The sequence below is a fragment of the Syngnathoides biaculeatus genome, chromosome 20 (genome assembly GCF_019802595.1).
Source record: "Syngnathoides biaculeatus isolate LvHL_M chromosome 20, ASM1980259v1, whole genome shotgun sequence".
Classification (NCBI taxonomy): Eukaryota; Metazoa; Chordata; class Actinopteri; order Syngnathiformes; family Syngnathidae; genus Syngnathoides; species Syngnathoides biaculeatus.
Genome location: NC_084659.1, coordinates 1,689,115 through 1,927,808, shown reverse-complemented (window position 1 = coordinate 1,927,808; position 238,694 = coordinate 1,689,115). Strand labels below are relative to the sequence as shown.

At 42.8% G+C, this 238,694-nt stretch overlaps 6 protein-coding genes and 2 long non-coding RNA genes across 35 annotated transcripts; 5 read left to right on the top strand and 3 right to left on the bottom strand.

Moving 5' to 3' along the window:
- Positions 1-7,023: 7,023 nt before the first annotated feature.
- On the top strand, positions 7,024-8,061 carry LOC133493299 (uncharacterized). Its single transcript, XR_009792925.1, has 3 exons — positions 7,024-7,381; positions 7,499-7,712; positions 7,879-8,061. It is a non-coding gene; the product is annotated as an uncharacterized LOC133493299 (long non-coding RNA).
- Positions 8,062-8,251: 190 nt separating this feature from the next.
- Positions 8,252-12,941, bottom strand: LOC133493297 (uncharacterized). Its single transcript, XR_009792922.1, has 2 exons — positions 12,609-12,941; positions 8,252-8,492 (listed from the first exon to the last, which is right to left on the bottom strand). It is a non-coding gene; the product is annotated as an uncharacterized LOC133493297 (long non-coding RNA).
- Positions 12,942-13,751: 810 nt separating this feature from the next.
- On the top strand, positions 13,752-27,867 carry LOC133493285 (gastrula zinc finger protein XlCGF57.1-like). Of its 2 annotated transcripts, none has more exons than XM_061806480.1 (3): positions 13,752-14,342; positions 19,323-19,479; positions 25,544-27,866. In XM_061806480.1, the coding sequence occupies exons 2-3, from the start codon at positions 19,353-19,355 to the stop codon at positions 27,082-27,084; spliced, it is 1,668 nt and encodes a 555-aa protein (XP_061662464.1). In that variant the 5' UTR covers positions 13,752-14,342; positions 19,323-19,352; the 3' UTR covers positions 27,085-27,866. The 2 variants fall into 2 exon arrangements, with proteins under 2 accessions (XP_061662464.1, XP_061662465.1); XM_061806481.1 differs by having other exon boundaries at positions 14,013-14,092; positions 25,544-27,867.
- A 19,295-nt stretch (positions 27,868-47,162) lies between these two features.
- Positions 47,163-110,217, bottom strand: LOC133493287 (uncharacterized). 5 transcript variants are annotated; one of them, XM_061806487.1, is made up of 8 exons: positions 109,914-110,217; positions 108,900-109,409; positions 96,867-97,018; positions 84,606-84,896; positions 50,892-51,010; positions 48,086-48,267; positions 47,476-47,598; positions 47,163-47,386 (listed from the first exon to the last, which is right to left on the bottom strand). In XM_061806487.1, the coding sequence occupies exons 3-6, from the start codon at positions 96,991-96,993 to the stop codon at positions 48,184-48,186; spliced, it is 621 nt and encodes a 206-aa protein (XP_061662471.1). In that variant the 5' UTR covers positions 96,994-97,018; positions 108,900-109,409; positions 109,914-110,217; the 3' UTR covers positions 47,163-47,386; positions 47,476-47,598; positions 48,086-48,183. The 5 variants fall into 5 exon arrangements, with proteins under 5 accessions (XP_061662471.1, XP_061662474.1, XP_061662472.1 ...); XM_061806490.1 differs by lacking the exons at positions 47,163-47,386; positions 47,476-47,598; positions 48,086-48,267; positions 50,892-51,010 and adding an exon at positions 70,244-70,528 and having other exon boundaries at positions 109,914-110,216; XM_061806488.1 differs by lacking the exons at positions 47,163-47,386; positions 47,476-47,598; positions 48,086-48,267; positions 50,892-51,010 and adding an exon at positions 75,894-76,060 and having other exon boundaries at positions 109,914-110,216.
- A 511-nt stretch (positions 110,218-110,728) lies between these two features.
- On the top strand, positions 110,729-137,444 carry LOC133493290 (oocyte zinc finger protein XlCOF22-like). The gene is made up of 8 exons (XM_061806501.1): positions 110,729-110,740; positions 111,330-111,455; positions 111,752-111,810; positions 118,722-118,910; positions 118,990-119,212; positions 124,822-124,955; positions 130,773-130,923; positions 134,452-137,444. The coding sequence occupies exons 4-8, from the start codon at positions 118,728-118,730 to the stop codon at positions 135,657-135,659; spliced, it is 1,899 nt and encodes a 632-aa protein (XP_061662485.1). The 5' UTR covers positions 110,729-110,740; positions 111,330-111,455; positions 111,752-111,810; positions 118,722-118,727; the 3' UTR covers positions 135,660-137,444.
- Positions 137,445-143,259: 5,815 nt separating this feature from the next.
- LOC133493295 (uncharacterized) lies at positions 143,260-208,971 on the bottom strand. Of its 15 annotated transcripts, none has more exons than XM_061806523.1 (8): positions 182,113-182,629; positions 181,879-181,998; positions 181,265-181,399; positions 159,810-159,874; positions 151,697-151,744; positions 145,720-145,847; positions 145,169-145,271; positions 143,260-145,052 (listed from the first exon to the last, which is right to left on the bottom strand). In XM_061806523.1, the coding sequence occupies exons 3-8, from the start codon at positions 181,278-181,280 to the stop codon at positions 144,801-144,803; spliced, it is 612 nt and encodes a 203-aa protein (XP_061662507.1). In that variant the 5' UTR covers positions 181,281-181,399; positions 181,879-181,998; positions 182,113-182,629; the 3' UTR covers positions 143,260-144,800. The 15 variants fall into 15 exon arrangements, 9 of the variants coding, with proteins under 9 accessions (XP_061662507.1, XP_061662506.1, XP_061662508.1 ...); XM_061806522.1 differs by having other exon boundaries at positions 181,265-181,373; positions 182,113-182,627; XM_061806524.1 differs by having other exon boundaries at positions 181,265-181,373; positions 181,879-181,995; positions 182,113-182,624.
- LOC133493291 (gastrula zinc finger protein XlCGF57.1-like) lies at positions 179,996-200,441 on the top strand. 8 transcript variants are annotated; one of them, XM_061806503.1, is made up of 6 exons: positions 179,997-180,725; positions 184,656-184,819; positions 184,887-185,071; positions 186,632-186,783; positions 193,574-193,753; positions 198,806-200,441. In XM_061806503.1, exons 4-6 carry the CDS (start codon positions 186,657-186,659, stop codon positions 199,843-199,845), a joined length of 1,347 nt encoding a protein of 448 aa, XP_061662487.1. In that variant the 5' UTR covers positions 179,997-180,725; positions 184,656-184,819; positions 184,887-185,071; positions 186,632-186,656; the 3' UTR covers positions 199,846-200,441. The 8 variants fall into 8 exon arrangements, with proteins under 8 accessions (XP_061662490.1, XP_061662489.1, XP_061662493.1 ...); XM_061806502.1 differs by having other exon boundaries at positions 186,628-186,783; XM_061806506.1 differs by lacking the exon at positions 184,887-185,071 and having other exon boundaries at positions 179,996-180,725.
- A 104-nt stretch (positions 208,972-209,075) lies between the features above and the next one.
- LOC133493293 (gastrula zinc finger protein XlCGF17.1-like) lies at positions 209,076-226,542 on the top strand. 2 transcript variants are annotated; one of them, XM_061806512.1, is made up of 4 exons: positions 209,076-209,207; positions 216,109-216,260; positions 220,001-220,128; positions 223,154-226,542. In XM_061806512.1, the coding sequence occupies exon 4, from the start codon at positions 223,216-223,218 to the stop codon at positions 224,293-224,295; it is 1,080 nt and encodes a 359-aa protein (XP_061662496.1). In that variant the 5' UTR covers positions 209,076-209,207; positions 216,109-216,260; positions 220,001-220,128; positions 223,154-223,215; the 3' UTR covers positions 224,296-226,542. The 2 variants fall into 2 exon arrangements, with proteins under 2 accessions (XP_061662496.1, XP_061662495.1); XM_061806511.1 differs by lacking the exon at positions 220,001-220,128 and having other exon boundaries at positions 223,154-226,407.
- The last annotated feature ends 12,152 nt before the right edge of the window (positions 226,543-238,694 follow it).

Sequence of the window (238,694 nt, the reverse complement as noted above, 5' to 3'; positions counted from 1 at the left end):
TCATGTCACAACATCCATCAACCTTTTCTTTGGTCTTCCTCTCACTCTTTTGCCTGGCAGTTCGATCCTCAGCTTCCTTCTACCAATATACTTACTCTCTCACCTCTGCACATGTCTAAACCTTCGTAGTCTGCTCTCTCTAACCTTGTCTCCAAAACATCCAACTTTGGCTGTCCCTCTAATGAGCTCAAACCCCCTCACACACACATACTGGAAAAAAATGCTGACAAGATACAAGTTGTACTCCGGAGTCGAGAAGGAGAGCGGGTTGAATATTTTTTTTATTTATTACTCAGAGCAAATATTTACATTAAAACAAAGTAATTTCAATAAAATACAATAGGAATAATAATAAATAAATAATTTGAATAATTTTTATGGCAATCAGACCATCATTGTCTTTATGCTATGAATGTGAGTAAGAAATTAGGATACATATGAAAATCTTTACCTGAGCTGTCTCTCAATCCGAGAATATAGATTTCCCTAAGTCAGAGAAGTGGTCAGCAGCCATAAACGGGATATTGTGCTCCGGAAGAAAATACTCGAAGAGAATTCCTGCATTTGTAACTTTATGGGATGCCACTGGGTCAGCAGTGGAGACGAAGTGCTTGGTCAATAAGACGTGACTTGGTTTTCGCTATATTTTCCATGTGTCCGACATTTTTAAAATGGCTCTTCAGATTGTAAAATCCACTAGCAGCAACTTTCACATCCTTTTTACACGGAACGCAGAGTGAAAGGCCAGGACGTTTTGTTGACGATTTAATCCATCCAGCATATTCACTTTGGAAAGACTGCCATTCTTTTTGGTGTCAACCTGATCCTTAAGTTCTTCTCTTCCTAATTGGCGATCCTTCCATGCTTACTTTCACGATTATAACTGGTTGATTCTTCAATTGCAACAACAATGCCTGACTTCAAAACGTATGGAACCGGAAATAAAGTGACACGTCTGCGCATTAGAGCTGAAATGGGTAAAATGAGATTGGTCTTACATAAAACATACTTTTTTTAAACTTTTTTTTCCCTGTACAAAAGTTATGTGGCGTACACAATTTGAAATGTTCAAAAAAACATAAAATATAAGCTGACAGGTGTGTTATTTAGTGGAACACACTAGAGCAGGGAGCAACTTAAGCAGCTTGCTCAAGAACACCACAGCAGAGAGTCAGGGAGATGGTGGTGGTCAGGGTCTTGAACCTACTGTAGGTCCCCACAGTGGCGAGCAAAACCAGTGGTCCACGGCTATCAAGTTGGGTCAATGCGAAAGGCTGAAGTTGAAAAAAAAAAAAAAACCAGTCATGCACTTAGTATTAGGGGAACAGAATAATGAGTTAGATATATTGTAAGAGTAGACTCTAAAGTGGGACTGTCATCCCTATAAACATTCTAAAATAGATATTGTAATGAAAAATACATATAACAGTATCCACTTCAATGTCTATACGAAAAAAAAGTGAGCAGAGACCTCGTCATCCATGCACAAAGTTGCGCAACTGAGTGTCCCTCGACATCCAAGTGGTCGCCATATTAGTCGCGTCCTCTGTCCTTGACGTCATTGTCACTTCCGCCGTTGAAAACGCGCAGTGCCTGCTACTATGGAAGCCGAACAACAGAGATATTTGGATTTTTCCGACGCCCCTTCTGACACCAAAGCTCATTTCGAAAAGGACAACACCACACAACCGAGTGAAGTTACTGGGGCAATATTAGACAATTGTTTTGAGCCCTCAGGGCAATATTACACTATTGTTTCGAGCCATATTCAGATGATATGCCATCACGGCCAAACCGCATCCCGTCCGATCCACTTCCGCGGCGGAGATGAGCCTTCACGGCTCATCGCAGCCGGCCGGTGTGGCTTATGACAGAGCCGAGCAGTGCTGCTTTAGGGGGGGCTCACGGACGCCACAGTACTCGATGAACACAGTTGAGAACCGCCGCCGTCGCAAAGCCCGACGCGCAGCCTTCGCAGAAGATGTGACCACCGATCGCGGCGCCTCAGCCTGTGTGGCTGACTTTCGGCCCGCCGTGCTACAAAAGAAGGGGGTGGAGCCGAGCTATGTTGCAGGCTGAATGAGACATTGTTGGCTGGGCGACGCGCACATCGACACGCGGATCTTTTACTACGGTATGAGAGAGACCGATTACGTGGTCCGCCCCAAACTACTATTTTTGTTTTGGAGCTGTATACACACCTACCTGTTATTTGGAACCCACGAAGCTCTCGTCCTCTGCATCCGTGCAATCCATTTTTCACAACGAACAGGGTCTCTTTCAAACTTATGAAGGGTAATTCCATTATCCCGAGTGTTCAAGCAACGTCCAGCAATGCAATGAGCCGGCATTTTGGCTAACATGAAGGAACAACGAGCTACCTTCCCGGAGGTAAAACTAATGGAAACAAACGAGTCCACAAGGGAGCACCGCTGTCCCTTACGTCACTTCCTGATTCTTGTGAAAAACAAATCCCTGAGAGGATTTTCATGGCGGGAGTTACAAAAAGCTGTATACGTCAAAATTATGTTTTGTGGTGAAAAAACCCGTTACCATATTGGCTGTGGGTTTTTCATTAATAATATACCAAAAATCATCCGTTTGACGACACTTGACCTTGCTACTGTCATCCCCATAAACATTCTAAAATAGATATTGTAATGAAAAATACATATAACATTATTCACTTCAATCTCAATACGAAAAAATAAGTGTGAGCGGATTGCACGTCATCCATGCGCAAAGTTGCACAATTGAGTGTCCCTTGACACCCAAGTGATCACCGTATTCGTTGCGTCTTCTGTCCGTGATGACATCGTCACTTGCCATTGAAAACATGCAGTGCCTGCTACTATGGAAGACGAACAACAGAGATATTTGGATTTTTCCGACGCCCCTTCTGACACCGAAGCTCTTTTCGAAGAAGATAACATCACACAACTGACTGAAGTGACCGGTGCAATATTACCATATCATTTCGAGCCATATTCGGATGATACGCGTTTAGTGGGCCGGGAGGGACCCAGTGAACCTGTGGTGTTTACATAATTCACCCGCGGGACCTCGAGTTGGGGTGCGGGGTTCCGCACGGACTGTTTTTGTTGTTGCGCTTCCGAAGGAAAGGTTAACAGAGTTCTCGCCGTTATGCGAGTAGTTTGGTGATGTCGAACAATAAAGCAAGTTCTGTTTCTGTGTCCGACACTCCGCCTCCGACTCCTTTTCTCCAGCGCTACACTGGTGACCCCGACGTCAGTCCCGGCGTTTTCGAGACTGAAACGAACATGGCAACCGCCATCCTCAAATTGCCGGAGTTTTGGGAGACGTCCACGGCAGCGTGGTTCGCACAGACTGAGGCTCAGTTCGCCCTCCGCGGGATCTCAGATGATTCCACGCGTTACTACCACGTTGTCTCAGCACTCGGGAGCTCAACGGCGGACCAGAGCAGTGAACTTCATCACCTCTCCCCCGGCCCGAGATAAGTATGCTGGGATCAAGGCTCACCTTCTCAAGGTTTTTGAGCTTTCACGGCCCGAACGTGCCCGACGTCTGTTGGCTATTAATGGACTGGGGGACAGCAAACCTTCCGAACTCATGGAAATGATGCTAAACCTGCTGGGCACGGAAGAGCCCAATTTCATTTTCATGGAACTGTTTCTCAGGCAAATGCCACCGCATGTTCAGACGGCGCTCGCGAACAGTACTGTCACTGAGCCCCGGGCCCTGGCCGAGGAGGCCGACCGTTTCTTCCTGGCAACCCAGCGTTTCTCCCCTGAGACGCTGGCCGTGACGCGCAGTTACTCACCTTCGGGCGCGGGGGTGGCATCCAGCAGGGGCCCCTTCGGCACCGACGGCCGTGCTGGCACAGGCTTGTGCTACTTCCATGCCCGTTTCGGTGCGAAAGCGAAGAGGTGCCGCGCCCCTTGCAACTACGACGCATCGGGAAACGCCAAAAGCCCACGCTTCGCAGCGGCCGTAGCGTGGGCGCGAAGAGCCGGCTGCTGTTCGTCAAGGACAACCTTTCCGGGCGCAAATTCCTTTGTGACACCGGCGCCCAGAGGAGCGTCCTGACTGCCACTGCGGAGGACGCCGCTGGGGGGACTCATGGGCCACCCCTACTGTCCGCTAATGGCTCCCCTATCTGCTCTTATGGCATGAGGACTGTGGACTTGTGTTTCGGGAGTCAGCGCTTCACATGGGACTTTGTCACTGCGGATGTCTCATTCCCTCTCCTCGGCGCTGATTTTTTTTGTGCCCACGGGCTGCTGGTGGATGTTAAGAGGGGCCGTCTGGTGGATGCACTGACTTTTTCCACGGTCGCCTGCGTCCGCAATGAGGCGACTTATGGTGGTCTCTCCAGTTCGCTATCGGACGGCACCAAGTACCAACTCCTCCTTGGTGAGTTCCCTGCCTTGACACGGCCCACTTTCTCCTCTGCCACGACTAAACATGGGGTCGAGCACCACATTGAGACCAAGGGCCCCCCGATCCACGCGAGGGCCCGACGGCTTGATCCCGAGAAGCTAGCAGTCGCTAAGTCCGAGTTTGCCAACATGGAGCGTCTGGGCATCGTCCGCCGCTCGGATAGCTCGTGGGCCTCGCCACTACACATCGTCCCTAAACCGAGTGGTGGGTGGTGACCGTGTGGTGACTACCGCCGCCTTAACGACGCCACTACGCCCGACCGCTACCCTGTTCCACACATTCAGGACTTCTCAGCCCACCTGGCAGGCAAAATCTTGTTCTCCAAGGTCGACCTGGTGCGCGGGTATCACCAGGTTCCCGTGCACCCCTCAGACGTTCCCAAGACAGCTGTAATCACTCCGTTTGGACTGTTCGAGTTTCTGAGGATGCCGTTTGGTCTTAAAAACGCGGCACAATCTTTCCAGCGTTTAATGGATTCTGTGCTCAGGGACTTGCCATTTGTGTTCGTCTATTTGGATGACATCCTCGTCGCCAGCTCCTCGGAGGATGAACATCTGATGCACCTCCGCGACCTCTTCGCAAGACTTGAGCAGCATGGCCTGATCATCAACCCGGCGAAGTGTGTTTTCGGGGTGCCCTCTATCCAGTTCCTCGGGCACCTCATAAACAAGAACGGCGCCGCCCCCCTTCCGGCAAAGGTGGAGGCCGTCTCCGCTTTTCCCCGACCTCGCTCGGCTCGGGGCCTCCGGGAGTTCCTGGGGATGGTGACTTTCTACCACCGGTTCATCCGCCGGGCGGCCCACATCATGCGCCCGCTCTATGATGCTCTTAAAGACAAGGCCCCCAACCGGGACGTTGAATGGACGGCCGAGAGGATGGAAGCCTTCGAGGCTACGAAGGCCGCACTGAGTCGTGCCGCTATGCTGGCTCACCCGACCCACGGGGCCCCTGTCGCTCTCACTACCGATGCATCGGACTACGCTGTTGGAGCCGTATTCGAACAGTGGGTCGGCGGCGCCTGGCAACCGCTTGCCTTTTTCAGCCGTCAGCTGGTCCCCAGGGAGCGCAAATACAGCACGTTCGATAGAGAGCTCCTCGGCCTCTGGCTGGCGATCCGCCACTTCCGCTCCCTATTGGAAGGCTGTGAGTTCACTGCATATGTGGACCATAAACCCCTCACTTTCGCCATGTCCAAGGTGGCCGAGCCGTGGTCCGCCCGCCAGCAACGCCAACTGTCGTTCATCTCTGAGTACACTACGGACATCCAACACATCGCCGGCAAATCCAATGTGGTCGCGGACTGCCTCTCCAGGGCGATCGTCGGCACTGTGCATCTGGGTCTCGACTACTCCCGCATGAGCGCAGACCAGGCCTCGGACCACGGGGTGCAGGCCCTCAAGACTTCTGACACGGGTTTGCGCCTGGAGGAAGTCGCGGTTGGTGACTCGGGCGTCAGGTTGCTGTGCGACCTCTCGGCTGACCAGCCTCGGCCGCTGGTCCCTGCAAACTGGCGAAGAGCTGTTTTCGAGGCGGTCCACAACCTCTCCCACCCCGGAAGGAAACCGTCCGTGAGGCTGGTGGCCCAGAAGTTCGTGTGGCGCGGTCTCAAGAAAGATGTGCAGGCCTGGGTCGACTCGTGCGTGGCCTGTCAGCGGGCTAAGGTGCATCGCCACACATAAGCCCCCTTGGAGCCCTTTGCTGTCCCCGAGAGGAGGTTTGACCACGTCAACGTTGACTTGGTAGGTCCACTTCCTCCCTCGCACGGATTCACCTACTTGCTCACCATGGTGGACAGGACGACCCGCTGGCCCGAAGCCGCTCCCCTCTCCTCGACAACGTCGTCAGACGTGGCCCGGGCGTTCATCGGCACGTGGGTTGGACACCGTGCGACCTTTCTTCAGATCGTGGCCCTCAGTTTACCTCTGAACTCTGGAACGCAGTCGCTGAGAGTTTGGGGGTCAAGCTGCACCGCACTACCGCCTGTCACCCCCAGGAGAACGGTCTTTGCGAGCGGTTCCACCGCTCCATGAAAGCAGCCCTGCGTGCCGGCTTGACGGACGGCAACTGGTTGGATAAGCTCCCGTGGGTCATGCTCGGCCTCAGGTGCGGCCCCAAGGAGGACCTGTTGTCCTCATCCGCCGAACTCGTCTACGGCCAGCCACTGCGGGTCCCCGGCGAATTCATCCCGGACGCCACAGCGCCCTGGTCCGCAGCCAGGCAACGGTCCTCCCTGCTGGAGGCCGCAAAAGGGTTCGCGCCGGTTCCCACGTCGCAACATGGCACCCCAGCTGCCCGGCTGCCCCGTCACCTGCGCTCTGCGGATTTTGTGTTTGTTCGTCATGACGCTCACCGTGGACCTCTCCGCCCCCCATACGACGGGCCGTTCAGGGTCCTGGAGCACGGGGATAAGAGCCTACTCGTGGACATTGGCGGCAGACCCGAGACTGTTTCCGTGGACAGGGTCAAACCCGCGCACCTGGACATTGACCAGCCTTTGGGGTTGGCCCTCCCCCCGCGCCGGGGTCGTCCCCCTTTGCTCTGTGCCCCTGCGCCCGCCGGGGTACCCTTGACCCCGCCTGAGCCCTTGTCCCGTGACTCAATGGACAGTGCGGCCCCGCCCCCCTCGGCCCCTACAGTGCACACCCGCCGGGGTCGGGTCATCATCCCTCCACGGCACAAGGATTTTGACTATGGGTGAATTCTGGGGGGGCTTGTGTGGTGTTTACATAATTCACCCGCGGGACCTCGAGTTGGGGTGCGGGGTTCCGCACGGACTGTTTTTGTTGTTGCGCTTCCGGAGGAAAGGTTAACAGAGTTCCCGCCGTTATGCGAGTAGTTTGGTGATGTCGAACAATAAAGCAAGTTCTGTTTCTGTGTCCGACACTCCGCCTCCGACTCCTTTTCTCCGGCGCTACAAACCCTTCCCGGTAGATATCGGGAGATTAGAGAACAAGGAATGGTACGTTTGTTTGTTTTTTTTTTTTTTTTACCACATCTGAATTTAAAAATAGAATGTAATGGCGATTTATTTTATATTTCAGTAATTCAGTCTCAAGATTAGTGGATTTTTTTTTAGGTGTTCTTGTGGCTTGTGCCAGCCCATGTTGACAGTGGCCGAGTGTGTGTGCTTTCGCGAACAAGAAAAGGTGTCGGGCAAAAGGGAACAGGATCCAACAGGCAACCTGCATCACCCAGCACCATGGCTTCGAGGCTGTTTGCCTAAACGAGGAAGTCTTGGAGACAGTCTACAGTGCCTACAGGCAACAGTACCGCCATGATGTCGGCAACGAGTAGGACGTTTTTTTTTATTTCAATGGAAAAGAAAAGAGAAAAATATACCTCTCCCACCCTCACATCTGTATATTTATTTTGGCTGCTCAAACAAACACAGAAAGTTAGATGCACGTTTATTATGTCCAAAATAGACATATGTGACTACATATTACTTATTTTCAGATGGAAACAGTACACACCGTACAGACAATTTGTGAGATGGTGCTATGGATTTCTAGGCCGACGTGTGTGTCCCTCTTCCGTCATGTGCTGTTCAGAAGATTAGAGGGACGTTTTTCTCAGACTACGTGGGATTTCGTGAGACTGATGATGGAAACTAAGCCCACTTTTAGTTGTTTCTTTGTTTTACAGGAATCACTGGATTATAACAATCATTTGTTGTACATTAGTTTCCTTTTATTTTGTGTAACACATCCTTAGTGCTATAAATGGTGTTATCACCAATTCTTTGACAAGAATGTAACAGAAGAGTAATATATTGGAAGTTTTGGGGATGAAATAATTTCTCATCTTAGTAAAAAATAATATACCAAAAAACATTCATGTGTTTATTTTTTGTTCATTGTACAAATAGGTCACATTTCACAATTCATTTTTTTTCGAAAATGAGTGACATGTGCACAGACGGACAGCCTCTTCCTTGTCAGGTTTTTCACAGGCTGCACTCAGAGGTTCTCTCAGTCGATCGTCTCAAGGCATAAAGTCCATGCTTTCTTCATCATCTTGCACTCTGCAACACAGTGCCTCCACAATGGCCGTCAGATCAGCCACATACCCTAAATAAAAAACAAAGCTTGAAATGAAGCATGATATATGACTTTATTGTGGTTTGTTTTCTAAATAGAATTTTCTGAATTCAAACTTTTATATTTTAATTTAGAAAATGTATCCTGGGTCATTTGCATCCAGCCATTATCCAAACATCTTATCGTCAGAGAGCTAAACGGTATCCCAGCTAGCTTTGGACAAAGGCAGACTACACCCTGAAAGTCAGTCGCAGGGCAGATATCAACACCTTCACTGAGCAGGAATCAAACCCACGCTGCCTGCACCAAAGTCAGACGTGCTTTTAATTAAATGATGCAGAGTGATTTCAAATGTTGAAATGTAGCTCAGTGGTTAGAGCACTGGTTTGGTAAACCAGGGTTGTGGGTTTGTATCCCACTGGGGCCTCCACTCCCTGAGAAGGGTTGCGTCAGGAAGGGCATCCGGCGTAAAAATAGTGCCAAACATATATGTGCGTTCATCTGAGATGACACGCTGTGGCGACCCCAAAAGGGACAAGCCGAAAGAAACTTTAGAGTGGTTTCAAATGTTGAACTAAAATTCTAGGGAAGAAAAATGAATGAAAACAATTTACAACTAATCAAGGTAAGACATATTTGATATTTATCATACTAGGGTTAGTTTTTAATTGTCCGTGGGACTTTCTGGCAGAATGAAACTGTTGCTAACGTCAGCAAACCTGAACATTTCATTTTCTGTGACTTTTTGGAAACAAATATCTCATACAGAGTAATGCTACTGAACAGAATTCTATTTTTAAGATATGCAAGGCTATTTAATAATTTTTCAATTGTTAATTAAACGTGTACTTAGATGCATCACAAAAAATAAATCAGTGTCAGAAAATAGAGAAGTTGGTGTGTCAATAAACGTAAAGAGAGATTTTGAGAATTATATCTTTGTCTTATTCTCAGCAGTTTGAAATTCGTCCTTTTTATATTATTCTACAGATGAAGAAAAAGAAGACGAGACCAGAGTAGCAGGTACATTTCAACCGGGACATAATAAAGCTAACATTGAAATTTTTACATTATATATGAACCCATAATGTTTGAAAAATAAAAAACTTGAAAACATCACGTTGGTTGCCATGTTAACAGACATTTTGTAACACAATTGCAAAATTTCACTAATGATGGTAAACTGTACCTCAGGAACTCCTGGATGGAGTTGGCTGAAAATAATAATGCGTAAAATGTGATGTTTGGGGCTACACAGTAAATTCAACTTAATCTATAGATGCTTGAATTTGTAAGACCTCCCCCTAAAAGCTACTCTTTAGGAATCTTTGACAACAATATCTGGGAAAATACCAATGATATGTGGTCAATAATTCTTATGTGGGTAAGGAATCATGCAAAAGGTGGGATTATTCAAAGCTGTCATCTTTAGTAGATATCACAGTCTATACAATAGAAGTATAAATTTCAAGTACAGAATTTGGACCAACAGCATTTTAACATCCACTTGGGTTATATTTTCCCAATATTTAAATTTTCTTAAACATTAACATGGGGAAACTCTGCTTAAAAAAAGTAATTTGAGAAGGAGGCCTAAATGGATAAAGGCATAATTGAACGACTGATTTTACAGTCCAGTAATCCCTCTTTTTTTGTGGTTAATTCAAGACCCACCCGTGAAAAGTAAAAAACTGCCAAGTAGGGGTAAATGGGTTTATTTGCTTCATAGGTCCTTGTTGTTTCAATGGGGATGCCACATTATACCCTATCAATACGGCTTCCCGCCACAGTACTGAACTAATGTATGCAAGATGTTTCATTTTGTTATTTTTGGCTTCATTGGTTCATGTCATGGCGCATTGGTACGTAGCGATCCGGCTATTTTTTTTTCTTTTTTTGGGGGGGGGCTCAGATATTCGCGATGCACTGAATCCGCTATAGGTGATGCGCAAAGTAGAGAGGGTTTACTGTAATAGTTTTGTGCAATTGAAGAGTATTCAGACTTATTTTTGTTCTCATACATCCTGCCATAATTTTAAAAATCTGGACATTTAGATGCTTTTTTTTCCCAGTGATTTTTTTTTTTGTGATTTGTATTGAACTTTGAGGTTGACAGTTCTGTACTACTGTCAAGAGAATATCGCAGTAGTGTGTCTATAGTTCTGTTACCATGTCTCTTTAGAACCTCTCTGAAAATAATTCGTGTCAAAAACCATGATTTCAAGTCACTTAAAAAACACAAAATCTTAATGAATTGTTTCTCATTATTTTAAAATAGTTACTGTACTTATTTTAAGAAAGGTTTAACTTCTCTACATAAAACAGAAGACAATGACTAAGATCTTTCTTTTCAGAAAACTTAGGTGTAAAATGGCAAAATTATTAAAAGTGGAGAAAAATATTTTAGAATTAGGATAAATTCACTTTATAAGATTGTTTTTGCTATTTATATAGCACAGCAGAGTTGTCATACTTTTACTGTGTATATAACACAAAACAATTTTCAGTGAGGATGCCAGTACATTTATTAATTTCTGATTTCTGTTTCAGGTCCGGATCACATTTTTTTCCCAGAAAGAAATGTCATTAAGCCTTGTAGTTATGAAGCAAATGGAGCAGTATTGTGACAACTAGGAGCATAGAGTTATAATAAATTAAAATGTCATTTGAAAAATGCATTTTGTATTTCTTTTGGTTGTCTGAGTTATATTAAAATCGGTTTCATGATTTTAAACCTTTGTGTTTGAGATTTATTCACCCCCTCAAAAAAAACAAAAACAAAAATCTGTAATCTTGAGGGGGCAAATAGTTTTTCACGGCACTGTCGATGCAGAACCAATTCTCTGCAATCATGATTGGAGGGATATTCAAAATCAAGTTCACAATTCAATTATGTCACAAAAAAGGGGAAAGTAGACATTTTTTTTTAAAATCAACAATGGATACTAAATACTACAGTTGTATTAAAAAAAAAGTATTCTGCTATCAAGTCTTACATCTAACTTTAATTTTAAAATAAATTAAAATTTTATAATGGTGAATTTAAAAAAAAAAACGGTGTTTAATTTAGCTGCACTATATGTTGCTGAAATAAGTCTCCAAAATATGAGCAATACAGTGTCTTTTGTTTGAATAATATTGAGAGAGAAATTTTAAAATCAAACGTGTGTCATCAAATCTGCTTCGCAACAAGGGGCTGGTCCACACAACTACATTAAAAAAAAATGCCTTTTAGTTGGAGTGTTTTGCAATCTAAAGTGATATTCTGGCTCTCTAAACCCCTCTAGTGATGCCTATGTGAGTTGCATCATTCCAGCTATAGTGGAAGTGGTGGTCCGCATAATGAACTCAAGAGAGTCATGGTCCATACAAAGTCACAAAAACGTGTGTGTTTTGTGTGTGTGTGTGTGTGTGTGTGGGGGGGGGGGGGGTGTTACGCATCGCCGCGATTGCCGTAAATAGGAAACCGGCTTGCTGGAACGCGCCTTTATGTGCGTGCGCTCGAGTTATTGGCCAAACCTGAATCAAGCGACGAAGTGGATGATAGTCTAACGTGTATATATATATATATATATATATATATATATATATATATATATTTTTTTTTTTTTTTACCGTCACATTGCCTCGCGATCCACGCAATAAGAATCCCTGGTTTAACTGAATTTCCTTGGACATGGCTCATGATGTTGATGACTTTCGACGTGAAGCAGCTCAGTACATGCTCAGGAGGGTTAACTTGCATTTCCTGGTTCCGGGTGAATCGAGGTTATTTTGGAGCAGGCTTGTGTAGTTAACAACGTTTATGAAATAAACACGTAAATTAATGTCACGACTACACAAAACAAGCGACGTCTTGAGAGAATGCGAGGGGAGGGGGGTTACTGTTACTAGTGTTAGTACCTCAACATGGCTACGCTCGTCAAAGCAAAACAACGAACTCAAACGCATGTTTGTTCAATGTTGTCAACTAATATCCGGAATAATTTTAGCCATTTCTTCCTCAATTTTCTGGAGGAATTATCATGAAAACTTGAAAATCCGGAATTCCAGAGGACTTTCATCACTGAAAGCCAAAAGAATTTTGTTGTTGGTGTGTGTGTGTGTGTGTGTGTGTTTTTAAGCACAATGAAGTGTCGGTGTTACCAGTCGGTGGCGGAAAGAAGAAGACTTTACTTCAGGCTTGATTTCTGGTGAGAGAAGTGTTGATCACAAAAGCGTCTCTTTGTTGGCAAGCTAAGCTAGCCCGAGAAGCGTCAACGTACACGAGACGACTCCAAAGACACGAAGATTGCATGAATGACGTTTTGGTCCACTAAAGTTGTGATCAGGGGCGTCCCGCGTCGAGGATTCACAACATTCAGTCCAAATTCAGGAAGATTTACGAAACCTATCGAGTCTCCTACTGCATGGGGAGAAGGACAAAAAAATCTATTGCCTAGCTTCCTTTGCGCCACAAATATTTAAGGGGACAGATCACCGCTGCTGCCCCTTCAAAATAAAAGCTCATCTTTCGACTCCAGGGGGAGCTGCAGTAAGAGATGAACCCACACAGGAAGTCAATCCGCAGCATTGTCAATGTTAAACAACACTTGACTTGCTTTTCTTGTGTGCTTGACACATACAAGCCTTCACTCTAGATTATGTTCTTCAGATGCTAGAAGTTTTTGTGATTAATTTGATATGATTGTTGAAAGTCAGGTCGGAATCAATCAGAACACCAAGGTTTCGGACTGGGTCTTTGATTTTTAAGGATAGAGAGGCCAGGTGTTTACTAACAGCAATTCTCTTATTTATTGCCAAAAACAATTGTCTCAGTTTTGTTGTGATTTAGTTGAAGAAGATTTTGGCTCATCCAGTTATTTGTCTGCGTTAGACAGTGGCACAATACCTCAATTGAACTGTTGTCATCTGGAGACACTTCAAGGTTCATGCGTAAATGTTGGGTGGTATTTGTAATACATCTTTTCAATTCAAATAGAAGCACATAGATCACATAGACAGCAGATCAAAGCGGATATCAAAAATCTAACCTATTTGAGTACTCATTTTATTATTTTAATATACAGGAGGCATGGACGCTGAAAAAAATAGTCCTTTGAATTTACTTAATTGGAATGTACATCTGGGTGGCACGGTGGGTCAGGTGGTAAAGCGGTGGCCTCACACTTCTGAGGTCCCCGGAATCAATCCTGGACCCACTTTTGTGGAGTTTGCATGTTCTCCCTGTGCCTGCGTGGGTTTCCTCTGGGCACTCGGGTTTCCTCCCACAACCCCAAAAACATGCAACATTAATTGGACACTCTAAATTGCCCATAGCTGTGATTTTGAGTGTGACTGTTGTCTGTGTCCATGTGCCCTGCAATTGGCTGGCGACCAGTTCTGGGTGTATCCCGCTTCCTGCCTGAAAATAGCTGGGGTATTCTCCAGCGCTCCCCCGACCCTCTCAGAAAATGGATGGATGGAGGTTGAAGACGTACCAAGTCACACTCCATAGCAATAGGTGGCGGTAATGCCCATTCATAAAACACAGAAAAAAAAATCTGAAGTTCCGCCGTAAAGGATCATGGGTAACACTTTTTTTTTTTTTTTACTTCTGGCCATGTGTGAGGCTGTTCGATCTTACTTCTGTAAGTCTTGCTATATTTGGACTGAATGTTATGATTTATCCACGTGGGACGCCCCTGATCACTACTTTAGTGGACCAAAACGTCTTTCATGCAATCTTCGTGTCCGACTGGAGTCGTCTCGTCCATGTTGAAGGTTTTCAGCCTAGCTTAGTTTAGCTTTCTAACAAAGAGATTCGTTTCCGTTTGCAATCAACACTTCGTGAAGGAGAGCTCAAGCGTTCGGCAAAGTTCATCTTTCCGCTGCCAGCTAGTAAGTAGTGGGGACTACAATATCTGATCATAACATTTAAATGTGGCCGGGGAAAAGATCCAAATCAAACCACCAAAAAACAAATCGTTTGTGTGAGATACCGAAATAATGTCCTGAAATATGTATTTTTGGAATAGTTAGCGTTACTATAATATGTTAATAAAGTGTATGGAACGTCAATTTTCGAGCGCCTTATCTTGAATAGACGAAATATATGTTCAACAGTACCATACAATACAGATCTTGTTCGTTGGTTTTATTAAAAAAATATATATATTATATATAAGTATTTATGAATAAAAATGCCCGAACTTTGATCGTTTTTGCCGGCCATGGCAGAATTCCTCGTTCCGGATTTTTATCTTTTTTAATATCTGTCGTTGCACAGACCACTTGCATTTGTGGACTGAGATTATCACTCACAGCATTGCTTGTTTGCGCCGAATAAAAAGTCAAGTTGCAGAGGGATGTTGGTCATCTTTTGTTGTTGTCTGCAGGCTAGCTTATGTTCTGATGTTTGCAGGGTTTTTAATTGTAAAAAAAAAATACGTAGTATCAAAACAAGAAGTATTACATACTAGTCACTCAGAATAGTTTCAAACTGCTGAATAATATAAATTCTCTTACTCGCCAGTTTGATTGTATACTTCAGACACATATTGAAAAATGTCCAGGTGTGATCAGTCATGCTTGCAAATAAAGTTGCAGGTGTGATTAGGGATGGCCTTAAAATAATTTACTGGATTATTATAACATAATTGTAAAGTTAAAATAAACAAATGCATAACTAAAAACTAAAGCTCAGGAATATTTTCCAATTCCAACTGATATTAGTAGAACATGGTATAAAATGGTATTTAAAGTGTTTCATCAATAAAAATTCTTGATCTGACAAACTTCATCTGAATAAAAGTTAAATGCATTGGCATGTCAAAGAATAAACATGAACGGTCTATACCGCCAATGTTTTGAAAATGCGGAAAGTATAGTTCAACACAGTGATAAAAGTCCTCCGGATTTTCCTACTTCCCAATGGATTTTCCACTTTATTCTCTATCAACATAATCGGCGTTCGTGGCAACAAGCTCGCAATACATTGGAACAAACATTCCTGTCAGCAATCGTGATGTATTGTTGGGGGGAGCACGCATCACGGAACTGCCGTAAATAGGAGGATGGCTTGCTAGAACGCGCCTTTATGTGCATGCGCTTGATGTATTTTTCACACCTGAATCAAGCAACGAGGTGGATGATAGTCCGTCTTTTTTTTTTTTTTTTTTCTGGGCACGCCGTCACACTGCCTCGCGATCAATGCATTGAGCACCCCTGGTGTAACTGAATTTCCTTTGACATGGCTAATGATGTTGATGACTATCAACATAAATGTGCTCGCAGTACGTGAAGGTCTGAAGATTCGCTTTCCATTGATATTAGCGCAAGATCTTTCCGGAGTCAGAGGAAGACCGAGAAGCCACATAATATAATATATTATAACCCAATGACGAATTCGTCATTGGCAGTTTCCTATTTTCGTGTTACACATCACACTTGTGTGCAGAATCTGTATGTGTATCTGTACAGCCGTTTGTGAACCGCCGTATGAAGGAAAAGAAGGCGAGGCTTGATTTACGAGTTGTTTCTCTCGTTTTCTTTGTGTAACGTCACGCGCTCCCCTCAATAATTATTTTTGAATTAGTCCCGAACCTACGTAAGTCCCGACCGAGTACGACAATCACTACTTTAGTGTCCTCAAACATCCTTCCTTCAGTCTTGGTGTCTCGGTGCACGTCGAAGGCTTTTAGGATGCAACAGAGACACGTTTGTGCAGTCAGATCATCGCAAATTATCTCTCAACACAGATCAAGTGTGTCAATCATTCACACGTAGCTATGTTATGCAAGCGAAGAACTGCTAATTCATTTATATGAGACACGTATTGAAAATCAAATATAGGGCTTACCTTCGTGCAAACATATCTGTTCCGGTTGATGGATTCAGTTGATCATGCGGTCTTCCACAAAGTTTGATCCATCGAAGACATTTTTCGTACTCTGTCTTCTGTTCCGGTTGATTTGAGATGGATTCAGTTGATGATGCGGTCTTCCACAAAGTTTGATCCATCGAAGACATTTTTCGTACTGGGTCTTCGGTTTTGGAAAGGGTACGAGTTGAACTCCACCAACTAGCTTTTCAGGATACCTGTCGTCACTATTACAAAGTCCGTGACTACACCTCTTGACCATATCTATTGTTAAAGAACCCAAATACGCGATAAAACTAACAAAAGCTATACTGGACCATGCAACGTTGTCTGAGGGAACGGCGGACGCCAAAAAGGGGCGTGGTTTATGCAGATCTCTGGCCTCTGATTGGTCAGCGACGCGGATGACGCAATTTCTATGGAGGGGTCAATTCTTTCGTTGGTCCATGGTACAAGTGCTTGTCAAGAAGAGGAAATAGTGGACGATGTCTGGATAGGTTATCGACCCCCACAGTTGTGTGCTCCATTTGTGTTTCTCCAAGGCATATAGGTCAATGTTGTCGATCAAAGGACACTTCTTGTCGTAATGGTTTCTTGAAACAACATCTAATGAGCACCAATAACATTCCAAAGTCTTTTTAGCCATCACTTTTAACAGTCATACAAACATTTATGTAACTCCAGTCTATATACAAAAGCATTAGAGAGAACAGAGCGTCAGTATAGTGAACCCATCCAACACGGCCAAGTGCCCCGGATGGAGTCACATGGTTGAAAACAGTCTGTTTCCATGATTATGCAACTTGTACATCCACACCTGTGGAGAAATCAAAACAGTTTTAAAAAAATCGGTTCACATTCACAAACGTCTACGGTTCAAAGGCCCATATCAGTCCAGTACACAGAAACATCCACCCCTTTTACATTTTTATTTTGAGCATTTAATGCTCCCTCCTCAGGCAGTCACCTTATCGTGGTGGAGGGGTTTGTGTGTCCCGATGATCCTAGGAGTTAAGTTGTCTGGGGCTTCATGCCCCTGGTATGGTCACTTATGACAAAAAGGTCCTAGGTGAGGGACCAAACAAAGTACAACTCCAAAACCCCTATGACGAGGCCTGGACAGGCCTGCACCCATGATTCTCGGCCAGGCACATCCCAAAAGGGTAACATGGGTCACCCTTCCAATGGGCTCACCACCTGTGAGAGGGGCCATAGGGATCAGGTGCGAAGTGAGGTGGGCGGTGGCCAAAGGTGGGGCCTTGGGGATCCGATCCCCAGCTACAGAAACTAGCTCTAGGGACATGGAATGTCACCTCTTTGGCAGGGAAGCTGAGTTGGTACGTGAGGTCGAGAAGTTCTGACTCGACATAGTCAGACTCTTGTTTTCGCACTGCTTGGGCTCTGGCATCACTCCTCTTGGGAGGGGTTGGACTCTGGAGTTGACCACATCGAGAGATTCCGAGCAGGTGTGGGTATACTTATTCCCCCTTGACTCGGGGCCTGTTCGTTGGGCTTTACCCCGGTGGATGAGAGGTTAGCCTCCCTCCGCCTTCAGGTAGGGGGACAGGTCCTGATTGTTTTTTTGTGTTTATGGACCAAACAGCAGTTCAGAGTACCCACACTTTTTGGAGTCCTTAGATATAGTGCTGGAGAACGCCCCCACAGGGGGCGCCATTGTTCTGCTGGGGGACTTCAATGCTTGCATGGGCAATGACAGTAAGACCTGAAAGGGTGTGATTGGGAACAATGCCCCCCCTGATCAGTACCTGAGTGGTGTTCTTTTACTGGACTTCTGTCCTCATCACGGATTGTCCATAACGAACACCATGTTCAGGCATAAGGGTGTCCACAAGTGCACCTGACACCAGGACACCCTAGTTCGCAGTTCAATGATCGACTTTGTGGTTGTGTCATCGGACTTGCGACCGCATGTCTTGGACACTTGGGTGAAGAGAGGGTCGGAGCTGTCATCTGATCACCACATGGTGGTGAGTTGGCTCTGATGTTGCTGGGAACAGCTGCCAGATTCCGCTGTCAGAAGGAATTTCAGCTCCCACCTCCGACAGAACTTTGCTCACGTCCCGGTGGAAGGGGGGGGGCATTGAGTCGTAGTGGACGATGTTCTGCACGTCCATTGCTGGGGTCAACACTTGTACAGTGGGGATGAGGCACTGCTGACCTCAACTTGGGATGTTGTGAGTCGGTGAGGAGAATACTTTGAAGACCTCGTCAATTCCACCAACTTGTTTCCGGTGAGAGATGGACTCAGCCAACGCTGCCCTTAGTCACTGATTTTATTTATAACTTTTATGGACAGGATATTTAGGCGCAGCTGAGACGTAGAATGTATCCAGTTTGGTGGGCTCAGCATCGCATCTTTGCTCTTTGGAGATCATGTGTGACATATCAAGTTTAGCAGTTTTGCTCGTGAGATTTTGGGAAAATTGTGATGGATGGATGCGATGTACTTCAAATACTTACTTCCTAAAAATATTCAGAAAAATACAGGGCTTTTGCATAATTTTAAAAGACCGAATAAATAAGATATTAATTGACCCCTCCGTACAGGGCACTTAACCACGCCTCCTGAAGTGACGTCACGCCACGTGCGCTGACGTAAGACAAACAGTAAAAATGGAAAATACAATACAATACATTCTGAACTGAGACAGACTCCATGCTTCTGATTTCATTCGAATCAACGACGTAGATTCTAAATACAATACATTCTTAACTGAGAGAGACGGCATGCTTCTGATTTCATTCAATCATTCACACGTAGCGGTGTTATGCTAGCGGAGAACGTCTCATTCATTAATACGAGACAAGCTTTGTGTCTCATTTTTCTTACAACACTTAATTACATGTTCTACTGTTGTTGTTAATTTTGGTACTTTGGCATTTTATCAAATGTATTGTTTAACCCACATTGTCCTAATCTTGATATAATTGTTTCACTTGTATGATTTTCACTTGCTTTTCTTATTCCTCCAACGTAGAGCGGAAAGTGGTGTGATTGCTGTGTGAAAATGTGTGCAAGAAGGACAGCAGAGTACAAGGAGGAACATTGGGGCCCAAAAGAGGAGAAGAAGCCACAACGTCAAGTACTGGACGCTGTGTTCAATCTGCAGCCTCAAACTGTGCTACATAGAGCAGGTTGGTGCACTTGTTGGATGCATTTAACTTTCAAAGTCAGAGGACAAAAATGTAAAAAAAAAAAATATATCTTCAGTCAGTTTTTTTTTTGGGCTTCCCAAGTGGAAATGGAAAACAGTAATCCTGCATTTTTCGCGGTTAATTGGTACTAGAACCACCTGCGAAAAGTGAAAACCACCAAGTAGTGGTGGTTATATGTTTATGCAGGTACCAGACAGTTTAAAATGTTAAAACAACTATATTTGTACTTTGCATATTCAAAACTAAAGTTTTTAGTTAAATCTTTAATGATAGAACTTTATCAATGTAATGTATAATTTTTTATAAAAATTTAATGAATATAAAATATTAAACACTATTATGTTACTATATACCTACCATTCATCATTCAGAGACTTCTGCTGGAGCCCCTGCTGATGTTTGTGTGCGTGCAAATGCGTGTGTGTGTGTGTGTGTGTGTGTGTGGTTACCTAAATGTTTAAAATGTGTCAACAGTGCAGGATTTTTAATTTGCATGCTTGAAACAAAAAAATCCAACAGTATTACAACTCATTGTCTTTATTTACACAATGTCAGGTCATTCTTTTGCTGGCGGTGCAGACAGTTCAACAGAGTGCTTTATTTTGGAGAAGAACATCGTGATGGGGAGTTGTCTGTTTTTTCTTCTGCTCCAAAATTCTTCTGTGCAAAGACATAACCCCCTCAACACGATTGCCAAACTCAACAGCTTGTACCATGGTGTTGTCTATTTCCAGTGCAAAGTTTTGCGCTTCTCTTATCATGTTGGACAGTTTTGCAGGTTCTCCAGGGTAAGGCCACGGTTTTGAGGTTCCTCCTTGTCTTTGCGATCACCTTCTTCCTCACTTGTAGACTTTGTCAAGTCAAGAATGTTGTTGTCCGTCAGTGGTTCCAAGTGGCAATCAATTCGGGCGCAGATGTCTTGCTGTGTCATGTCCACAAATCCCTCATCCCTAACAATGTGATCCAGCTTCACCCTGTTGTCCACTGCTGAGTGATTAATTTCATCAGGAATAAAGCCAGGATAGTTGTGCACTACTTTCAGACATAATTTATTCCATCTTGGATTTATCGTCTCACTTTTCATAACGCCTGCTGGATATTAGGCAAACGTGCCCGTGTCGTAACGACGGCAGTAGTCTTTCACACTGAAATCGTTGCTGTCATCGTCCACTGCAGAGATGAAGCCCTCCATCATGGAGCCAGGATAGAGTGCCTTTAAGGCAGGAATGATACCTTGATCCATTGGCTGAATAAGAGATGTGGTGTTTGGTGGAAGAAATTCGATTTGGACCCCATCATACTGCAGGTCTGTTGTATGGCCTCCTGCGCAGTCCATTAGGAGAAGGACCTTAAAGGGGAGGCCCTTTTCAGCCGGGTGCAACTTCACCTGAGGGATGAAACAATAGACCTTTCCGACCTGTCAATCACTTGTACAATAATAGCCAATCAGATAGCCGCATTGTCTTAACCCCTGGCTTGACCCGCCCCTCTTGTCGTCATGTCCCACAAGCAATGCTGGTTATCGATTGCACGCGCCTGGAAAAGTTAATGTAACGTACAAAATGGTCCTCAGATGTGCTTGGGGAACGTGTAGTTCTGATTAAACATATCCTGCTAGGTTACAAGGGGCCTGGTTGATTCATTTTCCAAAGCCTAAAATACAGTTAAGGAAGTGTCTACGTGGATTAAGGCTCGCGGAAGAGCGCGGGTACAACTCAGTGTGGACAATATCAACAAACACAAGGCTGTATGTTCGAACGTAAGTGGGGGAGAAGTCTGTACTCTGAATTTGTTTTCATTATCATCAGTGCTTTATACATTTCAGGAGAACAACTTTCACTTTGTTCGTGTATCACTGACCTGTTGAATGAAGTGTGTCATGTTTTATGCTGAAGAGTCGGGTTAGTGATACGTAAATGCGCGATGTCATGCACGAGAAATGTCTATTTGCCCATTTGTATCGCATCGGAGTTTTAAGACTGGGCACTGGGTTCCATTACGACCCAAATCAAATGAATACACACATTCACTTATAAAGACTACAATGATATTACTCATGATCTTTCCAAGTAAAAAGTACTCACCCTGCTTTACATGTGCAGTACGATTCCACAATTTTATCCTGTTGGTTTTCAAGATGAAGTTTGTGAGGCATCAAACTTTTTTGCATTGATCGCCAACATTTCGCTGTAACCCTGACATTGCGTCCTGCTCCGTCCAAAATCTTAATTCCATGTACATATTCTTGCATGAAATAGTTGAGACCTCTCTGTAGAACTCTCTTGGAGAAGTCTGATGCATTTGACAAAAAACATACCCCAATTTTATCTGGAATACGCGATAGAGAATCCAGTTCAAACCCCTTATGTTCATTCGCCATTTTGGAAGATTATGGGGCATGGCAACTGTAGCTAAGGGGTGGCAGAGCTGAAGATCACCAGTCGGAAAATTCCATTGAGGCACCACTCATTTATAAGAGCCTTTGTGATCCAAGCCTTGAAGATCTGCATCCAATAAACTGGGAGCAGAGCCTCTTTTTTTTTTTTTTTTTTTTAAATCTCGTTGATTTTATGTTTTATAAATAAAGGCTGGTTTCAGCAGGAAACCAGATTCATTGCCACGCATGGCGACCTTGAAGCCTGGCCTCTTCACACCCTCCCTGAAAAGGAATGTGCGTGTGCTCCTTTTCCAAAACAGACCTGTTTTGTCCATGTTAAAGACCTGCTCGGGGAAGTAGTCTGCCTCGCTGATGAGGTTTGGAAATTTCTCCTCAGAATAACGATGGGGCGCATCGGTGTCCGCTGAGGAAGCCTTGCCATACAGAGGCACACTTTTTAAGCCGTAGTGGTTTTGAAGTTTGGCGAACAAGCCTTTGGTTGCGGAAAACTCAGGTTCTCCAGAGGGAGAATCACTTCTTGCAGTGCTAGTGCTGGCTTGAGGTTGGTTGGCACTTTCTTCACCCTCTTCATCGTTGCTATGGGGAGGGTTTGTTCATAGAGGGCTTTCGCTTGACCGTGGCCAGCCCCGGCGCTGTGGCTCGCGCCTGAGTACGCTACAATACTGTCAGGGAGTCTGTTGTGAATTATAAGTGAGCCGCATATCATCTAAATATGGCTCGAAATGATAAGGTAATATTGCCCCAGTCACTTCACTTGATTGTGAGATGTTATCTTCTTCGAAAAGAGCTTCCGTGTCAGAAGGGGCGTCGGAAAAATCCGAAAATCTCTGTTGTTCCTCTCCCATAGGAGGTGCCACTACCTGTTTTCAATGGCGAATGTCCCAGTGTCACATCAGCAAATGATGTAGCACGCAATATGGCTACCACTTGGATGTCGAGTGAGGCTTCCGCAACGCTACGCAAGAATGACATGCTCTCTGCTCATTTTTTTTTTTGTATAGACATTGAAGTTAATCATATTATTATTATTATTTTGCAATGTGTATAGGGATGTCAATGGCACTTTAAAGGTCTAGTGTCATACTGATAAACATTCTAAAATAGATATTGAAATGAAAAATACATATAAGATTATTCACTTCAATGTCTATATGGAAAAAAATTAATATGAGCGGAGAGCGCGTCATCCAAGTGTCATTCGACGACATCCAAGTGGTCGCCATATTGGCTGCATCCCCTGTCCGTGATGTCACCCCGGACATCCGCCATTGAAAACATGCGGTGGCCCCTACTGTGGGAGACGAACTCGCCCATTCTGACACGGAAGCTATTTTCAAGAAGAGAACATCGCACAACCAAGTGGTGCAATATTACCGTATTGTTTCGAGCCATGTTTAGATGACATGCGATCACCCCCAAACCACCTCCATGCTCTATTCACTTCCGCACGGCGGTGATAAGCGGCCACTTCAACGGCGGACATGAGCCACCGCGGCGACGAGCCACCCCGGCTGTCAAGGCTGGTAGCGATCCACAAGGCTTGCGGAGGCTGTCCTTCAGCAGTTGCTGTACGGAAGCCTTCCCATGCACGTCGACACATTTAGCAACCCTGATTTATGGATTACGCCCCCCCCCGACTATTGTTTTTTTTTTTTGTTTGTTTTTTTAGTAGGTGTATACAAACACCTGTCATTTGGAACCCATGAAGCTGTCGTCCTTTGCACCCGTGCAATCCATTTTTCATGACGAACCGTGTCTCTTGCAAACTTATGAAGGGTAAATCCATCCTCCCGAATGTTCAAGCAATATCCAGCAATGCAACGAGCCGGCATTTTTGTTAACAAGAACAACAAGCTACCTTCCCAGAGGTAAAACTAATAGAAACGAACAAATCCACTTGAGGGCGGTCCTGCCATGTACGTCACTTCCTGCTTTGTCTCAAAAACAAATCCCTCGAGAGGATTTTCATGGCGGGAGTTACAAAAAGCTGTATACGTCAAAATCATGTTTTGTGGTGGGGAAAAAATGCACGGGTCCATGTCAGCTGCCATTTTTTCATTAATAACATCCTAAAAATCATGCATTTCATGACAGTGGCACTTTAAATACAACCAGGCTGCAACAACACCCCTGGAATTTTTAGATTTTTCAGCTATTTAAATTGAACATAATTTTGGGGCACTGCTGTGTTCATGTGAGTGTTCAATGATACATGATAGTAACAGACTATCACACTGACTTGAACAAAATGATGTTTAGAAATTTTTTATTTCCATGAGAACTGGTCAAATTGAATGTGGTAAAATTCTGCCCTAGAGCGATTTTATACAAAATGAGTTTATACTTTCCACACCAGTTATGCAGTGAATTGGGTCCCCACTTCTGCCATTGATGTTACATCAAGACTACTCAATTTTTGTGATGGGGGAAAAAAAGGGCATTTCAAGTGCAATTAAAACTGATTGCTGTTGTAAATGACTGACGTTGCGTTGTGCTAAAAATACATTAAGAGAATTTATTAGGGAATTATGGACTGTGTAAATTCTTTCCCCATTTCAGTTGTGAATTTTATACTCGTGCCTAAAACTAAGCCCTTTTTTCCATACTAAATGTTTGTTCTCCATCACAACAAAAGTCATTCATTCAGTGGTGATCTGCTGCAATTGACCCCTCCGTACAGGGGACTTAACCACGCCTCCTGAAGTGACGTCACGCCACGTGCGCTGACGTAAGACAAACAGTAAAAATGGCAAATAATACATTCTGAACTGAGACAGACTCCATGCTTCTGATTTCATTCAAATCAACGATATATTATAGATTCTAAATACAATACATTCTTAACTGAAAGAGACGCCATTCTTCTGATTTCATTCAATCATTCACACGTAGCGGTGTTATGCTAGCGGAGAACGTCTCATTCATTTATACGAGACGTGTATTAAAAATCAAATTTAGGGCATATCTTCGTGCAAACGCAGTCTGGTTAAGCTTCGGCCGCGAGGCAGCAAGAAATCAATATGTTTGTGCAGTCCGATCATCGCTAAATATCGCTCAACAAAGAATAAGTGTGTCAATCGTTCACACGCAGCAGTGTTATGCTAGCGAAGAAGTTCAAATTCATTTATACGAGACATGTATTGAAAATCAAATATAGGCCATACCTTCGTGCAAACGTGTTCCGGTTGATATTAGATGGATTTAGTTGATGATGCGGTCTTCCACAAAGTTTTATCCATCGAAGGCATTTTTCGTACTGGGTCTTCGGTTTTGGAAAGGGTACGAATCGAACTCCACCAACTAGCCTTTCAGGATACCTGTCGTCACTATTACAAAGTCCGTGACTACACCTCTTAACCATATTTTTTGTTAAATAACCGAAATACGCGATAAAACGCTAACTAAACCTATACTGGACCATGCAATGTTGTCTGAGAAAATGGCGGGAGCAAAAACGGGCTTTGGTTTATGCAGATCTCTGGCCTCTGATTGGTCAGTACCGCGGATTCCGCAATATCCACGGAGGGGTCAATTATGAGTTACTGAGTAATAACACCCCATTTCCTCTACTACAAAGTGCAGTTCTGGTTAAATACTGTGAACAAATGAGATTTAACCACCTTGTGTTTGTCTTTTGCCTTGCAGACATCAGTGAAAATCTTCATCCAGACCGGCAGCACTCAGTGTCCTGTCACATCAAAAAGGAAGAAGAAGGTGAAGAGGTTCAGCATATCAAAGAGGAGGAGGAAGATGTCGTACACATGAAAGAGGAAGAGCAGGAGGAAATCATCCAGGTTCCAGCCACTGCTGTCCTTTTGAAGAGTGAAGATGAAGGTCAAAGTGAGGAGAGACGAGGGGCAGAGCCTCCAAGCAGGGACAGCTCAAGTGATGGAGACCTTTGTGATAGGTCACAAACAGGCGGTCATGATGATGATGATGATGATGATGACCAATCAGAAGGTGATATGACATGTCACACTTCAAACAAATGCTGGAAATGTTCTCACTGTAGGAAAACTTTTACTTCCATGAGCAATTTCAACCAACACATGAAAATACACCCTGGAGAAAAGCCTTTTGCATGCTCAGTTTGTGGTCAAAAATTCACTCGGAAGGGACACTTAAAAATTCACCAAAGAACACACACTGGTGAGAAACCTTTTTTCTGTTCATTTTGTGGTCAAAGATTCTCACAGAAGGGAACCTTAAAAACACACACAAGAATGCACACTGGTGAAAAACCCTTTTCCTGTTCAGTTTGTGGCCAAAGATTCTCCCACAAGGGAACCTTAAAAATACACACAAGAAAGCACACTGGTGAGAAACCATTTTCCTGCTTATTATGTGGTCAAAGATTCACTCAGAAAGGAGGTTTAAAAAGACACACAAGAACACACACTGGTGAAAAACCTTTTTCCTGCTTGATTTGTGGTCAAAGATTCACTCGGAAGGAAGATTTAAAAATTCACACAAGAACACACACTGGTGAAGAACCTTTTTCATGTCCAGTTTGTGATAAAATATTCACTCGGAATGGAGATTTAAAAAGACACACAAGAACACACACTGGTGAGAAACCTTTTTCATGTCCAGTTTGTGAGAAAAGATTCACTGAGGAGGGACAATTAAAAAGACACACACGAACACACACTGGTGAGCAACCATTTTCATGTCCAGTTTGTGATAAAAGATTCACTGAGGAGGGACAATTAAAAATACACACAAGAACACACACTGGCGAGAAACATTTTTCATGTCCAGTTTGTGATAAAAAATTCACTGGGAACAGAAATTTAAAAATACATAAAAGAACACACACTGGTGAGAAACCGTTTTCCTGTTTAGTTTGTGGCCAAAGATTCTCCCAGAAAGGAAACTTAAAAATACACACAAGAACGCACACTGGTGAGAAACCTTTTTCCTGCTCAGTATGTGGTCAAAGATTCACTCAGAAGGGAGCTTTAAAAAGACACACAAGAACACACACTGGTGAGAAACCTTTTTCCTGCTTAGTTTGTGATCAAAGATTCACTCGGAAGGAAGATTTAAAAATACACACAAGAACACACACTGGTGAGAAACCTTTTTCATGTCCAGTTTGTGATAAAAGATTCACTCAGAAGAGAAATTTAATAATACATAAAAGAACACACACTGCTGAAAAATATTTTTCCTGCTCAGATTGAGGTCAAAGATTCTCTAAGTACAGTAACCCTGTTTTTCGTGGTTAATGGGGACAAGAACCCCCTGTGAAATGTGGAAAAACTGAGAAGTAGACCACCACCACACACACAAGTGTCTCAGCTGCTTCTGTTCTTGATTCTTCTGTAAACAGATACATTAAATTATCTGTTTACTCTTGTTATCCATGTTCTAATGATTCTGTGCATTATGTGCTGATTATATGTGATTGTGTATTATATGTTAACAAATAAAAAAAAATAGTTGGGCTACTGGTATTGGCCAAATTTGTGAAAAAGCAAACTGTGTTGTGACTTATGTTGTTCTCACTTGATCTTTTTTTCTTAGAAAGATCTCACCTGTGAGACCTTTCCAGCAGTACTTGCTGGGACTTGTTTTTCTGGGGTGAACTGACATGCTTGAACTGGGTTTTAATATAATCTGGGGATAACGGATCATCACTTTTTTCTGCAAATTCAAAGAACACCATATACACTATGTTTAAAACCATTGTTTAAGATCCACTCACATTTAGTTGTGGCTACTTGAAATATCTAAGAACCCATGTAGATCTATATCTGAAAATTATGAAGGAAATTGGTTATTTTTTACTTTCATCAAAATTACATAATGTAAATTTTTTCAGCTAGTGTGTGCTGCACAGTCGGCCACACATGATCATGTGATCAGCAAACAGTCATTTACACCAATACAGATTTGCTGTTCAGGTATTTTGATATATTTATTATGACTGTCTTATCTTTCCTCTTGAATAATTAAAATGTAAACAACTTCCACTAGCTTTTGTCTCAATGTACTTACTTTCTATGAAGTGATCACTGCAAACATGGCTGGTACTGGAAGACTGCCAACCCTCCACTGTTATGGTGGTAATCCACATCTGTTTTCTTTTTGTGTCTGCAGGAAATCAATGATCAATGTTTATGTCTATTATGACGACCCATTGCCACGCAAGTTGTAACCATTTTATCTTAGACTCTGGATTACACAGAGAAAATATACAGTTTTAAAAACTTCTTCACTGATAAGCCAACAAGCATCTGCCTTCCAAAGTTTGCTTACTTATATGGCCCCGTAAAAAAAACAAAACAAAAAAAAGTCATGTGGTTCTGCAAAACCTCTGTAGAGAAACACCGGAAGACACGACCAGTGGTGTAATTAGTGCATAAAAAGCGTACAGCTGTGTTGTACATCCCGAATCCAGGAACCTTTTTTTATCTTCAGTCTTTTGCTCTCCCAAGTAAGCCATTTCAACTTGGTTCCTGAGAAAACATCGCCTGCTTGCAACTCATTTAACTGACCTAAAAAGCCATGCTGAAACCAGGGATCTTTATGTTTTCAGTCTGACGCTCTCCCAACGTAGGTATTTCAGCTTCATGTCTTAATGCTCATTGCAACTCATACAAAAGGCATAAAAATCTAACGGTGGACAACCACAGATGAAAGAACAACAAAAGCCCATTTGCCACAACCTTTCTATCACATACGATATGAGGTGCAATCACAACAACGTGAGCAGAACTGCCATATCTCAGTTTTTAATTTGGACTGGTTGCAATTCATTTAAAGAGCCAAAACAGAAACACCGTCGGACATGACCGGTGGTGTAATAAGTGCCAGAAAAACACACAGCTGTGTATTACATGCCAACATTTGAACATTATAAGATCCTAAAAGCTCAATTCACTGGCAAACGGTTCAGCATGTACCCTGCCTCCTGCCTGGCGATAGCTGAGAGAGGATCCAGCATTCATGTGCCCTTCGTGAGGATAACCATCTCAGATAATAGATGGATGGATCGATCCTCCATTAGAGGGTGAGTGTTTGGATCATCTGCCCCACAGGTCTGAGGTGTTGGGTTCACATCGCAGCCCCGTTTGTGTGGTGTTTCCATGTTTTCTCCATGACTCTGTGGGATTTCTTTGGGTGCTCCGGTCTCCTCCCACATCCCCAAAACATGGATGGTCGATTAATTGAAGACTCTGAATTGCCTGTAGGTGTGGATGTGAACCTGACTTGTTTGTTTTTCTTTGCCCTGCAAATGGCTTGGCAACAATGCTGAGCCAGCACCAGTGAAACAAAGCCTTGATAGGCATTAAAGTGTTGATCAAGTGAATCATCGCAACATTTTACCATATTGCTAAGAACATGATTCAAAATTTAATACAGATTACCATTTCAACTGCCTTTATGCTCAAATCTGCCACTCTACCCACTGGATTTTTATAAAATAAATAAATATATGAAACATAAAACCATCTACAAAACTACATAGCAATTTAGAGCAACAGCTAGTCAGTTGTTTTGCTCAAAAATCAAGTGCCAGTTCTAAGACCGCTGGAGCCTTCAACATTTGATCTGAACATGGCTGTGATAGGACTGTCAGGTTTTCATGTGTAATCTTCGAAAGGATACAGTACATCAGCGTTGTTTCTGTTTCCCATTTTTCACATTCAAATGACCAATGGAAATATCTGATATTTATGGTCAGAGCCTAGGTTCAGCAGCTGCATAATTTGGGAAAACACTTTAAAAGTGGGCACACACTGACAAAATGGGCTACGTGCCCAAGAAAGTGGCAAATGACGTCATGGAAATGGATGCAAACATGGACTGTCAGGTCACTTTTCCACACACAGCTCCTCAAGTGCCATGGCCACGCCCCTGACGAGGAGAGGGTGGTGGAAACAGAAGGAAGAAGTGGGGAGAGTGGCATTGAAGACCAGGTGCTTCTCTTAATTAGCACTTTCAGTGCCTGAACCATAAAATGGACTATTAAAGTTCATCCCTAAAAACATTCTAAAATAGATATTGTAATGAAAAATACATATAACAGTATTCACTTCAATGTCTACGGAAAAAAAAAAAAGTGAGCGGAGAACGCGTCATCCATGCAAAAAGTTGCGCAATTGAGTGTCCCTCGACATCCAAGTGGTCGCCATATTAGTCGCGTCATTTGTCCTTGACGTCATCTTCACTTCCGCCGTTGAAAACGCGCAGTGCCTGCTACTATGGAAGCCGAACAACAGAGATATACGGATTTTTCCGACGCACCTTCTGACACCAAAGCTCTTTTCGAAAAGGACAACACCACACAACCGAGTGAAGTTACTGGGGCAATATTAGACAATTGTTTTGAGCCCTCAGGGCAATATTACACTATTGTTTCGAGCCATATTCAGATGATATGCCATCACGGCCAAACCGCATCCCGTCCGATCCACTTCCACGGCGGAGATGACCCATCGCGGCTTATCGCAGCCGGCCGGTGTGGCTTATGACAGAGCCAAGTGGTGCTGCTTTAGGGGGGGTTCACCGTCGAGCCGGGGCGCGACTGAGTAACGCATTCTCGGCTGGGTTCTTCAGAGCCGCCCCCGTCGCAAAGCCCGATGCGCAGCCTTCGCAGAAGCTGTGACCGCCGAATGCGGCGCTTCAGCTGGTTTGGCTGAGTTTCGGCTGTGGTGGCATATAAGGAGGAGTTGGAACCGAGCTATACTGCTTTTAGGGGTATGTTCAAAGTCGCCGCAGTACGCGATGAACACTATCGAGACGAGGCTGAGTGAGACATTGTTGGCTGGGCGACGCGCACATCGACACATTTCACACGCGGATCTTTTGTTACGTTATGAGAGAGACCGATTACGTGGTCCGCCCCAAACTATTATTTTTTTTAGTAGCTGTATGCGCACATCAACACATTTCATACACGGATCTTTTGCTACGTTATGAGAGAGACCGATTACGTGGTCCGCCCCAAACTATTATTTTTTTAGTAGCTGTATACACACCTACCTGTTATTTGGAACCCACGAAGCTCTCGTCCTCTGCACCTGTCCAATCCATTTTTCGCAACGAACAGGGTCTCTTTCAAACTTATGAAGGGTAATGACATTCTCGAACAAGAAGTCGAACAAAAAAAAATTGAGTTCACAATTTACGTCCTTACTCTAGAACACGTTCTGCTGTTGAAACCCTAGTTTAAATTAATACAAAGACTAATAGGCCTATTAAAATTACATTCTAATGTGGGCTATTTTAGCAAATTTAGCTAGCTGAACTACCTAGCTCAATACTTAACTACACTGACAGGAAAGAGAACTTCACCGGGGTGTTTCACAGTTTTCTGAGATTTTTTAGAAAAACGAAATAAACCAAAACAAAAAACAAGAGCCACGCTTACCAGTGAGAGTAATTACAGACGTCTTTTTGTGCAGTAAAGAAGCAAGAAGCTGTCAAATGTCGTCGTCGTCGTCAGTTGGAAAAAAACAGCAAGAGTGGGAGGTGCAGGAAGAGTAAAGTGGGTGGTCCCAGACTTGTGGGCAGCACCAATTCAAATTCAACTCATTTCGTTTGAGTTCATGAATGATAGAAATTATTGGGGCGCCTAACCCTAACCACCTACACACCATCCTATAATACAAATCTATATTTTTCAATTTCAAGTCATCACATTCTATTTTACATTCATAGTGTTTTGGATACCGAGGTCTTTGAATCTGGCAGCACAGTGGTTCAGCTGGTAAACCGTTGGCCTCACAGTTCTGAAGTCCCCGGTTCAATCCTGGACCCGCCTGTGTCGAGTTTGCACGTTCTCCCCGTGCCTGCGTGGATTTTCTCCGGGGACTACACTTTCCTCCCACATCCCAAAAACATGCAACATTAATTGGACACTCTAAATTGCCCCTAGGTGTGATTGTGAGTGCGGCTGTTTGTCTCGATGTGCCCTGCAAATGGCTGGCAACCAGTTCAAGATGTACCCCGCCTCCTGCCCATTGACAGCTTGGATAGGCTCCAGCACTCCCCGCGACCCTCGTGAGAATAAGCGGTGAAGAAAATGGATGGATGGTCTTTGAAGCTGGGACCTCTCCCACCCGAAGCAAGAATCATGCCCCCCGGCCAACAAACCACAAGATGACACCTTTGCTTTCATGTCGCATCCAACTTTTGAGCACCTTCCAGTGAAAATGATGAACACAAATAAACACTACAACACTATTCGTGAGTATTTTATATATATATAGTATTATATTATTGAGTATAGTATTCGTGAGAGAATATTCACAGTCACAAACTGAATTTTTTTTTTTTTTCTCCATTAGGTCACGTGAAAGTTCTTGCTTAGTGGTAGTGCACGTTTGGTTGGAAATATGTCAGCTTTTTCTATGGTTTGTTGGTGATCACGTTCACACGCGAAAGGTCCTCGTTTCGAAACCAAGTGGAAAGAGCGTCTTCAGTATCTCTTTCTTGTCATGAAGTTGTCTGAGGTTTGCTGATCTTGTTATACATCTCAAGGGATGCAACAGTATGATTCTTCCTGTATGACCTCTCTGATTTTCCAAATGACAGCCATATGGACACAAAACAGCAGTGTGGAAAGGAAAACAGAGTTAACCAAAACGTGGAGGAGAAATGCCCACACAGAAAATTTCCATCATTTGTTGTTTGTGTGACATGTCATATCACCTTCAAACTATTTTATCATCTTTGTCAGTGTGAGGAGTGTGACGTGATGTCCTGCTAGGATCCCAAAAACATTTTCTTTTTGTTTCAATCATTAGACATTATCCATTCATCCATTTTTTGTGCCGCTTATCCACACAAGGGTCGTGGGCGAGCTGGGGCCTATCCTTTACAATATAAACGGTTTCTGTTCGATTTTTTTGGGGGGGAGGAATGCAGCAGAAGTGTCAGGATGTTGATGATTTTGACTTTTTTCTTAGCCAATCAATGTCGTTTTTCGCTCTGTCATGCAATAGTTTAAAAAAATGTCATGGCACGTCAACAAACAAAATACGATGAAAAAAATTAAAAAAAAAAGAGTACTACCTATTTTGCGGATTTTTAGGTGGTTTGTGTTTTCTGGCTTTTTATAGTCTAAATTTTGCGTTGCGTACCTTCATTTGTACATTTGTTAATTTAAAATATCTTCTTCATAAGAGGGAGCATCTCTTCTGGTTATTGTGTATGACATCACTGATTTTTCTGACCACCTCAAGCTGACTGATTCATTTCCACCGCCGTTTTTCTTACTTTCCATCCAAACCCAAATATCACCATGTGTTGTCCTCCACAATGACAGCATTTCTTCTCCACATTTTGGACAACTTTGGCTCCCTTTCAGCACTGCTGCTACGTGTCCACATGCCTGACATTTGGAACATCAAAGAGGTCATACTGGAAAAATCATACTGTTACATCCCTTGGGACAAAGAACAGGATCAGAAAACCTCAGACAGCTTTCTGACAAGAAAGAGACGGAAAAGATGTTGTTTTCACTCAGTTTCAAACCAAGGACTTTTCACGTGTGAGGCAAAAGTGAACACCACGACACTATTGAAACATATGTGTAACCAAAGGTGGACTGCCAATCAGTGAGAACTTTCACGTGATGGAAAAAAAATGCATTTCAGTGTTTGTGAGCATAAGTCAGGAATGGTGTAGTGGTCCACTCCACTGTGGTTGGTGGGGGGAGGATGGGTTCAATTTCTGCACCGTGATGGTGTAGACATGTGCCCTATCACTGACTGGCAATCAGTTCATGATGTCACCCGACCTTTCGCCAAAGTTGGCTCGGATAGACTCCAGAAGTCCCGTGACTCTTGTGAGGATAATTAGTTCAGAAAATGGAGGGATTATTATAAAACGGAAAACAGGAATTTTGTGTAATGTAGCAATGAAGACCTATTAGGCTTGCAAATAAAGGGTTAATATACATAGGGTTTTTCCAGTTCTCTTTTGTTAAGAAGGTTTAAATTTGTTAAGAAGGTTTAAAGGGCGACAGAAGATGGTTTCCATCCTGTGAGGCAACTGCGGACTGTCAGACTGTTTGGGACAAGATTGCAGAAGACCTGCCTCAACTGATTGCTGAATGTTATGCAACTGATTGCTGAATGTTTTTATTTATACATGCATATCGTAATTTTCCACCAACATTGTATACACATAGTATACACTATACACTACACTATACACGAACAAGTTTGCGCTCCCCCCACCCTTCTAGACTGTGAACATTGATAGGGACCTCCTAAATCTAATGAAAAGAGAGGGTTCACGGAAGACTGCTTTAGAGTGCGGTCGAGAATTGTACATTGCAGTTCTTCTACGTTCTCCTCAAAGCTTTGAGCAACAGAATTTGGTGTCCTTCTCTCCTCATTGTTTGCTGTTTAACGAAAGTCACAATTGGATTAACCTGACAAAAAGGTTCTCTTTAACAATTCCCAATGGACCTTTCTGACCCGTCAATCAATCGAACAATAATAGCCAATCAGATAGCCGCATTGTCTTAACCCCTGGCTTGACGCGACCCTGCTGCCAAATTGTCCCATAAGCAATGCTGGTTGTCAGTAGCGTGCACTTGGAAAAGTTAATGTTACAAACAAAATGGTCCTCAGATGCGCTTGGGAAACGTGCAATTCTGATGAACGATATCCGGCTAGCTTACAAGGGGTCTGGTTGATTCATTTTCCAAAGCCTAAAACACAGTTGACGAAGTGTCTACGATGGATTAAGGCTTGCGGAAGACCACACGTACAACCAAATGTGGACAATATCAACAAACACAAGCCAGTATGTTCGAAGGTAAGTGAGGGGGAAGTATCTTCCCTGAGTTGGATTTTATTATTATCAGTGCTTTATACATTGCAGGAGAACAACTTTCAGTTTGTTAGCATATCACTGACCTGCTGAATGAAGTGTGTAGTTTTATGCCGAAGAGTTGGTTAATGATAAATAAATGCACAATGTCTTGCAAGAGAAATGTCTATTTGCCTATTTGTATCACATCAGACTTTTAAGACAGAGCACTGAGTTCCATAACGAGCCAGATCAAATGAATACACCCAGTTATTTGGATAATGTACACATGACTACAATGGTATTACTCATGATCTTTCCAAGTAAAAAGTTCTTTACCTGTGCAGTACGATTCCACTATTTTATCTTGTTGCATGGATCGCTAACATTTCGCTGTAACTGTGACATTGTGTCCTGCTCCCTCCAAAATTTTAATTCCGTGTACATATCCTTGCGTGAAATAGTTGAGACCTCTCTGTAGAACTCTCTTGGACAAGTCTGATATGATATGTGAAACAAGTTCATAGTATACTGTTTCTGTTTGTGTGTGTGTGGAGGGGTGGGGAGCACTCCTCCCATGTGGTGTACTTCTACCACACTTGTGTTTATCAGGTCAATAGATACTTTTCACGTGACGTCATGACTCACATGACCTTTGTTTACTACGCCCACTGGCCGGCAAATCTACAATACAACTCGCGTGTTTTACTGATCTTTTTGTGAATATCGGCTTGCTTATAAGTGTTATGGTCCTGCCGGTCCCAGCCCTGGTGGTGCAGGTCCCCTACACACCTCCGTTGATTAGGAGGCGCACACCCATCTGCGATAATAAACCCCAGTACTTATAGGACCCAGCAGATAGTCTGGCTTTGCCAGATCGTCGCCATCCATGCCTAGTTCGAGCACTTCCTTGTTCCTGATCTTGAATCCCGGTGTATTGACCTCTGCCTGTCCTCCGACCAACCCAGTAGGCTTAATGTCCTTTATACTGCTCTTCTCTCTGACTGACCACTTGGCTTACAACCTTGGAACGAATAAAGACCTTCCTTTAACTGCCTTCCTGCTTACAGAGTCGTGCGTTTGGGTCCACATTAGAGTTACGGTTCTGACAATAAGCGTCTTACGGCCTTTTCATCATGGAACTTCATTGTGTGGCTTATGTTTGTAAGAACAGACAGATAAAGGGGTCTGTCACTTCAGGCATTGTTTATCTTTTGCTGGGCATTCAGCTAATTTACTGTGGTATCCTCCACACTTGTTTCATATCTTTACAGAGGTCTTTGGGCTGTCAATATGCCTACTTGCACCCGCAGTGAACCTTTGCTTCCCAAGTTTGCGGTGGATAAGGGGAACCTGTTGGCTGTCGCTAGCCATAGTCTTTAGCTGCACTTTTGCTAAGTCGTGGCATGGAAAGCTCCATGGACACAAACTGCACCATCGGTGCTGCTGTGACCCAGAGCACCGTGAGACATCTGCTTCAGTTTTTAGACCCCGTGGTGTTAAGCAAAGAAATAGCTTGACCCGACATACGTATGTTAACACCGGGCCTAATTCTACGTGGCATGTTGACTCGTACTAAAGCCTTTTGGTCTTTGCATCATTGGAGCCATTCATGGCTTTTCAAAGCTCATTGTTTGCCTCCATGTCAATTAAAAAATCAAGAACAAAACCCCCAAGACCATCACTTATTATTTCATATCTGAAGAAAACGTCAATGGCAGAGATTCCTACTCTGGAGTAGGGATATGGACCACCACGTTGGAAACTGCTTCATTGCTGGGTCACAATCAGAGAATCGAAAGGTGGTGGGCCATTATGAGAAAGCATCATTCTCAATTCTGGATGAACCGTTTTCAGGAACTCAAACAGCTTGTATTGTTTACTTGCCTGAACACCATTGAGGTAGGCATCATGTAAATAAGTTAAATAATTATCCATCTATCTAGTTGCTGTAGTTGCCTTCTCTACACTCCTGCCTCTTTCACTGTCAAAAAGACTACACTTAACAGTATGTTTGCATGTATCATATTGAGTCAAAATACAAAGCATTTATTATTTGTTGTTTTCACTGGTCATGTATTTTTTTGCTTCTGCAGGAAGAACTGCAGCAAGTTGCCCATTTGTGGAATACCCACATTATCTGCAGCGGCAGAAATGCAGTAGCTCCAAGTGGACATCCAATGTTGTTGTACACCATCACTCATCGAGGGCAAGATAAGTTAAAACAGGTCACTCATGAAGCAGTGCAGGCTTGTAAACAATAATGCCAACAGAGGGGCCTATATCCTTGTGATGAGACTGTATTCAACTTGTGCTGCCTGATGACAGAACATTTCTTACACTCACCCACCACAGCAGATGAGGCCATTGAGCTGTATCTTTTCCTGAGAGCAGACATACTAAAAAAAACTTATAAATAATTACAAGTTTTTAGTTAATCACTAAAATTGTCAGACAAATCATCCTTAATTCTGGTCACACTTGAAATTATTGGATATCTGACAAATTATCCATCCATTTTCTGTACGGGTTACCCTCACAACGGTCCCAGGCCTGCTGCAGCCTATCCCAGCTGACTGAGCAAGTGGTGGGGTACACATTGAACTGGTTGCCAGCCATTACCAACGCACAGATAGACAACTCATTTTGGATTGAGAGGCTATCACAGGTTGTGATTGGGTAGCAACCAGTTCAGGGTGTGCTCTACCTCTCACCTGAAGTTATCTTGGGCCTCAACACAGCTGTGACCCTAGTTAAGATATGATGTAAAGAGAAGTTATGGATGATACAACATGCATTTTTTTTAAACTCTGTCTCCAATATGAATTGATTGGACAGTTGTTTTGTTTTATCAGAGAAGTTTACAGCCTCTTACTGAAATCTTTAATTGAACTGCTGAAATGAATAAAAAAACACATTTGACAAACGACTAGAGATTGGAAAATTACAACTGTTTTTAGATGGACTTGATTTTCAACATTTCTCATTTTTAAAGAAATGTAAGGTCTTCATGCCTCACCTGTCATGACTGCAAGAATGAATAATCAGTTCCCCATTTGTAACGGTGTATTTATTTCCAATTCCATTTTGACTTGTATCTCTACAAAACAGACAGATTTAATACATCAGCTTTTTTTGGACACAATCAATCATCCTTGTTCCGCGTCCTTTGTTTTTCCTTATTTGTTTACCTTCATGAATCCACCCCAACTCAACTTTCCTGGTCGGCTTTTCAGCCCGTTTATTTATTTTTTTTTGTGTAGGTTCTTTTCCGCTTTGCAGTATTGGTCACTTTCATTATCCTCATTCCCAACACCCATTTTTTTTCTTTAGCTTTTCATGCGGTGAATTTATACATGATTGTCTTGTTCTTTTATTTGCACCTTTGTTTTCCAAAACAAAGCGTTGTGCTGCTATCCGATCTACATATGTTGGGATGTGATCAGCCAGGCTGTTATCATTTATAAAGGCAATGACTGTGGCATCAATCTATTAAAACAGAAATGAATGTAAGCATAATTCATTGAGAATTGCAATTTTGTTCCGAATCTGAAGTAAAATACTGGGGGACACCTGGAGAAGGGCATCAGCAGTTGCCCGACGATACTAGTCATAATTTGATTATTTTATGCTCTTGTTACTATACGATTATTATTTTGCAGTATTTCATTTCTATTTTAATTTATCTTATTTTCTTTCATGATCATAGAGGAGGAACAACAAGTCTATCTGTTAGTGTCAGGACCCATCGATATGGAGGGAGGACCCAAATGCTGGACTCGGGAGACGCAGAGGTAATTTGGGAAAAACGTTTATTGTTCCAAGGTCGGGGATCAGGCAAACAGTCAGGTGCAGCAGCGGTAGTCAGGACGTCGGGCGTAGAGAGCAGGTCCGTGGGCAGGCAGGAGTCGGTACACGGGAGCTAGATCAAAGAAGGCAGGAGTGTCAAAGGAGTCAGGCTTACGGGGTCGGTCGGAGAACAGGCGGAGGTCGGTACATACGGGTTCACGATCAGAGATACTGGAGTGCAGGAACGGGGCATGAGTTGCAACGATCTGGCGAAGGACCAGTCATTCCCAGGGTCCTATATATACTGGGTATCATCAGAGTGCATGAGGCCCAGGTGTGTGTCTACTGATTGGCTGGCCACGCCCACCCCGGGCTGGAAGCCAGGACCATAACAGTATATCATTTGTGTGCGTGCGCGCGTGTGTGTGGATGTTAGGTCCAAAGCACGGACTTCTCGCTCAATGTGGACTCAGAGGCTCCGGCACCAGGATAAAATGACGAGACAGAGGCAGAGTTGTTTTTCACCAAGCTGCAGTTTGGGGAGAGCTCGGGGGGAGAAGAACATATTCTCAACGCCCGCACGTAAGACTCTCTCAGAGCTTCCCCAAAACCACACATTTTATTGAGTTTCACACATAGGGCGGGGGAGAGCAGGTTTCACAAGACAAGTAAAGTTGTTTTGCAGAAACAGTTAATCTTCTCAAGGCCGGGTGTCCTCTGATTAGATACAGTTCTTCCTGTTACAAAAACCCACAAGAATGCAGCTATCATAAATGTGCAGTCACATTGAGCTCTTAAGCTTCCCATAGACAAACAGTACACACACGCATCTTTGTGCAGTAACAGAGTTATTAAAAGAGATTTATGACACATGAGGTGATACATTTCACAGGCCTCTGTGAAATGTCTAAGCTTATCTTACAGTGGAGAATTGTAGATTTTGCATGTTCTCCCCGTGCCTCCACAGGTTTTCTCTCAGCAGTCCGGTTTCCGGTCCTTAAATGATCCTGGAAAGAGCTTTTGGAGATAGAGGCATTCAGGCCAAGCTTTACCATCAGAACTGTATATGATGTCTTGCCTTCTCCCACTAACCTAAACCAGTGGTATGCAAAAGATCCTAAGTGACTGTTATGCCCAAGTCCTGCAACACTGAAGCACATCCTGGTTGGTTGCAAGACCAGCCTTACTCAAGGCCATTACACCTGGCGGCACAACCAAGTGATGAGGGTGAATGCCCTCCCACCCTTGTTAGCCAACTGGCAACCAAGGCTTTTTACTCGGGAGGGGAGAGTCAAACTGGCCACACCAACAAGCTACCAAACAGCGGACAGCTGGGCAGTGCACAAGACTGGAACCTACTGGCAGACCTGGACAAGAAGCTCTGCTTTCCAGCTGAGATTGACCACAACCAGATCTAGTGCTTTGGTCTGCCGCTCTCATGCTCATCTACATCATTGAGCTCACAGTGCCCTGGGAGGGGGCAGTCGAGGAGGCATATGAGCGGAAGCGGTTGAGGTGTATGCAGGACTTGCCGCCGAAGTGCAGCAGCCAGGCTGAGAGCAGAGGTACGCCCGGTGGAAGTTGGCTGCAGAGGGTTCATAGCCTCCTCAACATCCAGGCTACTCAGAGAAATGGGAGTCCGAGGGAAGGCCCATCAGCAGGCAGTCAGAGATCTCTCCAAGGCGGTGGAAAAGGCCAGCCAGTGGCTGTGGATAAAGAGGAAAGATGCCAATTGAGCCTTCAGATGAATTGATGGCACCTTGGGGGTGAATCTGGGACACTGGGATTCACTGCTGAACCCTCTCGAGAGTATTGTGGGCCTATCAGTGAAACACTTGATGAAGGAAGGAAGCCCACTTGATAAGCTGTATGGTGCTATCACTTATTTGAACATCCCACAGATCCTCATTGGAGCCAAAATATGCATAAATAGAGGGATATTAACATCCAGTCCTACATAATACATTTTTCTTACTGGGCAGAACATGCCACCGAACATTCTGTGGATTATTTCTATCCGAATTATGGCAAAACCTTGCGATACAGTAAGGTATTTTACCGTGTCCGATCGTGGTGGTACCACATGTGAAGTCATTACAAACCAGCAATGATTTCTTTGTTGGAGCACGTAATACTTTACATTGGCACACGTAAGTCATGCTGCTGCCCATGAAAATTCGTAATTGCAGATAAAAATCTTCTCAAAGCACCATTAAATAATCGAGGACTAACCTCAAATTTTCAAGGTATCGTACACATGACGTGACCTAACGGCAACATTCCCTCTAATTTTTTTACCTGTCTGCGTAAGCACACTAAGGCCGTGATCGCCCCCTTTGACCAACCATGAGTCACATCAGACATATGCATGATGGTAACAGTGTCATCCATTGAAGTTACATGTGTCATTCAAAAATTCAGATTACAGCCTTTACAGATTACAGGCTTTACATTCGCATCAGAACATTTTAAGAACAATTTCGTTTTTGCAAACTTACAATAGCAAGTTTCTTTCGGCTTGTCCCTTTCGGGGTCGCCACAGCGTGTCATCTCAGATGAACGCATATATATGTTTGGCACAATTTTTACGCCGGATGCCCTTCCTGACGCAACCCTTGGAATGGAGGCCCCAGTGGGATACGAACCCACAAACTTACAATGAAAATGTAAAAAAAAATACATTGCTAACCAAACCAAGCCAAATCTAAACTGTAAATTTGAAATGTCGCATCCAACTTTGTTTCAATTTTTTTTTAACCCACAATGATATCCCCATCTGTTTTTCTTGGTGTAAAACTGAATTATTGCTTGCAGACTATCTTTACCAATGCATGTTGAAAGCTGAATGATGCTACCAAACAGTTTTAAGGTTAGTCTCCAACCCTAGTCTAGCTGTCCAGCCCACCAAAGGCGAGGCGTCCGTCTGGACAGGTCAGGAGGACGGCCCGGACGCCAGGGACCAGGATCCCTACGGGGTGATTCGGGTGGACATCCTCCAGGAGGAACCCAACGGCGAAGCAGGATACAGACAAAGGCATGCAACTGCTCCGGACGAAGCCCTCCCAAGATGCGGTTGCAAGACGACGACGGTCGCTGCCGAGGCTCGGTTGGCAGGTGGCCAAAGGCCGGTCGCCACTGAGGCTTCATCATGAGGCGGCCAGAGATCAGTCGCTGCCAAGGCTCGGTCATGAAGCGGTTGGGAAACATCAGGAGTGAAGAGGATGACGATCATCATCATAGCCATCCCAATGCCCTTCCAGTTCCGGGGTGGCCCATCTGAACTCCCCAGCTCCTGTCGCCGTTGAGACAGGGGCGTGGGACAGCTGCGGAAAGGTCACCGCTGGGACTGGAATGAAGAGGACTGTGGTACTGTCGCCATCTGCTGAACAGGAACGTGAGGATGCCGATGAGCTGTCGCCATCCTCTGTTGCCGTCGAGACAGGGGCGCACAGGTGGCAGAACGCTGTGTTGTTACTCTTTCGGTGTTTGCCTTGGCACTCCTGAACTGGGCGCTTGTTCATGAATGGCTCATGGTCAGGGATCCCGGAGGAGAACTGGCAGACACTAGAGGGAGTGAATTGATAATTCTTGGGCACAGCATGGAGCAACGGGAATGATAAAGTCCTCCCCCTCTTAACTGGGCGAAAATAGTTTGCCTCGTCTTTATCTGAATTCACTCCAGCCTCTGAACTTAAGCCCTCTGCAATTCGCTTCTGGGTCTTGTTCCTTGGGAACACGTACATTGAAGGCGCTCTGGGAGGCTCATCCTCGATCGCCAATTCCACCCTTTTCCTCAGACGGTCGCCTGGACGCCTGTCACCACCGCGACGTAGGTGTGACGCAGCAGTGAATCTGTTGCCATCTGCGACGTGAGCTCTGTTCGAAAAGGGGTCGATGGATACCGTGACGTGGATCAGCAGCGCGTCTGTCGAAGCCGCGACGTGAGCTCGCTCGGTAGCAGATCAGTGGCCATCGCAGTGTGCACTTGCAGTGAATCTGTTGCCACAGCGACATGAGAATGGCGCGGCGGTGGATCTGTTGCCACAGCGACGTGAACCTTGCTCGGTCGCGGGTCCATTGCCACTGCAGCGTGAATGTGAGTCAGCAGAGAGTCTGTTGAAACCGCAACATGGGCATGTCTCGGGAGCGGGTCAGTTGCAACCGCAGCGTGAGCATGAGTCAGCAGGGAGTCTGTTGAAACCGCAACGTGGGCATGTCTCGGGACTGGATCTGTTGCAAGTGCAGCATGAGCGTGACTCAGCAGCGAGTTTGCTACAACTGCGATGTCGGCGTAGCTCGGCTGGTTATCTAATCCTCGCCAAACCTGGGCCTATTTCCGCCCGCATTTCACGATAGAAGACCTCGTGATTCTCGAGTCGGTGCACCTCGGCATTTCCGGACTCCTCCTCACTCTGAGCTCGAAGTTTCACCACCAGTTCCGAATATGCTGGTTTGGTCGTTGCCGGTGGGGAGTGGATGGACGAGGATGGTGTCTGTCGCCACGCAGCGGGACTCACAAGGGAGCACCTGGCCTGGGCATCTGCTCTGGCCGCCACGCGGAGGAGCCGGGTAGATGGCCAAGCGGGTTCTCAAAAAAGGATTGGAGGACGAGGACTTGGACCTACTGGGCGAAGACACTCGGGAGCGGGAAACATGGCGAGGTGAAACAAACTGACTGGGATTCAAGATAGGGAGTGGAAATTCACAGTCCTAATCTGAATCGTTGTCAGGCAGGTGGTCATATAAATCATGGTCTTCCTCAAAATCCGAGTCCAAAAGAATACAAGGCGGTGAGCGGGTCGTGGTCGGGACGCAATTATGACACGCAGGCGGTGCGTGTGACACGGAAGACGTGAACAACATCATGGAGCCTACCCGGATAGGACAGGTGTGGTCCTTCGGCAGTCGGTTTACCTCGCGTCAGTCCCTGCACCGTCCGGTCTTTTCTGCTGGGTCCTGGTTTGGCCAGATCGTTCTGTCACGACCCTTCGGTACGGAGGAGGACCTAAATGCAGGACTCCAGAGACGCAGAGGCAGTTTGGGAAAAGTGTTTATTCAGTCCAAAGTCGGGGATCAGGCAGACAGTCAAGTGGAGCAGCGGTAGTTAAGACTTCGGGCGTAGAGAGCAGGTTCGCGGGCACGCAGGGGTCGGTACACGGGAAATCAATCAGAGAAGGCAGGAGTATCAAAGATGTCAAGTTTACGGGGTTGGTCGGAGGACAGGCGAAGGTCGGTACACCAGGGTTCACGATCAAGAATACGGGAGTGCAGGAACAAGGCATGAGTTGCGACGATCTGGCGAAGACCAGTCGTCCTATAAATACAGGGGTTACTGTCAAGTAAGTTCCCATGCTATGAATAGCAATGGAGCGAATTGATAGTAATTGGCTTGTGTGGCTCGGGTTCATGTGTTGAGCTCAGCCCTAGAACTAATTCTCAAATTGAACACCAGATGTCGGCAAACCAAATTATACTTGATTCGGTCACCAGCACTGGAAAGATCTCTCTAAGAAAGGTAGCCTTCCCACTTAGCATCCCACCGCATTGCATACATATACCAAAGTCAGTAACCTTAAAGAGCTAATTATTTTTAGATCTTTGTATTACATACATATACCAAAGTCAGTTACCTTAAGAACCCAATTATTTTCATATCTTTGTATTCACATCTTGTTTTTGACATAAAGACATTAAGAGGATGTGTTTCAGCAGCTGTTCACAGCCTGCGGTTTTCAACAGCGGAGCACACCTGATGACAAACAGGATGTTTGCAACATCGCTGGGTTGCTGAACAGGAAGCTTGTGACACCCTTGAGTTAACACACAGGATGTTTGCAAGCAACTGATCTTATTTTTACTGTTTTTCCATTTTTTACTGTTTTTCCATTAAACCTTTAGTAAAGAATATGATGCTTTGAAACTTCTTTGTGAAAAGAATATAACCTGTATATGACTGTCTCTCTCAGACAAGGCAACACACGATGTGCAAGAAATGAGAAAAAGCCTGAGAATGCATGAGAGAATTGTATTCACAAGAAATGTTGATACATTTATGCTATTGCTTAAGAACTAGAGTGAAACTGAACACAAGTTTGTGGTTAGATTTACACGATGCACCTGTTGGTTAAAGGGGAAGTGACAGTTGAGTTTGCAGGCGCCTTGCCCTAATTTGAGTGAGCTAAGAGGGCCTTGATAAGTCAACCCAGAGATGGCGAAAGGGACCTAATAGGATAACAAAGGGGGCCCTTCCAACTGGGCATATGTACAGCCAAAACCTTCCAGAATGTTCCACCAAAAAGCTATAAAAACTTTGGATACGGAAGTCCGAGTCTCTTTGTTCGTTTCTCGCTGACAAAGAGAAAGGTCCTTCTGTAGGGAGTAATAGTCGTGTAGTAAGCTGGTGGGGAGAAGTCTTCGAGCAACTCTTTTCTTAATTTTGACTTCTTCATTTATGATTGGACACAAGTAAAACAACTATGATAAGGTAATGGCAGGATAATACCAGCGATATTACATGGTTAGCTTGACGATTTATCTTAATCCTAAAATTGCTTATTGCTAAATTCCACTTCGAGCTTCGTAGAACTTGATCACCACTAACAGGCTCACTCAAAAATGTCTAATGGTTTTTATCTTACTTCATTTGTATTACTTTTTACTACGTTTATCATTTATATCATCCTACTTACCATCAGTATCATTATATTAATCATTTTTCCTTTTATTGATTTATTTCTCAATCAACATCGAATTTGCCTTAACATTGCAATCGTAACCCCCGACTGGCAGGAGTAACTTTCATGTAATGAATGTTATCTGAACAATTTTTATCATTTTATCAAATACTTAAACTTCCATTTTCATCTATCATTGTCATTCTTATGAGTTGTCTCATTTTTACCATTCATCCTCATTAAAGATCAATTGTCAACGACATTAACACCATCTAATCGAAATTGTATTGTAATCAGTCACTCGTTGATAATCTCCTGCTTAATGTAAAAAAAATCTGGACTATCCTAACAAGGATTGTTAAATTTATTAGGTCAATGACAAATGCAATCGATTCATAAGAGATGAAGCTGCTATAAAAGGGGTGCGATCGCTTTGTCACCCTTTTACTGTTAGGTTCCTCGACAAGGGCCGATAAGTGAGGGCAGACCGGATTGTCTCTGCAAAACTAAAGGCAGTTAGTTCACCTAGGCGAATTCATCTCGACACCGACTTAAGATGCTCCCATCCCCCCTGCATGCACAACGTTAAGAGTCGACTAACCCTTTTCTGGGGTGAGCTGACATGTTTGAACTGGGTTGGACTATAATCTGGGGGTTACGGATCATCACATTTTTCTGTAAATTCAGAGCACACAATATAGACTATGGTTAAAACCATTGTTTAAGATCCAATCACATTTAGTAGGGGCTACTTGAAATATCTAAAAACCTATATAGATCTATATCTGAAAATTATTATATTAAAAAATACAGTGGTGGAGCTAGTGTGTGCTGCGCAGTAGGCCATACATTATGATCATGTGGTAAGCATGCAGTCATTTACACCAATTCAGATCTACCGTACAGGTTATAGATTTATTTTAATATATTTATGATCATTGTCTTATCTTTCCTCTACTAGCTTTTGTCTCGATGTACTTACTTTCAATAAAGTGATCACTGCAAACATGGCTGATACTGGAAGGCTGCCAATCTTCCTCTCTTATGGTCACAGTTCACATCTTTTCTTTGTCTGTCAGCAGGAAATCGAAAATACTTTTGTTTTATCCCATCTATTATGACAGCCCACTGCCACGCAAGTAGTCACAATTATTATATTACACTGGATTACATGGAGAAAATGGATCATTTTCAAAACGTCTTCACTGTGATAAGACAAGTATCTGTCTTCCAAAGCTTGCCTACCAATATGGCATCGTAAACAAAATGTCACATGGTTTTGTGACGTAGCTGCAAAATCTCCATAGAGAAACACCTTTTAGGACACGACCTGTCATGTAATTAGTGCCTGAAAACCATACAGCTGTACTGTGTAGTACATCCCGAAAACCAGGGACCTTTTGATCTTCAGTCTAGCGCTCTCCCAAGTGAGCTGTTTCAGCTTGGTTCCTGAGAAAATATTGCCTGGTTGCAACTCATTTAACTGACCTAAAAAGCCATGCTGAAACCACAGATCTTTACGTCTTCAGTCTAATGCTCTCCCAACTGAGCTATTGCAGCTTTGTGTGACCATTACCTGCTTGCAACTCATTCAAAGGGCCTCAAAAACCAAAGACAATTAGACACGACTCAAGATTAAATAACAGAAAATTTTCCAAAAACTTTCTATCACAGGGCAGGGTATTCAGTGCAATAACAACAACATGCACACATCTGCCATAAGTCAAGACCATCAGATCTTCAGTCTCACTTTTGACTGGTTGCAACTCATTTAGAGAGAAACCGTAGGACACGACATGTTCTGTAATAAGTGCCAGAAAAAAACAGCCTTGTAGTACGCTCTGGAACCAGGGATCTTTTAATCTTCACTCTAACGCTGTCCCAACTGACCCATTTCAGCCTGGTTCCTTAGAAAACATTTCTTGGTAGCAACTCCTTTATAGGGCCTAAAATATTGATTTCAGTCTATGCTGCAGGCTGAGAAACAAAATTGGGCACAAGACCTCAACCCAGCCACTTTAAAATAGATTGGAACTCAAATTTTATAAAAAAAGGCACAACCCAACAAGTAGGGGAAAGCAAGCTACTTTTTAAATTAAAAATAGTTCACAAGCAATATCACTTCAGCAGGAACGGACAAATGTGATGGATCGCATGATCCGGGTTGTTCAGCCATGCTTTACACACACAAGCTTCTGGACTTTGGTGGAACAACGGCCGGCATACCAGTCGGGTAGGGACCTGGATTCTGTGGAGAGCAAAAAGTTAAGACAATGCTCCATGTACAAGTAGAATACATTGGGAGAATCACACACTGAGTTGAGGAGTGACCCTCACCACAACAAGTAGGAAATTTTGAGGCAGTAGACACCAAAGACAAGTTTCTGGCCAGGAGAGATGAAATCAGTGAGTTGGCCTGATCTCTGTAGCTTCATACTCTACCTGAGCCCCCCACTCCGTCTTTTAAAAGAATCACACAGGTTAATCGGTACAGAAGTCAACTTGAGATTACATAGAAAGTAATGAAAACATCAAAACAGTTTCAAAGGTTCATTTGTTTATACCCTGACAGAATTCTTTACTCCGCCTGTATCCACACCCCTTTGTCCCTAGCCTGTATCCTCAAAGCCAATGTGGTTAAGATGCCTTGACCTAAGTGTAAACTTTTTAAGCAGTGTACAGGAATTTTTTTTTTTTAAGCCGTTAGTTTTACACTATTTTTTAAATGCTTTGTTTGGCAGAGGTCATAATTCAATGCATCACACATACATACATGTCCACATGAAGCATCAAGAAAGGAAACATTTCGAGCAAAATTGCTGAAGTAATTCAAAGTCTGCAGGAGGAGTCGTCATCATCAACTAGTTTCTATTTTTTTTTTTATTTTTTTTTTTTAAAGAAGAGGGTTACAACTAATAACTAGCATGAAAACTTGAGAAGTGCCAACCTGTTGATAGTTGCTGCTCTGGACCTTCTACAGCTTGAACCTGAATCCATGCTTGTGCTTTCCATTGATGTGTCAGACACCAAAAGTCGCAGCTGCCGTCACGTTTTCCTTGACACAGGTGACTGCCGGCCAAGCTGGCGCCTTGAGTAGACCAGAAAGCGCTGCGGCAGACCACAGCAGAACTGCAAATAGGTTAGGCGTCATGATGAAAATGAAGAACTGGAAACAGCACACAGCACATGAGACCCATACGGAATTTAACCAGACTGAGGAGCTCTGAGGACCAACCACAGTGGAGGACAAAAGGCCAACACCTGTGTCCTATTTAGTGATGGTTGTCATTTCATCAATAACCTTCATTCACCTCAGTTGAGCAGTTTAGGACAGGAAATATTAACTGGAAATAAAAATACAGGGTGTCCCAAAAAGTGGTTACACACATCAAATAATTATATTTGTAAATTATTTTACATGTTAAAAATGATTTGAATTATAATGAACATCAAGTTTAGAATTATCTAAAGTGTGAATACATTATTTGGGACACATTATATATATATATATATATATATATATATATATATATATATATATATATATATACTGCATAAGTATTTGGAGGAAAATTTGAACATACATTTTCTTTCCCGCTTATCCTCGCGAGGGTCGCGGAGATTGCTGGAGCCTATCGTAGCTGTCAATGGGCAGGAGGCAGGGTACACCCTGAACTGGTTGCCATCCAATCGCAGGGCACATAGAGACAATGAGTCAAACTCACAATCACACCGAGGAGCAATTTAGTGTCCAGTGTTTGTTTTTAGACAGTAGCTCCGCCTGTCATGCAGAAGACTGGGTTTTGTTCCCTGACGGTGAGTTACAGTAAATAATGCAATCTTTTGCTTTTCGTGGGGCTCTTCTTTCCGGAAAGCAAGCTGAGCGACCTCGTTTCCAAGCACAAACCTCACACGTATTAAGCGAATATAACGACTGCTCCTACTTTGAACCTCGGTCCCAAGAATTGTAAAGCCAACAGTCTAAAAAGTTGCACCATCGTGCTGCCCTAGAATGTTTAAGTGTTCCACTATTTGTTTTGCACACCTGCCCAGTAGCAACTGCACCTACTGATGGATATCACTTAAGTGTCATGATCCTGCCGCTCCAGCCCGGGCTGTGCGGGTGCCAGTGCGGTTGCGCTGATTGGGAGGCGCACAGCTGCGCCTCATGCGGGCTGATTATCCGGCATATTTATATGACCCCGAAAAGGACTGGTCCGCGCCAGTTCGTTGAGCTTTATGTCCCATTCGAGTGCTCCGGTATCCCTGAGCGACAACCTGTGTGTAACGACCTTCGCCTGTTCTCCGACCAACCTTGTAAGCCTGACTCCTTTGATACTTCTGCCTGCCTTGATCGGTCTCCTGTGTACCGATTCCTGCCTGCCCGCTCACCTGCTCTCTTCGCCCGACGTCCCAACTACCGCTGCTGCACCGGACTGCCTGCTCGATCCCCGACCTCGGCATATAATAAACATTTCTCCCTGAACTACCTTGTATCGTCTGAGTCCTGCATTTGGGTCCTACTCCCGCTCCGATGGGACGTGACAGCAAGCAACAGCTTCAGTTGTGTAGTACTGTACTGTACAGTTGTGTAGTTGTGACATTTGCCCAAGATGTGTGACGTCCCTGTTTGGAAACAAAGCTGCTCTGCTTGCTTTCCACAAATACAAACCCCATGAAAAGCAAAAGTCAACTTTATTTAACTCCCCGTCAGGTCTGGTCTTCCGCAGGACAGGCCTAGATGTTGTCCACTATACTAACGAGAGGACTTGTAGGCTTAGTTCCCGGTAAGAGAAGCTCTTCTAATACATGAAAATGTGCTATGAATCACAATCACACGAAGCTGACCAAAAGACTGCACCTTCTCATCTGATCACTGATGGTGTCGTGGTACACACACCTACCTTTCATGTAGACAGTGTGGGATCTATTCCCACTCAGTGGTGGTATTGCAATGTTCTCTGCAACTCTTTGGCAACCAGTCTAATCTGCCTTTTGCCCAATGTTAGCTGGGGCAGACTCCGGAACTCCCGTGACCCTTGTTGAGGATAAGCAGCTTGGAAAACGCATGTGGACCCTTCTCTTTGACGGTTCTCTCGAGTGGGTGGCTGTCACTTAAAATATTTCTGCCAAAAAGGATCATGGGTAATTCATTTCCTCTCCCTTCCGATGTTGGCAGAGGGATGATCACGCTTCGCTAAATCTTGCAGAATGTGGACCGAATGCTGTGAATCCTCAACGTGGGATGTCGCTGATATGTTATTGACTTACAAAAATACATATTCTTGTATTTTGTGTACCAGCTCTTATAGTATCTTCTTGTTCATGTATTTTATCTTTGACTCCCATGGGCAAATGTTTATACTTTATTAGGCCTATATTGACACTTATTCAATAAATCTGGAATCATGAATGATGTCTGTGGGAAGTGTAGAAGGGGGGAAGCCCAGCAAGATAGATGCAGTTGTAATTTTAGAATCCAATAGTGATGAAATATTTGCTTTTCAGCCAGATTTTGTCCAAGTTATTTTGGATATATCAGCTTGTCACAGCGAGCAGGAGCCAGTGACTTTTTGTCATTTAACTTTCATGTTTTCCTTGGTGTAATTCTTTCCATATTGAAAATTGTATAATTAACTTTTTTAAGGGGTGGTTTTGAGTGAAAATAGTGATAGATAAATCTGTTGGAGCACTTATTTAATAAAAAAAAAAAAGAGTGGTGAAATGCCTCATTGAGGAAAGAAGACATTTACATTGATGTGTCGGACACCAAAAGTCACAGCCGCCGTCACGTTTTCCTCGTCACAGGTGACTGCTTGCCAAGATGGCACCTTAAGTAGACCAGGAAGCGCTGCAGCACACCACAGCACAACTGCAAATAAGTGAATCATCATGAGGAGAACAAAGAACTGGAAACAGCACACATCACACCACCCGAGACCCATACAGACTTTAACCAGGCTGAGGAGCTCTGAGTACCAATAAGAGTGGCAGACAAATGCCCAACACTTGTGTCCTACTTAGTGATGGTTGTCATTTCAATCAATCACCTTCATTCACATCAGCTGTACACTTTCAGAAAGAAAACATTAACTGGACTAACAGTTTTAAAAATATATATACATGTTTGGAGGAAAATATTAACATTTTTGAGAGAAAAAACAGGTACCTCATAAAAATTACATTGTTTTAATATTTACATTTTTCTGCTTGGAAAAATCACTGGTCCTGGATTTATGTTTCAAGACACAAAAAAACCCTTCAAAAAAATATTTTTCCATAAAATGTTTTGAAGAAAGAAAACGTGAAATTTATTAGAATAGTTTTATATGTTATACCAGTCACTACAGACGCCTCAGGTGGTGTCGGGAAAACGTTAGTTTGTGGAAAGCGTTAGCCTTGCAGTTCTGAGGTCCCAGGTTCAATCACAGCCCACCTGTGTGGATTTTGCATGTTCTCCTCGTGCCTGCGTGGTTTTCTCTGGGCACCCCAGTTTCCTCCCACATCCCAAAAACATGCAACATCAATTGGACACTCTAAATTGAACCTTGGTGTGATTGTGAGTGAGTCTCTATGCGCCCTGCGATTGGCTGGCAACCAGTTCAGGGTGTACCCGACCTCCTGCTCGATGACAGCTGTGATAGGCTCCAGCACTACCCACGACCCTCGTGAGGGTAAGCGGCAAAGAAAATGGACGGATGGATGATTGCGCATTGTGTTCTGGATCCTGATTCACTTGGGGAAACATCATGTTGTGCAATTATCATCATGTGGTGCATCCCAATTGGCTCAGGGATTGTAGACCACTGTCGACACCATTTTGGCGTACCCCTCGTTTTGCTGCAGGTGCAGTCCTGATACTGAGGCCCGCTGATGGCAGCAAAAAAAAGCATGCATAAAGCTGCCCGGTCATGAGAAAACGGAAAAAAAAAAAAAGAAAACTTTGGCAACGTGAATGTGTGTGCTTTTGAAATATGGGCCCTTACATAGATGGAATTCTGTAGCTGTTTTTCTTCCTGTTTTTTTCAATTCCTGTTTTAAGGCTGTTAAATCCCTAACTTTACACTTTATTAACTTTTCTCTTTAATCGTCCTCCCACATGCCAAAGACATCATTAAACATCATGAATTGGACACGCTAAATTGCCCCGAGGTGTGGTTGTGAGTGCGGCTGTTTGTCTCCATGTACCCTGAAATTGGCTGGCAACCATGTCAGGGTGTACCCTGCCTCCATCCCGTTGATAGCTGGAATATGCTCCAGCACTCCCTGCGACCCTTGTGAGGATAAGCGACTAACAAAATGGATGGATGGATGGATGGAAAATAACCACTAGTTTTGTCAGTTCAGGTGGATGGATGGATAATTTTCAGATATGGATCTACATAGGTTTTTGGATATTTCAAGCAGCCCCTACTAAATGTGATCAGATCTTAAACGATGGTTTTAAACATAGTATATATTGTGTTCTTTGAATTTGCAGAAAGAAGTGATCATCCGTTATCCCCAGATTATATTCCAAACAGGTTCAAACATGTCAGATACCACCAGAAAAGAAAGTCCCAGCAGGTGCTGGAAAAGTCTCACAGGCGAGATCTTTCGAAGAAAAAATGATCAGGTGAGAACAGCACGTCACAACATAGTTTGCTTTTTCACAAATTTGGCCTAAACCAGTCAGTACATATATATATATATATATATATATATATATATATATATATATATATATGGTTGTTACAACATACGAGACAGATATTCAAAGAGGTGATTCTATTGAATACTAGCTGAAAAGATCGATGGATTCCGGCAAAGGTTAACGTGTAGCCCGTTGCAGAAGCCATCACTTATCAACTTAACTCAGGTGAATAAAGCAAGTACTTTACCGATTCTGGTGAAGAGACGTCTTGAGAAAGTCCCTTCGTGGTCGCCAGTGTTAACAGTTACTGCTCTGCTGGCCTGACCGTGGTCGGGAGACGCAGGGGAGATGTCTTCTCCTGGGCCAAGGTTGCCCCACTCGGGGTTCACTCCCTTCTCGCGTCGCAACTCCGGAGCTCAATGGCGAGAGTAGTAAAATCACAGATGATCAACTTGGTGTTATACTCGCTTTATTTTGTTTTTGCACACAACAGCTCCCGGTCGCCATGAATCAACTTTCTTTTTTCTCCCACAGTGCGCCACACCCACACAACACACATGCCCACCTACAAGAAACCCGCAACAAGACAAATACGCTCCACGTTCACGAGCCATCAACCCGTCACTATGTCGGATTTATTCCAACGAAGTATTTGTATGCATCCAGACTTTTTTACGCTTTCAAACTCTTCCATGTCAGTCTCGATGACTTACTCACCATATACATGTGTAGATCCAGTAGTCCAAGACAAGCAGAAGCGACTTAGTCCAATTTCTTAACGGCGAAAACATCGACTTCGGCATTAAATATGGGTCCTCTATGCCAAGTGTCTCTCATTTTCCCATGTACCTTAATTTATTATCACCTTCTAAATGTTTAACGGTATTGGACAAAACTCTGGGCGTCATGCTATAAGACATGTTCGTGTCGTTTCCAACCGACTTAGCATGGTATATGGTATTTACCCAGACTGACAACATTTCCATTGTTTGTTTGTGTGAGATCTCATTTTACCCCTGGACTTTTTCTTTTCTCTCCTCATTTGTCACTGTTTGTGATTCTTCACAGTAACCAGCTTTGCAGTTTTTCCATATCAGCCTTGTTGCTTGGCTCATGTTTTGCTTTAAGGTATGAGCATTTCTTTTGGGAGGTTATCCAGTTGACAAAAGACATTTCAATAACTTTTAAATGGGGAGAAATAGATTTGATACACAAAGTTAACCTCATTGTTTTAGGGGGTGTATTTCATTCAAGATCAAGAATACACAACAATTTCACCTCAAAGTTCAAGTTTCCTTACAGTATCAATGATTTATTCGATACAAACATCCCAAAAACAGACAAAATGCATACATTGCTCAAAAGGAAGTGTGAGTCTTCATGGTTCGTATTTCACAAACATGTTCATTATTCATTAAAATTGAAAATTAAAAACTACTGGCAAAGCAGGTATGGGAAAATGTAGGCACTGTACTATAAAGTGTTAAAAAATTTACATTGTGTAGCTGTCAAGTGTAATCCGCTCACCTTCAACATTAAAACTTTTCAGAAGCTCCTACACAGAAGAATGTTATTTTACCCAAGTCAGTAATATAGTAAGTACTTTTTTAAAAATCTTTACATATTCATTAAAACCTTGTTAATCACTGCTATTCTCACCAGCACACTTGTGTGTCTGAGCCTTATATTTATAAGAAAATATTTGGCCACAAACTCAGCAGGAAAAAGGTTTCTCACCAGTGTGGGCTGTTGTGTGCCTTTTTAAATTTCCCTTTAGAGTGAATCTTTGACCACAAACTAAGCAGGAAAAAGGTTTCTCACCAGTATGGGTTCTTGTGTGTGATTTTAAGGGTCCCTTCTGAGAGAATCTTCGACCACAAACTGCGCAGGAAAAAGGCTTCTCACCAGTGTGTGTTCTTGTGTGGCTTTTTAAGTTTTCCTTTTGAGAGAATCTTTGACCGCAAACTGAGCAGGAAAAAAGTTTCTCACCAGTGTGTGTTCTTGTGTGTCTTTTTAAATTTCCTTTCTGAGAAAATCTTTGACCACAAACTGAGCAGGAAAACAGTTTCTCACAAGCGTGCGTTCTGGTGTGTATTTTAAAATTTCCCTTCTGAAAGAATCTTTGACCACAAACTGAGCAGGAAAAAAGTTTCTCACCAGTGTGTGTTTTTGTGTGACTTTTGAAATGTCCCTTCTGAGTGAATCTTTGACCACAAATTGTGCAGGAAAAAGGCTTCTCACCATTGTGTGTGCTTGTATGTGTTTTTAAGTTTCTCTTGTCAGAGAACCTTCTACTACAAAATAAGCAGGAAAACAGTTTCTCACCAGTGTGGGTTCTTGTGTGTATTTTTAAGTGTGCCTTCTGAGTGAATCTTTGACCACAAACTGAGCATGCAAAAGGCTTCTCACCCGTGTGTATTTTCACGTGCCGTTTCAAATTGCCCTTAGAAACAAACGTTTTCCCACACTGACAACATTTCCAGTATTCGTTGTCACTGTGACATATCAAAACACCTTCCGACTGTTCCTCATCATTATCATGACCGCCTGTTTGTAATCCTCGCCTGTGGCACTCTTCATCACTTGAGCAGCTCCTGCTTGGAGGCGCCGCCCCTCGTCTCTCTTCTCTTTGACCTTCATCTTCACTCTTCAAATGGACACCAGTGGATGGAGCCTGGATGATTTCCTCCTGCTCTTCCTCTTTCAAGTGTAGAAACTCTTCCTTCTCTTCTTTGATGTGTTGAACCACTTCCCCTTCCTCTTTGATGTGACACGACACTGACTGTTGTTGCTCTGGATGAAGATTTTCACAGACATCTGCAAGACAAATGACGAACACAAAGGGGTCAGATCTAATTAGTTTGTAATATTTAACTGCACACTGTAGATGAAATGGGCTGTTATTATTACTAATTTACTGACAATTGTGGCAAATAGCCTCTGATAAGATGACTTATATAGTGATAGAGGACAAACAGGCTCGGTTTTAGCCACCAATTAAAAAAAAAATGAAAGTTCACGTGGTCAATCGAGTCTTAATATTTTGTTTTTCACTCATTTTCAACACCATCAATCAGTTTTGTCAATCATTAATTGTACTTGAAAACCTGCCCCCTTTTCAATGGCAAAATCGAGCAGTCTTTTTGCAACATCAGTGGCAGAAGTTGAGACCACATTCACTGCATAGCCATTGTAAGATTTTGCTTATCCGCAGGACGAAATTGTCCTGACTGACTCTCCAATTAATGAGTTAAGCTTCCCCTTTACCGCAGCCGACTAACGCCGTATACGCCAGGGGAGAGGAACTTTCTAAGCCAGTGTCGAGATGAATTTACCTAGGTGAACTAGCTGCCTTTATTTTTACGAAACCAATCCGATCTGCCCTCACATAAGGGGGAGGCTATAAATGCTTTTTTGGAGGAAAACCACCCAGGAATGAGTTTAAATAAACATTTATTGTACATAAAGGAGATATCTAATGATATCTATTGGATATAGTGTCAGGGAAGTTGCTTCATGGCCAAATAAAAGTCTGACAGTGTAACTGTAGATCTGTCCTTGGTCTTGCTTAACAGAACCTTAAGATTGTCACCAAACTGTTCAGAAGTCAGCATCTTCGGCTTTCGACCTTCAGTGTTGAACATCCTGAAGACATGGCTTGTTCTGGGTAGTGACACTGAGGTATCTCTGGCATATGTTACTTCGTCTTTCATTCTCTTGGTCTGTGTCTTTAGGTCATCTGCTGTATTCTGAAGGTACTCATGAACATGTTCAGCTGCTGTGAATGGTCCGTCTTGGTCCTTCAATCCGTCCAAAATATTTAGTTGTCTCTTCTCAACGTGAAGCAGATTAGCTTTCTTCTTACGAAGCCCAGCAGCTCTAAGATCCTGCTGGCGTTTGTTCCAGTCTGCAGTAATATTATCCATAATCTTGACCACTGGGCCCATTCTACGGAAACCACTTGAAGCATCTTTTTGGCGCAAGTCTTTAGTCAGCTTTAGTGTATTGCCACGAGATAAAGTGTCCAAACTAGGCTTCTTCTTCAGCCGCTGATCTGTATCTCCACACTGCCTTTCCAACTGCAAGTTGTGAACAGGAGCCCTGTCGATATTCTGGGCTTGTTCAAACACTGGATATTGTTTCTCATATCCTCCAAAATCACAATATTTGCCCCTCTGCATGCCAAGGACATCAGCCATTTTGGGAAGAATTCTGTTTGCCAAAGATACACATTCTTTGGTATGTGTAGTTGCCATCTCTTTGACAGATTAAAAAAAAAATAGCGGGTTGAAGCAGCCTGGTTAAAATTAAGGTCCGAGAATACTGATGGTCAAAGGGCCTTGAATATCTACCATTTTTATGACCACCATGAGAGCTTCTCTCCCTCATTGTCTCCCATCTCAACCAACATTTCAATAATTTAAATCACAGTTCTTCTTTCCTTTATCTTAAACAATTTTCTCTGTTCTCTCTGTTTTAGTTCTTCACACCTTCACCATTACCCAAGAAAACAACTTCCTGTTCTCTCATGGGAAGAAAAACTCATTCGGGCATCGGACCTTCAAAGTCAAAGCACTCAAAGCATACAGGAAAATCACAACAAATACCGTAATTTCTCAAAAATAATGCGCACATTTTTCGAAAAATATTTTCAAAAAGTTAAAATCGAGCGCATTATATTTAGGCATGGGTTAAAAATACAATCACATTGTATAGTCATATACAGGTACATAGAGTGGTAAAAAAAATGTGTGTGTGTGTGTGTGTATGTATATATATATATATATATGTATATATATATATATATATATATATACATATACATAAACACAAATGCACACACTTCTATATGATATTCGATGTCTTGCGTTACACATTTATATATATTACAGTAATGTAGTCCCCCAACCTGAACTCTATGATCTTCTCAGCGAGCTTGCATTTTACGATTGTTAGCATAGAATGTTTGTTGCAACTGCACCAATGATCAGAAACGACTGCCCATGAGTTTGTTTTAACCATAATTAAGACAAAAAATGTAGACTACAAGGCCTAGTTGTGCAGCTGCTTTTAAAAGAAATGTGTCATCACTCGTGACGATGATGCAGCCAACCCAGAAGTCGCGCCGCAGTCCAAAACAGCTCTAACGTCATACGAGCGTCATGGGGAGATTAAAAAAAACGGGAGTGCGTACACATTTGAAATGGTCGCTTTTTTTTAAAATATGCCCATTATACTCATTTCTGCATAGTTTGAGGTCACGTTGTTGATAGCCACCTGACGCCATAGTGAAAGATCCTACAGATTGGATTCGAATGGAGGGAGAGAGGTTACGCTGCGCAACCCAAACTCTTGGGATTAAAAAAGACATCAATGATGAGTTTCACAGCCATGCTCCAATGGTAGCTGCTATGGATCTTTTTCGGATTGAAGATGAGTCAGATGCTTCTTTTGAAGGCTTGGCCAAGGATGTGTAATGTAGTGGATAAACTACTCTATGCACCAACGTTTTATGCACAAATATTTAATGCCGTGTTTAATTAAGTGTTAAATAATTTATATTTTTAAGACTGTAATATTTGTTATCAACAGTATTAAAATGTTGTGCCATCATTGCGCAATTATTTTAGTGGATTGAGGGATTGTGTTCTGACAATGACAGGGACCAGGATAAGTGTGTCCTGTGGACTGCCCCGAAATTATATTACCACTACATCACCACATGCACAATGATTATTATTAATAATTGTTGTACGGATAGTTTTTTGAAAAACAATACAAGTACAAACTTAACAAAATATAAATACAGAACATTCCTAATATTCTGAGCATATGGGTCTCGGCAAATTGGTGGTTCGCATTGTACATTGGTAGAAGGGTTTTCCAGATTTTTTGGGGTCAACTTTGGGGGTGCGCATTATACTCCAGAAATTAAAGTAACTTCCTTCCCTACTCACCCACCAAATTATTTTGTGGTTTTTTTTTGTACATAACCTGAATCAGAATCATGTTTATTTTCCCAGGTATGTGAAGAACACACAAAGAATTTGTCTCTGGTAGTTGGAGGCATTCAATTGCAACAACAGACAGTCAATTGACAAAAGTACTTTTGAGACAATGTGGGAAGGGGGAAAAAAACAACCAAAAATAAAATAATAGCCATTGACCAATAAACGTTTGCCAGTAATGTGGTAATGCCGCTTTTTTGGGACAATTGTACAAAAAGATGCAGTCCTCCAGAAATGACACGAGTGGGAAATGACTTGTTGAAAAACGTCCACTGCAAAGACCATTCTGCAAAGTGCACCGAGACATCAAGAAATGGATGCAGTTTAAAGTGACTAGTAGTGCGATAATTTGGGACAATGTCAAATGTGCAGATGTTGCACATGCTCCTCAGGCACGAGTGGCCAGTGTGAGTAGAGTTTTACTTAGACCTGGGCATTCTCCAAGGCATGGGCCACATTCGGCCCGATGGATGACTATGGCTAGCCCGAGTAAACCAGATCATAAATTAGATTAAAAAGAAAATTATGTATGCCATTCAGTGGCACAGTTGTGCAGCTGTATTGCATTGGCCTCACAGTTCTGAGGGCTGAGGTTCAATCCTGGCCCCACTTCTGTTGTGTTCGCATGCTCTCCCCGTGTGGGTTTTTCCTCTCACTCAAATGGAAATTCTGGTCGACTGATCGACTCTGATCCTCAATAAAACTTGGAAGAAATCAGAGGAAGCTCAAAAACTCCACTGTGACACAGGAAAATTGTTCTGGCATACGTGGAATGCTGATTCCTTTTCTGCTCGATCTATGTAACAGCTGAACAGAGGACACACACAGACACACACACACACACACACACACACACACACCAAAAAGTTGATAAAAACTGCTGTGTTTTCAATCAGACTTTGACTGCCAAAGTCAGAAGAAGTCAAAGGTAAAACCATGTGCTTAATTTGTGGTATAGTGCAACGACAGCAGCTAACACTGGTTCGCTGTTAAAAGACTACAATTAGAAGCATGATGATAAATACAAAAATCTGTGATGAAGAGGCCAAAAAGCTGCAAACAAGGATTATTTTTTTTAACCAAACCTTGCACACCCAGACACAGCAACCCAAAAAATAGAGCATTTTCTGATGGAGTTTATTCACAAGTGCTTACTGGAACCTGTTGCGCTGACATGCCCGGAGAAGAAGAGAGCATTCGAGAACATGCCAGTCTCCCAATGGACTGTAACGAGACGGTTGAGGACATCGCTAGAAACGTGGAGCTTCCGCTGAGGAACATAGTGGCCGACTGACTATTTTTCTCTGCAGATGGATGAGACCTGTGATGTACATGAAATTACCAATCATTTTCTTACATAGATACGTAACTCGAGACTTTCAAAGAACAGAGCAGGTAGCAGCTATGCAATCCCATGAAAGGGAATACCACTGGGAGTGACTTGTGTCCGAGTGACTTGTGTCCACAGGTGATTGGATGTCTCAAGTCAGGTCTGAAATAGGACAAGCTGGCAGGTGTGACAATGGATGGTTGTCCAAATCTGATCTGGAAAAATGTTGTAATCTTGAAGAGAATGCAGGAAAAGACAGAAATGAACTTTGTGCAGAAATTGAGAAATTTTATTCTTTATCATCTAGTGTTGTGTAAATCAGCCGTTGTGGTGCTGTAACTTTGAGGGTCATTCAATAAAAAAGGTGATTTTTTTTTGTGATAAGGATTTCCAATCCAGACAGGTTACTTTTTTTTTTTTTTTTTAGAAATCTCCCAAATCTTTTTTACATGGATTTAATTTCTTTTGCATATTAAAAAAAAAAAAAAAAAGAGTTTTGGCAATTAAAAAAAAGACTGACAACCAAGAAGCATGCTTGGCTCAAATAGCGCTCAGTTATCAAGTTTTTGGTTGCTGAAGGGTGCAAACCAGTAGAAATTCAAAGGAGAATGTCAACTGTGTATGGTGCCACATATATCAGCCGAAGAAATGTCTACAAGTGGGCCAAATTGTTTCAAGAGGGACTGAGCAGTGTTGAGGATGAAGACAGGCCTGGGAGGCCTACAGAAGTGAGGTTTCCTGAGTTGATCAAATCAGTCAATGATCTCATTCAGTCTGACAGAAGGGGGACAGTGGATGACGTTGCAAGGACTTTGAGGTTATCTGTTGGGATAGCACACAAACTTGTCCATGATGACCTTGGCTACTCGAAGGTCAGTTGCCAGTGGGTGCCAAAGATGCTAACTTGAAGAGAAAAAACAGCACAAGGTCGAGTTTTCCCAGCAGTGTCTTTCCCACTATGAGAAAGAGTTTCTGAAGAAGGTAGTCACTTGTGACGAGAGATGGGTTTGGCACCATGAGCCTGAGTCCAAATGGCAATGGAGCGGAAGCATGCAGGCTCTCCAATGAAGAATTTCAAGTCCCAGCAGTCCACGAGTTCCAACTACTGTGAACCACCGTGTGAAGGAAAAGAAGGCGAGGCTTGATTTACAAGTTGTTTCTCTTGTTTTCTTTGTGTAATGTCACGCGCTGCCCTCAATAATTATTCTTGAATTAGTGCCGAACCTACGTAAGTCCCGACCGAGTACGACAATCACTACTTTAGTGTCCTCAAACATCCTTCTTTCAGTCTTGGTGTCTCGGTGCACGTCGAAGGCTTTTAGGACTCGCTAGTCCGGTTTAGCTTAGCTCCCTAGCCGGCAACAAGGAGACACGTTTGTGCAGTCAGATCATCGCAAAATATCGCTCAACACAGATCAAGTGTGTCAATAATTCACACGTAGCTATGTTATGCAAGCGAAGAACTGCTAATTCATTTATATGAGACATGTATTGAAAATCAAATATAGGGCTTACCTTCGTGCAAACATATCTGTTCTGGTTGATTTTAGATGGATTCAGTTGATCATACCATCTCAGAAGCCATCCGCCGCTCTCAACAGATCCAGGGCAGACGCCTGGCCAAGTAGGAGACTGCTCTTCAGGTGACCAACCAGAGACGTCTCGAGATCTGTGCCCGATTAGAGCCATGGCTAGCTTCTCAGGCTAGCGCCGCTAATGCCACGTCGACGGCGCCCGCCACAGTTCCTACCTCAGTCCAGGTTGCTCTGGCTACCCCGCCAGTCGCGGAGTTTCAGCGGTTCAGGGCCACACTTCTCTCCCGGCCTGAATGCTTTTCCGGCAGCACGGGGAACATCAAACCCTTCATCGCCCAGTGCAACCTCCACTTCGAGCTACAGGCTTCTGCCTTCCCGACGAACCGCACGCGACTTGCCTTCATCATATCTCACATGACTGGAAGAGCAGAGGCGTGGGCCACAGCAGAGTGGAGTCATAACTCCGAAACGTGCCAATCCTGGACCTCCTTCGTATGTGCCATGATGCAAGTTTTCTAGTATGCCTTGCCGGAACGCGAAGCAGCAGCGACGTTGATTACGCAACGACAGGGGCAGCGTTGTGTGGCAGATTATGCTATTGAGTTTCGTATCAGAGCAGCTGAAAGTCGATAGAATGAGGATGCGCTTCTTGATGCCATTTTCCAAGGGCTTTCACCCCAGATCCGTAGTCACCTCATTGCAGTGGATCTGCCTACCTCCCTGGATTCGCTCATCGCCCTATCTCTCAAGATCAACCAGAGGCTAGCGATCCAGGGACAAGTGGACGCGGTACTAGAAGGAGAGCAGGGCGCGTCCGCCCCACTGGTTTCCCTTCTGCCGACACCCATAACCGCGACGGAGCAGATGCAGGTTGAAGGGCTTGATGGTCCAGCAGAGGAATGATTCCAACGTCGGCAAGAGGGCTGATGCTTCGACTGTGGACGCCTGGGCCACTTAAGAGCCCACTATCCGGTCAGGCCCAAGCGCTCCGCCCTCAAGATCACGAATCCGGTGAGTGTGAATTACACCGCAGCGAGATCGAGTCGAGCACTGCTTCAAGTCACCTTGAGTACAGGGGGTCGTACTTATCCTGCTAGGGCCTTTATTGACTCTTGAATCTGCTCCGGTTCAACGGCTCCCGCAGTCCAGACCAGTTCGGTTTAACTGACAATACGGCGCCGTGAAAATAGTGACGTCATGTGCACGAGCTCTCTTGGCAAGCAAGCTTTGGTAGGCAGACACTTGTTGGCTTATAACAGTGAATAAGTTTTTAAAACAATCCGTTTTCTCGGTGTAATACAGAGTGTAAGATAAGAATGGTTACCACTTGCGTGGCAGTGGGCTGTCATAATAGATGGGATAAAACAAACTATTTTCATCCATTTCCTGCAGACCCAGGAGGGTTGGCAGCCTTCCAATACCAGCTGTGTTTGCAGTGATGACTTTGTAGAAACTAAATACATCCAGGCAAGAGCGAGTAGAATTTCTTTACATTTTATGTAATCCTAGAGGAAAGATAAGACAGTGATTGATTAATGAATATATTAAAATAAATCTACAACCTGTTCAGTAGATCTGTATTGGTGTATCGATAGGTGACAGTATACTGATCAGATGATCATGATGTGTGGCCTACTGTGCAGCACAAACTAGCTCCAGCATTTTTTTTTCTATAATAACTTTCAGATATCGATCTATATATGTTTTTAGATATTTCAAGTAGCCCCGACTAAATGTGATTGGGTCTTGAACAATGGTTTTAAACATAGTATATATTGTGTTCTTTGAATTTGCAGAAAAAAGTGATCATCCGTTATCCCCAGATTATATTCCAAATAGGTTCAAACATGTCCCAGCAAGTGATGCAAAAGTCTCACAGGTGAGATCTTTCTAAGAAAAAAAGATTGGGTGAGAACAATAAGTCAATGACTCACAACACAGTTTGCTTTTTCACAAATTTGGGGAATCAGTAGCCTGTATAGTATTTTTTTTAATTTGTAAACATATAGTACACATAGAGAGTGACTAATGTTGTAGTGGTACACATGCCTGACTTTGGTGTGGGTAGCGTGAGATTGATTTCCACTCAGTGATTACGTTGATATCCCCCCTGCCACTTATTGACGACTTTTTGCCCAAAGCTCGCGGGATGGCCGTCAGATCTCCTGTAACTCTTGTGAGGATAAGCGGCTTTAAAAATGGATGGATGGATAATACACAATCATATATAATCAGCACATAATGCAGAGAATCGTTGCAATATGGATAACAAGAGTAGATAAAATATTTTGTTTTATGTCTCTGTTTACAGAAGCAGCTGAGACACTTTGATTCTCCAATCTTCGTCCACACGGAAGAACAAAATGAAACCGAGAGTGAACTTACTGTTAGTCCTTCAGTTGAATCTACCGCACAGAGTGACATGAATCTGAATGAGCTCGATAGCATGTGCAGAGAATATCAGTCCCTGAGGAATGAAAATGTTCAAATGAAAGAAAGACATTTTGGCACATTGGCGTCAGAGAATGTTGGTGATATGGAAAGAATGGCACTACCTGAAAATGAAACAAATAATGTTTTGCTGATTTTATTAACTTTTTCAAAATTACACCTAGATGCATAACAAATATTTGTTGATTTAGCATACAAATCTATTTGTAATTAAGTGTACTCATTATTACAGCACGTTTGCAGCTTTTGAAAATTAAAATTATAACTATTACATGTTAATCTATCTTCAATCTGGAATCAAGACAGTGTATACATAAGTGTGTAAAAATATTTAGAGTGGCAGTGAGAACAAAGGATCAAGCTTCTAGCAAAAAGGTGACCATGAACTTGTTTACAAAACTCACAATGAAGTATTTGTACGCATCCAGACTTTAATTGTAGACTTTTAATTCTATACCGCTGTATGGGGAAGGATTATTTATAATATAGTTCTATATGTGGCGGCACGGTGGCTCAGCTGGTAAAGAATTGGCCTCGTTCCGGGTTCAATCCCGGCCCCGCCTGTGTGTAGTTTGTATGTTCTCTCTGTGCCTGTGTGGGTTTTCTCCGGGCACTCCGGTTTCCTCCCACATCCCAAAAACATGCAACATTAATTGGACACTCTAAATTGTCCCTAGGTGTGTTTGTGAGCGTGGCTGTTTGTCTCAATGTGCCCTGCAATTGACCCCTCCGTACAGGGCACTTAACCACGCCTCCTGAAGTGACGTCACGTTACGTGCGCTGACGTCAGACAAACAATTAGGAAAAATATCGGCGCAGCAAGAAAGGAATAGAGCGAAATTGTCCGATTTACCGGCTGACTTCTCACTCGCATTCTTAGCTAACAGTGAAATATCGTTGAAAAGCAGACAGCAGGGCTTCAAGTATTTCAGCGAGGGGTATTTCAATGGTATTTACATGCATATCGACGGAGAAACCATTGATATTAGCGCAAGATCTTTCCAGAGTCAGAGGAAGACCGAGAAGCCACATAATATAATATATTATAACCCAAAGACGAATTCGGCATTGACAGTTTCCTATTTTCGTGTTACATATCACACTTGTGTGCAGAATCTGTATGTTTATCTGTATAGCCGTTTGTGAACCACCGTATGAAGGAAAAGAAGGCGAGGCTTGATTTACGAGTTGTTTCTCTCGTTTTCTTTGTGTAACGTCGCGCGCTCCCCTCAATAATTATTCTTGAATTAGTGCCGAACCTACGCAAGTCCCGACCGAGTACGACAATCACTACTTTAGTGTCCTCAAACATCCTTCCTTCAGTCTTGGTGTCTCGGTGCACGTCAAAGGCTTTTAGGACTGCTAGTCCGGTTTAGCTTAGCTAATTAGCCGCGAACAATGGGACACGTTTGTGCAGTCAGATCATCCCAAAATATCGCTCAACACAGATCAAGTGTGACAATCATTCACACGTAGCTATATTATGCAAGCGAAGAACTGCTAATTCATTTATATGAGACATGAATTGAAAATCAAATATAGGGCATACCTTCGTGCAAACAAACAAAGTCCGGTTTAGCTTCGCTCGGGAGCGCCGAACAGAGACACATTTGTGCAGTCAGATCATCGCAAAATATCGCTCAACACAGATCAAGTGTGTCAATCATTCACACGTAGCTATATTATGCAAGCAAAGAACTGCTAATTCATTTATATGAGACATATATTGAAAATCAAATATAGGACTTACCTTCGTGCAAACATCTGTTCCGGTTGATTTTAGATGGATTCAGTTGATCATACGATCTTCCACAAAGTTTGATCCATCAAAGACATTTTTCGTACTCTGTCTTCTGTTCCGGTTGATTTTCGATGGATTCAGTTGATCATGCCGTCTTCCACAAAGTTTGATCCATCGAAGACATTTTTTGTACTGGGTCTTCAATTTTGGAAAGGGTACGAATTGAACTCCACCAACTAGCCTTTCAGGATACCTGTCGTTACTATTATAAAGTCTGTGACTACACCTCTTAACCATATTGTTAAACCGTATTGTTAAAGAACCCAAATACGCGATACAACGCCAACAGAAGCTATACTGGACCATGCAGCCAGCGTTGTCTGAGATTTGAGTCCAAGATTATGCAGATCTCTGGCCTCTGATTGGTCAGTGACGCGGATTGCGCAACATCCACGGAGGGGTCAATTGGCTGGCAACCAGTTCAGGGTGTACACTGCTTTCTGTCCGTTGACAGCTGGGATAGGCTCCAGCACTCCCTGCGAACCCCGTGAGGATAAGCAGCAAAGAAAATGGATGGCTACATGGATAGTTTTATATACCCAGATAACAGATGGTCGGATAATTGGCAGCACTCATAAAAGAAGAAAACCTCTCTATCGGTAGTCTGTATGGATCACTCCCGATGGACTTTATTTTGTTCATATAACAGGCATTTGACTGCTGATCCAAATGGTTGGTGTTGTAAGTTAAAGAAAATTCATCACGGCATTCACTTGTGCTCTCCATTATGTAGAAAAAAAGAAAACGCAAACAATACCAACCAAATCCTACGCTAGCGCGTCTGGATTTTTCTGCAGAAATTTGCCCAACAATATGACTGCACAAACAAATGCATCTGGTCTCGTGATGTCACATGCAAATCCTCAAGAGAGCTCGTGCACCTACATCATAAAATCATGTGACCTCGACATATTGCCAGTCAAACATAGCATTGTTGCAAGTGAATTGCGTTGAGACAAAACGAAAATATGTTTTATAGCATGACGCCCAGAGTTTTGTCCGATACCGTTAAACATTTAGAAGGTGATAATAAATGAAGGTACAAGGAAAAATGACAGAATACCATCTGAAAAGATCGATGGATTTTGGCAATTAAACGTGATGGATGGTGTCCAACCAAATACGCAAGATTATGTAGCGATCACTTCATTTCAGGTAGGAATTATTCTTAATCTCAAATTATGAAGTATTTATAATGGCAAATTGACTTATTTGAGAACATTGAGCATTTAAAAAAAAAAAAAAAATAGATGGTGTGTGTGTGCATGTGCCCGCAATACACTTCCCTGTGGAGGAGCTGACTCCCCGTCTTCATTTTTTTTTCCAATCATAGTTAATGAATGCGGTTTGTGTAAAACCAGGGGTCATTTTTTTAAATATTGGTATTTGTATTGAATACTCTGAAAAGATTCATGGATTCCGGCAAAGGTTAACGTGTAGCCTGTTGCAGAGGCCATCGCTTGTTAGCTTAACCCCGGTGAATAAAGCTAGTACTTAACCGATTCTGGTGAAAAGAGACGACACTCACCATTTCTTAGACAATGTGAGAAAGTCCCTTCGTGTTCGCCAGTGTTAATCGTTTCTGCTCCGGTGGCCTGACTGTGGTCGGGAGACGCAGGGGAGAAGTCTTCTCTGGGGCCGAGGTTGCCCTCCTTGGGGTTCACTCCTTTCTCGTGTCGCAACTCCGAAGCTCAACGGCGGAAGTAGTAAAATCACGGAGCATCGACTTAGTGTTATACTCGCTTTATTTTGTTTTTGCACACAACAGTTCCAGGTCGCCATGAATCAATTTTCTTTTTCCGCCCACACTACCTTCTGACCAAAAACGCATGCGCAGTCCGCCTCACCCACACAACACACACGCCCACCTATACGAAACCCGCAACAAGCCGAATACGCTTCCGCGATCACGAACCATTAACCCGTCACTATGTCGGATTTATTCCAAAGAAGTACTTGTATGCATCCACACTTTTCTTCTTCTGTGTAAATCTCGACGACTTATTCACTAGATACATGTGTAGATCCAGTTATCCAAGACAAGTGGAAGTCAATTAACATTCCAATTTCTTATGGGCGAAAACATCGACTTCGGCTTTAAATATGGGTCCTCTATGCCAAGTGTCTCTCATTTTTCCATGTTTCCATGTTTATTATCACCTTCTAAATGTTTAACGGTATCGGACAAAACTCTGGGAATCGTGCTAGAAGACATTTTCATGTCATCTCCAACCGATTTAGCATTTGAATAATGCTTTGTTTGACCGGCAATATGGCAACGTAAACAAAAGTCATGTGATTTTATGACATTGGTGCACAAGTTCTATAGGGGAATAAAGTTGATGATTCACACAATGAAGTTATGGGAAAGAGTAGCACAGATGCATTATTTGCCTTGAGGATGCCAGTGGAAAAGTATAGAAAATGTCAGGAGTACATTGTATCTTTGTGCATCTAGAGAAAGCCTATGACAGAGTACCAAGAGAGGAACTGTGATACTGCATAAATCTGGTGTGGCTGAAAAATATGTTGGAAAAGTACAGGACCGGCGGTACGGTGGATCAGCTGGAAAGCGTTGGCCTCACAGTTCTGAGATCCTGGGTTCTATCCTAGACACGCCTGTGTGGAGTTTGCATGTTCTCCCCATCCCTGCGTAGGTTTCCTCCAACATCACAAAAACATGCAATATTAATTGGACACTCTAAATTGCCCCAAGGTGTGATTGTGAGTGTGGTTGTTTGTCTCAATGTTCCCTACGATTGGCTGGCAACCACTTCAGGGTGTACCCTGCCTCCTGCCCGTTGCCAGCTGAGATAGGCTCCAGCATGCCCTGTGAGCCTTGTGAGGATAAGGGGCAAAGAAATGGATGGGTGGATGGATAGTACAGGACATGTATCAGTGCAGCGGAACAGTGGTGAGGTGTGCTGTAAGTGTGACAGAAAAATTTATGGTGGAAATGAGACTGTATCAGGGATCAGCTCTGAGCCCCTTCCTTTTTGCTGTGGTAATTGATCGGCTGACAGATGAAGTTAGCCTGGAGTCCTCTTGGACCATGATGTTCGCAGATGATATGGTGATATGCAGTGAAAGCAGGGAGCAGGTGGAGGAACAATTTGAAAAATGGAGGCACACACTGGAAAGGAGAGGAATGAAGATTAGACGAAGTAAAACAGAATATCTGTGAAATGTGTAAGCTTATTTTACACAGGGTACACCCAGAAATTGAATACCAGCCAATCGCAGGGCACATGGAGACAGACAACAGTCGCACTCACAATCACACATAGGGGCAATTTAGAGTGTCCAATTAATGTTGCATGTTTGTGGGATGTAGGAGGAAACTGGAGTGCCCGGAGAAAACCCACAGAGGCAGGGGGTGAACATGCAAACTCCACACAGGGAAGGCTGGGATTGAACTCAGGTCCTCAGAACTGTGAGGCCAATGCTTTGCAGCTCATCACTGTGCCGCCTAATATTAATAGGAGAATCTTTGACCAAAAACTTGGGAATTAAAAGTTTTCTCTCCTGTGTGTCATAATTGACAATGTGTAGCTGTCTAGTGTAATCCACCTGACAGCTACGATGTATAAAATGTGACTCTAGTAATTACCACTTCATAGTACAGCACATTCCTTTTCCCTCTTAAGCTGCCAATCCTTTTAATGTTGGATTTTGTTGATGAAAAAAGTAACGTTCAGAAGTGAATTAGTTGTTTACCAATTGTTTCAAAATGTATTTTTCATTTTCCTGAGCATGCATTCACTTGGCCCAATGTTTTAGTAATGTCAAAGTCAAATAAGTGAATCATTGGTTGAAGCACTGGAAAGAATGACTTTTGGTGGTAAAGTTTATGTGATCCTTAATAAAATACACTTGAAACAGTGAGGCTGACTCCATTTGCTTGTACCTCAAATCGATTCTCCCCATTAAAAAATCTTTAATCCATCGGAAACCCTCCAAAAACATAATGCCCGCACTTCCAAGCAAAACTTGGCCCAAGCGACGAGGCTGAAGTGAAAAAATTCCAAATACAGGCACTGTGGAGGATCACAAGCAGATGGCCTCTTAACTCCGTGATCAGATAGTGACCACACGATGTCAAACTCTCCTCACTCTGATGAAGATGATAAAAAGTGTGATTTGACATATAACAAATTAATGGAAATGTTCCCATTGTGGGAAACTCTTTTGCTTCTAAGAGCAAATGACAGATTTCCTGAGGATGGTGAAGTTCCTAAAACTCTTAAGGATGACTTGCTAACAAGAAAGAAATTATTCAACATGTCATCGACTCTAACAAGAACATTTAATATTGTTTACCATTTCAACCATTTGTATACTCACTATCTGGTGATGAAAAATGTGGCTCGTCAGTCTCTAGATTTTCATTTTTTATGTGATAAAATAAATATTGGCACAATAATAATTATTATTTTATGCTGTGCAAGTTAACAATATGCAGTATTATTTTTATCCTGTACTGCAACAATTGTCACGCAGTCATTGAGAGCAGATGTACAGCCTCAGCCTGAAGACGTCCTTGGAAGAGAACTTGGACCGAAAGTCCCAACCGCGTCCGAGCAGCAAGGAGGTTGAGAGCCAGAAAAAGCCCTCGGACATCATTGGCTGGACCTGGAACAGTTTTTCCAAATGGTTGAATGACAAAAGATCTTCAAATGTGCTGCTCTTAATCAAATTCTATCCCTTTTTATGTTACTTTTATGCTTGAGGTCATTTTGATACTCTTTGGGGTTTACATTGGGAAAAAAGATTGAATTGTCAGAAAATTTCTCCAGAGGGCTTCTTAAATCCCAAGATCAACTTTTCCTGTAGTAAAAAATGTGACTGCTTTTGAAACCTGTTTCGCTGAATCAAAGTTGTGTGGCTTGTTGGTCGAGGCCAGGGGTATGATTTTTGCTTTGGGTGCGAGTGTTCTGAGGTTCAAATAACAAATGAGCCCATGTCAAAGGTCTTTCTTGACAAGGGGTGCTCAATGCGTCGATCGCGATCGACCGGTCGAGGCAGTCTTGGTCGATTGCGGGACGGTGTGCCCCCCTCAAAAAAAAGTCAGCCAATGTTCCCTCTTAACTGTGTGCGTGCGCAATTGTGCACCGCTGATGCAGTCTCTTCGCAGACATTCTGCGTTGTGTGCAAAAAAAACAATCCAATGCAAATTGAGAGTAGAACATACAGCTATTCAGTTTGTGGCATTTTGCAATGTGATTCAATGAGTGAGGGTTGACTGGCTGTTACATCCAATGGCACAATTCACATACGTACTGTAAAAACTGAAAAGAAGAAACCACTGGTTTCTTTTAGGCAGCACACGGAACTTTCTCTAACAATGACCGCTGCCCCACCACACTTGATTTTTTCTAGTTTAACTTACACCCGCCCCCCCCCATCCTTGCTCGTAAAATACTCACGCTCACACAATGTGTTTTACAATGACAGCGTCCACCACCGCTGCTTTAGTTCGCAACACAGTCTGGGAAATGTAGAGCAAAGACGAGCTAGAGATGCTGCTTATGTTTACTTTCGATATTAATGGAGAAAGTTAAAAAGAAATGTTGTTGTTTTAACATGTAATGACTGTCGGAGTATGTGAATAATCGAAGAAAAAGTGGTTAACCTGGACGAGATTTTCTCTTTTTGAGTGGGAAAGGTCTGGTCTGAAGCCAGCCAAATCAGAAAGTGCAGGATGAGATAGGGTGTAATTTTAAAATTCCATCTTGGCACAGCCTGATCCAGGATGAAACCACACAGAATACATTGCACAAAAAGCTAATTCTGTATTTTAAACATACATCTATATTTATATATAGTATAATATATCACAAAACATTAATAACATAACATTGGGAGCATCACACACACACACACACACACACACACACACACACACACACACACACACACACACACACACACACACACACACACACACGCCACCCGTTGTTGGTTGCTTGTGAGGGCTGGCTGCTTGAAAAGTAGATCTTGGGGTAAAAAAGTCTGGGCTCCTCTGCTCTTGACCGTTTTCAATTGTCATGTGGCAAAAAGCTAAATTCTCTGGCTTGTTGAGCATGTCCAGTGCTCAACAAGCCAGTGTGTAATGTGTAAAACCATTTTTGTGATTAATAATTCATTTAAGTCATTGTCATGTAGGGACATCTGATGGTGGTACAGAGGTAACAGTCTTTTTGATAAAATGAGGGTGAAAAATGGTAACAAGTTACTGTGCTATATATATATATATATATATAAATAACTGGTAACTGTGCTTTAATAAATATTCATTACCGCCATTTGTCTGATCATCCTGTTTATGAATTAACATCTACTGTACATGCAGTTTACCAAACACTAGCTGAGAAGAAAAAGCAGCAACATGGGAACGACAAGTGTTTTAACATACATCGACGCCACCACAGAGAGGGTTTGTAACTGTGCGTGAACAATTATCTGCTCGTTTATGGCATTCCAAAGCAGAATTCCTCTTGACAGGTTGGCTGACAGAGAAGAAATCTGTGCTATGTTCGGAGAACAAAGCTGCGCACTGAAGCCAACACACAGCTACGGAGTCACGCCACCAAGGGGCTTCGCACCCTGAACGACTCATTCCGATATTAACACCTCCGTGTATGAGAGCCCTGGATGAATGCCTTTGGAAGATGCACAGCCCTGTTGTCCTCAAATTTGGTATCAGTTGCTGTTTTCCAGCAATCTTGACCTTGTGTGGATGCTGTTGTATTTTGTCTATGTGGTCTCATTTTTAAAACTTAACACCGTATTCCACAAAGGAAAGGTGGCGGAGATGTATCCTTTAATGATGAAGAATGACAGTGACGATGATGATTTTCTGTTAATCTTGTTCGACTTGTTTCTAAATCCAGATTGAGTTGAAACATTTTTATCTCTGGGTATGTGAATTTGTTTTCAGTAAAAACTGATTTTGTAACTGAAAATCATTGGGAGAAGTTATAGGATGAAGAAAGTATTTGACCAAAAACATGATAAACGGGGGGGGGGGGGGGTGTATTACTATTTTAGTTGTTCAAATTGTTTTATCATGCAGTTGTTTGTCTTGCTCTGAATTGTTCTCCCTGTGAGCTGCGTGCAAGACTTAAAGTATGACCCAGCGACACCTGGGAGGCGATACCCCCCTGCCGACCTCAAGCAGATACTCCTGTACACTGGGAAGCAATGTCTCCATTGTGACCTCAGCGCGATCCCTTGATGACCATAAGCACATACTCCTCAACAGTGGGAGGCACTGCTCCCCTTCCACCACATGCGGATACTCCCAAATGCCATAAAAATGTCTTGAAACAATGCCGTTTTCTCTCGTGGGTTTATCAGGACACTGTCCAACCTTGAAGAAACATGTACCTTAGTGTTTATGTTGAGGTGGGTCGAGCCATCTGTACTGTGTAACCATCTAACCTGAGAAAGCAATAAAAGAGGAACAACACTTTGGCTGACTTAGAACAGGTGTTGGCGTTGCAGATGGTCAGTCAAATCTGTTTTTCCTCGAGAGCCAAATTGAAGACCTCTCTTGTCTCTTCATTTGCATAATTCATCCAGCGGTTGGGTTTAAACCTGACAGGTACAGTGGCCTCCATTATTATTGCCACCCCTGGTTAAGATGTGTTTTTTATCTTAATTTTTTATCCTAAATAATATGGGACCTTAATGAAAAAAAAAGAGAAAAATCCAACCTTCAATAAAAGTGCATTTATTCAGTGGGGAAAAAAAATCCCACATAAAGAAATAATTATTTGACATCAAATAATGTGTGTCACAATTACTAGCATTAGTACTTTGTACAACCCCCTTTTTGCCAACAAAACAGCACCTAATCTTCTGCTATGTTTCACAAGATGGGAAAAGACAGAAAGAGGGATCTTCAGCCATTCCTCTTTGCAGAATCTCTCTAAATCATCCAGAGACCTGGGTCTTCTCCTCTGTACTCTCCTCTTCAGCTCACCCCACAGGTTTTCAATGGGGTTGAGGTCTGGGGACTGAGCTGATCATGGGAGGAGCTTGATTTTGTGTCTGGTGAACCATTTCTGTCTAGATTTGGCCATATGTTTAGGGTCATTGTCTTGCTGAAAGACCCAGTGACGACCCATCTTCAGCTTTCGGGCAGAGGGCAACAGATTTTGATTTAAAATGTCCTGGTATTTCAAAGCATTCATGATGCCATGCACCCTAACAAGGTTCCCAGGGCCTTTGGAAGCGAAACAGCCCCACAGCATCCCTGACCCACCCCCATACTTCACAGTGGGTATGAGGTGCTTTTCAGAAATGCTTCAATTATATTTATTTCCTGGGAATTGTTAAGGGTGCCAATAATTGTGGAACAGGTGATTTAATGAAAAATTATTTTTTAGTCAGGGATTTTTTCATTTTCTTACAAATCATTTGAGTTGAAGGTTACATTTTAGTAAAATTTTCAGTGCGACAGTATTCTTCTACTACAGACACTGAATTTATTTTAAGGCTTTTAATACATCTTAACCGGGGGTGCCAATAATTTTGGAGGGCACTGTAGAAATCAAACTTACACTGGCCATCCATCCATTTTCTGATCTGCTTATCCTCTTGAGGGATGCAGGAGTGCTGGAGCCAATCCCAGCTGTCATCTGGTATGAGGCAGGGTACACCCTGAACTGTACATTCATCCATCCATCTTCTTAGCTGCTTATCCTCACAACGGTCACGGGGTGTGTTTGAGCCTATCCCAGCTGTCAACAGGCTGGAGGAGGTGTACACCTTGAACTGTTTGCCAGCCAATCGCAGGGCACATATAAACAACCAGTTACAGTTACAATCATATCTAAGGGCAATTTAGAGTCTCCAATTGATGGATGTTTTTAGGACATGGGAGGAAACCAGACTGCCCGGAGAAAGCCCACACAGGTACAGGAGAGAACATACATACTCGACACAGCCGATACTGGGATTTGAACCACCTCCTCTCAGAACTGTGAGGTCAACATTCTAACCAGTTGCACCACCTTGCCACCACTGTACATTTGTATGGATAAGTTTTACATTTCACCATTTCTGTGAAAGAAAATTTGGGTCATAGACTCCTGCTTTTTTTAGCTCGGTATGGTAGGTGGAAAAAGAGAAAGACAGCTGAGGAGAACAGAGGATTGAACGGTTCTTGAACCCAATCATTTACTCATAACAAATGGAAGGTCTGTTTGGTGTAAAACTTTACCAATTTCCCACAATGCCCACGTGTTGTCATGCAGCACTGGAAAGATCGGTTCATCTTTGCCCATTTTGGTTCACATCTGGTGTCAGGCAGGGGGCCGGAGACAACCCATTACGGAATTATCTGCTGCTGAACAACAATTGTTGGTTGTCCTCTGCAAGGTACAACAGCAAAAGTCCAATGAAGTCATGAATCATAAACACATGCTGTATTTAGACCAGAACAGGTAGCCGGGACAAACGTCTTTGTTAACATAAGGCAGCAATTCTCAATTATTCTCTGTCATGCCTCCCGACCCCCTTTGCAAGAAGAAAACAATTCTCGCACCCCCCCCCCACTCTCTGCCACAACTATAAAATTGTTGTATGTAAAACATTGCAGAACATTGTATCCTTAACATTAAAGGAAAAAAGTAATTAGAAAGAAATATAGTTCAACTTACAAAGAATAACTATTAACATTGTTTGTTAGTCTGTAACAGAAAAGATTTTAAGTGCATCACTTCACCTGAAACAAAAAAAAAATCCTTTTTTTTTTAAAACTGTAGACATTTTTTACAAACTTATTGCACAATTTTATATTAAAAATTAAAATTAAAATAAAATAAATAGTAATACTGTGGCACGGTGGAGCAGCTGGAAAGCGTTGGCCTCACAGTTCTGAGGTCCTGGTTTCAATCCCGCACCTGCCTGTGTGGAGTTTGCATGTTCTCCCTGTGCCTGCGTGGGCTTTCTCTGGGCCCTCCTCATCCCACGACCCAAAAACATACAACATTAATTGGTCACTCTAAATTCCCCCTAGGTGTGATTGTGAGTATGGTGTTTGCCTCAATGTGCCCTGCGATTGGCTGGCGACCAGTCCATGGTGTACTGTGCCTCCTGCCCGTTGACAGCTGGGATAGGCTCCAACACTCCTGCGACTGTTGTGAGGATAAGCACCTAAGAAAATGGATAAATGAATAACATTAAGTCAGGAACACAATATAGAGCTTGTGCACTTACATCATAAAATCACATGACTTGCCATATTGGCAGTCAAACAAAGCATTGTTGCCAGTTAATTCTGTTGAGACGAAACGAAAATATGTCTCATAGCACGACGCCCAGAGTTTTGTCCAATACCGATAACATTTAGTAGGTGATGATAAACGAAGGTATGTGGAAAAATAAGAGACACTTGGCAAAGAGGACCCATATTTATTGATGAAGTCGATGTTTTCGCCGATAAGAAATTGGACTTTAATTGACTTCCGCTTGTCTTGGACAACTGGATCTACACATGTATCAGGTGAGTAGGTCATCGAGATTTACACAGAAAAGTTCGAAAGCGTATAAAAGCCTGGACGCATACAAATACTTTGTTGCTGGATCTCTTGTCAATCAGGAATAAATCCCACATAGTAATGGACACACTCAATTTTTTTCAATACAAATACCAATATTTAAATAAATGACCCCTGGTTTTACACAAACGAGGATTTATTAATTATGATTGGGGAAAAAATTTAGGAAAGGGAGTCGTCTCCTCCATGCACGGAAGCGTATTGCAGCTACACATTAACCCTCGTAGACCTCTGGGACAGTTTTTTTTAAAATACACATTGTTCTCAAATGAGTCAATTTGGCATTAGAAATACTTCTTGATAATTTGAGATTGAGAATAATTCCTACCTGAAAATGATTGCTACACAGGCGTGTGTATTTGTGTTTTTTTTTTGCACTGAGTAATGTGGTACGCTACCTTGTATGATGCTAACAATTTACTGAAGTATTTGTCACAAAATGAAATGATTGTTGCAAATATTTAGCATGTTTTCGCAGAAAAAAAATTCTTATTGGCATGACAGGTGTGTAACGTCTTTAAGTGCCACATGAATTTATTTGGCTTCACGTTGTCCACTGCCAACAGTTTTAGACACAGTAAATGCACCCGTCTTTCCTCGTTTCCCACTGCCATGCATACACATACGCGCCGTTTGATTTCCAAGTCTTGGCTTTCAGGTGACTTTCTTTTGTCTCATTGTCTTTGTCTCTCTGTTCCTGTCTTTTCATCCCTGTTAAAAAAAAATGGGTCTCTTTCGGTTCGTTTGCTATAATTCAGGTCACCTGATCGGTGCAATTTAAAAAAAAAAAACAAAAAAAAAACTAGTTAATAGGTACAGTTAATACTCCCTGTGCACATTTTGACACTGAAGGCCCCGCTGCCAACTACTGTAGTGGATATGCAATTACACTTTTGTAGGAATAATTGTGATCATAATTATCATGCATTTGCTTCCAATAAAGAAATGCTTTGCTCTACCCTAGATAACGTGGCAGCCTCCTAGCAGGAGATAGCAAGAACAAAAACATCTAATCATCAGAACTGTTAGAACTGCTGCCTGTTAAAGAAATTATGACCACACATGTATTCAGCAATCTTCCACACATGCACACGCAGATGAACAAACATGTACACCTTGTTTCAAACTGTTTTGCTTGTTGTCTCTTTATCGTAACATCCATGTAAATAAGGGGCGTCTTAAAACTAAATAAATAGAGGTGCTGAGGAGAGGATAATCAGAGAGTGCAGTGGTGAATTGTATGAGACAGTTCCTCTCCTCTCTCCTCGCGAGACTTGAACTGGTGTCTTTGCTTCCTTTTTTGTCCTGTTTAATGAATGTCTGATTGGTGAACCTGACAACTTTATTCTAGTATGGCAAAAAAAACATGTTTCCCCAGTGTCACAAGTGACACCCCCCCCCCCCCCCCCGGCATAGCACTGCCACCAAACTGCAAGCCACATGGAAACAATCACGAGTTACTCAAGGAGCTGAAACTGAGTAAATGCAATTCTTTAGTAACCACCTCTGTTCTTTAGCCACCATTTACCACTACTTATGTCCTAAGGTCACCCAAACTTGTATTTTCCCAAAAGCATTGTTTTTTTGCACACAGTCCGCAACTTGTCTACGTGTTGCGGCCAGTGGCGCTTTCTGATATGGACTCAAGCCCAACTCAATCATGTTCAAGTTTTTTTTCCTGTAAGATACAAAATAAACATGTTGAATTGTACGAATGTGTTTTTATTTGACAGTCATACTCTGATTAAAAAGTTAGCAAGTACTTGAGTCGTTTTTCACTTCCTTCTTCATTTATTCATCATCTTACATTTTGCTTATCCTCATGCAGGTCACGGGCGTGCTGTATCCCATCCCAGCTATCTTCGGGTGAGAGGAGGTGTACACCCTGAACTGGTCACCACCAAATCGCAGGGCACTTTAAAAAAAAAAAAAAAACTTGGAGTCTTCAATGAATGTAAACTGCATGTTTTTGGGATGTGGGTGGAGAGCGAAGAACCCGGAGAAAACCCACAAAGGCACAAGGAGAAAACGCAAAGCTCAACCAAAGCCTGGTTCTCAGTACTGTGAAGTGGATTACCAATCAGCCATGATACTGGACTTCCCGAGTCAAGTACAGTATTTATTTGAAAGATTACTTTTTAAAATTTGTCCTGCTCAAAAACCCAATTTCCATTCCAGATGGAATAATATTAATGCGAAAAACCTGTGATTTGTTTAACTCATTCAAATGTGGCAAGCTTGTTAACATGACACCTCTCTGTGATATGTTGAATTCTCATCCCATTTTTTGGGCTTGCTTAATGCCACTTTAAAAGGTATTTAAATGCTTTTCAATGGGTTAAATGGATTTGAGAAACAAGTAACGCGAGTTCCTCGCGCTGTTTGAAGAATTACATTTTATTATGATCACATATACACTTAAGTTTACCATGAAAATTCAATGCTTTTTATTTTTAGTCTATTTTAATGATTTTTTTTTTAAATAAGGATATCACCAGATTGGATACAACGCGTGCATTACTGTTTAACATTTGTTCACAGAAGGATTTTAGAAAAGATAACATGAAGATCAACATAGTAGATAAAGTGCAAAAATCTTTTTTTGTACAATAGTCATTTTTTATGTTAAAGATTTATATTTTCAATAAAAGCTTCATGATAGAGAACCTTTGACCAAAAACTTAGCAGGCTAAAGTTTTCTCTTCTGTGCGTCTTCATGTACTACCCCCCCCCCCCTTTTACAGGGAAAAGTTCTCCTACACAGAACATTTCTATCCTTTGTCTGTGTGATGTCATTTTACCCCAGGATTTATTTTTTTTTTAATCAACATTTGATTGTGATCCTCCATAGTGCCCAGCTTTGCAGTTTTTACACATCAGCCTTGTTGCTTGGACGTCGTAGGGCAAAGGCTAAACACAGGGTTCATACTCAGTCGGACCCAAAAAAATTAAGGGCTTTTTAGGGCCATTCCTAGGGGCTGACACGAAAAATTTAGAGCTGACACGGAAAAAATTTAGGGCCATAGTGGGAAATCAAGAGTAGGGAAAAAAGACTCACCCAATGGTGCCATCAGTTGTTCTTGGTTCATCAAAGGTTCCAGTACCTCAGTACCTGTGACAGTGATCACCTGTCGCCCCTTGTGGTAGTTCTCATTGATATGACCATTGTCAATGTCTTCATATAACAGTATACAGAAAAACTGATTCTAACTACAATTGCAACTATATACACAAATGTCTTCTTACTGATGTCTGTCTCAGCACCCCGACTCTAGCTCTTTGAGCCTACCCAGTGCCTCCTCTATTTCCTGCCTCAGAGGTGCCAAAGAGGCTCTCTTGTCCTTTGCTCTGCCTCTGAGTGCATTGGGCTCGGTGATAAACCTCAGCTTCCTCTTTTCTACTGCCTGCTCACACAGCCTGTCAGCCTTCTCAATAAGTGTAGATATGTCAATCTCTATTCTGGATTTTTTGACTTTGAGGCAGTAGAGATGAAAAGTGGGCAGCGATGCCAAATGTAGCCAGGTACGAAGTCTTCGTTTCCCCACAGTGGTAGTTTTTAGCAATCTCACTGTCTGGAAACATGACTGCAAACACTTTTGAATTATTTTCACAAGATTTGTAACTGTAATGGCTGCAGATCACTTTTAAAGACCACACGATCTCTGCCTTTAACGAGTCCGCATTCGTGTATTGAACTACGTTCATATAGCCTGACTTCTGGCTGGTTGAAGTCGATGGCTGGACATCTGTAGGTGCGCATGCACTGCTAGTACCACTGTCTGAAGTTGATGCTTCACTATTTTTATATTTTAGAAACAGATTCATACCAACGGAAGATGACAGAGTCTTCGCCAAATCAGCGTGTCTCCTTTTTTTCCCGGTGCGACTCCAGCGCTTTGACGCCCATCTTTCCTAGCTGGTAGCTCTGGTTGCACAGATGGCAGTAAAACATGTGCCGATCTTTTGCATCTCGACACACCCAGCTTCCAAACTCCTTACTTTCAACCCAAGCATCTTGAAAAATGCACTTCCACACGATACAAGTTGGATCGATGAAAGACGTAACGAAGACGAAGTGAAATGCCGACTCACGGAAACGAACAATGGAATATCAACGACAAGATGGCGACTCGTTGTCAACAAGGTGACTTCCGTTCGAACCACCTTCGAAAATTTAGGGGTTTTTAGGGACTTTTAGGGACGTGTGCGAACCCTGTAAACAAGAGGCATGTGACAACACGTAGTCTAGATTGGATACGAAAGAAGGAGAAAAGGAGCTTTACAGGTTGGGCAAACAGAAGGATAGAGAAGGGAAGGATGTGCAGCAAGTAAAGGTGATTAAAGATAGCGATGGAATTATGTTGACTGGTGCCAGAAGTGTAGGGTTGTGGTGGGGGAGAGTGTAGCTCGACAGTATGGTGATATGTAGGATGACTCTAGTAGTGGGTAGGAAGACTAGAAAGAGAAAGGTCGAGCAGAGAATCAGGTGGTGGAAGTTGAAAAAGGAAGAATGTTGTGTGGCCTTCCAGAAAGAGGTGAGACAGGCTCTTGATGGACAGGAGGAGCTCCAAGAAGACTGGAATACTACTGCCAAGGTATTCAGAGAAGCAGGCAGGAGAGCACTTGGGGTGTCTTCTGGGAGGAAAGGGGAGAAGGAGACTTGGTGGTGGAACCCCAAAATACAAGAAGCCATCCAAGGTAAGAGATTAGCAAGGAAGAAGTGGGACACGGATAGGACTGAGGAGAGACGTCAGGAATACATCGAGATGCGTCGTAGGGAAAAGGTAGAGGTGGCAAAGGCTAAACAAAAGGCATATGACGACATGTACACCAGGTTGGACACGAAAGAAGGAGAAAAGGATCTCTACAGGTTGGCCAGACAGAGGGATAGAGATGGGAAGGATGTGCAGCCAGGAAATATGATGAATGATAGCGATGGAAATATGTTGACTGGTGCCAGTAATGTACTAAGTAGATGGAAAGAGTACTGAGAAGTTAATGAATGAAGAAAATGGGAGAGAAGGTAGAATAGAAGAGGCAAGCGTGAATGACCGGGAAGTCGCTTTCATAAGGAAGGGAGAAGTTAGAAAGGCATTGAACAGAATGAAAAATGGAAAGACAGTTGGTCCTGATGACATACATGTGGACGTATGGAAGCAATTTGGAGAGGTGGGTGTGGCGTTTTTGACCGACTTATTCAATAGAATACAAGCGGGAGAGAAGATGCCAGAAGAATGGAGGAAAAGTGTGCTCGTCCCCATTTTTAAGAACAAAGGCGATGTTCAGAACTGTGGAAACTACAGAGGAATAAAGATGATGAACCACACAGTGAAGTTATGGGAAAGAGTAGTGGAGGCTAGACTCAGGACAAAAGTAAGCATTTGCAAGCAACAGAATGATTTTATGCCTAGAAAGAGTACGACAAATGCTCTATTTGCCTTGAGGATGCTCGTGGAAAAGTACAGAGAAGGTCAGAAGGAGCTACACTGTATCTTTGTAGATCTAGAGAAAGCCAATGACAGAGTACCAAGAGAGGAACTACGGTACTGCATACGCAAGTCTGGTGTGGCGGAGAAATATGTTAGAATAGTACAGGAAATTTATGAGGGTAGCAGAAGAGCGGTGAGATGTGCCTTTGGTGTGTCAGAAGAATTTAAAGGTAGAGGTGGGACTGCATCAGGGTTCCGCGCTGAGCCTCTTTCTTTTTGGGGTAGTAATAGATAGGCTGACAGACGAGGTTAGGCTGGATTCCTTTGGACCATGATGTTTGCAAATGATATTGTGATCTGGAGTGAAAGCAGGGAACAGGCGGAGGAACAGTTAGAAAGATGGAGGTACACACTGGAAAGGACAGGAATGAAGATTTGCCGTAGTAAAACAGAATATATGTGTGTGAATGAGAGGGGCGGAGGAGGAAGATTGAAGCGATAGCGAAGGTGGATGACTTCAAATACTTGGGATCAACAATACAGAGCAATGGAGAGTCTGGTAAGGAAGTGAAGAAATTGGTCCAAGTGGGGTGGAACAGTTGACGGAAGGTGTTTGGTGTTCTATGTGACAGAAGAGTACCCGCCAGGATGAAGGGCAAAATTTATAAAACAGTGGTGAGGCCATGATGTATGGATTAGAGACGGTGGGCCTGAAGAAACAACAGGAAACAGATCTTGAAGTAGCAGAAATGAGGATGTTGAGGCTCTCGCATGGTGTGAACAGGTTGGATAAGAGTAGAAATGAGCTCATTAGAGGGACAGTCAAAGTTGGATGTTTTAGAGCCAAGGTGAGAGTGAGCAGACTGATGGTTTGGACATGTCCAGATGCCAGAGTGAGTATATTGGTAGAAGGGTGCTGAGGATGGAGCTGCCAGGCAAAAGAGCGAGAGGACAACTAAAGAAAAGGTTGATGTATGTTGTGAGGGAGGACATGAGGACAGTGGGTGTTAGAGAGGAGGGTGCACGAGATAGGCTTAAATGGAAAAAGATGACACGCTGTGGCGACCCCGAACGGGACAAGCCGAAAGAAAAAGAAGAAGCCTTGTTGCTTGTGCCATGTTTTGTTTTAAGGTGTGAGCATTTATTTTTGGAGGTTTTCCAATGGATAAAAAACATTTCAATTTTTAAATGGGGGGAAATGGATTTGATACACAATTAAATAAAGTCAACCTCATTGTTTTAGGGAGCATGTTATATTCAAGATCACAATACACAACACAATTTCAGCTCAGAGTCAAAGTTTCCTGACAGTCTTTGTTCAATCAATCAATTCTTTGATACAAACAGACAAAATGCTTACATTGCTCAAAGGAAGTTTGGGTCTTCATGGTCTATAGCTCACAAACGGGTTCATTTTGTTTTTCTCCCCCACCTCAAGATACCAGGACATTGAAGCAATTGGGAAATAATTAGATCCATGACAAATGAAAGTTTTTCAACATCAAAATTGAAATTTAAACAGTGCCGGCATAGCTCGAGGGAAAAATGTAGGTACTTTCCCATAAACTGTGAGTAATTAGTCATATTCTACATTTTATAGCTGTCAAGTGTAATGCCCTCACTTTCAAAATGAAAACCTCTCAGGAAATTAAAGACTGTACAAAGCAAGCTTGTACACACAACAAGATACAAATGAATTTCCCAAGTCAGTAATATAGCAACTTCTTTATATCTTCACAGATGCATGAGAACCTTCTTGGTCACTGTTATTCTCACCAGCACACTTGTGCGTCTGAGCCTGATATTTATAAGAGAATGTTTGGCCACAAGCGGAACAAGAAAAAGGTTGCTCACCAGTGTGGGTTCTTGTGTGTCTTTTTAAGCTTCTTTTGTCAGAGAATCTTTGACCACATACTGAGCAGGAAAAAGGTTTCTCACCACTGTGCGTTCTTGTATGTATTTTTAAAGTTCCCTTCCGAGTGAATCTTTGACCACAAACTAAACAGGAAAAAGGTTTCTCACCAGTGTGTGTTCTTATGTGTATTTTAAAATTTCCCTTCTGAGAAAATCTTTGGCCACAAACTGAGCAGGAAAAAGGTTTATCACCAGTGTGTATTTGTGTGTGAAATTTTAAGTGTCCTGTCTGAGAGAATCTTTGACCACAAACTGAGCAGGAAAAAGGTTTCTCACCGGTGTGTATTCTTGTGTGAAATTTTAAGTGTCCTGTCTGGGAGAATCTTTGACCGCAAACTGAGCAGGAAAAAGGTTTCTCACCAGTGTGGGTTCTTGTGTGTATTTTTAAGGTTCCCTTCCGAGAAAATCTCTGACCACAAACTGAACAGGAAAAAGGTTTCTCACCAGTGCGGATTCTTGTGTGCATTTTTAAAGCTCTCTGAGCGATTTTTTTACCAAAAATTGAGTAGTAAAAAGGTTTCTCGTCAGTGTGTGTTCTTGTGTGCATTTTTAAGTGTTCCTTCTGTGTGAATCTTTGGCCACATGCTGCGCAGGAGAAAGGTCTCTCTCCAGTGTGGGTTCTTGAGTGTCTTTTTAAATCCCCTTTCTGAGTGAATCTTTTGCCACAAACTGAGCATGTAAAAGGCTTCTCACCTGTGTGTATTTTCATGTGTCGTTTCAAATTGCTCAGAGAAGCAAAAGCTTTACAACACTGAGAACATTTCCAACATTTGTTGGCAGTGTGACATGTCAGATTACCTGCAGGCTGTTCATCATCATCATCATTAGTCTCTGTTTTTTCTCCTCTACAGTGGTCTCCATCACTTGAGCTGTTCCTGCTTAGAGGCTCCGCCCCTAGTCTCTCCTCACTTTGACCTTCATATCTACTCTTCAAAGGGACACTAGTGGATGGAACCTGGATGATTTCTTCCTGTTCTTCCTCTTTCATGTGTAGAAACTCTTCGTCCTCCTCTTTGATGCGTTGAAGGTCTTCCTCTTTGATGTCACGGGACACTGACTGTTGCTGTTCTCGAAGATTTTCACTGACATCTGCAAGACAATTGAGAAACAAATACGGTTTAATTTGTTTACATTATTTAAAGGTCAAGTGTCATGAAATTGATGATTTTTAGTATGTTATTCATGAAAAAACGGCAGCCGGTATGGACCCATCTGTTTTTTTCACCACAAAACAGGATTTTGACGCATATGGCTTTTTGTAACTCCCATCATGAAAATCCTCTCGAGGGATTTGTTTTCGACAAGAAGCAGGAAGTGACGGAGGCAGGTGTGCGCTCAAGCGGACTCGTTTGTTTCTATTAGTTTTACCTGTGGGAAAATAGCTCGTTGTTCCTTAGTGTTAGCCAAAATGCCAGCTCGTTGGATTGCTGGATATTGCTCGAACACTCGGGAGGATGGATTTACCCTTCATAAGTTTCCAAGAGACCCGGTTCGTCATGAAAAATGGATTGCACAGGTGCAAAGGACGAGAACTTCACGGGTTCCAAATGACAGGTAGGTGTGTGTACAGCTACTAAAAAAATAATAGTTTGGGGAGGACCACGTAATCTGTCTCTCACAACGTAACAAAAGATCCGTGTACATATGACAGGGTGCTAAATGTGTCTATGTGCTTCGGCGGCCGCGTCGTGCCTCGCGGACGAGCACGGCTTTGACCGGGCTGGCTCATACATACTGTCTGGGAGTCTATTGCCACCGCGTCCGCCAGTCCCGACTTTGGCAACGTGTCCGCAGTCCGCGAACCCGACGCGCAGCCTTCGCTGAGGCCTTGAACGGCATATGTGGCGCCTTGGCCAGGGTGGCTCATTTTCGGCTCCGAGGTAACTTAGCACACTGCCGAGTTGGGCCGCTTTACGGCATTGTCATCGCACATGGCTGAGTGGGCCAGTGCCAGCAGCGTTTTTCACAGCCACCACCATCCGCAATGAACAGCACCGCGGATGGCGGTGGCAATAAACAATGCCGCTAACAATGGTGCACTCAGCCACGAGCTACGACAACGCCATAAAGTGGCCTGGCTTGGCGCAGTGATGAGCCACCTCAGTGCCACCCAGGCCAAAGCAGTGATCAGGTTGTCGCACCTGGGCCGCAGCGTTGTCTTTGCTCGCGGCTGAGTTAGCTACATTCTGTCATAGTGTCGGGGAGTCTGTTGTTAGTTAGAAGTTGTCTGCCTATCTAAATATGGCTCGAAACAATAGGGTAATATTGCCCCAGACACTTCACTCGATTGTGAGATGTTCTCTTCTTCGAAAAGAGCTTCGGTGTCTGAAGGAGCATCTCCCACAGCAGGGGCCACAGCCTGTTTTCAATGGCGAATGTCCTGGGTGACGTCACGGGCAGGAGATGCAGCCAATATGGCGACCACTTAGATGTCGAATGACACTTCCGCAACTTTGCGCATCGATGAAGCGCTCTCTGCTCATATTTATTTTTTCGTATGTACATTCAAGTGAATAATGTTAATTATATCAATATCTATTTTAGAATGTTTACAGGGATGACACTTGACCTTTAACTGCTCACGGTAGTTCTAGAAATGGGCTATTATTACCAAGTAACTCACAATAATGGCAGCTAGCCGCTGACAGAATGACTTATATAATGAGGGAGGTATGGAAGAAAGTCCAAATGGGCTTGGTTTTAGCCACCAGTAAAAAAATAAAAAAAAATAAAAAATCCAGAACTGAAATGTGGAAGGAGTTTAAGTGGCCCATTATTAATTTCCAAATTGTCTTATTTTTTTGCTAAATACAATGAAATTGTCAATCATTTTCAACACCATCAATCAGTTTTCTCAATCATTAATTGAAAACAAGCCCCCTTTTCATAGACAAAATCAAGCCATCTTTGTTTTACATCAGTGACAGAAGTGGAGATCAAATTTACTGCACAGTTGGAGTGGAAAAAGGAATTTACTGAAGTGGCAGTTTGAACTCATGTTTTCTACAAAGTCAGTCGGGTGGAATTTCCTCACGTATAATTTGAAAAATTTTAAGGGAAAAGAAAAAAAATCTTGCTTGAGTTTCATTGCTTTGGTCAAGTTGGTATGATTGATACTTGACATTGCCATCATATACCGATGCAGACTCACATTACCACAGCAGTATCCCCAAATTATGATCAATTTAATACACTGGAAAAGAAAAAAAAAAAGCGTGTTGTAGCAGCCTGGTTAAAATTAAGGCCCAGAATACTGATGTGTCTAATGGCCTTGAATATCTGCCATTTCTAGGACCACTGTGAGTGCTTGTCTCACTTCTTAACCAAACTCGATCATTTAATAAGTTCTTTCTTTCCTTTATCTTGAACAATTTTCTCTGTGTATCTGTTTTAGCCTCTTCAAACCTTCAGCATGCAATCACCCAAGAAAACAACTTCCTGTTCTGTCATGGAAATAAAAACACATCTGGGCATAGGAAATTCAAAATTAAAGCACTCAAAACATACAGGAAAAGCACAACAAATAACTTCATTCCCAATACTCACCAAATTATTTAGTCGTCTTAGGTACACAACCTAAATCGGAATCATGTTTATTTGGTATGTTTATCAGGTATGTCCAGTACACAAGGATTTTTTCTCCGGTCAGTGGCGTTGTAGTTGGAGCCACTTAATTGCAACAGTACTTTTGAGACAATAAGAGGGGGGAACGAGAAGCCACTGACCAATAAATGTTTGCCAGGAATGTGGTAATGCCACTTGAATTTTTTGGGGGATAATTGTACAAAAAGATGCAGTCCTCCAACAATGACAGAAGTTTGAAATGAGTCATAGAAAAATCGCTCTTTGCAATGAGCATTGTGCGCAGAGACATCAAGAAATTGATGCAGTTTAAAGTGACTAGTAGTCCAATAATTTGAGACAATGTCAATCGTACATATGTTGCAGATGCTATTGAGGCTCATGAGTTGCCAGTGTGAATTGAGTTTTACTTAGACTTGGGCCCAGCCAGAGTAAGGCCGATCATAAATAAGAAATACATTTAAAAACAGATTTGTACCGTGGATGCAATACAGCATCTTCTTCTTTTCCTTTCGTCTTGTTCCATTAGGGGTTGCCACAGTAGGTCATCTTTTTCCATCTAAGCCTATCTTCTTCATCTTCCTCTCTAACACCAACTACCCTCAAGTCTTCCCTCACAACAGCCATCAACTTTCTCTTTGGTCTTCCTCTCGCTCTTTTGCCTGGCAGCTCCATCCTCGGCACTCTTCCACCAACATACTCACTGTCTTGCCTCTGAACATGTCCAAACCATTGTAATCTGCTCTCTATGACCTTGTCTTCAAAACATCCAACTTTGGCCGTCCTTCTAATGAGCTAATTTCTGATCCTATCCAACTTGCTCAATCCGAGCGAGAACCTCAATATCTTTATTTCTTCCACCTCCAGTTTCGCTTCCTGTTGTGTCTTCAGTGCCACCGTCTGTAATCCGTACATCATGGCCATCTTCACCACTGTTTTATAAGCTTTGCCCTTTATCCTAGCAGAGAATCATTAGTCACATAATGCACCGGACACCTTCCGGCAGCTGTTCCAACCTGCTTGAACCTGTTTTTTCTTTTTTAACCACACTCACCATTGCTCTGGATTGTTGACCCCAAGTCTATGAAGTTGTCCACCTTCATTATCTCTTCTCCCTGGTGCTTTACTCTTCACCCTTCCCCCCTCTCATTCACTCACATATACAGTGAAGAAAATGAGTGTTTGAACATCCTGCTATATTCCAAGTTCTCCCACTTAGAAATCATGGAGGGGTCTGAAATTTTCATCATAGGTGCATGTTCACTGTGAGAGAGATAATCTAAAGAGAAAAATCCAGTAATCACAATATATGATTTATCACAGCGTATGAATTTGTAAGAGTTTGTGTGATACAGCTGCAAATAAGTGTTTGAACACCTGTCTATCAGCTAGAATTCTGACCCTCAAAGACCTGTTAGTCCGCCTTTAAAAGTTCACCTCCACTCCATGGATTATCCTGAATCAGATGCACCTGTGTGAGGTCATTAGCTGCATAAAGACACCTGTCCACCCCATACAATCAGTAAGACTTAAACTTGTAAAGTGTCCAAGAACAAAGAGCTGTCCAAAGACACCAGAGACAAAATTGTAAAACTCCACCCAGCTGGAAAGGGCGACGGAGAAATTGCCAAGCAGCTTGGTGAAAAAAGGTTCACTGTTGGAGCAATCATGAGAAAATGGAAGAAGCTAAACATGACGGTCAATCTCAATCGGAGTGGAGCCGCATGCAAGATATCACCTCGTGGGGTCTCAGTGATTATAGAAAACTAAGGAATCAACCTATCTTAGCTATCAACAGGCATGAGGCATGGTACACCCTGCAATGATGACAGGCAATTGCAGGGCACATAGAGACAGACAACAGCCGCAGTAATGATAATGTTAATGTTGCATGTTTTTGGGATGTGGGAGGAAACCGGAGTGCCCAGAAGAAACCCACCCAGGCACAGGGGAGAAAATGCAAACTCCACACAAGTGGGTCCGGGATTGAACTCGGGACCTCAGAACTGTGAGGCCAATGCTTTCCAGCCCACACAATTTAATTCCACTAACTATGAGTTCAAAACAGACATTAACATGTGCTTTCTCTGTTTCCTGGCGAACCAATCAAAGGACGTTTGCCTTCGACGGCTTTTAATAATCTTGTGGAAGGCTAATGTCATCGAAGTGAGCGCTAGCCCAATTAGTTAACACATTTTTCCAGATGATTCTTTTGAATAAATCTGGAAATGTCATGGAATTTCGCAAACATTTATTCCGACTGACGGACGAGTGGCTGCCTTCTTCCCTATGCCGCAAACTGCCATTGCATTGTCATGTGTTGCATTGCCTCCAGCCTTAGGTGCTCCTGAACCAACTTATCGATAACCTCAGCCTTCCCCGGCGAAACTCAACCTCAACTTCAGGTTTAACTTCCACATTGAACCACTCAAGTTGAGCAGCAGCAACATAAAGCCACATGCATGCATGTCTCTTTCATATTCCTTGACAAATTTCTTGTTTTGCTTTGATGGACAAAACAACTGCTCTTCTCCTCACTGGCACTGGCCAATAATTTCTTGGGACCCACGGGGAAACATTTTAATAAATCCACGAAAGAAGACGTTGTACAGAATGAGTGTGCGTGAGCGTATGATAATGGATTCGGTGTCTAAGATAAAGGACGTGCACCTTTGGTAAAAGATTGATGCCCCCCCCCCCCCAAAAAAAAAAAAAAGATTGATGTTGCTCCTAGCCAATTGGAGGGAGGTTAATCCAGGAAGATGCTACGTGCTGCTCTATTGTGCCACACACACCGAGAGACTGGATGTGAGTCATGGATAAAGATTAACATCCCTCCTAGCCAATGTGATACCAGGAAGATGCTCCAGTTGTGGCCAATGGGAGAGGACCTCAATCACACTGCTTTCAAACTAAGACAGAACAGGATGTTTACGTATGGTGGAATTCAGCACCATTTTTTTTTCTTTTTGTATCCTGAATTTTTTTCGTAACTACAGACAAAACCTTTCCAGGGAGGCCTTTCGTAACCTGAATCTTTCGTGAATAGAGATTTTCATAAGTAGAAGTACCACTGTATTCTGTTTCACTTCGGCTAATCTTCATTCCGCTCCTTTCCAGTGCATGCCTCCATTTTCTAAAGCAGTCACAGTGATTTGACAGGTGCGCTTGCACCCACGGTCCATCGCACTTGCAAATCTGCACAGACGAGCATGAATAATCACGCGCATAAAATTTGTTAGAAATACATAGATATTGAAAGGCATCGTTTATTACGTGTAGTTTTGCGCCACTGCGCAATTGCGCACTTGTCGCACACTCTCAGCGAACATGAAAACCGATCCAGCGCAGTGAACCACAGCCTGACATCACGGAAGCACATGGGAGCCGCTCCACAGCCTACTTCTACTTCGTAGTTTACCTGACACAGCCCTCCTCCTGTCTTAAAAGGGGTAATCTCATAATTCAAATCATATCAAACAGAACACAAACCCGTAACTTCATATCTGTGGGCATGATTGGTGGACCACACCCGTAACTTTATATCTGTGAGCATGACTGACCACACCCGTACATTCTTCAAACGTGACTGCTAATGGTTCCTCCACCTGCTCCTTGCTTTCACTGCAAATCACGTCATCTGCAAACATCATGGTCGAAGGGGATTGCAGTCGAACGTCATCTGTCAGCCTACCCATTACGATTGCAAATAGGAAAGGGCTCAGAGCTGATCCCTGAACAATTCCCATAGCAAATTCTTCTGTCACGCAAACGGCACACTTCCCTACTGTTCTGCTGGCGTTATACATGTTCTGTACTATCCTGTAGAGATCATTTTCTCCTTCTTTCATGTCCAACCTGGTGTACATTGTCAAATGCTTCTTGTTTTGCATGCGCCACCTTTATCTTTGCCCTACGTCGCATATCAATGTATTCCTTTTGCCTTTCCTCAGTGTCCCACTTCTTCACTAACCTTTAACCTTTTATGACTGTGTATTTTGGGGTTCCACCCCCAAGTCTCCTTCTCCCCTTTCACTCAGTACTCTCTCGCTTGACACTCTCTCTGATCACCCTGGCTGTAGTTGTCCAGTCTTCCGGGATCTCCTCCTGTCTGTTGAGAGCCTGTCTCACCGCTTTCCGAAAGGCTGCACAACATTCTTTCTCAGCTTCCACCACATGGTTCTCTGCTCTACCTTTGTCTTCTTAATCTTCCTACCCACCACCAGAGTCATCCTACACACCACCATCTTATGCTATCGAGCTACACTCTCCCCTACCACTACCTTACAGTCAGTAACCTTCAATTACATTGTCTGCACAAAATATAATCCACCTTTGCTTCTACCGCCACTCTTGTAGGTCACTCTATGTTCCTGTCTCTTCTAGAAAAACGCGTGAACTACTTTAATTTTCATCCATTTTCATTCAAGTGCACCACCATCTTTCAAAGTTCTTTTCCTTGATACCGTATATACCCATCACTTCTTCATTTTCTTCACCAACATGTCCATCACAATCTCCACCAATCACAACTCTCTGTGTCTGGGAAGCTAAGAACTACTTCATCTAGTTCCTTCCAGAATTTCTTTTTCAAATCTAATCCCCATCCTACATGTGGGGCATAGCCGCTAATCACATTATACACGAGACCCTCAATTTCAAGTTCCAGACTCATCACTCGATCTGATACTGTTTGCACGTCCAAGACATTCTTAGCCAGCTCTTCCTTTAAAATAATATCTCCTACATTTCTGTTCCCATCTTCTTGTTTTAACTACAATAGTTAATTTTATCAGAGCAAATGAGATAGAACATGGTGAGTGTAGTCTCACTGCTGGATTTTTACTCTTCCCTTAAAGAGGAGAACTTCCCCACACATGAGAAGGCATGTTCAGAAAAGTTTAATCCTCCTTGGATCAATTTACAATTGACTTTACGGCAATTTGATCAGTAATATTGGTAACAGGCAATCATGAGCATTTTATGTTGATTGATTGATCAGCTTTTTTGTCACAATTCAACGATCCAATCAATGACGTCATTGATCGGCTCCGCAAAAGACATCGACTCTAAGTTGCCATCGTGCGCAGTACAGTGTTCTCTCATTCAATGAGGGGGTTGCATTGCAAAACATATCTGCATAAAGTGAAATCCATGTGGTAGAAAAATCTCAAGTTCATCTTTTATATAGAGAGTTCTCGATCTTCGAATGATACCCATTCCTACGCTGGCGACATAACCCGATTTTCGGCGTAAGATTGGAAAGTGTTGGCCTAACAGTTTTGAGAACCCGGATTCAATCCTGGCTCTCCCTGTGTGGAGTTTGCATGTTCTCAATGTGCCTGCATGGTTTTTCTCTGGGCACTCCGATTTCCTCCCACATCCCAAAAACATGGAACATTAACTGGACACTCTAAATTGCCCCTAGGTGTGATTGCGAGTGCGGCTGTTTGTCTCGATGTGGCATGTGATTGGCTGGCAACCAGTTCAGGGTGTACCCCGCCTCCTACCCGTTGACAGGTGGGATAGGCTAGCACTCCCATGGCCCTTGAGAGGAAAAGTGGCTAAGAATATGGATGGGTGGATTAAAAATCAAATAAGAAGCTGTACTTACCATTATTGCAAAAGGTGGATGCCAAAGATTGAGAGAAAGCTATGCTTGGTTATTGTTCTAGAGGAATGTGCAGGTAGCCATTATTGGTTGCTTTGTGATCACTGCATCCCTAATAGAGATGAAACCCTTTACGTGCATTAAAAAAAAAGGGCTTTGTCCTAAATGATCGCCACAGTCTACCAACTGAAGCCCAAGTCTTTACTGATGTTCGTCGGTGTTACGCCTTACTCCAATCTCTTCATTTCCATGGTAATGGACCTTTACGACCTGTCAATCACTCGTACAATAATAGACAATCAGATAGCCACATTGTCTTAAATCCTGCCTTAACCCGCCCCTGTTGTTGTCATGTCCCACACGCAAAATTGGTTAATCAGTCGCCTGTGGTTGGAAAAGTTAATGTTACGAACAAAACGGTCCTCAGATGATGAAAGATCCGGCTAGGTTACAAGGGGCCCGGTTGATTCATTTTCCAAAGCCTAAAACACAGTTGACGAGTGTCTACGATGGATTAAGGCTTGCGGGAGAGCGCACATACAACGAAATGTGGACAATATCACGAAACACAAGGCTGTATGTTCGAAGGAAAGTTGGAGAAGTATCTTCTCAAAGTTTGATTTCATTATTATAAGTGCTTTATACATTGGAGAACAGCTTTCACTTTGTTAGCGTATCACTGACCTGCTGAATGAAGTGTGTAATGTTTTATGCCAAAGAGTCAGGCTAGGTATACGTAAATGCACAATGTCATGCAAGAGAAATGTCTATATGCCTATTTGTATTGGATCCGACTTTTAAGACAGAAAACTGGGTTCCATTATGAGCCAAGTCAAAAATGGAATGGTTAGGTGTGTATACTCTGTGTACGCTCTCTCCACTCATATTTATTTCTTCTTATAGACATTGAAGGGAATCATGTTATATGTATTTTAATTACAATATCTATTTTACAATGTATATAGGGATGTCAGTGGGGCTTTAAGTTTGGTTTATTGGATAAGTAGCACAAGATGAGCAAATGTTGGAACTCTGTGTAGACAAAAGGTGCACCTCATCGTAAAGTGCCCTTTTTAATGTGGTCCCTGGTTTATTTGGAAGAAAATTTAAGAATTGTACGACTGTGAAATTACGGTATAATTAAAATGAAAAAGGAAAAACTTGGAAGAGCAAAATCCGCAAATATGCGGGCCCGTGAACTGTGACCTGTAAATGGGACACACTGTGTATGTCCATTTTCCGAGCCGCTTATCCTTACAAGGGTCGCTGGAGTGCCAGGGCCTATCCCATCTTACTTTGGATGAATGGCGGATTACACCCTGAACCGGTCACCAGTAAGTCGCAAGGTGGGATGTTACGTAAAACCCATTATGGCGGCATGGTCCAGCAGGTGTAATACGTTCGCCTCACAGTTCTGAGGTCCAGAGTTCTATCCCACCCCACCTGTGTGACGTTTGCATGTTCTCCCTCTGCCTGCGTGGTTTTTCTCCAGGCACTGCAATTTCCTTCCACATCCCAGAAACATGTAACATTAACTGGACAATTTAAATTGCCCCTAGGTGGGATTGTGAGTGCGACTGTTGTCTGTCTTCATGTGCCCCGTGATTGGCTGGCAACCAGTGCAGGGTGTACCCCGCCTCTGCAGGCCCGATGACAGCTGGGATAGGTTCCAGCGACCCTTGTGAGGAGAAGCGGCAAATAAAAATCGATGAATGGCAAATGCATCATCTAACAGGGCCTGTAAATAAGAATATTAAATGCTGGGAATGGCTGGCAGATTTCCCTTTCAGAAGGAATTTCAACTCCCACTTCCGAAAGAACTTTGCTCACACCCAGAGGAGGCGGGGGACATTGAGTCAGAGTGGACGATCTTCCGCGCCTCCATTGTTGAGGCGGCCAACTGGAGCTGTGGCCGTAAGGTGGTTGGTGCCTGTTGTGGCGGCAACCCATGAACACGTTGGTGGACACCAACAGTGAGGGATGCTATCAAGCTGAAGAAGGACCCCTATCAGGCATTTCTGGCCTGTGGGACTCCCAAAGCAGCTGATTGGCTGGCCAAGTGGAATGCAGCGTCAGTGGTCGATGAGGCAAAAACCAGTGCGTGGAAAGAGTTCGGTGAGGGAGGACATTGAGAACAACTTCAGGATGGCTTCGAGGAAATTCTGGTCCACCGTCCGGCGTCTCAGGAGGGGGAAGCAGTGCACTGTCAACACTGTGTATAGTGGAGACGGGGCGCTGCTGACCTGAACTTGGGATATTGTGAGTCGGTGGGGAGAATACTTTGAAGACCTCAATTCCACCAACACACTTTCCCACGAGGAAGCTGAGTCTGGGTGCTCTGAGGCGGGCTCTTCTATCTCTGAGGTTGAGGTCACCAAGGTGGTTAAAAAGCTCCTTGGTGGCAAGTGGATGAGATTTGCCCAGAGTTCCTAAAGGCTCTGGAGGTTGTGGGGCTGTCCTGATCGCCTCTGCAACATCCGTGGACATTGGGGACATGGCCTCTGGACTGGCAGACTGGGGTGATGGTCCCCCTTTTGCAAGAAGGGTGACCGCAGGGAGTGTTCCAACTATAGAGGGATAACACTCCGCAGCCTCCCTGGTAAGGTCGACTCGGAGATACTGGAGAGGAGAGTCCGTTGGGAAGTAGAATCTTGGATTCAGCAGGAGCAATGTGGTTTTCGTCCCGGTCGTGAAACAGTGGACCAGCTCTACACCCTTGGCAAGATCCTCGAGGGTGCACGGGAGTTCGCCCAACCAGTCTACATGCGTTTTGTGGACTTGGAGAAGGCGTTCGACCGTGTCCCTCGGGGAGTCCTGTGGGTTTTTTTGGGAGTATGGGTTACCAAACCCCTTGATACGAGCTGTTCGGTCCCTGTATGACCGCTGTCAGGATTTGGTCCACACTGCCGGCAAAAAGTTGGACTTGTTTCTGATGAGAGTTGGACTCCGCCAAGGCTGCCCTTTGTCACTGATTTTGTTCATAACTTTTATGGACAGAATTTTGAGGCGCAGCCAATGCATAGAGGGTGTCCGGTTTGATGGCTTCAGCATCGCATCTCTGTTCTTTGCAGATGATGTGGTTCTGTCAGCTTCATCAAGCCGTGATCTCCAGCTCTCACTGGAACGATTTGCAGCCGAGTGTGAAGCGGCTGGGATGAGAATCAGCCCCTCCAAATCAGAGGCTATGGTCCTCAATCGGAAAAAGGGTGGCGTACCCTCTCCAGGTCGGGTATGAGTATCTTGGGGTCTTGTTCACGAGTGAGGGAAGAATGGAGCGGGAGATCGACAGATGGCTCGGTCCAGCGTCTGCAGTGATGCCGACTTGGTATCAGTCTATTGTGATAAAGAGGGAGCTCAGGCGAAGTTCTCAATTTATCAGTTGATCTACGCTCCTACCCTTAACTATAGGCATGAGCTGTGGGTCATGACCGACAGAACAAGATCCCAGATACAAGCGGCCGAAATTAAATTCCTCCTCAGGGTGTTCGGGCTCTGCCTTAGACCTAGGGTGGGAAGCTCGGTCATCCAGCAGGGGCTCAGTGTCGAGCCGCTGCTCCTCCGCATTGGGAGGAGCCAGACGAAGTGGCTGGGGTATCTGATATGGATGCCTCCTGGAGGCCTCCCTGGTGAGGTGTTCCGGGCATGTCCCACCGGAAAGAGACCCCGAGGACAACCCAGGACACGCTGGAGAGACTATGTCACTCGGCTGGCTTGGGAACACCTCAGGATCCCTCTGGAAAAGCTGTAAAAAGTGGCTGGGGAAAGGGTATCCCTGCTGAAGCTACTTCCCCTGCGACCCCGACCCAGAAAAGTGGTCGATGATGGATGGATGGATAGATTCAAATGCATACAACAAATGAACCAACCTGCTCTGCTTCGGACAAATCGAGGCTGCTGATTCAACACAGCGTCCAGTAGTTGACGTTGTGGCTCCTCCTCCTTTTTTGGTCCACAAACCTCTTCCTTGTACTCCCCTGACGTTCTTGCACACATTTTCACAGGACAATCATTTTCTGGGCTACATAAGAGGGATGAGAAAACCAATTGAAAACAGACATCTTGATATCAATATTCAGATTAAGACATTGTGTTAAACAGTACATTACGCCCCCACCCCCAATTTTTTTTTTTGGGGGGGGGATTTCCTACTTTTCAGAACTATGATTTTTTTCTATGAATTATCGGTACTCTGTCTACACCACATAGTGCTGCCATTGTCTTGTCAGTTCTTTTTAATCCATGCTCTCTTGCATAATAGATAAAAGTTCATGATCGCGCCTCGCATTGTGAAACACCAGAATATTAGCAGAGAAGATAAATAAACTTTTGTCAAAAACTTGGCAGAGGATAAGACCCAGATGCTGGAAGCTAAAATGTAAGCGTGGATTCTAGGAAGATTTATTGCCAGGCAGTGGCCATTCAGGGGAAGTCAGTCCAACAGGGACGGGTACAAATATCACAGGGAAAAAAAGGTGTGGTCCAAAAAACATGAAACAATGTATTTAAAAAAAAAAAAAAAGAAAAAAAGACTTGGCAAAACAAGAAAACGTAGGTTGATGGGCTCAGTAAAGCTATGAGATTGGATGAAGCAGTTTCACTAGCGGACATGCGTGAAATCATAAGCATATAAAGGCAGTCCTCGGGTTAAAACAGTCTCGACCTAAAACGTTTCAACTTTACAACGCCCGTCGTCGTCTTTTCCTCTCAGCTTGTCCCGTTAGGGGTCACCACAGCGTGTCATCTTTTTCCATCTAAGCCTATCTCGTGCATCCTCCTCTCTAACACTCACAGTCCTCATGTCCGCCCTCACAACATCCATCAACCATTTCTTTGGTCTTCGTCTCGCGCTTTTGCCTGGCAGCTCCATCCACAGCACCGTTCTGCCAATATACTCACTCTCGTCTCTGAACATGTCCAAACCATCTAAGTCTTGCTCTCTCTAACCTTGTCTCCAAAACATCCAACTTTGGCTGGTCCTCTAATGAGCTCATTTCTCGTCCTATCCAACCTGCTCAACCCAAGCGAGAACCTCAGCATCTTCATTTCTGCTACCTCCAGTTCTGCTTCCTGTTGTTTCTTCAGTGCCACAGTCTCTAATCCGTACATCATGGCCGGGCCTCACGACTGTTTCATAAACTTTGCCCTTCATCCCATGGAGATTCGTCTGTCACATAGAACACCAGACACCTTCCGCTAACTGTTCCACCCTGCTTGGACCCGTTTCTTCACTTCTTTACCACACTCTCCATTGCTCTGTATTGTTGACCCCAAGTATTTGAAGTCATCCACCCTCACTATCTGTTCTCCCTGGAGCTTCACTCCTCCTCCTCTGCCCCTCACATTCTTGCACATGTATTCTGTTTTACTTCAGCTAATCTTCATTCCTCTCCTTTCCAGTGCGTGCCTCAATCTTTCTAATTGTTCCTCCACCTGCTCTCTGCTTTCACTGCAGATCACAATATCATCTGCGAACATCATAGTCCAAGGGGATTCCAGTCTAACCTCATCAGTCAGCCTATCCATTACCACTGTAAACAGGAAGGGGCTCCGAGCTGATCCCTGATGCAGACTTTACAACGCCCATGTCTCTGTAATTTGTCTTTTTCGCACAGCTTTTTAACACAGTATGGCCCAAAAGAAGAAAGCTGTTTTTTTTTTTTTTTAAGCAATCCTGGTCCAGCTGAAAGAAAAGCAAGTGCCATGGAAGGAAAGCTTAACATCTTAAAAAAAAAAAAATGTAATAATAATAATTAAAAAAAAAAAAAAAATCTGAATTAAACGTAGGCTTAATGCCACCCTAACGTTCATTCAGGGAAAAGTCACGGTGTCTTATCCCAACTTTGAAAAAGCAGAAAGGCAACGACGCTGAGAAGCAATGTACTGCTAGCAAGGGCTACCTGCACATGGTCCCTTCGTAGTACATAAGCTGAGCCACCCCTCCTTCATCCACCTCTCACAGTGATGCTAAGTAAGGGAGATTTGTTTTATTTCATACGAAGTACCAACACCCATCAATTTATTGAGTTGCTTATCCCCACGTGAGTCGCAGGCATGCAGGAGGCAATCCGAGCTGTCATCTTAAATATTGACTATTGGTGAAATCTGATTTATGCTGAAATTCGGGTTATGTCACTAGTTTTGGAAAGTATCTCTGTCGTAGACCGAGGACTCTCTGTACACACAAAAATCTGGCAACTAGTGAAAAACAAAGCTTAAAGCCCCACTGACACGAAAAGCATGATTCTTTAGTATGTTTTTAATTGAAAAAAAAAAAAAAAAAACAGCAGCCAGAATGGACCCATCCGTTTTTTCACATGATTTTAACGTATATAGCTTTTTGTAACTCCGCCATAACTCCTCGGGGGATTTGTTTAGGAGAAGCACTAGGAAGTGATGTAATCATCAGGAGCGCAATCAGGCGGCCTTGTGTGTTTATATCAGTTTTACCCGCGGGAAGGAACCTATTTGTTACTTCATGTTAGCCAAAATACCAGCTAGTTGTATTGCTGGATATTGTTCGAACACTCGGGAGGATGGATTTACTCTTCATATGTTTCCAAAAGACCTGATTCGTCGTCAAAAATGGATTGCACAGGTGCAAAGGACGAGAGCTTTGTGGGTTCCAAATGACAGGTAGGTGTGGATTTCCCAATTAAAAAAATAATACAGTAAAGCCTCGGTTTTCTAACGTCCCCGTTTTCGAACAAAAGTTTTGAGATTTTTCTGCTTCTGTTTTCGAACGAAAATCGGTACTCGAACGCTGCTGACAAAAGCCCAGAAATAACATTTTGCGCTCAGTCAGACCAGCTGATCCACGACCCTCTTTGTTGTGAATTCCCACGCCGCAGGAAAAAAACGGGAAATAATATCGCGTGAGGCGCAAGCAGTTGACCAAGCCACAGCGCATTTTGTTATTGTCTTTTCGAACGCCCCCCATTTATAAAAAAAAAAACAAACAGAAATGACATAACGCGTGAGGCGCAACCAACGCACTTTTGTTATTCTGTATAACACAGTGTCTCTACACAGACATGTCCCGGTAGGGACTTTTGTTTGTCCCAAGTGCTGACATCAAAGCCATCTATACAGAGTGTCTTCTTCTTTTCCTTTCGGCTTGTCCCAATAGGGGTCGCCACAGCGTGTCATCTTTTTCCATCGTAGCCTATCTCCTGCATCTTCCCCTCTAACTCCAACTGCCATCATGTCTTCCCTCACAACATCCATCAACCTTCTCTTTGGTCTTCCTCTCGCTCTTTTATCTGGCAGCTCTATCCTCAGCACCCTTCCACCAATATACTCACTCTCTCACCTCTGAACATGTCCAAACCATCAAAGTTTGCTCTCTCGAACCTTGTCTCCAAAACATCCAACTTTAGCTGTCCCTCTAATCCTAACCAACCTGCTCACTCCGACCGAGAACCTCGACCACTTCATTTCCGCGACCTTAAATTCTGCTTCCTGTTGTTTCTTCAGTGCCTCCCTCTCTAATCCATACATCATGGCTGGCCTCACCACTGTTTTATAAACTCTGCCCTTCATCCTAGCAGAGACTAGTCTGTCACACCAGACACCTTCCGCCAGTTGTTCCAATCTACTTGGACCAGTTTCTTCACTTCCAGACCACACTCACCATTGCTCTGGATTGTTGACCCTAAATATTTGAAGTCGTCCACCCGTGCTATCTCTTCTCCCTGTAACCTCACTCTTCCCCCTCCACCCCTCTTATTCACGCACATATATTCTGTTTTACTTCGGCTAATCTTCAGTCCACTCCTTTCCAGTGAGTGTGTCCATCTTTCTAAATTGTTCCTCCGCCTGCTCCCTGCTTTCACTGCAGATCACAATATCATCTGCGAACATCATGGTCCAAGGGGATTCCAGTCTAACCGTGCCTGTCATTACTATCGCAAACGGGGCTCACCGCGGAACCCCGATACAGTCCCACCTCCACCTTAAATTCTTTTGACACACCAACGGCACACCTCACCATTGTTCTGCTACCATCATACATGTCCTGTACTATTCTAACATATTTCTCCGCTACACCAGACCTACGCATGCAGTACCACAGTTCCTCTCTTGGTACTCTCTCATAGGCTTTCTGTAGATCCACAAAGACACATAGAGCTTCTTCTGACCTTCTCTGTACTCTTCCACTAGCATCCTCAAGGCAAATAATGTATCTGTGGTACTCTTTCTAGGCATGAAACCAAACTGATACTCACAGATACTTACTTCTGTCCTTAGTCTAGCCTCCACTACTCTTTCCCATAACTTCATTGTGTGGCTCATCAACTTTATTCCTCTATAGTTCCCACAGCTCTGAACATCGCCTTTGTTCTTAAAAATGGGAACTAGCACACTTTTCCTCCATTCTTCAGGCATCTTTTCGCCCGCTAGTATTCTGTTGAATAAGTTGGTCAAAAACTCCACAGCCATCTCTCCAAATTGCTTCCATACCTCCACCGGTATGTCATCAGGACCAACTGCCTTTACATTTTTGATCCTTTGTAGTGCCTTTCTAATCATTGCCACTTCTTGGTCATTCACACTTCCTTCTTCTACTCTTCCTTCTCTCTCATTTTCTTCATTCATCAACTTCTCAAAGTATTCTCTCCATCTATTTAGCACACTACTGGCACCAGTCAACACATTTCCATCTCTATCCTGAATAACCCTTACCTGCTGCACATCCTTCCCATCTCTATCCCTCTGTCTGGCCAACCTGTAGAGATCCTTTTCTCCTTCTTTCGTGTCCAACCTGGTGTACGTCTTCATATGCCTCTTCCTTAGCCTTTGCCACCTCTACCTTCGCCCTACGTCGCATATCGATGTATTCCTTTCGCCTCTCCCCAATCCTCTCAGTGTCCCACTTCTTCGCTAATCTCTTTCCTTGTATGACTCCCTGTATTTTGGGGTTCCACCACCAAGTCTCCTCCTCCCCTTTCCTACCAGAAGACACACCAAGTACTCTCCTCCTGCCTGTCTCTCTGATCACCTTGGCTGTCGTAGTCCAGTCTTCCGGGAGCTTCTGCTGTTCATCAAGAGCCTGTCTCACCTCTTTCCGAAAGGCCGCACAAGATTCTTCGTTTCTCAACTTCCCCCACATGGTTCTCTGCTCTACCTTTGTCTTCTGAATCTTTCTACCCACCACCAGTCATCCTACACACCAGTATCCTATGGTGTCAAGCTACACTCTCCCCTACCACTACTTTACAGTCAGTAACCTCCTTCAGATTACATCGTCTCCACAAAATATAATCCACCTGCGTGCTTCTACCTCCACTCTTGTAGGTCACTATGTTCCTCCTACTTCTGGAAATTAGTGTTTACTACAGCCATCTCCATCCTTTTTGCAAAGTCCACCACCATCTGTCCCTCACAGTTCCTTTCCTGGATACCGTAGTTACCCATCACGTCTTCATCGCCCCTGTTTCCTTTACCAATATGTCCATTACAATCTGGACCAATCACAACTGTCTCTCTGTCTGGGATGCTCAGAACTACTTCATCTAGTTCCTTCCAGAATTTCTCTTTCAACTCTAGGTCACATCCTACCTGTGGGGTATAGCCGCTAACCACATTATACATAACACCCTCAATTTCAAATTTTAGTCTCATCACTCGATCTGATACTCTTTTCACCTCCAAGATATTCTTAGCCAGCTCTTCCTTTAAAATAACCCCTACTCCATTCCTCTTTCTATCTACTCTGTGGTAGAATAATTTAAACCCTGCTCCTAAACTTCTAGCCTTACTACTTTTCCACCTGCTCTCTTGGATGCACAATATAGCAACCTTTCTCCTCATCATCATGTCAACCAACTCCTGAGCTTTTCCTGTCATAGTCCCAACATTCAAAGTCCCTACACTCAGTTGTAGGCTCTGTGCATTCCTCTTTTTCTTCTTGAAACAAATCCGCCTTCCTCCTCTTCTTTGTCTTCGACCCACAGTAGTTGAATTTCCACCAATGCCCTGCAGGTTAGTAGTGCCGGGCGTTGTTAACCCGACCGATCCGGATTCTTTAGATGGACGCTCATATTTGTTTGCCACAGTTTGACTTTCAACAATCATATCAAATCAATCACAAAAACTGCTTTCTACCATCTGAAGAACATATCGAGTAAAGTATTTTATGTGTCAAGCAGACCAGGAAAAGATAATCTATGTTTTTATCTCAAGTCGACGGGACTAACCCGAAAAAAAAAAAAAAAAAGTAATAAACAGCTGCAGCTCATTCAGAATGTTCCAGCTCACGTTCTCACCAAAACAAAGCGGTCAGAGCGTATAACTACAATCTTAAAGTTCTTGCACTGGATTCCAGTCAGCTTTAGAATAGATTTTAGAGTGTGCTACTGGTCTTTAAAAAAAAAAAAAAAAAAAAAAAAACACCGAATTATTTAGTTCCTGAATACATGAAAGAAATGCTTACGAAATACAAACACAGTCGAGCTCTGAGATCCAGAGTCCAAAGCAAACATGGTGAAGCCCCATTTAGCTATTATGCTGCACACAAGTAGAACAAGTTGCCAACAGAGGTGAAGTCAGCCCCAAGTGTGAATGTTTTTAAATCCAGGTTGAAAACTTTTTTCTCATGCTTTTTATAACATATCCAGTTTTTGATCATATTACTGGCACTGTATGCGGTTTTAATTGTCTTTCAAAATATTTTGTTTTTCATTTTTTATTGTTTTTAATCCGGTTATAAATGTTTTACCTTTTTGTCCTATTCATGTCCTGTTAATGGAACAGATTTTCTAATTCTATAAATATTTCCAAGCACTCTATGCTGGTGCACTTTGCGTAGGATTGTTTGCATAAAGTTGCCATATTGCTTTGCAACCAATCCTTTTCTGGCTACTAAATGAAAAGGAAACTAGTTTATCTGCTAAACATGGTATGGAATGTTTGAAATATTTGTTTTTGAAGTATTCAAGCAGGATGTTAGATGTCTGTGACACAGATAGATTCTACAGTGAAGAAAATATGTATTTGAACACCCTGCTATATTGCAAGTTCACTTAGAAATCATGGAGGGGTCTGAAATTTTCATCCTAGATGCATGTCCACTGTGAGAGAGATAATCTAAAAAGAAAAATCCAGAAATCACAATGTATGATTTTTTCTTTCAAGATTTATTTGTGTGATAAAGCTGCAAATCAGTATTTGAACACCTGAGAAATCCAATGTTAATATATGCCTTTGTTTGCAATTACAGAGGTCAAACGTTTGCTGTAGTTGTTCACCGGGTTTGCACACACTGCAGGAGAGATTTTGGCCCACTCCTACACATAGATCTCAAGATCAGACAGGTTTCTGGGCTGTTGCTGAGAAACAGAGTTTCAGCTCCTCCAAAGTTTTTCGATTGGGTTTACGTCTGGAGACTGGCTAGGCCACGCCAAAACCTTGATATGCTTCTTACGGAGCCACTCCTTGGTATTCTTCGCTGTGTGTTTCGGGTCATTGTCATGGTGAAAGACCCAGCCACGACCCATCTTCTATGCTCTGACTGAGGGAAAATGGTTGTTCCCCAAATCTCACAGTACACGGTCGCGGTCATACTCTCCTTAATACAGTGCAGTCATCCTGTCCCATATATAGAGAAAACCCCCCCCAAAGCATGACGCTACCGACCCCATGCTTCACAGTAGGGATGGTGTTCTTGGGATGGAACTCGTCATTCGTCTTCCTCAAAACACTGTGTTGAATTATGACCAAAAAGTTCGATTTTGGTCTCATCTGACTACAAAAGTTTCTCCCATGACTCCTCTGTATCATCCAAATGGTCATCGGAAAACTGAAGACGGTCCTTGACAAACTGGTTTAAGCATGAGAACCTTCCATGCCATGCGTGATTACAAACCATGACGTCTTAGTGTATTACCAACAGTCACCTTGGAAACGGTGGCCCCAGCTCTTTTCAGGTAATTTACCAAGTCCTGCCGTGTTGTCATGGGCTGATTCCTCACCTTTCTAAGAATCATTGAGACCCACGAGGTGATATCTTGCAGGGGGATCCACTGTCATGTTTACCTTTTTCCATTTTCTAATGATTGGCCCAACAGTGGACCTTTTTTCCACCAAGCTGCTTGGGAATTTCTCCGTAGCCCTTTCCAGGTGGGTGGAGTTATACAATTTCGTCTCTGGTGTCTTTGGACAGCTCTTTGGTCTTGGCCATGTTACAAGTTTGAGTCTTACCGATTGTATGGGGTGGACAGGTGTCTTTATGCAGTGAACGAACTCACACAGGTGCATCTGATTCAGGATAATACATAGAGTGGAGGAGGACTTTTAAAGGCGGACTAACATGTCTCTGAGAATTCTAGCTGACAGACATGTGTTCAAATACTTATTTGCAGTTGTATCACACAAGTAGTTAAAAATCATACGCTGTGATTTCTGGATTTTTCTCTTTAGAGTATCTCTCTCAGTGGACATGCTCCTACGATGAAAATTTCAGACCCTTCCATGATTTCTAAGTGGGAGAACTTGCAATATAGCAGAGTGATCTAATACCTATTTTCTTAACTGTATCTATTTTAGAATGTTTATAGGCATGTGACTTGGGCTTTAAAGACACAATGTAATCAGGATACAACAAGGTGGAGAAGCAGCACACAAGGAAGTGGCATAGCCATGCTGCCGCCCCCTGCAGCTGCTGTCATACACCCGACTTAACCCAGTGCTTTTGCAGCAGTTTGCGAGAGTGGCCATGAAGAACCAGGCACCTAACATATTTATTACATGGTGTAAAAATGTTAGTGTCAGCGGGAATTTTTAGGGTCGGTAGGGAAATCGGAATCGAGATGGGACTACGATAATAAAACTCAGACAGTCGAGAATATTTTACTCTCAGACAAATCTAAGAGAATTTAGTTGTTGGTGTGGAAGCAGGAAGCAGAACTTGAGGTAGCAGAAATGAAGATGTCGAGGTTCTCGATTGGTGTGAACAGGTTGGATAGGATTAGAAATGAGCTCATTAGAGGGACACCCAAAGTTGGATGTTTTGGAGACAAGGCGAGAGAGTTAATACTTCAATGGTTTGGACATGTTCAGATGCGAGAGAGTGAGTATGTTAGTAGAAGGGTGCTGAGGATGGAGCTGCCTGGCAAAAGAGCGAGAAGAAGACCAAAGAAAAGGTTGATGGATGTTGTGAGGGAGGACATGAGGACAGTGGGTGTTAGAGGAGGATGCAGGAGATGGGCTTAAATGGAAAAAGATGACACGCTGTGGCAACCCCTAAAGAAAGAAAAAGAAAAATACATGTTTAACGGTATCGGACAAAACTCGGGGCTATAAGACATATTTCTGTGTCTAATCGACTTAGCATTGAGCAATTGACCCCTCCGTGGATGTTGCACAATCCGCGTCACTGACCAATCAGAGGCCAGAGATCTGCATAATCTCGGACTCAAATCTCAAGACAACGCTGGCTGGATGGTTCAGTATAGCTTCTGTTGCCATTTTATCGCGTATTTGGGTTCTTTAACAATAGATATGGTTAAGAGGTGTAGTCACGGACTTTATAATAGTTGACGACAGGTATCCTGAAAGGCTAATTGGTGGAGTTCAATTCGTACCCTTTCCAAAACCGAAGACCCAGTACGAAAAATGTCTTTGATGGATCAAACTTTGTGTAAGACCGCATCATCAACTGAATCCATCTAAAATCAACCGGAACAGAAGACAGAGTACGAAAAATGTCTTTGATGGATAAAACTTTGAGGAAGACCGCATGATCAACTGACTCCATCAACCGGAACAGATATGTTTGCACGAAGGTAAGTCCTATATTTGATTTTCAATATATGTCTCATATAAATGAATTAGCAGTTCTTCGCTTGCATAATATAGCTATGTGTGAATGATTGTCACACTTGATCTGTGTTGAGCCTAATTTTGCGATGATCTGACTGCACAAACGTGTCTCTGTTCGGCGCTCCCAAGCAAAGCTAAACCGGACTTCGTTTGTTTGCACGAAGGTACGCCGTATATTTGATTTTCAATACATGTCTCATATAAATGAATTAGCAGTTCTTCGCTTGCATAACATAGCTACGTGTGAATGATTGACACACTTGATGTGTGTTGAGCGATATTTTGCGATGATCTGACTGCACAAACGTGTCTCTGTTGGCGGCTACCGAGCTAAGCTAAACCAGATTAGCGAGTCCTAAAAGCCTTCGACGTGCACCGAGACACCAAGACTGAAGGAAGGATGTTTGAGGACATTGAAGTAGTGATTGTCGTACTCGGTCAAGACTTACGTAGGTTCGGCACTAATTGAAGAATAATTATTGAGGGGAGCACGTGACGTTACACAAAGAAAACGAGAGAAACAACTCGTAAATCAAGCCTCGCCTTCTTTTCCTTCATACGGTGGTTCACAAACGGCTATACAGATACAAATACAGATTCTGCACACAAGTGTGATATGTAACACGAAAATAGGAAACTGTCAATGACGAATTCGTCTTTGGGTTATAATATATTTATATTATGTGGCTTCTCGGTCTTCCTCTGACTCTGGAAAGATCTCGAGCTAATATCAATGGTTTCTCCGTCGATATGCATGTAAATACCATTGAAATTCCGCTCGCTGAAATACTTGAAGCCCTGCTGTATGCTTTTCAACGATATTTCACTGTTAGCCAAGAATGCGAGTGAGAAATCAGCCAGTAAATCGGACACTTTCGCTCTATTCCTTTCTTGCTGCGCCGATATTTTTCCTAATTGTTTGTCTGACGTCAGCGCACGTGGCGTAACGTCACTTCAGGAGGCGTGGTTAAGTGCCCTGTACAGTGGGGGCAATTCTTTGCTTGACCAACACTTCCGGCAAGTGACGTAATTTGATGACATAGGTGCATGAGCTCTATACTGGGTGTAGATTGTTATTTTCGTTTTTGCAAACATCTGCAGATAATGATCACCTTAGGATGAGAAATGCAAGAGCAAACCGAATTTGTGAAACAATGAAATATAGATTAAGACAGATTCATTATAGAGTCCTGGGGCAGGGGGTGAGATTCAGTTCAGTTTTCGTTGCTTTTATGAGCTGATAGAAAATACAGATTTTGAGAGACATGCATTCCATTCACACGAGTATTATGTAGGCCCTTGGCTCTATCGAATAATTCTCCTTCACAGAACTTAGTTATTGCTAAGTAGGTGTGAAATTCTAAAAGGGATCCAATGTTGATCGGCTCTGCCCGACACAAGGCAGCCACAGATGTCGCCATTTTAATAATGATAACACAGCTGGCAGTCGAAAGATGCTATACAACGCCCACTTTCGTTTGAGCAATCAATAACATAGCAATGCACCCATATATATACGGCTTTCTTAAATGATTTCTGCTGAGTTCTGGTTTATTTACTTGATTTCAACCATCCAAACTGGCGAACGCTTCCTAAAACGTCAGTCAAAAACTATCTATTAGCTGGTGGGGGTGGGGAAGATAACGGGTTCCAGCGATTATCGTAAAAATCTGAGAAATTTCAGTTTTTGAATGCAATAAGACTGATAGCATCTCTCTTCATATTTGTGTGTGTTTTTGCTTGTTTTGCTCCCGAGTGATATACGTATACAAGCCTACTCTGATCCACACTTCAATCGTTTGAGCAGACGCCACCACTGAAAATCTGAAAATTGCCCTTAAAACCTATACTATTCAAGCATTTTTCTACCAAAGAATCACGGCTTCGGTCACAAATTTCCCAAGGACATCGTTCGAGTAGCTCATACAAAACAAAGCTGACAGAGACAAAATCGAGTTCTGGTCCCCTTTGTGAGCAAGGTTAAGATAGCCCGAAAAGCTTCGACGTTTACGGAAACGACTTCAACCAGACGATAATTAAACAAACTAAGTTTTAGCTCGGCAAAAAGTTGACAAACTTACTGCGACGAGGATTCAGCACGTTTGATACAGATTCGGGGAAATGTACTCAGATGCGTGTGATTACGAAGCGAAGAAAAGTAGATCTTCTTCTTCTTCTTCTTTATCTTCTTCTTCCTCTTGTTGAAAAAGCTGCTTTATGGTGCATTACCCCCACCAATTGGGCCGGAGCGTGCACTTGAAAAATCTGTTTTCTCCTTTACCCAATAAGAGTTTTATGTGTCACTGTGGATAGATCCACCAGAGAGCAACCCAGTGGACACATCCCACACCGAGTGACCCAGGGAAGTCGGCCCCACTGACAAATAACAACAAAAAAAGTGAAAAAAGGTCATACTTCAAGGCAAAAAAAAGAAAAGAAAAAACATGCAATACAAGAGATGACTATTGGGCGGCACTATGGTGCAGCTGTAGCACTTTTGCCTCACAGTTCTCAGACCGGGTTTCAAACCTTTGTGGAGTTCTCACGTTCTCCCCGTGCCTGCCTGGGTTTTCTCCGGGAACTCCGGTTTCCTCCCACATTCCAAAGAGATGCAACATTATTAGAACACTCTAAATTGCCGCTAAGTGTGATTGTGAGTGCGACTGTTTCTGTCTCCATTTGCCCTGCGATTAACTGGCAAACACTTCAGAGTGTACCCCACCTCCTGCACGTTGACAGCTGATTATATATATATATATATATATACACACACACACACACACACACACACACACACAGAGACAGAGACAGAGAGAGAGAGAGAGAGAGAGAGAGAGAGAGGAGAGAGAGAGAGAGAGAGGAGAGAGAGAGAGAGAGACAGACAGAGAGACAGAGAGAGAGACAGACAGAGAGACAGAGAGAGAGAGAGAGAGAATAATAGTATCGGGATCCACAATTGATTTGGACATAATTTGGGTTTCCAATTCCCCATGAAAATTAAGAATTACAAAAATTAGAACACTGCCCACCCCAAACTTTGCTGGGCATAAATGTTTGAAACTGTTTCACACACTAATTATCTACTAAAGTCAAACCACCTGCACAAGTTTCACCATGTAGGCTTCAGTTTGGGTTCAAGATGGGGAAGACTGCAGACTTGACAACAGCTCACTAGTTGATCGTTGGTCCCCACGCGCATTCATCACAAGGAGACCTTTCAGCACGGGGGAGCGCTCAGACCGTCCCACCTGGATTGAACCCGGGACCTCAGAACTGTTAAACCAAAGCTGTACAGCGACACCACTTGATAGTGTTGTTTCATTTGCGAACATTTCTTTTAAAGAAAAAGCGTTCTAGTTGACTGGGACAGGAAACGGAACCATTTTGTGCAGTCTCGCAGTATCACCTGAGATACGTAGTTGTTGCAGTGCATTAGATCCGGTCAATTTCCATAATAAATACACTGACACGCAAATTGCAAGACAACAAGAAATTTTATGAATTGGTGATTCTTTCGCTATGGTTGGGTTATGGCAGAGGTCAATGTAATCATCGAAAACCCGGAGCATTGACCTCACTGTCGGACGAATATCTGCTACTATTGTGAAGGGACAGCTGTCTTGACATCGGTGGCTCGCTGAAATATTTCCGGTGTGAGTGAACCTGGCTAATCTTTTTCATTCTCCCCATGCGAGAGTAGGATTGATCAACTTCAGTTTCTGTTCCTGAATTTGGACCCAATCTTGTGAATAATCGACATGAGTTACCCGTGATCTCTACTTTAGTGGACTAAAACATAACCTGTGCAATCTTCATGTCCGGTTGCAGTCGTTTTGTGCACGTTGAAGCTTTTCGGTCTAGTTTAGCCTAGTTTGCTAACAAAGGGAGAGACGATCAACATTACGCGAAGCAGAGATCAAGCGTGAGGTGAAATCTAATTTTTTTTGCGCTACCGACAAGTAAGATTGAACAAACGTGACGCTTGCGGTTTAAAACACGCACACAACTAAATTCTGACGGCTCTGTCTGAAAGTAATCTTCACTTGAGTCGTTATAATGATCGTAATCCGGATTATGAATCTGGGGGCACGTTGAGTACATGTTATCTTGTCTGTCACACATTTCGGAGGACTGGGGTTCAAATCCCGGCCCCGCCAGTGTAGAGTTTTTACGTTCTCCTCGTGGCTGTGTGGGTTTTCTGCGGGCACTCCGGTTTCATTTTAATAACGTTTGGGGCCGATCACGCAGTTTAAAAAAAAAAAAAAGCACGATGAGATGACAAAATGAAACAATGAGTTTTCCTTTGTTTTCTCGTGACGTCACCCATGTTGCTGAATAGGGCAAAAAGCTGACGGCGGTAATTTTCCGTTTCCCTGAGCGAGTTGTTGGTACATTGAGTAGAAGAACTTTTAAGAAGATGACTATTTGTGGTGCTGTGGGTTGCTCAAACAGACGTGGTGTGAACAAAGATGTCAGGTTTTACAAAACGCCTAAAATTATTACTAATCAAGGTGATGAAGCACAAATTCTCAGTGAACAGAGACGAAGGTTATGGAAAAAGGCGGTAAATCGTAATGACATCACGACGGAGGAGCAGTGGGATCGGACACTTGTCTGCTCAAAACATTTTGTAAATGGTTAGTTCAGTCTTATTTGTTATAGTCGGGTTGTTATAGCTTTTACAAATGCTCGCAAGCATTATTTGGGTATATAAGACTGATTTTGTGATATTTGCTTACGTAAAGCAAATTGGGGTCTTGATGGTATTTCTTAATATATACCTGGGGTACCAGTGGCCGGCTGCTTAATTCTTGTGAGTAATGCAATAGTTTCCTCCAGTTCTATTTGTTTTTACATTATTTCTCAATGGGGAGCATTAAGGTGGCAATAGAAGTAATTGGGCATTAATTTATTCTTTCCAATTTAATTTCAGGAGAGAAAGCTTATCTACATTCGAACAGCAGCCCATCGTGGGTGCCAAGTCTCAATCTCGTAAGTTGAATGTTCAAGCTCAGTGTCTTTGACTTAAACTCTGAACAAAATTTATCTGTCAGCAATAACACTGCAGCCTTTGGAAAAGCAGCATGTAGCTGGTCCATGAAGTTTTCCACTTCTGTCTTGGTTGTGGATGAGACTTCACATCTTGGCAATGTTGAACATGTGTGTTCTGACCCCTCAATTGACCCCTCCGTACAGGGCACTTAACCACGGCTCCTGAAGTTACCTCACCCCACGTGTGCTAACCCCAGACAAACAATTGGAAAAAATGGTGGCGCAGGAAGAAAAGACTAGAGCGAAATTGTCCGATTTACCAGCTGATTTCTCACTCGCATTCTTAGCGAATAATGAAATATCGTTGAAAAGCAGACAGCAGGGTTTCAAGTATTTCAGCCAGGGGTATTTCAATGGTATTTACACGCATATCGACGGAGAAACCATTGATATTAGCGCGAGATCTTTTCGGAGTCAGAGGAAGACAGAGAAGCCACATAATATAATATATTATAACCCAAAGACGAATTCGTCATTGACAGTTTCCTATTTTCGTGTTACCTATCACACTTGTGTACAGAATCTGTATGTGTATCTGTACAGCCGTTTGTGAACCGCCGTATGAAGGAAAAGAAGACGAGGCTTGATTTACGAATTGTTTCTCTCGTTTTCTTTGTGTAACGTCACGCGCTCCCCTCAATAATTATTCTTGAATTAGTGCCGAACCTACGTAAGTCCCGACCGAGTACGACAATCACTACTTTAGTGTCCTCAAACAGCCTTCCTTTAGTCTTGGTGTCTCGGTGCACGTCGAAGGCTTTTAGGACTCGCTAGTCCGGTTTAGCTTTGCTCGGTAGCTGCCGAACAGAGACACATTTGTGCAGTCAGATCATCACAAAATATCGGTCAATACAGATCAAGTGTGTCAATCCTTCACACGTAGCTATGTTATGCAAGCGAAGAACTGCTAATTCATTTATATGAGACATGTATTGAAAATCAAATATAGCGCTTACCTTCGTGCAAACATATCTGTTCCGGTTGATGGATTCAGTTGATCATGCGGTCTTCCACAAAGTTTGATCCATCAAAGACATTTTTCGCACTCAGTCTTCTGTTCCGGTTGATTTTAGGTGGATTCAGTTGATGATCCGGTCTTCCACAAAGTTTGATCCATCGAAAACATTTTTCGTACTGGGTCTTCGGTTTTGGAAAGGGTACAAATTGAACTCCACCAACTAGCCTTTCAGTATACCTGTCGTCACTATTACAAAGTCTGTGACTACACCTCTTTACCATATCTATTGTTAAAGAACCCAAATACGTGATAAAACGCTAACAAAAGCTATACTGGACCATGCAACTTTGTCTGAGGGAACGGCGGGTGCAAAAGGGGGCGTGGTTTATGCAGATCTTTGCCCTCTGATTGGTCAGCGACGCGGATGACGCAATTTGTACGGAGGTGTCAATTTCATCATTCAGCCTTTTCCTTTTCTTTGAAGAGCAGGAAAAGTAAATCTCCCTGACCTGTTTGTATGGGGTGTTAAAAGTCGTAGCTGTTGGGAAAAGCCAATATGCTGGAACATCGGTAACGAATGCTTCATTCCGAATACATGTAACAGTCTCTAATCCAAACAGCACTCCCCCAATATGGCTGCGACCTTCATAGAGGCCAGAACATACATATACAATGGGCATACTGGACTGTACTATCTTGATGACAAAATAACCCATGGTTCCAGGGGATTCTCTCTTATCCGCATGGAATGATGAACCTATGACAAATGAAATATTAAAGTTGTTTAACATAATGTCAGTTTGTGGAAGCCACTCTTACCACTAGTAGGCCTATACTTGTATTTTTTTATCGAAAAAGAAACTGAATTTGAAATCAAGATGGATTTCAATTTTCAGCAGTAAAAATGTTAATGCAGGTTTGCATGTAGGCTTGTTTATAACATTTGCATGAATAACCATTACATATATATTCAAAGTAAATGTATTTAACAATGAATATATAGAGATTTTAGTTGCCTATTATCTTAGCACGCATTAAGTGGAAGCCTTCAATCTTCAAATGCAGAATATCTTTCAGCCAGCTATCCTGGAAGATCTTGTAGGCGTCCATGGACTTGTAATGTTTGGACTGGTCTTTTGTCTATCCAGAGACATTAAAAATCAGGTAGTTTACCACGTTGATGTATGTCACGTCTGGCCAGTCTTTTCTCTCTGTCGAGAAATCCGTTGATTGAATTTCCTAAGGATCCCGTTTAATGGCAGCGATCTTCTCGTTATACCATCTGCGGCTCTCAGCCGTCAGAGAATTGTAGTACGGTCCGCCATTTACATTGCCAATCGAAGCAGTCAAGTCCTTCAAAACACTGCCGTTTTCACCTTCACTACAGAAGTGACTACGTGTAAACTTTTAGTTTCAATGTCTTTGTCTGGAGTCGTGACGAGATACAAAGAGCAAAAAAAGCTTATTCTGGCTGAAAGACTGGTTGTTGATGATCGATGCATCATTGTGGAATGTAACTTGTCAGATTCCGCTTATCCGCAGGACTGATCGGGAGAAATGTCGTGACCAACTCTCCATTTAAAGGGTTAAGCCACCGCTTTACCCCAGCCGACTTTAACGGCGTATACGCCAGAGGACGGGAGCTTCCTAAGCCGGTGTCGAGATGAATTCGTGTAGGTGAACTAACTGCCTTTAGTTTTGCAAAGCCAATCCGGTCTGCCCTCACTTATCAGCCTTTAGTTAGTAACCTTACAGAGTAAAAGGATAACAAAGTGATCACTTCGCTTTTACAGCAGCTTCATCTCTTATGAATCGATTGCACTTCTCATTAACCTAGTGAGTTTAACAATCCTTGTTAGAATCGTACAGATTTGTTTTTGTATTAAGACGGAGTTTATCAATTAGATACTTTTTAAAATGGAATTATGACTAGGTGTTATTAATGTCGTTGACGATCAATCATTATTGAGGTTGTATGGTAAAAGATGAGACAACTCATAAGAATGACAACGATAGATGAAAGTCAAATTAAGGTATTTAATAAAATGATAATTGTTCAGATAACATTCATTACTCGACAGTTACTCCCGCGAGACACGGTGTACAATTGCAATGTTGGGGTAAAATCGATTGTTAATTGAAAATAAATCAATAAAAGGAAATAATGATTCATATGATGATACTAATGGTAAGTAGGATTGAGTAAATGATAAAATTAATAAAAAGCAATGAAAATGAAGTAAAGTATTCAAAAGCATTCGATTATTGGGAAAGTATACATTTTTGAGTGAGCCTTTTCGAGGCAATCAAGTCCTACAAAGCTCAAAGCCTAATTTAGTAATAGGGAATTTTAGGGTTAAGGATTAATTGTAAAACCAACTTGTCCTTAAGTATCCACGTAATATCGATGACATTACCCTGCAATTACCTTATAGTAGTCTTTTTACTCATGCCCAATCAAAGAGAAAGAAGTCAAAAATAAGGATCTGATAATTGCTTGAAGATTTCTTCCTGTCAGCTTGTTCCTTTGATATTAGCCCCAAAAAGAAGGATCTTTTGTCACCTAGCCTATGTGAAACGAACCGAGAGCCCTGTATTTCTGTGTCCAAGGCTTTTATAGCTTTTTGGTAGTACATTCTAGAATGTTTTTGGCTTTACTTACGTCCTGTGGGAAGTACCGTTTTGTTTTTATGTCAAGTACCATTTGCCATCTCTGAGATGTCTTGTCATGCCCTTTTTCACCTCACTCAAAGTTGGGCAAAAGTGCCCGCAAATGCAACCATTACTTTCCATAAGAGTAATCTCTAATCAATAAGCAATAATTGTATCTGGTAGATGCAGTCATTATCTATTTTTAGCTTCATTCTCATTTTTAAGCAATTAGCAATAATTGTATAAACATTCTTGTGAATATGATTCCCTCATGCATTCAACAGGCTTCTTGTTGGGAGCACATTGTGTGTTGCCTTGCCTGAGAGAGACAGTCATGCACAGGTTGTATCTTTACACAAAGCAGTTTCAAAGCATCATCCACTTCAATATAAGCGAGATAAAAAGAATGTCAAACCAGCAAATTAAAACTGCATTAAAAAAGTAGGATTAGTTCTTGCAAACATCCTGTGTGGTAATTCAAGGGTGTCGCAAGCATCCTTTTTGGTAACTCAACGGTGTCGCAAGCATCCTGTTTGGTGCTTTCAGGCAACTTTGCTTCAGCATTTTCGTCGCTGCAAACCGCAGGGTGTGAACAGCTGCTGAAATTCATCTTGATATCTTTATTAAAAAAAGCAAAGATGTGAATACAAAGATATAAAATCAATCAGGTTTTTAAGGTTATTGACTTTGGTATGTGTATGTATTGTGGTAAGATATAAGTGGGAGAGCGATGTTTATTTGAGAGAGTTTTGCTGTGGTCGTGACCCGGTTAAAGTATAATTTGGTTTGGCGACATCAAGTGTTTGAATTAAGAGTTGGTTCTAGGGCTCAGCTCAACACATGAACCCAAGCCACTCAAGCCCATTGACACCTCCGTGGATATTGGGCAATCCGCGTCACTGACCAATCAGAGGCCAGATATCTGCATAAACCAAAGGCTGTTTTTGCTCCCGCCATTTTATCAGACAGCATTGCATGGTCCAGTATAGGTTTAGTTAGCGTTTTATCGCATATTTGGGTTATTTAACAAAAAATATGGTTAAGAGGTGTAGTCACGTACTTTGTAATAGTGACGACAGGTATCCTGAAAGGCTAGTTGGTGGAGTTCATTTCGTACCCTTTCCAAAACCGAAGACCCAGTACGAAAAATGCCTTCGATGGATTAAACTTTGTGGAAGACCGCATCATCAACTAAATCCATCTAATATCAACTGGAACAGATATGTTTGCACGAAGGTATGCCCTATATTTGATTTTCAATACATGTCTCGTATAAATGAATTCAGAAGTTCTTCGCTAGCATAACACTGCTGCGTGTGAACGATTGACACACTTATTCTTTGTTGAGCGATATTTAGTGATGATCGGACTGCACAAACGTGTCGCTTTCTTGCTGGCTTGCGGTCGAAGCTTAACTAGACTGTTTGCACGAAGATATGCCATAAATTCGATTTTAAATAAACGTCTCGTATAAATGAATGAGACGTTCTTCGCTAGCATAACACCGCTACGTGTGATCAATTGACACACTTATTCTTTATTGAGTGATATTTAGCGATGATCGGACTGCACAAACGTGTCGCTTTCTTGCTGGCTCGCGGCCGAAGCTTAACCAGACTGTTTGCACGAAGATATGCCCTAAATTTGATTTTTAATACACGTCTCGTATAAATGAATGAGACGTTCTTCGCTAGCATAACACCGCTACGTGTGATCGATTGAGACACTTATTCTTTGTTGAGCGATATTTAGCGATGATCGGACTGCACAAACGTGTTGCTTTCTTGCAGATCAAGTGTGTCAATCATTCACACGTAGCTATGTTATGCAAGCGAAGAACTGCTAATTCATTTATATGAGACATATATTGAAAATCAAATATAGGGCGTACCTCCATGCAAACATAGTCCGGTTTAGCTTAGCTCGGTAGCCACCAACAGAGACATGTTTGTGCAGTCAGATCATCGCAAAATATAGCTCAACACAAATCAAGTGTGTCAATCATTCACACGTAGCTATGTTATGCAAGCGAAGAACTGCGAATTCATTTATATGAGACGTATTGAAAATCAAATATAGGGCTTACCTTCGTGCAAACATCTGTTCCGGTTGATTTTAGATGGATTCAGTTGATCATACAATCTTCCACAAAGTTTGATCCATCAAAGACATTTTTCGTACTCTGTCTTCTGTTCCGGTTGATTTTCGATGGATTCAGTTGATCATGCCGTCTTCCACAAAGTTTGATCCATCGAAGACATTTTTCGTACTGGGTCTTCGGTTTTGGAAAGGGTACGAATTGAACTCCACCAACTAGCCTTTCAGGATACCTGTCGTCACTATTACAAACTCCGTGACTACACCTCTTAACCATATCTATTGTTAAAGAACCCAGATACGCAATAAAATGCTAACAAAAGCTATACTGGACCATGCAACGTTGTCTGAGATAATAGCGGATGCCAACAAGGAGCGTGGTTTACGCAGATCTCTGGCCTCTGATTGGTCAGCGACGCGGATGACACAATTTCTACGGAGGGGTCAATTGCTCCATTGCTTCATGTGGCATGGCAACCTATTTGACAAACTGGATATAAAGATAGAAGTAAAATGGCGGCGCGCAGTGGTGTAATGGGTAATTAAGCAAAAAATGTGACGTCAGTGAAAACAAAGTATAGCTACTTAAATTACCTATTCATTTTCTATATATACTTGTGTGCTTATAGGAAACCTCCGGTCATTCACCGAAAAATGAAAAGCCTTAATCCAATAGCTCATGTCATATGTACTGTACCTTGAAAATTTAAGGTTAATACGATATTTAATGGTGTTTTGGGAAGATTTTTATCGGCAATTATGAATTTTCACAGACGGCGCCATTTTGGCGAGTCACTTGACCTACTTGCGCGTATGTGACTTATTCAGTGCGTAAACAAAGAAATCATGGCTGATTTGTAGTATGTCAGCACATGCAGTACCACCACCATCAGACACGTGGAAAATGCCCTACTGTATCGCAAAATTTTGCTGTAATTTGGATGGAAATATTCTGAGGAAGTTCTAGGTGGCATGTTCTGCCTAGTAAGAAAAAGAAGCATTTAAGGACCGAGTGGCTAGCGAAGTGTGCTCGCCCTGTGCCGTACGAGAAACAGGCCAGGGTATGCAGTGAACATTTTGTGCACCCGGACGACTATTCAGAGTATGGTTCGGTACTCTATGTTTTTTTTTTTTTTATTTGAAGGAACCTATGCTCGATCCAGGAGCAGTCTCTTGGATATTCATTGATCGATTTTCTGAGCAGGACAAAGGGACACAACAGCCACAACTGCCGGGAAGCACACTAGTCAGCGATGCCACTTGTGCATGTCGTCGTAGTAGTTCAAGTACAAAGCGACGCAGGGCAAGCTATGCAGCTAGAAGCAAGAGAAGGGTAAGTGATCCTAAGCTCTAGCCTATTTAGTTACTGTCTTATTGGGGATAGAATATTAATTCTCCATTACATTTTTCAGGTTGTTGAGGAAATGCTTTCCCCTGTCATCCCTGTTGTGGGTGACCAGGAAATGTCATCTGATCCAGAACAAGCAGCTGCTAGTTGTACAAAAGATCTTGGCCTACATGAAACAAACAACCCTTCCATGATTGAGGATGAAGCGAGGCTTGGTCAATCTTCAAGTGCCATGTTGCCTCCGGATTTTCACTGTAAATGCTGCAGGCAAGCTCTTGCTGTCAAAGGTATGTAGGTGGTGCGAAGATATACAAATCAACTGTCAAACAAGAAGAAATAGCAACTGAACTCTCACATCAATATTGTTTTACATACGTGCTATATGGTCTTTTGAATCACAATAAATATGAAGTCCTGCATAATTATTCAAATAGTTCCACTGATTTCCAATTAATATTCATTGGCTGTGCATTATTTATTGATTATTTTTGTTTTTTTGCGTCCGGTCTTAAGTTGGTTGCAGCTTAAACGGAAGGCTCTGACCAGCCCGATCGTAATTCAATAAATCCTGCTTATTTTGGACCGAATGTTGTGAATACTCGACGTGGGACGCTCCTGGCGACAACTTCAGCGGACTAAAACCACCATCTGTGCAACCTTAGTCCCAAAATTGGAGTCGTATCGTTCGTGTCAAGTTCTGCTTCCTGTTGTTTCTTCAGGGCCACCGTCAATATCTGTCCATCATGGCCAGCCTCACCACTGTTTTATAACTTTTGCCCTTCATCCTGGCGGATATTCTTCTGTCACATAGAACGCCAGACACCTTCCACCAACTGTTCCACCCTGCTTGGACCCGTTTCTTCACTTCCTTACCACACTCACCATTGCTCTGTATTGTTGACCCCAAGTATTTGAAGTCGTCCACCTTCGCTATCTCTTCTCCCTGGAGCGTCACTCTTCCTCCTCCGCCCCTCTCATTCACGCACATATATTCTGTTTTACTACGGCTAATCTTTATTCCTCTCCTTTCCAGTGCGTACCTCCATCTTTCTAACTGTTCCTCCGCCTGTTCCCGGGTTTCATTGCAGATCACAATATCATCTGCGAACATAATGGTCCAAGGGGAATCCAGTCTAACCTCGTCTGTCAGTCTATCCATTACGACCACAAACAGGAAGGGGCTAAACGCGGAACCCTGATGCAGTCCCACCTCTACCTTAAATTCTTCTGACACGCCAACGGCACATCTCACCGCTGTTCTGCTACCCCCAAACATGTCCTGTACTATTCTAACATATTTCTCCGCCACACCAGTCTTGGGCATGTGGTATCTTGGTTCCTCTCTTGGTACACTGTCATAGTCTTTCTCTAGGTCTATAAAGATACAATGTAGCTCCTTCTGACCTTCTCATTACTTTTCCCTCAAGGCCAATAGTCCATCTGTGGTACTCTTTCTAGGCATGAAACCATACTGTTGCTCGCAAATGCTTACTTCTGTCCTGAGTCTCGCCTCCACTACTCTTTCCCATTAATTCACTGTCTGGTTCATCATCTTTTTTCCTCTGTAGTTTCCACAGTTCTGAACATCGCCTTTGTTCTTAAAAATGGGGACGAGCACACTTTTCCTCCATTCTTCTGACATCTTCTCTCCCGCTAGTATTCTATTGAATAAGTCGGTCAAAAACGCCACACCCACCTCTCCAAATTGCTTCCATACGTCCACATGTATGTCATCAGGACCAACTATCTTTCCACTTTTCATTCTGTTCAGTGCCTTTCTAACTTCTCCCTTTTTAATCAAAGCCACTTGCCGGTCATTCGCACTTGTCTCTTCCACTCTACCTTCTTTCCCATTTTCTTCATTTATTAACTTGTCAAAGTACTCTTTCCATCTACTTAGTACACTAGGCGTGGAAGGGGGGGGTGCGCGGGAGGATCGCCGTAAATAGTAACCAGGATGTGTTGTGTGCTTAGAGCCAAAAAAGAGTCGATGCTCTGTGCGATTACTACCCCCGGCATTGAGCAAACAAAACAAAAATAATGTTCAAGCATTTGAGCCAGAATACACACACGCGGAAGTCGACTTGTTGGGAGGGGTGTGGTGCTGACAACGAACAATAATAGTCCCAATATGTATGGACGGCGGAGATTTGATGCTTTTCTGAGGAGTTGGTTTAAATGTAGAGAATATATAGCAGGTTGACAGTTTTTTTTTTTTTTTTTTTTAAACACCACGTTGTACTTTTCAAGCAGCAAAGCTTGTCGCGATCCACCGGCAGCGGGGGTGGGGGTTTTTGCTTGTGCCCATTGCTGTAAATACTAACCGGGAAGTGTTGTGTGCTTACATATATATATCCATCATCCATCCATCCATTTTCTTAGCTGCAAGATAGTTGCAGGAATGCTTGAGCCTATTCCAGCTTTCAATGGGCAGGAGCCACGTTTACAGACACGCAGACACGGGGACAACATGCAAACTCCACACATGGAAGGCCGGGATTGAACAGCTGCGCCACCGTGGCGCCTCATAAAATATGTTGTTGCTCATATAGTATTAGCACGAGAGGCTATAACTAAACAGCTAATAACCAGTAATGATTAGATGTGTGCAAATTTCCCCTGCTGGTGAACGGGCCTCAACTGTGACAGCTAACTGTCAGGTTAACTGCATGGGAGGTTAAATAAGGAGAAATTTAGGTGCGTTTTCTCAGTTTTGTTGCACAACACGTCGGCATCTTGGTTTAGCTAGAACGAATGGTCTGTAATGCTAAGCACCGGCGACGTCGGGGGCGGAGTCAAGGATGTTTCTTCCATGTTTGGCTGTGAAAGCTGGCACAAATCCAGATTTTGCTTGGATTTAAAAAATATTCTTTATTTTCAATTTTTTTTTCATTTAATGTCCAAAATATATGTAACAATAATATTACTTCACATTAGAGGGTTTATCGTACATGTGAATTTTGGGGAGAGTCTTCCTTTAATCACCTTTACTTGCTGTACATCATTCCCATCCATCTCTATCCATCTGTCTGGCCAACCTGTAGAGCTCCTTTTTCTCCTTCTTTTGTATCCAACCTGGAGTACATGTCATATGCCTCTTGATTAACTGTGCCAAACATATATGAGCGTTCATCATGCAAATTCTACAACAGTTAGGACGTGGCCCAGGCGTCCTACACCGTACCCGGAAATATTAATCTACAAGGCGTAGGTAGAAGTTCAGATAATGTATGTCGAAGACAAAAAAGAGGAGAAAAGAGGCTTCGTCAGAAGAAGAAAGAGGAATACATAAACCCTACAGCTGTATGTAGGGAATTTCAATGTTGGGACTATGACAGGAAAAGCTCAGGAGTTACTTGAGGTGATGATTCGGAGAAAGGTTGATATATTGTGCATCCAAGAGAGCAAGTGGAAAGGGAGTAAGGCTAGAAGTTTAAGTGCAGGGTTTAAATTAGTTTACCATGCGGTAGATGGGAAGAGAATTGGAGTAGAGGTTATTTTAAAGGAAGAGCTGGCTAAGAATGTCTTGGAGCTGAAAAGAGTATCAGATTGAGTGATGAGGCAGAAGTTTGAAATTGAGGATATTGTGTATAATGTGATTAGCGGGTATGCCCCACAGGTAGGATGTGCCCTCAAGTTCTGGAAGTAACTAGACGAAGTAGTCCTGAGCATCCCAGAGAGAGAGTTGTGATTCGTACAGATTTCAATGGACATGTTGGCGAAGGAAACAGGGGTGATGAAGAAGTGATGGGTAAGTATTGCATTCAGCAAAGGAACTTTGAGAGGGAGATGGTGGTGGACTTTGCAAAAAGGATGGAATTGGCAATGGTGAACACTTATTTATTTATTATTAGAAGCACGCAGGTGGATTATATTTTGTGCAGACGGTGTAATCTGGAAGAGGTTACCGACTGTAATGTTGTGGTGGGGGAGAGTGTAGCTCGACAGTATGGTGGTGTGTAGGATGACTCTGGTAGTGGGTAGGAAGACCAAAAAGAGAAAGGTAGAGCAGAGAATCAGGTGGTGGAAGTTGAGAAAGGAAGAATGTTGTGTGGCCTTCCAGAAAGAGGTGAGACAGGCTCTTGATGGACAGGAGGAGCTCCCAGAAGACTGGAATACTACTGCCAAGGTATTCAGAGAGGCAGGCAGGAGAGTACTTGGGGTGTCTTCTGGTAGGAAAGGGGAGAAGGAGACTTGGTAGTGGAACCCCAAAGTACAAGAAGTCATCCAAGGTAAGAGATTAGCAAGGAAGAAGTGGGACACGGATAGGACTGAGGAGGGACGTCAGGAATACATTGAGATGCGTCGTAGGGAAAAGGTAGAGGTGGCAAAGGCTAAACAAAAGGCATATGACGACATGTACACCAGGTTGGACACGAAAGAAGGAGAAAAGGATCTCTAAAGGTTGGCCAGACAGAGGGATAGAGATGGAAAGGATGTGCAGCAAGTAAAGGTGATTAAGGATAGCGATGGAAATATGTTGACTGGTGCCAGGAGTGTGCTAAGTTGATGGAAAGAGTACTTTGACAAGTTAATGAATGAAGAAAATGGGAGAGAAGGTAGAGTAGAAGAAGCAAGCGTGAATGACCGGGAAGTGGCATTGATTCGTAAGGGAGAAGTTAGGCACTGAACAGAATGAAAAATGGAAAGACAGTTGGTCCCAATGACATACCAGTGGAGGTATGGAAGCAATTTGGAGAGGTGGCTGTGGAGTTTTTGAGCAACTTACAGTAACAATACTAGCGAGAAAGAAGATGCCTGAAGAATGGAGGAAAAGTGTGCTTGTCCCCATTTTTAAGAAGAAAGGCGATGTTCAGAACTGTGGAAACTACAGAGGAATAAGGATGATGAGTCACACAATGAAGTTATGGTAAAAAGTAGTGGAGGGTAGACTCAGGAAAGAAGTAAGTATCTGCGAGCAACTGTATGGTTTCATCCCTAGAAAGAGTAGCACAGATGCACTATTTGCCTTGAGGATGCTCGTGGAAAAGTAGAGAGAAGGTCAGAAGGAGCTACATTGTATCTTTGTAGACCTAGAGAAAGCCTATGACGGAGTACCAAGAGAGGACCTGTGGTACTGCATGCGCAAGTCTGGTGTAGTGGAGAAATATGTTTGAATAGTACAGGACATGTATGAGGGCAGGAGAACAGCGGTAAGATGTGCCGTTGGTATGTCAGAAGAATTTAAGGTTGAGGAGGGACTGCATCAGGGTTCCGCGCTGAGCCCCTTCTTGTTTGTCTTAGTAATGGATAGAGTGACAGACGAGGTTAGACTGGATTCCCCTTGGACCATGATGTTTGCAAATGATATTGTGATCTGCAGGTAAAGCAGGGAACAGGCAGAGGAACAGTTAGAAAGATGGAGGTACGCACTGGAAAGAAGAGGAATGAAGATAAGCTGAAGTAAAACAGAATATGTGTGTGAATGAGAAAGGTGAAGGAGGAAGAGTGAAGCTCCAGGGAGAAGAGATAGCGAAGGTGGATGACTTCAAATACTTGGGGTCAACAATACAGAGCAATGGCGAGAGTGGTAAGGAAGTGAAGGAATGGTTAGAGAGAGCAGACTTCGATGGTTTGGACATGTTCAGAGGTGAGAGAGTGAGTATATTGGTAGAAGGGTGCTGTGGATGGAGCTGCCAGGCAAAAGAGTGAGCGGAAGACCAAAGAAAAGGTTGATAGATGTTGTGAAGGGAGGACATGAGGACAGTGGGTGTAAGAGAGGAGGATGTACAAGTTCGGTTTAGATGGAAAAAGATGACACGCTGTGGCGACCCCTAACGTGATAAGCCGAAAAGGGTGGGGAGGAAGCTGTGGATTATTTCAATTAAATCATGGGTATTAAATCTTTGCCTCTAAAAATACATTATCTTAATTATTTTCATCTACTTTATTTCAGATGCATCAATGCAGCCAAATATGGACCTAATAATTGAGGCAGTTTCTCAGGATCACACATATTCCAAAAAACCTGAGGACATCAGAGATCCTGTGCCACCTGCAAGGGCATCCTCAAACGATGCCGTTCAAGATGTAAGGGTTTTTTTTGTTTTGTTTTGTTTTTTTTTTTTTTGTAAAGTATTTGCTTTGAACGTAACTTTGAGTCAAGATGGCGGCGTACACAGGTGCAGCGGCTCTTAGGTCTCCATTTTGGTGCATTTTATTTATTATTCTTTTGCCGCTACTTGTGGATTACTGTAAAGCCACAGTCACATATAGCTTCCAGGACATGATCGAACTGGGAATGAAGCATAATTTATCAATAACAAAGGAATACAAAAAGTAAAAATATTCCAGAGGACATCGCGAGACCACAAAGATCTCCATGGATAGCCGCTCTCAGCAAGCGATGGAGAAGGCGGAGGGAGCGTAAAGAAAAACGAGGATGTCGGGCGGGCCTGGCGGCTAAACTAAGGAGGCGACCTCACAGACCTGCGCTTCCAAGCATCTTTTTCACCCAGTTATTGTCAGTGTGCCGGGGTACATTAGTGTGCCGTGAGCACTTTTCAGGTGTGCCATGGGAAGTTATCCAATTTTATTTAATAGCTAAAAAAAAAACATTTATTCTAAGAAATAATTTACCTGTATTCATCTATTTATGGAACAATGACAGACGGAACAAAAAATCCTCTTCTATTAGATGGCAGGAAGTACATACAGTGATTAATCGATCCATCCATGGGATTTTTCAGTTGTAAAATATGTGCCTTGGCTCTATAAAGGTTGGAAATCACTGTTTTAACCAATGCAAGATCCATCACCCACAAAATGGACGAACATGGAATTACAACTAGCCATGAGCAGCTTTGTCCAGAACTGCAGTATTATTTTCATCACGGAGACGTGGCTACAATCACAAATCCCCGACGCTGCAGTTTTCCTACCAGTGCGCAACAAATGGTGCTCTAACAGCAGAATTATCGACACCCACTCTTCTCCTGATTTAGAAGTCCTTGCCGTCTCATGCAGACGCTTTTATCTAGCGAGGAAGCTAACGGTAGTCAGCGTAGTAGGTGTGTGTATCCCACCGGGCGCTAATGTTAGCGCAGCACTTAGCCGTCTGCTCATGACAGTAAACAAACAGCAGCTCACCCATCCTGACGGAGTATTGATTGATGCTGGTGACTTCAACCAAGCGTGGTTTGACTGTCTTACCCAAATTCGTCCAGTATGTGACCTGTCCAACCGAAGGAGACAAAATCCTGGACCATTTTTACTCTAACATTAAACATGCATACAGGGCTTCCCCCCTCCCCCATCTTGCTGGATCTGACCATGTCTGCGTCACCCTCACATCCACATACATCCCCCTATGTAAACAAAAAAGCCCTCAAACAAAGACAATTACGACATGGCCGGAGAATGCACTATCTCAACTGCAGGACTGTTTTTCAGGCACTGTTTGGGAATCATTTGAACGCCAGAACCTCCAGGAACACATAGATGTTGTTCTGTCTTAAATAAAAAACTGTATAGACACTGTGACTGTGACTGTAACTAGATGATCCGGCTTTGATGACACAAGAGACTAAAGCACTCTTGAGACATCGCAACACCGCCTTCAGGTCAGGGGACAAGAACATGATGTGAGAGGTGTGCTCAGGACTGTAAATACCAGGAAGGCTGCTGGGCCTGACAGAGTGCTGGGGAAGGTACCGAAAGCCTGTGCTGATCAGATGACGGGTGTTTTCACAAAAATCTTCAACAGATCTCTACAACAATCAACCATTCCCTCCTGCCTGAAATCTGCAACAATCATCCCCATCCTAAAGAAAGTAGCCATTGACAGTCTAAATGATTACAAGCCTATTAAACACACCTGTGATCATGAAGTGCTTTGAGAGGCTGGTTGCACGCCACATAAGGGGCTCATTTCCTCCCTCACTCAACCCCTACCAGTTTGCCTACAGAGGAAACCGGTCCACCGAGGATGCTATCACAATTGCTCTCCATACTGCACTAAGCCACCTGGAACACCAAGGGAACTATGTCAGGATGCTTTTCATAGATTTTAGTTCAGCCTTTAATACCATCATCCCAGATATTTTGCTTGACAAACTCTCCCTCCTTGGACTATCTCCTTCCATCGGCTACTGGATCAAAGACTTCCTCACAAACCATCCATGGTCTGTCAGACTTGGCCCACACCTCTCTTCCTCAATCACCCTCAGTACCGGCTCCCCCCAAGGCTCTGTACTGAGTTCTCTGCTATACTCTCTGTACACATATGACTGCATACCAGCCCATCCCAGCAACTCCATTATCAAGTTTGCTGATGGTACCACCGTGATCGGGCTCATCTAAGGAGGAGATGAGTCTGCCTACAGAGACGAGATTGGTAAATTGTGAAAGTGGTGTTCTGCAAACAACCTAAAGTGAACACCACAAAGACGAAGGAAATCATCCTGGACTTCCAGAAGTGCGGCGTCGACCCGGTCCCACTGTTCATCGATGGCGAGTGTGCGGAGAGGGTCCACTCCCTCAATTTTCTGGGAGTCTACATCACGGAGAAACTCACTTGGACTGTAAATACCACTGCAGTGGTGAAAAAGACCCAGCAGTGACTCTATTTCCTGAGAGTGCTCAGGAAGAACAACTTGGAAGCTAAGGTGCTGCACGCCTTCTACAGAAAGACCGTGGAGAGCATCCTCACTTACTGCATCACAGTAAACTACGACAACAACTATGAGGGAATGGTTAGCAGGAACCAGATGGCTGCAATTAACCACATTTATGGGTCAGGATGATTGCAGGTCCAAACGAAAGATGGTCAGCCAAGGTACAATCTTGTTGTCCCAAAGTCCTTCACCAATGAAAAAAAATGTTTGGCTAAACCAGTCAAAAAAGCCAAGGACCACTCATATCGTGAAGACATGATGAGGGATGTTGTCCTAATGTGGACACATGGTCCTTAAAAATCAAATGTAAGCCTCCCAGAGATTAGCCAAAATGGCTCTGGCATTGAAAGACCAGAGAAGAGTGAAGTTATGATTACTACCCTCAATAATTCCAGATTGAAAAATAGTTGTTCATGAAAAGACATCTTTCTGTCACTCACAAGCATGACTAAGTTTGGATGAAGACACTTGGTTTTATCATACCTGTACACATTTTTTATTATAACTGGAAAGTGGTACAGCACATTGTAAATTTTTTGGTCTCTTTTTCAAAGTTACTTAAGAGAATTTAGGAACGCACCGGTACCCCAGTCTTAAATCACAGTGCAATGTCCAATTCTACTCGGGGTAAATTTTTTCCTTTTCATCTGCCTCTCTGAAGCCAGTGTATGTTCCACTTGGTTCTGGAAATGTCTCTCTTATTTTGGTCTCAACACATGAGGGGATGACCTTCTTCAAACCTTTTCCCAGTCTACTGTGACACCACTAATTAAACTGTCTGTACGCTGCCAGTCTGCAAGTCCTGAAAAGAGATTGTAATTTTACATGTTAATATTTTATCATATTGTCTAATTGTATTTGAATTTAAAATATCTAATGTTTTTAAGATCTCAAAATTATATTTTAGTTTGTCAAACTACCCGGATTCATGTTGTAGATGCATAAATTTTTTTGTCTGAAATGGGATAGGCCTAACTACACAACTGAAATTTGCATGGTTCAACATGTCACACATAAATAAGTTGCTCATAACTGAACTTTTTTTTTATGCCTTCAACATCGTGTCAACACTCCCAACTTCCACCGAGCCAAAGATCACTTCATTATTACTTGGACCCTGGATCACCCTGTTGGCTGGAACAACCTTTCCCACAATATAAGGCCTAGCTTTCACAGATACGTTCTTCCAGAGTTGCCTTCTTCACATCCTTCATCGCCACGAGTGTTGTCCTCAGTGTAGGCTTCCAGAGGACAATGCCATGAAACTCGCAATGGAGGGAAATGCAATCCAGGTCCTCGGCAAATAGCTTTCCTTCCAGTTCCTCAAGTTCCTGACAACAAAGATTCATCAGAGGATTGTCCATGCCTAAGCATCAGTCGCAGGTGCACCATTAATCCGCTGGCTGGCCTAAACGCACTCCAAAATCGATAGGATGAATGAATGATGTGTCCCTCATGTCTGCCTCCGAGAAAGTCAGACTCTGCGTCATTCCTGTCGGAAGATCCATCCAAATATTCACCATTATTTACAGCCACAGGTTCAAATCTGTATGGACGTATTCCTCCATCTTCCCGAACCGATACTGCTTTTCTTTATCAGATGAGGATAAATCCGAGAAATTAACGCTGTCCATGATTGTGTAGGAATTGATCTGTAACCAAGCCTTTGTTTAGGCACAGGATACATCACTTTTAAGTCATGTGATCTCGTAAAAAAAATGTCAAAATAGCACCGATCGTACAAAAATGTGATTACTTGGATAAAAGAGCGCATTAAAGTTAGTATTTGCAATTTTTTGACTAGAATTTTTCTGGATATGCTTCAATTTAACGAGATATTCGGCATTTCGTCAAGGTAAGCAATGACTGGAGCTTTCCTTTAATTGCTCAAAAAATATATTTACAATAAACAGTCCATCTTTATCTATTTATGCCTATGAGGCAAAGTGGCATAAGGAACAAATTAATGGTCTTCAATTTGATGGGAGTAAGTACATACAGCAATTAATGTAGATAATTTTTGTGACATTCGTGTTTGTTGGTGTGTCATAAGATTTTTCAATAAAAAGGTATTTATCTTGGCTCCAAAAAGTTTTGGATTCACTGCTCTGTATTTTTCAGGTTGAATCAACATTGAGACAGATTTTACTGTAATTAAATTAGCGTAATTAAGTAACTTCCCCACACTGAAACTTGAGTCAGTTTGTCAGCCGCCTCGTCTTTCCCATGTTGCAACACTTTTCTTTTTTTCAACAGTGAGCTATTTGTAGTACATCAGAAGACATGAAAAAAATAGTGAAATATGAGCCTTTACGATTTTATTGGTTATGATGGCCTAAATTCATGCCATCATTGAAGAAGAAAGACCTACCCATCCTCCTCTTTGCTGTCATCCTCAATATATCTGCTTCTGAAATTACAATATTTTTATATAGTGATATTATTTTTTTTTCTCTTGTCTTTTGATGCAGTACTTTCAATATCTGATGGCCAATAAAGTCAGCCCAATGTGAGAGACAAGGCAGCATTGAGACAGCACACAATGCATAGATCAGAATGCAAGATAAATTTGCTCTTTACCCATTGCACTGTCAGTAAAATCTTGTATTCCGATACCACTGCATCTTTTCTTTTTTTTTTTTTTTTTTTAAACCATGAGTGGGTTTTTATCTGGTCAACTGAAATGCGACGTGATACACTCGTTAACGTGGCGAGAACGAGTGTGGTTGCCCCAACTCTAAAGCCAAATAAATTGTACTATATGAAAATAAACAGGCTTTTGGCTCCAGATACACTGTCCAAGACTGCAATGAGGAGTAAATGTCTTTTGTAGAGCCGATCAATCATGCCATTGTTAAGATCGGCAAATTATGAAATAAAATCTGATCGGCAGAAAATCAACTAATTCTGATCAGGCCGATCCAGTTGGGGTAAAGTGTACTAAAAACATGCATGGTAGGTTAATTGAAGACTCTAAATTGCCCATAGGTGTCAATGTGAGTGCGAATGGTTGTTTGATTAAATTTGCCCTGCAATTGGCTGGCAAGCAATTCAGAGTGTACCCTGCCCCTTGCCCGAAGATAGCTGGGATAGACTCCAGTACTCCTGTCACCCTTATGAGGATAAAGAAGTCAGAAAATGGATGGATGTACTGTTTAACTCATCTAAATCTGAATCTTGATATAATTTAGATGTCCAATTTTCACTTGGTTTTCTCATCCCTCATATGTAGCGCAGAAAGTGTTGTGATCAGTGTGTGAAAATGTGTACAAGAATGTCCGAAGAGTACAAGAAAGAAGTTCTTGGACCAAAAAACGAGGAGGAGCCACAACTACTGAACACTGTGTTTAATCTGCAGCCTCGAATTGTCCTACGCAGAGCAGGTTGGTTCACTTGCTGCATGCATTTTAATTTGAATTATATTCTTATTTACGGGATCCATTTGATGATTCCTTTTTAGGTAGCATTATTCACATCCCGCCCTGCGACTGATTGGCGACGAATTAACTATGTAGTTTGCCATTCGCCTGAAGTCAGATGGCATCGGCTCCGGCACTCCCTTGTGAGGAAAAGTAGCTTGGCCCCCTGTGAGGCAATCTGTTATTTAGGGCGGGTGACAATGGTCAATAGTCCCTTAGCCAATCGGTGCGGTGTGCGATGTGCGGCTTCCCTTAACGAACTAGGATACAGAACCCAATACCCTTTCATACACTGTAAAAAAAAAAATATATATATATATATATATATATATATATAACCTGCTACACTGGAAAAAATTACACACACAATAGTTATAGCAAGACCGTACGAAGTGAACCTTTTTGTAGCAAGGGAACACAGGTAAAATGTAGCCATTGAACATGTTGACAAAGGCTGCGGACTTTTGAAAATGTGTACAAATCTTGAATGAAAACAGGTTGCTTTATCTACTTAATGTACCTCTCGTGGAGGAGCGGTCTCCCCCTAAGTAGGCGTCAGATGCAGTTCTCAAACATAATCGAAGCTTGCATGTCTGTTTGGGAATATTCTTGCTCCAAAGAAAACAAAGTTTGGTGACAACGACCGATAGTTGTTTTTCACTTGCAAACACACACTTGCCACAAGGTGCTTCATCTGAAAAAGACGCTACAGCAGAGCTGCGCCAGGAGGAAAAAGATGTCTGGTCACTATTACTGTATTTTTCGGACTATAACTTCCAGTTTTTTTCATAGTTTGACCGGGGGTGTGACTTATTTTCCAGAGGGACTTACAGTTAAGAAAATAAGTATTTGATCACCTTGCAATATTGGAAGTTCTCCCACTTAGAAATCACGGAGGGCTCTGAAATTTTCATCGTAGGCACATATCCACTGTGAGAGAAATAATCGAAAAAGAAAAATCCAGTAATCAAAATATATGTGTGATACAGCTGCAAATAAGTATTTGAACACCTGTCTATCAGCTAGAGTTCAGACCTTCAAAGACCTGTTAGTCCGCCTTTAAAAGTCCACCTCCACTCCATGTATGACTGCACTGTCTTAAGGAGAGGATGACCGCGGCCATGTATTGTGAGATTTACGGGATCAACCTCTTTTCCTCAGTCAGAGCATTGAAGATGGGTTGTGGCTGGGTCTTTCAACATGACAATGACCCGAAGCACACAGCCAGGAAAACCAAGGAGTGGCTCTGTAAAAAACATATCAAGGTTCTGGTGTGGCATAGCTAGTCTCCAGACCTAAACCCGATATAAAATCTTTGGAGGGAGCTGAAACTATGTTTCTCAGTGACAGGCCAGAAATCTGTCTGATCCAAAGATGATCTGTGTGGAGGAGTGGGCCAAAATCCCTCATGCAGTGTGCAAACCTGGTGAACAACTACAGGAAACATTTGACCTCTGTATTTGCAAACAAAGGCTCCCGTACCAAATATTAACATTGTTTTTCTCAGGTGTTCAAATACTTATTTGCAGCTGTATCACACAAATAAATCTTTCAGAAATCAGAATGTATGATTTTTTTTTTTTCTTTTTAGATTGTCTCTCACAGTGGACATGCACCTACGATGAAAATTTCAGACCCCTCCATGATTTATTTCTAAGTGGGAGAACTTGCAATATAGCAGGGTGTTCTAATACTTATTTTCTTCACTGTATATGTGAAATTATTAACACATTATTACATTCATCCATCCATCTTTTGAGTCACTTATCAGTTATTTTCACACTGACAACCGTAAGAGGGCACTCTAGGCCCGTGTATCTGTAATATATAACAACTGAGAAGGACTGAAAAATGCCATTGAGGAGAAAATCATATTCTGCAGATTATTTTAAATAACATTGCGATGTTGCTAACCAATGATGACAAAAATACTTTGTACCATGAATGCGACCTGTCATACGTCGTTAGATTAAGGTTCATGCAGGTGTTGAGACTTCAGTCTGTTTATCGTGAACATAATTCAATTTGATTTTCCGTAATGATGGTGCGCTGCTCAACGGTTCTTGCCGACAGATGTCTTTTTATTTGTTTGATCATCTTGTTTTTAATGCGAAGTTGGCAAAATGTTTATTGGCAACATCGAGATCGAATGCTTTGGCATACTCCCCATGTGTGAATGTCGACACACAGCAGAACCCTCCCTCTCCACAAAGGCTCTCCATTCTTACTTTAAACTTCGGTGGTACTCTCATTTTTTTCCTTGAGCCACCTTTGTCAGAAGCGTTTCCATAATTACATAGTTGTTCCGACACGATTGGCGTTCAACCCGAAGCCTCTGCACTACAGCAACCTCACTAGGACAAACCGTCTCTGCATCATTGCAAGAGCACAGCTTCGAGTGAATCCGCCATGCAATTTTCTGGGAAGTGATTGGATGGCTTGACAAATTATGGGCTTCCATGACAACCACGAGCCGTCAAAACCGTTGTCTTTATTTTTCCCAGTCATAGTGACTGAATCCGAGTTTGTGTAAAATCATGGGTCATTTATTTAAATATTGGTATTTGTATTGAACAATAGCTGAAGAGATTGATCGTTTCCAGTTAAGGTTAATGTTTCGCCGAACACACTTACGCGTTCACGAGCCCTCAAAACCGTCACTATGTGGGATGTATTCCTGATGAGAACAGATCCAGCAACAAAGTATTTGTATGCGTCCAGACCTTTATACGCTTTCAAACTCTTCTGTGTAAATCTCAATGATTTAATCACCAGATACATGTGTATATGCAGTTGTCCAAGGCAAGTGGAAGCGAATTAACAGTCCAATTTCTTATTGTCGAAAACATCGACTTCGGCATTAAATACGGGTCCTCTATGCCGAGTTTGTCTAATTTTTAAACGTACCTTCGTTTATTTCACCTTCTAAATGTCTAACAATATCGGACAAGACTCTGGGCGTCATGCTATAAGACATATTTTCGTGTCGTCTCCAACCGACTTTGCATTAAACAATGCTTTGCTAGACCGGCAATATGGTGAGGTAAATAAAAGTCACATGATTTTTATGACGTAGGTGCACGAGCTATATAAACACTTGACCCTGCTACTGCAAAAAGGTCACTTCCTGATTCTTCCTCAACACAAACTATAATAAGGGGCCAGGTTTTCAGTTGCAATTAATGATGGACCAAACTAATTGATGGTGTTGAAAATGATTTAGAATTTCATTGTCTTGAGCAAAAAAAGTAAGACAATTTGTTGACGAATTGTGGACCATGGAAACTCCTTCTCCTTTTCAGTGATGTTTTTTTTTTTTTTAAACTAGCGGCTAAAACCAAGACCATTTGTCCTCCATCGCTAGCCGCAATTGTGTGTTACTTTGGAATAATAACAGCCCATCTCTTATACTACAGTGTGCAGTTACATTTGCTGTTAAATATTGCAAACAAATTAGTTTTGAGGCCTTTGTGTTTGTCATTTGTCTTGCAGATGTCAGTGAAAATCTTCATCCAGAGCAACAGCAGTCAGTGTCGTGTCACATCAAAGAGGAAGAAGAGAATGAAATTGTTCAACACATCAAAGAAGAGGAGGAAGAGTTTCTACACTTGAAAGAGGAAGAGCAGGAGGAAATCATCCAGGTCCCATCCACTGCTGTGCATTTGAAGAGTGAAGATGAAGGTCAAAGTGAAGAGAGACGAGGGGCGGCGCCTCCACCCAGGAACTGCTCAAGTGATGGAGAGCAAGGATTACCAACAGACGGTCATGATGAGGATGAGAAACAGTCGGAAGGTGATTTGACATGTCACAGTGCCAAGAAAAGCTGGAAATGTTCTCATTGTAGGAAAGCTTTTGCTTGTATGAGGAATTTGAAACAACACATGAAAATACACACAGGAGAGAAGCCTTTTACCTGCTCAGTTTGTGGTAAAAGATTCACTCGGGAGGAACACTTAAAAATACACACAAGAACCCACACTGGTGAGAAACCTTTTTTATGCTCAGTTTGTGGTAAAAGATTCACTGAGAAGGGAAAATTAAAAATACACACAAGAACCCACACTGGTGAGAAGCCTTTTTCCTGCTCAGTTTGTGGCCAAAGATTTACTCAGAAGGGAACTTTAAAAATACACGCAAGAAAACACACTGATGAGAAGCCTTTTTGCTGCGCAGCTTGTGGTCAAAGATTCACTCAGAATGGACACTTAAAAATACACACAAGAACCCACACTGGTGAGAAACCTTTTTCGTGCTCAATTTGTGTCCAAAGATTCACTCATAAGTATGATTTAAAAATACACACAAGAACCCACACTGGCGAGAAACCTTTTTCCTGCTCAGTTTGTGGTCTAAGATTTTCTCACAAAGGTAATTTTAAAATACACGCAAGAATGCACACTGGTGAGAAACCTTTTTCCTGCTCAGTTTGTGGTCAAAGATATACTCATAAGGGAAACTTAAACTCACACACAAGAACCCACACTGGTGAAAAGCCTTTTTTCTGCATGGTTTGTGGCCAAAGATTTACTCAAAAAGGAACCTTAAAAAGACACACAAGAACACACACTGGTGAGAAACCTGTTTCATGTCCAGTTTGCCATAAAAGATTCACTGAGAAGGGAAATTTAAAAATACACATTCGAACCCACACTGGTGAGAAGCCTTTTTCCTGCTCAATTTGTTTCCGAAGATTCTCTTAAGAGGACAGCCTTAAAATGACACAAGAATACACACTTGTGGGAAATCTTTATCGTGCTCAGTTTGTGATCAAAGATTTTCTTCTACGTATCAGGCTCAGACACACAAGTCTGCCGGTAGGAAAGTCATGATCAAGGAACTGTTAATGCAAATGTGTAAATTGAAAGTAATTTCAGTCCTGTCATTTAGTGAAAATCAACATCGTATTCTGTGTACCATCTTTTATTCTGTCTATCTTTGACCCATAACAAAGGTCTCTTGGTTCCAAATGGAAGCTGATGGGATTTGATCTTATCTGATCTGTAAAATATATATTGATCCATCCATTTTCTGAGCCGCTTATCCTCACAAGGGGCACAGGAGTGCTGTAGCCTCTCACAGATATCTTCAAGTAGGAGGCAGGGTACACTCTGAACAGGTTCCCAGCCAATCGCAGGGCACATAGAGACAGACAACACTCGCAATGACACCTTGGGACAATTTGAAGTCACCAATCAATGGATGTTTTATTTATGTGGGACAAAACCCATGTTGGCACAGAGAAAACATGGAAAATCCACACAGGCAGGGCCGACATTTTAACGCCGGTCCTCGAAACTGTGAGGCCAACGCTCTTCAGGTGTTCCACCGTGCAGCCCCTGCCCCACATATATCAAATAAATTTCCCCTCAACAATGTGACTTAGACTCAAGTGTGTCTTGTGGGGTTTTTTTTTCTTCTTCATTATTTCTTTTTTTGGCAGATCCGACTTCAACTCCAGAGTTACTTATAGTCTGGAAAATATTCTGTGACTCATTATATTTTCAGAGTATATACGTGACTTGAGTACAAATGTCTGCATATATTTTGGTGCTGATTGTTCACATTTTTGGGACATGAAGCCATGTTTCTTAAATTCATGCATGAGGCTTGTAAGGATGTTACCTCCCTGCCATTTTTTTGTGTTTTTAATCCTCCATACCCACCGGATGCGAAATATCACTTTACCTCCTGTCCATCGCTTGAGTTTGCTCGCATTACACGTTTGGACACATCAGCGCTGTAAATTAAGCAAGGGGCAGGGCTTCCTATCTGCGAGGTGCAACCATTCTTTTCCGAACTCATTCAGCTGTCCCAGCCTTGAGCGTTCGGGCGAAAGAAGCAAATTTGGGAATGCCCGCATCATCCGCGTCTTTGCTGCTCTGCACGGATTCTCATCTATCTGTGCAAACTCCATTGACTTCCTATGCAATCACGCCATATTGAAGGCGCAATATGGTCACTTAGCATAATGATGCCATCCATCTCCATCCCATTCCATAAATTTGCCTATTTGTGCACAGTAAATTTGTGATTGAACATAATTTTGGGGCGCTAGTTGTTGTTCATGTGTTGCAATGATACATGAGCAACTTGAACAAAGCCACGTTTGGAAACTCAAGCAAGATGTATTTTTTTTCTTTTTTTAATTTCCTGAAAAGTTGTAATTTTGAGAGTGAGGGGATTCTATCTAACAGCTATGATGGATGAAATATGGCACTTTATATTATCTTACATTCCTTGTCCCACACTTCTAGTAGTGCTTTTTAATTTTGTTGACGACAAAGGGGCGTTTGAAATTGAGTTAGTTATTTACCAATTGCTCCAAAATATATAAATTTTGTTGAGCATGGATGTATTTTGTCCAATATTTAATTTGTCAATATCAAATCAGTGACTAATTGACTGAGACACTGGAAAGAAACTAAATTTTAATGGTAAAGTGTACTTTATATGTGCTTCTTAATAAAATCCACTTCAAACAGTGAGACTGATTCCATTTTACTTGAAAATCAAATCCATTTTCCCCATTGTAAAGAATTAAAATGTCCTTTATCAATTGGAAACCCTCCAAAACCAAAATTCTGGGGACACAAAACAAGATGTGGCCCAAGCAACAAGGCAAAAGTGTGAAAACTGCTCACTGGGTCACTGGGCACCACCTAACATTTATTCATTAGTATATTGAATAATAATATTAAAAGTGTTTGCAAAAATTCTTCTATTTTCTGAGTATGATAAAGTCATTGAAATCCTTCTTGAGGATGACTAGCTAACATGGAATCATCTCAACACTTTTACTGTCATTGACTTCAACAATAATCAACATTTAATATCGTTTACCATTAGAACCATTTGTATGCTCACCCTCTGGTGATGAAGTGTCAGATGTCACTCTCTACTTTGTCACATTTTTTATGTGCTAAAATAAATATTGACAATAATTCATGTATGTTGTGTACGTTAACAACACACAATTAATTTTATCCCTGTACTGCGACAACCGTCCTCCATTCATCGAGAGCAGATGTACAGCCTCGGCCTGAAGATGTCCTTGGAAGAGAACTCAGACCGAAAATCCCACCCGAGTCCAAGCAGAAAGAAGGTTGATAGCCAGAAAGGGCAACCAACCCATGAACATCCGTGGCCGGACCTGGAACAGTTTTTCCAATTGATGGAATGACAAAAGAACTCCTTTCAAATGTGCTGCAGTTAATAGAATTTTTTTTCCCCCCGATGTTACTTTTACTTTTATACTTGTGTCATTTTCAAACTCTTCCAGGTTTAATTGGGAAACAAGCTTGGATTGCTTTGAAAAATTCTAAACCATATAATCTACTTCTCCTTCACTGATAAATCTGTTTAGTTTTGAAATCTTTTATTGTCAGTATGTGTCCATGTTTTTTTGAACGGAAACGTTTCCTACAAGTGTCAGGTTTTGCTTTCAACTTTGTAGTTGGTCAGACATAACACTTTAAATTACAGTATTGCTGGATATAAAATAGTGTACTATGCAAAATACAAAAAAAAAAAACGGGCATAGGGTGATATTGAAAAAGAGAGCTGATGCAGCTTATGCACTTCTTGACCTGTCAAAGTGACTTTTCCTCGATAAAAGATAAATATTTAATTTCATCTGACAATTTGAATGTGTACAATGTTAAAGTAAACATTTTAATGCTGCAATTGAACTCATGAAAAAAGCAAGGCAGATTTTGTCTATAATTTTCTTTGCATTGGAAAAATAGCATAAGTGAAAGTTGAAAACCAACAAATTTCAGAAGAACTTGGTAGACTTCACCAATAAAATGTACGTCTTGCATCCCAGCTGAGAGGAATTGGCAGTTTAGAAGATTACCTCAAGTGACCAAGAGCTGCAATTTTAGACTGGGTTACCTTCCTGAGCGTCAGATGTGTAGTTGTTCTTCCTTCTGTTGTTGTGTGTTGACAACATGTAAAATAATTACACCAAATAGCATCTGTCTCTGCCACAAAGATCCAGCATTCCCCTTTAATCCTTCAAAAACAGTATTTCAGACAATTCAAACCAGGGACTTCCAAAATTAGCAGATAAAATAGTTTTCTTAATTCAGTGGACGGAAAAGGACAAGCAATATGTGATTTGTATTCAAATAGTCCTGACCTAAGTTTACCAGCATAATTGGCTTTTTGAAGTACTGTATTTTCCTCAGTATAAGGCGCACCTAAGAGCCTTTAATTTTCCCCAAAACTGACAGTGTGCCTTATAATTCAGTGCACCTTATATGTGGAACAAGATTGAGCCGCAACAGGTCTCCCAACTACGGTAAGCAGCCTCTGAGTCAATTTTTCCCTGGAGAAGAAGGAATGCGCAGTATATGACTGCGCGAAGTGTGCCATTTCATTTCCATTTGTGTGTTTGTGTAAAGACCCCAAAATTACTCCTGACTTCCCTCGGGGAAAATAATAAAACAACTGTTCATTTTGGGAGTGAACGGAGTTGTCAGAACCCTGGTTTGTAACCCATTAATAAAGTTTTGTTGACATTCCCTTTAGCGCAGCTCCATCTAACTGATGTTTAACGTAACCCCAGCCTCTACTATAGCCTTTATTCCATGCGCCTCATAATGCGGTGCCTGGACCCCAAAAACAGGACAAGCACAGACGTTGTCTAAGCATCACAATACACACAGACCGGAGTAATTTCATTTGGATTGAAAGCTTTTGGTGGGAGGACATCTGACAAGGTTATCTTGACAACATTCCAGTAGCAGGCTGTGAGTTGGGACCTCATTCTTCAATAACCTAATCTTCTTCTTAATAACACCATCACATTGCAAAAATAATGTAGAAAAACGCTTCATATGTTTCAATAATGTGTGGCTTGAAAAGAAGAGAGAGAGCGGTTTTCCATATTGGAGGATTAACGTTATTGTCGGCAATGCATGAAACACAGTTACCTTTATATTCCAATATGTTACCTCCAGACCATAATGCAGGTTGTTGTGTACACACGACAATGTAACCGTTCGCAACCATTGCTGGAGTCAATCCCAGCTGTCATCATGTAGGAAGTGGCGTACACCCTGAACTGGTTTCCACCCAATCACAGGGCGCATGGAGACAGGCAACAGTCGCACTCACAATAACACCAACGGGTAATTTAGAGTCTCCATTTAATGCATGTTTTTGGATTGTAGGAGGAAACCGGAGTGCCCAGAGCAAACCAATGCAGGTACAAGGGAGAACATGCGAACTCCACACAGGTGGGGCCGAGATTTGAACCCCGATCCTCAAAACTGTGAGGGTAACGCTCCATACCAATTTCACCCTGCCGCCTAAACCACAGCTCATTACCTCATAACTTGTCATATCTTCCACCGTGTGACAATGTAGTTAAAAATGCATTCGATAGATCTTGCTCTTTATCATGCTGCATCTCTTCCCTGAGTGCTTAGTGTTTCCTGGTTTGTTGTGTCACAATGTGGTAGTACAAATGAAGGGGCTCAATGCTAAATTTAGACTGTAAAAACATTGTTTTTTTAAATCTGCAATATAGATGGGACTCACTCCACCTGTTCTCAATCAGCCATCATCACCGCCACTATTGAATCCTTCCTGTTTCCAAAGCTCAACGCTAAAGTATTACAGCCTCTCCTAACGGTACCACGACCCACTTGACTCCAGTCAGCCAAACTATAGGTGACTTGCAGGTGACATCACATCCGTTTTTCATTTTTTCTGGCCGCCATATTGGGAGGTCTCATTTCGCTGGTTACATTAGATACTTTTTGACTTCTGAGACGATGTTGCACACGTGTTGTGTTATTGGCTGCTATAACAAGTTCAGCAAAGAAGGGAACAGACGGTTTTTTCCGATTTCCGAAAATAATTACGCACCAAGGACCTCAAACAGAAGAAATGTCGAGCAAACGGCAAGCGAAGTGGCTCAGTAATATCTCGCGTGCAGATCTCACTCGTCCCACAGTTTCAAGTCATGTGTGCAGCGATCACTTCATAAGTGGTAAGTTTAAGCCTAGTATTGCACTTTGACCATATCCTCCTACCGCTATTTTTACATGTATGTGTTGTTTGCTGTGTTTTATATTACAAGACTAACGGTGTTTGATAGGTCTACATATACATGTACATCCAACTCGCCAGTGACAGGCTTTTCATCTACAGTTTAGGATACAAACGTATGGATGTGTGTTGTGCGTTTGCTGTCTGTTTACTGTCTGTAAACGTCAAATTATTTTTAAGAAGGAAATATACCGTATATATATTAAAAACAACACGAGTATGCATGTAGCACCTCCCACCTCCAAAGGCACTCCTCATGGCGCTGCCCAAGTAGACCTCTCACAAGTTCCACAAGACTATCATGAACTCCCGCCAAGTTTCAGTCGGAATTTAGCAACCTCTCTGCTCCCCCACCACCTGTACGACTGTGCCATTGACACCCTTGCCAGGGGCTCCCATTTTCCTCCAACTGACTGTAAAATCTGATGCATCCCAAGAAGAAAGCAAAGGACGATTACATCATTGGCTCTCTGGCTACTGGTATCATACGCCCCTCCTTTGATCAGGGTTGGATTCTCCAACCATGAATCGATTACAGAGGACTAAACGAGATCACGGTAAAAAAAAAAAAAAATCTCCACTTCCCCTCATCAATCCCTCGTTTGAACTAGTCTGTGATGCCAAGATGACTACTAAATTGGACCTCCATAAGGTCTGCCATCTCTTCCGCATCAGAGTGGAAAACCGCCTCCAAATCCCCCTTTGACACTTCGAGTATCTTCTCATGCAATTTGGTTTAATCAACCTCTCTGAAGTTTTTCAAACATGAATCACTGATGTCGTCCGAGATGCGTTCAACTTTTGTGTTTGTGTGTGCTCCAGGTGATCCGTTTACTTTAAGGAGAAACTTGCCTGAAAGCTTGTCAGGCATTATTGAAAATATGCTGTCGTGGCTGAGTGGTTAAAGCAATGGACTTGAAATCGATTGGGCTCTCCCTCCGTAGGTTTGAATCCTGCAGACAATGTACCTATAATCTTTTGTTTTGGGATCAGTTCAAGTCATGAGGTCAGGGGCTGGTCCTGGAGAAGATCCGTCTGTTCCGATGCAGTATCAATAGACAAATAATAGGATTACGTCTACTGTATAAAACCATGGGGCCTCACGCACCCTCAGGGAGATTGTTATGTAATGTATCACATTACAAAACTCAAGTTTATTTTTTTCAAGATCAGATACTATGCAGTGTTCCATCTTACCCAGATTTAAAGGTTTCCTCAGTCTACTCCAATCAATCATTTGTTCGTTTGTTATGAACATCACAAGGACATTAGACAAAGCAGTGTTTGAGCACAAGGGCTAATTCTCAACACTTGTTAACAGGAAGCCTTCAAGAAGGTAAACTGAATCCAGATTCTAAATCAAACCAAAAGTAATTTGTTTTAAGATTAAACATCATGCCCATGTGAATGTTCTACTCCATCAGGTCCAGGAATTGACATGAACTTTTTGCTCACCAGTCACTGTGGCTCGTGAATTTGCAGAGTTACGAGCCCCTCAGTATTTTCACTAGGCCTAATTTTGTGTTTGATAAATGTTCAATTTGTTGGCACCATGTCGCAACTGAAAAGCGTTGGCCTCACAGGTCTGAGGATGAGGATTCGATCTCGGCCCCACCTGTGTGGAGATTCCATGTTCTTCCTGTGCCTGCGTGGGTTTTCTACGCGCACCCCGGTTTCCTCCCACATCCCAAAAACATGCAATATTAATTGGACACTCTAAATTAGATGTGATTGTGAGTGCAGCTGTTTGTCTCTATGCTCCCTGTGATTGGCTGGCAACCAGTTTAGGGTGTACCCACCGGGTATACTCGCCGCCAGGTTTGGTTCTATACCCCTTCCCTCTTAGGTTCGAGGCTCTGGCTCAGTAGGTAGACTGTGTTGTCCATATACTGAAGGGTCGTTGGTTCAAGTCCTGTCTTCCACTGTCTGCATGTCTGTTCTTGAGCAAGACTGAACCCTAATTTTCTCCCAGTGGACAGTCACTTCCTGTTGATGAATTAATGTGTGTGGGTTAATGTGAGGGACGGTGCTGCAGTTGTGCGCATTGGTTTAACAGTACTGTCAGGTTCACCAATCAGACATTCATTAAACAGGACAAAAAAGGAAGCAAAGACACCAGTTTAAGTCTTGCGAGGAGAGAGGAGGGGAACTGTCTCGTACAATTCACCACTGCACTCACTGATTATCCTCTCCTCAGCACCTCTATTTATTTAGTTTTAAGACGCCCCTTATTTACATGGATGTTACAAAAAGGAGACGACAAGCAAAACAGTTTGAAACAAGGTGTACATATCTGTTCACGTGCGTGTGCATGTGTGGAAGATTGCTAAATACATGTGTGGTCATCATTTCTTTAACAGGCAGCAGTTCTAACAGTTCTGATGATTAGATGTTTTTGTTCTTGCTATCTCCTGCTAGGAGGCTGCCACGTTATCTAGGGTAGAGCAAAGCATTTCTTTATTGGAAGCAAATGTATGATAATTATGATCACAATTATTCCTACAAGTACTCAGGAGCAGGCTTCAATCCCAGCCCCGCCTATGTGGAGTTTGCATGAGTTTTCTCCAGGCACTCTGATTTCCTTCCACATCTAAAAAACATGCATTAACTGGAGACTAAATTGCCTCTAGGCGTGATTATGAATTTAACTGTTGTCTTTCTTCATGTGATTTATGACTGGCTGGCTACCACTTCAGGGTGTACCCTGCCTTCTGCCCAATGACAGCTGGGATAGGTTCCAGCAATCCCACGAGGATAAGCGGCTCAGAAAATGGATGAATAGATTGAAATGATTACTGTGTGGCTTTGTGCGCTGTGGTAGTGTCATACAAGCACTATGTTAGTGTAGTCCATTTACCATCTTGTGATAAATGACATTTATACACCATATGCGTGTGTTTATGGCATTTGGGACTCTCAAAACTAAAACTCAATTAAACATAGTATATTGCAAGAGCGCAAGAGTAATAGATAGAAATATTTTACAAACATCCATCCAGATTTTTCCATAGAACATTTCTAAAGAATTTCTATAAAACCATTCTATACAAATGCTATAGGACTTTAGGACCCAATGTCATAACCCGAATGCGGCGTTGAACCCAAATGCACAACTCGGGAAACGTGGGGGCAGTTCGGGAAATATCTTTATTCAGTCCAGACTCGGTAACCAGGCAGGCAGTCCACGAGAGCAGCGGTGATAATGACGTCCAGCTTACGGGGTAGGTTGGGAGACAGGAAGGGGTTGGTACGCCGGGAGTCGAGATCAGAGGTGAGGAAGTGTGGGAACGAGGAATCAATGGCAATGATCTGACAAAGCCAGACCATCTGCTGGGTCCTATAAGTACTGCAGGTAATTACTGGGGATGAGGCGCAGGTGTGCGCCTCCTGATGACTGCAGGTGTGTCGGGGGACCTGCACAGCCAGGGCTAGGACCGGCAGGATCATGACAGTACCTCCCTTCCCCCCATCCTTAACGGCCGGCCCAAGACGGCCCAGGTGCCCCAGAGTGGGATGTGTGGAAGTCCCTCATCAGCTTGGGATCTCCCACGAACCGGGACGGGATCCAGGAACGCTCTTCCGGGCCGTATCCCTCCCAGTCCACCAAGTACTGGATCCTCCTCCCTCTATGGTGGGACGACAGGAGCCGACGCACCGAGTACACCGGGCCTTCATCGACCATGCAGGGGGGGGCTTGGCTGAAGGGACTAACAGAGAAGGGCGAGCTGGCCGGAGCAGCCTCACGTGTAATGTGGGATGGATTCTCACAGACTGGGGGAGGTTCAATTACTTTGGTGATGGGGGAACGGACCCACGAACATGGGAGCTAGCTTGCGAGACTCCGTCCGAAGTGGAAGGCTCCTTGTGGACAACCAGACACGTTGTCCCACCTTGTATGTCGGTGCCCTCCTCATCTTGCGATCTGCCGCGGCCTTGCAGGTACTATCCATTCTCAACAGCATCTTTTTGGCTAGCTTCCAGGTCCACTTACAGCGTCTCATGACCGCCAACCAGATGGCACTAGGACTCAGCACCTACGGATGGGAAGAGAGAAGGGGGGTATCAATGGACAACGTGGAAGGGAGCCATACCTGTTGATACGGAGGGCAGCGGATTATGGGCGTATTCCACCCATCCAAGTTAGACTTGCCTTTGCCCGGATAAGGGAGCAGAACTCCTTCCAGAACTGTGATAGGAATTGGGGCCCCGTATCCGAAACCACGTCGGTTGGTAACCCGTGATGGAGGACGACCCTATCAAGCAGGAGTTAGGCAGTACGTTTGGCAGAGCAGATTTTCGGTAGTGGTATACAATGAACCATCTTTGAAAATCGATCAACCACCGAGAGGACAGCAGTGTTACCCTGAGAGCATGGCAGGCCCGTCTCAAAGTCCAGGGAGATGTGGGACCATGGGCATGAGAGAACAGACAGGGGCATAGCTCACCCATAGGTCACAGGCGGTAGGTCTTGTTGGCCATACACACAGGATACGCGTTTACGTACTCCTGTACGTCCCGCCCAAGGTTCGGCCACCAAAACCGCTATTCTATCACCGAACAGGTCTTAGCCATGCCGAAATGGCAAGCAGTCCTATTACTGTGAGCACAGCCTATGACACTCCCCCTCATTGAGGGTACAACGAACAGTCGATCGACAGGACATCCAGCCAGCCTGGGAGAGTCTTTCAGAGTGTCCATTACCTGGGTCTCGATCTCCCATGTGAAGCCCAAGACAAACCAAGACTCAGGGACGATTGGAGTGTGCTCTGCCTCGGCTCGTTCACCCTCATGGATTCGGGATAATGCATCAGGCTTGCCGTTCTTTGAACCTGGAAGAAACGACAATGTAAAGCGAAACCAGGTGAGGAATAGAGCCCACCCGGCCTGACGAGCATTCAGGCTCCAGGAAGTCCTGAGATATTCGAGGTTTTTGTAACCGGTTAGCACCAGGAACGGCACTTGGGACCCTTCCACCCAATGCCTCCAGTCTTCCAAGGCGTTCTTGACTGTGAACAGTTCATGGTCCCCAACATCATACTTCCGCTCCGCCGGAGTCAGCCTTTTGGACAAGAAGGCGCATGGTTGTAGTCTTCCATCCCTCGCACTCCTCTGGGAGAGCACCGCCCACATCCCCAAATTCGACGCGTCCACCTCTACGACAAATTGTCTCTCCGGATCAGGCAGGATGAGGACCGGCGCTGACGTAAAGCCGGATCTGAGCCTGCTGCTGAAGGTAGACGAACACATGTTTTTTCAGCATTTCATTTTGGAACACAGCCAGCGCCTTGGTCAGACCAAACGGCATCACCAGATATTTGTAGTGATCTGTTGGTGTGTTCAAGGCTGTCTTTCACTCATCCCCTTCCCCGATGCGCACCAAGTGGTACGCATTTCGTAGATCCACTATGCTGAAAATCCAGGCTCCTTGCAACAACTCAAATGCCGTAGCGATCAGGGGAGGAGGGTATCTATTTTTGATGGTGATGTCATTCAATCGCCGGTTGTGGATACCAGGACGTAACGTGGCATCCTTTTTGTTGACAAAAAAGAAGCCGGCTCCTGCGGGCGAAAACGACGGTCGAATGGGATCCGCCGGCAGCAACTCCTCCACATATGTCCTCATGGCTTGGTGCACCAGGCCTGTTAAAGAAAAAAGCCTCTCACATGGGGGTGAGGTGCCGGGAAATAACTCTATGGCGCAGTCATAAGGCCGGTGAGGCAGAATGTATTCGGCCTTTGCGTCAGAAAAGACCTCCTTTAAGTCCCAATAGCAAGACGGAACTAGTGACAGGTGCAGTTCTGGTTGTGGCTCCCGCAGCTCTACCGAGGCGACCTACGGATTTCCCTCTTCTGGAGCCCCAAAGCACGCCATACTGCACTCCGCGCCCCATGCTCTGATTTGGCCAGTGGACCAATCGATGTGTGGATTGTGTCTCTTGAGCCGGGCCTGCCCAGAATAACGTCACTGTTTCAGGAGTCAAAAACGTGAAAACCTATGCATTCGGTATGTGCGTCCAGAAAAGTTATGTTCAGAGATTGCGTACGTTGCGTCGGCACCAGAATTTACCATTAGCCGCATAAGCGTTGCGGAGTCGTTGTGTCTGGAATGTCTCTGCGCCCAACAAGTCGACTACATGTGGATTTAGTAGGTTCTCGTCTGACCCTGGAATCTATGAACGCAGTAGCCATGGAGGTACGTCCACTTGCGCTGACCGTAATCTGAAGCAGAGACCGATTCAAGCCACAGAACGGAGCGCATTGGCCTGACAGGGCAATGGGCCGCTAGGTGACCCAACCATCAGCAATAGTAGCATTGACAATCTCATCAGCGTTGTTGCCACTCCTCAGCCGGACCGTTGAACCCCTCGACTTGCATAGGCTCTGTCTCAGGTACTGGCACCGGTTGAAGCGCGGGCTGTGGTGCGAGAGCTCCTTGCTCCCCCTCCTGTAATGCGTCAACCCTTCCCTGGATCACTAGACTGATGGAGTCCCACCTCCACCTTAAATTCTTCTGACACACCAACGGCACATGTCACCACTATTCTGCTGCCCTGTACTATTCTAACATATTTCTCCGCCATGCCAGGCTTGCGCATGCAGTACCACAGTTCCTTTCTTGGTACTGTAGGGATTTGCGAGTTTGGACCCTACGCATGTTCAGGGATCGAGGAAGAGATGAACAATGAGTAGACAAGTAAATGGATTTATTACAAAGGAATGAGCAATAAAGACTTCAGGGTCTTATCTAGGCATCTGCCGCACATGAGATGTGTGTCTTCTGGCAGGATAGCCCAAGAAGAAGACAAAAGCTGCCCGGTAACACAAGGTTTTTATATGTATGAGTCCATGGTAAAAGTGGGTGCCCCCCAGTCTGGTCCAGGGCCGGGATAGTAACTTTCTGCTCCTTATCTGATGTTGTTCATCTCCACGGCAATGCCTGGGTGAGGAGGATGCCACCAGCCTGTTTTCTGCGTACAAAGATCAAGGATAGCCACCGTGCTGGACAACACATCCTTGTCTGATTAGCAAATGGACAACGGCTTATCGGTTGATTAATTGTATAAGGTTATATTTAAACAAATAATGAAAGTACAATAAAAGTAAAATAGTCTTCAGTACTACGTCATAGGCTTTCTCTAGTTCTACAAAGATACAATGTAGCTCCTTCTGACCTTCTCTGTACTTTTCCACGAGCATTCTCAAGGTAAATAGCGCATCTGTGGTACTCTTTCTAGGCATGAAACCATACTGTTGCTCACATATAATTACTTCTGTCCTGAGTCTAGCCGCCACTACTCATTCCCATAACTTCATTGTGTGGCTCATCAGCTATATTCCTCTGTATTTTCCACAGTTCTGAACATCGTCTTTATTCTTAAAAACGGGGACTAGCACACTTTTCCTCCATTCTTGTGGAATCTTCTCTCCTGATAGTATTCTATTGAATAAGTTGGTCAAAAACTCCACAGCCACCTCTCCAAGGTGCTTGCTACTTGAAAAGGGATTGCCAAAAGGTACTATGGCCTTATGCTATTCAAAATGCAGCTCATATTCAGAACAGATGTTACAATAACAGGACCAAAAATACCCCATATTTTCTGATGACAGGAGGAAAGCCAGACCTCTCCAAAATGTGGGTGTTTGGTTCAGAGGGCTATGCATACAAACATGACCACAAGAAATTAGACACCAGATGTGAGAAAGGGGCGGCACGGTTGATTAGCTGGTAAAGCGTTGGCCTCACAGTTCTGAGGTCCTGGGTTCAATCCCGGCCCCACCTGTGTGGAGTTTGCATGTTCTCCCCATGCCTGCGTGGATTTCCTCCGGGCACTCCAGTTTCTTCCCACATTCCAAAAACATGCAACATTAATTGGATACTCTAAATTGCCCCTGTGTATGAACAACAGACACAAACAAATTAAGAAGATGATTCAGAAATTCAAAGTAACAGACACAGAAACTGCAATCATGAGGAAAGGACCGAACACCAATGCCGAAGTAAAAATGAAGGTGTTCGTAAAGATGTGCAACTACATGATGAAATGACAGAAAATGGAAGTGGTGAAAACGAAAACAGCACAGATATAGAATCTAAAGATGGTCTGAGGCGTTCAGATGGGAAAACGCTACGACGGAAGAACTCCGCTCACTTAAAGAAAATGAAACATTTGATTTGACTCCTTTACCCGAAGGCCGCAAGGCAGTAGGAGGAAAACGGGTCATGCCATCAAAGAATGCACTAAAGGGGGTAAAATCTTTAAAGCTAGATATATAGCTAAAGGTTATAGTCAAACAGAGGGTATAGATTGTCACAAATCATTTGCCCCGACAGCAAACATTCCATCAGTACGAGCGTTGATGCAGATAGCTGTAAAAAATGAGCTCATTGTCTAACAAATGGATGTTAAAACAGCATATTTACATGCACCTATTGAGGAAGAGATTTTCTTAGAGGAACCAGAAGGTTTTGAAATGACATCTGAGAGAGGAGAGAAGCTGGTGTACAAATGAAAATGATCCCTTTATGGCTTAAGACAATCTGGGAGAAATTGGTATCAGCTTCTACATGATCACCTAGTAAAAGATAACTTTGTAAGAAATCTATCTGACCACTGTGTATATAGAAAACATTTTGAAGATGATGTGATCTTGGTGATCATTTGGGTAGATGATCTAATAATTGCAGCAAGCAACAATGACATCCTAAACAAATTCGAAAAACAATGAAGTCCAGATTCAATATGAAGGATTTAGGAGAAATATCATAGTTCTTGGTTATTGAGTTTGAACAAGATGGTGAACAAATCAAAATGAGTCAGAAAAAGTACATCTTAAAAATGCTTGAAAGATATGGAATGTCAAATTGCTACAAGGCCATGTGAACCAAACCCAGAAACTCATGAGATACAAATGAAGTTGTGAATCCCAAAGAGTATCGTGAAATTGTTGTCAGATTGATATATGCCATGAACTGAAACAGGCCAGACATTAGCTGGACAGTAAGCTAACTGTCACAAGCTCCGGCGAAACCAAAAGCAGAAAACTTAGTATCTGCCAAACATGTTTTGAGGTACTTGAAAGGTACAAGTGACTATGAGCTGTGTTTCAAGAAAAATTAGGAGGATTTAAACATAATGGTCTTCAGTGACTCTGATTGGGCATCTTCAATTGAAGATGGACAAAGCACCACAGGGTACTGCTTCAGCCTAACAAAACAGGGTCCTGCAATCTAAAGGAAGTCAAAGAAGCAACCAAGCTCTCTCAACTTGTGAGGCAGAATATCTTGCATTGGCTTCTACTACTTAAGAAAGCATTTATCTTACTCAGTTGATAAATGGCATAGATAACAAAATGTACAGTTGTACTACGATTCAACCAGAGTGCTATAGCACTGTGCAAAAACCCAGTGAATAGACAGAGGTCTAAACACATTGATGTGAAATACCACTTTATAAGAGACATGCTCAATGAAGGGAAAATAAATGTTGTTTTTTGTTCATCAGAAGAAATGCCTGTTGCAAAACCAAAAATACTGAAATTCAAAACATGGTTCTTTGTAAAGTGAGCATATGGTTTCTGAGGATGAGAACAAGTGGGGGTGTTGAATTTTGTGCTCATATTTTGACACTACATATGTAGTGGGGGGGGGGGGGGTCAGGTGATTCACTAACACCAATAAGTTGTGAGGGCACGTTTCTTTTCTCTTCTGTTGCATTATGGGATGTATGGTGATACCGGAAACACTGTCATTCTGTTCACTGTGTGTGTCTATGGCATAAATAAATATATCCATATATATAAAGAAAGAGACGGCATCAAGTATTTTCCCTCTATGGAAGAGCCTGTAAGTACAAATGCAACACCTTTTCACCTTTAGAACGGGACAGGAGCTCCCCTGGTATGTAGAAATACGTCAGCTCACTTCTCCGTGTTCATTGATAGTCAGGACACCACTGTTGCTGATGATGGTAGAGTTTATAAGAGACATGTGACAACCGGTGACTTCTTTAACAGAAAGAAGTACATCCACGCTTGTTTTAAAACATTTCTGATACCTCGCTCAGGAGTTCGGTATCAAATTTTAATAGGTTCGTCGGAGATATGCACTCAGAAATGAAGACAAGACACACTTCTGGCTACCAACAATTGGCACTTTATTGGTCCCACACAGAAATGGTAACACAAACACAAGCACAAATCACGTGGTATGAAGCTAAGTAATATCCAACCAGCTCTTAGAAGAATATCCAGCTCTTACCGTGCGCCAATAGGAGGGAGAGCCAACACTCCAGGTAGAGCAGCTTCAATACCGGCTGGGCGTCCGTACGCAACCCGCAGCAGACTCTACCGAGAGTATCCAAAGTTCTCCTTTTATACTCTAAGCGTGTGCGGAAGGAGGGGTGAGTGGCCAATTCATCCCGCCTGACGCTACACTATTCTTTGTTACCAACAGATGGCGTTGCACGACATCATATAACACAAAAACATCTTTTTATGACATTGCTGGTTATCCAAACATCCTTTTATGACATTGCTGGTTATTCAAAGCTGTTGCGATCGTCTTTTAGGTTATACAAAGCTATTGCGAAACATATACGAAGCTATTGCGAAACATATATGAAGCTATTGCGAAACATCTTTTAATTATGGAAAAACAACACAATAAAATTATTCTTACTTCAACGCTGCACATATCCCGGATGAACCCCCAAAATGTAGCACTCTTCTGCGGAAGAAGCAAAGTGAAAAGAAATTAATTCTCAAAGCGGTGTCTTCCTCTTCAGGACACAATGTGCGCTTTATTTAGTTTACCGGAAAACAAGAACATGTTTTGCTTCAACATTGTCACATATGAAACATGTACAATATTTTTAGAGTGTTAATTTCACATACAGAATTTCCCTCTGTACTTCTGGCACAAAGCAGCAACACAGTCTGCAACTTGTTTTCTACGTGTGTGCATTCCTCTTTTTCTTCTGCGGATGAATCCGCTTTCCTCCTCTTGTCTTCAACCCACTGTAGCTGAATTCTTACCAACGCCCTGCAGATTAACAGTGCCAGGGGCGGGCGTTGTTCACCTGGGCCATGACCGATCTTGTATGGTACTCTTTCATATTTGTTTGGCAAAGTTTTACACCCGATGCCCTTCCTGACACAACCCTCTGGATTTATCTGGACTTGGCACTAGCCTACAGATTGCACTTGCTTGTTCCCCTGTAGGGCTGCATTCCAGGGAGCAGCAAGGGTAGTGCTGAAAAGGCTCAAGTACTGCAGGTTGCTCACTCCTGATCCTGTGTCAAGCTTTTAAAAACAGCATCAATAGCCAAATCTTGTGGTACGTTGGTCTAGGGATTTGATTCTCGCTCGGAATCCTTGACGGGCCCCTATGAAAGGTCATTTTTGACCATTCCCAATTGTCACGTGGTACACAATGTGGCAAAAAGGTCAAGGTCGGGCTTGTTGGTCTTGAGGAGGGCCTCTGAATTGTTTCCTGTTACAAGCTCCCCCAGGAACAAAAAAAAAAATGATGCATGCGACACGAGAGCCAAGGGTGTTCTCCTGGTGTAGTGGAATGATTCCAAAAAAGATGTTAACAACAGGACTTCTTGCTCATGAGTCACAGAGGATGTTTCTCAATTAATGCATGTTTTTGTGATGTGTGAGAAAACCGGAGTGCCTGGAGAAAACCAACGCAGGCACCCACTGCCCCTACACGACTATATATTATTGAAAATAAATATTAATAAATCAAATCCTTATTAACATTGGAGACATGACAAAAGACAAAGATCAGATTACAAAAAAGAAAACTTTATTGTCGTGAATCATTTTCTTCAGGGTCTTACATGCCCCTCTAACCATGGTATCGCAACAAGACCCCCGAGTTTTTATTCTGGGACTTGAAAACTGCATTTCTCACAGCCACAATTAATCAAAAATCAATCTGCAAGAACAAGGCGCACAGAAATTAAAAACATGATCACTAGTCATACTGCCTGTTGAAATTTCCAAAGAGATCTTATTGGAGATTTAAATCCCGGGACCTCATGGAGTCCTACTTGCCTTGAAAAGTATACTCCAAGAACAAGAACCCACAAAGAAGAGCAGATGACTTAATACCTTCTCACGTCTAACAAGGGTGTTTTAAAGGAAAGAGATAGTCGCATATCTCATTGATCATTTCGCTGGCACCCAAACAAAGACAGGAATGTTTAATAACCTGTTTGCTTGCTGCAAGGGACACCTTGAGAAAGTGAGCAACTTGTAATATTACAGCATACTGAGGTACTACTAATGGCATGGGGCTCATCCAAGAGTTCAACTTGGGACCTCTCACACGTAAAGCGAGAAACACACCTCGAGACCAGGGGTCCTCAATGTGTTGATCGCGACCGCAATCGACCGGTCGAGGCAGTCTTGGTCGATCGCGGGACGGCGTGCCAAAAAAATAAAAAAAACCTCAGACAAAGTTCCCTTGTGCACCGCTGATGCAGTTTCTTCGCATATTTTCTGCGTTGCGCGTCAAAAAAAAAAAATCCAATGCAAATTAAAAGTGTAACATACAGCAATTCAGTTTGTGGTATTTTTCAATGTGATTAAATGAGTGAGGGATGACTGGTTGTTACATCCATTGCCACAATGGACCTTTCCGACCTGTCAATCACTCGTACAATAATAGCCAATCAGATAGCCGCATTGTCTTAACCTCTGGCTTGACCCGCCCCTCTTGTTGCCATGTCCCACACGCAATGCTGGTTATCTGTCTCGTGCAATTGGAAATGTTAATGTTACGAACAAAATGGTCCTCAAATTCGCTTGGGCAACGTGCAATTCTGATGAAAGATATCCTTCTAGGTTACACGGAACCCGGTTGATTCACTTTCCAAAGCCTAAAACACAGTTGACGAAGTGTCTACGATGGATTAAGGCGCGCAGAAGAGAACACATACAACTTGTGTGTGGACAACAACAAACACAAGGTTGAATGTTCGAAGGTAAGTGAGTGAAACGTATCTTCTCCGAGTTGCAGGAGAACAACTTTCACTTTGTTAGCGTATCACTGACCTGCTGAATCAAGTGTGTCATGTTTTATGCCAACGAGTCGAGTTCGTAATACGTAAATGTGCGATGTCATGCAAGAGAAATGTCTATTTGCCTATTTGTATCACATCGGACTTTTAGACAGAAAACTGGATTCCATTACGAGCCAAGACAAATGAATGCACCCACTCACTTAAAAAGACTACAATTATATTACTCGTGATACTCGTTCACAAGTCAAAAGTACTCACCCTGCTTTAGATGCGCAGTACGATTCCACTATTTTATCCTGTAGCTGCAACTCTGACATCGCGTCGTGCTCTGTCCAAAATCTTAATTCCATGTACATATCCTTGCGTGAAATAGTTAAGACCTCTCTGTAGAACTCTTTTGGACAAGTCCAATGCATTTGCCATATTCTTTTTTTTTTTTTTTTTTTCCAGCCGTGTCTCATTCTTACAACTTTGGAAAGAGTTACCCACACAGAATATTTTCAAACAATATTTTATTATGGTAGCACTCAACGCAACATGTCCAATGTGACCACAACCCCATGTACAACAGCTCCTTGACGACGAAAAAAATAAAATAAAATAAAAAAATGAAAAAACAGTTGCTCATCTGTTCACGGGAAATCCATTTACGGGTTGCCTTGTTAGTATAGTGGACAGCATCTCTGCCTGTCATGTGGAAAACTGGTGTTCAATTCCCCGATGGGGAGCTAAATAATGCTTTCCTTTGCTTTTCGTGGGGATCTTCTTTGCGGAAAAGAAGCCGAGCAGCTTTGTTTCCAAAAAGGATCTCACGCGCATCAAGTGAATATCACAACCCCAGTTCTACACAACTGAAATTGTTACTCGCGTGCTGTCAGTCAGCAGAACCAGCAAACCGATTCATTTGCCGGAATTGCGCTCGTAACTACAGTGGCCTGAAAGTGCCAAACATAATAAATTGTGCAACATTTTAACCTTCCAGAAAACACAAAACAAACGAGAATTCTTAAAATTTCAAAAACAAATTGACAAAATACAAATATGGAAGTTATTCATTGGCATCAGTGTATGAATTCAAATTCGTTTTACAACATTGAAATCCATTCCACAAATATCTCTCTGAAAAATACAGCGAAACACAAAGAGCTCTTATTTCTGTAACAATGTGAAGATAAATTCAATGAAAGTTTACCTTTTTACAACTTACATTTTACCAGTATAAGAGCTTCTCGAGGAATTCATTCAAGGTATATAAATCCATCCATGTTCTTAGCCGCTGATCCTCACCAGGGTTGCAGGATTATTGCTGGAGCCAAAGGACCTTTCCAACTTGTCAATCATTCGTACAATAATAGCCAATCAGAAAGCCGCATTGTCTTAACCCCTGGCTTGACACGCCTCTCTTGTTGTCATGTCCCACAAGCAATGTTGGTTATCGGTCGCGTACACTTGGAAAACCTAATGTTCCGAACAAAATGGTCTTCAGATGCGCTTGGGAAACGTGCAATTCTGATGAAAGATATCCGGCTAGGTTACAAGGAACCCGGTTGATTCATTTACCAAAGCCTAAAACACAGTTGACGTAGTGTCTATGATGGATTAAGGCTCGCAGAAGAGCGCACGTACAACTAAGTGTGGACAATATCAACAAACACAAGCCAGTATGTCTGAAGGTAAGTGAGGGAGAAGTAGCTTCTCTTTGTTTGATTTCATTATTAGCAGTGCTTCATACATTGCAGAACAACTTTCATTTTGTTAGTGTATCACTGACCTGCTGAATGAAGTGTGTAATATTTTATGACCAAGTTTCTGGTTATTGATACATAAATGCGCCATGTCATGCAAGAGAAATGTCTACTTGCCTATTTGTATTGCATCGGACTTTTAAGAGAGGGCACTGGGTTCCATTACGAGGCAAGTCAAATGAATACACCCACTCACTTATCAAGACTACAATGATATTACTCGTGATCTTTCCAAGTAAAAAGTACTCACCCTGCTTTACATGTGCAGTATGACTCCAATATTTTATCCTGTTGGATTTCAATATGAAGTTTGTGAGGCAAACTTTTTTGCATCGATCGCTTACATTGCGTCTTGCTCAGTCTAAAATCTTAATTCCATGTACATATTCTTGCGTGAAATAGTTGAGAACTCTCTGTAGAACTCTCTTGGACAAGTCTGACGCATTTGGCAAAAAACATACCCCAATATTATCTGGAATAGGCAATAGAGAATCCAGTTCAAACCTGTTATGTTCAATCGCCATTTTGGAAGATTGTGGGGCATGGCAACTGTAGCTAAGGTGGGCTGAGCTCAAGATCGCCACTCAGAAAGGTCCATCCGAGCAATCTCCAAGGAGGACTTAGGGTATACCCTCAACTTGTTGCTAGCCAATCGCAGAGCACATAGAAACAGACAACAGTCAAGAGCAATTTAGACTCTCTAATGAATGCATGTTTTGGGAATGTGGGAAGAAACGGGAGTGCCCTGAGAAAACCCACGCAGTCACGGGGAGAAGATGCAAACTCGATACAGCCGGGCCAGGATTTGAACCCTGATCCTCAGAACTGTGAGGCCAACTCTCTAAAAGTACCCCACTGTACTGCCCTTATTTGATATATATAAAATATTGGGCTGATTGTAGGAATATTTCAGAGGTTGAAGTTGACATGAGTTCAGATGTCTGCATACATTTTGGTGGTCATTGTTGAGTTTTTTTGGCTTCATGCATGAGGCCTGCAAGGATGTGGCACTCGCTCACCATGTTTTGATTGATGATTGATTTGATGATTTTAATGATGACACCCAAATAGATTTTTCCACATATTAAATTAGCGAATGACAAAATTTTGGGGTACGAGCTATTGTTCATGTGGTGCAATGATATGGGACAGTAACGTAGGATATAATTTCAACTTGAACAAAGCCGTGTTTGGAAACTCAACCAAGCTGTTTTCTTTTTTTAATTTCCAGAAAAGTTCTTGAAAAAAAACATTTTTCGAATACGGACCACGAAGACCCCCACGAAGTCCCATACTTTGAACACTATGTATTTTGTCCAATGTTTTAGTGACGTCTACATCAAATGAGCAAATGATTGAATGAGTAGTAGTGCATTTGTGATCTTTAATAAATGACTCTTGTTAAAACAGTGACTTTGACTGAATTTGCTTGTACAGTATATCTAATCCAATGAATGAAAATGAATGTCTTTCAACCATTGGGAAGCTTCCATGAACAAAATGCTCTCAACTTCAAGCAAATGTGGCCCAAGCAAAATGCCCCCCACCCAAAAAAAAAAAAAGAACTGCACAGCTGGGGCAATGTGGAGGATCCCGAGCAGACAGCCTCTGAGCTCCACTACCAGATAGTGATAACATGATGTCACACTCTCATCACTGATGAAGAGATGATGAAAAGTCCAAACTTGATATGACACATCACACTGACAGCAAGCCATGGAAATTATCTTTGTGGCAAATCTTTTACCAAATGGCACAAGAGAAGACACACTGGAGAGAAACCTTTTCCCTGCTCAGTTTGTGACATGATTCTCTCCTCCATATAGATACTTTTCACATGACGTCATGAGTCACATATTATTTGTTTACGATGCCATACTGGACGGAAAAGCTACAATACAAGGAATGTTTTTTAGTGAGCTTTTTGTGAATATTGGCTCGCTTGTAAGCGTGTTATGGCCTTTTAAACATGGTATTTCATTGTGTGGCTTATGGTTGCAAGAACGGACAGAAAAAGGGGTCTGACACTTCAGGCATTGTTTATCTTTTTCTGGGCATTCAGCTAATTTACTGTGGTATCCTCCACACTTGTTACATATTTTTACGGAGGTCTTTGGGCTGTCAATATGCCTATTAGAACCCCGAGTGAAACTTTGCTTTCCAGGTGTGTGGTGGATAACGTGAACTTCATATAGCCTTGAGCTGCACTTTTGCTAACTTGTGGGAGCGGGCTATGTCAATCGCTTTTTCGAGCGTGTGCTCTAGCGCCTGGCTGAGTAACTTTTCGCGCACTCTGTGAGTTGGTAGCGAAAACTATGCTGTCTCTGACCACCTCATCGCTGTTTGTGTACAGTCTTTAACCAACAGCTTGAGTTGTGTCACAAAGTGTTCACATGACTCACAGTTACTTGTGCCTTCTCATGAAACTTATATTTAGCAAATAAGGTTTTTTTTTTAGTGAAGTAATCAGAGAATTTTTTTATAAGTTTTTAGCAACTTATCCAAAACGGCATTGTAAACAAAAACACGTGGTCGGCGTGACGTCAATGAAAAGTATCTATTACTTCCAATTTATACTTTTACAGCTTCTTGATCATGACTTTTCCTTCCGGCACACTTGTGTGTCTCAACCTGATACTTAGAAGAAAAAGGTTTGGCACCAGTGTGTCTTCTGGTGTGTATTTTTCAGGTTCCCCTCCGAGTGAATCTTTGACCACAAACTGCGCAGGAAAAAGGTTTCTCACCACTGTGCTTTTTTGTATATAATTTTAAGCTTCCTTTATGAATAAATCTCTGGCCACAAACGGAGCAGAAAAAGGGTTTCTCTCCAGTGTGAATTATTTTGTGTGATTTTAAGTTTGCCTTATGAGTGAATCGCTGACCACAAATGGAGCAGAAAAAAAGGTTTCTCACCAGTGTGTGTTCTTGTGTGTAGTTCCAAGTTTCCCTTCTGAGAGAATCTTTGACCACAAACTGAGCAGGAAAAAGGCTTCTAACCAGTGTGTGTACCTGTCATGTTCCTGCCGGTCCAGCCCTGGCTGTCCGGTTCCCTGCACAGCTGCTCTGATTAGAAGGCTCATCGGCAGTGATTACCCCGGTGTATATATGGAACCCAGTGGACGGTCTGGCTTTGCCAGATTGTTGCCTCTCATGCCTCGTTCCCGCACTTCCGTACTCCTGATGTCTACCTCCCGTTTACCAACCAACGCCTGTCTCCCGACCTACCCCGTAAGCCTGCCGTTACTGATCCTGCTGTTTGTTTGGACTGACTCCCTGGTAACCGACATTGGAATGAATAAAGGCTTATCCCGCACCGCTTACCTGTCACCTGAGTCATGCGTTTGGGTCCGTCCTCGAGTCTCGCTCCTGACAGAACGATCTGACAAACCCAGACCGTTCACTGGGTTCCATATATACACCGAGGTAATCACTGCCGATGAGGCGCAGGAGTGCGCCTCCTGATCAGAGCAACTGGCTGGACCAGCAGGAACATGACAGTACTTGTGTGTGTTTTTAAGTTTCTCTTGTCAGAGAATCTTCGAGTACAAAATAGGCAGGAAAAAGGTTTCTCACCAGTGTGTGTTCTTGTGTGTCTTAAGTGTTCCTTCCGAGTGAATGTTTGACCACAAACCGAGCATGAAAAAGGCTTCTCACCTGTGTGTCTTTTCATGTGTCGTTTCAAATTTCTCATAAAAGCAAAAGCTTTCCTACCCTGAGAATATTTCCAGCATTTGTTGGCAGTGTGACATGTCATATTAACTTCCGAATGTTCATCATCATCACCACCACCATCACCATCATCTGTTTGTAATCCTCCACTGTTGCACTCTCTATTACTTGAGCTGTTCCTGCTTGGAGGCTCTACCGCTCGTCTCTTCTCACTTTGACCTACATATTTACTCTTGAAATGGACACTAGTTGATGGAACCTGGATGATTTCTTCCTGCTCTTCCTCTTTCATTTGTCGGAACACTTCCTCCTCCTCTTTGACGCATTATACCTCTTCACCCACCTCTTCCTCTTTGACGTGACGGGACACTGACTGCTGCCGCTCCAGATGAAGATTTTCACTGATATCTGCAAGACAAATGACAAACACATAGCCCTCAAATGTATTTTTTTGCAATATTTAACTTCAAATGGAACTGCACACTGTAGTAGTAGAAATGTGCTGTTATTATTACTAAGTAACTTACAATTGCAACAGATAGCCACTGATAAGAGTGACTTATGTAGTGATGGAGGACAACTTGGCTTGGTCTTAGCCAGGAGTAAAAAAAAAATTCCAGAACTGAAATGGGGAAGGACTTTACATGGTCCATAATTCATCTAAAAATGGTCTTATTTTTTGCTTAATAAAACGAAACTGTCAATCATTTAACACCATCAGTCTTTTTACTTATGAAAGTCTCTACTCACGAATGATTCAGATTAAGAAAAGCCTCCACAGAACATTTTTGTCTCTAATTACGAAAGAAATTCAGGATACGAAAGGAAAAAAATGGCCCTGGATTCCACCAAACGTAAACATACTGTATTTTGGTTTGAAAGTGGCGCGATAGAATCAGAATCAGCGTTATTGCGTGTGTAGCAACACACAAGGAATTTGACTCAGGGAGTCGGTGACACCCTGGTACGACATTCAGAACATAGAACAAACAAATTAACAAGAACAAAGAACAAAAGACATTCAGTTACAGATGTGCAGGATGCAGTCTTCTTCATTTAGAACAGTTAGGAATGTGTCAACACCCCACATTATGTTAAGCTGCAATGACATTTGTGACAAGTGACAAGTTGTGTGATAGTCTACAGAATATATTACTCATACTAATTCACCATCTGGATACGAGGGTGTGTCTCAACAACGGAACAAGGCAGAAAATAGTAGTTCGCTGATCAATAATTTAATGATGTAATTACCAGAAGGAAAAAAACAGTAATTCCCAAGAACTTTAAGGTCTCAACGGTTGACACGACAAAGTTGGATAGCGTCAGGGCTAGATGTGGTGAGGGATGCCTTCTGAAGTCTACAATAATTTCTACAGTCTTTAGAGTGTTCAATGTCAGGTTGTGTTGGCCACACCAAAGCTCCAGTCTCGCCATTTCCTATCAATACACAGACTCATCACCATCTTTGATAAGGCCAAGGACTGTGGTGTCATCTGCGAACTTCAGTGAAGTTCCACTGAAGTGTAGACCCATGTTGACGGCATCATCCGCAGACCTGTTAGCTCAATAGTCAAACTGCCGTGCGTCCAGCTTGGGACCGGTGACGCTCTTGAGGTGGTCCAGCACAAGACATTCGAAGCACTTCATGACCACAGATGTCAAGGCAACAGGCCTGCAGTCATTAAGACCAGAGACTGCTGCTTTTTTGGGGGGCAAGTATAATGGTGGAGTATTTGAACCAGGCTGGTACTTCACACAGTTCGATACCTGTTGAAGATCTTTGTGAAGACAGTAGTGAGTTGGTCTGCACTGACTTTGAGGCAGGATGGCGACACAATGTCTGGGCCCGGCGCATAGTTGATCTTTTGTTTAAAGATTTGCCTGAGGTCCCTTTCATGGATGTTAAATGGTGGAGTGGAAGGCAGTGCGGCTCGTGGCAGAGCTTGGGGTTGCGTGGTGTGTTGTGTGTTTCGAAACTGCAGTAAAAGCAATTTAATGTCATCGCCTACCCCGCACTTGTTTTCTACTTGGGGAGAACATCACTTGTAATTAGTGAGCGATTATAATCCACCCCAAACTGATTTGAAGTCATTAGCACCAAGATGTTTTTCCAGTTTAGCTCCATAGTCCCTCTTTGCGGTGTTCATTTTTATGGTCAGCTGGTTTCTAGCCCACTGCCACTACCATTGCACCCCATTCTTTACGATCGAGTGGATCGCGCCGATTTTATTATGAGGAGAGAATTCGTAAAAATGTGTGTTGGTGATCATTGGTGGTCAGAACAGGAGAGGACGTGCGTGTAAATCTTGCTTGAAGTATATTCATGTACTTTTAATATTCCTTGCCAGCAGGCAAACAACATAACGTAGCCTAGCAAGCTAGTTCTAGCGCTAATGGTTGTGCGTAAACATGCTTCCATTCTGTCAAAACATGCTTTTAAGTTTTGTTGTGGGTGAAGTAATTTTATTTCAATAAAGTAATTTAATTACAATAAGTTAGCACTCATCACTTCTGTCATATAATATTTGCTTGACTTAACTGGCTGACTTGACTGGGAAAAAAAGCAAGATTGAAAAAAAATTGACAAAAAAAATTTGTGTAATTAATTAATGCCATTTATTGTCATTGTTGCATGTCTTTTGACATAAAACTGTCAATACCTGATGGACATTGAAATTATTAAAAAATTAAAACAGCAGAGTGGGGCAGACGACACGTCAGAGAGAGACATGTACTTTTATGCCCGGTTCTGAATAGAAGACAAATTTGTTCATTCACTCTTGCACATTGTTAGACTACTGGATTAAAAACTTGTATTCTGGCACCACTGCGTCCAGTTCTTTATGACCATTGGGTTTTATTGAGTCGACTCAAACGTTATCTTGGCAGCGTGGATCGCGCCGACTGTATGATGAGGAGAAAATTGGGAAAAACGTGTTACCCATTAGTGAGACATTTTTGTCCTCAAAATTGCAGCCACATACTGTGTGTGTGTGTGTGTGCGTGTATATTTCTCCATCCATTTTCTTAGCTGCTTATCCTCACGAGGGTGGAAGGCAGGGTACACGCTGAACTGGTTGCCAGCCAATCGCAGGGCACATCCAGACAAACAATCACACTCACAATCACACCTAGGGGCAATTTAGAGTGTCCAATTAATGTTGCATGGTTTTAGGATGTGGGAGGAAACCAGAGTGGCCGGAGAAAGAAAAGCCACGCAGCCATGGGAAGAACATGCAAACTCCACACAGGCGAGGCTGGGATTTAACTGGCACCTCAGAACTGTGACTGCACGATTTGCAGGGGTTGTGTTCGTTATATCCTATGATATATACCATATTTTTGTAACCATATCTTCTTCTTCTTTTCCTTTCGGCTTGTCCCGTTAGGGGTCGCCACAGCGTGTCATCTTTTGCCATCTTAGCCTATCTCCTGCATCTTCCTCTCGAACCCCAACTGCCCTCATGTCTTCCCTCACCACATCCATAAACCTTCTCTTTGGTCTTCCTCTCGCCCTTTTGCCTGGGAGCTCCATCCTCAGCATCCTTCTACCAATATACTCACTCTCTCGCCTCTGAACATGTCCAAACCATCGAAGTCTGCTCTCTCGAATCTTGTCTCCAAAACATCCAGCTTTGGCTGTCCCTCTAATGAGCTCATTTCTAATCCTATCCAACCTGGTCACTCCGAGCGAGAACCTCAACATCTTCATTTCTGCCACCTCCAGTTCAGCTTCCTGTTGTTTCTTCAGTGCCACCGTCTCTAATCCGTACATCATGGCCGGCCTTTGTAACCATATAATGAATTTAAAAGTCTTACTGTCAGGTTCACCAAACAGACATTCATTAAACAAGATAAAAAAGGAAGCAAAACACCAGTTCAAGTCTCGTGAGGAGAGAAGGGAGGAACTGTCTCGTACAATTCATCACTGCACTCTATTAGTATCTATTTATTTAACTATTTATTTGGTTTTAAGACGCCCCTTATTTACATGGATGTCACAAAAAGGAGACGGCAAGGTGTACATATTTGTTCATGTGCGTGTACATGTGTGGAAGTTTGCTGAATACATGTGTGGTCATCATTTCTTTAACAGGCCGCAGTTCTAACAGTTCTGATGATTTGACGTTTTTGTTCTTGCTATCTCCTGCTAGGAGGCTGCCATGTTATCTGTCATGATCCTGACGCTCCAGCCTGGGCTGGGCGGGTGTCCGCGGTTGCGCTGATTGGAAGGTGCACACCTGCGCCTCATGCAGCCTGATTATGCTGTGGATTTATATGACCGCATCATCCTATTCGCTCCAGATGGCTCCCAGCCGCTTCATGACTTGGCCTCATTGGTGACCAATCAACGGCTGCCTACTGACAAGCCTCGGTGGCGACCAATCCGTGGTTGTTTGGCAACTATGGCGTGGGAGGTTCTCGTCCGGAGCAGTGGCCTGCCTCGTTCTGGTGCCTGCTTCTTTGTTTGGATCCTCACGGAGGTCGTCCGCCCGAATCGCCCCGTGGGGACCCTGGTGCTTGGCGTCCGGGTCGTCCTCCTGACCTGTCCACCCGGACGCCTCGTGTTTGGTGGCCTGGATGGCCACCAGTCTGGGGTTCAGGGGGGAGCGTGCCCTCCTCCCGACCCCCTTCCACCCACCCCTGCCTGTATTAATAATTATTGTCTGTTTCTTTCGTTTAGGCACGTCTGGGAGCCGTGCCTTTGGGGGGGGGGTACTGTCATGATCCTGCCGCTCTGGGCTGGGCGGGTGTCCGCGGTTGCGCTGATTGGAAGGTGCACACCTGCGCCTCATGCAGCCTGATTATGCTGTGGATTTATATGACCGCGATGACAACAGGCCGGCGCCAGTTCGCATGATCTTCATGTCCCATTCGTGTGCTCCGGTATCACTGATTGAACCTGTGTGTACCGACCTTCGTCCGTTCTCCGACCAACCTTGTAAGCCTGACTCCTTCGTTACTTCTGCCTGCTTTGATTGTTCCCCTGTGTACCGACTCCTGCCTGTCCGCTCATCTGCTCTCTTCGCCCAACGTCATAACTACCGCTGCTGCACCGGACTGCCTGCTCCTCCCCTCCCTTTGCATACAATAAACGTGTCTCTTCTTGAACTACCTTGCGTCTTCCGAGTTCCTGCATTTGGGTCCTACTCTCGTTCCGATGGGACGTGACATTATCTAGAGCAGAGCAAAGCATTTCTTTATTGGAAGCAGATGTATGATAATTATGATCACAATTATTCCTACACTTACATTTTCCTCAAAATGGACAGCATGCCTTATGTGCTTATTTGCCGTGTGCCTGGTTCAATGAAGTATACTTGAAAACACTGGTTACAATACCATGTATGGTAGCACATGTTTTAGTGTGTATGTAAGCTACCACGAGATGGTGCTCACAAGGCAGAGAGGAAGAATTGACCCCTCCGTAGAGGGCACTTAACCACGCCTCCTGAAGTCACGTCACCCCACTGATGCTAACCTCAGACAAACATTAGACAAAATGGCGTTCCAGGAAGAAAAGACGAGAGCGGAATTGTCCGATTTACCAGCTGATTTTTCACTCGCATTCTTACCGAATAGTGAAATATCGTTGAAGAGCAGACAGCAGGTCTTCAAGTATTTCAGCGAGGGGTATTTCAATGGTATTTACATGCATATCGACGGAGAAACCATTGATATTAGGGCGAGAACTTTCTGGAGTCAGAGGAAGACCGAGAAGCCACATAATATAATATATTATAACCCAAAGACTAATTTGTCATTGAGAGTTTCGTATTTTCGTGTTACCTATCACACTTGTGTGCAGAATCTGTATGTGTATCTGTATAGCTGTTTGTGAACCGATCGTATGAAGGAAAAGAAGAAGGCGAGGCTTGATTTACGAGTTGTTTCTCTCGTTTTCTTTGTGTAATGTCACACGCTCCCCTCAATAATTATTCTTGAATTAGTGCCGAACCTACGTAACCTTGCATGTGCCCGAGAGCCATATACCCCACCATGATTGGTTGGTTTTGCACACAACACTAAAAGTGCCATTCATGTCATATTCGAAGGCCGCACTTACAAACTTTCATATTAAGGTGGGGGCCACAAAATATTATCTTACGGACCGCAAATGGTCCACGGGCTGCCAGTTTGAGACCACTGCTGTACACACAACGATCTGACAAGTGGTATGAAAAACAAGGCTTAAAGACAACATAATCAGGATGAAACGAGCTGCAACAGCGCACAAAAGGAAGTGGCACGGCCACGCTTTCGCCCACCACAGATGCTGTTAAACACTCAACTTAACTCTTGGCTTCCACGAAATTTCGCACGTGTGCCATGGAGAACCACACCACTGACATTTATTACGTCGTGTAAAAATGTTAGTTAATTTTTAAGGTCGGTAAGGAAATCGGAACCACAAGCTTATTTTTTTTTTTTTTACGCCTGGCAAAGACAACTCTCTTTTCTTTCACTAGTAGAGAGACATTTTGAGATGGATAAAAAAAGATAAATAAATAGATTGCATAAATACATGAACTAAGATATATAGTTATATATTTATAAGAGACCATGTCTCTTGGTTGGCTTGAGAACGCCTCGGGATCCTTGCGGAAGAGCTGGAAGAAGCTGCTGGGGAAAGGGAAGTCTGGGTCTCCCTGCTGAAGCTACTTATCCCGCGACCTGAACCGAAAAAGCGGTAGATAATGGATGGATGTATATATAAAGAAGACTTTACTTAAGGGTTGATTTGTGCTGAGGGAAGTGTTGGCCGCAAACGCGTTTCGTTGTTAGCAAGCAAGGCTAAACTATGACGTGCACGAGACGACTCCAACCGGACACGAAGATTGCACGAATGGTGTTTTAGTCCATTAAAGTAGTGATCAGGGGTATCCCGCGCCAAGGATCTACAATATTCAGTCCAAATTAAGGAAGATTGATTAAAGACGATCGAATCTCCTACCACATGGCGAGAAGGAAAAAGAAATCCAATACCCAGGATCCCCTGCGCAAGAAATATTTAAAGCAGCAGACCACCAATTCGAAGTCAAGCCAGCTGCCCTTTTTCAAAATACAGTACTGTAATGGATAGGTTTCAGATTACCCATCATGCCCTGCGACGGATGCCATACTGTGTGTCTTAGAGTTCAGAGAACATAGGTGAATGGTGAAGTGTGAAGTTTTTTCTTTCGTTAATTTTTCCATTTGGTGTAAAGGTTATTACATCGTTTAAAGCAAATGCAAACGTAGTGGACAAAAACACGTTTGATGCTTTAAGCAGAGCCAGAGACTTGAAGAAATTGAAGGACATCGGCGGCAAAGATCCATATGAATTCCAAGCAAGCAACTGGAGTGATGATGTGGAAAGCTACCCTGATTTTATATATCCGATATCTTTAATTATCTCGTGAATTCTGTGAGCGCATATACCCTTGATGAACTAAAGGTTTACAAGTCTCTACAAGCCTACAATGATTTTGCAAGGGGGTGGGTTCAAGATGTTTGGCAACAGGTGATCGATAATCAGTGTGTAATGGCGGCTCGAGTAAGACATTCTCAGAGGTCTACCAATCCACTACAACATCCCTGGATCTTATCTCCAAAAGATGGCTGCGTTCTCTCCGGTCATTGTATCTGCATGGCCATTCTTGGAGAAGTGTGTTCACACGTGACTGCCCTTTATGCAGTCGAGGCTTCAGTAAAATTACGGGATAGAAGGACAGTTATAGAAGAGAAGTGATCACTGATCACACTCTGAAAACAGGACACACCCGTACAGCCTCCGCTTTGCATTCGCAAGTGTTCTGAGCAGCCATTTTGAAGGGCGTTCCCAAGTCTGTGGTGCAAGCCATGGAGGTCAATCCGGACCTTCCTGGTGCTGAGGTTGACCGGTGGTAAACATCATTTGAGGAGACATGCTAAAGAAAAAGAGTTTAAGGTTGACAAACACAAAAGTCTGAAAAATCAGGAAGAAGCCGCTCTTGCTCTGATCTCATCTCCCTCTGTCGGTTCTGAGTGCATGATGTATCAAGCAGGTTCATTCATGGGTCGAGGTACGCCCCTGGTGGCTGTAACGTGTGTTTCAATTGTGGACAGCCTGGTCATTGCGGCCACGAGTGCAGACAGTGACCTCAAGCGTCTGAACCGAGCATGTGGCTACAATCAAGGAGGTTACAACCAACCCCAAGAGAGTCAAACCAACAGTCACAGACTCTTTTGCCTTCTTTTGTGTTTGCATCTAACTGTACAGTCAATCTTTTGGGCAGAGATTTCTTCATCACCACATGACCTCTCATCAAATGCAGCCTTGATGGACTCAGCCTGGAATTTCCAGATGATAACACCTACTGCTGCTCTGCCTCCGGTGCCACCTCCCAGTTCCCGCTTGTTGAACAATGCCCTGTGGCATGTGCCACTGCCGACATCTACTGGGCAAGAGTGGATATTGACTCCAGTGGTTGGCTCAAAGCTGAACACTTTTGGACTCTCTGGTCACCTTGGGTTCGCAACCTCAGATCTTATGACATGGTAACTGATTGTATGCATTGCACTCTGGACTATGACAGATCAGGGGATGAGATCTATAGCGAGGCATTTTAGGAAATTGAAAACAACGTATTAGAATTGAACATGGGTGATTTGTTTGCAGGCAAACCAGGTGTCGGCTTTTCAGTGTTCCTGACTCCTGAACAACTCAAATGGTAAGGATGGCGGATCCCCCGGATCCTTCTATGCCTCCTTGTCACCCACATGTCTCTTTGATGATCAGTTTGTCCTGGCATGCACACAGGCTACTGGTTGGCAAAATTAATTTCACTCTCTATTGCTCTATTCACTTCACGTCACTTGATACTTATTGGATTCAGTCTAACAGTTCTGTTTTGGAGCACCAGCTTCTGGATAGGCACCATGGGCGTGAAACGACCAACAGCAATTTTGCTGGTCAACTTCATGATTCCCTTCCCACAACGCTGTGGTCCTAACCCTAACCTAACCTAACCTAACCTAACCTAACCTAACCTAACCCTCCCACTTATGTTGGTCTCTGCAACGTATCACCTGTTGTGTTTCAGATGAAACCAGGACAAATATATGTTCCCCAATACTCTGTAAAAGAGGCTGGGATGATTGGCATTTCAGAAACAATTGATGGCTTGCTCAAAGCAGGGGTGCTGTGTAAAATTCCTGGCTCTGATTCTAACACCCCCATCTTGCCTGTTGAAAAGAAAAACACTGGAAAGTTTCGCATGGTCCATGACCTTCGAGCAATTAATGAGGCCGTGTTAACCCTCACTTCGCCCGTCCCAAAACCCGCACTTGGCACTGTCCCAAATTACATCGGCCCACACTCATTTCACTTGCATTGAATTGGCTAATGCTTTCTTTTGCATTCTGCTTCATGTCAAATTAAAAGAATGGCAGTGAAACGATTTCCAAACTGAAACCGGTACACCTATTAAAAATCAGGACGACATTCTCGAATTGCGAGATGCTTTAATTCTCCCAACAGCGGTTGCAGTCCTTAAATGCAAAGGTCACTCTCGAACTAATGATTTTGTATCAGCAGGAAATGAATCAGCAGATCGACCAACAAAAAAGGTTGCGGGGTACCGACCAACACTCCAGCTAACTGTGAGTCTGAATGTGACAATCAACAGGAGGTGACAGTAGAAACAGTAAAGTTGTAGCAGGAAAAAGCAAGTCCAGAAGAAAACAATGTGTGGAAGTCGAAAGGGAGTGTCAAAGTTGAGGATGGCATATGGCGAAAAGAGGGTAAGTGCATTCCATCTCGGACACAATTGAAAAATCTAATTTTTGAAGCCCATGGAACATGCCATTTAGGTGTGGATGAAACACTGAGACGACTCCAAACCTGGTGGCACCCTTTCATGAGACAAATTATTATAGGTGAACTGCAGGACTGCAGCGTTTGCGATAGGTATAACAGTATGCCTACAACAAAATCACCACAGGGAGTCCACAATCCAGATGTGGACGCCTCTGGTCAGGTGATTTCAATAGGATTTCACTGACATGATTAAAACAGTGTCAGGTTACCAGTATTTCCTAGTCATAGTAGTTTTCTTTTTGGAGCCATATCGCTGCAAATCTGAAACAGCAAGCATTGTGTTAAAACATTTGGTTAATCACTAGATTCACAACCAGACACTCCCCTCGAAAGGAATACTTGTGTATCTGTGTGGTTAAAAGTAACTAAACGTAAATAGTCTGAACCAAGGTGTACAGGTCCCTTTCAGGTCACGGAGCAGACGATCACAGCAGTACATCTAGTAGCAAAAGGGGACACGTGGTTCTACATCTCGTCTACACGACCTGCCAGATCCGCCTCGGGTTCAGCGATCCTTCCACCTGACGACAACTGGAAAACCACGTCTTCTCAAGTGCCGGCTGACACCCACTGATGACATCATTCGACAAGGAAGCTGATTGCGCCCCAGCTCGACTCATCCCAGAGGAAAAGGCTCCATCCCCAATGCACCACCCAATCTGGTCGATGACAACACTGGCACCTTTCTTTAATTTTGTTCATTTTAAGTGTCGGACTCAAAAGAGTCCGAAAGGGGGATTGAAGTATGTCTTATGCCCATATTTAGTCATGACTACATAATTCCCTCATGTCCTAGGCAGATGTGTTCTTGAGCACATCTCGGAGTATCAGGAGAAAACCCACATAGGCATGGGGAGAACATGCAAATTCCACACAGGTGGGGCTGGGATTGAACACTGCACCTCAGAACTGTGAGGCCAACGCTTTACAGTTGTGCTGCCACACCATGACTGCTGTGGAGAAAGCAAGAGAGAGACCGTAAATACAGTGAAGAAAATAAGTATTTGAACAGCCTGCTATATTGCAAGTTCTCCCACTTGGAAAACATGGAGGGGTCTGAAATTTTCATCGTAGGTGCATGTCCACAGTTAGAGAGATAATCTAAAAAGAAAAATCCAGAAATCACAATGTATGATTTTTTTAACGATTTATTTGTGTGATACTGCTGCATATAAGTATTTGAACACCTGAGAAAACCAATGTTAAAATTTGGTACAGTACCCCTTCTTTGCAACTACAGAGGTCAAACTTTTTTCTATTGGGTTTAGGTCTGGAGACTGGCTAGGCCATGCCAGAACCTTGATATGCTTCTTACGGAGGCACTCCTTGGTTTTCCTGGCTGTGTGCTTTGGGTCATTGTCATGTTGAAAGACCCAGCCATGACCCATCTTCAATGCTCTGACTGAGGGAAAGAGGTTGTTCCCCAAAATCTCATAATACATGGCTGCACGCCATACAATCAGTAAAACTCAAACTTGTAGCATGGCCAACACCAAAGAGCTGTCCAAAGACACCAGACAAAATCGTACAACTTCACGCGGCTGAAAAGGGCTACGGAGAAATTGCCAAGCAGTTTGTGAAAAAAGGTTGTTGGAGCAATCATTAGAAAATGCAAGAAGCTAAACATGACGGTCAATCTCAATAAGAGTGGAGCCCCATGCAAGATATCAGCTCGTGGGTTCTCAATGATCCTTAGAAAGGTGAGGAATCAGCCCAGGACTACACGGCAGGACTTGATCAATGACCTGAAAAGAGCTGGGACCACCGTTTCCAAGGTGACTGTTGGTAACACACTAAGACGTGGTTTGAAATCATGCTTGGCACGGAAGGTTCCCCTGCTTAAACCAGCACATGTCAAGGCCCGTCTTAATTTGCCAATGACCATTTGGATGATACAGAGGAGTCATGGAAGAAAGTTTTGTGGTCAGATGAGACCAAAATGGAACTTTTTGCTAATCCTTCTACTAACTGTGTTTGGAGGAAGACAAATGATGAGTTCCATCCCAAGAACACCATCCCTACTGTGAAGCAAGGGGGTGGTAGCATCATGATTTGGGGGTGTTTTTCGCCACATGGGGCAGGACGACTGCACTGTATTAAGGAGAGGATGACCGCAGCCATGTATTATGAGATTTTGGGGAACAACCTCTTTCCCTCAGTCAGAGCATTGAAGATGGGTCATGGCTGGGTCTTTCAACATGACAATGACCCAAAGCACACAGCCAGGAAAACCAAGGAGTGCCTCCGTAAGAAGCATATCAAGGTTCTGGCATGGCCTAGCCAGTCTCCAGACCTAAACCCAATAGAAAAAAGTTTGACCTCTGTAGTTGCAAAGAAGGGGTACTGTACCAAATTTTAACATTGGTTTTCTCAGGTGTTCAAATACTTATATGCAGCAGTATCACACAAATAAATCGTTAAAAAAATCATACATTGTGATTTCTGGATTTTTCTTTTTAGATTATCTCTCTAACTGTGGACATGCACCTACGATGAAAATTTCAGACCCCTCCATGTTTTCCAAGTGGGAGAACTTGCAACATTGGAGGGTGTTCAAATACTTATTTTCTTTTCTGTAAGAGGTTAGAAAAATAAAATGACATCTTCTCCTCAAGTTGTTTTAAATGTTTCACAACTATCTCACATAATGCTGCTGTGTTGACCACCATTGCTTGGTGAGTATGAACATTTCAAGACTTCCATTTTCCATGCTGTGTCTAGAGTCACAGGTTTGAGCAGAATGAATTCATTTTATCTACACTTGTGAGCAGGTTTTCCTTTCAGCCTTGCACACATGTTGAGGTCATTTCGATGATGCAAAATGTCAGCGAGATATGGCAGGTTTGGACACCACTCATTAGTTCCAAGCAGTTTTGCGTACTCCAATGCCTTATTTGTCAGAAACACTTTTATTTCACCCAGCAATTCATAAACGGGCCAGTAACTTGCCACGGGACCACCACCAGACCTCCATATAAAACAATAAGTCTTTATGTTCCACGCCCATTTCCTCACATAAAGATACAAATATGCGACTTTTCACAGGTTGTGATTTTACAGTTTGACACGTGCACAACCTAACCCAAAACAGGAACTAGATCTGTTGGTAAGGTCTTGGCTACGAAGGCTTCACAGTGTAAAAAGCAGTGCGGAACACATCACATCGGGGTCTCTTTCTTTCACTCTGCTTACAAATCTTTTGGTGCGTCTGACCACGGCTGCCGCTCCATCAGTGCAGACACCTGCACAGTTTTCCGATGAAGTGCACTTTGTTCATGATATTCAGATGGGACTCTAAAAATTTACTCTCTTTTACTCACTGGGGATCTCTACTCCCCAAGAGGGATTGCGTCAGGAAGGGCATCTGGCGTAAAAACTGTGCCAAACAAATATACGTGTTCATCTGAGATGTTACGCTGTGGCGACCCCGAAGCTGAAAGAAACTTTTATATTTTTTGCTCATGCAATGACTTGCAATTTTTTTTTCTCTTATTACATTTCTATGCACAAACCGTACGTTGGCCAGGAGTTGGGCATGTTAATTAATATCAGTGAACTCGTCAAGTTTAAAAACAAACTTACTACTAATAGGGACTTTATCTAAAACTAAATTTCCAATATCTGCAGTCACGTCACAATACATCTGGAAATGGTGTTGAACAAAAGAGGGACTTTGGCTTTTTTTTAGCTGCTTTATGTCCAAACATCTCTTTTGCAATAGCTTTACAGATGGTAAGTATTAATGTCTCTGCCACAGTGTGTGACTTTTTTCATTTGGCTAAGAGTTCAGCAACCTGATAGCTAGATTTAAAGCAAATGGAAGGACCGCAATGCATGTTTTTGCTAATATTATACAGTTTTTACATTGAATACAAATCTTAAATCCATTAAAAAGGAAGCATTTTTATTTTTCGCTCATCTACAACAAATGATTACACACTGATGTATCCGCCGGGAAAAGGACGGAAACGTCGTGGAAACAGTCGATCAGGGACGTGACGTACGATGTTGTGACAACAACATGGATCATGTAGGAATACACTGGAAGAATGACGCTAAATTTTCTTATAATTCAAGCGATGAACATTATTCTGAGGGTCCCACAAAGACAGTGAAGAATATGAGCTTTATGAAGGTGTTAAAGGTTATCAATTCAAACCAGTTAGACAGCACACACAAATTCAGACGAAGTAGCTGGCAATGAAGAAGCCGACAGAGCAGTAAGACCCATCCTGGAGTATATGCCTTGTGTTGGAAATATTGACCGGTAAGCGTTTTTGAAGTTCTTGTTTGGTTTAGTTAGTCATAAACTGAAAAATAGTAAAGGCTTCGATATCCTGAATGTATATACGAAATTTTCGGTCTTGTTTTCAAATTATGCAAACGCTGTGTATTTAGTGATTTGGTACACGACAACTACTTTGGAAAATGCTTATTATTGCACCAAAACACACAGAAGCCGATAACAATCTAAAATGGTAAATGTTCACAAATAATAATAATAAAATAAAAATAATAATAAATCATTTTTACGGATTGGTTTTAGCTTGCAATCACTGAGGAATTCTCGAAACGAATGGGTTTTTCCATCAGCATGAATACAAAAGACTCCCAGTTTATCGTCGTTCCAAAAAAGCCCATCCCAGAATTTGTGACAGAGGCCTGCCCACAAAATGAGTTGTTTTGCAGGTAAGGGAAACCAGGTCAAAGTTTGCAAACTTAAATTCATAAAAACTTGTATTCTTTGGTAAAAACATCAAACACAATATGCATTTTATGGAACAGTTGAATGTATATGTATTTTCGTCTAGATCCGATAATTTGCGTTAAAAATTACACCTTACACACTTTAAGAGCTTTCTTCTTTATCTTTGTGTTTTTTTCCTCATCAACATTGCCTGTTCCTTCACTTGTGCACGAAGGCGAACAAAATACTTTGCATTCTTGTTCTGAGGTGAAGCGTGTCTTGTTTGGAGATGCCCTTAGCCCTTGGACTGTTGAATAGCTTTTCACCACACACAAACCAAACCAGAATTATAATAGTTGGATCCCAGGTGAGAGTAAACCCAAATGAAAGATAGCTTTCGCTATATTGCCTCACCCCAGACACTTTCCGCGTCTTTGGTTTCTTTTCACCTCCACTCATACTTGGGCATTCATCTGAGTCCAATTCTGAGTTAGCATCGTTCCTTTTCAAAATCCTCTCCATCAGTGTCACCGTCTAGCTTCACTAGCAACAATGTCACTGTCACTACCACCTGATGAATCACTAATCAAAGTAATTAACTACCAGTTGCCACCTATTGACAGAGAAGCATATCACATGATCAATCCCATCATTGGACAGCACGTGGAGTCGGCGTCTGCACATTTGCTGCAGATTAATTTTCGCCAATTAGGTGATTGGATAATATGCCACACACCAACCATGACGCAGAGTAGTTCCAAAACACGCACTAGACCACCAGTTACTAATCTTGACAGTCCCTAAATGGGTCAGTCCTGTGATTGTATAGAGCTCGTACATGTGACATCACCATTTTCACGGCGCCATATTGCCGGTCAAACAGAGGTGTTCGACATTGTGGGGGACATTGAACCGGAGGAGAATATTTACAATGGTCGAGACCTGCTGAGGTGTTGATTGTCACAACAGATGAGACAGATCTTCAACGAAATCATTCTATAGCATACCAGCTGAAAAGACCAGAAAGGTCGATGGATTTCGGCAATTAAACGTGATGGATGGTGTCCAATCAAATACACTAGGCTGTGTACCGATCACTTCATTTCAGGTAGGAAGTATTCTTCATCTCAAATCACCAAAAAGTATAGGTCACTTGCACAACTTCAGAGCAAGTGGATTGTGGGTAAGAATTTTTCATGTGTTGGCCATTTTGGGAGGTTGTAAACAGTTCTTAAAATTTGTCTACATACCATAATCGCGTTCATTGTATCTGCACTTTCTATGGCGTTTTCCAACTATTTTGAGGATCTGTCGGCTGATCTGAAACCCTACTACAGGCATAAAATCAGTTTATGTGAGGATCTGGACCCGTAGTCTATCGAAGGCTGATTTTGCGACTGAAAAATGTTGGCGGACATTGTGAACTACTTGGTGCTTACAACCAACAGCCTTACTAACCAACAGATGAAGGCCTACAAGTCCTTGGAGGCTTACAATTACTTTGTAAGCGGGTGGATTCAGAGTGTCCTCTGCAAAATGTTGTCTGAAGAAAAGGTTTTAATCGTTGCCCGAGTAAGTAACTTTTAATCACCCGGGACAGAATGCGTAACTCACTGTTGTTGTTGTTTCTGCTTCCCCATTATGCCCTTTTCAGGTCCGACAAATCGGACCGATTAGGGAAAAAGATCTATGACAAATACATATTACACCATCTTTTAAATTTATTTGAAGGAGCATTAAGTAATGTGACAAATATTTAAAATGTACAAGGTGTAAATTACTAAGTACTAACAAATTATAGCGTGAATGTCTGAATGTAGCCCTAATAGTAATCCTAGCCCTAATACAACAGTAGCGGCTTTCTATTTGTTCACATTTGCCTTACTCAAATGTCAGCATATAGAAAGCCACTACTGTTGTATTAGGGCTAGCGTGAATGATGCCCTGGTAGGTGGTAGGTGCTACATGCATACTTGTTTTGTTTTTAATATATATACGGTATATTTCCTTCTTAAAAATAATTTGACGTTTACAGACAGTAAACGCTCAACACACATTCATACGTTTGTATCCTAAACTGAAGATGAAAAGCCTGTCACTGGTGGCCGATTTCGAACAGCGGCACAACGTGTGCACCATCGTCTCAGAAGTCAAACAGCGTCTTATGTAATCTAATGTAACCAGCGAAATGAGACCTCCCAATATGCCGGCCAGAAAAAAATTCAAAACAAATGTGACGTCACCTGCAAGTCACCTATTAATTATGACAAGTTGACTGATTTGAGAACAATGTGTATTCAAAAAAAGAAAATGAACCGTCCCTCGCAGAGGTTTACGGAGGTTAACGTGTGGCCGCAATACGCGTCCGTGTACGAAAGAGATGACACCCTGTCCTAAAATGTTTTTCCAATCTGTTAATGAATGTGATTTTGTGAAAAAGCAGGGGTCATTTATTTAAATATTGGTATTTGTATTGAAAAAAATCTAAGTGGGTCCATCACTACGTGGGATTTATTCCTGACTGAGAACAGATCCAACAACAAAGTATTTGTATGCCTCCAGACTTTTATACACTTTCAAACATTTCTGTGTAAAACTCGATGGCATACTCACCAGATACATGTGTACATCCAGTTGTCCAAGACAAGTGGAAGCCAATTAACAGTCCAATTTCTTATCGGCGAAAACATTTACTTCGGCATTAAATATGGGTTCTCTATGCCAAGTGTCTCATTTTTCTACATACCGTCGTTTATTATCACCTTCTAAATGTTTAACACTATCGGACAAAACTCTGGGTGTCGTGCTATAAGACATATTTTCGTTTTCTTCTCAACGGACTTTGCATTGAACAATGCTTTGTTTGATCGGCAATATGGCTAGTCACGTGACTTTGGTGACGTAGGTGCACGAGCTCTATAGTGGTCTGTACTCTGCATTGTTGCGGTAGTAACATCGATGCAAGTCTGGGCCACGGCAGGAATAAACCACTGCAATCGGAAGATCGCTGGCGTTAAAAAAATACAAAATAAAAAAAAACTGGGAGGTAAGTTAAAAAAAAAAAAATCGGAAAGGCTAACCAGTGGAAAGAGGCTTCCTGCCCTTATTATAAGATGAAAACAATGTCTCACATTTTTGTTTGATAATATTGATTCTTAAGTTGCATTGTTGTGTATACAAAATCTCTATTGCTGTCTAAAGGGGAGAAATTGGAAGACAAAGGAAACTGAGTTTCTTCCTTTGGTAATGGTGGAATATTTGTAAATATAGTTATCATACATTTGCTGTGCAATGAAGGAAGTGATTTGCTGCAAAAAAAAAAAATGCTTTGCGCTTTACTTTTATTTAGTAGCAGTTCAACAGGAAACAGATCTGCGCTCAAATGAGAAAGCAGCTGGCTGAGGAACCCCTCCCCCTCTGGGGATTTAATTGTGAATGCAAATAAAAAGAAAGGAGACAGGGAGAACTGCTTTAGAACATCCGAGCAGAGGACCGTTAACCCACTTCCTTGAGCATCTGTTATCAGCACACAGCACATTTGAACAAAATGTTGCCCAACCCGCTCTCCTTCTTGATTCCCGAGTACAGCTCGTATATTGTCAGCATTTTTTTCAGTATGTGTATAATATATACTTATCATAGCACCAGAGATATTTGAAAACATACAAATATATAATTAAAAGTCAAGTGTCATGAAATGGATGATTTTTGGTATATTATTAATGAAAAACCCACGGCCAATATGGTCCCATTTGTTTTTTCACCACAAAACATGATTTTGATGTATACAGCTTTTTGTAACTCCCGCCATGAAAATCCTCTCGAGGGATTTGTTTTCAAGAAGAAGCAGGAAGTGATGTACAGGACAGAGTGGACTCGTTTGTTTCCATTAGTTTTACCTCCGGGAAGGTAGCTCGTTGTTCCTTCGTGTTAGCTTGAACACTCGGGAGAATGGAATTACCCTTCATAAGTTTGAAAAAGACCCTGTTCGTTGTGAAAAATGGATTGCACAGGTGCAGAGGACGAGAGCTTCGTGGGTTCCAAATAACAGGTAGGCAGTAATGCGCCCCGGCTCGACGGTGTTCAATAAGTACTGCGGCGGCTTAGAACATACCCCTAAAAGCAGCATGGCTCGGCTCCACCTCCTCCTTATATGCCGCCACTGCACAGAAAATCAGCCACACCGGCTGGCTGCGATGAGCTCATCTCCGCTGCGGAAGTGGATCGGACGGGGATGTGTATTGGCCGTGATCGCATATCATCTGAATATGGCTCGAAACAATAGTGTAATATTGCCCCGGTAACTACACTCGGTTTTGTGGTGTTCTCCTTTTCGAAAAGAGCTTCCGTGTCAGGCAGGGCGCGTTTGTCTCCCATAGTTAGGGTGCACCGGGTGTTTTCATTTGCGAATGTCCGGGTGATGTCACGGACGGAGGACGCAGCCAATATGGCGACCACTTGGATATCGTAGAATGACACTTCTGCAACTTTGCGCATGGATGACGGGCTCTCCGCTCAGATTTATTTTTTCGTATGGACACTGAAGTGAATAATGTTATCTGTATTTTTCGTTACAATATCTATTTTACAATTTTTCTAGGGATGACACCCGGGCTTTAAACAACACTGAATTTCAAACACCTACTAATACAATGAAAAGGTTCTCTCACTTCATCCTTTGTCACGCGGACACCCAATAATAATGGGTACTAACACTTGTTGAAAAATATATACATCGCACTGCTATTTTGTATGTGTTATTGGAAGCAATAATCAGGCGACCAAAAGTCTCTTATTGTGTGTGACCAATAAAATTTGATGAAAGATGTTTTAGGATGGTAGTGATGAATTACCAATCCTTTAATGGCCGCCTTCCCAACTTGGAATGGAGTAGATAAGCAGTAGGCAGCACAGCGGATGAATACTCAGCACATCCGGTGTGGAGTTTGCATGTTCTCTGTATGCTTAGGTGGGTTTTTCCAGGCAGTCTGGTTTTCTCCCACATCCCACAACTACAAAGTGTGGGTTGATTCTTCTCTCTTCTTCTTTTCCTTTCGGCTTGTCCCGATTAGGAGTCACCACAGCGTGTCATCTTTTTCCATTTGAGCCTATCTCGTGCATCTTCCTCACTAACACCTACAGTCTTCATGTACTCCCTCACAACATCCATGAACCTTCTCTTTGGTCTTCCTCTCGCTCTTTTGCCAGGCAGCTCCATCCTCAGCACTCTTCTACCAACATACGCACTCTCTCGTCTCTGAACATGTCCAAACTATCGAAGTCTGCTCTCTTGAACGTTGTCTCCAAAACATCCAACTTTGGCTGTCCCTCTAATGAGCTCATTTCTAATCCTATCCAACCTGCTCACTCCAAGTGAGAACACTTGAACAGCTTCATTTCTGCTGCCTCCAGTTCTGCTTCCTGTTGTTTCTTCAGTGCCACCGTCTCTAATCCGTACATCATGGCCAGCCTCTCCACTGTTTTATACTTTGCCCTTCATCCTCATGGAGACTCTTCTGTTACATAGAACACCAGACACCTTCCGCCAACTGTTTGACCTTTCTTGGACCCGTTTCTTCATTTCCTTACCACACTCTCCATTGCTCTGTATTGTTGACCCTATGTATTTAAAGTCATCCACTCTTGCTATCTCTTCTGCCTGGAGCTTCACTCTTACCCCACCGCCCCTCCCATTCATGCACATATATTCTGTTTTACTTCACCTCATCTTCATTCCTCTCCTTTCCAGTGTCTGCCTCCATATTGATTGAAGACTGTAAATTGCCAATCATGTAAATATGAGAGTGAATAGTTGTTTATTTGTGCCCTGTGATCGCCTGGCAACCATTTCAGGGTGTCACGCACCTATCACCCGAAGATAGCTGGGATAGGCTCCAGCACTCCAGTGACCCTTGTGAGGATAAGCGGGTCAGAAAATGGATGCGTGGCTACAAAACTATTTCCCACAATTTCTCATTTTATTAATGGGGTTCAATTATTGGGTTCAAAGAAACTGAGGTACAATAAAACATCACTGGGTGAAGAAATTATTGTAATCCAATGGATAGGTTTCCGATGACCCATCATGCCTTGAGACGGATGCCATATTGTGTATCTTAGAGTTCAGGGGCCATAAATGAATGGTGAAGCGTGAAGTTTTTTCCATCCTTAATTTTTCCGTTAAGTGTAAAAGTTATGACATCGTTTAAAGCAAATGCAAACGTAGTGGACAAAAACCCGTTTGGTGCTTTATGCAGAGACAGATACTTGGAGAAATTGAAGGACATCAGCGGGAAAGATCCACATGGATTTCAAGCGTGTGAATGGAGTGACGATGTGGAAGGCTACCCTGACGTTACATATCCGATATCGTTGTGAGCGCATACACCCTTGATGAACTAAAGGCTTACAAGTCTCTATAAGCCTATAATGACTTTGTAAGTGGGTGGCTTCAAGATGTACGGCAACGGGTGATCGGTAATCAGTTTGTAATGGCAGCTCAAGCAAGACATTCTCAGAGGTCTACCGATCCACTACTACGTCCCTGGATCATATCCCAAAAAGATGGCTGTGTTCTCTCCGGTCTTTGTACTTGTTTGGCCGGTTTTGGAGAAGTGTGTTCACACGTGACTGCCCTTTTTGCAGTCGAGGCTTCAGTAAAATTACGGGATAACAAGACAGTTATAGAAGAGAAGTCTTACTGGTTACGGCACTCTGCAGTTACAAATGTAAGTCATTTTTTTTTATCTTTAAGTCTTTATAATAAAGAATTCTCTCTCATACCTTTGTGTAGAACACATACTTTTATTAATTCTTTGTTGCCTCAAGTATTTCATTGAAAACGTTACGTATTACAAAGTTATCTGAGCAAACTTTATCGTGTCTCTTTCTTGAATCAGGCAGAAATCCTGCTCGGTGGTAGACGCTTAGTTTTACTTCCCTGGTTGACAACGATCTTTGGAATATCAAAATACTACCTTTGTTTCAACGCAGTTAGTACAGCCCCAAAATGGGCATATGTGGCCCATTATTATCGGACGAAAGGGGCTTGCTTGCTTTGTTGACATAGACAACTTGCTTCAGACACTCAAAATGGCGGACAAGGGACTCCTGGGACTGTGGTGACGTCATCTGAAACCTATCCATATGTATCATTTTATAATCTATGATCTCTAAATGTATCATCAGATAACCTAAATAAAAAAAAAACATTGCAATATCCTTATATTTATAATGCATGCAACAAGTGAAAAAGAAGTGAACCAACCACCTCTTCGTAGCATAATTCGAGGTTGCAGATTAAACGCAACGTCCAATAGTTGACGTTGTGGCTCCTTCACTTCTTTTTGGCCCCTAAATTCCTCCTCGTACTCTTCCTGCAGACATTTTCACACGACGTTCACTTTGGAGATGAGAAAAGCAAATGCAAACCCAACATGTAAAATTATTAAATATGAAGACTGAAACATGACGCGCAGTCTTCTAAAAAAAATGATTCAAAATATAGATTAAATCCATAACCATTTTATGAGCCACGTATCCACACGAGGAGCTGGCAGCCAATCGCAGGGCACATAGAAACAAAGACGAATTCCCACTTACATGCATGACGATTCAGAAAATAATTATTATTTCTGAATTTCAGACAAATTACGTTGATAGAATAGTGCGGTTTGTGTCCGTTTCTTTTATTCATTCCCCCCGAAGCACATTTCAGTATTTTATTCGACAATACATCGAGTTTGCAGGCGGAAAGAAGAAGACTTTACCTCAATCTTGAGCTCTGCTCAGCGAAGTGTTAATCACAAACGTCTCTCTTGTTGTTAGCAAGATAAACTAAGATAAAATACCCCAAGAAGCTTCAAAGAGGACGACACGAACCGGACACGAAGACAGGAAATGAGATTTTAGTCCCCTAAAGCACTGATAAGGAGCGTCCGATGTCGAGAATTCACATTTGGTCCAAATTCAGGAAGATTTGCTTCAGGATGATGGTCTCTGCTTCAAAAAAAAAAAAAAAAAAAGTGAAAGATCTATTACTCATGTTCCTTTACGGCAGCGACAAGATCGCAAATCCGGCTGCATTAAGAGAAGAACAAAGCTAAATCAACTCACAGCATTGTCAATGTTGAACAGCACTTGACAAAACAAACTCGAAAATTTACGCAGCCTGACCGGAATAGGAACTCTGACAACAGACCACCAGGGACAAATGCTGACCGTCCTTAAACAGGTTGTGGCTCACAATCCATTCTTACTGCAGTCACAAGTTTTCGACAGTCAACTTTCGTGGCAGTTTCCACCAAGATGTGATCGCATCCTAGTTTGTACCCTGCGTTGTTTCCGCAGTAACACTCCTTCAAATCAGGGTCACAGCAGGAATAAAGTGGTGTGTTGCATCGCTACACGACAACCTGCATTCCGGTGTGGAAGTGACGTATTGGAATCTAAAGATCGATGAATTTGTTTGCTATGGTAACAATAACATTCATCCTCCAAAATAAGGAACTCGCCTCTCATTTTAATGCCAGACATACGTGGTTCTACATGTACAGCATTATTCTATACTATTTTTGTGACGGGGTGGCACGGTAGAGAGGCTGGATAGTGTTGGCCTCCCAGTCCAGGATTCAATCCCAGCCACGGCTATGTGGAGTTTGTGTAACAGAAAAGAGAGTTGGTTATATTGTTTTTTTTCCACCAAAAGCCCTCACATTCTATTTTGGATTATCTTCATTATTATAATTTAATTTCCAATAGACATGTTTATTTATTTTGGCATTATATTTTATGTTTTCTTTATTTGGAAAGTCATCGCTTTTATTTTGGAAATTGGTGGAAATTATGTAAATCAGCCCCGTCTCGAGTCAGTCGGCCACGAATCTGATTGCGAGGGGTGGCCTTTTGGATTAGAGCGTGACACGGGAGCGGATTTTCACTCCTGTCCCGTCCCACTCCCAGAGAAAAAAATCTTGTCTCGTCCCAATCCCGGTCGGAGTAAAAAAAAATCTATCCTGTCCTGTCCCACTCCCGTAGAATGACTCCTACTCCCATTCCACTCCCACTCAAAATTACTCCCACTCCTGTCCCGCTCCCGTTTGAATAAAACCAAACATGTTGAAAAAATGTTGCATTTTTTATTTTGACATTCGGTCGGTGTAAACTCCGAGTCGCTTTTCACTTTCGGAGGTGACAGGATTTCAAACCACTGTTGTAGTTCTTTTGTGTTGCGAGCGCGGTCAAAAGAGTGTTGTCTTTCACTGAAAGATGACTACAAAAATGGACGCATCTGTTCATCTGGTTGTTTAACACGTCTGAAAATTATCATGTATTAATGTCGTTCCTTCTCCTGCCCGCTCCCGTTGCTTTTTTCCCGTCCCGTCCCGATCACGGGATTAATAAAAAAATTACTCCCATCCCGTGGGAATCCCGCGGGAATCACGTGACCCACGGGAATTCCCAAAAATTGTCATCCTCTATTTGGATGGCATGAAGCTCACACTCTTGATTTTATTTCAAATGATGCAGGAATAAAACACCACTCAGACAGCAACCTCTGTGTCCAGTCTCCCCTTATGCCAGAGTGTGTGGACTACATTTGCACGTTCGCCCTGTGCCTGTGTGGGTTTTCTCCGAGCACTCCGGTTTCCTCCCACATCCAAAAACATGCAATATTAATTGGAAACTCGAGAACTTCCCGTCGGGGATTCGCACCCCACTCTTCCGCTTTACAGCCGGAGTTACTCTCCACGTCATAAAATCACATGATTTTTTTTTATCACATCGTCTCACAAAGCATTGTTGCAAGTTAATTATGTTGAGACGAAACATTTAGGAGGTGATAATAAACGAAGGTATGTGGAAAATTAGAGACACTTGGCATAGAGGATCCATATTTAATGCCGAAGTTGATTTTTTTCGCCGATAAGAAATTTCACTGTTAATTCGCTTCAGTCTTGCACAACTGGATATACACGTATCTGGGGAGTAAATCGTCGAGATTTACACAGAAAAGTTGCGTATAAAAGTCTGGACGCATACATGTTCTCAATCAGGAATAAATTGCATATAGTGATGGACCCACTCATTAGATTTTTTTCAATACAAATACCAATATTTAAATAAATACTAAATCGAATTAAAAATCCTTCATGTTACCAGAAAAATCGCATGACCAGTTTTTATTCTAAATGCCACACTTTGAGGAAAAAACCCTCCATAATCCAACCTGTCGTAAACCATGTCCTCCACACAAATTGGGAGTACCAAGATGGCGGCCAACTGGGTTCAACCAATCGACACACCACTCGATGTGTATGCGCGATCAAGTATTTTTTTTTTAGATCAATGTCGAATACTGGGTTCTCAAAATTTATTGAATTCGTGGTTTCCCAAATGCAACTTGTTTCGGAGGTCATCTGCACGTTAGTAAACACTTCGATGACGCAATTCGATGCTCAACGGGCATGATCAATTTTCAATGGCATCAAGCAGAACGCTAGCAAGCTTTGTACTTTTTACAAGAACTATGCTAAGTCATATTTGACGTTACACCTCAGAGTCAATAGTTTCTGATGATGTACTGTATTGCTGGAGTAAAATTTGATGCGCTGTGAGGCACTGAAAAGTTTGGCTACTCATAGCTTCCGTTGTCCTAGGTGTCATGTTTTTGACTCTTCGTGTTTTGGCTTGCCACTCATGACACGACACGCAGCAACTGTGTAACTCAAACGAACGGGGAGCGTTCCAGCGGTGAACACGGAACGAACCGTCATCAAGCCGCCTGCAGCTTCCTCACAAGGACCTGACAGCCCTCGCGGTGGTATGTCGCTTTAAATAGTTCTGCCCTAAAGGCTCATGGGTAATGGCACTCTTTTCTTCACTCTCAGGTGGATGCTTGTTCGTGCTTTAGTAAATCTTTCTGAATTTGGACCGAACGTTATGAATCCTCGACGCGGGACGCCCCAGATTACGACTTTAGTAGACTAAAACATTCGTGGAATCTTCGTGTCCAGTTGGAGTCGTCTCGTCCTAGCTTAGTTTAGCTTGTTAACAAAGAGACGCGTTTGCTGAGGTAAAGTGTTTTTCTTCCAGCCACCTACGTGGTTAATGGGCACCGCGATATCTAATATTAACCCAAATATAACGGGGAAAAAACTCGCAGAACTGTGGAGTACGGACTTGGACCACAATATCTAACATGCACACACTAGCTAGCAGCTTTGTTTGCCGCAGGCAATGTTTTGTAACAATTGTTTCGTGACTCATGATTTTTTTTATTCTAATCTGAATTGAGAATCGTTTTGAGAACGGTGTCGGTAATGTTTCAGCTTCTTTTTTTACTCGCAAATGAGGTCTTCCTCTTTTTATTATTTTTTTACACAAAGCATACTTACAGGTTCTACTGTTTTCTTGTTGTTTACATCGGTGCTTTGCCATTTAACTCACGTACTTTTGAACGCACAGTGTCCAAATCTTTGTCTTTATCTAAATTATTTATTTCCAGTCACTCACGTTTGTACGGGTGTGGTCAGTCACGCTCGCAGATATAAAGTTACGGGTGTGGTCCACCAGTTATGGCCGCAGATAAAGTTCCGGGTGTGATTAGGGATGGAATCTCAAGACCTTAAAGTCATTTACAGGATTAATATAATATAACTGTAAATTAAAAACAAAATGAAAGAAATGCATAACTAAAATAAAAAACAAAAATTTCAAACTCAGAAGTGATCATTTCCAATATATTAGTAGAACATGATATAAAACTGTATTTAAAAATTTCTATCAATAAAGATTCTTGATCTCACAAACTTTATCTGAAGGAAAGTTAAATGCACTGGCCTGTCAAGGAATTAACACAAACGGTCTATACCTGCATTGTTTTGAAAATGCTGACTGTTTAGTTCAGGGTTAGGTTAACCCTAACCCTACAAATGATATATTGTAAGAAACATTCCTGTCGGCAATTGTGATGTATTATTATAATAGAACATAAATTATGGCTGTATCTATTGTCAATCTGTTGATGAAAGCTAGCAGTAGATAATATATATCTTACTAAAGCATGTAGAGGAGAAAAGTTTTCAACTTCAAGATAACGCGGTACCACGGGGAAGATAACCATTCACATTTAACGTTAGAGCTTAGATCAAGTCAAAGTAAATCATAATGTCATACTCATAAAAGTTAGATACTGAAACATTACCTGCGTTATATCCCAGAAATCTTTTCAGTGTAACTGAATTTCCTTTGACATGGCTCATGATGTTGATGACTTTCAACGTAAATGCTCTCTCAGAACGTGAAGCAGTTCTGAACATGTGCTTTTGGCCTAACTTCCGAACATGGTCAGTACGTTTAACTTGCATTTCCTGTTTCCGAGTGAAAATTGATTGTTTAAGAGTAGGCTTGTTCAGTTAACGTTTATGAAATAAACATGTAAATTAATGTCAGGACTACATAAAATCTTTTAATATCTATCTTTTTCTACTTTTAACAAATTTTACGCAGGTGATTTTTCGTGCTCAACTTTGCAGATTCACGAGCACGATGGCATGCGCTCATCAAACCAGAGTGACTGAATTTCACATGACCGATTTGCACTTGCTTTTCTCATCCTTCCATCATAAGGTAGAAAGTGTTGTGACCATCGTGTGAAAATGTCTGCAAAGAGGACAGCAGCATCTGAGGAGGAACTTTGGGGACCAAAAGAGGAAAAGAAGCCACAAAGTCAATGGCTGGACGCTGTGTTCAGTCTGCAACCTCGTATTGCGCTACGCACAGCAGGTTAGTTCACTATTGCACGCATTCTTAACTAATGATATTTCAGTCAGTCACATTTGAAAAATCTACAGGTGTGGCCTGTCATGCCCGCAATATAAAGTTATGGGTGTGATTAGGGATGGAATTTCAAGACCTTAAAATAACTTAGTTGTTTTTCCGAGTATGTAGTTGTTACCTAATACCATAATCATAATTTGACACTGCAAATGACCGTTCGCATTTAGATACTGTATATGGACAGTCTAGTCCAATGTGAGAACTCAGATCAAGTCAAAGTAAATCACAATCTCATACTTATTATAGTTAAATACCGAAACATTACCTGTGTTAAATCACAAATGTTTTCAGTGTAACTGAATTTCCTTTGACATGGTTCATGATGTTGATAACTTAATACGTGAAGCAGCTCTGAACATGCACTTTCGGCCTAACCTCCGAACATGGTCAGTACGGTTAACTTGCATTTCCTGTTTCTGGGTGAATACTGATTGTTTAGGATGAGGCTTGTTTTGTGACCAATGTTTATGAAATACGTTAATTAATGTCAAGACCAACATTCCCTCTATTTTTTTACATGTCTGAGCAAACACACTAAGCCCGTGAGCCACCCCCCCACCCCTCCCCTTGACCACTGTGAGCAACATCAGACGTATGCACTGTGGTCAGATCAGTGTCATCTGTTGAAGTTAGATGGCTTATTCAAAGATTTAGATTACAACATTTACATTCCCATCAGAACATTTTTAAGAACAATTTTGTGTTTTTGCAAACTTACAATGAAAATGTCAACAAACAAAAAAAATACATTGCTAACCAAACCAAGCCAACTATGAACTATTAATTTGAAAGGTCGCTTCCAACTTCCATCCATCCATTTTCTTCACCGCTTATCCTCAAGAAGTTCACAGGGAGTGCTGGAGCCTAGCCCAGCTGTCAACAGGCAGGAGGCAGGGTACACCCTGAACTGGTTGCCAGCCAATCGCAGGGCACATTGAGACAAACAGACACACTCACAATCACCCCTAGGGGCAATTTAGAGTGTCCAATTAATGTTGCATGGTTGTTTTTTTTTTTTTTGTAATGTGGGAGGAAACCGGAGTGCCAGGAGGAAACCCACGCAGGCAAACTCCACACAGGCGGGTGCAGGATTGAACCCGAGACCTCAGAACTGTGAGGCCAACTCTTTACCAGCTGACCCACCGTGCTGCCCCGCTTCCAACATTGTTTCATTTATTTATTAATTTTTTTTAACCTATAATGATATCCCCGTCTTTTTTTTTTTTTTTTTTGTAAAACTGAATTATTGCTTGCAGAATATCTTTAGCAATGCATGTTGAAAGCTGAATGATGCTCCTAAGAAGTTTAAGGTTGTTATGTTATGTTGCCTCCTATATTTAAAATACGGGAATGAGCTTTTTGTGCACTGTTGTCTGTGCTTTCATCCTCGATCAGGATGTGCCAAGGTGGAATTTCAACATTATACACCATCTCATCCTGTGCTTTCTACTTTGGCTTCAGATCAGATCATTTTTACTCAAAAAAAGAGAAAATCTCATCCACTTTCACCACTTTTTCTTCTATTATTCACATACCCCAACATTCATTAAAGCAACAACACTTTTTTAATTTTTTTTTTAATTTTACCATTATTATCGAGAGTAAACACAAGCAGCATGTCTAATTCTCTTTGCTCTACGTTTCCCAGACTGTGTTGCTAACTGGTGGTGTTTGTAATTGAGTGTAGCCCTTTAAGAGCCAGAAGGGGGGTGGAGTCAGGTAAACCAGCAGTGCTAGTTTATCAGACCCTGTGCTTCTGTGTTGAGAAAAAAAGTCAGGCTGTGGTTCACTGCGATGGATCGGTTTTCATGTGCGCTGAATGTGCAATAATTGCGCAGTGGCGCAGCTGAGAGGGAACATTCCGCAAGACTACACAAAATAAGTGACTTCTTTCAATATCTATGTATTTCTACTTGTAACAAATTTTACATATGTGATTTTTCGCGCTTGACTGTGCAGATTTGCGAGTGCGATGGCGCCTGTCAAATTGCAGTGACTATTTGTCTTTTTATTTATGGGCCCCATTTGATGATTCATTCAACACAATGTTATTAACATTAATCAGAATCAGGATAGATCTTCGGGAGCGGCAGAGCTATGTTGTGGCCGCTACCACCCTAAACAGGGGGCTGGGTACCCCACGACTGCCACTTCCCGAATCAAACAGTTAAAGGTCAGATGACAGAGATGTTATGAGCTAGTTCATATTTGCACTGTTTATGTAATACACTTAGCTTCTGGCAAGTTTTCATCTCCAGTTTAGCTAAAAATTACATTTTTATTACACATTTTAAGCACTCCCTGACTACATCTGAAGCTCAAGACACTAGTGTGCGGTTATTCTGTCCACTCCAAGGGATAGAAGAAGTGACAAATGGAAAACAGTGTGCTCCATGTTTATTGGAATATGAGGAGGATTTCGACTTATACCTGAACTCGTCAAACCATACATGTTTGAATTAATCAGGAGGTCAGAATTTGAAAATGACGACGACGGGCAGCGAAGTAGCAACTGTATGACAGAAACAGTGGCCACTAGGTCGATGTGACGGTATGGCAAAAATGACTTTTTGAACAGTCATTGCTGAATAATGCCACTCCAGGGGTCAAATTTTTTAGATCAATACGTATTATATATTCACATTCTCTATGACCTCCCAAACGCTTTTAGATAGAATGCAGTATTCCCCTCACCCTGGCTCAAGTAGGGTTACCGTATTTTCTGGACAACAAGCCTCAACTTTTTTTTCCGGGAATGTGAACTCATATTTAAAGTGCCACTGTCATGAATTGGATAATTTTTAGTATGTTATTAATGAAAAAAACGGCAGCCGGTATGGAGCCATTCGTTTTTCCACCACAAAACATGATTTTGATGTGTTTGGCTTTTTGTAACTGCCGCCTTGAAAATCCTCTCGAGGGATTTGTTTTCGACAAGAAGCAGGAAGTGACGTTAAGGGCAGTAGCACACTCAAGCATTCTCGTATGTTTATACTAGTTTTACCTGCTGGAAGGTAGCTTGTTGTTCCTTCATGTTTGCCAAAATGCCGGCTCGTTGCATTGCTGGATATTGCTCGAACACTCGGCAAGATGAATTTACTCTTCATACGTTTCCAAGAGACCCAGTTCGTCGTGAAAAATGGATAGCACGGGTGCAAAGGACGAGAGCTTCATGGGTTCCAATGACAGGTAGGTGTGTATAGAGCTACTAAAAAAAAAACAATAGTTGGGGGGAGGACGTAATCCTTTCAGAACATAAAAGATCCGCGTCTGTCAGTCAGAGGTGCTAAATGTGTCTGTGCCGTCGTCCCTCGAGCCACCGCCGAAGCTGTGCCTCACGGATAAGCACGGCTATGGCCGGGCTGGCTCATACATACTGTCTGGGAGTTTGTTGTTAGAAGTGATCCGCATGTCATCTAAATATGGGTCGAAACAATAGGGTAATATTACCCCAGACACTTCACTCGATTGTGAGATGTTCTCTTCTTCGAAAAGAGTTTCTGTGTCTGAAGGGGCGTATCCCATAGTAGGGCCACAGCGTGTTTTCAATGGCAAATGTCCAGGGTGACGTCAATGGCAGGAGATGCAGCCAATACGGCGACCCCTTGGATGTCGAATGACACTTACGCGACTTTGTGCACGGATGACGCGTTCTCCGCTCATATTTATTTTTTCATATGGATATTGAAGTGAGTAATGTATGTATTTTTCATTTCAATATCGATTTTAGAATGTTTATAGGGATGACACATGGGCTTTAAAGATGGAGGTTTTTTTATGTCGCTAGCAGCTATCAGTTCAAACATACAACTAAACATCTTTGAATGCAATGGTTAAAACATGGCCGTTTCACATAATGCACTTGCAATTTGGCATGCGCAGATGCCGCCAATGTGTGGAGGAAGAGGACTTTATCTTTAGTGAGCCACCTCCTGCAGGATTTGGACCGAACGTTATGAATCCTCGACACGGGATGCCCCTGATCACGATTTTAGTAGACTCACCTCCCCCTCCCAATACACCTCCGCGCGGCGCTGATAAAAACAATGCAACGACAATGCCGCAGCCAAACCGTCCGATCCACGTGGCTCATCTCCACCGCGGCCCGGCGGTGCGACGAGCCACCCCGGCCGACAAGGCTGGCTGTTTGCTTGGCCTTGTTCGGCCATGTCGACAAGGCCAGTGGCTGTCCTTCAGCGGCTACTACAGGGAAGCCTTCCGATGCACACAGACGCATTTAGCACCCCTGACTTGCATATTATGCCCCCTTCAAACTAGTTTTTTTTTTTTTTTTTAGTAGCTGTATACACATCTACCTGTCATTTAAAACCCACGAAGCTCTCGTCCTTTGCACCTGTGCAATCCATTTTTCACGACAAACCAGAAAAAATTATGAAGAGCGAATCCATCCTCCCGAGTGTTGGAACAATATCCAGCAATACAACAAGTCGGCATTTTGTCTTATACGAAGGAAAAGCGAGCTACCTTCCAACAGGTAAAACTAGTATAAACTGAGAAACTGCTTGAGTGCGCTACTGCCCTGTACGTGACTTCCTGCTTCTCAAAAACAAATCCCTCGAGAGGATTTTCATACCGGGAGTTACAAACAGCCGTATATGTCAAAATCATGTTTTGTGGTGAAAAAAGGACTGGGTCCTTACTGGCTGCTGTTTTTTTTTTCAATAATAACATACTAAAAATCTTGCATTTCATGACCGTGGCCCTTTAAAGTATACTCCATTCATACAGCCTACTCATGTGCCTGAATAGCATCTGCATCACTCTGGAGTATCTGCAACAATTGCACAGTTGACATTGTCCCAGATTATCGTACTACTTGTCACTTCAAGCTGCATCTATTTGTGGAAGTCATGGTGCCTTTTTCTCAATGGTCATTACCACATAGATGATTGTTTGATTAGTCATTTGAAACTGCTCTCATTGCTTCGGTACCCTGCATCTTTTTGCACATTTGTCAAAAAGGAAAACATTACTGGCATTACCACATTAGTGACTACCTTTTTTGCTCAATGGCTGTTTTTTTTCACAATGTCTCAAGAATATTCTTTCATTTGATATCTCCTGTCATTCAAGAGCGGCTCCAGAAGCAAACCCTTTTGACATACTTGGAAATAAAAATGATTCCGGTTGAAGTTGTGTGCAAAAGAACACAAAATACTTTGGTGGGAGTGGAGGGGACAAAGTTATTTGTTGTGATTTTCCTGTGCTTTCAAGTTCGGATGGGTGGATGTGTTTTGATTTTAATGACGGAACAGCTAAAACTGGACTACACAGAGAAACATGGTGAACAAAGATAAAGGAAAAACGAACTTTTTAAATTATTAGTGTTATGGTAAAGGGGAGATAAGCTCTCACAGTCGTCATAAGAATGACAATCTATTTGTCCAAGCGACTATGTATAATACAAGTTACTTATTCTTTTCCTTTCGCCTTGTCACGTAAGGGGTCGCCACAGTGTATCATCTTTTTCCATTTAAGCCAATCTCGTGCATCTAAATCTCCAACACCCACAGTCCTCATGTCCTCCCTCACAACTTCCATCAACGTTTTCTTTGGTCTTCCTCTCGCTCTTTTGCCTGGCAGCTCCGTCCTCAGCACCCTTCTACCAATATACTCACTCTCTCGCCTCTGGACATGTCCAAACCATCGAAGTCTGCTCTCTCCTAACTTTGTCTTCATCCAACTTTGGCTGTCCCTCTAATGAGCTCATTTCTAATCCTATCTAACCTGTTCACTTCGAGTGAGAACCTCAACATCTTCATTTCTGCTATGTCCAGTTTTGCTTCCTGTTGTTTCTTCAGTGACATTGTCTCGAATCTGTACATCATGGCTGGCTTCACCACTATTTTATAAACTTTGCCCTTCATCCTAGCAGAGACTCTTTTGTCACATAGAACACCAGACACCTTCCGGCAACTGTTCCACCCCGCTTGGACCTGTTTCTTCACTTCCTTACCACACTCACCTTTGCACTACATTGTTGACCCCAAGCATTTGAAATTGTCCACCTTCGCTATCTCTTCTACCTGGAGCTTCACTCTTCCCCCTCCGCCCCTCTCATTCATGCACATATATTCTGTTTTACTTTGGCTAATCTTCATTCTTATCCTTTCCTGTGCGTCCCTCCATCTTTCTAATTGTTCCTCTGCCTGCTCCCTGCTTTCACTGCATATCACAATATCTGCGAACATCATGGTCCAAGGGGATTCCATTCTAACCTCACCTCTCAGCCTATCCCTTACTACCGCAAACAGGAATGGGCTCCGAGTGGATACCTGATGCAGTCCCACCTCCACCTTAAATTCTTCTGACATACCTATGGCACATCTCGCCACTGTTCTGCTGCCCTCATAGATTTATGTATTTGTATTGTATTGTATGTATTTATATATACATTTATTTATTTATTCTTCGACTATTCCAACATATTTCTCTGCCACACCAGACTTGCGCATGCAGTACCAAAGTTCCTGTCTTGGTATTTTGTTATAGGCTTTCTCTAGGTCTACAAAGACACAATGAAGGCCACTTGGACTTTCTTTCATCAAAAACTTCAGTCCCGCCTAACTACATAAATCAGTATATCAGTGGCTGTCTGTGGCAATTGTGAGTTACTTAGTAACAACAACATGCAGTTACAGTTGCAGTTAAATATTGGAAACAAATGACATTAAACCAACATGTTTTTGTGTGTTTTTTTTTTTTTTTTTTGCAGATGTCAGTGAAAATCTTCATCCAGTGTGGCAGCAGTCAGTGTCCCGTCACATCAAAGAGGAAAAGGAGGGTGAACAGGTTCAGCGCATCAAAGAGGAGGAGGAGGAGTTCCTAGACTTGAAAGAGGAAGAGCAGGAGGAACTCATCCAGGTTCCATCCACTGGTGTCCCTTTGAAAGAAGGTTATATATGTCAGACTGCCAATTTATGCTGGAATTGTTGTCAATGCCGGAAAACTTTAGTTTCGAAGAGCAATTTCAAACAACACATTAAAATACACACTGGTGAGAATCCTTTTGCATACTCAGTTTATGGTTAAAGATTCACTTGGAATTGACAGTTTGACAGTTCACATAGGAAAATACTACTTCCACTGTTTGTGGTCACAGATTCACTCAAGGAAAAATTGAAAATACAGCGTTCCCCCGTTATTTGTCGGGGTTATATTCCTTACACAGCCGTGAATAACGAAAATCCTCAAATAATGGAGTATCAGATTTTTCTCTCTGCTAAAATTTCATTTAGTCCAGAGAGGGTTAAAATATATCAACTGTATATATATTTATACTTTGCATATTTGAGACAAACATTTTCAACAGTACAAATATCTAGTGAAAAGAACATTTTTTCCAAACTAATGGGAATCGGAGTACACATTAAAAGTTAGTAGATGAGGTTTCAGTGTTTCTTTTGTGCATGATCTTCTGTTCGTGTTCTCTTTGTGACTTAAGGCCAACTTTGGCGGAATGCCAGTGTTGTCATGAGTTTGAAAAGGTTGAACAAAAAAATGGAGGGTATCAGAATGAACTTGGATCGCGATCGTGTCTGCATTACCTAGACACTAGATAATACAGTGAAGAACATGGGTATTTGAACACCCTGCTATATTGCAAGTTCTTCCATGTAGAAATCATGGAGGGGTCTGAAATTTTCATCGTAGATGCATGTCTATTGTGAGAGAGATAATCTAAAAAGAAAAATCCAGAAGTCACAATGTATGATTTTTTTTTTTTTTTAACGATATATTTGTGTGATACAGCTGCAAATAAGTATTTGAACGCCTGAGAAAACCAATGTTAATATTTGGTACAGTAGCCTATGTTTGCAATTACAGAGGCCAAACATTTCCTGTAGTTGTTCACCCGGTTATCACACACTACAGGAGGGATTTTGGACCACCCCTCCACACAGATCATGTCTAGATCAGACAGGTTTCTGGACTGTCGCTCAGTAACACAGACTTTCAGCTCCCTCCAAAGATTCTCTATTAGGTTTAGGTCTGGAGACTGTCTAGGCTATGCCAGAACCTTGATATGCTTCTTACGGAGCCACTCCTTAGTTTTCCTGGCTGTGTGCTTCGGGTCATTGTCATGTTGAAAGACCCTGCCATGACCCATCTTCAACGCTCTGACTGAGGGAAAGAGGTTGTTCCCCAAAATCTCACAAAACATGGCCGCGGTCATCTTCTCCTTAAGACAGTGCAGTCATCCTGTCCCATGTGCAGAAAAACACCCCCAAAGCATGATGCTACCACCCCATGCTTCATAGTAGGGATGGTGTTCTTGGGATGGAACTAATCTGCCGTCTTCCTCCAAACACGGTTAGTGGAATTATGGCGAAAAAGTTTCATTTTGGTCTCATCTGACAACAAAACTTTCTCCCGTGACTCCTCTGTATCATCCAAATGGTCATTGGCAAACTTAAGATGGGGCTTGACGTTCTGGTTTTAGGAGGGGAGCCTTCCGTGCCATGCGTGATTTCAAACCATGACGTCTTAGTGTATTACCAACAGTCACCTTGGAAACGGTGGTCCCAGCTCTTTTCAGGCAATTGACCAAGTCCTGTCATGTAGTCCTGGGCTGATTGCTCACCTATCTAAGGATCATTGAGACCCCACGAGATGATATGTTGCATGGAGCTCCACTCCGATTGAGATTGACCGTCATGTTTAGCTTCTTGCATTTTCTAATGATTGCTCCAACAGTGAACCTTTTTTCACCAAACTGCTTGGCAATTTCTCCGTAACCCTTTTCAGCCGCGTGGAGTTGTACGATTTTGTCTGGTGTCTTTGGACAGCTCTTTGGTGTTGGCCATGCTACAAGTTTGAGTTTTACTGATTGTATGGCGTGCACAGGTGTCTTTATGCAGCTAATGACCTCACACAGGTGAATCTGATTCAGTATTACACAGGGAGTGGAGGTGGAGTTTTAATGGCAGCCTAACAGGTCTTTAAGGGTCGGAATTTGAGCTGATAGATATGTGTTCAAATACTTATTTGCAGCTGTATTACACAAATAAATCATTAAAAAAAATCATACATTGTGATTTCTGGATTTTTCTTTATAGATTATCTCCCTCACAGTGGAAATGCACCTTCAATCAAAACTTCAGACCCCTCCATGATTTCTAAGTGGGAGAACTTACAATATACACTAGCAGGGTGTTCAAATACTTATTTTCTTCACTGTAGATACGAAGTTGTGTGTTTGGACGAAGACATGTTACGTATCAATTTACTTATGATCCATGACAGTTTGATGAAAGGACCACTGGTCCATACATTGGAAAATCGGTGAGTACACATTTTTAACGGTCTTGGAATGCTATGGGCTATGTCCAAAGTTTATCAAAAATGCGATCTTATTTTCCGAGTATGGTGTAGGACTATCTAATGGTTTATTTATAGCTGGAATATAAATTGCAAAAAAAAAAAATGGGGACTTACACTTATATCCATCCAACCATTTTTTAGCCGCTTAGCCCCACGAGGTTCGCGGGAGTGCTGGAGCTTATCCCAGCTGTCAACGGGCAGGAGGCCGGTTACACACATCCAGACACTGGGAGAACATGCAAACACCACACACGGAGGTCCGGGATTGATCCCGGGTCCTCATACCTGTGAAGCCAACACTATACAGCTGCTCCACCGTGCCACCTCATAAAAGTATGTTGTTGCTTATACAGTACCAGCATGAGGCTATAAGCTAGGCAGCTAAAAACCAGTAATGGTTAGATGCGTGCAAATTTCCCCGACTGCTGATTGGGCCTCAAGTGTGACAGCCACATTTTTATCCTGTCAGGTTGACCCCACAGGAGGTTAAAGGACATATATGGGTGGGTTTTCTCAGTTTTGTTGCAGTTTGGCTCACAACACGTTGGCATCTTGGCTTAGTTAGAACGAATGGTTCTAATGCTAAGCACCGGTGATGTCAGGGGCGGGGTCAAGGAAGTTTCTTCCGCTTCTGCCTCTGAAAGCTTTCACATATCCAGATTTTGCTTAAATTTCAAACATTTTCTTTATTTTCATTTTTTTTATTAATGTCCAAAACATATGTAATAGTATTATGTCATATTGGAGGGTTTATTAGACATAAATTTTGGGGAGAATATTTCTTTAATGAATGCGAGTTTGTGTAAAACCAGGGGTTATTTATTGGTTGGTATTGGTATTGGAAATTATGCAGCCCTATGGGGGCACAAACCAGTGCAATCTGTAGGCCGGTCCCAAGCCCGGATAAATGCAGAGGGTTGCATCAGGAAGGGCATCTGGCATAAAAACTGTGCCAAACAAATATGAGCGTTTATCTAAAGAATCCCATACCGGATTGGTCGTGGCCCGAGTTAACAACGACGGCTCCCAGCACTGCTAACCTGCAGAGCGTCGGTGGAAATTCAGCTACTGTGGGTTGACGACAAAAAAGAGGAGGAAACCGGATTCGTTGTAAGAAGAAAAAGAGGAATGCACAGAGCCTACAACTGAGTGTAGGGACTTTGAATGTTGGGACTATGACAAGAAAAGCTCAAGAGTTGGTTGACATGAGGATGAGGAGAAAGGTTGATATATTGTGCATCCAAGAGAGCAGGTGGAAAGGTAGTAAGGCTCGAAGTTTAGGAGCGGGGTTTAAATTATTCTCCCACGGAGTAGATGGGAAGAGAAATGGAGTCGGGGTTATTTTAAAGGAAGAGCTAGCCAAGAATGTCTTCCAGGTGAAAAGAGTATCAGATCGAGTGATGAGGCTGAAATTTGAAATTGAGGGTGTTGTGTATTATGTGATTAGCGGCTATGCCCCACAGGTAGAATGTGACCTAAAGTTGAAAGTGATGGAGGTGGGATCTTGTTCACGAGTGAGGGAAGAATGGAGCGGGAGATCAACAGACTGATCGGTGCAGCGTCTGCAGTGATGCGGACTTTGTATCGGTCCGTTGTGGTAAAGAGGGAGCTAGGTCGAAAGGCGAAGCTATCAATTTACCAGTCAATCTACGTTCCCACCCTCACTCATGGGCACGAGCTGTGGGTCATGACCGAAAGAACAAGATCCCGGATAAAACCGAAATGAGTTTCCTCCGCAGGGTGTCCGGCCTCTCCCGTAGCGATAGGGTGAGAAGCTCGGTCATCCAGGAGGGGCACAGTGTCGACCCGCTGCTACTTCGCATTGAGAGGAGCCAGATGAGATGGCTGGGGCATCTGATTCGGAGGCCTCCCGGACACCTACCTGGTGAGGTGTTCTGGGCATGTCCCACTGGAAAGAGACCCCGGGGACGACCCAAGACACACTGGAGAGACTACGTCTCTTGGGTGGCTTGGGAACACCTCTGGATTCCTCCGGAAGGGCTGGAAGAAGTGGCTGGGGAAAGGAAGTCTGGGTATCCTTACTGTAGCTACTTCCCCTGCCACCCGACCCGGAGAAGCGATAGAAGATGGATGGATGGGACCTTATCGAAAATATGAGTTAATACTGCCCCTTGAATCAATCACATTTTCCACTCCAGCTATGCAGTGAATTTGGTCTTCACGTCCGTGACGTTACACAAAGACTGCTCAAATTTTTTTTTTATTTATTTTTTTTACACGCTTGGCCAAGCTGATTCTGATTCTGATGAAAAGGGGGCAAGTTTTCAAGTGCAATTAGTAATTAACCAAAGTAATTAATGGTGTTGAAAAGGATTGACAATTTCATCGTATTGAGCAAAAAATAAGACAATTTGGAAATGAATAATGGACCATGTAAACTTCTTCCCCATTTCAGTTCTGGATTTTTTTTATTGGTGGCTAAAATCGAGCCCTGTGTCCTTCATCACGACATAAGTCATTGTATCAGTGGCTATCTGCCGCAATTACTTAGTTACTTAGTAATAATAGCCCATTTCTACTACGACAGTGTGCAGTTGCATTGCAGTTCAATCTTGCAAACAAATTAGATCTGACCCCTTTGTGTTTGTCATTTGTTTTGCAGATGTCAGTGAAAATATTCATCCAGAGCAGCACCAGTCAATGTCCCGTCACATCAAAGAGGAAGCGGAGGGGGAAGAGGTGCAACGCATCAAAGAGGAGGAAGAGCTTTTACACTTGAAAGAGGAAGAGCAGGAGAAAATCATCCAGTTTCCATTCACTGGTGGCCATTTGAAGAGTGAAGATGAAGGTCAAAGTGAAGAGAGACGGGGGGCGGCACCTCCAAGCAGGAACAGCTCAAGTGAGGGAGACCTTTGTGAAAGATCACAAACAGACGGTCATGATGATGATGATGATGAACAGTTTGAAGGTGATATAACATGTCACAGTACCAACAAATGCTGGAAACGGTCTCAGTGTCAACAACACGTGAAAATACACACAGAAGAGAAGCCTTGTTCCTTTCAAACAATTCACACAAGAACACACACTGATGAGAAACCTTTTTCCTGCTCAGTTTGTGGTCAAAGATTCTCTCGGAAGGGACACTTAAAATCACACACAAGAACACACACTGGCGAGAAGCCTTTTTCCTGTGCAGTTTGTGGTCAAAGATTCTCTCAGAAGGGAACCTTAAAAAGACACACAAGAGAACACACTGGTGAGAAACCTTTTTCCTGCTCAGTTTGTGGTCAAAGATTCTCTCGGAAGGGACACTTAAACTCACACACAAGAACACACACTGGTGAGAAACCTTTTTCCTGTTCAGTTTGTGGTCAAAGATTCTCTCGGAAGGGAACCTTAAAATTGCACACAAGAATGCACACTGGTGAGAAACCCTTTTCCTGTTCAGTTTGTGGCCAAACATTCTCTCTGAAGGGATACTTAAAAATACACATAAGAATACACACTGGTGAGAAACCTTTTTCCTGCTTAGTTTGTGGTCAAAGTTTCTCTCAAAAGGGACCCTTAAAATCACACACAAGAATACACTCTGTTGAGGAACCTTTTTCCTGTACAGTGTGTGGCCAAATGTTCCCTAAGAAGGAATATTTACAAATACACACAAGAATACACACTGGTGAGAAACCTTTTTCCTGCTGAGTTTGTGGTTAAAGATTCTCTTATAAGTCTCTGGCTCAAACACACAAGTGTGCTGGTGATAACGGTAACCAAGGTTTTCATGCATATGTGAAGATTTAAAAAAACAGTTACTATGTTACTGACTTGGGAAAAATCAACATTTTTCTGTGGGCAAGCTTCCTTTGTATCTTTTTTTTTCCTGATATGTTTTAATTTTGAAGATGAGGGTATTACACTTGACTGCTACAAAATATAAAATATGACTAATTACTAACACTTTATAGGATATTGCCTATATTTTCCCATACCTGCTATGTCAGTAGTTTTTAATTTTCAGTTTTTGTAATGAAAATGTTGCATTGAAAATGGAATTCATTCTTTCCCAATTGGTCCATCTTGAGGTGGGGAGGGTGGGGAGAAAATAACCTATTTCTGAAATATGAACCATGAAGACTCGTACTTCCTTTGAGCAATGTATGCATTTTGTCTGTTTTTGTGATGTTTGTATCAAATTTTTTGATTGAACTCAGACTGTCGGGAAACTTAGACTTTGAACTGAAATTGTTGTGTATTTGTGATCTTGAATGAAATACACCCCCTAAAACAACATGTCTACATCATTTGTATATGAAATCTATTTCCCCCATTTAAAAAATATTGAAATGTCTTTTATCCATTGGAAAACCTCCAAAAAGAAATGCTTACCTTAAACGCTAACCTTAAAGCAAAACATGGCCATAGCAACAAGGCTGACGTGGAAAAACTGCAAAGCTGGGCACTGTGAACGGTCACAATCAGTGACAAATGATGTGGGGAAAAAAAGAAAAACTCTAGGGGTAAAATGATACAAAAGCATATTGCAGTCACACACACAAATCCTGTTTTTCAGGCTATTACAAAAAAAATCTGTTTTTTTGGCCTATATTTTTTGTCTTTTGGACTAATATTTTTCCCCCTGTTTTTCAGACCATTTTTTTCTCTCCCTGTTTTTCGGGCTATTTTTTCTGATTCATCAGGACACACAGAACTCGCGCGAGAACCTGTGAACAGCAAGTGACTTCTCTGTAATCAAGGAATATGGCCATCTTATTTACTTTGATCAAATTTTATTTTGAGACACTGGGAGATACTCTTGTCTTTGAGTCACATAGATGGTATCATTATTAACTCGTCGACTTTACGCAGGCACCTCCAGACTTTGCGTTTTTTCAGGAGGAAAGCCCATTCAGATCTGCTCGATGGAGCAATGTTTGTCCATAATCAGTTGGACAGATATGGTATGCTCCATGGATACAAGATGATGCATTTGAAATGTATTCAGGCTGGTTGCGTGATGACTCAAGAGACGATCAGGAGACTGATGAAAATACTGGACCCGCATGGTGTACAACTGAGGCACCGGAATCGGCTTCACTGGCGTGTGTACCAGAATCCCGGCCCAAACATTTTGTGGCCAGAATCCGGGCCCAAATTTTCTGTGGCATTTAGAGTCCTATGACACACTCAAACCATATGGGATCTGCATCAATGGTGCAATAGATGAGTTTTCACGCATGGTGATATGGCTACATGCTTACTCAACAAACACTGATCCGAAAATAATTGAGGTGTCATTAAGGAATGGGAATTACGTCCAAATTAATTCGGACCTTTGCACCGAGAACTGTTTCATTGAGCAAATGCAGAGGTTCTTGAGGCATGACCATCTGGACAACGTTTCGTACAGATGTTGTGTATGGATCGAGCAACAACCAAAGAATAGAGAACTGGTGGGGCTTTTTAAGGAGGCAACATGCACAGTTTGGGATGAAGCTCTTCCAAGATTTAAAAGACTCAGACTTGTTTTCTGGTGACTTACTGGACAAAAGTATCATTCAGTTTACATGTCCTCAATTAATACAGGTAAGGACTGCAACCTCGTCTTCCACTTCACATAAAGTAGAATACCAACCTGTGGGTTAGTTTGAGTGTGGTACAAATAGTTAGACAGTGGTGGAGGGGTTTGTGTGTCTCAATGATCCTAGAAGCTACGTTGTCTGTGGCTTTGCCCCCCTGGTAGGGTCACCCATGGCAGAAAGGTCCTAGGTGAGAGGTCAGACAAAGCACGAGTCTAAAACCCCTATGATGAGTGAAAATATTGGATCTTGGGTTTCCCTTGCCCGGATGCAGGTCACTGGGGCCTCCCTCTGGAGCCAGGCCTGGAGGTGGGCCTCGAAGGCAAGCGCCTGATGGCCGGGTCTGCACCCATGGGGCTCGGCCGGGCACAGCCCGAAAGGGAAACGTGGGTCCCCCTTTCCATGGGGTCACCACCTGTGAGAGGGGCCAAAGGGGTCCGGTGCAATGTGAGCTGGGTGGCGGCCAAAGGCGGGGACCTTGGCGATCCGATCCCCCGCTACAGAAACTAGCTCTAGGGACATGGAATGTCACCTCTCTGGCAGGGAAGGAGCCCGAGTTGGTGCGTGAGGTTGAGAAGTTCCGACTAGATATAGTCACACTCGCCTCTATGCACTGCTTGGGCTCCGGTACCACTCCTCTTGAGAGGGGTTGGACTCTGTTCCACTTTGGAGTTTCCCACGGGGAGAGACGCTGAGCAGGTATGGGTATACTTATTGGCCCCCGGCTCGGGGCCTGTACGTTGGGGTTTACCCCAGTAGATGAGAGGGTAGCCTCCCACCGCCTCCAAGTAGGGGAATGGGTCCTTGCACTGTTGTTTGTGCTTATGCACCAAGCGGTAGTTCAGAGTACCCACCCTTTTTTGGAGTCCTTAGAGGGAGTTCTGGAGAGCGCCTCCTCTGGGGACTCCATTATTCTGTTGGGGGATTTCAATGCCCACGTGGGCAATGACAATGAGACCTAGAAGGGCGTGATTGGGAAGAACACCCCCCCGATCAGAACTCGAGTGGTGTTCTGTTATTGGACATTATTGGACACCAGTTTAGAGTGTACCCTGCTTCCTGCCCGTTGACAGCTGGGATAGGTTCCAGCACCCCTGCGACCCTCGTGAGGATAAGCGGCGAAGAAAATGTATGGATGGATAAATAATATTTAGTAAGTCTGCTCTCACAACGTTTAGGGCCTAATATGTCCTTCTCAGGACGTGCTCAACACAAAAAATAGGCATGGTTTTTTACTTATGTGGCCAATGACATGGCATCTTCCACAATTGGTCCCAAAACACCAAATAACACACATTTGAACAAGATCCAATATCTAATAAGTGTGCCTCGACAAGCTTTATGCCTCATAAGGGCTTCTTAGGACGTGTAGAAGCAGAAGCAATGCTGCTACGTGGCTAATGAAAAAAAACCGGTGACAAAATTGCGAAAAAACACACCTAACTGGCAGCAAAGGACGACAGATAATATGTATTAAAGGTGCCATGACAATAATTATTGCCTAATAAGTCCCCGAACTGCATGTTAATATGCTAAAAATTAACACAGGTTAGGCCAATGAGCTCATGAGCTTACAAATGGATAGGTTTCCGATGACGTCACCACAGTCCCAGGAGTCCCTTGTCCGCCATTTTGAGTGTCTGAAGCAACTTAGGATCTTTGTCAAGAAAGTAAGCAAGCCTCTTTCGTCTGATAGTATGGGCCACACATGCCTAGTTTGGAGCTGGACTAACCGCGTTGAATCTGGGCAAACAAAGAGGTAGTATTTTGATATTCCAAAGGTCCTTGTCAACCAGGGAAGTAAAACCAAGCGACTGTCCACAGAAAGACGGAACCTATGGTTGTCGAGGATCAAGAACCTATGGTTGTCGAGGATCATCCGAGCAGGATTTCTTCCTAATCCAACAAAGAGACACTAAAGTTTGCTTGGATAATTTTGTAACGTGACGTTTTCAATGAAATACTTGAGGCAACAAGGAATGAATAAATTATGTGTTCTACACAAAGGTAAGAATTATTATAAAGACTTTAAGAAAAAAAAAAGGAAAGGTAGTAAGGCTAGAAATTTAAGAGCAGGGTTTAAATTATTCTACCACGGAGTAGATGGGAAGATAAATGGAGTAGGGGTTATTTTAAAGGAAGAGCTGGTTAAGAATGTCTTGGAGGTGAAAAGAGTATCAGATTGAGTGATGAGACTGATATTTGAAATTCAGGGTGTTATGTATAATGTGGTTAGCGGCTATGCCCCACAGGTAGGATGCGACCTACAGTTGAAAGAGAAATTCTGGAAGGAACTAGATGAAGTAGTTCTGAGCATCCCAGACAGCGAGAGAGTTGTGATTGGTGCAGATTGTAATGGACATATTGGTAAAGGAAACAGGGGCGATGAAGACGTGATGGGTAACTACGGTATCCAGGAAAGGAACTTTGAGGGACAGATGGTGGTGGACTTTGCAAAAAGGATGGAGATGGCTGTAGTGAACACTTATTTCCAGAAGAGGGAGGAACATATAGTGACCTACAAGAGCGGAGGTAGAAGCACGCAGGTGGATTATATTTTGTGCAGACGATGTAATATGAAGGAGGTTACTGACTGTAAAGTAGTGGTAGGGGAGAGTGTAGCTCGACAGCATAGGATGGTAATGTGTAGGGTGACTCTGGTGGTGGGTAGGAAGATTAAGAAGACAAAGGTAAAGCAGAGAACTATGTGGTGGAAGCTGAGAAAGGAAGAATGTTGTGCAGCCTTTCGGAAAGAGTTAAGACAGGCTCTCGATGGACAGCAGAAGACTGGACAACGACAGCCAAGGTAATCAGAGAGACAGGCAGGAGAGTACTTGGTGTGTATTCTGGTAGAAAGGGGAGAAGGAGACTTGGTGGTGGAACCCCAAAATACAGGGAGTCATACAAGGAAAGAGATTAGCGAAGAAGAAGTGGGACACAGAGGATTGCGGAGAGGCGAAAGGAATACATTATGCGACGTAGGGCGAAGGTAGAGGTGGCAAAGGCTAAGGAAGAGGCATATGAAGACGTACACCAGGTTGGACACGAAAGAAGGAGAAAAGGATCTCTACAGGTTGGCCAGACAGAGGGATAGAGATGGGAAGGATGTGCAGCAGGTAAGGGTGATTAAGGATAGAGATGGAAATGTGTTGACTGGTGCCAGTAGTGTGCTCAATAGATGGAAAGAATACTTTGAGAAGTTGATGAATGATGAAAATGAGAGAGAAGGAAAAGTTGAAGAGGCAAGTGTGAAGGACCAGGAAGTGGCAATGATTAGTAAGGGGGAAGTCAGAAAGGCACTACAAAGGATGAAAAATGGAAAGCCAGTCGGTCCTGATGACATACCGGTGGAGGTATGGAAGCAATTTGGTGAGGTTTTTCATCAACTTATGCAATAGAATACTAGCGGGAAAGAAGATGCCAGAAGAATGGAGGAAAAGTGTGCTAGTCTCCATTTTTAAGAGCAAAGGGGATGTTCAGAGCTGTGGGAACTATAGAGGAATAAAGTTGATGAGCCACACAATGAAGTTATGGGAAAGAGTAGTGGAGGCTAGACTCAGGACAGAAGTAAGTATCTGAGAGCAACAGTATGGTTTCATGCCTAGAAAGAGTACCACAGATGCATTATTTGCCTTGAGGATGCTAGTGGAAAAGTACAGAGATGTATGATGTATGATGGTAGCAGAACAATGGTGAGATGTGCCTTAGGTGTGACAGAGGAATTTAAGGTGAAGGTGGGACTGCATCAGGGATCAGTTCTGAGCCCCTTCCTGTTTGCAGTGGTAATGGATAGGTTGACAGATGAGGTTAGACTGGAATCCCCTTGGACCATGATGTTTGCAGATGATATTATGATCTGTAGTGAAAGCAGGGAGCAGGTGGAGTAACAATTCGAAAGATGGACGCACGCACTGGAAAGGAGAGGAATCAAGATTAGCTGAAGTAAAACAGAATATATGTGCGTAAATGAGAGAGGTGGAGGGGAAAGAGTGAGGCTACAGGGAAAAGAGATAGCGAGGGTGGAGGACTTCAAATACTTGGGGTCAACAATCAATCCAGAGCAATGGTCAGTGTGGTAAGGAAGTGAAGAAACTGGTCCAAGTAGGTTGGAACAGCTGGCGGAAGGTGTCTGGTGTGTTATGTGACAGAAGAGTCTCTGCTAGGATGAAGGCCAAAGTTTACAAAACAGTGGTGAGGCCGGCCATGAGGTACGGATTAGAGACGGTGCCACTGAAGAGACAACAGGAAGCAGAACTGGAGGTAGCAGAAATGAAGGTGTTGAGGTTCTTGCTCGGAGTGACCAGGTTGAATAGGATTAGAAATGAGCTCATTAGGGGGACAGCCAAAGTTGGATGTTTTGGAGACAAGATTCGAGAGAGCAGACTTCGATGGTTTGGACAAGTTCAGAGGCGAGAGAGTGAGTATATTGGTAGAAGGATGCTGAGGATGGAGCTGCCAGGCAAAAGAGCGAGAGGAAGACCAAAGAGAAGGTTTATGGACGTGGTGAGGGAAGACATGAGGGCAGTTGGGGTTAGAGAGGAAGATGCAGGAGATACGCTAAGATGGAAAAAGATGACATCCTGTGGCGACCCTTAACGGGACTAGCCAAAAGGAAAAGAAGAAGAAGAATACTAAAAATCATGCATTTCATGACAGACCTTTAACCAGTAAATCATATTAGGCTATTACCATTACACAACAAATTGAGGGATAACTACTTTTGAAATCAGGAGGAAAATAGGTTAAGTATTATTTTACGTTCCTGAAGAAAAAGGATTTGATAACAGTAAAATGCAATATCTCAACATTATTGTTTATTATGAAGACAATCTGGAATTTGGGTACAGATTTTTTGCAAGAATCACAGATGTTGACAAACATGATTTGCTTTTGTGGGCCACATAAAATGAAGTGGTGGGCGACATCTGGCCTCCGGGCCTTGAGTTTGACACCAATGTCCTTATTTGTCAATATATTTTGAGAGAGGTAATTTCAAACTCGAGAATACATAAAACCCATTTCAATTTAAAGTTAGCATTTATTCTTCTAAGCATTTCTGAATTGTAAAAAAAACATTTGTTGCTGTACATTTACGAGCTTACATCAGAACAACAATGATGAAAACAAAGACTGGTTGAGAGGCAACACGCAATACATTTTTTTCACAAACTTGACCACTCACAAACAGCACTCGACTCAAAATGTAGCCAACTGCAGAAACGATGTTAGACACTGACAATTTGTCTCACATTCCTTAAATCACTGCGGAATTCTGTCCTTTAACGAATATGACAAGCAATTAATCAAGTCACGTCGTGGTCGTATATTCTACTCGTCACAAACTGACCACAAATTTGACGGGAGTCATAATTAACAAACACCATAGCCTGGGGTATCGGGGGTCTTGCACAGGCAGCGATTAAAGCTAATGTAGTAGCGGAGTAGAATTCAAGTATGAGATCCTCTGGTCAGGTGATTTTTGCATACATTTCTAGAACTGTGAGACCAAATCTTTTTTGCATGTAAAGATGTGTTGGCAGAGCATCATCACCTAACAAAACCGGCCATGGTGCCACATGGTGTGCACACATACACGGTTAACGGCTTCTGCGAACGTGGCACGGTTTGTGGGTAACATTTGCGTGCGTCACAGGCTCACAACTTGCTCAACTAAAGTGAGGAAGAAACAAATAAATTCAAAAAGTGGTACTTTGGGACATTCACTCAAAAGATCGGATTGTTTGAACAAGTAGTGCCGTCTCCTGTTGTGCTCTTCCCCCCAAAACGAAAATGTGTGGTGCACAAAGTTCCTCAAATAGAATCTTTTGAGTGAACATTCCGAAACATCACTTTTAGACTTTTTCATTTTCAGCCTCAAATGTGCTTCAGGTTTAAACATTTTCCCTCCCCCCAAAAAGTTCTAACATGTATGTATCAGGCAAAAACAAAACTACTTTATAAACTCTTGCAAAGCAAATGTGTCTTGAAGGGATTTGACTGTCTTTTGTTATTCAAAGTGGACATACAATTTGCTAATCATTTCATTGTAAACCGTTTTGTAATATTTACATCGAAATGCTCTTAATTGGTATTTAGTTCACTTATTTCATATTTTTCAACATTTAAATGCACCATAAAGAGTAGCTTCTAATTCAAACTATGATGCAGCCTTAAAAGACCCCTGGCACATTTGCACAGAAGGTTGTAAAGATATAGCCAATTGAGACCACTTCCAGGCCACACATTCCATGGATGGCAGCTGGTCCACTCGTTGTGTAAACGGCAAGATGTTACTACTATTGGTGTAGGCTAACAAAATAAAGTTTTTTAATTCGAGGGTTGCCCATCTGGTGGCAGTAGCCACCACAAAGCTCGACCCGTCCTACAGACCCAGATAGTTCATATCGGATATTAACAATGTTAGATTAAATGCATCATAAAATGGGTCTTGTAAATAAAGATAGGAATGTCACTAAAATTAAAATCCATGCTACAAGTGAACCAACATGGTCTATGTAGCACAATTTCAGGCTGCAGTCTGAACACAGCGTCTAGTAAATGATGTTGTGGCTTATTTTCCTCTTTTGGGCCCCAAAGTTCCTCCTTGTATGCTGCTGTGCTTTTTGCACACATTTTCACACGATGATCCCTTTGGAGGGATGAGGAAAAGCAAGTGAAAACCGAATATGTGAAACAATTAAACAAAGATTAAGACGGATACATTATAGAGTTTATAACATAGACACTATTCTAACAAAGGATTGAGAAACCAGATTAAGGACATTATTTATGAATCTCTGACAAACAACTCTAAATGTAGCTGTTGATTTATTGTATCATTCATTTAATCGTTCATTTAGTTGTTTCCCAAAAAAATATTGCAGTATTTTATTAGACATCCTTTCAAGTTTGGTGGGGGAGAGAACAAGACTTTACCTCATGCTTGATCTCTGCTGAGCAAAGTCTTGATCACCAACGCGTCTCTTTGTTAACAAGCTAAACTCAGCCGAGAAGCTTCAAAGTGCACGAGACGACTCCAAACAGCACGAATGATGTTTAAATGCACTTATGTAGTGATCACGTGTGTCTCAAGTCAAGGTTCACAACATTCGATGGAAGATTTGCTGATGCACGATCCTCCCATCGCCCATATGGCCAGAGTGAAAGATGTATTATCCATGAGCCTTTAGGGCAGAAATATTTAAAGCGACATAATCCGCAAACGGGCTGCAGTAAGAGAGAAACAAAGCTGGGTGAGCCCACAGCATAGTAAAAATCGTTACGCCATTCCCGGGAGGCCAAGAATAGCTTTTATTTTGAAGGGGCAACTGGTTTGACTTGACTTGTCGGTGGTCTGTCGCTTTAAATATTGCTGACGCAAGGGATAAGTTTTTCCTTTTCGCCATGCGGTACAAAGTTCTATCGCCTTGGGTAAATCTTCCTGAACTTGGACCGGATGTTGTGAATCTTCTACGCGTAACCACTCTGGTCAGTACTTTCGTGGATTGAAACGTCATACAATATTCGTGTCCGGTTTGAGTTGTTTCGTGCACGTTGAAGCTTCTCGGCCTATCTTAGCCTATTTTGCTAACAAAGAGACGCGTTTGCGATCAACACTTTCCTCAGCAGAAAACAAGGCTGATGTCAAGTCTTCTTCTTGTACCAGTGAGGTTTGACAAAACTGATACTTAAGTGAGTTTAAAAAAAACGGATGCATCAACGACTAAATTCTTTCTTCGAGTCGTTATCATTTGTTATTATTATCATCATCGCAATTTCCGAATGCGGCTTCGGGGTGGCCGACTGGTTAGCGCGTCTGCCACAGGACTGAGGACTGGGGTACAAATCCCTGTCCCGTCAGTGTCGCGTTTGCATGTCTTCTTTGTGCCTGTGTGTATTTTTCCCCTAAAAACTAGGCTTAACACAATCTGAATTTTTGGGGCCGATTAGCGCGCTAAAAAAAAAAAAAAAAAAAAAGGATCGATGAAACAGTGAAAATATGAAAATTACCTCTTCGTTGATAATACATAATATACTTGTGGACTTAATGAATCAAAAAATATATATTTACAATAAATATATCTTTGTTCATCTATTTATGCCAGCAAGGTAAAGTTAACGACAGAACTAATACACAATTATCAATCATATTTGATGGCAGTGTGGTGTTTACATAATTCACCCGCGGGACCTCGAGTTGGGGTGCAGGGTTCCGCACGGACTGTTTTTGTTGTTGCGCTTCCGGAGGAAAGGTTAACAGAGTTCCCGCCGTTATGCGAGTAGTGTTTTGATGTCGAACAATAAAGCAAGTTCTGTTCCTGTGTCCGACACTCCGCCTCCGACTCCTTTTCTCCGGCGCTACACTGGTGACCCCGACGTCAGTCCCGGCGTTTTCGAGACTGAAACGAACATGGCAACCGCCATCCTCAAATTGCCGGAGTTTTGGGAGACGTCCGCGGCAGCGTGGTTCGCACAGACTGAGGCTCAGTTCGCCCTCCGCGGGATCTCAGATGATTCCACGCGTTACTACCACGTTGTCTCAGCACTCGGGAGCTCAACAGCTGCCAGAGCAGTGAACTTCATCACCTCTCCCCCGGCCCGAGATAAGTATGCTGGGATCAAGGCTCACCTTCTCAAGGTTTTTGAGCTTTCACGGCCGGAACGTGCCCGACGTCTGTTGGCTATTAATGGACTGGGGGACAATAAACCTTCCGAACTCATGGAAATGATGCTAAACCTGCTGGGCACGGAAGAGCCCAATTTCATTTTCATGGAACTGTTTCTCAGGCAAATGCCACCGCATGTTCAGACGGCGCTCGCGAACAGTACTGTCACTGAGCCCCTGGCCCTGGCCGAGGAGGCCGACCGTTTCTTCCTGGCAACCCAGCGCTTCTCCCCTGAGACGCTGGCCGCGACGCGCAGTTACTCACCTTCAGGCGCGGGGGTGGCATCCAGCAGGGGCCCCTTCGGCACGGACGGCCATGCTGGCACAGGCTTGTGCTACTTCCATGCCCGTTTTGGTGCGAAAGCGAAGAGGTGCCGCGCCCCTTGCAACTACGACGCGTCGGGAAATGCCAAAGCCCACGCTTCACAGCGGCCGTGAGCGTGGGCACGAAGAGCCGGCTGCTGTTCGTCAAGGACAACCTTTCCGGGCGCAAATTCCTTTGCGACACCGGCGCCCAGAGGAGCGTCCTGACGGCCACTGCGGAGGACGCCGCTGGCGGGACTCATGGGCCACCCCTACTGTCCGCTAATGGCTCCCCTATCCGCTCTTATGGCATGAGGACTGTGGACTTGTGTTTCGGGAGTCAGCGCTTCACATGGGACTTTGTCACTGCGGATGTCTCATTCCCTCTCCTCGGCGCTGATTTTTTTTTTTTGTGCCCACGGGCTGCTGGTGGATGTTAAGAGGGGCCGTCTGGTGGATGCACTGACTTTTTCCACGGTTGCCTGCGTCCGCAATGAGGCGACTTATGGTGGTCTCTCCAGTTCGCTATCGGACGGCACCAAGTACCAACTCCTCCTTGGTGAGTTCCCTGCCTTGACACGGCCCACTTTCTCCTCTGCCACGACTAAACATGGGGTCAAGCACCACATTGAGACCAAGGGCCCCCCGATCCACGCGAGGGCCCGACGGCTTGATCCCGAGAAGCTAGCAGTCGCTAAGTCCGAGTTTGCCAACATGGAGCGTCTGGGCATCGTCCGCCGCTCGGATAGCCCGTGGGCCTCGCCACTACACATCGTCCCTAAACCGAGTGGTGGGTGGCGACCGTGTGGTGACTAACGACGCCACTACGCCCGACCGCTACCCTGTTCCACACATTCAGGACTTCTCAGCCCAGGCAGGCAAAATCTTGTTCTCCAAGGTCGACCTGGTGCGCGGGTATCACCAGGTTCCCGTGCACCCCTCAGACGTTCCCAAGACAGCTGTAATCACTCCGTTCGGACTGTTCGAGTTTCTGAGGATGCCGTTTGGTCTTAAAAACGCGGCACAATCTTTCCAGCGTTTAATGGATTCTGTGCTCAGGGACTTGCCATTTGTGTTCGTCTATTTGGATGACATCCTCGTCGCCAGCTCCTCGGAGGATGAACATCTGATGCACCTCCGCGACCTCTTTGCAAGACTTGAGCAGCATGGCATGATCATCAACCCGGCGAAGTGTGTTTTCGGGGTGCCCTCTATCCAGTTCCTCGGGCACCTCATAGACAAGAACGGCGCCGCCCCCCTTCCGGCAAAGGTGGAGGCCGTCTCCGCTTTTCCCCGACCTCGCTCGGCTCGGGGCCTCCGGGAGTTCCTGGGGATGGTGACTTTCTACCACCGGTTCATCCGCCGGGCGGCCCACATCATGCGCCCGCTCTATGAGGCTCTTAAAGACAAGGCGCCCAATCGGGACGTTGAATGGACGGCCGAGAGGATGGAAGCCTTCGAGGCTACGAAGGCCGCACTGAGTCGTGCCGCTATGCTGGCTCACCCGACCCACGGGGCCCCTGTCGCTCTCACTACCGATGCATCGGACTACGCTGTTGGAGCCGTATTCGAACAGTGGGTCGGCGGCGCCTGGCAACCGCTTGCCTTTTTCAGCCGTCAGCTGGTCCCCAGGGAGCGCAAATACAGCACGTTCGATAGAGAGCTCCTCGGCCTCTGGCTGGCGATCCGCCACTTCCGCTCCCTATTGGAAGGCCGTGAGTTCACGGCATATGTGGACCATAAACCCCTCACTTTCGCCATGTCCAAGGTGGCCGAGCCGTGGTCCGCCCGCCAGCAACGCCAACTGTCGTTCATCTCTGAGTACACCACGGACATCCAACACATCGCCGGCAAATCCAATGTGGTTGCGGACTGCCTCTCCAGGGCGATCGTCGGCACTGTGCATCTGGGTCTCGACTACTCCCGCATGAGCGCAGACCAGGCCTTGGACCACGGGGTGCAGGCCCTCAAGACTTCTGACACAGGTTTGCGCCTGGAGGAAGTCGCGGTTGGTGACTCGGGCGTCAGGTTGCTGTGCGACTTCTCTGCTGACCAGCCTCGGCCGCTGGTCCCTGCAAACTGGCGAAGAGCTGTTTTCGAGGCGGTCCACAACCTCTCCCACCCCGGAAGGAAACCGTCCGTGAGGCTGGTGGCCCAGAAGTTCATGTGGCGCGGTCTCAAGAAAGATGTGCAGGCCTGGGTCGACTCGTGCGTGGCCTGTCAGCGGGCTAAGGTGCATCGCCACACAAAAGCCCCCTTGGAGCCCTTCGCTGTCCCCGAGAGGAGGTTTGACCACGTCAACGTCGACTTGGTAGGTCCACTTCCTCCCTCGCACGGATTCACCTACTTGCTCACCATGGTGGACAGGACGACCCGCTGGCCCGAAGCCGTTCCCCTCTCCTCGACAATGTCGTCAGACGTGGCCCGGGCATTCATCGGCACGTGGGTTGCACGCTTTGGGACACCGTGCGACCTTTCTTCAGATCGTGGCCCTCAGTTTACCTCTGAACTCTGGAACGCAGTCGCTGAGAGTTTGGGGGTCAAGCTGCACCGCACTACCGCCTATCACCCCCAGGCGAACGGTCTTTGCGAGCGGTTCCACCGCTCCATGAAAGCAGCCCTGCGTGCCGGCTTGACGGACGGCAACTGGTTGGATAAGCTCCCGTGGGTCATGCTCGGCCTCAGGTGCGCCCCCAAGGAGGACCTGTTGTCCTCATCCGCCGAACTCTTCTACGGCCAGCCACTGCGGGTCCCCGGCGAATTCATCCCGGACGCCACAGCTTCCTGGTCCGCAGGCAGGCAACGGTCCTCCCTGCTGGAGGCCGCAAAAGGGTTCGCCCCGGTTCCCACGTCGCAACATGGCACCCCAGCTGCCCGGCTGCCCCGTCACCTGCGCTCTGCGGATTTTGTGTTTGTTCGTCATGACGCCCACCGTGGACCTCTCCGCCCCCCATACGACGGGCCGTTCAGGGTCCTGGAGCACGGGGATAAGAGCCTGCTCGTGGACATTGGCGGCAGACCCGAGACTGTTTCCGTGGACAGGGTCAAACCCGCGCACCTGGACATTGACCAGCCTTTGGGGTTGGCCCTCCCCCCGCGCCGGGGTCGTCCCCCTTTGCCCTGTGCCCCTGCGCCCGCCGGGGTACCCTTGACCCCGCCTGAGCCCTTGTCCCGTGACTCAATGGACAGTGCGGCCCCGCCCCCCTCGGCCCCTACAGTGCACACCCGCCGGGGTCGGGTCATCATCCCTCCACGGCACAAGGATTTTGACTATGGGTGAATTCTGGGGGGGCTTGTGTGGTGTTTACATAATTCACCCGCGGGACCTCGAGTTGGGTTGCGGGGTTCCGCACGGACTGTTTTTGTTGTTGCGCTTCCGGAGGAAAGGTTAACAGAGTTCCCGCCGTTATGCGATTAGTTTGGTGATGTCGAACAATAAAGCAAGTTCTGTTCCTGTGTCCGACACTCCGCCTCCGACTCCTTTTCTCCGGCGCTACAGCAGTAAATTAATACAGCACTTAATGTAATTGCTTTTTATGACATTCTTTTTTTGTTGGTCTGTTGTGAGATTTTTCAATTCTAAAATATGTGGCTTGACTCAAAAAGGTTTGAATTTACTGCTATGTATTCCTTATATTGTATGTATTGCATTGGACACCATTATGCCTAGTGCTGATTTATCAGATTTGTCCTCATCTGATGAAGAAATAGCAGTATCGGTTGATCGGAAAGACAAAGGAATACTTCCATACAGATTTGAACCTGTGCTTGTAATTAAAGGGCCACTGTCATGAAATGGATCATTTTTAGTATATTAATGAAAAAACGGCAGCTGACATCGACCCATGTGTTCTTTCACCACGAAACAAGATTTTGACGTATACAGATTTTTGTAACTCCCACCATGAAAATCCTCTCGAGGGATTTGTTTTCAAGAAGAAGCAGGAAGTGACGTATATGGCGGGACCGCCCTCAAGTGGACTCGTTTTTTTCTATTAGTTTTACCTCCAGGAAGTTACCTTGTTGTTCCTTCGTGTTTGCCAAAATGCTGGCTCGTTACATTGCTTGAACACTCGGGAGGATGAATTTACCCTTCATAAGGTTCAGAAGATGAGACCTTCGTGGGTTCCAAATGACAGGTAGGTGTGTATACAGCTACTTAAAAAAAAAAAAAAAACAATAGTTGGGAGAGGGGGGTGGGTGGACGCCGTCGGTGTTGTTCGTTGCCACTGCGGAGGTGGATTGGGCGAGGAGGTGGTTTGGCCATGTGCGGAAGGAGAAAGATGGAGGGTGTCCAGGCTCTCCCTTAAAGATAGGGTGACAAGCTTGGTCATCCGTGAAGGGCTCAGTGTTGACCCCCTGCTCCTCCGCATTGAGAGGAGCCAGATGATCTGACTGGGCCATCTAATATGGATGCCTCGCGGATGCCTCCCTGGTGAGGTGTTCCGGGCATGTCCCACTGTAAAGAGACCGGAGGACGACCCACGACACGCTGGAGAGACTGTTTCTTGGCTGGCCCGAGAACGACTTGGGATCCATTTGGAAGAGCTGGAAGAAGTGGCTGTGGAAAGGGAAGTCTAGGTATCCCTGCTGAAACTACATCCCCTGCGACCAGACCTGGAGAAGCAGTGTACAACTAAGTGCACAAGTAAATGATGTAAATGAGCAGGTCATTTAAAGAGACTCATTGTGATCAGATCAGTGATCAGTTAACATTTTTTTTAAGCTCAGTCCCAAAAATTCCGATTGTGTAAAGCTACATCAATAGTCTAAATGAATAGTACTACATGAAAATAAACTAGCATTTGACTCAGATATACTGCCCTCGACGGCGATGACAGTGTCTTTTGCAGAGCTTATCAATCATGTCATTGTTCAGATCAGGGAGTTTTGACATGAAAACTGATCGCCAAATCAGCAGAAAATGCAGAAAAAATTATTGGCTGAGTCCTACAGGCCAATAAAATTGGTATAAAGTCGAAAATCATGCATGGTAGGTCATTTGAGGACTGTAAATTGCACGTATGTGTGAATGTGATTGCAAATGGTACTTTATATGTGCCCTGCGATTGGCTGGCAAGCAGTTCAGGGTATACCCCATCTCCTCCTCGAACATAGCTGGGCTTATCTCCAGCAGCCTATCCTTTGTGAGGATAAGCGGCTCAGAAAATTGGATGGATGGATTCTGAATGCATTTAATGTCTGTTTCATCACAAACTGTCTCTCCTAGAGTAAAAGAAAAAGCTGTCTTCTTTATCTCGATCTTTTAGAATGCATACTTGTTTTACTGTATCGCTTTGTTGACTTTGTTACTTTGCCACTTTCACAAATGCTCTGTTTAACCCAACTCAAATCTGAATCTTGATATAATTAAGATGTGCGATTTTCCCTTGGTCATCTCATCCCTCTTATGTATTGCAGAGAGTGTCGTGATCGTCCTGTGAAAATGTGTGCAAGAACGACACGAGAGTTCAAGGAAGAAGTTTGTGGCGCAAAAAATGAGGAAGACCCACAGCATCAACAACTGGACGCTGTGTTCAATCTGCAGCCTCAAATTGTCCTACGCAGAGCAGGTTGGTTCACTTGTTGCATGCACTGTGATTTGAATTATATTCTTATCTATGGCCCCTGTTTGATACATTTTACATAACATTATTCACATCCTGGCCTGCGACTGACTGGCGACCAGTTACGGTGTAGTCCAATATTCGCCCGAAGTCAAGTGGGATAGGCTCCAAAACTCCCACGGTCCTTGTGAGAATAAGTGGCTTGGAAAATGGACACAGACACCCACGCATATATAGTAATCCCTCGTTTTTCGCTGTAAATTGGGACCAAAATCACGCACGAAAAGTGAAAAAATGCAAGTACCGGGGATGTATGTTTATCTGTACCAGAACGTTTAAAATATGTAAAAAGTATTTGTACTTAGTATATTTAAGACTAAAAGAGGCATTTAGTCAAATCTTTAATCATAAAGCCTTATAAATATATGTAGTATTATAAATTACAAAACACTTACTGTATTCCATTACTCTATAGCCACCATTCATCATTCTGAGACCCTTCTGCTGGAGGGGCTGGCGATCTCGCTGAGTTTTTTACCTTTGAGATGGGGAGTATTTGTGTAAGGGGAGGCTGGGTACCAAAAGTATATACAGTATTTATTCTTAACATACTTGAGACAAAAATTACAACAGTACAAGCGTCGAGTTAAATGTCTAATAAAACCTTATGCTGTACAATACCATTTTTGTATCAGTACGTAATTAACATTCCTCATTTGGAGAATCTTCTGTTGGAGGCGCTGGTGGTGTACATAGCTGAGGTTTTTTTTTTGGTTTTTTTTTTAAACCTTTGAGATGAGGAGTTTGTCAGAGATGTTACTAGAAAAACACCTAAGACAAGCCTGAGAAATGTAGAAAGTTAATTCAAACCAACAAAGATTGTCTTTCTCTCGAAGGACAGATAGGGGGAAACACTGTGTGAGTGCGATCCCTCAGACTGCCAAAGTGGTAGTCCCTGTCTGATCTTTTTATTGCTTTCTCAGGTCGAAGGGTTACATGGTTACACAGTGAAAATGCTGACACACATGGCTACACCAACAGCACGTAAACACTAAGGTACATGTTTCTTCGAGGCTGCAAGAATGTCCTGATAAACCCACAAGAGAAAAAGCAGGTCATTGTTTAAAGACATGTTTATGGCATTTGGGGGTATCATCTTGTGGTAGAAAGGTGTTGAGGAGTATCTGCTTAAGATCAGAAGGGAAACATGCTGCGGTCAGGATGGAGACATCGCTTCCCAATGTTCAGGAGTATCAGCTTGAGGTCGGCAGGGGGGCATCATCTCCCAGGTGTCACTGGGTCACACTTCAAAACACGCACGCAGCTCACAAAGAGAACAATTCAGACTAAGACTAACAGAAACAAACACATGATTAAACAATCCTAACAACAACTATAGTAGTAATGATATACTTTTATCATGATAACTAACATAGTAATAAATTCCTTACCAGAGGTGGGTTTTTTTTTGTTTTTTTTTTTTTGCTTATGGTTATTTGAGACTAACATTTTCAAGAGTAAAAGTAGCCATTTAAATCTTTCTTTATTAAAAACTTGTGCTGCACACTAACATTTTATTGCAGTATGTACTAAATTAACATTCTTCACTCGGACAATCTTATGCTGGAGGTGTTGACGGTGTAACTGAGGTTTTTATCTTTGAGAAAAACATGGTGTTGTCTTTGTTTTTTTCTTCTGCTTCAAAATTCCTTTGTACAAGGACATAACTGCCTTCAAGACATTTGGTAAACTTGAAATCTCGTATCATACTCTCATCGATGTCTTGTCATTAATTTACGTGTTTATTTCATAAACGTTGTTATCTTAACAAGCCCGCTCCAAAACAACCGCTATTCACCTGGAAACAGGAAATGCAAGTTAACCGTACTGAGCATGTACGAAAGCGCATGTTCAGAACTGCGTCACGTAATGCAAGCGCATTTACGTTGAAAGTCATCAACATCATGAGCCATGTCAAAGGAAATTCAGTTACACTAGGGGTTCTCATTGTGTCGATTGCGAGGCAGTGTGCCCCCCCCCACCTACCCCCCAAAAAAGACACGTTAGACTATCATCCACCTCGTCGCTTGATTCAGGTGTGGCCAATACGTCGAGCGCATGCACATAAAGGCGCGTTCTAGCAAGCTGGCGTCCTATTTACGGCAGTCCCGCGATGCGTGCTCCACCCCACAACAAAACGTCAGGATTGCCGGCAGGAATGTTTGTTTGAATGTATCGCTAGCTTGTTGCCACAAACGCCGATTTATGTTGAACTAAACTTTCAGCATTTTCAAAACATTGCGAGTTTAGACCGTTCGTGTTTATTCCTTGACAGGCCAGTGCATTTAACTTGCTTCAGATCAAGTTTGGAAGATCAATTTATTGATTAAAAATTTTAAATACCATTTTATATCATGTTCTACTAATATCAGTTGAAATTGGAAATTATATTTTCTAAGTTTTAAATTTTAGTTTTCTATTTTAGTTATTTGTTTATTTTATTTTTAATTTACAACAACACGTGCAACTTTATCTGCGAGCATGACTGACCACACTCGTACATTTTTCAAATGTGAGTGACTGCGGGCATATATAAGGCAACTGATTATACTATTAGTATTACTAGCTCTATATCAAAGATAGTGAGCAATGTGGTCGAATGTATCAGTACAACGCGACGTACCAAGTTTGAGACTTAAACATTAATAGTAATTACTACAGATCAACTTCTTTAACATGTTTTGCTGTACGGTGTAGAAATTCTAGGATATATTTTCGTGTATATTCTATATCTATACTATAATATGTATAATGTGGGGGGGGAGGACAATTTTAGATGTCTTTTTACTGAATAGTTCTCTTAATTCATTTGTCTTGAGATAAGACGGCATATTTTAATGACAAATGTGATTTTGTGCTATCCAGTGATAGGGGGATGGGGGGGCAAAAAAATCTGGGCTTGGCCGTTGGGCCAATTGGCCCTCTGCCCATTTTTTTTTTCTTTTTGGTCAGGACTTGGAAATTTTACTTTAAATTTTTGTCTGAATTTTGTTCACAGATATTGCCAGAATACACCACAGGCATCCATTTTTTTCAAAAATTTCCAGGGGGATGGCCTCTGACCCCCATAGTGCTCGCATTTGTATTTTCACCAAAGTCCACCTTCATCTCTAGGCACCTTACACATCACGTCCGCGCACGTAAGTCATGTGACTAGCGAAAATGGCAGCGCCCCTGAAAATTCGTAATTGTCGATTTAAAAAATCTTCTCAAAAGACTAATAAATGAGAGAGGATTTAACATCAGATTGTCAAAATACAGTACATAGTAAATTACCTATTGGATATGTTGTTCATGCAAAGCACAGGATTTCCCCTTTTAAAATGGTACTGTGCAAAGCAAAAACCATTTATCAACAATACCCAGAAACACCACCACCTTCTCTGGGCCTCTGCTCATCAAAAATGGACAGATGCAAGGAGAAAAAGTGTTCTGTGGTCTGATGAGTTCACATTTCATATGATTTTTGGAAATTGTGGACATCATGTCCTCTGGGCTTAAGAGAAAAACAACCTTCTAGACTGTCATGAACGTTAAAAAGTCAGCATGAGTGATCTGTGAAAGCGCTATTAAAGGAGGAGTTTGTCCAAGTATTTATTTATTTATTTTATTTAAAATCTGAATCAGGGTCAGAATCAGCTTCATTGGGCAAGTGTGTAAAAACCCAAGGAATTTTTCTCCAACAGCCGGTGCCGCCCTGGTGCAACATTCATTCAGAACAAAGAACAAGAAACAACATGGCAACAAGAACAAACAACAAGAGACATTTCTGTTTTAAGAGTCCCACAAGTGGTAAAATGTCCATCTAGAACAGGTAAGAGCTAAGTGTGTTTACGTCCTACATTGTGTTGAGCTTGTACAGAGCGCCCTTACCAGACTAGTGCAATGTTAATTGTAAAACGGGAGTAGTGAACAAAATATAATACAAAATATAAAAAATGTAAAAAATATATATATATATGGCGGCATGGTGGTAAAGCGTTGGCCTCACAGTTCTGAGGTCCCAGGTTCAATCCCGGACCCACCTGTGTGGATTTTGCATGTTTTCCCCGTGCCTGCGTGGGTTTCCTCCCACATCCCAAAAACCTGCAACTTTTATTGTACACTCTAAATTGCCACGAGGTGTGATTGTGAGTGTGGCTGTTTGTTTCCGTGTGCCCTGCGATTGCATGGCAACTCTTGACCTAGTCGTGTTGCGTGCAATCCTCAATAGTGGGTATTGTGGAGCCGACAATCGGTTCGATGATTTTGATTGTCCATTGCAGTCTGAGTTTGTCCTTTTTTGTGGCGGCCCCAAACCAGACTGTGATGGAGGTACACAGTACTGATTAGATGACCGCAGTATAGAACTATGTTTTTTGAGGATGGAGTTGTTGTTCGTCTTCCACTTCACTCTGAGACTCTAATTCCCAAGAATTTGAAGGTCTCAACGGTTGACACAAGACAGTTGGACAGCGTCAGGGGGAGCTGTGGTGAAAGATTCCTCCTGAAGTCCGCAATCATCTCCACAGTCTTTAGAATATTCAACGCCAGATTGTGTTGACCACACCAAAGCTTCAGTCTGGCCACTTCCTGTGGATACGCAGACTCGTCGCTGTCTTTGATGAGGCTGATGACCGTCGTGTCATCTGCTAACTTCAGGAGTTTGACAGTCTGATGCCATGAGTTGCAGTCATATGTGTAGAGCAAGAAAAGCAGAGGGGAAAGGACACAACCTTGGGTTGCCCCGGTGCCGATAGTGCACGTGGATGAGGTGTTGTCCCCAGGCCTCACCTGCTGTGTCCTGTACAATAAACCCTCCAATCTGAAGTAATATTATGATCACATATATTTTGGACATTAATTGGAAAAAAATTTAAAATAAAGAACATTTTTGAAATCTAAGCAAATTCTGGATATGTGCCAGCTTTTACGGCTAGACCCAGAAGAAACGCGTGACGTCACTGGGGCTTAGCCTCAGAATTTCCCACAGAACATTGCATCAAAGGAGCGACCAGAAAAGGACCTTATTGTGCAAAAACATTTTTCCCTCTTCACTGACAAAAATCAGTAAATAATGGAACTGGCTTCTAGTTTTCTTTTCTTTCTTGTAACACAAAAATGTGGTTGTGACATCTTGGGGAAGTTCCAAGACAGACTTATTTTGCTTCCCCCCCATTCATGTACAATCTGAAATTTTGAGATGAAAAATATAGTCCAGATAATGTTTCCAATTATTTCCGAATTCGTAATGTGGTCAAAGCAGTGTTGAATGTTGAACGAGAGAAGAATTTTGCTAATACTTTTCCAATTTATAGATGTTTCTAGGTTAAATCTGGGGATAATTTTGGCATTAAAAGAAAAACTGAACCCTAAGCAACTAACTTTTAATGTGTGCTCCTATTCCTATTGGTTTGGACAAAGTGTTCCTTTAAAGTCAAAGAAACGTATTCCTCCTTTCATGCTGAAAGATACATACAGCTTTTGGAGAAACATGCTGCCATCCAAGCAATGTTTTTTTTTTTCGTGGATGGCTTTGCCAATCTACATTCTGCACATCTTACAACTGCATGGTTTTGTAGTAATAGTAATGCGTACTTGACTGGCCTGCCTGCAGTTGAGACCTGTCTCCCATTGAAAATGTGTGGGCCATTACGAAGTGTAAATTACAACAATTGAGACCCCGGACTCTTGAATAACCTCAAACTGTACATAAAGCAAGATTGGGAAAGAATTTCACCAACAAGGCTTCAACAATTAGTGTTTTCAACTCCCAAACATTTATTGATTGTTGTGAAAAGAAAAGCAGATTAAACAGTGGTAAACATGGCCCTGCTTCTCAGTTTGAATATGAATATCATTTGAATATATATAATGTGTGTGTGTATATATATATATATATATATATATATATATATATATATATATATATATATATAATATAATGTGTGTGTTTTGTTTCACACAACGCCCCTGGTTGGAATGCCACCAGTATGACTACTACTACACCAAATCGAGCAATGTTCTGTGCACCTTGACACGCTTAGCGCACATTTTTCTTCCATGTCCGTTTAAGAATCCTCAATCATTGGCCAGAATACAGAAAACCCCTAGACTTTTTATTTTTTTATTTTTTAATTTATTTTTTTTTTTTTGGGAGGCTGTTGCAGAAACCATTCCAAGTCAAATTATGCGGATTAATCTACAAAAGAAGCTTTTATTTAATTGAAGTATAAGGTTTTCCTTCACTTGGAAAGCTACTCAACTCACTCACTTAAAATATCTCTTAACCCATCTCCCCTAATGTGTGATTAAAAGTGTTTCTACATTATTGTGAGAACAGCGATTACAGTGTCAGGACATGATCTTCGATAAGTCAGACATCGAAACTGAACTAAAAAGTAACAAGGTATCAATGTCAATTACAATAATTTAGAGGTTCTGAATGAAAACAAATACAAATCAAACCAAACAAGGGTATATAGTCACATATTTACAAAATATGAAATTCCACAAAAACACATTGAATAAAGGGTTCATAACAACCTAAAACTAGATGCCGCAATCATGTACAGTATCACTCACAAACTTTGTAAATGACCATTTTATGATTAGAGTGGCGGTGCTTTCTGATGTTTTTTTTCTTTTTTTTTTTTTGTATTTACTGCTGCTGAAATTATTTTTAAAAGAGGACACATTTTATATTTGCTGTTGGCCTGCCCAATTTCAATATTTGCAATGTACCAAACTCCTCTTGCTTTTACATTAACCTGAAACATGAATCTAAACCGGAATACATGACAATGTCACATGAGAAAAGATTTACCAAGCCATGTCTGTTTTTTTTCTTTGTCTTGCAGACATCACTGAAGCTCTAAATACTAAGTGGCACGAGCCTGAGCCCTTTCACATTAAGGAGGAAATGGAGGACGAAGAGATGGCCCACATAAAAGAGGAAGAGAAGCCAATTTGGAAGAGGAAGAAAGAGAAGGAAGGAGTGCAACCCCACATCAAAGAGGAGGCAGAGGAGCTTATCACCAAGTTTCCATCAAATGGTGTCGCTCTGAAGAATGAAGATGAAGGTCCAAGTGAAGAGAGTGGAGGGGCAGAGCCTCAAAGCAGCAGCTCAAGTCAACGCATGACAACAGAAGATGATGGAGACCACAATGGAGGATCAGACCCAGGAGAACTCTTAGCGCCACTATCAGATCCTGATGGCATAACGTCAGACTCTCTTGACACTGATGATGATGGACAATGTGAAGGTGATGTGATATGTCACAATGAAAACAAACAATGGAAGTGTTCTGAGTGTGGGAAAATGTTTGCTTATAATCGCAAAATGAAACATGTTAAAAATAACATAAGACAGAATGATTTTTCCTGTTCAGTTGGTTGTCAAAGATTCACTCCGAATGGATTTTTAAAAAGACACACAAGAGTACACACTGGTAAGAAACCTTTTTCCTGCTCAGTTTGTGGTCAAAGATTCACTCGAAAGGAACACTTAAAAATACACACAAGAACACACACTTGTGAGAAACCTTTTTCCTGCTTAGTTTGTGGCCAAAGATTTTCTGACAAGGGAAGCTTAAAAAGACACACAAGAACCCACACGGGTGAGAAACCTTTTTCCTGTTTAGCTTGTGGTCAAAGATTCTCTCGGAAGGAAAGCTTAAAAAGACACACAAAAACACACACAGGTGAGAAACCCTTTTCATGCTTAGTTTGTGGTCAAAGAATCTCTGACAAGAGAAACTTAAAAAGACATACAAGAACACACACTGGTGAGAAACCTTTTCCCTGCTCAGTTTGTGGTCAAAGATTCACTCGGAAGGAACGCTTAAAAATACACACAAGAACGCACACTGGTGAGAAACCATTTTCCTGCACAGTTTGTGATAAGAGTTTCACTGAGAAGGGAAATTTAAAAAGACACACAAGATTACACTTGACAGCTACAAAATGTAAAATGACTAATTACAAACACTTAATAGGGTAGTACCTACATTTTCCTGTGCCAGCACTTTTTAATTTTCACTTTCAAAAATGATTAAAGTGGCATTTGAAATTGAATGAAAATGGAATTATTTTCCAATTACTCCATGTACTCATATAGTGACCCTGACCCTTATCAATTTAAATAAACCTTTGACTAAAATTATATTGTATTTTGTGATACTGAATGAAATACACCTCTTAAAACAACGAGGTTGATTTGATTTATTTGCGTATCAAATCTGTTTTCTCAATTAAAAATAATTTAAACATCATATCCGGCGGCACAGTGGGGCAGCTGGAAAGCGTTAGCCTCACAGTTCTGAGGTCTGGGGTTCAATCCCGGACTCACTTGTGTGGAGTCTGCATGTTCTCCCCGTGCCTGTGTAGGTTTTCTCCGGGCAATCCAGTTTCCTCCCAGATCCTGAAAACATGCAACATTTAATTGGAAACTCTAAATTGCCCCTAGGTATGATTGTGAGTGCGGCTGTTTGTCTCTATGTGTCCTGTGATTGGCTGACAACCAGTTCAGGGTGTACCCCGCCTGCGGCTCTTTGGCACCTGGGATAGGCTCTAGCACACCCCGCGACCCTTGTGCGGAGAAGCAGCTAAGAAAACGGGTGGATGGATGTCATATCCATTGGAAAACTTCCAAAAAGGAATGCAAAACATGGCCAAAGTGATAAGGCCTATGTGGGGAAAAACTGCAAAGCTCGGGGCAATGTGGAGGATAACAAGCACAAGCCCTCTTAGCGCCACAATCCGATAGTGACGAGTCCAGAGGTGAGATGGCATATCACACTGACAGATAAATGATGGAAATGTTCTCATGTGGGAAAACTTTTGCTTGTAAAAGCAGATAACACATGAAGACACACTGGAGAACTTTTCCTTCTCAGTTTTTGGCCAAAGATTCTCTTTCAAGTTTTCATTGAAAGTTTAAATGTTTCACAACAAAAATAATGACTATTGTACAGATTTAGGAGAAAAATATGTTCATGTATTTGACCTACCCTGTTTATCTTCATGATGCCTTTGTCTTGTCTAAAAACTTCCTGCGGACAGATATTAAAAAGTAATGCCTGTTTTTATTTTCCAATCATCTTGTGATGTCTTGATAAAATAAATGAATGATTCACTGAAGTACACTGTGAAGAAGTATTGAGTTTTCAGGGTAATCTTAAATGTATGTGTCCCATAACAAAATACGCTTCTTCAAACAGTGAGAGCAACTTGTATCTCAAATCCAATTTCCCCATTGAAAAGAATTTAAATGCCTCTGAAGTGTATGTGGCATCAATTTTCAAGCGCAAGTTATGTTATCTAGATGATAATATATGTTCAACTGTACCATAAAATGTATATCTTGTTTGATGTCTTTACACAAAAATATGTATTTATGAATAAAAGTCCACAAACTTTGACTTAGTTTCCCGTATCTGACAAACTCCCCCTTTCGTGTGGCTCAGCTCTGACGTCACAACTTGGAGACCTGTTGTGTAACTAACTTTTGCCCAAAGCACATCGCTTGTTGAGGCAGAAGAAAAACCCATTCGTTTTGAGAATTCCTCAGTTATTGTAAGCTCAAAACAATCTAACAATGGTGAAGAAGTGTGTGATTCAGTTTGGTCGCAATTCAAATTATTGTGGTCACAGTATACTACCAGGGCCATGGCTAAGCCTCTGCCTTGGGGCAGTGCTTCCTGTGAGGGGCATAGCCAAACCACTGCCCTGGGTAGTACCACCTCTGACAGCTGTCACACAGCTGCTGTACATTGGGACAGAAATTAGACCAGGCATTTCAGTTGGAAATGTGTTGTCGGCATTTGCCAGTTCGTTGCGTTTGTATTACTGATACTGATTGTATTATTGATATTCCGCAACTATGCGTAAGCTCGCAAGTGTTATGTAGAGCATCTACTTGTCACAACGTATCTGTGCCTCTTTAATCTTGTTACGTTTTGTTTGCGTGTCAAGTGTTGCCTCATAGTCACCGGACCTTGCTTCATGTTTTTGGATTTTTCCTATAGTCTACGTTTTTGTGCCTCTGCCTATTTTGGACTGCTTATTGGTATTCGACCTTTGTTTGGAATAAAGCCACACTTAATATTCTGCCCTCGTCTCAGAGTCCTGCATTTGGGTCCGCCCCGTGCCACTTGCCGATGACAGAATGAACTGGCCAGAACAGGACCCTGCAGGGAAAATGCGGCGTCGCCGGCCACGCTGCCTCCCGCCGCTCCCTACCTGAGGTTAAGGCATCCCCCTATCCGAGTGGGCTTTGTCTTGCTATCCTCTCCAACCGTGCCATCTACACTACCCGGGTGTCATGATTAATTCCCGACCACGACCCGCTCACCACCGCATATTTTCCTGGACTCTGATTTTTTGGATTATGAGGAAGACCTGAATTTATACGACTGGCTGCCGGATTCTGACTCAGAGACGGATTTTGGTTTTTCTCTGGATCTGACAGATTAGAGACGGTGCCATTGAAGAGACAACAGGAAGTGGAACTGAAGGAGGCAGAAGTGAAGATGTTGAACTTCTCACTAGGAGTGAGGAGGTTGGATAGGATTATAAATGATCTCATTTGAGGGATAGCCAAAGTTGGATGTTTTGGTGACAAGGTTCAAGAGAGCAGACTTCGATGGTTTGGACATGTCCAGAGGCGAGAGAGTGAGTACATTAGTAGAAGGGTGCTGAGGATGGAACTGCCAGACAAAAGAGCGAGTGGAAGACCAAAGAGAAGGTTCATGGATGTTGTGAGGGAGTACATGAAGACTGTAGGTGTTAGTGAGGAATATGCACGAGATAGGCTCAAATGGAAAAAGATGACATGCTGTGGCGACACCTTAACGGGACAAGATGAAGGACCTGAGTTGTCACACCAAACTGGTCCCAGAACGCCTTGTCAGATTGGCGCCAGAACCGGAGTAAGAGTTCGCAGTGCCACTGAAGCAGGCCGTGGCCCCATGTAAAGTGTCACCGGCCGGAGTGGCTACAAGAGGGATCGAGTGTATAGGGACTCGGGAAGGTGAACTTGGCAAGAACATCAACCAACAGAGGAGAGCAGATGACTTCATAACTCGTCAGATGAGCAAGAGGGATGTTTTATACAGAGATCTTGTTGATCATTTGGCATGCAGCCTCACCGATAATCATTTGCGTCCAACCAACAAAGGAATGCTTGATGACCCTTTCATTTGTTATACAGGCTGCATTGAGAAAAAGATTTGAGATGATCTACTAATGATGTCTAGGGTGGGCTCATCTGGGAGTTGAATAGGACCTCTTACACCCAAAGCGAGAATCATACCACTAGACCAGCAGTCGGCAACCCGCGGCTCCGGAGCCTCATGCGGCTCTTTCATCCTTATAATGCGGCTCTGATTGGCTTGGGAAAATAAATTTCTAAAAATTTTTTTTTTTGTATTTAATTGAAGTGTGTTTTATTTGTGTTAGTTTTTATATTATTTCAGTTCTAAATTTGAAGATTATTGTGATCTTGAAATATTAAAATATTAATTAAAATATTTGATATTATTTTTTCGTCGCTCAAAATAGACGTCACACTGCGGAAGCGGGTATACCCGCTGAAACGCCGTCTATTTTGAGCGACTTTCAAGCCCGGCAAAGCCAATGGAGAAATGTAAGAAAAGAAAAATATCTCAAAAAAATAGAACATTCAATGATGCCTGGGCAGATTCATTTGCGTTTACCTCGGGCGAGAGTGGCCTACCAGTATGCCTAATTTGTGGAGAAAAACTGGCTAACAATAAACGGTCAAATGTCGCAAGACATTTTAACAATACACACAGAGCCTTTGCTGAAAAATATCCAGAGGGAGAAGAGAGGAAAAAAGCTGTTTTGGAAGTGATGCAGAAGGCTGACCGGACGAAAAATCAATTCAAGAAGTGGGTGAAGTCTGCAAATTCAACTACATATGCAAGCTTTGTGGCCGCTCAGGAAATAGGCAGGCATGGGAAACCGTTTACAGATGGAGAATATATGAAAGAATCATTCCTTAAGATTTCAGAACATTTATTTGCGGACTTTAAAAACAAAGACGAAATTGTGCAGAAAATACCTTAATTTATTCGAAAGAGACATTCAGACATTATTATTTTTTCAAGAATTCAAAATGTGTTCATTACATCGGTAAAATTTAATTTTCTCCGTAGCACTTCATAAGACATAACCACACTATAGTTGTTTATACAAAGTGTAAAGGTAAGAAAAAGCAATATATACAGTGTTATCTTCATTTTAGATAAGATAAATGGGTATAGGGATGACGCCTCATGGCATTTTTCTGCTTTCATTTGCTACATGGACAATTTAAATTCAGCTTTTTAATTTATTTGAAAGAGACATTCATTGTTATTATTTTTCAAGAATTCAAAATGTTCAAAATGTGTTCATTAAATGAATAAAATGTAATTTTCTCTGTAGCACGTGGATTTCATAAGAAACATGCTGCGGTAAAGTAGTAAAAGTTTTTTTTTTTTTTTCATTTTAGATGTGCGGCTCCCAGTGTTTTCTTTTCCGTGGAAACCGGGTTCAAATGGCTCTTTCGGTGTCAAAGGTTGCCGACCGCTGCACTAGACCAACGAGCAATGTCATTTTTAAGACCACTGTATTAAAATTAACAGTGTAGCTATACAATATAGCAACACTATCTTAAAACATCGCGTAGCATGCACGCACGCTATATAAATACTTCAATAAAGTAACACTGAAATCACTGTTTACATTGTTAAATACGACTAATACAATAAAATACAAGTTACGGTTTGGGAGCATCATCATCATCTCACCCCCACCACCCACCCCTTGTTGTTGGTAGCTCGCCAGAGGCTGGCTGCTTGAAGAAGGGGGCAGGTGATGGCTTTGGACAAAGGCCTCCCAAGACGTTGAGAGCCGGCGGCTGCCAACGCTGGTTGTGGGCCTTTGAGGCTTGAATGAAGGGCTGCTGTGGTTGTCAGGCAGTTTCGGGACATGAAGTGACATAATGCGTTCGGTCGAGAGTTCCTCGTCGTGGGTCATCTGACGTTATGATAGCCAGCCAAAGTACTTCTGTCACAAAATGCCACCTACAGAAAGGCCTTTGTGATCTATATTGTACAAACACGATATATTTGTGGTGCAATCAATTAAAAACTGAACTGAGGTATATTCAAATAAACCTGTTCGATTTACTTGTGGGATGACATGTTTGTCTTATTCTTACAAGTAAAAGTTTTCCCACACTGAGAACATTTCAATCGTTTCATCGTTAGTGTGACATGTCTTACCACCTTCAGACTTTTTAGCACCTTCATCAGTGTGAGGAGTGTGAAGTCATTTTGGTTCACGTCTTGCTCGGATCTCCAAAATATTTTCATTTTGTTTCACTCACTGGACATAACCATTTGAATATAAATGGCTCATGGATGATTTTATTTTGGGAGAAATGCGACAGAAGTTTCACGATGCAGATCAGTTCAATTTTTCAACAAATTCAATGCTGTTTTTTGCTCTGTGATGCAATAGTTTCAAAAATGTCATAGCACACCAACAAAAAACAAACAACTGCATCTGCTTTTCTGTGTGATTTTTCAAAGTGACTAATTTGTGACTGGGAAGTTTAGTCTCTTTTAGAAATTCCAGGTCGACGTTAGCGTTAAGTGAGATGAAGTGAAGATTTGAAGCTGATAAATGTGATTGATGTCAGACACAAAAGGCAGACATTGGCTTGCTGTTGCGCTCAAAAAAAATAATTAACTCTCCCACTCTGGTAAAAACGTCTTGAGTTCACCCACATATTTTTGTTTAACTGCATTTTTACCTGATATTTTGAGAGCAAAACTGACAAATTGTTTTCAAATGCAAAAGCCAGTTTTGCGAAAATACCGTGGTAACCTTTCCTGTCGTGTCACGGTTGGGAGACGCAGGGGAGACGTCTTCTCCGTGCCAAGGTCGTCTTGCTCAGGGTTAACTCCTCTTATTACGCAGCTAATCTTTATGGCGGGAACAATACGGGCACTCTTCCTCAGTCTCCATTGGGGTTTTTTACTTCTCACCCTAACCGCTGCACACGCTGCGCAATCATTTATTGATCGACACACAAGCGTACACACACACTCGAGAGCCGTGGATTGGGTACCCCTGTTTAAGACAGACCATCCATCCATCCGTCCATTTTATTAGCCGCTTATCCTCGCAAGGGTCACAGGAGTGCTGGAGCCTATCCCAGCTGTCTACGAGCAGGTGGCGGGGTACACCCTGAACTGGATCGCAGCCAATCGCAGGGCACATCGAGACAGTCGCATTCCAATCAGACATAGGGGCAATTTAGAGTGTCCAATATTGTTACATGTTTTTGGGATGTGGGAGGAAACCTGAGTCCCCAGAGAAAACCCACGCAGGCATGGGGAGAACATGCAAACTCCACACAGGCGGGTCCGGGATTGAACCCAGGACCTCAGAACTCCGAGGCCAACGCTTTACCAGCTGATCCATCCTGCCGCCTTAGACAAACCAGTTTATTTATAACATACAAATCCAGAAAAAGGAAAGAAACTCCCCCAAAACTTTTTTTTTTAATTTACGCATTAACCCGAGAGAACCTATGGGGTCACAATTTTAAAAGAGGATTTGGGTAGCACCAAAAAGAATACCCCAAAAGAACGAAGTTTATGGGTGATGAACGAGCTAAGATGTCTGCTCACAATGTTGCCCTTCCTTCAACTGACGCAAGTGGCCTTGTCACAAACAAAATCATTTAGCGTTCAAACTACAAAACGGTACACCGTAGTTGAAAAACAGTGTAACACACAATAGACAGCAGTCCAACAAATTACAAACATATTTATTTTTGAAAATAAATATGCTTCATCCTGAAATTAACAAACTCAGATGTTTATTTGAAATCCTACAACATTATTATCAAATTATTGGGAACTATTTTTTTGTCGCGCATTAACCTGCTTAACTGAGGGGGCAAATTTTAAAAGTGTAGTTCGAATTATCGCTGTTTGGTAGCAGCAAAGGCCGGCTGTCAACAGCCTCTTCTCGGTGAACTCCATTTGGGACAGTTTTTTTTTTTTTCCATGGAGAAACGTTGTTGAGAGTACAGTATCAGCAAAATATTACAGTAGTAGAAAAATAAGGATTTTCAGAATTATTTAAAAAAAATACAGTTTTGTGACTGAAATCTGATTTATATTGTAGGGATGAGTCAAATATTTTTATTTCAACGTATTACTGAAAAATAGATTTTGTTTCTTGACGAAAGTGTCTGCAATTGAGTATTGCCTTCATTATGTGATCATGTTTTAATTCGTAAAATCATGCTTTTGTAGTTATTTATAAATAGCTACATAGTGTACAGTATAAAGCTTTTGTATTAATATTTCATTTGAAATGGAAATTGGGATTTTGCAGACTTTTTTTTTGTAGACTACAAGTTTTAAAAAGTACTCTGTCACGGACGAGACTCGGGGGTGGACCCAAATGCACGACTCAGGTGAGAGGTAAGCAGTGCGGAATAAGCCTTTATTCGTTCCAATGTCGGTTACCGGGGAGTCAGTCCAAACAAGCAGCAAGATCAGTAACGGCAGGCTTACGGGGTAGGTCGGGAGACAGGCGTTGGTCGGTACACGGGAGGTAGACGTCAGGAGTACGGTAGTGCGGGAATGAGGCATGAGAGGCAACGATCTAGCAGAGTAATAGTCGTCCCCCGGGTCCTAATCAAAGGTCATGAGGCGCAGGTGTGCACCTTCAGATTATCTGGCCACGCCCAGCCCTGGCTGGAATCCAGGAGCATGACATACTCCTCCAAAATAAATTCTTGAGTAATGAAGTGCAGCATGGTGATCGCCAGTTCAGTTCTGAGGACCGGGCTTCACATCCCGGTTATTTGTTGGTGACCAATTAATAAATATTGAGCAACAGACAATCCTTAGAGGACATGTTGCATTTTCTTCAAATAGTAATGCAAGCACATTCAAACCATTTTCTTGAAGAAATGGGCATAGAATTCTCAACACTGTTGACCTCTTGGGCTTCTCGACGGCTTGATGGCGCCATAGAGAAAATCGGCATGAAGATTTAAACCATGTGGAAATTAATTGGCTGCAAAATTTTATTTGGCCATCACTAGTTGTTGGACATGTTATCCATTGCACTATTAGCCTCACAATGGCTTCAAGCCCTACCCAAGCCCATCTTGAGGACTGTCACTGTTCCACACAAATTTCAAAAGGACAAAGAAAATTATCTTCAGGGATTTGACCTGGAATTAAACCAGGGTTGCTGCGGCCACAACACAGAGTACTAACCACTATCTGATCACAGCTGGTGAAGCTTGGCAAAGTTGTCTCTGAATCTGTCGACATGGCTGAAAACCTGCAGGATGCTGAGCCAGCACTAGTGAAACATTGTGAAAGGCTTGATAGACATTACAATGTCAATCAAGAACCCCTCCCCCCCCCAAAAAAAAAAAAAAAAAAAAACACACCCAATAACTAAAAATGTTAAACAAGGTCAAAAGAAAGAGAATCACCACCAACAGATCCAGGAGTACCAAGCCATCAGGTCTTCAGGAGGACACATGGAAATAGAAGACTCATCTTTATTGTCATGAACATGCATTCATGCACATGAAATCTGTTGTCTGCATTTAACTCATCACAATCAACACACACACTTGGTACTGGAACACATTGGAGCAGTGGGGCAACTTGAGGGCACCAACTTAAAGTGCTACTGTCATGAAATGGATGATTTTTGGTATATTATGAATGAAAAAACCACAGCCAATATGGTCCCATGTGTTTTTTCACCACAAAACATGATTTTGACGTATACAGCTTTTTGTAACTCCCGCCATGAAAATCCTCTAATGGATTTGTTTTCGAGAAGAAGCAGGAAGAGACGTACAGGACAGAGGCGCCCCTTAGTGGACACGTTTGTTTGTATTAGTTTTACCTCTGGGAAGGTAGCTCGTTCTTCCTCCGTGTTAGCCAAAATTCTGGCTCTTTGTATTGCTGGACATTGCTCGAACACTTGGGAAGATAGATTTACCCTTCGTAAGTCTCCAAGAGACCCGGTTCGTCGTGAAAAATGGATTGCACAGATGCAAAGGACGAGAGCTTTGTGGGTCCCAAACGACAGGGATGTATCGCGCTATTGAAAAAAATTGTTGGGGGAGTGCGGGGCGCTAATTTGTACCACAGTTTGTAGCTTAGCTCCAGACTGAATTCGTCAGCATCTATGATATTTACTTTGCCTGGAAACTAAGTTTAAAAATCCCCAGATCTCTCTTGTGCTCTGCACACTTTGAGGAGTCATGCTTTGACTCACGGCCAGCTCTGAAGGCATATTTGGGCTTCGCGGTCCGCTATAAGAGGATTCTGCTTGACACGGCTGTACCCACTATTTTCCCTCCACCTGAACACGGACAGAGTGCTTATAAAAAAGATGCCCCACCTAAAAAAAAGTGTACGTCCAAGGCTATCGAGAAGTTACGAGTAAGCATTCAAATACCAGTAATAAGTTGTCGTCACATTCACATTCATTCGGACTAAAATTCAAAACCTCCATTATGTTAATTTCAAGGTATTATCGGAAGCACTGGGCAGTGACTGTGTTACCACAGCTGGCACCGAAGCAGAGGATTCGTTCCCTGATCAAGATGTAAGTACAAATGCCATTTGCTATAAATAGATGGTTTGATTGGCATTCGTGCTGTCATGCTCTTCACTTGTGAGAAAGGGAAATTGAACAATTATGGGCCAGTCATTTATAATATAGCCCGTGAAGTTTAAAATTTTTTCAATATGGTCAATTATGAAATAGTATCCCCTACGGTTTTTGTTATTTCATTGGCAAATGATGTCAGCATGAAAAACATATATAGTCAATATTTACTGTTAAAAATTTTTTTATAAAGAGATATGTGATATGTGGCAAGGTTAGTCAGCAAAGACTACTCAAGTTCTCAAACAAGCACGATTGATTGCAAGTAAAACATTTGGAGAACACTGCTTACATCCACTGTTATAAATAATGTACTTCTGTTTTTTTAAAAAAGGATGGCCTTGAGCCACAGCATTCCAGCTGTGGCACCCAGGCCTCACTTGGGCTGCTGTCAAGAATGGTTGGGATACAGTTCAGACACAGAGGTCCCAGTCGAGGTGATAATAAATTACTTGTTTGTTCAGATTATTTAAGAAAACTAACCTTATTAATCTACTCATGATGTATTCATAAATTATAAAATGATTAACTTTTGTGCCTTTTATGAAATATCTTGCAAGTGACAGTTACTTTTTTCTCAGCATTTTTTGTTGTTGTTGCTCTGAGTCATTGTTTGTGTGATATAACATTTTCACCACAAATATGTCACAAGTGAGCTGCTGGTTTACTTTATTCAACTGATTTGAGCAATAGATAGTAGATCTGGTTTCAGGTTTTTACAGTGCATTTGCAGGTTGCTGACTTCATAATGTAGTAAGTTGTGTGTTACGAACTGATGCAGTTGGTTGCAGTGTAAACACACTCTTGTTTGAACCGACTACAAAAATTGTTCCTCGGTTACATAACATTCTGTGTGTGTGTTTCTTTCGGCTTATCCCTTTCAGGGTTGCCACAGCGTATCATCTCAGATGAACACATATATATGTTTGGCACAATTTTTACACCGGATGCCCTTCCTGACGCAACCCTTCTCAGGGAGTGGAGGCTCAGTGGGATACGAACCCACAACCCCTGGTTTACCCAACCAGTGCTCTAACCACTGAGCTACAGGGCCTCCATAATATTCTGTGTATAGATAAAAAATACTTGCCTTTTAATTCGCTGTTCCATTGTTGATATTATTTTATGTTTAGAATTTTTTGCTATTCTTTCTTGGTGTGGTTATTTTGTATATTTTAGGCAAGGGTTAAGGTTAGGACTCACAATTACAAATTAATGGTAGTTTCTATTAATTATGCCAAAAAATGCACACTGAAAATACAATTGATGAACAGGACAGTATAGCAGTACCTACTTTCAAAGTTATTCATGGCTCTTTCTTGATTAGTTTACAAAAACCTTTCAATTCTTGATTATGTTCAATTCTCATTATTTACCTTCTGATGTATATCATAAGTCATAATGCGATTCTATGTTCTTATCTGCAGGGAATGTGGTAACCGGTCCATATGGTGTAGCCAAACTTTGTGAGGCAACACTCCAGCAGGAAACATCAAACTCTCGGCTGCAATCCTCTTTGCGGGCGCTTCTGTAACCAAAGTGCTTCGAGTCCTTGCACACTGAGGAGTGGCCATCTACAAAGTGAGGACCTACTACCGTCATCAGGAGCAGATTCTGTTCGAAGCTGTGCAGCGTGTGTGGAGCGAGAGGGACAGTCTTGGCTGCTGAATGCACTGCAGTTAGAGGAAGACCATTCCATCATCTGTGGAGGTGACGGTCGTGCAGATTTCCCTGGGCATTGTGCCAAGTATAGCACTTGAAGTTTCTGCATGTACCGGGTACATATATGGTAGAGAATTCTGAAGCCATAAATCACTTTATTGTCATTATTTTTCGGAAGAAGAATGCAAATAAAATAAAAAAAAATACATTGATGAAAAGTTCTGACAAACAGCAGACTTCGTCTGACCAATTGTTGTTCACCAGTAGACAATGTAGAAGCAGGACCCCCACACCCCACACCCCACACCATAAGTCAATGCCTCTCAATTATTTTCTTTCTTGCAAGAAGAAAACAATTCTAGGCTTCCCACCACTCTCTGCCATGACTATAAATATCACCTGTCTATAAAAGTGTTATATGTACAGCTCTACTGATTATTGTATCCTTAACATTAAATAAATAAGAATAATAGCTTTCCCACAATCTTTGGTGTATCTTTGGTTTCATGTTTTGGGAAAGTATTTCACCGGCTTGAGAAAAATTCTTTCAGAGGGCAGAGATGAAGCCGGGGTGCAGTGATGAGGTCTTATTGTTGTATACAATATATCAATCAAGCAACAGTGTGGATGATCGGCTGAGGTCTTTCTTTTCTTTTCTTTTTTAAGTTACGCAATGTCATGCGAGCTACCAATTCTACCTTCATGTTGACTGGTCAATTGCGATCAATGCATTGAGCACTCCAGTTTTTGGCAACTGCAGATAAAAAAATCCTCATACAACTTTTCAGTATCCTAAGATCTATTTTGCATCCTGCTTAAGATCACACAGATCACTGGAGGATTTTTGTTGGATAAATATAGATTTAAGCCATTTTTCACAGAAATAAATTTAAAAACCTTGCTTCTCTGTGCGATTGGTGAAATTTAGTCAAATTCCACACATATTCCACGAATAGTTGATTACGTTGGTTTGGGGAAACATTATTATTTAAAATTATTATTATCTCCATTTTGATGTTCATTTATCCATTTTCAGTCCCATTTATCCTCACTAAAGCCATTGGTGAACTGGATCTGATTGAATCTGACTTTGGACGGGAGGCCCAGGGCAACCTGGGCTGATTTCTCTGCCAATCACAGACCACATGTAGACAAACAACCATTCACACTTTGAGTCTTCAACTGGCTGAAGAAACATGCAACAGGCAAGTGCAGTCTAGCGAAAGAGGTGGCTGTAACTGAGTAAATGTAGTTCATTCATACCCACCTCCATACTTAAGCCACCATTTACCTCTATGTATGTCCTTAGCTCATTAAAACTTAGATTTTTGCAAAATCCTTCTTGTTTTTCATGCTGTGACCTCCACTGTTCTCTTGTCAGGGGCATGGCCAGCCCACCAGCAGCAGCTCCTCACCTGCGCCTCATTGACTCTTATTAGGCAATGCATTTAAGCGTTCTGTTGTATTGTTGGTTGTGTTTGAGACTGCATCATTGTGTGTGAGTATGCAAGCATCTCGTTAGACCAGTGGTTCTTAGCCTGGGTTTGATTGAACTCTAGGGGTTTGGTGAGTAGGTCTCAGGAGTTCGGTGGAGCCTATGCCGCAGATATCGAGACACACAGACTCATCATGTCTGTACCTGATGACATGCCCCGCTTGGTCATCAGTGGCTGCAGATGATCACGTGACACTGCTTGGCCAATCAGTGCTGTAACGAATTTAGTGCACTTAGGAGTGATCCAACGTGTGAATGCCATAGTAGTGCATCGTGTAATTACTTCATATTTTAATCCATACTGACTATGTCAAGCAAAAAAAAGAAAGTGGTCGGACGAATATGTACAATATGGATTCTCATGTATCACAGAACGGGATGGGAGTCAGCGTCTAATCTGCATGATTTGCAATGCTAAGTTCAGCAACTCCAGCCTTGCACCGCAAAACTTAAGGTACACTTTGAAAAGTTGTATCTCGATGGGGATTATAAGAACACAACACTTGCTGAATTCAAGGTGAAGAGAGCCAGATTCGATGATAAGGCCACTCTACCTGCTCTTGAATTTGTACCCATTAACAAACCGAACCTCATAGCATCATATAAAGTTGCGTACCTGATGGAAAAGCAGGGCAAGGCACACACCCTTGGTGAAACACTTGTAAAACCAGCTGCGTTAAAGATGGCAAATCTGATACTTGGAACAGCGGCCGAAGATTATCCTAAATTCCTGTTTCAAATGACACCATAAGTGGCAGAATAGAGGACATGAGTAAAGATATCTTGGCTAAAGTAGTCGCAGATCTTATTTCAAGCCTGGAAAAATTCAACATTCAATTCGACGAGACCAAGACGTCCAACAATAAGATCTCTGCCATAATTAAACTATCCACGAAAATCATGTACCTGTCTTAAAGTCCTACATTTGGGTCCTACCCCTTGCCGCATGCTTTTGACACCTTTGTATTTTGGGGACAACACAGTCTGCACCTTCTTGTTTACTCATGTTGCTCTCTGATCTCGATTCATGTTCAACTCAATCATGTTCAAGTTTTTTTCCCTTGTAAAATACCAAATAAACTGTTTAATTGTACAGATTTGCTTTTATTTGACAGCTATGATCTGATTAAAAAAAAAAAAAAAAAAGATGTTACTCACTCATCTGTACACCTTCATTGGTGATTGACCTGACTCTGGAGATGACCAGTAGGTTGTAACATTTGTATAACAGTTTCATGCATTTATTTAGGACTTGTGGTCATGCAATTAAAGAGCAATTTAGTATCTAGGTTTGGTCAGAGAAGAAGAGACAATGACTTTAAAGGGCCACTGTTATGAAATGCATGATTTTTAGTATGTTATTAATGGGAAAAAAACAGCAGCCTACATGGACCCTTGCGTTTTTTCACCACAAAACATGATTTTGACATATACAGCTTTTTTTTAACTTCCGCCATGAAAATCCTCCCGAGGGATTTGTTTTCAAGAAGAAGCAGGAAGTGACG

Bases quoted from the DNA above. Each gene is read 5' to 3' on its own strand.
- LOC133493285 (XM_061806481.1), top strand. From the start codon at position 19,353: ATGTGTGCAAGAAGGACAGCAGAGTACAAGGAGGAACATTGGGGCCCA. The intron at 19,480-25,543 runs GTTGGTGCACTT...TTTGCCTTGCAG, and splicing joins AACTGTGCTACATAGAGCAG to ACATCAGTGAAAATCTTCAT.
- LOC133493287 (XM_061806487.1), bottom strand. From the start codon at position 96,993: ATGTGTGCAAGAACGTCAGGGGAGTACAAGGAAGAGGTTTGTGGACCA. The intron at 84,897-96,866 runs GTTGGTTCATTT...ATTGTCTTGCAG, and splicing joins ATTTGTCCGAAGCAGAGCAG to ATGTCAGTGAAAATCTTCGA. The intron at 48,268-50,891 runs GTAAATGTCTTC...ACCTATTTGCAG, and splicing joins TTGGTGTCCGACACATCAAT to TTCTGCTGTGGTCTGCCGCA.
- LOC133493290 (XM_061806501.1), top strand. From the start codon at position 118,728: ATGCTCGATCCAGGAGCAGTCTCTTGGATATTCATTGATCGATTTTCT. The intron at 118,911-118,989 runs GTAAGTGATCCT...TACATTTTTCAG, and splicing joins CAGCTAGAAGCAAGAGAAGG to GTTGTTGAGGAAATGCTTTC. The intron at 124,956-130,772 runs GTAAGGGTTTTT...CCTCATATGTAG, and splicing joins CAAACGATGCCGTTCAAGAT to CGCAGAAAGTGTTGTGATCA.
- LOC133493295 (XM_061806523.1), bottom strand. The intron at 151,745-159,809 runs GTGGGTGAAGAG...CTTCTTCCGCAG, and splicing joins GTCACGTCAAAGAGGAAGAG to AAGAGTGCTACATTTTGGGG. The intron at 145,272-145,719 runs GTAATGGACACT...CCTGCTTGATAG, and splicing joins CATGGGAGATCGAGACCCAG to GGTCGTCCTCCATCACGGGT.
- LOC133493291 (XM_061806509.1), top strand. From the start codon at position 186,657: ATGTCTGCAAAGAGGACAGCAGCATCTGAGGAGGAACTTTGGGGACCA. The intron at 186,784-193,573 runs GTTAGTTCACTA...TTTTTTTTGCAG, and splicing joins TATTGCGCTACGCACAGCAG to ATGTCAGTGAAAATCTTCAT. The intron at 193,754-198,805 runs GTTATATATGTC...TTTGTTTTGCAG, and splicing joins TGGTGTCCCTTTGAAAGAAG to ATGTCAGTGAAAATATTCAT.
- LOC133493293 (XM_061806511.1), top strand. From the start codon at position 216,134: ATGTGTGCAAGAACGACACGAGAGTTCAAGGAAGAAGTTTGTGGCGCA. The intron at 216,261-223,153 runs GTTGGTTCACTT...TTTGTCTTGCAG, and splicing joins AATTGTCCTACGCAGAGCAG to ACATCACTGAAGCTCTAAAT.